Here is a 287,157-nt window from a genome sequence, read left to right as displayed (position 1 = left end):
AGTTCTGTGGTGCACACCAGCCCCATGCTGCCATCAAGGACCCTTCCCACGCATTCTGACTGCCTCCACAGGGAGCCGTGTCCACGAGGCAAATGTGAGGCAAGCAGAGCACCCCGAGGTGGCACCAGTGTCATGGATGCACGGTGAGCACCCAGCAGGAACTGGCCGATGCCAGGAGGGCTTGGGGTGGAGAGCCCCAGAAGATAGCAATTTCCAACCCTGACGTACGTATCCTGCAAATCTGCCCTTTAAAATTGATGGAGAAATAGATATTTCCATGACAAGGAGCATCTCAAGAAATTCATGACCACCAAACAAGCATTATGAAAAATTCTCAAGAAAGAGACAATGAAGCCAACAATGTCAGTAAGTCAAACAGAACGAATATACCTGTTGGGCCAAGCTGTTAAGCAAAAAGGAGAAAATAAGGAAATCAGCAATGGGAAAATAATGCAATGATAGGAACAAATCAGCAATAACTCTCAATGTGAATGGTCTCAATTCTCCAATCAAAAGATACAGATTGGCAGAATGGATCAAAAATAAAACCCACAGAGCCGGGGATTTAGCTCAGTGGTGCCGCTGCCTGCCTCACAAGTGCAAGGTTCCGAGTTTGATCCCCGGTACCAAAAAGAAATAAAATAAAATAAAATCCACAGTGTATAGCATACAAGAAACACATTTAATTTTAAAAGATATAGATGGAAAACAATATCCCATGCAGTGGCAACCCAGAGAAAAGCAGGAGTTCGTTCCCTAATTTCAGACAAGCTAAGACTGACCAGAAGAGACAAAGAAGGTCACTAGATATTGGGGAAGGGAACAATTCAACAGGAAGAGTTAAGAATTATAAACATACATGCATCAAGTACCAGCGCACCTAACTTCAGAAAACAAACACTAATGGACACGAAAAATCAGATAAACAACAACACAATAGGACAGTGGACCTCGGTTCACAAACTCAATGCTTTACCACAGTTCTGGTTTCAAAATGAACTGGACGAGAACCACATCAAATTCAGTGGTTATGTTCAGTGTTGATCTTATAAAGAAATTTGATTTCGTTCTTGTCCAGTTCAGTTAGCAATCAGAATAGTGGGAAGAATTAAGTTCATACTGAGGTACCACGGTAATGGAGGACCCTCCATACCCCATCGTCAGAAATTGACAGACCACCCAGACAAAAAAATCAACAAAGAAATATCAGAGTTGAACCAAACCTTCAAACAAATGAACTTAGTAGACATCTACAGAGTGCTTCATCCAACAACAACAGAATATATATTCTTCTCAGCAGCACATGGGACTTTCACTAAAATAAGCCACAGACCAGCCGTTAGCATGCTAAAGTAAGTGCAAAAAAAATCAAAATTATCCCATGCATATTATCAGATCATAGTGCAATGAAACTAGAAATCAATGGCAAAAGAAACTACATAAACTATGGAAAGTAAACAATACTTTCTTAAATAATCAATGGGTCACAGATGAAATTAAAGAAGAAATTAAACAGTTTCCACAATAAAATAATAATGCCAGTATGGCATACTAATACCTATGGGATGCAATGAAAGCAGGCCTAAGAGGGAAGTTAATAGCAGTGAATTCCCATATCAGAAAAACAGGATGAGCTCAAATAAATAACCCAATGATGCACTTCAAGGTCCTAGAAAAACAAGAACAATCCAAACCCAAAGCCAGTACAAGGAAGGAAATTATAAAGCTCAGGACACAGCAAAGGAAACCACTAACACAGGGAAGGGACAACCTACAGAACGGGAAAAAAAGTTGCCAGCTGTTCCTCAGACAAAGGACTAATATCTAGACTATAAGGAACTGAAGGAAATTAGACCTTCAAATTTAAAGACCCAATTAAAAACTGGACATCTGAAATGAAGAGATGAAGAAATACAAAAGGTCAATAAGCACATGAGAAAGTGTTCGACATCACTGGCTATTCAAGAAACGTAAATTAAACAACACAGATTCCATCTCACCCCAGAGAGAATGAGTACCATCAAGAAATCAACCAATAACACATGCTGCTGAGGCTGCAGGGAGAAAGGAACCCTTCTCCATTGTTGGTGGGAGTGTGGACTGATACAACTACTATGGAAATCAGTATGGAGATTCCTCAAAAAACTAAAAGTAGAAATTGTTTGACCCAGCCATTGCCCTTCTAGGTGTCTTCCCAAAAAAGTTAAAGACGTGACATCACAGTGACGTGTGCACATCCATACAGCAGCAGAACTCACAATAGCTAAATCTTGAAAATAGCCTGTATGCCCATCAACAGATAAGTGGATTTTTAAATGTGGTATTTATACACAATGGACCATTACTCTGCCATAAAAAGGATAAACTTGAGTCATTTGTAGGAAAATGGATGCACCTTGAGACCATAATGTTAAGTGAAATAACTCAGACACACAAACTTAAATATCACATGGTTTCTTATATATGAAACTCTCTCTCTCTCTACATATATATATATATATATATATATATATATATATAAAGTACAAAATAAAAGACAGATAATAGGATAAAAAAGAAAGGAAAAAAAGGTACTGTAATCCAGTGCGGACAATGTAGCTAAAAGTGTGCTTTGACTTACTACAATTGTCTTAACATGTTTGAAATGTTCTTTGACCTATTAGTCTGGTTTTCAATCTGTATATATGATAATTAACTTTATAAGGTCTTATGAGATAAGTGAATCTGATGCTGGAAAAACAAAAGGGGGGTGGATGGGGTAGGGAAAAAGAAGGGAATTGAAATGTGCTATGGATGTACCGATCCCCTGCAGTGAATGCAATCACCATGTACTGCAGACACGTACTAACAGTTACAAAGAAAAAAAGAAAACAACAAACCTCTATCTCAAGAATAAAAAAATCAAAGGCACTGGCCATGTGCCAGCCATGTGCCAGCCATCAGAAGGAAGCGAGGGAGCGGCCCCCAGCCCTGCTCCATGGTCCAGGGACTCCCAGCTGCCCGTGGGAGGCGTGGGTGACACCCTTTCCACAGTCCCCTTCCTGTCCCTGGGCATGACGCCCTGTTATTTGTAAGCCTCGTGCTCATCTTCCCACTTGTCCATAACCCCAGCACCACGTGGATGGACACTCGCTGCTCTGTCCAGGAAGGCACTCAGTAGGCACCAGCAGGGTCAGTGGAACGCGTCCCTGCCTCCCGCAGGGAGAGGACAAATCTCAGCCTCCTGCAGCGGCCACCACAGGTGCAGAGCCTGGGCCCTCCAGGAACTCTCTGGATTGTATTTTCCCCAGAGTCTCCTTTCTCCTGCCCATGAAAGGCGGAGGAGAAAGAGGATGGAGTGGAACACTGCTGATGGTGATGTGGTTAGGAACTCTGGTCCCCACGGACATGGACGGACACCTGCTCTGCAGCTGGCACTGGGGACATGGCAATCAGAGGGCCCGAGTGTGGTCAGGGTGACCTTCTGGGTTGGGGCCAGGAAAAGCAGACTGGGACGCCTGGTGGGGAGCTGGGGGACACATCCGGGGCCCCTGTGACTCGGCCTGGTTCTGGTGGCTGGCTGAGCCAGCCCGGCCACTTAGTGGGTCTGTGACCCCGGTGAGGCTCTAGCTCCCTGGGCCGAGTCTTTTCCTGCTCTGGTGGGCAGGACCCGGCATGGAACAGACAGTTGATAAGCCGCATTATTATCTGGGTGATCTTCCCTAAAATTCTTAGCAGGGCAAAGTGGGCTGGGGCAGCTGGGGAGGAGGGAATGGGCCTGAGCTGAGCCCCAGGAGGGGCACATGGCCAAGCCTTTCACTGTGCTGCTGGGGAGGCCCTGGAGGAAAAGGCTTCTCCAACAGGAACATCGGGGGGACGGTCACAAGCGCCATGCGCTCTGCCTGGACACCTGAGTGATTTCCCTCCAGCAGGAGTGCGGGAGGCAGGCCTGGAAGTGGGGGGCCCTCTGCAGCTCCCCAGTGTGGTCACTTGCCCCACAGGGAAGGTGCAGGAGGGGCAGCACCTGGCTTCACCACGCTCCCCACATCAGGAGGGGCCCTGTGGGTGGTGGGCAGCGGGACTTCCTCCTGCTGTTTCTCCAGGGAGCAGCCCCTGCCCGGTCAGGGTGGGGCCCGGACAGCACACCCCAGGCCGAGGGTTAGAGTGTCCGTCCACATGGACAGGCAGGAGCGGAGGCTCACAGAGGTGAGTCGCCATGCATGTCCCCTTTCCACACACTCATGGGGCTGCAGGCTTCCCGGCCAGCAGCGGGCTGGCTCATGTGAGCCTGAAACACTGCAGACTCCTGGCTGACGTAGAAGGGCGCTTGAAAACGACAGTGAATGTTTAAATTAAAAACAATTATTACAGGGAAAGACATGTTGCCACGAACCCTCCTCTCTCCAGATACACTCACCTCATCACTCTTCACTGTCTGCAGCAGCTCTGCAGTCCACTTTCATGAGTGTCTTTAGAAGGCGTGATTGAAAATACGGTGACTGCTGCTGCCTGGGGCCATCCAAAGGAAAGGCAGCTCGTAAAAACCTCAGGGTGCACACTCTCCCACCTTATTCAAGGGATGTGGCACCGTGTGACTTCTGGCTCCCTTCCCAGAGTAAAAGACGATGACAGGGAAAGGTTTTGAATCGATTCAAGGCAGCCACAACAGCACAACTGAAGACACTCAGGAAAGAAGAGCTTAGAACCAGCTCAGAGAGCGGTAAGGGTGATGGCACAAGGTGTTCAAAGTGCAGGGAGTATTTGAGGGGGATCAAGGAAGATGTGCCTTTTACTGTAGTAATCTGAAAGTAAACATTCCTCATAGTTGTCGAGTCACACCCTGTCCACTGAGACCGGCAATGAGCTAGACTGAGTTGCCATTCTTGGTGTCCCTGCCACAGAGGTCTGCCTGGCACTCGGGGTCCCACGAGGGGTCCCTGGCGCGACATCATGTGCTACCAGCTGCACCAGCAGTCGACACACGTGCTCTCAGGCAATCTGCCCTCCTGTCTGGAGGAACAATGAGAGGGACAAGATCCAGGGAGAGGGACAGGGTGGGGAAGCCACCCACACATTCGCCAAGCTACTTTCTTTCTTTTGGAAACACAGCCAGCGGAACGGGGGCCAGCCTTACGCTGGATGATGAGCTTTCGGTGCTCCTCGCGGGAGTCCTCCATGGTGTAGAGGGTCTGCTTGGTGATGCTGTTCAGGTCCACGTTCCGCCAGTCCTCCAGCATCTGGAATGTGATGTCAGCGCTGTGGATCACCGTCCGGGATGCCTACGACCCAAGCCAGTCAACTCATTAGTTAGTTCCTGGGTTGTTAGGCTAAAGGCCCTGCCCTTTCTTTCTGCCTTTTTTTTTTTTTTTTTTTTGTACTGGGGGATCGAACTCGGAACCTTGCGCTTGCGAGGCAGGCGGCGTAACCACTGAGCTAAATCCCCGGCCCTCTTTCTGCCTTTTTAACAGATCTGCTTCTGGGATTATGTAAACCACTATGAGAGTCAGGAAAACAGTTTCAGGACAGCAGCGGATGACGCCATAACTCAGAAGGTCCCGATGCTGCCTCTTGCTGCTGCTCTCTCCTCTGCGGGAGCCTGCAAGGTGGCCCAGGCCAGATCCGACCCTACTGTTCCCGGCCCGCCTGGCCTGGCCCCATGGGACAATGGGAGGAAGCACACGGGGCTGCCTGCTTTCTGACTAGAGCTTGGGTTGGGGCTGAGGACTTAGTTACCCACGTGTCTCTGGGGCTGGCCTGGGGATGTCCCTGCTACCACTGTACAGACAAGGGATTAACCACCAACTGTGCATTTTCACATAAATGTATCCTAAAGCATTTTAGGCCCTAGTTTTCTGTTTTTGCTTTTTTATATAATTAGGATTAAAACAAATACGAATCATTGAGATGGAGCAGAAAGGAAACTGTACCATAAGTCAGTAGTGTGTGTGTGTGTGTGTGTGTGTGCATGTGATGATCCTTTAAAGCTGCGACCTCCACCAGTAAATCCTCATTAGTGAGCCTAAATTTACAAGTTGGAAAAATAGTTGGAACAATATCACTAAGCTGAAACAAAACTGAAAAGAGCAAAGAAAAACATGTCTAGGATCATTTTTTCAAGCTATCTTTTAATAAGTAGAAAGAAGATTTAAAAGGTACAAGCGTGTTGTAAGCCTTGCAATGTTTGTGAGTGTCCAGACAAAGGTAAATTCTGACAACCCCTAGTTACACTCACATTGCCAAGCACAAGGAAAATCCTGCCTAAATAATCCCGGGACTCTCTACCATCAGAGAGGCCCAGAACACACGGGTACAGGAGCTGCACCGGCCACTCAGGATAAGGAAGACAACTGAATGTGACGCCTGCGTGTTCTGGATTCAGACACATCCTGGCGTTGCCGGGGACTAGAGTTGATTTGGGGCAGCCAAGCAGAGAGCCTCCGTTTCCTGAGGCGTCACAGTGCCTGCTGCTTGTTGATAGCTCCTTGTGATAATGTTTGAAAAGCACAGAGCCTAGGTACAGGAGCCGGGACCGTAGTGTGACGTGAAATTAACCAGACATACAAGCTTCAACATCACAGGGTTCCTCTTACAGGAGAAACCCAAAGTATGGATAAATAAAATAGCAAAGTAAAAGATAGATAACAGGAAGAAGGGAGACAGCTGGAGGGAGGGGGAGGGGAGGCGAGAAGAGGGGGTGTAGAATTAAGACGCATTGTGCGCACGCACCAACCCCCTCCCCATGGCAAGTGCAATCATCATGCAATACAAACATGGACCAATAAAGAGAAAACATTTACAAAGTGGCCACTGTGGTCCCCCGGCGGTAGCCGCTGGACCGTTCTCTTCCCACCCGCCCCAGCAGCACCTGCCTGTACCCCGGGCGTACGGGACACCCGAGGGGCCTTCTCAGGCCACGTTAGGTACCCAGGATATGCAGCTTTGTGCCTGCTTGTTCCCGTTTCTACTCTGTTTCCTTCATAACTTTAATTCACTTCTGGTTTACTTTCTCTTTTCCGCTGAGGGCAGACACCGCTGAGACAGTCTGGGCCCGCGGCGGGCTTTCGGGAGAGTTGGGCCACGTGACCCTTGCGGCTGCGCATTTAGGGTCGGTCTTGGCTTTCGTCTAGCCCGACTTGCCATGTGTGCGTGTGTCTTCTCCGGCACTACCTGACCCCTGTCCTCTGGCCAGTCGGTGAAGGTGTCTGAGGTCCGTCCGGTGACACGGAAAGGTGGGCGGCATTTGCCAATCAAATTCCATGTGTGCAGAGTGTGCAGTGGAGAGGGGATGTGCGCACGCGCACGCGAGCGCCCAGTGCAGCCCGCAGGTGTGGGCATGGGTGTGGACACACTGCCCACACGTGTACCAAAGAAGCAGAGTCCTAACTAAACTCCCTGAGGCCCGGAGGAGGCACCAAAGCCGCATCCCTGTTCCTGATGAGACCTACGGCTGGCGTAGCAGAGGACGGGTTCAGTTTCTTCCCGGAGTCCCAGAGCAACGTCACCCAGGTAACGGCTCCGGGGCGGCTGGCGGGACTCTGGACAGGCTGCCCTGCATCCCCGCACTGTTCCCTCATGGTCATTTCCTACTTCCCGGATTCAGGCCACTGCAGCCAGAAACCCCCGACCCTGACCTCGGGTGACCAGCAGCCACCCGGGCCCAGCCCGGCTCACTGGAGGGTCAAAAACCTAAACACAGAAGGGCAGGCGGGCGGGCCCAGGGCCAGCTCCAAGACAGGAGCGCTGGCGAGGAGGGGACGGTGCCCGCCCACCGAGAGCCTCAGCCCGGCCGGCTGACTGCTGCCCAGGTAGACACGGCTCTGGGCCAGCTGCCAGCTCCTCAAAGGAGTCTACACAAACGTTGGGTGTCTGGCTGTCCTCTCCCCATTGCAATTGTTAGTGACCAGGTGGGAAAAAACGTTTCTGACGCATGCACATCAAACAATCTCATATGCCGGAGGGCCAGATGTGGCCAGTGGCTCCCAGTTAGGCAGTGATGGCTGGGGCCCTTGGCCCTGGGGTGTCATGGGAGTGGGGTGCCTTCCTGGACTTAGATTCCCTTCATCAAGGGGAAATGAACAGCAAGGCAGTTCTGCATCGATTGGCAGGGGGCAGGGTCTTCCATTCTTAGTTTAGACATTTTCATGTTTAATTTCTTTCTTGTTTTGGTACCGAGGGTTGAACTCAGGACCTTGCATTTGCTAGGCGGGCACGGTGCCACTGAGCTACATCCCCGGCCCTTCATGTTTAATTTCTTACAGTAAGCACATATTACTTTTATGCTAAAAATTAATGCAGATCTGGAAAAGTGAAACGAAGTTACGCAAATATTTCATGTACAATATGGCTTAGACGCCTTTGAACGGCACTTTATAAACAAACCGTCCTGTTTGTCTGTTTGACTCTTGGACTCAGTGGCCAGGGCCAGGGCGACTCCGCTTCCTGGCTGGGCCGCTGTTCTTGGTGTCACTCAGGGGTTGGGGTGACTGCTGGCATCAAGCGGGCAGAGGCCAGGCACTGGGCAAACAATGCTGCAGAACAGGGAATTCTGCACCCTAAATGCCAACAGCCATGAACCAGCTCCGATTTAAGGGAAACAGGAAAGTGTGAATCTAAAAGGTTTAGAGACAACCAAAGTCAGAAATGATTTTGCATGTAGGTTGGAACTGTTGTACCTGGCTAGCATTTTTTTTTTTAATTTTTTTTTTCTGGCTAGCATTTTAATTCCTCATCTGTAGGAACTGTGAATCATGGAGAGCCGAGAGCAGGGCCCAAGGGATGACAGGACAGACGCCCCAGGCAGGTGTTCCTGTGGACACCCTCCTCCCGGCCCCGGGGACAGGACAGTGACAGACACATGACAGACACAGAGGGCAGCTACCTGGCAAAGGTGATTGAGCGATGTTTGCCGTCTCAGGATTTGGGAAAACCTCCTGGACACTGCAAGTGGAAAGGGGCGGAAGCATTAGTGTGCTTAAGATCCAAGGTTGGGTCCAAGAGTAACTTGCCTCCTTGGCCTACACGGCCACTCCCACTGTACATCCCCCCCCCCCCCCCCTGCCTGACTCTTTGTTCTCCCTTTTGGGCTTCAACAACGCTTTCCTCCTGGTGATCCTTGGGGTACAGATTTCAAAGTCACAAACTTGCCACACTCGCAGGTGTGAGAAATGGTGGCGTCGATCAACCGTGAGTAAAAACAATTATTTACGTGTCTTTCATTTCGCTAATTGCAAGCTCCATCAGTTCTCCTCATAAATAATTGCAGGAATCAAATGGCCGCTTTGAAGACGTCCCTGCTCAACAGTAGTATGTTTAATAGGAAATCTTGACTGAGCCTCGGGCACACGGCGGGACTGGGCCTTCCAGGATGGAGCCCGAGCGGTGCCTTGAATTCAGCTTTGACGATCTGCCTGGCCTGGTGCACCGTCACCAAAGTGATGATCTCTGCCTTCAGGAAGAGCTCTTGCTTCCCTCGCCAACGCAGCAGCGGGTGGGCTGAAGGGGGGGATCTTCTACCTAATTCTGCAGCAGACAGGGCCCGTGCCTGCTGTCCGTGCTGTGGTACAGCCTCCAGCTGCACTGCGGCTCCCTGGGAAGAGCTGCTTCCTCGGCCTGGCTCGCACAGGTGGAAGGGCCAGCACAGCGACTTTGAACCGGCTTGCTTTGTCAGCGTAATTAAAACAGGCACGGGGCATTCTTCTCATTAATTTCTAAACTGGTCAAGAAATAGAAACTTCCCCAGGCTTATCCTCATTTGTGCTCTGAGCTGGCTTGGTTTGAAAAATAGGGTGTAGGGTGGAGGAATGGGGCTGGGGGGTGGACAGATGAACTTCTAATTTTCCAGGCCAATCAATCGTTAATCCTGCTCCTTAATTACTTTTTCTTTAACTTTGTGATGTGGAATTTAGTGCTGGAGAAAAGAAAAGAACTGAGAGCCGTGAAATAAAGCGGGCTTTATCAATAGGTGATGGGCACCGCAGGCGTCCTCAGAGTGCGGCTGAAAGACCTTCTGCGCCCGCAGAGAGAGGGTAATTTGATCGCCTTCATTTTCCTCACTGGCACTTATTTCAGGCAAGAATAGCAAGCTGTATTCAAATGGGGCTTTGAGAAACATATTTTAAAACCTTATTTTGCTTAAAATCATTTCACCTGTGCTTAATTTAACGGCAACACATGAACTGCGCCCGAGTCCCCACACGCACAGATGTGGGGAGACGGGGAATAAGCTGGTTTCCTCTGGCACAGCCATGCCAGGAGACGGAGCTGGTCCCTGCAAAGACACGGTCCACAGCCCCAGGCCCTTTTATGAGAAATATTAATGTGGCTTTCTAATTAGGCAGAGGGTCGGCCCTGCTGTGGCAGGAGCCTATGGGTATCTCAGAGCTTTGAGGTCGCACAGGCCTGGGGTTCATGCGCGGCCTCTCCATCCCAGCCACATGGCTTTGTGGCTTTGGGGCTTTGGGGCGCTTTCTCAGCCTTCGAGAGCCTTGTCTTAGAACAGGGACTGTTTCCTACACTGCAGAGGTGGAGAGGAGCAGAAATTGGCAGCAGACAGAGCCTGGGGGTAAAGCCTCTCTCTGCTGCTTGCTATTTTCTTAGCCAGAGTTCCTTGCCTCCAGACAGCCCTGTGCCTCCCTCATAAACATCCTACAGGGTGCAGTAAGCTCAGCACACAGAGCACTTAGCATGCACACCGACGCTCTGCAGGGCAGCACGTGCTAGCTGCTGTTACCCCATTAACGACCCATGTGAAATGCGCTGCCAGACTGTTACTCTCCCTCCCCTCCTCTCCCAAACTCCTACTTACATTCAAATTTGATGTTTCGCAAATTTTCTGGGAGGTTGTGCAGGGCCACCTTCAGCCACTCATCCAGCTGCTTGGCAAACTTCCGGATCACCTGCGTCAGGCTGGAGAGAGAAGGTTCACCTGAGGCGCCTGTATCGTGTGCTCGCCCCGGAGGCTCCCAGGCTTTGCCTCCTTCACTCAGGTTTCAGCCACTACCCTCTGTGCTGTCCGTCCCTAGAGGTGCTGGGACAGGGCCCGCAGCCCGGCCTTGCTGAGAGCTCGCGGGCCTGGGAAGGGGCTGATGGGCACCAACACTGGTCCACGATGCTGGTGGTAGGAAAGCCGCTGCCAGGCGAGGTGGTGCCAGGGTGCTTTCTGCCAGCACACAGTGCCCCTTGGCATCTTAGAAGAGCCTTGTGCTCAGGTGCAGACAGAGGCTGGGGCCACGGAAGGGTGCTTGGCAGGCACCTCCCCTCCCATGCTGCTGCACGAAGCCCACACTGGCAAGGAGCTGCTGCTGGGCCTGGAGACTGGGTCTGAGCGTGGGAGGGGAGGTGCACTGGGGGTGCTAGGCTGCCGTGGGAGGTAAGGCCTCCTGCTCACAGTCCTGGGACCAGGGTCCCCCTCAGTGCTGCTGGACCAGGGGCCTCACCTCATCCCCACGTGGGTCACCCACCCCACCCACCTCTGCCCTCAGCCCACGAGTCCACCGTGCCCTGTGCAGCCTTCCAGTGCCTCTCCTGCCAGGCTACGACTGCACCTCACCCCCAGGGCAATGGCTGCCACGGGGCATCCCTGTCCCCTGCCCTTCTGGTGACGAACTCCGACCTCACCTCACCCCCAATGCCCACAAAGCCCAGAGAAAGTGGTCAGCAGGGTGATCAGCACCCTGCTCCTGGCACGGACCCTCCACCTCCTCCCATACAGCCTGCATCTCCCTCTGGATGGGAACAGCCTGCACATCCTTTTAACCCACCCAGCACTGACTCAGTTTAAAAGATGAAATATAATCTCTGACTTGCTCAGCTCTGCCTCAAGCTACTGCCCAGCAGAGCTGTCCACGCCCTCTGACTCCTTCCCTCCTTCCAGTCACTCCTCGCCACACTCCTGCGTGACACCGACTGTCACGCAGGCCTCAGCTGCTGACAAGGCCGCAAACCTTCGGGACTCGCTCTGACGGCATCTCGAGGGACACTGTGCAGTGCTCATCCGGCCTTGCAAAGCCCTGGCCCCCTCCGCCCATCTGTGACCCTAGGTCCCCTGGGTGTTCCTGATCAGAGCCCCTTACCCTGGGCCCAGCTGGTGCATCTCCTGGTTCTCTTCCCTGCCCTGCTCGGTGATTTCTGTACACCTCAGGCACAGGGGTCTGCATGGCCTTGGGCCACTGCACCTGCAATCCCTCGATCAGAGGGGCATCAGACCCAGCAGGTCCCCAACAGACTCCTCGATCCCCCCAGCCCTGGTTCTTCAAAATTTCAGAGTGCATCTCTACTTTGCATGAAGTTTCCATGGTTAATTATGAAAAGGTTCAGACATATCTCAAATGGGGCAATAAAACAAACCTCACGCCCCAGCTGTAACAATGAGGCACATTGGCCAGTGGGTCACATGCCGCCTTTTCTTTCAGGGTATTTAAAAGCAAACCCATGATGTCATTCACCCCGAAAGCTTAGTGTGTGTTTCTGACAAGGTTTAAATATGTGCGTGTATGTGCACACACACACACGCACACGTGTGCATGCACTGACCTAGCCATCAGTGCACCTACAGAATGAGCAGTGAGTCCCTAGCATCATTAGAGCCCAGGCTGTATTCAGATTTCTCCATTTCTCTCAGAGCCAGCTTGTTTGAATCAGAATCCAAACAAGGTCCACATATTCCATGCAAGATTGCATTGCCTTTTAAAATCTTCTGAAATCTTTTGTATTGTATTTTGTGCCATTGAGTTATTGGCGACCTGGTGTTGTTTGCTGCTAGGAGGTCCCACGCTCGGATGTGGTCGGTTTCTTCCTGTTGAGTCAGTTGGTCTGCTCATCCATCGCGTGTTCTCCCTGCTGGAGCTAAAGACTGGATTAACCCCATTACAGACTTTAAGGCTCGCAGGTTATGTCGGGAGCCACTGTGCTGCTGCTGTATCAGAGCGCCGGGATTATAGTCTCTTTGCTCCCCTTATCAACGCGTGCAGTAAACACCCCTTGTGTCTCTTGTCCCATAGCTGAGGACTGCAGACTTTACCTCCCGGGACCCTCACCGCAGCATCGACCTACACCCCTAATAGCCCACCGCGGTGCTGATTGGTTCATCCTCCATCCTGAGGCCTCGCCTGCTCACTCACGGTGAGGATGAAGCTGGGGCGACGGCTGTGTCACTTACCGCTGTGCCCTCAGCACTCAGCGCGGCAGGCAGGACAGAAGGGTCTGCTGAATGGAATGAACGAACCCACGAAGGGACGGCTCCCAATCCCAGACCTCAGGCAGAGTCCCCGGAGGTCCAGGCTGTCCCCCCACCCCGTCCATCTGCGGCTGCGGCTTCTCCCTCTGCAGCCCTACGGCACTGACCGCTCTTCGCACGCCGGCCCTGGCCCACTTCACCGGGGCCTTTGCATTTGCCCTTCCCGCTGCCGGGAGAGCCCTTGCCCTGGAGAGCAACAGCACTGTCTCCCTCTCCAGGCGGCCCCCTCTCAGCTGCCTCAGCATTCCCACCTCTGCCACAGGATTGAAAGAGGTCCCCTTGGCTCCCGTGACGAGGACGGGTGCTGGAGGAGCCGGGATGGCGCCGTGACAGTGGAACGGAGGTGTGCACTGTCAGAGAAGGACGGCGGTGCCGCCAGTGGGGTCCCCTGGCGACTGGATGTGCACTGAGGACAGTGAAGGGGTCTTCCAGAAAGCAAGGGGGGCCGAGCAGGGGCCTGCTCATAGGGGTCTCTGTGTGTGGCAGGGGGCAAAGCTGAAAACAGTCCCTGTTAGTCACACACCAGACCCACTTTCTAAGTGAGACGACTTCCCAGGATGTTTGGCTGCTCTGGACAGATGCCAAACATTTAGAGACCTCTGGCGATGGCCGGGTGGCAGGGGGCTTGTCTCTCTCCACTGGTACAGGGGGCCGGCCATCGCTGGCACACAGCCGGAGCAGTGGAGAGCCAGCGGCTAGGCCGTGGATGGGCCTTTCACTTCCTGCAATTGTTCGTTTTTATTAAGTTGAAGAAAAGCAAGGAAGGACTCAGGCCAGAGGAGAATCTATTCTAGGACCTGGAATGCGGGCCTGTTGTCCGTTAGCGGGGTCTGAACGTTCAGGCTCTTTCGCTGTGGTGTCACCACTCCCTAAGCGCCGGGTCTGAGGGCCCCTCCTAGGAGCTGGGCTGTGCCACCCCCTGCAGCACTTGCTGAGGCTGTCACCCCCTGGCCGTCCCTTTCTGCATGGGGTTCATGTCTCCCTCAGCCAGCCTCTCTCTCTGAGCTCGCCCCCAGGCTGGGGCTCTGGGGGCCCGCACTTCTAGAGACAGCTGTTCCTCCCTAGCGTGAGCTCTTGAGCGACATCTTAACTCTGCAGCCTCCAGCTGCAAGGCCACAGCAGCAGCAAGGCGGCAAGGGCAGTCACCTGTTAACAAGCACTGAGCACCTCAGGCGCACTTCCTGTTTAATCCTCACTCCTCCCTAGAAGTGAGCACTGTGTCAGCTCCCACAGAGAGGTGATAGCTGAGCCCCAGGGAAGTTCTTTTCTTCATCCAAGGAGATGTGGCCAGATAGCTCGGCCAGGGTTCGAGCCGGGGTGTGTCTGACTCTTGGCTGGGTCTCAGCTGGTGGAAACACCCGTGCCTCGCTGTGCCCGGGTAGATACCTCCTTCCCTGTCTCCACCCACAGCCTTCTGCTTCTTGATGCGGTTCCTTCAACATCTCAGGCCTGGTCCTCAGTGCCTCCTCTTTTGACATCTTGTCCTTCTTAGTTCTGCTAAAGTAATTACTGCTAACCGCCACTGTCCCAGGATCACTCGGAAGAGGGGAAGTGTCCATGTCTGAGAATGAGCTACGGTTTCTACGAGTCAACTCTGCCTCTGTGATGTCAGTGAAAGCGTCACCGATTCGCCTACATTTCAGTGTGCTTTTCAGTGCGGGACAGGAGGGAGATCTGAGCTGGGCTCCAGCCTGGCCAGGGCTGGGAGAGAGGGCACCGAATGGTCGCCACCCTCACTCCCATTCTGACCATGCCCAGGGCCAGCACACGATGGCACTCAGGCTGCTGAGGAATGAACGGATGTGGGAAACCACAGAGCACCAGCTGTCAGGTGGACCTAGGTCTTCGGAATTACTTTGTCCTCCTGATTAATGGAATGACACTGGATTTGTGAGTCTGGGATCACATTGCTAATCATTTAACCATGGAATTAAAGTAACGAATCTCGTGGGAGACTGTAGGCTCAGTAGGGGCAGCAAACATGTTTCTATTATTTAATGGTGTATTCCAGGGCTGCCCCGGTGCCTAATACAGTGCAGTAATCAATAAACGTTTGAGTAATAAATGAACAAATATTTGAGTCCTGGGTGTTTTTTGGTTGCAGGTCAAGGTTAATAAGTCATTTCAGCTCTTGAGCTTTGCCTTCCACATGTGTTTGGATTAAATCTTCCATCTTGCTAGTTGTTTCCTATTTCCAGGCAGGGGCTAAGTTCCATTTGTACATCACAAACTGCTTCATAACAAATTGCAAATGCGGTGTGTGTAAAACACCTACAAAGCAGTGTTATAAGTAAGTGAAACATTTCTCATACACACTAAAGCGAGCAAAGAACTTGCTCTCAAGAGGCCCAGGAATCAGTATAACCAGACTATCAAACGGGGAATTTACAGCAAAGACAATTAATATGGTCAACAATAATACTGCATATCCCTAATGGAAAAGCTACAGAGCATGAACAGATGAAGACTCTCAACACAGGAATTATTTTTAAAAGAATCAAATGAAAGGTTAGATATAAATATAAAATCAAAATATGGAGATAGACTTATAGAATACCGTCAACAGTCTCATCATGGGTCCACCCCAGGGAGGGTCAGCGAACCCGAAGACAGGCCAATAAAATTACCCAGTCAAGCTCAGAGAAAAATAAGCGGAAGAAGAAAGACAGAGCTTCTAAGAGTTGTGCGACAATATCAACTATTCTAACACACTTATGATTAAACTATCAGGAAGACTGAAAAGAGAAAATACAGAGATGATATCTGGGAATTTTTTAAAATAATGAAACCTTAAAGTGCAGATCCAAGAAACTCAGAAAACTCTGAACAAAACACTTAGATTCATCATTATCAAACTGCTGGAAACCAAAAATAAGACCTTGAGGGCATTCAGGGAAAAAAGCACATTCCACACAGAGGAAGAAAAGAGTACCAAGGACAAACACACAGGCCAAAGACAATGGAGTAAAAGCTTTAAGATGTTGAAAACAACCCCCACCCCAATCTTTCTGATTCAGAATACTGTGCCCAGTGAAAGTATCTTTCAAAAATGAAGGACAAATATTTTCAGACAAACAAAAAATGAAATAATTAATCACCACCAAACCTACAATACAGGAAATGTTAAAGAAAATTCTGTAGGCAGAGAGATATAATGTTACACAGACAATTATACTTACCCCCCAAATGAAAGGCAGAAACTATTAGATGGTTCTGCCAATGATGGTGGGTTTAAAAGATTTCCTTCCTACCTTCAATCACTGTAAAAGAGAATTAGCTAAAGCAAAAATGAGTTAGAATATTTTATAAGTTTATAGCATATATTGAGTCAAAATGACAATAATTAACATAAAAGAAGGGATAACAAATTGGGAATATGCTATTGTAAGAGTCATGTGTGAAGCAGTACAATATTATTTAAAGGTATATTTAATTAAAATGTATAAACCCAAAATAACCATTAATTAAAAATATATATAAATAACAAGGCAATCATGGTTTTTAATAACAGAAAGATACCTTGACAATCCCCAAATATATGGAAATTAAACATTTCACTTCTAAAATAACCCATAGATCAAAGAGAAAGTCACAGGGAAAAGTAGAAAATGTTTTGAATTTTAAAATGAAAACACAACATGTCAAAATTTGTGGGATGTAGCTAAACAATGATTAGAAGAAAATGTATGGCATAAATGATTTTATAGGAAAGTAGAAAGGTTTGTAATCAATAATCTAAACTTCCATTTAAAGACACTAACAGAAGAAGAGGAAAACAAACCTCAAATCAATAAAAAAAAAACCAATGAAATTGAAAATAAAAAAATGATAAGAAGCCAAAGAAATCAGAGAACCCAAAAACTGGCTGCTTTATTTTCAGAACTGGGGGTTGAACCCCAGGCCACTGAGCTATTATGTCTAGATCTTTTAAAAAGCTTTTATTTAGGCCCAGGGATTTAGCTCAGTGGTTTTGCTGCCTGCTGCACAAGCGCAAGGACCTGAGTTTGATCCCCGGTACCAAAAAAAAAAAGCTTTTATTTTAAGACAAGGTCTTACTAAATTGCTCAGGCTGGGCTTGAACTTGCAATCCTTCTGCCTCAGCCTCCCAGAGTGCTGGGATCACAGGTATAGAACACCATGCCTGGCAGTTTGGTTTTGTTTTTAAAAATCTATATATAACATTGATAAAACCTAGGTATACCGATAAAGAAAAAAAAATACACCAATTATCCACATGAGGAATGAGAAAGGGGATATTATTACAGATCTTACAGATATTAAATGGATGATAAAGAAATATGAACAAATTTAACCTCATGAATTCAAAAATTTAGACAAAAATTCTACACTAACTCTCCCAGAAAAAAAGAGGAGAGGTTAAATTTCCAAGCTCATTTTATGAGATCAGCATTTCCTTGATTCCCAAAGTGGAGAAAGTTATTACAAGGAAAGAAACCTGAAGATCAATTACTTTCACGGACCTACACATAAAATCCCTCACAGAATATTAGCAATTCACATCTAGCAATATATTTTCTAAAAATCATGATCAAGTGGGTTTATTTTGAGGATGAGGAGCTGCTTTATTTGAAAATAAAATGATGTAAAATTCACCATGTGAACAGACTCAAGTGGAAAAGATTTATGATGTTCTTCAAACAAAAATTTCTAATATAATCCAAAATCCTTTTGTGATAAAAATTCTCAGAAAACTAGAAATAAAAGGGAACTCTCTCAACCTGAATAAGGGCAGCTACAGGAAACCTACAGCTAACTTCTTCACCTACGCTGGGACATCATGCTAGCGATCCTCACCAGTGTAGTAACATAGGGGAGAATCACGAAACACAAAAGGTGTCTAATTCTAGATTACATATTTGTACTCATAGAAAATCCCAAAGAAGCCATAAAAACTATGAGAACTAATAGACAAGTTTAGTAAGATCATGCAACACAATATCAACACACGAAAATACATCATGTTTCTATGAACTAGCAAACACAACTGGAAATTGAACTGTTATAAAGGTATTATTTGAATGAGATGCTTAGATACAAATCTAGGAAATCTCTGAGCTACGTGCTAAACAAGATTAATGTGCTAAAAACTATAAAACATCGAAGAAAGAAAGAAAAGACTTAAGGAGAAGGAGAGATACACTGTCTTCATGGACTCAATATTAGTAAGATGCCAATTATTTAAAATTCATCTACAAATTCAACAAAATTGCAACCAAAATTCCACAGGATTTAGAAGACTCTACAGAAATAATACGTCAAAGCAAAGGAACAGTTTTGAAAAACAGTAGTTAAGAGGTCTTACACTACTTCAAGACTTACTATAAAGCTATAGTAATCAAAACAATGTGGTACTGGTGAAAAGGAGAGGCACACAAATGAATGGAACAGAATCGAGAGTCCAGAAACAGACCCTCACATGCATGGCCAATTAAATTTCCACAGAGCTACAAAGCAGTTCAATAGAAAAAGGCTGGTTTTGTAAAGAAATGTGCTGGAATATTTAGACCTTCATCTGTAAAAAGCAAACACGAAGCTCGACCCCCTAAACCTCACACCATATACAAAACGAAAGAAGAAAAAAAAGGAATCAAGCTGGGCATGGGGTGCGGGCCTGCAGCCTCAGCAGACCCGCAAGCTGAGATGAGAGAGGCTCCCGAGCTGGAGACCAGTGGTAACACGAGACACCTGCTTCAAGGAGAAAAGACAAAGTAGAAAGTCTAAAAACACTTGGGAAATGTAAAACATGCCCTAAGATTTCTAGATGAGCATACAGGAGAACATTTTGGTTACTTTTCTTGGCAAAGAGTTATGATAATACTAAAAACAAAGTCCATAAAAGAACAGATAAATAAGAATTCACCAAAATTTAAAAGTTCTATTCCTCAAATTATAGTTAATAAGATGAAAAAGCAAGCTAGACACTGGGAGGAGATATTTTCATAACACATGTCTGTTTAAGGACTATCAAGAACACATAACGTGGGCTGGGGATTTAGCTCAGTGGTTCTGGCACCTGCCTCAAAAGCTCAAGGTCCTGAGTTCGATCCCCAATACAAAAAAAACCACAAAAAAACATAATGAACTCTCACAACTCAAAAATGACAAAACTACCCAACAACCAAAAACAGGCAAAAAAATTGAATAGAGATTTCACCAAAAAGCATAGTTGATGGCAAATAAGAACTCGGAGGATGTAGCTCGGGGCACAGCACCTGCTTGACAACCATGAGATCCTGAATTCGAGCCCCAGTACCCCCCAAAAAGAACTTGGAAAGATGGTCAATATGATTAATCACTCAGAAAATGCAAATTAAAATCACAGTCTGATATCACTACACAACTCTTAGGATGGCTAAGACCAACAGGCAAAACCCTGACAATACCAAGTGCTTTGAGGGTGCAGAGCAATAGAAATTCTGGCTCTAGGAATGCAGCTTGGAAAATACTGCAAGTCCTTATTATGCTGACTACATATTCACTATACAATTCAGCAGTCACATTTTTCGTATTCAAGCAAGGGAAATGAAAACTTATGTAATCTGTATGCAAATGTTTATATGGATATAATCATAGTAGCCAAACACTGGAAACAGCTGAAATGGCCTTCAGCACGGACTGGATGAACGTCAGTATATCCATACTGTGGAATACTACTGAGCCCTTAAAAAGAACAAGACACTGACATACACAGCAAGATGGAATATGCTAAGTAAAAGAGATCAAACTCAAAAGGCTACTAGATAATTCCATTTGTACAAGATTTTGGAATAGACGAGACTATAGAGGTAGAAAGCAAATGATGACTGCCAGAAGCCTGCAGGGGACAGAGGGAGTGCCTAAATGGGGCATGAGGGAATTCTTTGAGGTGATGGGAATATTTTTATTTTGACTGTACAGACTAAATGTGGTGAATGCTAATGAATGTCAAGTATGCTCCAGAAGGCCTGAATTTTACATGCAAATTAAATAAACAGTGATTATAGGAAATATATAATAAAATAGGCTGGTGGACCTTAGTCACGTGTCTATGACTTACCTTTCTGGTCCCACAACAGATCTAAGAAAGCAAACACCAATACAAGAGAACCACCAATAACGTTCATCCAAATATCATATATGTCCAAGTCTGTACCTTGAAAGCTAAGAATATTTTCAAGTATCAATGAAACCCTCACAAAAAATTCACCAAACAGTAGATAACAAAGAAAATCTAAATGAAGTCTCAGGAAGAAACAGTTTGAGTGAGTCTCTAATCACACAGCGATACAAATTAAAACGAATCACAATCAGAAAACAATAGCTCCTGGCACTTGGAGGTTTCAATTTTTCTTTTAAAATTCTTGAGACAAAAAGAACTCCAAAACAAAACTGCAAAATACCTAGAAATGGCGGTATTCAATATTATATATGAAAACCCACAGGATACAGCTAAAATTGTGCTCAGAGAAAAACCTTTACCTGAAATAAATAGGAATGAAAGAAATGAAATCAAACATCTAGTTTTGACCAATTTTTTGGTCACTGATATAACCCCGGCACCTAGAAGTGGGCCAGACACATACAAGGCGCTCAATAAATATGTGTTAAATACGTATTTGTCAAATGAATAATAGAGTAAAATGAGTAAGTACAATAAAAGCAAATATGTATTAGAAAGCAGAAAACATAATTGCACCAATAAAAATACTCAGAGCTTGTTTCTTGAAAAATTAAACAAACAATAAAGAAATGGTAGAAAGCACAACCACAAAAACTAAAACATATTAAAGCAAAAATAATCATAGACCTGGGAGAAATGTAATAAGTACACAACCCATCTGGTTCAGCCAGAAGCAAATAAATTTAAAGATGTTGAAGAAAAGGACAATTTTCTAGGCAAATATAATTTACCAAAACTTTGAGATGACAGAAAACCCAAATCAACTAACTACTATAGGAGAGAAGGAAGAAAAACACCAAAGATCTGTTTCAAAACAGCGTCAGGCTCAGCTAGTTTCAAGAGAATATTAAATCTATGTAATATTCAAACACAAAATACTCTAGTGCTATCTAAAATGTTTCAGAGGGCCGGGGATTTAGCTCAGTGGTGCTGCCGCCAGCCTCCCAAGCACAAGGTCCCGAGTTCGATCCCTGGTACCGAAAAAACCCAAACAACAACAATAAAATGTTTCAGAGCTCAGGGAAAGGGGAGGCAGGCATCCCGACTCCTTTAGGACGTGACTGAGAGCAGTGTGGCTCCCTCACCCTACGACTTCTGACAAAGAAGCCCTAAATAAAACATTAGCAAACAAAATCCTGCTGTACATTAAGGAAAAATAAAATACTACAGCTAAATGGGGTTTATTCTAGGAATGCAAGAATGGTTTAATTTTAGGAAACAGATAATCATTTGTATAGATGATAAAAAGACTTCTTAAATATTCAACAATCATCTTTCATAAAAAGATTTCATGACGTAATACAAGAGGGCGATTTCTTAACATGATAAAACTTATCATTCTTAACCTCTGATAAGCATTGTGCTGAATGGAGAAATACTCATTGAAGTCAAAAAACCTTAAACGTGTTCTTGAGGCATGAGCCCACAGTTAGATAAAAGAAATAAAATAGAGCTATCAAAATTAGAGAGGCAAAAATAAAATTATCTTTTGTTTGTAGATAATATGATTCTGAATCTGGAAAACCCAAGGGAACTTTAAAAATGAATGCAATGGTAAGATAAATTACTTTTAATATGGTTAATCTGATAAAATATACAGTATCAGTATACATAAATACACACAACTACCAATAGCAACAAAAAGATTGTTGTTAATAGCAACAAAAATAAAATAAGAATAAATCCAATTAGAAATATATAATATTAATATGAAAAATATTTAAAATATTTCTGAGGACTACAAATAAGATCCTAATAAATGGAAAAGCAAACTGTGTCTAAGTTGGGAATTTTCAATTTTCAATATCATGAAGATATAATTTTCCCCAAACTGTTTAAAAATGTATAAATGTAGTATAATAGATATATATATATACACATACTCACACATTTCCTATATATGCATACACACAGAGGTATATTTAAGTCAACAAGCTGATGGTAAATCGTTCATATGGGAAAATAAAATAAGTGACAGCAATAGAAAAATCTGTCCAAAAAGTGATGATGAGGAGCTCGCTCTACTAGATTTATAAAATGTTTAAACTTAAACAAGGGACCTGGAATGTGAACAGTGGTGTGGCTAGCGTACGAAGTCAGAAGTAACCCCAAGTACATATAAAATTTAATATACAACAAAGGACTCATCTCAACTAAGTGACGACAAGATGGAGTCATTAATCTATGTCCGAGGACAACCAGAGAGTGGCTGGAAAAAAGGCAGGTTGACCTCGCATCTTGCACCAGGATGAGCCACAAAGTGGAGAGAAAACCAGAAGTAAAGCATTAAGCCAGGAAGTGAACGAGAGAAGCCATGGGGAAAGTATTTTATAATGGAGCAAGAAAGAATTTTAAAACTATGACACACATCCATATGCCATAAAACAAGAACCAATAACTTTAGCAGTGCGTTTTTTTTATATGGCGAAAACACAAAAGCAAGATAAGAATATTTTGGGATCTTGTCATGCATAAATGGTAAATATCCATAACAAATAAAGAGCTGCGAAAGTCATTGAAAAAAGTATCAATTACAAAATAGACAAACCGGCAAAAGATAAGAACAGAATTTCCAGGGAAGCAAATATAAATGGGCTGATATATATATATATTAAGAGGCACTCAACTTCATTTATTGTAAGAGAAATGCAAATTAAAACTTCACTAAAAACCCAGTGTAAGTCACAAACCCTGTGAGTCAGGAACTAAGCCCTCTCAGAATTTATCTTATACTCCATGCAGTGTGGTGACTAGCACCCCTCCAAACATATCTACCCAGAACTGGAGAAGGTGGCTTTATTTTGAAAAAGCAACTGCAGATGTGATTAAGTTAGGGTGAGATTGGTCTGCATTAACCACTGGGCCCTAAATCCAATGACAGGTGTCCTTATAAGAGGCAAAACCTACAGAAGGACACAAAGCAGATGGTTATGTGAATACAGGGTGGAGACTGAGCAGCTGAGCCACAGCCAGGGGCCACCAGGATTCCTGACACCCCAGCCACGAGTAGACAGGCAGGTCGGTTCTTCACGGCCTCTCTGAGGAGCCAGCCACCAGCCCTGACCTGGGACAGATCCGTAAAGGTGTGGACAGCACAGGGGAAGCCGTAAGGGAGACGGTGCCACCTCCAGCAAGGAGCAGCCAGGCTCTCACTGAGCCCAGGCCCGAAGGACACCAGTAGGGAGAGAGGCTGCCCAGAAGGGAAGGGGAAGGGAACAGAGTCCCCTGGAGGGACCTGGCCTGAGAGCCAAGCTCCACGGTCCTCCCTCCCTCCCCAGGAGGGGCCCAGGAAGGAGTGCGGGCGGTCAGCACCCTGGACAGAGGGCAGCAGGGTGCAGCCTTGCAGGGCACCTTCTCATTCTCTGGGCTGTCAGTCTCCCTTTCCGTGGGGAGGTGCGCTGCACGCCTATCGATCGCCGATCACCTGTGCACAGCAGTCAGCCTGAACCCTGAGAAACGGCGATGCTCGGGAGGGAGAGACGCGGCATCTGGGCCACAGGTGGGGTGAGGGCAACCTTTCCTTCTAGCCCACCTTCGGAGCTCTGAACCCCGTCAATGGTTCAAAATACAAACACTGATTATTGTACTAAAAATGCCAAGTTTCATCTCTGAGAGTCCAGGAGTGACTACAAGGGACAGTGCCTGACCACCGGCAACAGGGCCCGGGGGCTCACCTGTCGGGGAGTGCCTGCAGCACGGTGGGCATGAGCACCCCGGAGATGGCCTTGTAGAGAATGGAGTCGCACACACCGACGATGTTCACCACGGTGGAGGAGCCCAGCACGGGCAGCATGTGGGGCGGCATTCCTTGCCAAAAGTGCAGGAGGAAGCTCTGAACCTGTGGCGACCAGAGAGAGGAGAGGTTACGGGGCGCTCCCCACAGAGCCTGGCAGCCCGACGAGCAGCAGGTGTGCAGTGCTGCCCTCCCCCCAATCCTGGGCCAGCCCCTCCTGCAGAGTCACGGCTGTCTCCATGCTAGCAGCCCACTGGCTGCTGGAGCACCTCCTGGCTCAGTGGCCCAGGGTCTCCTCTGACATGAACCACACACCCCTCAAAGCCCACTGAGGTGGGTGAAGGGTCCAAGGAGGGAGGGTGGGCGCTGGCTCTCCAAGGTCTGAGTATGGATTCACGGCTGTGTGAGCTCTCGGGGCTCTAGGGCTCCAGGTGCTCTGGCAGGGAGGGCCAGGCTGGGGCTGCAGGGAAGAGGGTGCCCGGAGAGAAGCGAGCAGGTCCCACAGCCATGCTTCTGGCTCAGAAGTGTGTGCCCAAGACCGTGTGAACTGCGGGCATGTCTCATATCCTAAACCTTCCATTTTCCCGACAAGCCCTGGCCAGGCAGAGCCACGATCCAATGCTAGATGGTAGCGCGGGGTAGAGGGCCGACTGGATGCCAAGCGTGTGTTCGACTTTCTCTTTGCATCCTCAGACCACACTAGCGCCGAGCAGGAATTCCGAGGGCACTTCTGTTGTTAATGTGATGGAGAATGGTAGCGTGAAAGTCCAAAGCGGAGACACCCTGGTTCCCCCACAACCTGTCTGTTACTGCCAGCAGAGCGTGGGAAGAGGCAGGACAGGGTGGGAAGTGGGACGAGGGAAGGGGAGGGAACATGAGGAACCCTAGGAGGCGGTGAGCCTCTGCACACGACACGCCCCTGGGGTAACGTCCGGGGACGCCCGTGTGGAAGCCGCCGAGCGCACCACCCTGGCTGTTTCTCACAGGCCCGCCGGGTTCCTGGACTCTACTGCTCCTGTCCCGACTCGTGAGCCCCACGGGTCCCACGACTGGCCCCCCGACCAAGCCTGGTCCCCTGTGGAGCTGAGCCGGTCCCCGTGCAGTATTCGAGCTGGTCTCACGGTCACAGCCCGTCTCTGGGCCAGCCCCTCCGCAGAGGTTCTCCCGGGTGACACCATGAGGCTGTGGCTGCCCTCGAGTCCACCAGACAGCCTGCGTCTGCCTCGGTCCTTCCGCCCTTCAGCCCCATGGTCAGCTTGAGTTCCACCCGACGGCCGGGCTTCTGCCCACGCCTGAGGCCTGCACCTCTGCCTGGCACTGCCCACTCCCCAGATACCTGCCCCGGCTCCTCCCGGCCGCCTGCAGCACCCTTCAGGGCCCTCCAGGAGCAAGGCCTGGTTTTCTTCTGGCCAGGGACAGGCCTCCCTGGGCCACAGCCAGTGCGGACGTCCCAGCACAGGCGCTGGATGGCTGTGGGGTAGGATGGCAGAGACGCACCCTCATTTCCTGGGGGAGGACAGTCGGCAAAAGCACAGTCGGGGTGAATGAATGGCGTCAGACCGTCAGTTGTAAGACCTACGTTGCAGGCCTGTTCATCCCATGACAACTAAAGTATTTGCAGTCAGCTGGGAAATAAAAACAAAACCAATCCGGATGGGCAAAGGCTGATGCCCAGGGTTCAAGTCCTGGCCCCACTACCAACTTGGGGTGCAATATCTCCAAGCCTCAGTTTCCTCACCTGGAAACGAGGATACAATAGCACTTCCTGCATAGGTTTTGGTAAAGATTGCTAAAACGTTCCTGTTATTGGGCTTGGCCCAGCCCAGGTGTTTCATGAAGCTTGGGTGCTGCTGTCGTCACTGTCAGGGCTATTCATGCCACGAGGCACTGCCACTGCTGGGCCCAGGAGAGCTGTGTAAGTCTCCGAGCCTGTGGGACACTCTGGCCTCAGTTTCTCAGCGTCACTGGTTGGGGCCCCCACAGTGGCTCTGCTCACCCCTCCAGGTGCTGCTCTGTCATCCAGCGTCATCTGGTGTCTGACCACGCCCTGGCCCGGGGCTGCCGGTGGCTGGCTGCCACTCTTGGGCAAAGCACCTGTCCTCCAGAGGACCCTCCACCGTCCCCTGACCCCCACTGGTCCCTCCCTGTCTGCTCCCCCCGGGGCTCTGCCTGGATGACTCCCAGCTGGGCCGTGTTCTGAGTCCACCCGCCTCCCTCCGCTCTCCTATCTCTACAAGAGTCAGCTTGTAGCAAGAAATCTGGGAAAGATCAGCTGTTATGTATAATAAAACAAATCTGTGAAAAATTCAGCACTGCTAGACGACAGCTGTCTGTTTTCAGCCTGTTCAAGCCACACAGGAAGCCCTGATGGGTCCCCCGGCACCTGCCAGCTTCTGTAGAAAGTTTGCAAACTTCCTTCCTCTTGCTACATTTTAGGTCATTTAACGTCCAGTGGCTCTGGCTCCCCTGGGTGAGGCCGGAGCCCTGAGACTGGGAAGTTGGGTGGGAAATGGTCAGACACAGTGCCTCTACCCACAGGAGACCACTGACTCAGCCTCCTGATGGATGGGAGGAAAGGGGGAAAGGCCAAGTCCGGGTGTGTGGCTTGTACAGCTGGCTGGAGGACAGTGGAATCTGCAGCTCCGGAAAAACAGATTTGGGGCTCAACATGGGCTCTGGTTCGGTCATGTTAAGTCAAGCAAGCCCTTGAATCTGGTGCAGCTTTTATAAAATGAAGATAATGATTCCTTCCTATTATTAGCATGGCAAAAGGCAACTTATGTAAAATGCCTGGCATTGTGTAGGCATTTAATAAATGGAAATTATTATTAGACAGAAGGAAGAATTCTGGTAAGTTCTCCTTACTCCTTGCAAGCATAATCAGTGAAAGAATCAGAGGTAAATAATTATTTAAAATAAGTTTTCTGGGTCATCTGTCTTAGTTTCCTAAGCTTTTAGCTCTGTTTCCTTTGGTCCAATAAAGTACCAAGAGATTTCCTCAAGAATGCCTAACCACGTGTCCTATTTCTCTTCCATGTGCACATTTGGTTTATTGTTAATAAGTCAGCAATAGGATGTGAAAACACATCTGATGACTTCCAGTTGCATTCTTAATTGCTGCTGTATTGGGAAGATTTCACTGGAACAGCCACCAAACTCTTGGCACTCATTTTCTTCTAGCACAAAGCCAGACACTTTACATACACAATTTCATGTACACACCAAAGTGGGAATGATCATGGTCCCATTTTTACAACCAAAGAAACTGAGGCTCAGACAGGGTAAGGGCTTTGCACAAGGTCACGGACCAGTAAGTAGTGGATTTGGGACTCAAAAAGCACAGTACTAGGGCACTTTGAGGCTCATTTTGCACTGCTGTCTGGAGAAGTCCTTACAGGGGTCCCCTACGTGCCGGTGCATATTCTTCGGGCTTGCTTGACAATGTTATAAGTTGTGGGACTTTGGTATCTATCCACCCACCCATCCACCCACCCATCCATCCATCCACCCACTCACGCAGCCAGCAACTATTTACTGAGTGCCTAAGGCCACAGCTGCCAGGACAGACAAGGCCCTGACCTCTTGGGCTGACCCTGGAGTGGCAGAGACCAATGATGAACAAGTGAGCGAGACAATTTAAGACTGAGATGCTAGCAGAGTGGTCACCTCAACTGACACAAAGATCTGGAAGACTTCAAATCAACAATCAGGTGTGTCGGGGTGTACCAGCAACACCCACAATCTATTTACAAAGTCTTTCCTTAGCTGCAGAAGAGTCATGGTCGTCTGAGATAAAACATCCTCCTGCATTATTCTGGGATTGGTAGAGTGAACCATATCTTGGTTAGTCATCTTCGAAACCACCACCAAATGCCATGTCGGGGAGCAGGAGGAGCACACGAAAGGTGTCAGTGACAAAGGATCTAGTCACAACTCTGGGTGGACTCAACTGTGTGACCTCGAGCAAATCTACCTCCAGCAAGCATCTGTGTGCCCTTACAGTTTATGAGGAGTGCTTACTGGGTACTAGCTGATCTCTCCTCCTGCTACTAACCCTACGAAGTAGGTGGATGCTATTTTTATCTCCATTTCTAGGATGAAGACTTGAGGCTTGGAAGGCAGGGCCCGATCTTGAAGCCAAGCCTGGGACTCCAAGTCTGGTGCCCTCCCTGGAGGGCTCTTTTCCCTCCAGCCTCTGGACCTCCTGCCATGCATTGTGCAGCCTGCTTGCCTTCTTCCTAGGCTGTCTTATTTAACTCTCCAACCAAGTGGGGTTCTTCTTCCGTCCCTCTGCGGGGCTCTTCTGAGTGCCATCTTAGGCAAGAGGATTTTACTGTCACTCTGGTTACCTAACAGGCACCTCAATCCTTTCTTATTTCCTCCTCTCCACTCTTTCTTTCATTGCAGTATTTAAAAATAAAAACAAAACAGACTTCTTACAGTGTTTGCATTTCCAAATGGCCCTAGAGGTGGGATCTGGTGGAAAAGTGGACCAGTCCTTGAGGATGGAGGTGACCATCTCTGAACTCAGCAGGTGGATGACCTCGGGCAGTTTTGCCTCAGTTTCTCTGAATCTACCGTTCTGGGGAGCTAAACCTGGAGGTCCTTGTGTGCCCGCAGGGTGGGACTCGTTCACTGGCAAATCCAGGGAGGGCCACGCCCACCCTGCAATGAACACATACGCTCTGTCAACGGGGGACGCAGAGGACCTGCTTGTTGGGGCCCCTGTGAGGATTCAGTGGGCCTGTGGGTGTCAAGGGTTTTGGGGGACGAGGCCTGGCACCAGGCAGGGTCTCGGGATGTAGGAGCTGCGTGCAGTGCACTATTTCACAGCGGTACTCACGCTCACTGTGCTGACCCACCTCGTCAAAGTTGGCTCTTATCACCGTGTCCAGGATCCTCTGACAGTGCGTCCGGTACATCATGATGAAGGTGGAGACCTGCCGGGGTGGTGAAGGATTGACAGTAAAGGCCACGTTAACAAACAGGGTGGCCGCCCTGGGCACTTCCACGCCACGTCATTTATTACCTGTCCCTGGAGGGACAGAAGTCACCGAACACCTACTCATCCTACACACCCAGGAGGGGCTGGTCTCCCTCAGGGGCTGTGGGCTGTGCTCTGGGCGCCACCCTGCAGTGCACAGAGCGGGGCCTTCTCTGCCTCCATCCTCCCCTTAGGTGTGCGGGCTCTGGGGGAACAAGAAGGGCCACGTCACCCACGCTTGCCTATCCCGAACTAGCACGGTGCCTGGCAAGCAGTGCTCAGCAGGGCTTCTTGAACTCAGTTCTCCTCATTGGCCACGATAATGAAAAGTTAAAACCCAGCATGTACTTATAAGAAGTGCTTCTGCCAAAATGACCAGAAGACACCTGAGAATTCTCTAGAATCTACTTAGCAGTTATTCAGGAATTTTAAAGCCATAGTGCAAGAGGTTGGTTGATCAAAAGTGAATTTGAGAAAAAACAGATATTTGGGTTGGGGATTTAGCTCAGTGGTTCCAGCACCTGCCTGGCAAGCGCAAGGTCCCAAGTTCAATCCCCGGTACCAAAGAAAACCCCAGATATTTATCTAGTTCCTAAAGCATCCATACAGTGTCTTCGTTTCCCAGTGTGGATGAGCATTTCATAAAAACTGGTGTGCATGCTCTCTCGGCCCACTCAGACTCTGCTCCTCCTCCCATGCATGCTGCCCTCGGGCTGTGGATTCCTGTGGGAGCTGCTGCACTTGCTCCAGGGGGAGAGGGATCCAGCTCTCTCACTCAACCTGTAAAAACCTTCTCTTTCTGTGGGTTCTGTTTCACCAAATCCCCTGCAGCCCATGGAAACATGAGCTTTGTCCTGAATGTAATCCAGAGTGGAGGGGCTCTCCCCTTGTGAAGTGGGGGCGTGAGAGTGTAGGGCAGGGGCCAGGTGGGTAGACAGACAGTGATGGATGACTAGGTAGCAAGTGGGAGAGAGATCTTGCTCAACTGAGCAGGGGACTGGCCAGGTGTGGTGGTTTATGCCTATAATCCCAGCACTCGGGAGGCTGAGGCAGGAGGATCTCCTTGAGTTCGAGGCCAACCTGGGATACATAGCAAGTTCAAGGCCAGCCTACACTGCATAGAGAGACTCTGTCTCAAGGGGGGAGAGAGAGGGAGACAGAGAGAGACCAAGAGATAGAGGGAGGGGAAGGAGGGCAGGGAAGGGGACAAACAAAGGAACTGAGATGTGCTCTGTGGATGTGATCATGTATTGCAAACGTGGACTAATAAAAACACACTTTAAAAGCAGAGGCAGATAAGAGATGACAGAGACAGAGGTAGGCAGGGAAGGTAGAGGTGACGGGTGACCTTTCTAACATCAGGGTAGCTTTGGATATAGAGCAATGTTGTAAATACAGGTGGTTCCCATAAGCCGCAATGTGGCCCAGACCTCACGGCTGTCTGCTGCCTTTGTCACGACGGAGAAATGAACTCTGCATTAGCTACACCTTCATATTTTGGGTACTACTTTGCAGTCCCAGCGTCTGGGTCAGGGAGAGGGAGAGGGAGAGGGAGACAGGGCGAGGGCCCCGCCCACCCCGGGGCATCACCTTCTCCTCGGGGAGACTGGCCGGCAGGGTCAGGTCCTTGATGTTGGGGAACTCGGGCAGCAGTGTGCCCAGCTTGGAGCGCGGCGAGTATGCCACCGTCTGCTTGCTCACTTCCTTCTTGCCCGTGTCGCTCACCCAGGCGGCTCCTTTCTTGGAGTACATCACGTCGTAGTACTGGGAGCTCTCCTTCACCGCGATGCCGTAGTAATGGTACCTGGGCGGCGGAGAGGGGCACACAGGGCCACAGTGAGGGGTGGGGCGGGCTGGGCACCTCTTACCCAGGCCTGGAAGGGTTAACCCTCCCCGAGCTCGACGGCTCTGAAATCCAGTTAAATGCCGCGCCACGTGCTAGCCGTCAATCAGCCAGGTAAAAATAACCGAATGCCTCCTACAGAACACGTTAAGTCAAATGCTGCAAGGCGGAGAGGGGAGGAAAACTTTCCACTTGTGCTTGGTCTCACTGTGTACTGAACGTGACCCCGGGGTGCAGTGCCTTTGGGGCTCAGGAACTGCTAACCGCACCTCCACCGAAATTCACCTGGCCAGTGCCTTTCCTAATCAGAGCTGCGTCTCAGGGAGCTGTAGTTCAGTGCTTCATTTAACACCATATGTCAAAGACCAAGACTTTTTATTAAATTAAAATAGGCTCGGTAATAGCAGTGCTTTCCATCCAGAGGGCTGGAAGCCACCTGGCGTTTGGAGTTTAGCTACAAGCTGCCGAGCACTTGGTATGTGTACGGTGGGCACTGAGCAAAGTGCTTCACACACACTGACTGTAAAATAATCCTATGTGGTACAGATGATTGTAGGCTTCCTGAAGATGAGGAGGAGGCAAGAATGCACAGGTAATTTCCTCCAGGTCAGAGAGCTCATCCGTCTGACAGTATAAACCTTGACATGTGTCAGAATCCCTGATGGGGCTTAATAAAAACAGACATTTTCAGCCCCTTCCCAGGGCCTAATGGTTCAGGACAGCCGAGAATGAGGTTGAGAAGCACCTTGGGAATTCTGAAACACATCAGTTTGAGATCTGTCATGTAAAGGGCTTGACACAGGTTGGCATATTTAAGTCCACACAATTCCCACCAGGCTGGAGCTAATTTGTACCCCAATTTACAGACAAGGAAACGAAGGCTCGGAGAATGTAAGTACTAACACCATGGTCACCCAGTGAGGACATAGCACGAGAAGTATTCTTTAACTACAAGGCTGGTGATTCTCAAACTTTACTAACAAGAATCTCCTGCAAAACTTATTTCAGACTCCTGCCTCCCTCAAAGATTCTGGTTTCATAGGTCTACAGTAGATTTTCTCAGTCCCACAGCAACACTAAGGTAATTCATAGACCTTGGTTGCAGAAACACCACGCAACATATGAACTACAGTGAACCCTCGAGTTACGACTGGCCTGACATAGAACAACTTGGGTCATGACCAGAATTTTAGTTTAAACTTATGAACAAAGTATTGAGTTACCACCCAAATGCCAGCCACTCGTGCTTCCAGATGGTCTCAGACACAGATTTAACCCTTAAAGAGTTCTGGAAGAAACATGACAGCATCCTCTCCTGTGTGGGGCTAACTGAGAAATCTTGGGCCATTAAGGACACTGAGACCTCTCTGCATACAGGAGAGAGACTTTGAAGGCTGTGTAGAGGAGCCTGAGCCTCTACTGACCAACTTGAGTCACAACTGGCCCTCAGGACCGAGTTGAGGTCCTAAGTCAAGGGTCCACTGTAGTCATCTCTCCCCTGGGCTGTGTGCTGGTCATCAGAGGATGAGGCCAACAGCAAAGTATCTTGAACAGTCTCGCCTCCCCCAAGCCCCCTCGACCCCTGATACCATTCGGAGACATTTCTGCCCGCTGGGCAGCTGGCCTCTGTCTGGGTTGCTGGACCGATGAGGTCGGGCCCTCTGTAGAGAGGCCAGCTCATGTTGAACCAGTGCAGTTATCAGAAGGTTCTCTAGTCGGGCTGGTGCCTGGGACTGCCTTCCACCTCTCAACTGTCACCTAACTGCCTTTCCACAGGAGGTGGGGGAGGGGCAGCTGCCAGGTTCCGGAAGCCCCTTCTGGGGGAGGAGGGACAGTTAGGGAGACCCCTCTGGCTTCAGAGTCCCTTCCCCTTCCTGGGACTCAGACAGTCACAATGCGTCACTTCTTGGTTATTCAGTATGCATGTTGCTAACACTGGCAGCCGCAGGAAAGCAATCACGCTGGCCCCTTTTCCATATCCCAGTCTGGGCTCTGTACTGCACCCCAGCGCCCTTCGCTAGCCACCCCGCCTTCCTCTGTCCCGGTAACTGTGAGGAAGGGGCTCTGCTCTCATCCGGGGTGGATGGAGATCCAGCTGCTCACTGCTTCCCTCTGGCAGAAGGTGTGAGCAGGACACAAGACAACTGAGGACACAGAGCTGCTAAGGAGATGTTGCTCATTTTGCCAACCTGTTGGATCAAGAAAGAGAAAAGCAAAACCAGATTCTCAACATGGACAGAGGGGAACTTTCTCCAAGTTTTGTAGGATAAGAAGCCTTTCTGTTGTATTTTTGCCACCTTTTCTCTTGACTTAGCTGTCTTGACTGTCTACTCTTCTCACAAATGGGCAGCAATGTATTAGAGCCAGGGATTCGGCCATTTGTTCCACTGCCTCCCATCCGCCCTGGCATCCGTGAGTCAGCTGTGTGTGTCACCAGCAGGCAAGGAAGGAAGAATCCGGCTTTTGTGCTCTGTGACCTCACCAAGGTCGAAGCCTCATCTTTTTACCGAATTTTTCATTGTAAATGAAGTGGAAGGCAGGTGTGGTGATGCACACCTATAATCCCAGCACTCTGGGAAGCTGACCCAGAAGGGTCGCCAGCCTGGACAGCCCTGTCCAGACCTCGTCTCACATACAAAATTTAAAAAGGGCTGGGGATGTAGCTCAGGGCCAAGGCCTTGGGTTCAAGCCCCACTACAAAAAAAAAGGGGGGTGGGGGGTTTGATTTTCAGAATAGTCACCTTGGAGAACTATTAGGAACTTATTCCAAGCTGTCCTTTGTTCCCAAATTTTCTGGAAATCCCTTTGGAAATGAGCCCAAGAGCTTCTGAGCCACACAAAAGAGTCTCATTATTTTCAGAACTGTGCCAAAAAGGGATTCTCCTAGTTTGAGCATCCATTTCCTTCTCCTAACTTTCCTGGAGTCAAACCTACCCTTGGAGCCTAAAAATGTGCTGTCCAGGGGCGACAGGGGTGGGTGCAGCTCCGGGGATGGCAGGGCAGTATGGACGGGCCTCGAGACCCCTCCGAGCCAGAGGTCCCGCAGAGCCAGGCATGGCTTCTGCAAGAAGAAAGGGCTGTGGGGCTCCCAGCTCTCCATGTGTCCACTTGCTCAACACGGCCAAAAGGGTCGGAGATGCTGCCTGCCGGCCCTGTGCACACTGGCGTCAGAAAGGTGTGGAGGAGTCTCCAGAGAAACGTGGTGTAGGGACCCCGCCCCTCTTCAGAACCACCTATTAATAGCCAGCGACCTGAGGAACATCCTTCAAGGTGAGTCCTAAAATGCAGGTTTTGTGCAGCCCAGCGGCGTCTTGTCTCCAACACAGTCCTGGGACGGGCAGTGCATGAGCCCCTCCTTCTTCCAGGGGGGCCCTCAGGGACCTCCTTGGGAAAGCTGCCGCCCCGCTGTCATTCTGTGACAACCCTCTTTGCTGGAAATCGGATTCTTTTTCTTGCCTGTCCTACCCAGCACCCAGCACTCTGTACCTGACACGGGCAGGTGGAAGCCATTCTGCCTGTCGGTGGGTGAAACTTGTGAGCCTCTCTGGCTTGCTGCAGAGTTTGCTGGGGAAAACAGTCCGAGTTCCGGGGACCACCCAAGAGGCCGGGTGCTCCGCGAGTGTCTGAATACTTCACACAGAACACCTCAAGGCAGGGCAGCACAAAGCCAGGCTCCACCCGGCCTCTGCCCAGGGACCCCGGGAGGGTGCAGCTGTCCTAAGCGCCTGCTCCCTGTGGGCCAACCTCCTGCCCAGGGGCGTGTACAGTGCTTACTTTGACTGTCCTCGGGTCCCGAGTCTCCTGGTGGTCAGCTGTGGAAACTGCTGCCTTATGATCTGCAAGTCAACACAAGAATCTGTTACCCATTGGGAAAAGTTGGGGCCCAGCGACGGAGGTTGGCAAACAGCAAGCCGAAGGAGAGGGAAACAGGGTTCTTGCAGCGGTGACCCATTAGGAATCTGTGGGTGTCCTGAGAAGATCACTCTTGCCGGGAGGCCTGTGGGGAGCTCTGTCATGGTGCTGGGGCCCCGATTCATGCGGCCACTTGGGGCTCCACTCCTTGCTGCTCATGGCGCAGGAGGGAACCCGTGGTCTGGGATGAGCCACTCACTGTTCCCAACCGTCCACGGCTCCCGGCCACCCAGAACCCAGGCCCCCTCCGCCCCGATGGGCCCCGCACCCTCCCGTCCCGAGCTGCTGCCAGAAAGGCAGTGCCATCCGGATTTCCCCAAGACCAGCCCCTTCTCGTAAGCCACTCAGCCTTGCAGGACTGGCCCAGGAGCTGGCGTCGGGAGGCGTGATGGCTGACAGGGAGCCTAGGCCGAGGCAGATGGAGGCAAACTGGAGCAGCATAAGCACAGGGCTGGGGGTCTTCAAGCTGGCTAAAAACAGGCTGGGATTTGAGTTCTGGTCTCCTCCCACCCAAGCACAGGAGATGATAGAATAGGGTTATAAGAGGACAGGGGCACGCTGGTAGCTCTGGGAAATTTCTCCTATGCCAGTGGGCACAGTAATAAGACTCCATGTTGGATCCCTGTAGGAACAGTTTGAAGATGATAATACTCCATGCTGTCAAAGCTGCAGGGAACCAGGAGCACTCAGCCATGCCAAACACAGCGGTTATTAGCACAGCACTTGGCCAGAGCATTTACACAGTATGTATCAGGTGCCATGAGCTACTCATACCTTTTGATCAATATTGATTCCAAGGAAATAATGTAAAATAAGGCAAAGCTAAGCCTGGGGCTATGAGAGAGAGAGAGAGAGAGGGAGAGAGTAAAAAATGAGAAATAACACAAATAGATTTCCAGGGATAGAGTAGAGGACCGGGTAAGCGGTAAGCATGCAGGTTAGTGGAGCCCATGCAGCCAGTAAAGTGATGACCACAAACACTGTGTCATGATATGAAAGTGCCAGGGATGCAGTCTTCAGTGAACCATCAGATCTTACAGGGTGTTTATGCCATGGTCATGATGTGTGTTTGTGTGAATACAGAAGCTTGGAGGGAACAAGTGAAAATGGGTATTTGTTAGGGATTGTGTCTGGAACACAAAGGGTTTCGTATCATATCTGTGTATGAGATCAACTTCTTATGCAACTAGAAAAGGACTTTCTTACTATAAATTCTCCTAATTGACAAAGGAAGTTCAGGATAATCTTGAAAAAAGCAACAAAAACTCACCACCACTGTGTTAGAGTGCAATTTTCCTTTTTCTTTTTAAAAAGTAAATCATTTCCTGCAAGTACTCTGTAGATAATAAGAGGACACAGCAATGTTGTATTGGGTTGCTAAGCTGTATTATTACCAGATTTAAGAGACTGGGCTGGTTCTGAACTCCTGCTAAGTGTCTGTCCAAGTGGTGACCCACACGGCGTTCACAAAGCTGACAAGTAAGGTCCTGATGCTGCCCCAGACCACGCGGCCAGGACACACAGGCTCCAGTCCACAGACAGGTCACCCGGCCACAGGGACCTGGGGACAGGCCTCTGGAGTCATTTCTTCTACCTCCATGGGCTGACAAAGCATGCTTGAGTGTGTTTGTAATTCTTTGCACTGTCACACTGGGCTGATTCCCTCCATGTTGGCGGGGCTGACTTATCCCTTCTGAATAATGTGTGTGCCAGTGCATGTGACGTTAGCATCTGGGTGACCAGCATCACTGCTGTGTCACCTGAGACAGATGGGGGAGTCCTCCCCACCCGCTCTCCCTAACCCTTCAGGTCCCACGTCCTGCCGAGTCTGCCTTCCAGGCATCTCCTGAGCCCTGCAGCCTCTCTGTGTCCCCGTGGGACCTCCTCAGCCACGAACTGTCTTGTCTGGGCCAGACACACCCAGCCCACTGGCTGGCCGAGGACCTGCCGAGGACAAGCTGAGCCCCGTCCCTGAACTGCCTGGCAGAGATTCCAGGCTCCTTCTCACTCCAGGCGCCTTGCCGTCCCTGCCACCTACTCCTGTCCACCCCCACCCCACCGGCTGTTCCCCAGGCTCCTCGCCTTGCTGGCCCTCTGTGTGGACTGCCAAGCCCATGATGTCCCTCCTGGCCCTGGAGAGTCCCCTCTGTCTCCAGCTCCTCCCACTTCCCATGCCCCTGCCCCTGCCTCTGTTTCCCTAGTGAGCTGGGTAGTGCACAGAGGTAAAGCTCGCAGCTTTGGCATGGGGGCTTGTAGGGTTCCTGTCCCGATGCAGGTGCCTGACCTTGGGTGGCCACCACTAGGTTCCATTGCACAGATGAGTAAACTGAGGCTGAGACAGACTAAGCCGGGCGCACCACAGTGGAGCGCCCAGGCAGGCCTGACACCATCACAAGTGTGTAACCGAGTGTCCCCAAGCCCCCACTCCTGCCTTCTGCAGTAACCTTTGTTTCTTTGAAGTCGTAGTTCTTTCTGCATTCCCACATTCGTGTGTTTGAGGGATGAATTGATTTCTGGTTTCCAGCTACTCTTTAGGGAAGATTTCTTTCTGTCCTCTCTCTTTGGCCCTCCCGGAAACACCTTGGTGCCTCTGCCATGATCCCAACAGGCAGGGGGTGAGAGAGATTGGCCGAGCCCTTACATCTCTTGGGTGGAGTCTGCTTACCTGGCAATTAAATACTCTGCTAATGAAAATCCTAACAGATGTCACTCTTGGGGTGGGGTAGAGTTCTGCAATGCACGGGGCCCTGTGCTTGAGCCCAACACTGCAAAAGCAAGAGCAAAAACCATGTGGATAGTCGAGGGCCCCTGGTGGACTTGCTAATGGATGGCTCCAGGTCCCCTGAACCCTCAGAGGCCACTGGCACCCCTGCAAGGCTCACCGGACTCAGCAGAAGCCCTCTGCCAGAAACAAAGATTCTAAATTGCCTTCTGTGAACCCCGGTTCCAGCCACGTCAGACTACTAGGGGCGTCACCAGGCTCAGGACCTTTCCCAGGTCTGCACCTCCGACCCCTCAACCTGACCCTTTGCCTCGCGCCCTCCCTGACAGTGTGTCCCTCGTCCCTCCTGTACACCTCCCCCCGAGATCTTTCCCACTGTCTGACCGGGTACAGCTCTGCCTTCTCCAAACAGTGACACCTGCCACTCCCAGGCTGCCACCAGTTCTGCCCTATGTCTCGGATACATCCTGATTCTACTCCCAGCCTCCTTCTCCAACAGCCCAGTGGTGTCCCCATTGTCCCTGCTTCCAATCACCCCCACCCGACCACCTCTCCGACGCCCTGGACCAAGTCCAGATGCGCAGGTGCCCCACCTCGGTTCCAGCGGGCCTCACCCAGTCCTATGCTCCAGCCACACCATGCCTCACCCTCAAGCCTGGCCTTGCTGTCCTGTGTCCTCTCAGTGCCCCTGCCTCCCTGCTGTCCACTCTTCCTTTGCATCTCAGCTTGTACTTCATTTCCTCCCAGGAATCTTCCCCTGGACACTTGTTTGGGGACCATAGTTATGAGGTCCTTAGAATTTTTTCTAAGTAATTAATTTGTTTTAAATTGACAAATTAAAATTGTATATATTTAAGGCATTAATATAATGTTTTAAAATATGCTGTCTTAGTCATTTTCTTGTTGCAGGGACAAAAACTCAATACCCACAACTTAAAGGAGGACAGGTGTATTTTGGCTCACATTTTCAGTCCCTACATGGCCAACTCCAGGGCAGGAAGGCGAGGTGGAAGGGCCTGGCGGAGGAGAGCTGCTCGCAGCATGGGGACCAGGAAGCAGAGGGAAGGGAGGAACAGGAGGGAGAGGAACCCTTCCAGGCCCTGCCCCAGGGGCCCTCCAAGCAGGCCCTGTCTCCTAACAGCGAGCCAGCTCTCAAAATCTAATCGCCTTCTACAAGCTGTGCCTGTGACCACATGTGGCACCAGGGGACACCTGGACTCGGACCGTGCCACACACAGACACCATGGAATGGCACATGGCTCTAGTTCACATACATTACTCACCACTTTTTTGTGAGAAGAATGAACAAATCTCTCCTCTTATTGCCTACTGAAGTTATCTTAAGTGTTCTATTGACATAAATAGTGCACTAAGCACTCTCTGCAGAAGATTTTTATTTTTTATTGTTATTTTATTCATTTATGTCTTATCCAGTGTAGTTTTACAGCATAGTGTTTTGGGGGGTTTTTTTGGTACTTGGGATCGAACTCAGGACCTCGCGCTTGGGAGGCAGGCAACAGAACCACTGAGCTAAATCCCCAGCCCTCATTTATGTCTTTTGCCTAATAATTTCTCATATGTAGAACTGCTCCATCAAAAGGAAGAAGCATGTTACTGGTCTTAAAAAACAAAACAAAACAAAAACGCTGTCAAGTCTCTTTCCACAAAGTGTAGAAAGGCATTAACACTTTGTAAAAATGTGCTAAATTGAAGCTGGGCGTGGTGGCGCATGCCTGTAATCCCAGCAGTCTGGAGGCTGAGGCAGGAGGATCGCTGTGAATTCAAGGCCAGTTGTGCTCCGTAGTGAAGTGTGGAGAGGAAACCCATCCAGGAGTGAGGCACTGCTGGAGGCCACAGCTTGGCCTGAGGGGAGGAGAGGAGCCACCTGCTGCCTGCCCAGGGGGTGCTGGTGCCAGGAGTTCCATGTGGACCCCTACGGGGCCTGCCCTGGTCCTGCAGTGCCCATCCCTTCCAGGCCCATTCTCTCCACACATCCGATCCAGGTCTATGGACTGATATTTTCCCAAGCAATGCATATTAGCTCCTGGGTGGGAAAGTTCTCTAACCTAACCGTATTTGATGGCCCAAGCTCCTCCTCCTTTGAAAAGACAGCTAGGCGACTTTGGAGAAGGAAACCAGAGGGGAGGAGTCTGCGACGGCCCGCAGCACATTTTGTCCCAGCCGAGGTCAAGACTTTTCCCACTCCCAGCAAAGAAAGGGCCGGGTGCAGATGGCTCCTCCTCCTCCCAGCAGCCGCAACAAAGCCCTGTGGGAAGGGGGTTTGGCTTTTTTTTTTAAGTGTTTCTTATGGGCTGCAAATTACAAATTATTCTCCTGTCCTTTCACTAAATAATCCACTGGCCCTGAGCCTGAAAGACGGGCACCATTTGGCCAATGTCTCCGAGTGCAGGGTCGACGCAGCCCCTCGAAGCCTGTGCAGCTTTTAATTTCTGGAGCAGGACTCAGCAAACAGCAAAGCACTTTTGTGGAGCTGTGAAAGCTGAGCTTCGCTGTTTGATAAATGAGCAGACGGGCGGGCAGCCCCTTTCTTGTTTTGTGTGGATTCAATGAAGCCTGCCTAAAGAACACCACATGCTGCTCTCGCTACTGATCTAACATTCCGCAACATCCCAGCCTTCCAAATTCCCTTCAACTACTCGGGATCCCACCCTCCTTCCTTTCAGCACAGGGGCTGGGGGCTCCAGCCAGGGGTGGGAAGTGGCCCGGCTCCTTTCAGGGGTGGCGAGGGGCTCACCGGCACCCCCGCGAGGCTCTGTGGGTGCAGATTTAAAGGCACAGGAGGTGGAGGCAAGCGCTGCTGGCGACGAACCCTAAGAACTCCCTCTTGAAGGGGAGGAGTGGGAAGCGGTGGGTTACACTCAGCTTTGGATTTCATGCTAAACCCCGAGGGAGAGAGGCTGGGGCCCACCTTAGGGGGAACTGGGGTCTGAGGCTGCGGCCAGAGGAGAAGCAGGCATGGGGTCCCTCGGTCCCTCCACTCGCCTCTCGCTGGCACACCGGGCCCAGCGAGGTGGCCTCCAGGAGCGCGTGAACCTCGATGTCCACTCTTGGCCTTGCTCCAAGACACCTCGGGGCCACACAGGAAGGACACTGGGGCCACTGCTCCACAGCATCCCGTGACTCTGGCCCCATATCGCGTTGCCGCGATCAACTTAGTAGTCACTGGGCTTTTGGCTGTCTTCACAAATGCAATCCACCCCCAGGGGCTGAAGATTTGCACCGCCAAGAACCGACCTAAAAGAAACTCGGGCAATGCAAATGAGTGCAAATGCTCCTGCCTGGCAGAGACACACTCACATGTACACACAGCAAGGGAGGCCGACTGCGGTCTAAAATTCGAGTTCGGGGTTCTATTCAGGGGGCCTCTGGGTCAGGAGAAGGGGTTTGCCAATAGCAAGAGTGAGAAATTTAATATAATGACCAGTTCTTGTTTTACAATCACGTACTGTGAAATCTTGTGGGTTTTTACAACATGTCAACAATTTTATTTTAACAAAAGAAAGAAATGATTAGAGAAAGAAATTGGCTACAGGGATCTGATTGTCACACATTTAAGTCTGCAGGTGCACCACTCACTCTGTTTTCTGTCAACAAACCAACACTTTCCTTAGAGGAGAAAACAGAAGGAAGGCTAGGGCGAGACTGAGGACTTGAGACATCCCATCTCAAGCCTGGAAGGAGCGTCTGGGAGCGGCTCGACCACACGGATAGAACTGACCGGGGAGCATCTGGGAGCAGCACTGGGCACTGGAGGAGCAGAACAAGAGAGCAAGAGAAGTTTCATAAATTCATATCGAGTGCAGCGAGCCAGAAGTAGAATTTCAATCACATGGGTGGACGGATGAAGGATTCTGTGAAAACGCCCAGGGCCAGGAAGGCAACAGTGAACTCGTCCACCCTGGCGGGGATCCCGGTGCCCCTCAAGAAGCCCAAGAAGCCACGTGTGAGCCTGGCAGCCTCCTCGGGTGGCCGCACGAGGCGCCGCAAGTTCGTGAGAAGACAGTCATTGCCCTCGGACGCAGCCAGAATGAGGCGAGTTACATAAGATTTGGGAAAGTCAAGACTGGAATAATTCTGCAGCCGATAATAAGAGAGGGTGCAGGTGAGGATGGCAGAGAGTGATGTGGGACATTTTTAGAACAATTGTTCTCAAAATTGTTCAGAAGGCAGAGCACCCAGAAGGGCTGGGATGCTGACACGTGAGCAGTGATATGTTCAAACCCCTGTGGGTCAAAGCCATGCAGTGCTGCTGTCGTGAAGGGAGATGATATTTACTGCTGACAGGCGACACGTTTGTGTTGACCGGCGCCACGCTGTGTGGCGCTTCTCCCTCTCGGTCCACAGTCCTCCTGGCGATTGCTATCATTACTCTGTCTACAGAGAGGGAAACTGAGGCCTGGACCCTCAAGAGATTGCCTAGGTCCATGCCGCTGCTAGCTGGGGAGCTGACAGGCCCTCGACTTCAACCTTCCCATGGGAAATCCCGTGGACATACTCTGCCGGGACCCCTACAGCAGCTTCTCCGGCATAAGAGACCTACATGCATGGATTTAAGATAGGGAGAAACTCTATCCTTGGAATTAATTTTTTTTCCTTTGAAAACTGTAAAGAGGCCAGAAGAGAAGGACCCCAAAGCCCCTGAACGCCCAGCTTCTGCAGTGTTGCCTCGTGGCTGTGCGGGTGGCCCTGGTGGGTCCAGGTGGGAGGCGAGGTCGGTGGGTGGGCGGAGGGGCTCTGGAGGAACCAGGCCATCGAGCCACGCAAGGGGACTTCTCATCTCATCTCGCAGGCGCTGGAGCATCTCCCCACGGCCCAGGGTGGCACCCAGGAGGACTCTAGGGGACAGGCCCGGCAGCCCAGCCGCCCACGACCGCAAGTCCTCCAGAACAAGGTGGGCTGCAGTACCGTAGCCTACCCAAGGGCAGCACGCCCGTCCCCGCCCGCCCTTCTCGGGTCTCCTTTTCTCTTCTGGGGTCTCCACCCCCCGCCCGCCCTCAGCCCCGGCACTGCCCGGGAGGCCAAAGGCCGCTCAGGTCTGCGAGCTGCACTGCGACCGTGCGGAGCCTGCCGGCAGCCCGTGAGGCACGGAGCACTCCCACCTGCAGCCCCGCGTGGTCACGTGGCCTCCTTCGTCCCCTCCAGGGCTCCCAGTCTGCCAGCAGAGGTGGCCCCACGGACCATGGTTGCACTTACTCTTTTTTTGACTTAAAGGTGTCGCAAGAGTGATAAACGGCCAGTAGAAGCTGCACTTTGAATCCTGACCTCTCCCGGCCCGGAGAAGTGCTGCTCTGCGCACCTGGTGACTGGAGGGCTTGTGAAGGTGAGCACGGTACACGCTGGGTCGGGGGGCGAACGTGGTTTTGACTTACAACACTGTCCACTTCCATGGAGCCCGTTTCACGTACGCCCATCCTAAGCCACGGCCGTCCGCCCTGGCTCTGAGTCTGGGTTCCCGCCCATCGCAGCGACTTGAAGGGTGCGTGGACCGCAAAGGCCTTACGTGGGTCAGCACTGCCAGGCGCCAGCCGCTCCTCTTCCTAACCAGCAAGTTTTATCCCAAGAGGCAGGGATGCAGCTTCGTGCTTCCCCGCTAGCCCAGGGCAGACGAGGAGAGGTGGGAGGAACCACTGCACCGGTCCGGGCGCCAGGCCGGGCTTGTGACCTTACTTCCTCCTGCTCCTCCTCCTGCATCTTGCAGGGAATGCGGCCTTCGGAGCGTGGCAGCCACTTGGACCCTGGGTGACGCAGAAATCCACAGCCACCTGCCTCGGAGGACAGGGGAGAAAGGAAGAGCAGGTCTGATGCTCACGGAGCCTCACCCAAAGAGCCGGCATATCTCCGCCTGGACTTGGTTTAAGAAACAGGCCGACTGCTACACCACTGGATGCAGCCGTCTGATCCCTAAGTGGGAATAAAAACAGCACCTCTGCCTCTCATCCTGTGAGCTACCTCCGTGCCATGAAGCTCGAAGTCAGCCACGCTGTCCTGAAAGGCAGAGGAGCCGCTTTGAGAGACTCCAAGCACCCCGCTCCCCTACCACGGCCTGTCCTCCTGTCCTCGTTAACAACAGACCGGCTGGGGTTTCATCAGAGCCCCACTGACCCAGGGGCGTGGAGGGAAACACGGCTCCCGCCCACTGACTGACTGCACGACCCCTGCAGGAGGAGGGAAACGCTCAGCTCCAGCCGGACCGCCCGGTCGGGGGCGGGAGGCCGAGAAAGGCACGCAGCTCACCGTGCGGAGGCTCAGACGCGCTCAGACTGAGACCTGACGTACAGCAGGGCCGCCCCACCCAACCTCACTACCACAATTCCCAAGGTTTGTTCACAGCAGCCCGTTCACCTGCCACAGCACGTCCAGCCAGTTAGGAGAAAACGCAGACTAGAAGGCAAAGGACACAATTTGAATCCAGGCGCAGTGGCTCACACCTGTAATCCGAGAACTCTAGGAGGCTAAAACAGGACAAACACAAGTTCAATCCTAGCCTGGGCAACTTAGTGAGTCTTAGTGAGACCCTGTCTCAAAATAAAAACTAAAGAGGTGTGGGTGTGGCTCAGAGTGAAGGCCCTGGGTTCAGTCTGCAGAACTGCACAAGGGTGGAGGGGAGGGAGAAGGGAAAGGAGAAGGAGAAGAACCAGTTTACGCCCCCAAAGTTGATAGCCCGGTTGCTATGAACCAATTTCTTCAAAGGCACAATTTGCCAAACTCATTCAAAAGAAAAAGAATCAGAATACGGAATCAACAAGTAATATAGCCTTCCCTCACAGACAGACAAAAAGAAGCAAACCTCCAGGCCCAGATGAGCTCATGGGAGAATTCTACAGAACATTTAATAAGGAAATTATGCCAATTCTCCACAATCCCTTTCTGAGGACAGAAGCAGAAAGAATATTTCCTAACTCCTCTGTGAGCTCAGCAGTACCCTAATACTCAGACCAAAAAAGAATATTAAAAGAAAACTACAGACTAATATCTCTTATTACCATAGATGCAAAAATCTTCAACAGAGTATTAGTAAACTGAATCCAACAATATCTAGAAGAAATTACATACCACAGCTAAGGTGGATTTATCACAGGTATGCATGGCTAGTTTGACATTTGAAAATCAATTAATGTAATTCATTGCATCAACAAGCTAAAAAAGAAAAAAATATGATTAGATTAATGTAGGAAAAAAACATCTGACACAATCCAACACCCCTCATGATTTGAAAAAAACTCTCTGTAAACTAGAAATAGGGAGGGGGAATTTGCACAACTTGATAAAGCATATTTACAAGAAATCTATAGCTAATATCATACTTAATGGTGAGACATTCTAGGCTTTCCCACTGAGATCAGGAACCAAGCCAGGACATCCTTAGCTCTCCCTTCAACATCGCACTGGAAGCACTAGTTAAGGCAATACCTCAGTAAAATGAATTAAAATGTTTATATATTAGGTAGGAAGGAAGAAATAAAACTATCCTTGTTTATAGATGACATAATTATCTCTGTAGAAAATCTAAAATTTGACCCAAAAAACACCTTCTGGAAGTAAGAAGAAACTACGGCAAGGCTGCAAGATACAAGGTTAATGTACAGAAATTATTTGCTTTCCTAAATGTCAGCAACAAACAAGTGGAATTTGAAATTGAAAACTAACACCCTTGAAATGCAGTATTATCTATAAGTCTAACAAAATATGTACACAACGTATGTGAAGAAAACTGCAAAACTCATGAAAGAAATCAAACCAAAGCTAAATAAATGGATATTCCATGTTCATGGGTAGGAAGACGCGAGTGTCCAAGATGTCACTTCTTCCTTACTCCGTCTGGAATTCTACACGATCCCAATCAAAAGTCCACAACTTATTTTGTGGACATCAACAAACTTCTCCTAAAGCTTATATGGAAAGGCAAAAGACTCGGAATGGCCGGTACAGAGCTGAGGAAGAACAAAGCTGCGGGGCTGACCCTGTGACTCTGGGGCTCACTACGAGGCTGCCCTAACGGAGGCCATGGGGTAGCAAGGGATGGGAACATCAGTGGCACGACAGGAGGCCGACCCACCGAGAAGCCAGCCGATCTTCCACAAAGAAGCAAAGGCACCCGGGGAGGAAAGAAGGTCCTCCCCCAAACAGAGCTGGGATGCCTGGACATCACAGCCAGAGAGGAGTGAGTGCGGGCGGACCTCCCTTGCCCACAGACACTCCAACTGCACTGCAGGCTCAGACGCTGGATGACAGGCTACAGAGCTCCTGGAAGGTAACACGGGACAAGACCCAGATGGCCGTGGGGGTCATGGGGACTTTTATGACTCTTTAGATAACAATGCCAAAGGTACAGTCCATGGAGGGAATAACTGATAACCTGGACTTCATTGAAATGAAAAAATAGAAGGCTTAGTTTGTGGCTAAAGGCAGTGAAGGAAGAGCTCTGGTCTTAGAGTGGAAAAGCAGAAGAAAGGTGTGGCAGGCGGAATAAAAGCCCCCACCTCAGCTTCCCACAGATCTTGGAGGGTCGTGATTTGGGGCTGGGGTTCTAGCCCTCAGGCCCCCACCCTAAGGAGGCAGCAGCCCCTCGCGATCCCTCCCACAGGGCTCTTGACAGGAGGCGCATTTGCCACTTGCTGCTCCTCCGTGCTGATGCCCCGTCCTCATCTTTGCCCTGTGTCCCTTCCCCCACGTGGGGCTGGGCTCCGGTGGACGTGAGATGAGTCGACACTGGACGGAGGATCCGGGAGGGGAAGTCCTGGCTCCCCACAGTGGGGAAGGGGGAAGGGCCATCACCCCACTGAGATGATGGGCACACTGAGCCCCAGGGTACAGAGCAGCCGCCATCCGTCCCATCCCCATCCGGTAGGAGGCCCCCACGTGACCCACACCTGAGATACCCTCCTCTGGGTAAATGAGGTGACTCAAGGCACAGCTCCCGGGTTCACATCCTGAATCCAGTACTGACTGTGTGGCCTTGGGCAAAGCATTTAACTCCTCTGGGGCTCAGTTTACCCATCCATGAGATAGGAATGATTACAACACCTACCTCATAAATGTTTTGCTTTATTTTGTATTGGAGGAGTGGATGAGGTTCATACAGACAAAGTACTTGGTGCCAGGTACACAGAAAGCCCTGTGTAAATGTTTGCTGTTTAATTTTATGAGAACTCTGAATGCTACATTCTCAGTTGGACAGAGTGAAGCACTTCCACCCCTGTCAGAAAGTTGCCTACTGAGGCGAGGGCTGCAGCTCAGTGATAGAGTCCTTGCCTAGCACATGTGGGGCTCTGGGTTCAATCCCCAGTACCATCAAAAAGAAAATGTTCTTCTGCCTGTTAATAAATAAGCTTTGGCCGTTGAGCTAATTATGGTGTCCTATTTAGGACAATTCTGATCCCTGTTACCTTGGATTTGTTTCAATGTAGAGTTCCCTAAAATTTACCTCACTGTATTTATGTGGGAGAACTACAGTTGTGTTTTGGAAGTGTTTTTCTCATCTGTGCCAGGAGCCCAGAGGGAGGAGCAGCTGGAGGGAAAGGTCAGAGGGGACAGAGCAGAGCTGGCCTTCCCCAACTCCACTCAGGGTCCGGCTACATGTGGCCGGCCTGAGCCTGTGGCGAGGCGAGTGGCCTGACCCTGCAGTTTGAAATCAGAGGCCTGGCCTGGACTTGTAACATCCAAGAGAGTCTAAATCATGGAGAAGAAACCCTGCCTTGGAACCAGCCATCTATGGATTGGAACTTCTACAAACCGTGAGCCAGAATAAGCCTTTCCTCCTTTAACCTGAGGGTGTCGGCTATTCTGCTCAGCAATGAAAAAGTAACTGTGACACTGCCCCACCTGCACTGTCTCCAACCCTCACCTCACAGGAAAGGCCAGGGAAAGAGCCTGCTCCCCTCCTTCTTTTCCAGAGCAATTCCTGAGCCCGCAGGAAGCTCTTACTTATGCGTGAGCCTCACGTTTAAAACTGGACTAAGCTGGACTTTTTAGTCTGGGAGGATGGGTTGTAATTACCCAACCAAGATGGAGGGCTGGCCGGACAGGGACTCTGTTATGGGATTTCCCCCAGACGTCGGATGTCACTGGAGCACGGAGCTGGAAGGAGAGACAGAGCTTTGAAGGCAGCTCTTCAAAGTGAGTAGAAACACAACCAGGTGCCATTTGTACCCCAGCCAGCTCCTACTGTAAAACGGACAATGCCAACGTCATATGGTTATCACAAGGGTGAGACAGTGTCACACATGGAGCAATGAGTCACCTGGTCCTTGGCAAGGTGTGTTAATATAAACCATTCAACCTGTAACAAATATGGGGGGCTTATGAGGTACCAGGCGTTGTTCTGGGTGTTGGGAGCACCAAGGGACCAAGACAATGCTATGGAGATTCCATCCCAGAGCAGGGGACAAACCAAAGCAACTTGCCATGGAGTATCATGGCAAGCCTGGAGCAGCAGGAGGGGAAGAAGCTGTCTGGAAGGTGTGCGTGTGTGCGCACGTGCGCATGCTTGTGTGTACAAAAACGTGGGGCTTAGGTTAAGGAGTGATGAATACTATAGAGACAAAGTGTTACGGTTTATATCTAGGTGTCCCCCTCCTGTACTCATAGGTGGAGCTCTGGGGAGGTGCCTGGATCATGGAGTGTGACTCATGACTGGATGAGCCCATGGATGAGTTCATAGCTAAATGTGATATGGGGGGTGGAGCCTGGTCAGAGGAGGGGGTCACTGGGGCGTGGCCTGTAGGGTCTGTCTCCCTCCTCCCCCTTCATCTCTCTCTGCTTCCTGTCTCCAGGCCACTAGCTGTTTCTCCTCTGCCAGGCCACCCTGCCTCAGAGCCGAGCAGCTCTAGACCAAAACCTCTACAAGCTATGAGCCAGAATAAGCCTTTCCTCCTTACAGTTGTGAGTGGCCGGTATAGGGTCTCAGTGATAAGAAAGTGACTAAGACATAAAGTGTGGTAAGGAATTGAGGATGTGGGGACCAATTTTGCATCACGGTGGCTTCTGTCACTGGTACAGCCCTTCACAATTTCACACAATACTCATAAGCACCGTTTCATCTTATCCCTAATTTGGTTTGAAATTATTCTGATCTAAAGCTAAGGAAATGGGATTGAAGCTCAGAAAAGTGACTCCAAGACCGGTGACCTTGTGTTACCCCAGCCGACAACAAAAACAGGCAAAAGACCAGTTCAGTGAGCAGCCTCCAGATTCTCTTCACTTCCTAAATTAATTCCAGGACAACCAGAAAGCCAATACAGCTGTACTGGAGGTTGGTGCTTCTGGGGCCTGGCCACACACTTGGAAAAAGGATTCACATCTCAGAGCTTTTCCCAGCAAAGCAACTGCTGCCACCAGCTTTAGGAAGAGCAGCACCCGGCGTAGTTTATCTCCGCAATATTGAACCTCGCCTGCCCTGAGGCAAAAGGCTATGGCTGAATCCTCTGTGTGGATGGCTCTGAAGGAGAACTGCCCACGACTGTGCCCAGGGTTCCCCGGAACAACCAGTTCCTTTCTGTGGAGGAGATGGCAGCTGCCACAAGGGTGTCTGGGATTTCTGAGTTGAGTTACAAGGACAGGGTGGGGCCCCTCAGCAGGCTCCTCCTGTCTTCCGCTGCTGGAAGGACAGTCCCAAAGCCATGGTCTTCCAGGCAGACAGCAAGGCAGCTGCACTGCAGAGAGCAGCTGAACCGATGCTTTCGTGCCATCAAAGCAAGGCCTTGCTTTTCAGCCCAGGTCGGGAGGCTTTTCTAAATGACTATTTTGGAAACAGCTGGCACCGTGATTCTTCTTAGGGAAGAAACGTATTGTTGGGAAAACAATTTTGCAAAGCCGCTTGAGGCGAGTGAGACATTTAGGTGGGCAAAGGCATCGGCAGAGACCAAGGAGACCTGAGGAGAGAGGAAATTGGATAGACGTCGTCTCGGGAGGGAAGGAGGAGAAGAGCGAGGGAGAGGAAGGAAGTGGGGAGGAGGAGCTGGGGGCGGAGCAGGGAAGAGCTGGGCTCGCGTAGGAACCAGGTGCGCCCCAGAAACACCACGGTGGGGCCCCTGGAGGGCCTCTGATGGGGATGCCTCGGACCCGCCCTGTTCAGCATGGAAACTTCTCCTTTGAACTTTGGTCCACCGGGTCCCAGAGGCTTCCCTCAGGCTCCCTCCTGCAAAGCAGGGGACGCTGGGTCCCATCCCTGCTGGCCACGGCACAGGACAAGGCTGCTATGACCAGGCACTGCCCAGTGCAGTGCCATCCAGCTGCATGTGGGTATGGAGCATTTCCGGTATGGCCCGCTCAGCCACACTGAACAGGTGTCTATGTTATCTGAGTTAAACAGCCGCATGTAGCAAGTGAGTAGCGTCCTGAACAGCAGACAGCAGCAGCGTATGAAGAGCAGGGGTCTCCGGGTCAGGGGCCCTGAGCAGGCAAGCACCCGGGATGGGCTGACATCTTGGGGTACCCATCAGACTTAGACAGGCAGGTCCGGGGTGCTGAGGGGAGGCCTGGGCTTGCAAGCAGTTTGGTCTAGAACCCGAGGTCACGAAGGCTAACGAGAGAGAGAGCTACAGAAAGATTTGAGCAGAAAGGAGTAGAGTCTTTACCCAGGCAAGTGAGAGCATCTAAAAAAATGGTGAGAGTTTTCTTTCTCTTTAGAATCTAAGGTAAGAAGTGGCTGTTTGTGTCTGCACAGACATGTCCTGGAGAACTCTCAGCATTTGCAGTTTGCTGGCACAGGAGAGGTGCTTAGTCAGTGTCCGGGTTCCTGGATGACCGAGTAAGCAGTACCTTCCACCCTGCACCTCACTTGAGTCTCAACATCCCTGGAGTGGGCGGAGGCAGCGAGAGGCCTAGCGATGTGTCCAGGAGAGCAGACCCTGGGTCTGGCCCTGTCCTTGCTCACCCATCCTGCCTCCATCTGTACCTCAGGGGCTTCGTCCCGACTCCCCGCTGGGACCAGCTGCTGGAGTGAAAACTCCGGGAGCACTGACGCCTGACACGGTATGGCTCCCCCAGCTGTGAGGTGAACCCCTCCACAGCAGGGCCCGTGCAGGGGCCCTCTTGGGGACTCCGCCACATGGCATCTGCCACACTGGCCCGCTCAGCTGATGCAGGGGACTCAAGAATGAACGGCACAACACACTGGTCTCTGGAGGAAGAGTGTGAAGCTCTCACAGAAGCGTCCCCTCCCCACGCATGGGATGGAGCCCACACACAGCCATTCAGGCTCTGGACTCTCCAGGGCACCTGGCGGAGACACTGCTCTTTGTTCTTTGTTCTGTTGTGTAGTTTGGCTTTTCCTGCCGATGGTTCACTTGTTGGGGACCCGAAAGGGGAATTCCCAAAGTTTACACCTCAGCTTCTTTTTGCCATTTCAGTTCTCGGTAAGGCTGCACTCAGAGAAGTGGAAAGGTACATGGGTGCGAGCCAGGCCTGCGACTCTGACAAAGGGCCCTGGAGCACATGTGGAAGAAACATGGCTTCTTAACAAATGGCGCTGGGGGACTGAATCCGACCCATTTCTCTCACCATGCATGAAACTCAAATCCAAATGGGTCAAAGATCCAGTGTTGAAACAGAAATGCTTAGGGCCAGGGATTTAGCTCAGTGGTGCCGCCACCTGCCTCGCAAGCGCAAGGTCCTGAGTTCGATTCCCGGTACCAAAAAAAAGAGAAAGAAACAGAAACAGTCTGCTGGAAGATAAAATAGGTACAACTCTTGAGGTAAATGCACAGGCAAGGACTTTCTGAACAGGAGCCCAATTTCGTAAGAAATAACATCAGGAATCAACAAATGGGATCAAATCAAGTTGAAAAGCTTTTGCAAAGCAAAGGAAACAACCAATAGAGTGAAGAGACAACCTATAGAATGGGAAAAAAAATTTTTTTACTAGCTATTCTGTGGACAGAGGATTAACATCTAGAATATACAAAGAACTAAAAAAAAAAATCAGATGCCCCCCAAAGCAAAAGATGTAATAAAAAAATAGGCAACTGAAATGAATAGACACTTCTCAGATGAAGAAGTGCAAATGGTCAATAAATACAGGAAAAAATGTTCAACATCACTGGCCATTAGAGAAATGAAAATTAAAACAACAGTGAGATTTCATCATACCCCAGAAAGACTGGCCGTCATCAAGAAATCAAATTATAACAAATGCTGGCGAGCCTGCACGGAAAAAGGAACCTTTCTACCTTGTCAGTGGAAATGTAAACCGGTACAACCACTATGGAAATCATTGTGGGGATTCCTCAAAAAACTGAAACTAGAGATTCCATTTGACCCAGCCATTCCCCTTCTGGGTATCTTCCTGAAAGAGTTAAAGACATCAGATCACAGCGATCCATGCATGTTTAAAGCAGCACAACTGACAACAGTTAAGTTGTGGACATGGCCTATGGGCCCATCAACAGATAACTGGGCAGAGAAAATGTGGTATTTACACACAATGGAGCTCTACTCTGCCATAAAGAGGGATAAATTTGAGTCATTGGTAGAAAAATGAATGCAACTTGAGACCATAATGTTAAGTAAAATAAATCTCTAGTCCTCTAATAGGAGAAACACAAAGAATAAATAAAAGAAAATAAAAAATGAAAGAGCAAAATAGAAGACAGATGAGAGAAAACAGGGAGACCAATCTTTGGCAAATTGGAAGGGGACTGAGAGGTAGGTGGGAGGGAGGGAAGGAGAAATAAAAGGATGAAGAGCTGCTCTGTGCATGCACCGACTCTCCACGGCGAATGTGATCATGCGCAGAAACACGGGCTAATGGGAAAGAACAGGGCTGCAGAACAGGCCTGCCTACTCCCTGTTAGCAAATGCAGTAAAATTTATACCTAGGGAAAAAAGCTAATAAAAAGAAGTTCAGAGTTATCGACTCACTTTAAATTGGGCATTTTGGGGTATAAAATCTAGACTTTCAGCCTTTGGGTAAACAAGTAACCAGTCTGAAAGAATGCTCGGCAGCTTTCCTTGGCCTGTTCAATAGGAATGGCCAGTGCTAACAATGTTTTGGGTACACATAGCCCTAAATGTTGACTAGGTTTCATCAGAAGGTAGACGGAGAACAGCCGGGCCCGCGGCGACATTACCAGCAGTAACCCGAACAGAGGCCCCGGACCTGCAGGCCCCTTCCCAGCATTCACACTGCAACTGTCCCGTGCTCGGTGATGTCATTTAGTACACTTGCGAGTTCAAAATTCCCATCTCCGAGAAAAGAAAGTGCTTGGTACATCCGCTTCTTACTTTAAAACATCTTTGAATGGTTGGAAATTTTTACAGCAAAAAGTATTACCAAATACTTTGGCATCGCTCTGTTTTGGCATTGCTTTGTGACAACTGCTTGAAAATTTCTGCTGCAAAATATCCCCCGCAAACAAGGTATTTAAAACGCTTACCAAACACCCCCAACCCTGTGTGTGCGCTGATGGAAGCTGAGAGGTCGGCAGCCGGGGCCTCCTGGCCAGGCGGACTCACCTTCCCAAAGCTGGCGGCATTGACAGGCTGGGTGTCGTTCTTCTCACAGAAGTCCAGGTAGTGCATGTACAGGGCACTGCGAGGGATGCAGACGCCTTCTGCAATCTCATAGTTTTCTTCCAGCCTAGGAAGAAATCGCCCAATGAGCAAAACATGTGTCACCTCCCCCAAGCAAGAAACATCCATTCATTCCATCCTTCTCAGACCTGGGCGGACCTGGGAAATAACCCTTTTCTTACAGATTCGGAGTCCGGGCCCAGGAAGACAAAGCCAGCTGCCCGAGGTCACTGCAGAGTGAGCAGGTCAGTGGGAACACAATCCCATCCCCCTTTGTGTGAGCCCAGGCCATTTTCCCAGCCCAAGCTCGCACTTCCTCTCTGTGCTGTCACGGGCCTGGCTGCACTCTGGTTGAGTCAGATCCCACCAAGCTCCGAAAGCTGTACAAGGTCTTGCAGGCCCCCACCAGCCAGGCTTTGAGCACATGCCTGCGTGGGGTGCTGTTGCTCATAGGCAGAAGTCGGAGGGTGGAGCCCTCAGCACCTTGGAGCTTTCTGGTGACAGAAACAGCGGAGAGGGACTGTCTGGGATAACAGATGCCCAAGGAGAGCTGCCACTAGGCCACCAGCCAGAGGGGGTTCCATGACCCCAACAGGGGTTGACCTCTTGGTTATTTTCCATCACCTTATCTTCTGCTACACAGGGATTAATGACTCCGCACCCCTCACTGTCGAAGAGTACAGGGTACAGGTTCTTTAGGAGAGAGCATCTACTTTCCACGGGGTTCAAATCCCAGCCTCCCCACTGTCTGGCATGGCGACCTTGGGTGGGGTATGTAAACTCAGGATGCAGTTTCCCTTAGGAGCTGTTGTGTGGCGGCCTCCCAAGGCACCTGTGACTATCAGACCAGGTGATATGTGACACATTAGCGCAGCGCCTGGCACACGTGTGGTAAGCACTGTGCAGGGTTAGGCTTGGTCATTACCCATTTTTTCTCTCCATGAGTCACAGTTGGGCACCTCTCTGTCCAGACTCTGTGTTAGACATTGGGGACATAAATGAAAACTAGGCATGATTTTGGTTTTTTTAACACTAGAACTTAAGCATCTGAATGAATCTTGCCTCCATGGCTACAGACACACTGAACGGTTAAAATCTCTTCCAACAAATTGTCGTGTCCTGTGACAGTCTGAGGACACCCCTTTGGGCCCTGCCTTCAGATCTGGGGCACTGACTGCACTGTGACTTCACCAACAGAACACAAATCAGTCAGATAATCCGAAGCCATTTGGAACCCAGTTTGGGACTAAAGTGACAAATAACTTCTGCTAAACATTTTTGGGGAGGGCTCAAAGGGATTCTAAAGCAATGATGTAAATGTCCCCAAGTGGCTGCCCACTTGGAGAGCACTTGCCAAGGAAGCATCCAGCACTGTCATCACTCAAGGGGAATGAGGACACGGCCTCCTAAGGTGCCTGCTTGGAAGCCCAGTGCCCATGCAGCCCATTCTGCGTGGCTGGGGGAGTCAGTCTAGTCATTTCATAGCCGAGCCTCAAGTGTGAGCACAGCGCTGGGGTCCTCGGAGACCTGAAGCCTGGTGTCGCACGGTCCCAACATCCTGTCTCCCCCTCCTCCTCTGGGAAGGGACACCAAGTAACTCCTGTGGGTTTCAGAACCGTTCCAGAAGTGGTTTATGTGCTCTTTCCTGGGTGACCAAACACCTTGAGGCTGGGAGGTGTGAGAGTCACTTCTGAGCCCCTCAGACCACATCTTCCTGGGCACACAACAGGTGTCCAACAGAGAGATTATTTCAATCCACTCTTCATTCAACAAGCATTTATTGATCTCTTATCACCTACCAGGTGCTGGGGATATCATGGCGAGCAAGACGCTTTGCTAGCAGACAGGTGGGTGAAGAACGGGCACTTGTTCATTCAATAAATATTTGCTGAGTGTCAGGCAGCCTTCTTGACATCGAGGAAACAAAGGTAAACAGAACAGAGGCCTTACATTCTAGTGTGTGTGTCCCGACCATCAGAATTGGACCCCAAAATGTGATTCCCTGTAGGAGACTGGTTTTGCGTACAGAACAGATTTCCCAGGACTGTCCTACGTGCGAGGCCCACAGAGAAGGGAAATCATCCTGAAGTTGGCCTGGGCCCTCCCTGCCACCCGCAGACTGTTCTCTAGCAGGGAGTGCAGGGTCCTGGCGACCAGCCCAGCACATCTGAACATGCAACAGCAGTCACCAACCAGGGCTTCACGGGAACGCTTTGTTTGGCCTGAACAGCATTTGCCCAGCTTCTAAACTCCAGGGTGTTTCAGGTCAGGACTGGATTTTTGGCTTCGTGAGAAAACGCTGCAGTCAGACAGCACCGGACCCATTTTCCCACTCGACAACGACTGGCCAGATGTAGATGTGTCCTGGACTTGGCTGAGTCCTCGCCCCTCCGCATTCTTCCTATTTTCTTTCCCTTGCTTGGCGCCCGTGGGCACTGGCATTGGCATAAGACATGACCTGTGTCCAAGCGTGCTTTGCAGTCAGCTGAAGGTGGGAAAGTAGATTCGTGTGTGGATGGGAATGGGTAGTGGACTGGAATTTTGTAGCAGCAAACAAGAGGTGGTATCTGCTGAGCTCCTACTCCATGCCAGGCACTGGGCAGGTACAGTCTCGCTTGATCCTCAGGAAACTGAGGCTCGGAGAGTGTGACTCACCTGCTAATGCAGCCAGCAAGTAGAAAAGTTCAACTCAAATGATGCCTGGGGGTCTCCTGCCATGGCAGATGGTGGGGTGCCAGGCAACAGATTGACTGAAGAGTGCCTGGGATGAGGGACCCTGGTTTGGATGGGAAGGGGAGCCTGTGAAGGGATCTCAAAGGAAAGGACCATGATGGCTGGAGAATCTTTAAATGCCGGGAAAAGGAGTGCAGCATGGTGTTCCATTCTTAGAGGGAGAAGTTACTAAAAAAATGCTCTTTTCCAAAGAAGGCACTGGAGTGGTACTCAAAAAGGATTGAAAAAAAATGGCTCAGAGGCAGGAAGACTAGACTGTTTCTGGGATCTTATAGGAATAATAACAGCAATATCATCAATAGCAAATATAACTAACATTACTTTGATGGTTAAGTTTATTGCCAACTTGATTGTCTTGGATGCTGCCTAGGGGATTAGTAAAGCACACTTCTCATATGCGGGTGGGGGGTGGAGGTGTAACCTCGGAGTCTATGTCTGATTCCTGGCCCCTCCTCTCTGGTGCTGTCCCCTGCTCTGCTTCTGGGCCACCATGAACTGAGCAGCTTTGTTCCACCACACCCTTCCACCATGATGCTCCTGCCTACAGCCAGCTGACCATGGACTGAATCCCCAGAAACCATGAGCCAAATAAACTTCTCCTTCTTTAAGTTGTGGATGTTGGGTGTTTGCATCCAGCAATGGGAAAACTGACTAATACAACGAATTAAAGCTTAATATGTTCTATTAGGCAGCAATACATTGAGCATAAATAATATAAAAAGAACAAAAGATCCTTCCAAGTTTCATAGTTTTATCTTAGACTCTTAAGAGTTCCATTAAGCAACTTCCTTTTAAAAGATTTCATTTCCACACTCAGACCACTGCTGTGGAACGTCTTCCAGTCTAATGCATAGATGTGAACAATTTGGGCAGTTAACTTTCCGCACAACAACCCGTGCGGAGGAGGAAGGTACCGCTTTTTGCTTATCTGTGCTAAAGGGAACCTAAGCTTGTTTTGGTCAGAAGAATCCTCAAATACGTGTAGCAAATGTACATTTCAAACCATTCAGAATTCATCTTATATGAGATTTTTTTCAAGTGATAGCAAGCCAATTCATCTTTTTCTTGTTTTTAAGCCTGGACCTGGAACAGCCAGTTTATTCTTTGGAAAGGTCACTTGTACCTGTATGGTGGGTGGCTGAGGCGGTCTAGGAAAGTCTGATTAATTACTTTTTGTTGAATGAATGAATGAATGAATGAGCAAATGAAACTGGTTAGGAGCCACTCTGATAGTTCAGGCGTGAGCTGAAGTCCCGGCAGAGGAGACGGGGTAACATGCAGCATGTGGGACTTGTGCTGCCAGGTGGGGGGAGGGGGTGGCCAAGGCAAGACCTCAGGTTCCTAACAGCCCAGTGGGCACATAGGCTCCATTCCCCAAAGTCAGAGATGTTCCAAGGGACGCAAGTCATGGCGGGAGTTAATGCTTCCAAAACTGGGGCTGAAGCGGTGGCCACAGGCAGGTTCCTGGCCCCTCCACTACTGTACGACTTGAGCCTGGTGCCTGAGTTCCCATTTTCAGCTTTCTCACTAAATCTGGCCAAGCGATCAAGATCAAAACACAAGATTCTGCTTATAATGGACCACGTTAAAGAACCCATAGCAACAACAAGCTATTTGAATCGGATGAGTGGAAGTCACCATCGTGCGAGCTGAGCTAATTAAGCAGTTACCTGTCAAAGGCCAGCACCATCTAAATAACCACATTTCTCCCCACGTTTTGTTCCTCTTCCCCACGCTGCTGAGCCTCGAAGCAGCCAGGTGGCTTATGACTGTGAAGCATTTTAATAAGCACGCTGCGCCGAGGAGCAGAATTGCTGCGGAAGCCCCTCGATGCCCGGCCAGTCTCTACAGGATCCGCACCGTGACGCCTTCCCCATGGCCCTCCAAACCCAGAGGCTCCAGGCTGAAGTTGCTAATTGGAACGTCCGCTTCCCTGACGAAGGCAGGTGGAGAGAAAGCAGTTAATTATTTCTCTTCATATCTGATGATGAAATTTTCCCTTTCTTCCTCTCTTTAGAGGACATCATTAGTCTGGCATGGTGAACAATGCTCCATTATACCTGGATTTTTTTTTAATGATTCATAGACACAAAAAAATCCCTGACGTGTTCTATTTTCTTCTCTTGTATTTAACAACTTGATCGGATTTGAATTGGGCCCATCCTATTATGGAGGGATAATGAGGCAGTCTGCGAACTGGCACGAGCCCTTCGCATGGGCCTGGGTTTTCACCAAGACCCCCTCCTCCTCCTCCGAGGGCTTCGGCCCTTGGTCCTCCTGTGTGCACGGAGGAAGCTGTGTTCCAGCACCTTCCAAGGGGCTTGAGAGTCATCACACCCAGCGTGATGCTGTCGTGTCTAGTCTGTGGCCTCGCGTGTGTGCACACGGCTGTCAGATCAAAGAGTCCACTTCTCAAGTTCTTCTGTTGTTTGTTCATTTGTTTGTTTTTGAGACAGAGATTTGCTATGTAGCCCAGGCTGGCCTCAAACTCATGGCAATCCTCCCGCCTCAGCCTCCTGAGTGCTGGGATTACAGGTGTGCATCCCCACACCCAGCTTCCATTTCTCAAATTCTTGCAGAAAACTTTTTCTTCTCTTTTACCAAAAGACGACGAGATCTTTCCAAAAATGTAGAGTATAATAACTTATTACTGAGGCTATCTCAGAAACCTGAAACCATATTTTGTGGGGAAAAAACACAAACAGGAATTTGCTAAGGCCTCAGGACAACACAGCAGTCTACAGCCCTCACTGGCTGCCTGGTGCCTCTTTGTGAGTTTGTTTCTCTTCCCGGAGCACCCAAGGCTCATGCTGCCCATTTCCAGCTTCTCCCACCCCACTCCCCACCTGTCCTCTCTCTCCAGCCACCTGGGCTGCTGCCTCCCAGGCGACCTTGCCTTGTCCCACCCACGAGTCCAGGGTGACCCCTCTGGCTGTCCGACCCCTGCAGAAAGCTGTGTTTAATGTCTGCCCAGCCCCTCCACTAGTCACTTCTGAATGGTTTCTTCCTTGCCAAATCCTTGTTCATTCACTGGGGTGCTGCAGTGCTGCACACAGCAGGCACTGAGTTGAGACTCCCAGGGGGTACTTTATGGAGGAGCCACATGCTTTGCTCACTGCCCGGGATGGCCACGGCTCCCCACCTCTTCTTGTGGCTCTGACAGCTGCCTTCACCAGGAGCCAGGCCTGGTGAGTTGGGCAGCTCAGGGCTGGAATGCTGGAATCCCGGATCCATGCTTACGAGCAGGATAGGCTGGGACAGGCTCAGATTCTGACTCACTTCCTTCTTCCATAAAATGAAGGAAGCAGAGCCCATGGCCCCAGAAAACCAGACAGGAACCCACGCAGGTCCTCGGCCCCCAGCTGGGGTGCAGAGATACAGACCAGGGCCAGGCTCCGTTGTTGGCGACTGCTCAGGTGACATGGACAGTTGGACTGAAGACCTTTGAGGACAGCGACTGAACCAATCCCCTCCCATTAGCATGGCTCCTAGGACTCTGCCCACACAGCCAGTGCCACTGCAGGTCCTGGAGGGGGAGACGCCGGAGAGGGAGGCGAGGTGACTTGCCCAGAGCCTTGGGCCGCAGGATCCATAGGTCTTGGGGTACACTGGCTCCGCAGAGAGCCTGTTTACTGAGCACCTACTGTAGGCCCGGCCCTGCCTTTCAGAAGCTGGCAACTGCCTGGAGACAGCGCCTTCCCCCAGCAAATGCGGAGAAATCGTGAGGCCCGTGAGGCTCAGCTTGTATGGGCACTGATCAGGCTGAGGCTGATTTAAGCAAAGGCCAGAGCAAACCAAACCAAACCAATCCATTTAGCTGCGCCTGTGATTTGCCACTGGTCAGACAAGCCGGTCAGAAACAGGGCCGTCCCCTATGTCCCCGGGGCCCTTCCTGCCTGGCCTCTTCGTTCTACCCTTGGGTCCAACAAGACTGTGGCCCTACGTGGTGTTCTGTCACCTGCCTTGGCTTCCTGCTCTTTAAACAGAGTCACAGTCACACACCACACAACGAAGGTCCATCACTGACGGCCCCAGAAGACTGACAGACTCTTGCCGCTCAGGGACATCACGGTCTCCGTGTCCCAGGGCCGCACGTCACTCGCCACAGTGCTGGTGTCCCCACACGCGGGGTGGGAGCGCAGTGAGTGTGCCTGGTGATCACACATGCATTTCGTGCACTGCGGATTCTGTCTGTATTTGAGAGTGGGCATCTGGTTCTAAAGTCAGTTTACTATCAACTGTCTGCTCATGCGTGGGGGAGGCAGAGGGGATGGAAACGGAGGGGAGGGGACGTCAAAAACTCGAGACGTGTGCTGCACATGCACCAGCTCCCAGGATGAATGCATGCCGGGAGGGAAGACAGGCATGCTCCACTGAAATTCACTCTACAACAAGCGCTTCGTCCTTGAGCCCAGTGCAGCCTTCACACACCCTGCTCTCGGCCCCTCTCGCTGGTGACCGTCCCCCGAAGGGCACTGTCCTATGCACTGGCACGGACTGGCCCCTCCGGCTGAATGCAGAGCTGTGAATGTTCATTCTCTCTCTTCAGAACCAGGGCACCTAACTCATGTCATGAAAGCAAGTGACATTATGTCATCACTGAGCAGAGAGAGGACACAGTCAGAAATGGGCACAGATGCCAGGTGCTGTTATACCCACCCACCGAGCGAGGCGGGGTCTGCACCGCCAGCCCAGGGCCCATTTCCCTTTATGCCCTCCGCGGACTTCAGAGGAGAAACACTGCGTTTATTTTTGTTTCAGATTCATTTGAAAGACTGACAGCCTGTCAGCAGCCCCAGGCCTCCTGTTTAATGTTTCAAAAGAAAAACGAAATTGCCCCTCTGCCCCACCAGGAGAGCGGAACTTTGGGCTCCTCTGACTGTGGGGAAAGCCTCCTCAGGTAAACTGGTGGGCAGAGCAGGACGGCCCCACCCTGAGGCCCAAGGAGGACAGGGCGCCCAGCCTCTGTCCACAGAGACCAGGGGTGAATAGGCGTTATTGTGCTTGGACTCCAGTGCTACTCACCCTTCCCGAGCTGGGATTTACTAACCCCAGCCGGAAGATGGGGTGCTGGAAGGGTGCTGGAAGGGCTTCGGCAGCAGGTGCCGCCCAGTATTTGCCTGTTTTCTGCCCAACCACATGGCCTGGCCAGCGTGGCTGATTAGCTGCCAGGCCTGGGCTCCAGGGCGGTGGGCAGGAGCCGCGGGCAGGGGTGGGCGAGGGGAGATGCATCTGAAATCCCAGGCACCCAACCCTGGGGTTCAGCCAGGGCAGGGCAAGGACACAGGAGCCTCCGGGAGGAGGTCTTGTTGTGGAGCAAAGGTCTTAGTTATTCACTGACTTTTAAGTGGGGTTGTGCTGGGGGTGTCATCAGGTATTGGAGGGAAGAGAGCGAATTGTGGATGTCTAGTTGACAGGTGGGAGGTACCTTAGCGCAAGGCTTCGGCCTGCTTTTTATAAAGATGAGCGTCTGAAATAAAACATGTTCAGAAACCCCTACAGGGTTACCTCATGAAAATGAACAGGCAAGGTTTGTAAACACACACACGCACACACAGGCACATGCACAGCCGCTCCCTGGTAGCAGGGAGAGGCAATGAACAACGAGGAGAACCAGACTTGAGCATCATCTCAGGGTTCTAATTTTATACCAAGAAAATGTGTTATGGGTGTAAATAAAAAACTTGACTGAATTCATTTATTTCTTGGCTTTTCCTAAAAAACCAACAAAAGCAAAAAAAAAAGAAGAAAATTAGACAAAGGAAAGAAGAGATCAAAAAAGTTGGTGAACAGCACGGAACTTCCATAGTTACAGCAGATCGCTGAGAAGTCAGTTTGGATTTACCTCTGAGCTCCCAGGGAGCAAGAGCAAAAAGGGGGAAACTTTGCTGAAATTGTGTCACCTGCCCTTGGGGACCGTAACTCAGGGTGGGGCGTCCAGTTCTTCCTGAGAGCCCAGGGCCGATGCTTCCACCGCAGCTTGTCACGACGGTCCCTAGCTGGGTTTACACGAAGGTCCTCCCCTGCCCTGCTGTGAGCAGACCCCCTGCTGCCTCGCCCTCCTCTGTGTCCTTGGCCCCTGCATGCCTGTGCCAAGCCACGGCCACCGTCTCGTGGCTCCCTGAGCTGGCGTGGCCTGCCCCTCCTGCAAAGGACCCGGGCAGCTCTGTCCCCTGCTGGGAGGTGGCCGTGGAGCCAGGGTCCTCGGGGTCACCCGCGAACAGTGGCAGCAGAAGCCTCTGGGTGCCCACGGGGCCTGCCTGCTGCTCCGGTGACCCCACCCTGAGGTGTGGACCCCAGATGCCCTGCATGCACCGCCCGGGAGCCCAGCTTGCTCCTGGGCCTCTGCGGAAACTGTTCCTGTCAGGCTGCTCTGCCCGCAGCACCCCAGGGTCCCATGACCTGCGAGGACGTCCTGTCTCACCCGCCCCAAAACAGCCCTGAGCTGTCCTGTGGGCCACTGCCGTGTCCCCACCTGGCTCTCACTTCTAGCTCACGCAGTCCTATCCAGCAGTCATTTATAAATAAACCACCTCCGCCAGCCCATCCTGGGCCCACCTTATCCACCGCTGTGTTCGCAGAGCCCACGGCGGGGCCCAGCACATAGCAGGTGCTCAGGAAGCATTTCTGGGATTAGTTCAGGATCAAAACATTATCTTATCTTTTTTGGAGGGGGTAGGGGTGCCCTGGTGACTGAAGCCAGGGCCTTCACACTCAGCTACATCCCCAGCCTTTTCTTCATTCATTCATTCGAGACAGGGTCTTGCTAAGTTGATACGGTGACCAGGCTGGCCTTGAACTTGGAGTCTTCCTGCCTCAGCCTCCTGAGCTGCAGGAATGACAGGTGTGTAATGCCCCACACAGCAGAAAGACTGTCTTAAACACAATGGGAATTGGAGGACAGTTTGATGTTCTCTGAACACAGAATGCCTTTTGATAATGGTGAGACTGAAACGTACACATTTCCACATGTGATTTGCCCCTGGAACATAAATGTGTCCTTAGGGAAAATAGTCTCTATCCTACCTGATGCCATGGGGGTGAAGTTTCTTCTGGGATTTTCCATGTGGACCTCTAGGTACAAGAACAGATGAGCGGTCCGGAACGTGGCGCAGAGCTGGCGAGCAAATGCCAGGAGGCAGGTGAGCCCTGCCGGGTTGTCCTTAGGGGACTCAGAAGAGGGTCCAGCCTGTGCCAGGGTCTTCACAGGCCCTGGGCAGCTCGTCCCATCCTCAGGACCCCGTCCCAGGTCAGACCCCCACGGCCGCCCCACTCGTGGGCCCCGAGGCAGAGACGCTAAGATGTGGAGCCAGGAGCTCCGGCCTGGCCGCGTAGTGCAGAGACTGCACTGTCTCAGGCTCACAGTGGCCAGGCAGAGGTCAGAGAATTGCAGAACACAGGCCTGAGCAGGTGACCTCTCCTAGTCCCTTTCAGATGTTTACTGTGAAATCCACAATGGGTTCCGCTCTGCAAAGCGAGCATCCATTGGTTTCTTGCATTTCTGGCAGCACCTGCTCCTCCCAGAGTTCTTTGTGTGATGTTGCCTTGCAGGTATTGCGAGGCGTGGTGCAGCCATGACATTTATGATAGTATCTGTCATAATCTGCAGCGGGAGGTTGAGTTGTATTTTAAATAAAGCTAAAGTCTAAAATGCTGAGAAAAAGAACATAGGGGACAAATGACAGAAAAGGCAAAAGGCTGGGAGCAGGGCCCTTGGAAATAACGTTGGGTACTCTTTGTTAGTTTTTTGAGACAGGGTCTTGCTATGCAGCCCAGGCTGGCCTCGAACTCGGCGATTCTCCTGCCTCAGCCTCCCAAGTTCTGGGGTTCCCGGTGTGCACCACCAGGCCCGGCCAATCTTGGCCATCCTTGTGGGCAAAAGGCTGCCCGTGGAGACCCTGGTTGGAGAGGCTGGGTTATATCTCGGATCCCTTCTCCAAGTCTTTCTCCGCTCACCTCTCACAAGGAGACCAGGGGACGAATCTGATTTGCTCCTGGAAGTCCTCTGCTTCCTTTTCTGATCTTCTGAGCTTTCTCTTCCCTTCTTCCCAAGTATGGGAGTTGGATTTAGAAAGTCCCAGGCTGGTCCCTGTGTCCCCGGGGAAGTGATTTCACTGCCTCGGCTTTATTTGGCCCCTCTGTGATGGGCACAACAACACAACTGTTGCACAACTATGAGCATGGAACAGGCACAAAGTGTGCAGGGGCCTGCATGGGGCTGTGCGGCACGGATCTGACCTCCTCCTCCCTGGCTGCCCATCCTTCCTGGGCAGGGGACCCAGGTACGGAGCTCTCCGGTGCCCAAGCCCAGAGTGCCTCTTCCAAGTGCAGCTTCAGGAGAGAGCTTATCCGTGAACACTGAATAAAGTGTGACTGGCGAGAAACAGTTCAAATATTAAAGAGAAAGTCGTTCTGCCAGTTGAGTTTTGTTAATACTAGGAGTATTGAAATAATTGTAGTCTAGTTGAAGTTAATTATTCATTCATCCTGGGCTCATGGGTACGAGTAAACAGCCCTCTGACTCTGTTATTTGCTGTCACATTGTTAATGGTAATAACAGAATCGATTAGGAATCAATAAATGACATCCATGTAGAATCTGGTTCTTGCCAGCACTGGAATGCAGCAATGGAAATAAAATCAGATAAACATGAAAAGACAAATTTCCAGCCTCGATCCAGGCTGAGCATGTTACATACACCTGCCAACTCAGTCGATGTGGGTGGATGGCTGCCTGTCATGTGGTCACGACAACGCCCGAACACCCAAGTGCCACCTGTCCTGGGGGGGACATCGGGCGCCTGGACCAAGGGCCGGAATGGACACTTACCATTGCAGTGTGGCGGGCGTGGAGTGGGGCTTGGATGCTCTATTATTTTCTTTTTCCTCATCTGTTAAAGTAAAGAAAACAGAGCTAATTTAAATAGCAAACAGAAGGAAAGAGGAAAAGACTCTCAGCTCCCCCAAGTTTCGAAAGATAGCATCTCCCTCGAATACCGAGGCTTCAAAACCATGATATTTTGGATTTTCCCACATGTAAGACTCATCACGCGTTAATACAAAAAAGCAAAGGAAAACCGACTTTTACAGCAACTCTTGCACTGATTTGTTTTATTTGAAGAGCATCATCCTTCATCACTGAGCGACACGAACATACTCGACCTCCCTTGCTCTCTCCAGGACCTCGGGACATTTGACCCCTGGACTGTGGCCCCGAACACACTGCCCTCACCCACCACCTTGGGCCAAATGTTTGTGCCCCCCAGGGGAAGGCATTTGGAGGCGGAGCCTCGGAGAGGGGGCTGAGCCCGGAAGCTGAGCCCCTGTGAATGGGATGAATGTCCTAATCCAGAAACTCCCCATGAGCTGAGCCCTGGCACCCCCAGGCACCAGAAATGGGTCCTCACTGGACATCAGCTCTGCTGGTGCCTTGGCCTTGGGTTTCCCAGCCTCCAGGACAGAGTGAAATAAATTTGTTTCCCATAACACATCAGCTCATGGAATTTTGTTATAGCAGCCCGAACAGACTAAGGAGGTCACCACCTTCTCTCTGTGACACCAGTGGAACAGGGCTAGGGCAGGATGGATGGCCCTGGTCAGAAGAATCAGGTTAGCACGTCAAGGGCAGTGTCAACCCAATTTTTCCTATTAAAGATCAGAGAGTAACCATTTTAAGGTCTGTGGCCAAGTGGCAAAATCAAGATTATGTGGAATTTATTTGACAGGAGAGGGAACAAATTTCCACAAAATTTTTATGGGCAAAATTCAAAACACAATGACAATAATCACTGGGTATAATTTTCATAGTACAGGTTTGTTCATGCGGAGAATTGCATTGCTTGAGGGCTGTATACCATCGCTCTTACCTGAGATTCACTTAGTGGTCTTCATGAGCAAAGAGACTACAGAAGCTGGTCTGTAAAATCCACTCTCTTAGCCTTCAGAAAACAGACCTCAGGCCAGACTGGGCCAGGGGGCTACTTTGTTCAGCCCCTCAATGCGACAATCTGAACAATGAAGTAATCACTGCCTATCTGTGAGGAATTATCATTTTTATCATAGACAACATGAGAAATGCACCAGTCTCTTAGCCAGTTCCCAATGAAGAGGGAAGATAGAAACAGTCAGTATAAAATTTCTTGACCCTCAAAAGTTGATCCAAGAGAACTGGATACAAATAGTCTCAAAAGAAAAGGAATAATGCCAAAACCTACAAATATGATCCACAAAAAATTTAATTTAGACATATAAAAAAATCAGTGAAGTCAGTCTCTGTCCTAATATCTATGTGGAAAACACTGGTACTCATGAAAATAGTTTAAGTCAAACAAAAATGGAAACAGAAGAAAATGAAAACCACACATATGGTAGAGAAAAATTTTCCTGAAATTTTTAAGTTTGCTCAATAAAGTTGAGTCCAGCAAATATTTTCTCGATGAAAATTCATCAATGTCGGTATAATTCTGATGAAAATGTCTGCTCATAAACATGGACACTGGAACTATTATTGCTCATTTAACAATCATAGGGACTCACTGTCTTCCTTATTAATACAACTCCAATCTGGCTGGGCCCTGAGTTCAGAGGCGATCACGTAAACCAATCATGGTAAGGGATTGCATGTCACATAGCTACTGATTGGACCAAGCGGGCCATGTGACTTCATGCTGGCCTCTCACACCTAGGAAAAGCCCTCTGGGTGGTTCTGGGAAAATATTTACTTTTCCTAACTAAGTGGAATGGGAGACAGATGCTGGCATACTTGTGAATATGGCTGTAAGAGACTCATATCTAGAATACATAAAGAACTCAAAAAATTAGACCCCAAAATGAACGACTCAATCAGAAAATGGGCAAATGAAATGAATAGACACATCACAGAGGAAGAAATTCAAATAACCTATAAATACATGAAGAGGTGTTCAACATTACTGGCTGTTAAAGAAATACAAATTAAAACAACACTGAGATTCTATCTTGCCCCAGAAAGAATGGCCGTCATTGGGAAATCAAATAATAACTACTTCTGGAAAGGCGTGGGAGGGAAAAGGGTCCCTTCTACATGGTTGGTGGGAACGTAAACTACTAAAATCATTATGGAAATCAGTGGGGTTCCTCACAAAATTAAAACTAGCAACTCCATTCACCCCAGCTATTCCCTTTCTAGGTATCTTCCTGAAAGAGTTAAAGACATCACATCACAGTGATCCGCGCATACCCGTGTTTATGGCAGCAGAACTCGGCAATAGCTAAATCTTGGAAGTGGCCTCTATGTCCCTCAACAGATGAATGGATAAAGACAATGTGGTATTTACACACAGTGGACTACTACTGTGCCATAAAGAAGGATATACTCGAGTCACTTGTAGGAAAATGGATGCACGTCGAGACCATAATGTTCAGTGAAATAAATCAGACATCCAAGCTTAAATCTCACATAGTTTCTTTTATATGAGAAACCTAATTTGTAAGTAAAGAGCAAAACAAAAGATAGATAACAGGAAACAGGGAGATAGATCAATCTCAAAGGGGAAGGAGACCGGGAGCCAAGGGCTGGGAGAGGGAGGGGGAGGAGAGGAAGGACGTGAGATGCGTTCCGTACACGCACTAACTTCGCACAAGGTCAGCGCTGCGTACTGCAAGCCTGGACTAATGAAAAGCAAAAATTAAAAAAGAACGAAAGGCTGGGGAAGTAGCTCAGCAGCACCGCGTCTGCCTGGGAAGCGCAAGGTCCTGAGTTCGGTTTGCAGTACGGTGGGGCGGCGGGGGGGGGGGGGACGGGGGAGAGCAGGAAACAGCGACAAGCGACAAAGCCGCAGCGGGGAGGAGCAGTGGGGACCGGGTCCCCCCCTCCCCAGGAGGCGGAGCGGAGAGAGGGCTGTGTCTACTCGGCCGGCCGCCTCTGTGTTCCAGGGCTGCCAGTCTCCCGCGCTAACCAAGCCTCTCCACCGGCCTTCGCTTCCCCGCCACACGACCCACCCTGGCGCAGGAGAGGTGCAGACTCGTGCCTGAGTGTGCTGCTCGGTCCCATCCACCTGGAGCCTTCCAAAGGCCCACGTTCATTCAGGTGCACAGCGAGTGCACCCCACGCTGAGGACTCCCACGCTCCCCAAGGGGCGCCCAACCCTGTCAGTGCTCACAGTCTGCTCCTGGCTCTCTGCTGAGTGGCTTGGAGGGCTCCTGGCCTCTGGGTGCACCAGCTCTCCCAGCAGGCAGGACGGGGACCTAGCAATCCCGGTGGCAGCTGCGGGCTCCTGACACCATGCCTCCCACTGAGCGCTTACATAGTTCAGTCTGCCAATTAAATCTCCCAAGAGAAATAAAACACGACACCATAATAAAGAGCACGAACTCAAGAGAACGTAGGTAAATAAACACATAAACCACTCAGCCTCTGTTGTTCACAGAGAAATAAAAAAGGAATCACATGGACATGGCAATGCACTGCTTACATTTCTGAGAGTACAGTGAGTCTGGAATAATGGGAATTCCCAGTGCTAGTGTGCTCATGGTGACACCAGCGCTCAAGGGTGTAACGGATTTGGTAAACAATTTGGCAGTCACACTGAGAACATCAAGAATGTGCAGGGGGTTGGGCCCACAGCCCAACTGCTAGACACTATACTAATTACACTAAGCAAATATCAAAAAGAAAAAAGGTTACGATGAAAATAGGATCAATTGCAGGTTTTCAAAAGGAAAGGTGCACAAACTGTCAAATTCACCTTTACCTAGTTGGTATGTAATCGACATTTTTGTTGCCCCTAAAATGTTCTGGGTTTGCATGGCATTTTTCCCTACTCCTCTAAATTTCAACATTTTTTTCAACCTGGGTAAGATGTCACCAGGCCTCGATTCTGGCATCAGTCTTAAGGTTCACTGGCCGTGAGCAAAGCCAACATATTAATCGGTTCTACAATACTTTTTTGCAGACCGCATTTGTGCCAGCAGGGATAGGACTAGGGCAATGAGACTCTTGCCCTTGTGGGTGAAGAGGGGCCCCCAGCCCAGAGTGTGTGAGAAAGCAGGGCGCGTGAGGAAGGCTTCCTGGAAGAAGTAACGTCAGCTGCATCCTAGAGTGAGCCAGAGATGGAAGCCAGGGGGCAGCACGGTGGGATAGAAATCAGGGACAGGAGGGAGAGGACGAGAAAGAGACAAAGACATGGTGCATCAGTCACTCCTCCCTAGGACGACACCTGACACTGGCAACTCAAAGGAGAGAGATTTATTTGCTCAGTTTCAGCCGGTGCAGTCCATGGTCAGCTGGTTTCAAGGCAGAACCAGCATGGTGGAAGGGCCTGGTGGCTGGGCAGAAAGGGAAGGGTACTTAGCAGGCCAGGAGCCCAACGGCACTGGCTGGGCACAGGCCGCCTGGCCGTTCTCAATAGAGAGCACACATGCACACACAGCCGCAGCGGGCAACACGTGAGGGTGGTCTGTGGCTGCCCTGATGACTTCTGAAGGCCAGGGCAGGCCCTGAGGCCAGAGGCCACTGAAGCAGAGCGGGCCGGGCACCATGCATCTTCCACTCAGTGTTATTTATCTCCACCCGGCAGGAATTTCCCCCCATGAAACGTCACAGCAGCTGCACTTCTTTCTTTCTTTCTTTCTTTCTTTCTTTCTTTCTTTCTTTCTTTCTTTCTTTGCTTCCTTCCTTCCTTCCTTTCTTTCTTTTTTTGGGTACCGGGGATCGAACTCAGGACCTTGTGCTTGTGAGGCAGGCAGTGGAACCACTGAGCTAAATCCCCGGCCCAGCAGCTGCATTTCTGATACCAAGGAATTGGCCTGGAGCTGGGCAGACCTGGATGTGAAATCCAGCTTTGTCCCCAGCTCTGTCGGGGACTTAGAGTCGTAACTCCTGCAAGCCAGGGGCTCTTACCTAGGAACTTATATCACAAAGGGGCTTGGGGATTAAATATAACAATATCAAGTAAAGCTGGGAATGGTGGTGCACACCTGCGGTCCTAGCACTCAGGATGCTGAGGCAGGAGGATCACTGTGAGTTCAAGGCCAGCCTGAACTATGTAGAAAGACCTTGTCTCAAACGAACAAATAAATAAACATGTTAAAAACTAGACACTGTTTTTGTTTGTGTGTTTTTGTTTGTGTGTTTTTGTTTTTGTTTTGATGGAACTCAGGGCCTCGCATGCCAGGCAAGTGCTCTACCACTGGGCCCAGCCCCAACCTTTTTTATTTTTTAGTTTGAAACATTAAGTCTCACTAAGTTACTATGTAGCCTAGGCTGGCCTCAAACTTAGGATTCTCCTGCTTCAGCCTCCCAAGTAGCTGGGATTAACACCGCACTCAATTTAACCCTAGATGCAGTTTTTTAAAGGACACCGGAATGATGAACGCATTGTTGGATGGAGCCCTGAGCCAGGCACTGTTTTTCTCCCCCAGGACAGCTAGCAAGAAGTTGCACAAACTTGTTGCTCTTCTATGATGCAGGAGCCTGAACCCGGCCTCTGGCCTGAGCGACACCCCAGCCTTTTCCGTTTGTGTGAATGAGGAGACTGGGCTTTGGGCAGCCGAGGCTTTCCCCTGCCTAAGCTGTGGCGGTGACGGGTACAGATGGCCTTCCGGGGCCTTGGTGACACAGAAGCTGCTGCTGATGTCCGGGCAGAGACAGAGCTGCCTGCCCGGGGTCGCCATAGGCGGCCCGGCGCCTCAGGCTCCCTTGCCGGCTGGCCCAGGGGCTCTGAGCCGGGTCTGAAGGCCCAGCCTCCCTCCCGCTGCCCCATGGCTTCAGCCGGAAGACGCAGCCCTGTGTCCTGAGCTCGGGGTGGGGGCAGCAAATAAAGCTCCAGTCCCCGGCCCAGCTGGGGGCGTTGAGGACACCTTGCGTAGCAGTGCGCGCTGGAGCCTGGCTAGCGGGGAAGGGGACCGGAGAGCGCGCTCTGGTGCTCCGGGACTGGTGCTGCAGGGAGGCCCGTGCAGGGCGAGCTCGGGTCCGCAGGGCCCCGGGGGTTCGCAGCACATGAGCGGCTTCACCCCATGCCCAGCTGCTGGCCCTGCCGAGGCCAAGCTCTGCCCACTCCCGGGACTTTTTGCCACCCCATCACCAACCCGCTCGGCTGTTCCTGCTCCCAACTCGCCTCGGGGCTTGGCCCAGACCGCCTCCCTCTGCTCTTTTTTTAATATAAATTCTTTTATTGGTACATTTTAGGTATACAACACGTTTACATTTATCACTGGGTGCTTGTACCTGTACACGATGTATCTTGGTTCTTATTCTTTCCCCATTACCTGTGCGCCCTTCACCCCTCCACCCTTCCCTATTTACAAAGACTTTGTTTCCATTTTTTCTTTCTCATCATTTTTCGTTTCCCTTCTTCCCTTTCCCCTTCCCCTCCCACCACCCCTATCCCTTTGGACCTTTTCCTATTTCAAATTATCAATTATTCGTTTTAATCATTTTTGTCCTTATTCACACTCTCAGTTTCTCACACTAGAGAAACCATTCGGTATTTACACGTGTGTGTGTCCTGTCCATTTCACCTAAGAGGATGCCTCGATGTGCGGCCAAGCCTCAGCCTCCAATCCTGGCTACCCGGGAACATGTGTGACCCTGACAACCCGGCGTTTTCCATCTGTTGGGCACCGATCAAATGGTGGCAAACACACAGAGCTGCAGTTCGGACTGCCCAACCCACCCTGGGGCCTGGCACAGGCGCCTGCTGCGGCCGGGTCCCCGAGGCTGTCCGACATCCCTGCTCCCAGGGCCCACCCCCCACCCCCACCCCAGGACAAGTCATCTGCTTTGTGTCCCCGGCACCTGGCTGCTCCCAAAGGAAGCCCCCCTGGCAGGCCTGACCCCTGTCCCGGGGTGGCATTTCTCATGGAGCTGGGGCCGGGGCGTCCCACATCAAGGTGGCAGCCCATTCCACACTGGGTTCTGTTCCTGGCCCTTTCCAGCTGTCTGCTCGCACTGGGCTTTGTGTGGCAGTGGCAAGGCTGCCCTCTGGGGTCCTCAGCAGGGCACTAACTCCATGTGTGAGGCGCCACCCTCATGCCCTGCTGCTCCTCCAAACACCACCACTCTGCAGCTGAGTGTTCAGCCTGCAGGTCCCGGCCTTCGCAGACTTACGCTCTGATGCGTCTCCTGACCTTGAGTGGAGAGGCTCAGGAAGTATTTGTAGAATGAAAGCATGATTAAAATCAGACAACACTGAGCTCTGAGCTTCCCCGTGAGATCCCAGCCGCACGCACAGCCGCAACGCAATGGGGCATTTGCTGAGGAACCCAAGGTGCCATGCACCACAGGGACCTCTTTGTGCAACTCTGACTTCACAGCTTCCCGGGAGAAGGAGCGGCTTAACACACAGGAGCCATCACATCTAGGACCCAAAGGACACATGTACGGCAGCAGTTTTAGGGCTAAGGATTAGCATTTCCCGTCGAGGAGGAAGAAACGGAGGCGAAGCAATTTGTGGTCACAGAGTTAGCGGTGGAGTGAAGACAAGGACCCAGTCCACCTGGTAGCAAAAGCCTCGCCCTTAACACCCGAGTCTCTTCCTCCAAACCTGGAGCCCCGGGCTGAAGATTTCAGCCTCTGCTAATTCACAAGGCCCAAGGGCCTATTCTACAGTATTTCCTGCCTTGAGCTAGTCTGCCAGGGTTTAGTATGGAGAACCTTTCTAACTTAATTACCTCATCAACCCTAGGGAAGTTCGGGTTTTCAGGAGTCTTGAGTTTCACCCGGAGTGCTAATTCTATTTCCTCTATTAGCTGGCTGGGCTGCACCTGGCCGTGCCTCACCTGCTGGGAACCAGAGGCTGCCAAGCACCCCCCAGCCCCTGCCCCTGCCCTCCTGAGAGGAGCGGCTGCTGAGGACCCAGGCCTGGAACCCAGGCCTTTGGCTGAGGGCACGGCTGCTGGCAGGGAGCTCTCTCCCCGTGGGAACGGGGCTGCGACGCTGGCTCAGACTGGGCCACACCTGCTGCTCCTCTGCTCAGATTCCTTCAGAACCTTGACCCAGGCAGAGCCTAGCTATGGGACGAGACCCTGAACTCAGGAAAGACACACATTTCACTGCATAAAAATCCCCAAACAGCCAGCATGGGGGCACACATCTGGGAAGCCCAGGCAGGAGGATTGCTGAGAGTTTAAGGCCAGCATGGGCTACGTAGTAAGACCCTCAGGGATCTTCCTGCCTCCGTTTCCCAAGTGCTGGAATTGCAGGTGTGGGCCGCCACGCCCAGCTTTCAAAATTTTTTGTGCAAAAAAAAAAGAATACACAACATCAGCACAAAGACAATGATCTGCCCAGGAAAATGTAATCGTGCCACGCACAGGGACCTCATCCACTCTCGGAAGGTCCTCTGGTAGAACTGGGAGGAAGAGGACAGAAAGCAGAAAGCAGGAGGCAAAAGGCAAAGCCCAGAGAGTCGCCGGGCAAAATACAAAGGCCCAGAAGGCGAGGGGGTGTTGGTCTTACTCAAGGAAAAGTGAAACCGCACGGAGCTTCTGTTCCGCACTGAGCAGGTTGCCCGATTCCGAGCCCGACCACACAGCCTGCTGAGGAGCTGTGGGAAGGGGGACCCTCCCACCTCCCTCAGAAGGTCGGGTGACAGGACCTGGAAGTCCCGGGAGCCCTTTATGCAGCCCTTCACGTCTGGGAGCTGATCCTACAGCCACACCTGGACACATCCAAATGATGTCATTTGTCTCCTCAGGTCTGTGAAAGCACAAATTTACAGAGCCCAGGGGTTCACGTGAGGCCCTAAATTATGCTACAACCTCTCGGTAGAATACTATGCACCAGTGAAAAAGGATTTAAACAAACAAACAGGAGAATGAAGATGCTTTCTGCATTCTCACTGACACGGAACACTCCGGGGTTCGTAATTCAGTGAGAACAGCAAGTCTCATACAGTGCACACAGAATCCTACTTTTTTGTGTAAGAAAGTGGCAAAAAAGAAAATACATTTATGTTTACTTTTGCATGAGGAAATACTGGAAGAATGTAAAATAAACTAATAAATATGCTGGCCAGCAGGAAGCTAGAGGGTGGGGTGAGGAAGACAGGAGAAATCTTCTTCATGAGATCTTTTTAGAGATTTTGAGTTTGGGACCCTATGAATGCATTATGTATTAAATGCAAATTAAACCACTCCTGTCCACAAGTTTCGTGGCTTTAGATAGACCAACCCCCTCCCGCAATGCATATAAAACTAGAGCCCTTCCTTGGTTCTGGGCCCAGCCTGTGGACACAAGTCCACTGAGCCGGTGTGCACCTAAATAAATCCTCCTGTGTCGCCCACTGGTCTCTCTGAGGGCTTAAATTCTGCAGTAGCCTGAGATACGCCAGGCCCTGGATTTGATCCCCAGCCCTGCGGGAGTAAGTAAGCAGATACATTAATTGAATTAAAGCAGTCTAGGAGCTCTCCCCTGTAGCTAACTGCCCTGGACCACATTTCCCCTTCTCTGGACCCCTTTATGAAGTCACAAGCCCCCCGCTGGCTAATAAACGAAGTGTGCTGGGGCAGTTGAATGAGAGACATCTGCAGGTCCCCTTCTGTGACCTGCTATGGGTGCTACTGAATATGACAGTGATGGATCTTGTCCCCTGGGGACCCACTGTGACCCGGGGACTAGGCCATCCTGCCACTGAACCCAAATCTTTGCCTTTCCTCTGCTCTCAATATCCTGGGTCACTGCCAGGGAGGAACAGCCATGTCACGTCAGGGAGGGGTTGGAGGGCACAGGAAGGGGAGTTCAAGTCAAAGGATGGAGTGAGCTCATTGGATTTAGACACAGGGAACTGGTGGCCTGGAGGTGACAGCATGTGACCTTCTCGGTCAGATCGGACATGCTGTGGTCCCCAAGAATGGAGACAAGAACCCCAAAGACCCCGCTGAGTTCCTGCTCTTTGGACCCCTCTTACAACCCCACCCCTCCAGGTTCTCCATTCTTCTGACACAGCCCCACCTACAACTTCAACATGGGCCAGGACAAGGCCCCAGAGTGCCTCCTGGACTGGTCCTCTTGCACTGAACTTCCAGGTTAACCTTAAAAACGTGACCTCATCTGTCACTCCTCCACCCAGCTCTTTGGTGGCAGTGGAGCCATCGAATTCTTAACCGCTCGCTTGGCATTCAAGCACCTCCACAGTGTGGCCCAAACTCACACCCCCAGCCCGTTCCCATGATCCTTCACTTCTCTGCTCAATGCAAACCTGAGCTCTCAGGACGGGACCCAAGGCTCTGCATCTCCACTCCTTCAGCATCACTGCAGGGAGCCCACAGCTCATGCAAATCCACCTCCTCCGTGAAGCCTGCCCAGCCACCTTCCAGCCTGAGACCTCCCCAGTGGGTCTCTGGAGCCCAAGGGGGCCGCTGGCGGCCAGGGATCAAGCACCACTCGAATGAAACTATCACACTCAGCTTTGTGCCATCCAAAGTCATGTGTGTGGCCAGACTTCCGGATTAAGGGTTCCTGGGCAGCAGGGACCCACAGAACTCATGCAGTAGAAAGCGAGCCAGAGATAAAGCCTGATGGCTCTATGTTCCAGTACTGACTATCACTCACTCACCGTGGCACCAAATAAACCAAATAAGCTCTGGATTTCAGTTTACTCATCTGTGACATGGGGATTGAAAAACATCTCCCTTCCGGAGGATTCAGAGGTTAGGACAATGTCTAGCATGCTACCTGGTGCCAAATGGATTTAACTTCGGCTTTCTGCTCTGAGTTCCCTCGCAGCCCAGGGGGTGGCACTCAGGGAACCTGGCCCAGGTCCTGGGGGACATCTGTCCCACCTGCAGTGAGGCCCTGTCCCTGCGGGGTTGCTGTCTGGAGTCACCAGAGTCCTACCTGCGTAAACCTCTGCTGACATCGTCCAGATGGAACACGAGGAAGGGAGGATTTCCCAGACCCAAGCAGCCGCAAACAAGCCACACACCCTGGGTTGGCATCTTTACCCGCCAGGCCTTTAGGACCAGCTTCTGGTGGAGGGTTTTCCTCTGACTGCATCCCACCAAAATGAACCCCGATTCCCCAGGCCCGCCAGGTCTCTAGCCTCCCCATGATGCCAGTCCTGTGTGGCTTGCTGAAGGGGACGGGACAGGAAGAGCTGGACAGAAATCAGAAGGCCTGGGCCACACTCCCAATTCTGCCACTGCGTGGGAGAAGTGGCTTCCTCCTCCACGCCCCCAGGCCTTCCCGGCGAGGTAGGAAAGCAGGGCCGGTGATCTGCAAACTCTCAGGCCAATTCTAGGGAAACGAAGGGAGTCTTCTGCCTCACCAAGTACCACACTGTCACCCTGGCCCAGACCCGTGGCGCTGGGGCCTCAGCCGGCTGGCGCCTGTCCTCCTGGTGCAGAAGGCGGGTTTCTCTCAAGGCAGCCTGGGAAGTCTCACTCACCTGCTGGTCCTCGTCCTGAGGTCACAGCAGATCTCTGAGCCACCACCGACGGCCAAGCCTCCTTTTTCCTGTCTAGCAGCTGAGCCCCCAGACTCACTGAAGGAAGCAACGAGGTGCCACAGGCAAGCCTGCTGCTTTCAAGCCAAGAGTGGCAAACTTTTGCACAGAGGGCCTGAGCGGCTATTTTAGGCATCCAGGGTCACACATAATCTGCATCTTTTCTTCTTTTTCACCCCTGACATTGTTTTTTAATGTAGACGTGGGATCCATGAAAACAGGCCACAGGCCGGATTTGGCCTGTGGATGGTCTGACACTCACAACCCTATTCTTTTGAGAATTATTTTCTCTCTCATTTTCTTTCCAGCTACATGTGATAGGAGTTCTGGACAAAAAATAAATAAACAAACAAAAAGAGAAGTAAAATAAGTCTGCTGGGGGCTTCTGTCTTAAGATGAAAGGAAGACTCACAAGAAGAAAGCTAACTGGTTCCTCCCCCTTACTCTGTTTTCCTGTCTTGGATATAGAGCTGACGCTGGACCTGTGCAGTCATCCTGTAATTCTGAGGCACTAACACGAGGACAAAACACTAATAATTAGGGGAGCAGCAGAAAGGCATACAGAGCCTGGTCCTTGATGGTGTTGAGCTATTGAATAAACCCAGGGCCTTCCTACCTCTCATCTTTGATTAGATAAGATAATAAATGTGTACATCATCTAAACCACTGTCAGATTTCTACCCATAATAATCCCAAGCATTCTTAATATAGTAAATCTGGAAGCTTTCCCCCTCTTAATTGAGTTTTCAAACTGGGACCATTTTCTGTGCCCAAACTGGAGTTCCAATTGTGATCCCACGGGGTGTCTGTTCAGGCAGGTGAATGAGGACTGAGCAGGGGTGGAAGCAGGCATGACCCAGCCTCCGAGAGGGGCGCTGCGTTCCTATCCCTCCCCTCGGACGGGGATAAGAGCTCTGAGTCTGATGCACCAGGATCCACTAGGTTCCGAGAGGCAGAAGATGCACGGCCCAGAAGGCCAAAGTTCAAAGGTGGACACACGGACCCTGCTCACCCCACCTCTGCCCTGCAGCAGCGACCTCAAGCCCTGCACAGCCCTCTGAACCTCAGTTTCTGCCAGTGCTTGTGACAATAAACACTACCAAGCCCCCTTCAGGACTCCTGTGACATTAACGAGATCGTGGAACTAGGCTTTTCAATGACAGCCACGCACATGTGAGCCGTAAACTTACACATAAAACTTTAGCAACGTATCCTCAGAAAAAGATGGAAAGGAAGCACCAAAAAACCTCAAGAGTGGAGCTACCTCAGGATGGGACTAGAGGTAATGCTTTGCTTTCCTCAGTTTGCTTCTGAAATATTTGGACACATAACTTACAGTTGGGTGACATATTTCTAAATGTAATTTCTGTGTTTTGAATATAAACACAACATGTGAATGGGAACTTCTTTATCTTCTTATATGGGCAGGAGTCAGGTGCCCACTTTTTAGATCTAGCACTGGCGCTGACTTCCTGTGTGATATTAGAATGTCATTTCCCTTCTCTAGGGCTAAGTATCCTGATCTCCACGCTTCTGGCCCAGATCTCCCCATAACAAGGTAGCTCACGCTGGATTTACTCACTCAATAAAAACAACAAGAGCTAGGTAAAATATGTAGAAGCTGGGGTACAAAATCAACACACAAAAATCAGTAGCATTCCTGTATACCCACAATGAACCCACTGAAAAAATCAGGAAAATGATCCCATTCACAACAGCTTGAAAAATTAAGTACTCAGGAGTCAACCTAACCAAGGAGGAGAAAGAATTCTATAACGAAAATTATAGAACTCTGAAGAAAGAGGATGTTAGAGAACGGAAAGACCCCACTTGTGCATCAGCAGAACAAGGTCATGAAAAGGGCTATGTTACCAGCAGTGATCTACAGAATTCCTGAAATCCCTATTAACATATTCACACCATTCTTCACAGAAGTGGAAAAGATGGCCTGCAGTTCAGACAGGATTATCAAGAACCTGGAAGAGCCAAAGTACTCCTGAGCCAAAGAGCAAGACTGGAAGCTTCACAACACTGGATGTCGAGTTTACTACAAGGTAATAGTAATAGCAAGGTAATAGTATGGTCCTGGCACCAAACAGACGCGTAGGTCAGTGGGAAGGGCAGAGACTCGGGGTCAACCCCATGCACCTGCGCCCACCTGGTATTTTGAAAAGAGGTCAAAAACCTGTGGAGAAAGGACAGGCTCTTTACAAATGCTGCCAGGAAAACATGATATCCACCTGCAGAGGACTGAAACTAGATCCCTATCTCTCACTCTGAACGAAAATCAAATCAAAATGGATCAGAGAACTAGATATAAACTCGGAAACTTTGAGACTTCTGGAAGACAGGAAACACTTGAACCCACAGGCACAGGCAAGGACTTCTGAACAGAATTCCAACAGCAAAGGAAATAATGTTAAAAATCAAATTAAAAAGCTTCTGCACAGCAAGGAAAACAATCAGCAGAGCAAAGAGAATCTGCAGATTGGGAGAATTTTTTTGCTAGCTACTCTTTAGATAGAGGACTAATATCTAGAATATATAAAAATCTCAAAATATTAACCCCCCAAAAACAAATGACTCAATTCAAAAATTGGTGAAAATACTGAATAGACACTTCTCAAAAAAGCACAAATGGGTAATAATTATATGAAAAAAATTTCAACATCTTTCGCCATTGGAGAAAAGCAAATCAGAACAATTTTGAGATTCCATTTCACCCCAGCCAGAATGACTGTCATTGAGAACACAAAACATCGGATGACGGTGAGGAGAAGGAAGCTACACCATCGGAGGGAAGGTAAACTAGTACGACCACTGTGGAAATCAGAATGGAGGCTCCTCACCAGACTAAGGCTAGAATTCCATTTGACCCAGCTACACCTCTGGCATATTACTGAAAGAATTAAAGACACCGCCCCACAGGAAATCATGCATGGTGCTGTGGTTCATATCTAGGTGTCGCCCGAAGCCTCATGAGCTCAGCCTTGGGGAGGTGATCGGATCACGGGGGCATACAGCTGACTAGCTGTTAGGAGGTGTGATCTGATGGGAAAAGGAGGTCACTGGGTGTGACCGGAAGGGTTCACCTCCTTCCTCTCTCAGCTTCCCATCCACCATGCTCTGAGCAGCTCCCCTACTCCAGGCCCTTCCACCATGCCGTTTGTGTCTGGGAGCAGCTGACCACAGGCTAAAACATGAGCCAAGGTAAATCTTCCCCTCCTTTAAGCTGCAGGTGTTGGGTGTTTTGTCCCAGCAACAAGGAGTGACTAAGATACATGCCCTTTGATAGCAGTGCTTTCCTTTGATTCACAGGAACTAAGCTCTGGAAACAGCCTAGTTGCCCGCCAACAGATTCCTACAGAAAATGTGGTATATACGCACAATGGAATTTTATTCAAAAATAAAGAAAAATGAAATCATGTCATTTGCAGGAAAATGAATGGAACTGGACACCATCATGCTAAGTGAAATAAGCAAAACTCAGAAAGTGAAATATCACACATTTACTCATATATGAGAAATAAATATATTAATCTGAAATGAAATAAATTAATGGATAAAATAAAGAAGAGCTGACAGAAAACGCTGATAGACTCTTGGAGAGGAGGAAGTGGATGGGGGAAGGGAGCAGAAGGAGGGGACTGAAAGTGCTCAGGATATTTTGGGTGCAGTACCAATTCCCTCAACAAAATCACTACCCTGTATTATAAATGTGCACTCCAGAAAATGAGCACAGCTATCCGAAGGCATGGATGAGCAATCGGTGCAGGAGGCCTGGAGATGGACACTACCCACCTTGGCAGAAAGGGTGCACAGCAGGTGAGCTCCACCTTCACCCACACTTGCCCAAGGGTCTTTTTTAAACCACTGTGCTGGACACAGGAGCAAGGGAACAGAACAGTCTACTGAGCGAAGGGTGCTAAGGTCAGTTTGTGGATGACAGAGGAGCTAAGCTTTGAGGAGCAAAATTCCAGAGAGAAGGAAACTACACAGAAAGAGTCAGACACCTGAGGAGGAGAGAGAAAAATCTGCATTCAAATCCCACCCAGTCTCTAGCTCACTCCTAAGCTGTACACGGACAAGGTGAGGAACCAGGAAAGCAAGGGGAAAACACCAGTGAAAAGCTCCTGATCCAAAGGGAGCTTGGTACATACCCAAGGCTTTCGGCCCTGGGTCCAGAAAGTGAAGGCCACATCCTGGTGCATGGACAAAACTGAGACAGGCGAGATCTGCCCAAGGCTTGGCAGGACCAACAGGATCCTCCGGTTCTCATTCACTGCTGGAGTGAACTTAAGGCTCGTCAGAGCCAGCACCTCCATCCTGAGGCTGCTCAGCTGTGCACCCTGGTATTCAGCAGCCAGAAGGCACTGCTGAAAAACAGGGCCAAAGGATGGAAACCCAAGAGGAAAAAAGCAAATAATAGACATAGGTCCTGAGATGATTCCAATAGTGGAATTATCAGAGAAGGACTTTAGAGTGACCATGGCTAATATACTCAGAAGTGATAGAGGACATGATGGTCAAAACTGAGGGAATGGTGAACAAAACAGAAGAGAACATCAACTGAGATTTGGAAACAATGATAAAGAATCATGGTGAAAATACTGAAAACCAAAGATGAAGTAAAACATCCTAAGAGGGGCCAGGAACACAGAGACACGTTGGATTCAAGGAGTGAAAATCAACCTGATGACTAACTTTTCAACAGATATTTTTGGAGCTCAAAAGGCAATGAAACGATAAACCTAAAGTGTTGACAAGAAAAGAGAAACAAAACAATTTTCACCAACCTCGAATTTTATATCCAGCAAAAATATCCTTCAAAACTATAGATGAGATAGAGACACCTTCCTTGATCTTCACTATACTGCACTGCACTATGAGAAATGGAAAAGAATCTCTAGGAGTTAAAGCAAAAATGCTTTCAGATGGAAACATGGGATGGTGACGAGATACAAAGAACCCTGGAAAGGGTAAATGTGTGAATAAATATTGAATATTTAATACAATAATAATAACAACAACTCGCCACATGTATAACATGTTTACAGGTAAAATACAGCAGAGCAAGAGCCAGAGGGTGGGAGGGAGGTCCCTGAGATGAACCTGACAGAGAGCTGCTATCCTGTGCTCCATGCAGGGCAGGAGTACCATGAAGTCGGCTACGAAGGAGTATGCTGTACTCTCTAGGGTTCCCACTGCCAAAGAGCATGCAATTGGAAAGCTAACAGATGAAAACTTCCCATTAAAGAAAAAGAAAGTCCATTAATCTTTCCCCAAACCTAAAAAGAAATCATGCTGGTGGTGCACGCCGGTAACTCCAGCTCTCTGGGAGGCTGAGGCAGTAGGATCACAAGTTTGAGACCAGCCTGGGCAATTTAGCATCTTAGCAAGATCCTGTCACAAAATTTTAAAAAATAAAATAAAAAGAGCTGAGGCTGTAGCTCAGTGCAAAGGCCCTGGGTTCAATCCTGGGTTCAGTACACAAAACAAAACAACAACAAAAACCCCATAGTGAATCCATTAACTTAATCCCATCAAGACCAGTAATAGCATTAAATTTAAATGGTCTAAATGTTCCCATTCAAGGTGAAGATTATCAGACTGGAGTTTTTAGAGTTATATTTAAAAACCTTAATACTGGGGCTGGGTTTCTAGCTCAGGAGTAGAATATGGACTTAGCATCTGTGAGATCCTGAGTCCATTCCTCAGCACCAAACAAACCAAAACAATGAAAAACTTAATACTGAATACAGTAAGATTGAAAATATACCATAAACCAAGTAAAAGAAAACTGGTATAGTTGTGTTAATATCAAACAAAATGCACTTTAAGGCAAAAGGTATTACTACAGATAAGATAAAAACGTAACAACAACAATAACAATAATAGAATCAGGGTATTTCAACAAGAGGATACAGCAATCTTATATTTCTAAAGAACAAATACTTTAAGATACGTTTTTTAAAACTTAACAAAACTGAAAGGAAATATAGATATAAACATAATTAGAGGTGGGAATTTTAAGGTGTTTGTCTCCATAACTAAGAGGACAAACAACAGCAACAAGGAGACTCTAAGGACCTGGGATGTTTGACTAACGTGATTAACCAGACTGACATGACTGGTACCGAGAGAACACCCTGTTCAGGGACAGCAGACTGCACATCCTTTTCAAGTGCACATGGGCATTTACCAAAATAGACCTTATATTGGGTCAGAAAATCCCAACAACATCAAATACTGAAATCATGCAGCAGATGTTCTCTAACCATAGTGGAGCTAAAATTGAAATCAACAACAGAAAGACCGGAGGAAGACCCTGAATATTTGGAAAGTATCAGCAGGTTTCTAAACAAACTGGCTAAAAGACAAGATCACAAAAAAAATTTCAAAATATGCTTACCTGAGTACAAATAAAATTGTGACATCAGAACTATGGGATACGGTTGTGCTTAGAGAAACATTTATAACTTCAATTTCATATCCTCTAAAATGCTAAAAAATGATCTAAGCATCTACTCCCAAAGCTAGAAAAAGACAATAAAGAGATCAGAAGGAACTGCTAAACACAAGCACAGAAATAAATGCAATAGAAATGTGATACAAGTTGAGAAAAACAAAGTCAAAAGTCAGATCTTGGAAGCCGAATAAAACTGAGGAGGAAAGAGTGAACGTAAATCGCCAATGCTAGAAATGAAAGGAGGCCACGGCTATATACATCCCAAACATCATAAGGACCAAAAGGAAAGTGTCAATACCGTGCCAATAAAGTTAATGAAATTGATTAGCAGTAACAAAACAGGAAATATAAAGATACGAATAATTCTATAGCCATTTTAAAAATTAAACACATCATTAAACACCTGCCCTCAGAGGAACAAGCCCAGGTTACTTCCGTGTTGAAGACTTCCAAATATTTAAGAAAGAAGCCGATCTTATACAAACTCCTCAAAACAGCAGAAAACCAGGAAACGTCCCACCTCTTTTTATGACCTGTTTAGTCTTGATACTGAAACCTGACGAGGACATCATAAGGAATACAGACCAGAGGCCGAAGGGCTGCACGGGCGATCCCTGTGGTTAGGTGCTCTGGGGTGAAGGGCGGATTTAACACTCAGAACTCGGCTGGTGGGATTGGCCCAAGAAAGGAGAGGATGATGGGAGTTTTCCAAATGGGACAGGACTGAGACGTCGGGAGGGGAGGGAACGGGACTTCAAAAGAATTACGATGCGCTAGGCAATGTGGCAGCTTCCCCCTGCGGAACAGCATCATTGCATGCTGCAAACATGGGCTAAAAGAATTAAAATTTTAAAAGGAATGAGAAATAAAGGAGAGAAACACAGGATCATAGTAACAGACGCACAAAAGGTGTTGATAAAATTCGATGCCCATTCAAGAAAATTTTCTTATCTACAAAAATGCTTGTCCACAGCAAACATCACTGAACACTCTGTCTATGGAGCTGGGAACTCGGGGAGGATGCTGCTGTTAATGCTGCCCCGAGCGCTCAGGCAGCGCAAGGCACAGGAAAGAAAAACGCAGAGATTACACTGGGAAATGCAAACTCTCCTTATTCTTAGGTGAGCTGATTTGAGACAGAATAGCATTCCAAAAGGCAAATTCATGATAAGTAAATTTAGCAAAGTGGCAGGATACTGAGTTACTACCCAAGAAATCACATTTTCATGTGGCAGCTACTAATAACTAGAAAAAAATTTAAAATAATAGTACTTACATTAGCAGTGAAAAACATCATTTACCTAGAAATAAATCTAGAGAAAGATGTGCAGAACTTCTAGACTGAAATCCAAAAATTACTGCTAGGAAAAATTAAAGATAATCTAAACACATAGAATGCTAAATATATGAATTACAAATTTAATGTTAGCACACCAGTTTGTCCCACATTTTTTATAGATTTAGTGGAATACCAATATAAAATCCTAGAAATTATTTTTAAGAAAGAATCTTTTAAATTTTATTTTTATTTTTATTAGTGCATGCTTGCAGTAGACGATGCCGGCGTTTAGTGTGTGAAGTTGGTGCGTGCACATAACACATCTTAACTCTTTTCTTGTCTCCTTCCCCTCCCATCCTGCCATGCTCCCTCCAACTGTTGGTCCCTTCCCATTTGGCTCCACAATCTATATGGAAATATTAAGAATGTGAATTACTCAAAACAATCCTGATGAAGAAAAGAAGGGCCACAAGTCTCACACCACTAGACGTCACAACTTGCTATAGAAATACAGGAATAAAGATTATAGTATTAGCTCAAAATAGACAATCAGACCAACAGTTCAGAATAAAGTCCAGATATATGTTCAAATATATATGACCTGTCAGTATGTGAAAAAGATGCTACTGAAATTCCGTGGGTATTGATGACATTTCAGCAAATGATGCTCTATCCATTGGTAATGGACAAGAAAAATTAAAAAACTCTGACCTCTCCTTCACACCATATACAAAAATTCCAGATAGAGTGGTGAAATAAAACTGAAAGGTAAGGGCCAGGGATTTAGCTCAATGGTTTTGCCGCCTGCTGTGCAAGCGCAAGGACCAGAGTTCGATCCCCGGTACCAAAAAAAAAAAATCTTCATGACCTTGAGGTAGGTAATAATTTCTTAAAGTACATGAAAATCACTAACTATAAGAGAAGACTATTGATAAATTGGCCTTCATAAGAATTAATAACTGCTGCTCATCAAGAGTTATCATTAAGAGAATGAAAAGGCAAGCCATGCACTATGAGAAATCTTTGCAATACTTTTACTCAGCAAATATCTCCTATTTATTTATTTATTTATTTAATTTTTTGGTGCTGAGGATCGAACTCGGGTCCTTGCGCTTGCGAGGCAGATGGTGGAACCACTGAGCTAAATCCCTGGCCCAGTATCTCCTATTTATAAAGAACAACTTCTACAAATTACCAAGAAGACAAACAACACAATTAAAAACATATACACATAGGCAAAAGACATGAATAGGTACTTTACAATGTCCAACACACATGGTGAAATTCTGCACTCGTTAGTTATCAGGGAAATACAAACTAGCATGCACCATAGTGCTATACACTGTGTGCCCACGGAATGGCTAACAGTGGAAAGAATGGTTGCACCAAATATGGGCAAGGAGTAATGCAGCTGAAACTTTTATAAAGTGTGGAGGGAGTCTAAATCGGTAAGGCTACTTTAGAAAACCGTCAGAGTCTACTAAAGCTAAGTACACATATATTCCATGATCTAGCAGTTTGATTCCTGGGAAAATACCAGCAGAAATGCATACTCATGACCACCAAAAGAAGTACAGGGATGTTCAGAGCATCAGTCCTTCTCAAACACTTCAGCAAATGGAAGAGACGGGCACACTTCCAAACTCATCCTACAAAGCCAGCCTTCCATGGCACCAAATCCAGACAAAGACCACAAGGAAAGACAACCACAGACCAGAGTCTCTTGTGACTACTGATGCAGATGTCCTCACCAAGCCCTGCTAGAGGAATCGGCAGCGCGTGAAAGGGGTTGTACATTGTGTGCAGCAGAACAAATTCCTTGACAACAAAGATGGTCCAACGTATGAAAATCAATCAGTGCCACATTAACAAAATGAAGGATCATGATCACATGATCAATGACCACATGATCACGTCAACTGGCACAGGAAAAACACAAAGACATTCAAATCCTTTTTGTGGTTTTAAAAAAAACACTCAACAAACTAGAGATAGAAGGGCACTACTTCAAGCTCAACATAATAATTTTTTTTTTTTGGTCCTAGGGATCAAACTCAGGACCTTGTGCCCGAGCTCAGCACAATAAGACTGCATGGAAAACCCACCTCTAACATCATACTCAATGGTAGAAGACTGAACTCTTTTCCATCTAAGATTCAGAACCACACAAGCTTGCCTGCTTTATTGCTTCTTCCTAACATAGTACATAGTACTAGCTAGAGCAATTAGGAAAGAAAAAGAAATGAAAGGATTCTAAGTTGGTAAGAAAAAAGTAAATCATCTCTGTTCACAGATGACATGGATTCTCTAGGTAGAAAATTCCAAAGGTTCCACACATGCCCACCCGTGCACACACACAGACTCACACAGAGACATACACACATACCATGTTAGAACTAAGAGATGAATTCAGGAAAGTTGCAGGATATGAAATCAACACTCAGAAATCACCTGCACTTCTGTGAACTAACAATGAACAATCTGTACAGGAAATTAAGAAAACCATTGCATCATAAAGAATAAAATACTTTGGAATGAATTTAACCCAGACATGTATGCAGAAAAATTATAAAACATTGGAGACAATTAAAGACACCAACAAATGCAAACACATCCTCTGTTCATGGAATGACCAACTTAATATTAAGATGTCAAAACAATGTGATCTACAGATTCAGCAAAACCCAATCAAAATCTCAAAGGTGCCAGGAACTGTGACCTATAAGCCTGCAATCCCAGCAACTTGGGAGGCTGAGACAGGAAGATCACAAATTTGAGGCCATCCTGAGCAACTTAGTGAGACCCTATCTCAAAAAAAATTTAGTAGAATAAAATAAAATAAAATAGACTGGTGGTGTAGCCTCATGAAAGAGCACTTGTTTAGTTAGCATCAGTGAGGCCCTGGGTTCCATTCCCACTACTGCAAAAAGCAAACAAAATCCCAGAGGCATTTTTGAGAAATAGAAAAGCTCATTTTAAAATTCATATGGAATCTCAAGGGAACTTGAGTAGCCAAAACAATCTTGAACAAAAATACCAACACTGGCGATATGACATTTTCTGATTTCAAAACTTACCTCAAAGCTACAGGTGGTTTGGGCATAAAGACAGACATATTGGCTGAAGGAATAGAATAGAAAACACAGAGGAAACCCCCATGTGTATGGTCAAGTGATTTTTTTTATAGTGCTGAGATTGAACCCAGGGCCTGGTGTATGCTGGGCAGGTGCTCCAGCCCTGAGTTACATCTCCAGACATTTTTGACTTTTTGTTTTGAGGCAGGGTTGTGCCAAGTTGCCCAGGATGGCCTGAAACTCATAATCGTCCTGCCTCAGCTTCCTAAGTAGTTGGAATTATATGTGTGTGCCACCACGTGCAGTGGTCAAATGATTTTTGACAAGGCACCAGGACCATTCAGCAGAGAAAGGACAATCTTTTCAATAAATGGAGCTGGGAAAACTGGATATCTACATGTAGAAAAGGAAAGGTGGACCCTTCCCTAACCCTGTAAACAAATATTAACTCCAAGTGGATCACAGACCTAAATGTGAGACATAACATATAAAATCCTTAGAAGAGAACATAGGGCAAAAGTTATACGAAAACGGACTTGACAATTATTTCTTGGATATAGCACCAAAGGAACCAGCAAAAAAACAAAAAAAACAGGGTGCTTTCTGAACATAAAGTACATAGATCTCATGTGAATAGTTTTGTGTGCAACTACTACCTCCAAATAAAAATCTTTCATGCATTAAAGAATACAGTCAACAGAGTAAAAAGGCAATCTATACAATGAGTGAAAATATTTGTAAATCACGTATCTGAGAGGGGGCTAATATTCAGAATGCTTTTTGGTGGTGCTGAGGATAGAAGCCAGGATCCTGCACATGCTAGGCAAGTACTCCACCACTGAGCCACATCCCTGGCCCTAATATGCAGAATGTATAAAGAAATCCTACAACCTAGCAACACAAAAACAACCTGGTAAAAATGGGGCAAAGGACATTTCTCCAAAGAAGATACAGAAATGGTGATGACACATGACCACCGTCATGCCAGCACATGACAAGATGCTGAATATATGAATCATTTGGGAGATACAAATCAAAGCCACAATGAACACGCAAGCTTAAGTATTGTGTGGTTTCTCTTCCATGAGAAACCCAAAGAATAAGTAAAGAGCAAGGTAAAAGACAGATGATAGGAAACAAGGGGACGGATCTTTTGCAAATGACAAGGGGACCAAGAGACAGAGGGATTAAGGAAGAGGAAGGGGGCATAAAAAATGAAGATGTGTTGTGTGTGTGCACCAAATACCCACGATGGATGAGGTTCTGGACTACAAATATGTACTAATAAAAATAAAAGTTTTAAAAAGCCACAATGAGCTGCCATTCCACACTTATGAGGGTGCTTTTTACAGAATCACAAGTGGCGGCCAGGGTGTGGAGAAATTGGAACTCCTGTGCATTTCCGGAGGGGATAAAACTGTGCGGCCCCATGGCAACTAGGTCTGTGATTTCTCAACAACAAAACATGAAATCCCCCTAGGTTCTAGCGACTGCAGTTCTGGGTGTATGCCCAAATCTGTGTCCGCCAGACCGTGCTTCACAGTGACCAAAACCTGGAAGGAACTCAGATGTCCATCAATAGAAGAGTAGATGGAGAAAGTGTGGTCTATCCAAGTCACAAACACAGTCGACCTTAAAAAGGAAGGGGCCGGGGATGTAGCTCAGTGATTCCGCCGCCTGCCTCGCAATCGCAAGGTCCCGAGTTCGATCCCCGGTACCAAAAAAAAAAAAAAAAAAAAAAAGGAAGGGATCTTGTATCTTTTTCTGGATAGGGTTTATACAAGGTGGACACGGTACGTTGAAAAAATTCCTCAAACTATTCATAGAAGAGTCCTGTAGCTTATGTTGAATTTCTCTCAACAGTTTAAAAGTCAGCAGAGCGGTTATGACAGAGGCCATGCCCACATCCAGCACGTTGAACAGATGTCCTGGGGTGGTGGGTGGGAGGCTCCTGGCCAGGCTTTGAGAAAACTGAGCTAAGATTGGGTATATCCCTGACCAGGGCACAAAGATGCTTCTGGCCCTGCGGGAAGTGACACCTCCAATAGGCCAGTCCTCCCGCCCTCCGTTTTTGGTGCATCCTGTGGTCAACTCCAGCTCCCTGGTCTACATCGGGGAGAAAAGTTTCACTTTCCAATAGCAGGACTTTGGTGACGGGAAACAACAACACAGCGACTTTCAACCCACGCGGGAGTGGACAGTGAGTGGCTGTTCCCCTCCCTCATCTGCCCGGTGGGAGCATTGCTAGAATGGGGTCTCTGGGGACACTACGGAAATCCATGCAGAAGGTGAGTCTGCGAACAGCAAGTCGCTGCCATGGCCCTGACTTCCATGTCCGCCTGGCCGGCTTCCACCCCTTCACAGCATGCCCCGGGGAGGGCGCCGCACTTCCGAAATGGCCAGAGGGTCTCTTGTTCCGGGCAGTCGCCCCAGCCCAGCGGTCTAGAGCAAGGCGCTGTCCCCCAGCGGGATGAGGACCGTGTTAGTGTGTCGAGGAGGAGAATTTCAAGCACTTACTTTCATCATTAGAAACATTGCCCAGAGATGCGTGGCTGGAATAACGTTTGTTTTCACTTTCATTGAGACATCTTTCAATCCAGCTCTCTAAAAAACACAAAAAACAACAGAAAAGAAGTCACGGGATTGCTGCGTCTGGAAGGAGACAGGAACATCACAAAAGCAGTTCATCTACAGCTCAGCAAGGCCCCAGGACGCCCCAGAGTGGAAGCGGCGGTTACATGCACCCACAAGCCGCATCGCGGAGATTAGGGTGGAGGCCATGGGGCCGTCAGGACCTCCACTTGGGTATCCCCTGGTCCGGTTCTATGACTTCTGGAGAATTCTGAGACCCCTCCTACCAAATGGGGATTATCTTCCTTTGCAAAGAAGGTATATTCCTGAGAAGTCGTTCAGAAAACACAACTTGGTCAACTGAATCATTGGCGCTGGCTTGCAAACTCGTTTACTAGCAGAATCTTTTCTTCAAATAAAAATGAAAGAAAAGCAAACAAAACCCTGGAGAGGCTGGTTGAATGGAGGAAGGCAGGCAGTCGCCTTCCCCATCCAGTGACCCCAGCATGACCGGAGGCCACAGCGGGAGAAATCAACAGCTCTAGAGGAGCTCTGTAGCACCTTTAAAACCCAAAGGCTATAGTTTTTCTGTCCAGTTTCAAAGGCTGCTGACACACTTTTACAATGAAGCCATAATGCTCATTTCATTTTTAGACCACTCACCATTCATTCATTCATTCAACAGCCACGCATTCTGGCACAGGTGGTACATTAGAGAACAGTTTGAGCACAGTGCAAATGTCGTGTCTCCTTGTGCTCCATTTGTCCATGAGAAACACTAGGTAAATGCAGAGAACTACACGGATTGGAACTGCACCCCACAGGAATGTGCGAAATGCACACCCACCTCCTTTGGTGTCCTAAGTGGCGCCCGCTCACATAACTGCTTTCTGCCTCTCGGTGGTAGTGAGGGAGCTACAACTTTGCTGACACCCGCTTTCAAACTCAGCCTTCTGCCATGCCCAGGGTGAGGCACCATTGCTGCCGTATTTGGGCAGCTTGTCGGCATTTAACGTGTGCAAAACTCTGGGGCTCCTACCTTTTTGTGTCCTGGACAACGTATTTGAGCATTGTACCCTCAATTTGTTTTGCCAGTGAACTCCTGTTTTCTATTGTGCAATTTTGCAGACAGTACTGCTCAGGAAAGCTGATGCACCAAGATGGCGAGATTAGGAAGATGATCACCGTGCACTTTTGAGCGAGACTGTCTCCCACTGGCTTCTGGGTAATACGGGAGCTGGCATGGATTATTTTAACATATGTTCCCTCTTTGAGTCCTTGCAACTCTTGGAAGCAAGGATTTTAATCTCTATTTTTCCTAGAAAGCAACTGAGGCACAGAGGGATCAAGTAAAGTGACCCCTCGTAATTCAAAGAGCCAAGGAAAGGATCACTGGTTAGCACGCAGGTCACAAACTGCAGGCAGAAAAAAGCCAGGCGGTGGATTTGCTACCCAGTGAGGAAAAGCACACGCAACAGCACCAGCAATGAGAAGTGTTGGGTGTTTCGTGTTGTTTAATATTTTCTGTTCCAACAAATATTCTTTTAAAAGCTGCTTCCAAAATTGTAAATAAGTTGGGGGAAGATAGCCAAAGAGCGGAACAAGAGCCAGCTTGTTAGGAGGATATGGAAATCTGGTATTTCCGAGAAAATACTGAGGGGCAGAGAAGCTGAAAACATTAAAATGCACCCCCCTGCAGATATGGAGTGCACAGTGTGGACACACCAGCCGGGAATGCTGGGAAGCTGGGCTGCAGGCCCCTCTGCCTCCCAGAGGGCCCCTGACTGCATCTGCATAGTCCCCTCCGAGTTCCTGAAGGGGTCAGTTCTTGCAGTGAGAGCCCCGAGGAGCGGTGGCCACAAGGGACTCCTGGCCCCGGCTGGAGGACAGCCAGCTCTGAACACAGCCAGCTCCGGCTGTGTGGTACCTGCCCGCCAAGGTTCGAGTCAGTAGGGGCCTCCCTGGGCTCCTGCTTCTCCAGTGCACCCCAGCCAGCACTGGAGGGAGCACGGCGAGGGTACAAGGCCAGGGAAGTATAGCACCATGAGGAAGGCTGGGAGGACCACTCGCCGAGCACCCTCTCTGCCACCCGCTGCTCCCACACAGGTCTCCCTGCCCCAGGCCTTTGGTGTAGCCCCATGGCTCCCCACAATGCTGGGGAAGGGTCTCGGCGGCACACGGAGGACATGGCAAGACCCCCGTCGTGTCTCTTCTTCTGGTCAAAGTGCTCTACTCGCTTCAGCTCATTCTTGGAAGACCTGCCTCCTGCTTCTTCGCCATCTAATCCAGTTGTTTCTGGTGCCTTCTGATTTGTCTGCGTCCAGACAGGCATCTGGCCTCCAGGACAGACTCCGAGGGTCTGGACGGATGCGTGAAATGTGCTGAGTCTGGTGAAGCCGCCACCTGAAGCTCTTGTGCTATCAAGGGTCGGTGTTCCAGGCTGTGTGTGTGTGATGCAGACGTGTCCCACAGCCCCTGGAGCCACAGGTGCATCAAGACATTTGCCTTCTTCCCTAGTGGGGTCCTCAGCAGGGCATCTGCTGCTCGAGTCCCAGGTGCCAGGTTGCTCCATACTACACTCCAGGAGGCCTCTATGCAGGTCAACTGAGGGACAGTTCGTGCACTTTAGAACGATCTTCAGCAATTACTCAACCAGAATGACGCATGTTGACTTCTGGATAAAGTCCTGTGTTCTGCTGCCTTATTTATTTGATCATATGATTTAGTAATAGGAAAGGCCACCATCTATCACACACTTAGGATGGTCAGGCATTGTACAACCTGTTACATGCAGTAACATTTAGATCCTATTATAACCCTATGAGGCAGAGGCTGCTAATAGGCACCTTTTTTTGAGACAAGGTCTTGCTACGTGGTTCAGGCTGGCCTTGAACTCAGTGATCCTCCCAATTGTTGGGATTACGGGCATGCACCACAATGCCCAGCTCTTAATAGGCACATTTATAGATAAGAAAACCAAGGCTCAAAAGATTAGGTCCAGCTGGGGACTTAGCTCAGTGGTTCTGGCACCTGCCTCGAAAGTACAAGGTCCCAAGTTCGATCCCCGGTACCAAAAAAACACACACACAAAAGATTAGGTCCAAAGTCACCCAGCTAGTAGGACACAGGATCAGCACTCACCCTGGAGTCATAACCGCAGTGCTCACTGAAGTGTGAACTGAGCTCCCTCTGTGTCCTGCGCAGTCCCTAGAACACAGGATGCAGCGCAGCCGGCCTTGTGTTAGCATTTCTCTACCCCTCTCCCATGTTGTAATTTTGCTGAATTCCTTTCCATACTTCTTCATCAGTCTCGCATCTCCCGAAGGCGGCTCATTTGATTCTTTCTTTGGACTCCCTACCACTGTGTGGGATGAAGCAGTGGTGGTGAACCGATGGCACACGTGCTGCAATGGGCTGTTTGTATCACTGAAAGCTCTGAAAGGTTCGCCATCGCTGGTAGAAAGGGTTCCTGTGGCCTGAGCGATGTCACCTTAGTGACAAGCATGATGTAAGCGAGGAACACGAAGTGTGTAAGTAGACCCACCTGACAGCTGTAGCGTTTCTTAACTGTTTTCTTCCTTATCAAGTAGAAAGTGTGCCACACATCAATGGTGATTTTCCAAATGCAACAAATATCTCTTTTGTACCTTCTAGAAACAAGAAGCTGCACTGAAGAGAAGCCGTGGGTGACGGAGGCACGAGAAAGCCTGGCCCCTCCCTCTGATCACCGTCCAGAAAGCGGACAGGCTGCTTCCTGAGCTCAGGCAGACATGGCTTGTCACCCTGCCCTCCTTCCTGCACACAGGGCCCACGCTGTGGCCAGCCTCTGGACGCGCCTGGTACAGATGTGCTGTTGAACATGCTACACTTCTCCAGAACAACATGAAGCCCCTACTGTGTGCAGTGCTGGGAAAGGCATCTTCCCACGAAAGCTTCCCAAACGAAACCTCAGAACAACACTGCATGGTGGTTTTTTGTTTTGTTTTTTTGGTACTGGGGATCAAACTCAGGACCTTGCGCTTTCAAGGCAGGCTCAGTGGCACTGAGCTAGATCCCTGGCCCTGCATGGTGTGTTTATTATTGCTTCTTAGAGGTCTGGGAGCTCGGGCTCTGATGCCAGGGCTCCAAAGCAAGGCGGCCTCGAGGTTGGCACTGTGTTCCTGGCGGAGAAGGGGCACTCAGCTCCCGCATAGATTACTTCTCCTTCCCAGCTGCCTCATTTGAGATCCTCCAAAACCATCTGACCTTTCGGTAAGAACCAAGCTCTCTCTAGATGCCGGAAGGATTTACAGATGGCTGTGAGCCTGGGCTCCAAGAACGGCACACGGGGAGGAGGAGGCAGGTGATGCATATGGATTTTCACCAGGACTTAACCCATGTCCTTCGGGACAGAGCTTCTTTACTTGCCTCTTCGCTTTGGGTGGAGGACTCGGAAGCCTCCATCTGAAGTGATTTTCAGTTTCACATACTGTAGTGCATTTGAGCAGGGCCATGTACATTATCGGGTTTTCTAGGAAGCTTTGTTCCCTGTGTGGCAACAAAGAGCACCCAGGAAGTGGCCACACCCAGGACTCAGCAGGTCCAAGATGGTCCAAGGCTCAGAGCGGTGCCTCACGAACATGCATTCATTTGGCAAACAGAGCCGATAGAGATCATCATCTAAAGCCAGGCGGTCTTCGAAGTTTGCGGAGCATGGTCCCAGGGATCTGTTAGACTATCCATTCGTTTTGCAAATAATGACCAAGTGCCTTCAGTGTCAACTTCCAGCAGAAGGGATGCACAAAAGCTGCTCAACAGGAAGCCAATATGGTACTGCAGGATATCTCTGGTGGACCAGGGTCTCAAGACCTAAAACTATCATGCTTGTTGATTTTTCTATCGTACATCTTCCTCACCCTTAACGTGAAGGTGGACAACCTTATCTGTCTCACTGAGTACCTGGTCCCTGAGAGCCTAGAACAGCGATGGGCACATAGCTGGTGGTGACGACTGCGATGAAGCAAAGCAAAGTCGGATAAAGGGCAGAGACAGACAGACCCTCCACCAGGGAGGCCTCTGAGCGGAAACAGAATTTGAGCAGAGCTTTAGTCTGGTGAGAGAACAAGGTCTCTCAAGGTTCAGAGAGGCTGGCTCGGGCCCTTCGGGGAACGCTGCTTGACTTGTGTAAGGAGGACTGGGTGTGTGGTGACCTGGGGTGGCCCCAGGGGACAAAGTGAGAGCAAGAGGAAATAAGAGACAGGGCAGGCTTGGGACAACTGGATTCCAAACCCGAGCCCAGCCACTTACTAGCTGTACGACATGGAGAAGGCTCCTGAACCTTCCTAAATCCCCACCTGCAGCCTCCAGAGATGAGCTGAGATGGCACAGGTATAGCTCTTAGCATGCTGGGCTGTGGGCCATAAAGAGGAAGGCCCCAGCTCCACAGACCCGAAGTTACTGCCAAGGGATGGGGACAGAGGGGCATGGTGGTGTCACATGTACTGTGTCTTCCTGTTGCCAGTCACCCTGTTTCCCATACTGTCTCCACTCCTCAGAGCAACAGGAAAAGATTCTTAAGTCTGCTCCGCCAGGAGGAAAGGGAGACTCCGAGAAGCTGGGGAAGGCCCTGGATGTGCAGCCGAGCCAGGTCTGTCACCACAGCTGGCCTGCTGTCCTCTCCCTGGAGCGCTTGGCCTCCGCACCCAGAGGAAGCAGAACAGCAGGGCTTCTGATGATGCTGAGGGGCACACGAGGAGGCCTTCTAAGGGTGAGGTGGCACTGCAGGTGGTCCCCAAAGGAGTCACCACCGCCAAACCAAGGGGAAGCAGGGCACACGCACAAGAGGGTCACAGTCACGGAAAAGGCCCGGGGCTCTGGAAAGGAGATGTGATCATCAGCCCAGGGCCGGAGGTGTGGAGGGGTGACAGGCAGGGTGTCCACGAGGAGCAGCTGGCAGCCAGGAGGCTACCTTGGTCCCCAGCAGGGAGGGAAGTAAAGGTGCAGAGGAGCTCTGCTTCCAGGCTGGACGGGCGGGTGCAGGGAGGTCTGCTGGGGCGTCACCAGGCTCTCACGGAAGGCGCTGTCCGTGCTCCGCGCCCACTGCCCTTCAGGGAGCTGTGCTCGACCTATTTCAGCAATTGGCAGCTTTAGAAGCATGACTCAAAGGAGCTGACAAGTGGTACTGAGAGGCTCGGAGGCTGGCCCGGTCCCTTCCCGGCCCTGCTCATTACCAGTAGAACCGCTCCAGTCCCCTCTGGTCCCGGGAAGGGCTGGCCTCCTGCTCATCCTCCGGCCCTTTCTCTGTCCCTGGGCTCCGCTGGTGGCAACACAGGAGGTGTGATGGCAGCTGTGGCTTCTCCAGGGTGACCTGGGGTGGGGTGGGGTCAGGAGGATGCCGTGGCAATGCCACAGGCCCTGCCCCAAGGGCCACTGGGTTCCAGGAAGGGGCCCTGTCCGGCCCCGCTGTGATTCCTCCCTGTGCTCTCCAAACAGCGACTGCTTGCCCGGCTCTCGTGACAAACACGGCCAAGTCGGGCAGGTAGTCAGCTGTGTGGGGACAGGGACCTGTGCGGAGGAAGAGATGACTTCGGGAAGCAGCAGTGGCGGAAGGTGACAGAGAGATGGGTGCTGCTCTAGGCCATGGGGACACAGAGGTCTCCCCCCGAGGCCAGAGGCGGGGTGGGGGACAGGGAACAGGGGGACAGCAGGGCGAGGACTGGGGGCTTGAAAATGCGCAGGGACGTGCTGGCCATCGTAAGAGCTTCCTGTTTGTTTCCAGTGCCCGGAGGACCGTACAGGGCTCTGAGCAGGTGAGCCAGCCGCGCCGGCTCGGAAAGGGAACCCACGGAGGACTCGCATCCACTCACTCACTGCTCCTGTCTGCTCCTTATGGTGGGCCGGACAGACACAGCCTGACAGACAGATGGATGGACACAGTCTGTGCTGAGTTCAGCTCAAGACTCCGCCATGCACAACCGCACTGAGAAACAGGTGGCGATGCAGGCCCAGTTCCCCTCTGGTGCTGCTGGACACGTGTGCACCCAGAACTTCCTGTCTGGCTCTGGGGCGGCTCCATGCTCACGAGTGTTCGGCTGAGGCGTCTGGGTTTTGTCCAGAAGGAGGTTTGCTGTAAGCCCTCCCATCCCGAGCTGCCCGATGCACTCTTAAAGCCGAGCCTCAGAGGGACGGAAGCCATGGACTAGCGTGAGAGCATCACTCGGTATCCAGGCCTGCACTTTGATCTGGAAAAGCAGCCTTATTCGTCATTTTCCAGGACCCCAGGGCACGCCGGGGCTTTCCCTGGCAAACTGGAATGTCACAGTCCCCCGGGGCAGGAGGCCACTGCCCATCTAGCCAGGTCTTAGAGGCCTGGGCTGGGGCAGGCATGGGGAGAAAGATGGAGGGGAGGGAAAAGGTGGGCACCCCCTCCTGGGACTGGGCTCCCTTGCCCTGGCAGTGTCCTCCAGTCTCATCCGCATCCTTGGGGGTCTCGGTCACAGCCTGACCCAGGCGACTCTCAAGGGACAGCGGGGACACTCTCTTGGAAGGTGGCCCCAAGGCCCTCACTGACCCCATCGTCAGAGCTGAAGCTCACTCAAGACCACACAGCTGCCGAGTCAGGCGGCCCCGCGGGCTGGGCCCTGACCGCTCACCCATGGGACAGCGCTGTGGTCTGGCAGCCTGGAAGGCCACTGGGGACTGAGCTGCCTCCAGCAGAACAGCAGACACAGAGCGGGTGCTCAGCTCTGCACCTGATCTCACTGCAGTAAAACTCAAAACACAGAACCCAAGGTCAGCAGAGATGAAGGGCTTGTTCCTTGCACTGCACAAGAACTAACGGGCAAACACCCAAGGGTGCACTCAGGACGTCTGCCGGGAGATCAGGAACTCAGTCTCCAGGCAGCAGAGGAATCAGAGCTAAGGAGCTCAGTGCCACCTCCCGTGGAGGGGAAATTCACCGCAAAAGCCGACTCCGAGAACATTTGCTTCCCTTGACCTCCCTCCCCCATGTCGACACAGTTCATCTCCATCACTGCAATATTATTAAAATACATAGAACAGAATCACTGGGCCTGAGGCTCCGCTCTCTGCCCAGCATCTGCTCATGTGGACATCGCTGCCTTGTCCTTGGGGACTTTTGATTGTTGTTGACTCTTTCGGCTTCCTCGCTCCCCCCTGTTAGGGGATGGGGCTTGGGAGCCTGGCATTCCTGACTGCAGGACCCAGACACCTCACCCCAGCCTGCACTTTGGGGACAAATCACCCAAACTTCCTTCTCTGAGGCTACATGCACCAGAGAAATCACATTTCTAAATGGCAGGCAGAGAAACAGGTTTTCCCGCAGAGCCGCCCCTCTCCCTGGGAGCTTCTGTTCCTCCTTGCTCCCCAATCTCACAGCCACATACACACAGAAGTGAGCAGTGGCCTCTCACGCAGCTCCTGTCCCTCCTAACAGCCCATCGTGCTGACTTCCGCCATGTGGCTAGTCTTCGCAGCTGTCGCTGTGTGACAGCCGTCTGCTGTCCCTTACGCACAATTCTGGGTTTCAACAATACTTTAACGAGCAACTTGGAGCCCAGAACGTTTCTGTCTCCCGCGTCATTTCCCAGGAGAAGGAAGAGCAGCCAGCTGGGCTCAGGGATCGACTCCACACGGATGCTCTCTTCCCCTCCCATCGCTTCCTGGCTGCATGTGTCAAGGCAGAGCTGAGACCACAGCAGCCCTCAGCATACGACTCGGATCAGTAACCTGCCGGCCTCCTTGCTGCGGGGTGAGCCGTAAGCAAGTGGACAGGAGCACCTTGCATCGCGCCAGACACTGCAAGCCCGAGACACGTAGGGCCTCTGTGACTTCAAGTACTTGTTGATGGCAGAGGAACTTTTAAAATACTTTTCTTTTTGGTGACAGTGCCATAGTGAAGAGCAGGAATGGGGAAGCCAAACTGTTAGGTTCAAGGCTCACTCTTGGGTAAGAGAGCTGACCTCCTGGAGCCTCGATTTCTCCATCTGCAAAGTCAGGGGGCCAGAATCAGTGACAGCAAGAAATGGGGTCTGTATGGGATGTAAGTGAACAGGCATAGGAAGTGCTCAGCCACCCCAATCTTCATGCCATGCTCAGGCCCAGGGCACCTCCTCTGGGCTCTTCCTGTTCCTTTTCCTGTTTGATTCTTGGATCTCTTGGTGCTGTGCAAAAAACCTGGGTTTGGAAGCCAGAAAGACACTAATTCTATTCCTTCCGTTACAATGGGCTAAGCAAGTTCTGCAACCCCAGGCAAATTACTTAACCCCGTGGACTTCCATTTCCTTCCTATAAAAATAAATCGACCCCATGAAGTTATTATGAGGATTAGGAGAATAATAGAAGCTCCTTAAGAGCTGACTGTAACATGCTCACCTGCTAGTCCCTGTACCTGGGGCAAAACCAGCAAATCAGTAAGGAGTGGAGGAAGGACAGGACTTGGAGGGGAAAGAAACGAATTAGGGGAACATCAGCAGCCTGCCTGGTGGGGAGCAGGAGGTCGAGGGACCATGATTTCACCCGACATTGATCTGCCCCGTACTGGTGTGACGGAGGCTTGAGCCGCCATGCTAGAACCGGGCTCAGAAGCAGCCCTGTGAGGCTGAGGCTGGCGGGCGCAGTGGCCAAGTGAGCATTTACTAGGCACTGACTGTGTCCGTTGCCCTCGTGGATGCCAGGCACCATGCTAAGCACAGAGGACAAGGACGTAGGTCAGCCTGGACTCCGCTGGCGGGGAGCCCTCAGCCAGCGCCGTGACTGCTTGTCATTGCTGCGGGGTGGCCTGATCTAAACAAGCCTCCTCAGGCCTGGTACCACGACAGGCCTCCGTGTGGACGCCCGCGGTACCATGAACCAACACGTGGCCGAATCCCTCCAAGCCTCAGTTTCCCCTGGTGTCAGATGGCAATGACTGATCGTGCCAGCTCTCGGTTCAGGGGCAGCATCTGGAAAGACTGAACACACCAGTGCACTCCATAAAGTTGTGTTTTCTTTTCCTATGGGGCCCATGGTAGGGAGGGGTCTTAGAAGCATCAGGAGGCCACGGGAGGAAGCAAGTGGCATCCGGGCACCTCACGTGCGCTGAACTTTCCCAGCGTTCCTGGCCCGTGCTGGTACCTTTACTCGATCACCTTTCTCCCTCCTCACGATTGTCTAGGGGCGGCTCCCGGAATAGCTCCACCTTCCTGACAAGCAGACTGAGGCCACGTCCATGCGTCCATGCACGGCAAAGCTGATTCACAGCCTGCAGATTTCAGAGCCTGCACCGGGCGATTCCAAGTGGAACTGTGTCTGTGAGTGGACAGCTGTGAAGCCCTCGATGATGTGTGTATGACGTTAGAATCACAAAGTGGTTGGCAGTGTCTGGGTGGGGTGGATCCAGGCCCTCGGGGGTGGCAGCTCAAACTTGAAGCTCTGAGTGACTGGAGAGCCAAGCCGCATGGTGCAGAGGGGTCCCCAGGAAGGGCGCCAGAGGACCCTCAGTCAGCCTCCTGCTGCCAAAGTCCTGGAGGCCGAGGGCTGGGATGTGGGGCTCCAAGATCCCCTTCTAGCCTGAGGTTTTAGCTGATGAGGAAGCAGCCTGGCTTTAGACTCAGAGTGACCAGTGTTCGAATCCTGGCTGGACACAGGAGGTGCGCCCTGGACAAGTTACCTAGGCTCTCTGAGCCTCAGTTTCTTCATCTGTGAAGCAGGGCTACAAGGCCATACGTGGGCTCTGCGTGGTAATGCAGTGAAGTAACACACATTAGTACTCAGCACCAGGCCTGGAAAAAAGCCTTACTAATCTACTACCCAATTGCAAACATCTTTATACAGAAAATTTTTTGAAAATAAATCACAAAGTAATCCTGCTGTCAACTACCAGATCTTTCACTTATTCCATCTCAGAAATGATCTCTGTATCCCCAGGTGCACAATCACATGGCTGTGGTGTTTTCATCTCATTTTTAGAAAGCAGGGTGTGGTACAGCTCGCCTTTGATCCTAGCACTCTGGGAGGCTGAGGCAGGAGGATTACAAATGCAAACCCAGCCTGGGCAACTTAAAAACTTATCAAGATCCTATCTCAAAATTTTAAAAAATTTAAAAAGGGCTGGGACGTAGCTCAGTATGAAGGCCCTGGGTTCAAGCCCCAGTACTGGCTGGGGGAAGTCTCTTTCAAAACCAAGAAAGTCTTTGAAGAGAGCACAGATCCGTAGGGAGGGTTTCTCAGTTCCTGAGTCCCCTGGACACTCTGCCGGCAGTGCTCCTGGTAGAGTCAGAGGCTCCAGGTGTCACAGGGCAAGGCTGAGCAGGCAGGACTCCCAGCCCAGTGCCCTTCGGCCTTGCCCTGCGAGGTGCCCAGCAGAGAACACCTCGCAGCCCAGGCACCGGCAGAGTCTGAGGAGCAGGGAAACCGCTCATGCTTCTGACCACAGCAGTTTCCACTCCTGACTGGGAGAAAAAGATGTTTCTTTCCCCAAACCTGGCATTTCTGAGGAGGTCCCCTACCTGCAGCACAGTAGTGCCAACACCCGGCCCAGTGAGGTAAACTAAAAGTTTGTGGCAACCAAAGGCCTCTCTCATGACGACACATGGACACTTTAGAAATCTGTCCAATGCCGAGAAGCTTTGAGCTTTTAGCTGAGGACTTCAACCCTTCCGGATTTTCTTCCTGGCAACTCTATGCACTTCTCAGCCAGACGTGTATTTTCTATAACATCAAAGAATGCTTTCTGGAGACACTATTTGAGAAAAGAGTGAAAGAAATGAAACTCCCAGGAGCAGAAATTTTAGCCCATCTCGTGGTCATCTGAGGACAACACGAAAGGACTTGATAGAGGGAAGAGCTCCACATGGTGCCCTATGTCTTCTCTCAGGCAAGACTACTCAGGAGGGAACAGCACAAAGAAAATGAGCGAAATGTGTACGGAAGCCGATCAATTCCATCTAAAGAGGCTCGAGTTCATGCTGTGGGTCCTAACAACTGCAGAAGAAACGTGGCTTCTTCATGGGCACTTCAGATCCAGGACCCAAATTATAAATTATAAACATGTTATATGTCTGAAGACCCCACATTTAGACCAATCATCCTGAAAAGCTAATGTGGAACTCAGTCACTCGTGGCCATTTGAATATACATATAAATTCTATAACTGTGGCATTCAAAGAAACCCTTCCTCTCCCAAGCTCCGAGTGGCTTGGGCTCATTTCACAGCAACATCAAGAGCCAAAGCTACCGCCCGCACTGCCAGAACTGTTTTCACAAAATGCATTTGTGCCTTAAACATTCGATGCTGGCTTGGTAGTGTGACTAGAATCACTCGTGGCGCTTTGGGTTATTCCAGGGATCTGTTCTGAGCCCAGTTCAAAGTCGAGGTCCCTTGTGTGGCCTGCGGATACATTTCCACCAATTTACTGGAGCCGAGGGGCCAGCAGGCATGGAGTGGAAATTCTCTGTCCCCTGCAATAAAACCCGCTGTACCCCATAACCTCACTGAGGCTGCACCTGAACAAGCCACCTCAGCACAGCCGGGTGACCGGACATCAGCTACCCTCACCAGGCTTCTCGGAGCTTGCGGATCCCTTCCAATCCAAACGGAACAACCACAGCCATGGAAGCCCAGGGGCAGCAGCTCGAAACCTCACACAAACAACTGCCAAGAGGCAAGTTATGCCTCGGGCTTTCTAGAAGATTAACCAGCTGTGGAGTGGAAGCTACACGCAGATATTGACGCGCTCCTGCTCTGAGGCTTGGAGACAACACGACCGAAACCACATAATCTACTGGTATAGGTCGGTCCAGTCCCAGTTGACCAAATCTGGGCCAAATTCAGCTGAAAGCATCATGCTGCATTTCATGCTTTCCTGCTTTCCTGCTTTTTGTGATCTCTCCAAAATTTCAAGAACTCAAGAACTGCAAGTACTCCCCAAATTTAAAGACTCAATCCAAAAATGAGGGTCTGAAATGAATAGGCACTTCTCAGATGAAGAAGTACAAATGACAAACAAACACATGAAAAAATATTCAACATCACTGGTCATTCGAGAGATGCAGATGAACACAACGCTGAGGTTTCATCTCACCCCAGAAAGAATGGCTGCTATCAAGAAATCAACCAATAACAAATGCTGGCGGGGCTGTGGGGAAAGAGGATCCCTGGTCCACTGCTGGCGGGAGTGCAGACTGGTGCAACCACTGTGGAAATCAGTATGGAGATTCCTCAGAGAACTACGACTAAAGGTTCCACTTGACCCAGCTGTTCCCCTTCTAGGAATCTTCTCAAAAGAATTAAAAGCATCACAGCACAGTGATATATGCATACTCATGTTTATAGCCGCACAGTTTACAACAGCTAAATGTTAGAAACAGCCCATATGCCCATCAACGGATGAATGGATAAAGACAACGTGGTTTTCACATATAATGGAGTACTACTCTGCCATAAAGAGGGATAAACAATGCATGCATCTCGAGACCATAATTTTAAGTGAGCTAAATCAGACTCACATGTTTAAATATCGTATTGTTTCTCTTGTGTGAGAAACCCAAAGGGTAAGTGAGGAGCAGAATGGAGGACAGATGCTGGGAAGTAGGAAGAACCTGTCCAAATGGGAAGGGGAACAAGGAGGAGGGAGGGGCTCATGGTGCATGGCAAACGTGACTATTAAATAAAATGTAAGAGCTGAATGGTGCAGACAGACGGATGGACATTTTAGCCTCACATTTTAAAGAAGGAGATGGAACTAAGCTCTTTCTCTGCACTCCGCTAAGCTATGCCTCAGAGAAGGACGCACTTGGAACTGAATTTTCCGCCTCTTGAGACCAAGTGTCCAATGACCCGGGCTAAGGGGGGGCACAAGGCGTCCTCTCTGAGTGCGGGGCCTTCGGTCCAAGTTCAGGGCGGCAGGCACCGCCACACCACAGGTCCCTGCCTCCTCGCTAAGCGTCTTCCTTTCCAAAGGAAGGCCTCCCTGACCTCAGGAAGGAGGCTGGCTGCGGGCAGAGCTCGGCGGTGGAGCATTTGTCCAGCAAGCTCAAGGCCCTGGGTGCACTTCCCAGCCTTGGAAAGAAAGACAGACAGAAAGGGACCAAAGCAGAGGCCGTGACTACACATGAAGGAAAATATCTAGAAACAGTCTGAAGTGTTTTTCAGGATTTTCTCCCTACCTAGACATCTAAGCATAGGAAGGCTAGATAGTTATTTTTGCTGAGCAATTCCAGATATTTACCGAGCAATTTCTAGGTGCCAGGTACCAAATTAAAGACTAAATGTGAGCAATCTTCATATGAGTTACGTTTTCCTAACGATCGTGGGATCTGGGGGTCCTCTCACAAAGAAGGAACTGAAGCTTAGAGGGGCTGCACAACCCGCTGGGGGCCGCCCAGCTGGACAGCGAGCGGCTTGGAGTTGGCTGCTGAGCACAGAGCTGTAGTTCTTTCTGGAAGCCACACCTGTGTCCGGGGACGGCAACTGCACACAGTGCCTGTGTCACACCACCTGATGGCCACAGAACCGGTCACGTCACTGCTGGCTGTTGTCGCGGGCTGTCCTCCCTGAGACGCATCCACTGTGGACACCGCTGGAGCTGTGACATTCTCACGGACGAAGCACACGTTAACTAAGCTTTGAGTGAATCTCAAGGAAGACGAAAGAAGCTTTCATGCTTGTGGTAAAGAAACAAATGCTTCACATATGTCCCTATTTTTGTCAACAATAATTTAAAATTCTGTCCACATAGTTAAAGGGCTATCTTAACACTCACGTAGGGAGAAATAACAAGTCCTTTTTGCTTTTGCTGCAAGTATATTTGCTTTATTAGACATCCCTCCCACTACCACCATGTCCCTCATGGAACAGAAGAGGTAGGATGGCCCAGGGACTCAAGCAGTGGCTTCAGCCAGACAGGCTGGGCTGTGGGCTTCGGCTCAGACCCTGGCTCCCTGCGCAAACCCTCTTAGGCGCCTTTCATCTTAGATCCCACTATATGAAGAGGGTGGATGAAGCAGGAACCCTGGCATATATTTCTAAAAATACAACTAATAGTGTACTTCATAGATACAGTGGACCCTTGACTTACGAACTCAATTTGTTCGCAAGGGCAGGTTGTAACTCAAGTTGGTAAGTAAAGGCTCAGGCTCCTCTACACAGCCTTCAAAGTCTCTCTCCTGCACACAGGCAGATCTCAGTGTCCTTAGGGAGACACTGGCCCAGGATTTCTCAGTGAACCCCACACAGAAAGGAGGCTGTCATGTTCCTTCCAGAGCTCTTTAAATCTGTGTCTGAGACCATCTGGAAGACATGAGTGGCTGGTGTTCAGGTCGTGAGTCAAGACTTTGTAAGTTTAAACTAAAATTCTGGTCATGACCCAAGTTGTTCGTATGTGAGGCCAGTCGTAACTGGAGGGTCCACTGTACCTAGCAACGTGAGAAGCATTTAATAAACATTAGTTTTTCAACTACAAGTGAGAAGCTGGGTTTCTTACTGGTGCTCAGCCTCGGGAAGGTTAGGCACACACAGTAAGGGTGACCTGGGCCCCACACGAGCAGGGCCCGGCCACTTTCCCTACCCACGGGGAATAGGTCACGGGGACTGAACCCATGCACCATGCCAAACCCTGTGTATTACGGTTCTTTCCATACGCACATACTTAGGGTAAAGTTTGGTTTATACATCAGGCATAGTAAGGGATTAACAGCAACTAATGGTAAAACAGAATACTGATAACAATATATTGCAGTAGAACTTATCAAAAACTTATGGATTCTTGGTTTCTGAAAGTTTCCACTTAATATTTTCAGACCACGGGTAATAGAAACCAAGGATGGCGGAGCTGAAGAGAAGTACCGTTATTTGCATCAGCCCAGTGCGCAGGGGGACAGGGAACGCATCAGCTGCTACCTCTGCCTGTTGCTTTCTCCATGTGAACTCTGCATAGCAACAGCGCCTCCCTCCTAGGGTTACTGAGAGCATCACGTAGATAACACACTTGCATGAGCACACTCGGTGGAGTGGAGGCGTGTGGTACACACGGAGTCTGCTGTTATCGCTTTCACATTTCCTACTCATGCCCTACGGCCCTATCGATGGCTGCATCTGTCCCATAAAAACCTGGGGCTCAGCAACGTGATGCTTCCAGACACGAGGCTCTCGTCCGAGAAAGAGCCGCCTCCCCCTCAGTGCCTGTCCACTGCTCTCCAGATGGGCTTTCTCTTCCTGGGGCCCATCCCTGGCTGAAATTCTGTTCTTGTATTGACTTGTCAATCTTACGCTCTGGAGGGGCAGGGACAGCATTTGTATTAAGCTCAGCAACTAGCATCATTCATCTAGCATGAATGAACGAACGAATGAATGAATGAAGTCAAGGTTTTCCTATGGCCGAAGTCTAGACGTAACCGTGGCACTGCACAGCGTCCATCGTTGCTGCCTCATCTAACCCTCTCCAAGCGCAGGAGCACCACGGGACTCCCTCGGAGGGGCTTCCTCTGGGCCCAGAGACGACGCTGGCTTTCGACTCTTGGATTTGAGTCCTCCGAGCCCTGACTGGCAGGGGCTGGACTGGCAGGGCTGGGTGGAGAAGAGCAGTCCCCGGCCGGCCTCGATCTAGCTCTTGCCAGGGCACCTTCCACCCGCTCACCCGGAAAGGTGCCGAGCTGTCGCTGGGCTGTGCTGTGCTGTGCACGTGCCCGCTGTGGACAGACACGCGGTAGGTGCTCAGCGGAAGGGACAGCTCTCCCTCTCGGCTCAGGGCCCTGTTTTTACATCCCTGTGGCTCACCACACACGGTGCCCGTGCCTTCTCTAATCAAACAGCCCTGGCGTCCTCCGCAGCAGGGACTGTGGCCGTGTTCATCCCCAGGACCTGCCATCCAGCCATCCAGCAGGTCCTCCCTGAGGCTGAAGAAAATTCAGTTTCACTTTGCTTTTCACTTTTCCTCTCTTTCCCTTCCTTTTCCCTCCCTCTTTCCCTGTCCTTTTACCCAACACCGCCAATTAATCTCTGAGTTCAACCCCCAAACCCTAATGCAATTGCAAGGAGAGTAGAGGGGTAGACGCAGCATCACAGGCTTCTCCCACCTCTTCCAGCCTGCCGAGGTGGGGCCCCCAGGGCAGCAGACGCTACCCCAAAGCCCCACAGAACACGAGGCGCGAGGGGCGGTCTTGATGGCGGCAGGGGTGGGGCTCCAGCCATGCAGCATTCTGGCCTATGAGGGGCTCGTTTTATACCTGCTCAGCCTTTTGGACAGAGACCCCAAGGCAAGCCTGCCCCAACCTGACTCAGAACCACAGTCTTAACATGCTGGAAGTGGGGGCGAAGAAGCCCCATGCTTGGCAATCGCTCCTCCCTCGAGGATGGCTGAGAAAGCAGCCTGAAAACCACTTTTCAGACAAACGCCGGGCAGGTTTCACACTGCACACGTCAGAGGGTGCGTTGGATTCTGAGGGGCGCGGTGATCCCCGGTCCGGCCACCCCTCTTCAGGCCAGGCAGCCGAGTCTTGGACGGGGAGGCTGCTGTCTCTTGTGCTGGCGGCGTCCTGGTGGGCCGGCCAGCGTGTTCTCCACGCCAACACATGTGAGGGCTGCAATGGTGGCCTCAGAAGCACTTCTGTGTCCCCAAGTTGACACAGACCACAGCCCCATAAAACATAGTGTCTCGTAGCAAATCCTTACAAGGAACGCACCTCAGCTGGCGTGAGAGGAAACTAGAGACCCTTTGAAAATGGTTATCCACAGCTCTCACTCTTAAAACCCCGTGACTCCAAAATGTTTCAGTTCCTGTTCCTTTCGGGGAGAGATTCACCTGCCGTGCATGCTTCCTGGACTCTGCAGCCAGGCCACGCCAAGAGGGGTCCCGTGGCTTCCCGAGCACCACCCTCCCAGCCCTCAAGGCTGCATTCGCCTAAGTCACAAGTGGCCCAGAAGAATCGCAGTCCTCCCAGGCCCAACTCCGCTTGCTTTTCTCCTGTACAAAGGGCAGGGACCACACAGGGTCGCCCAGGACAGCAGGCCCACACCTCCTCCTCTGCGCCCCGCCCAGCTCATCCCCCTTTCGCAGCTGGTGTGAGCAGGCCAGGAGAGAACTCCTCGGGGCGACCCCCGGGTCGCGGGGAAGAAAAGCCAGCCGCGTTCAGGCTGGCGAGCGGGTGGCTCCGGGGAGGCGGCCCTGCAGCTGGCGCCTGGGCCTGCGGACTGGGACCGGGCGGGAGGAGGCTGCAGAGAGCGGGGCGCCGCAGCCCAGCAGGTGCCACAGCCGAGCGGGGCCTTCCGTCCCGCGCACAGGGTGCACGGAGCGGCCCAGACCCCTCTCCCTCCTCGCTCGAGCCCTTTGTTGTCGCCCTGCCACTGGCTCGGCTCCTGCCCTCCGGGCCCCCGCCCCCTGAAGTCACCCGACTGCACTCATAATATTTTGTTTTGCGCCCGGTCTGTTTTCCGCCACCAACTTCCAGCGGTCTCCATGGCGACGCGCGCGCGGGGGGTGGGGGTGGCGCAGATCCCAGCCCTGGAGCTGGGGTCCCTCTCCCTTTCCGGGGTCCTAGGCCGGCGGCCCGCGGCCCGCGCGGGGACCGGACCGACAGGCTGGGGCGGACGCCCCGGGGTGCAGCCCCGGAATCCCGGGCCCTGGCGGCGATGCCGACGCCTCCGCCAGCCCCGCGGCGCGGAGCAGGTGGCCGAGGTGACCCCGCAGCCCGCACCAACCCCAGGGCCGGGTTAGCGGTGCTGGCGCGACGCAGGGGCCGGGGCGGCTCCCTCGGTTGCCTGTCCCCGTGGGCTCCTCGCCAAGGCCCCCGAACGTCCCCACGCGGGCCCCGCGGAGCCGGGCCTGGCCTGGTGGCCCAGCGCCCGCTCGCCCCGCCGTCGGGCTCCGAGGGTTCAGCTCCGCTCCGAGAACACTGGCCGCGCTGGGCTCGCGGGGGCGCACAGTGCGAGGAGCCCGCAGCCCGAGGCGCTAACTCGCCGTCCCGTTTAGGAAGAAGCCACGCGCCTGGGGCGCAGCCGACAGCCCGGGCCGCGGCCACTTCACGCCAGATCCAGGGGTCAACACCTCCACGCGCCCACGGCCTTCGTTCCCGAGTGTCGGGGTAACCCGAGTAAAGGAGCCTGGGCGTTGGAGGGGGCGCGCGTGGGGAGGACGGGCCACGCGGGACCGCCGGGACCTCGCGCCCGCTGCCCTGCGCCCTGGCTCGGCGCGGTGGCTGCCGACGCCCGGGGCCCAGGCGCGCGCGCCGGCTCCGGCCTCCCCGATGGGGCCTCTGTCTTGGCCTGCACTTGTGGGGTATTTTGGGAAAACCCGAGGAGTATATTACCGGCTCGGTGCGCGGAACAAAGGGCAGGGTTTCCGCAGGTCACGCTGAAGTGGCCCCAAGGCCGCCCCGAGAGCCCGGCCCTGCAAACCGCTCCCGAGGCCGGCTCTTCGCGGGGATTTTCCTTCCGAGAGCGAGGGACGCGGGCGCGGCTCGCTGGCCTCTGATCCCGACGCTTGTCTCTGTTCGAGCCCTTGCGGGATGAAATGATCGCGGTAACGCGCGTGTTTCTGGTCGCGCAGGATCTCACACGAAAGGGCGAGAATCGAACCGCTTGCTCCAAGGAGCGCTGGTCTCACCAAGACAGGCAGAAGAGACCTTTCCATAACAAGGGGGCCTCGGAGGAAAGCTAATTGGATTAAATTCTCTGGAAAGGAGGTGAGGGCCATTCCAGAGACCCGCCAGGAGTGCTTTGACCGTGGGCTTTGCAAGGAAGAGTGAAATGTCACTGATGCGCCTCCAGCGATTTCTCAACGCTGCCACTTCCCAGAAGTTTGGATTCTGAGTTCTGGGTGGCAGAGTCGAGATGGCTCCTGGTATGGAAGGAGGAAGCGCAGAGGGGACAGGACTGCCTGCAGAGCCCGTGTGCAGCGTTGGCACTCGAGGTGGGGGTGGCCGTTACCTCCTGACCTCTGGACACACCCAGGCTGGGAAGCAGAGAATAGCCACTGTCCTGATGGGGACGGAAGCCATGGAGAGGCTCAGCTAAAAACCACAGCCATAGGTCGGGGTGCAAAGAGCCCCAAGACCTCACATGGGCACCCTGCAAATACTTGGCCACCAGTTCTGCAGAATGAGTTTAATTTTGTTAGAGATGTTTGCTTTCAATGTTGGGGTGCTCAGGAGATGCAAAATTTCACAGGCACTTGAGATTTTAAAAATGGACACCTTCTTCACCATCACGGAGGGAACAGAGTCCTCGGGGACTCGGGCTTTGCCCACTCCCTGGGCACCCACACAGGGGAGAGCCTTGCCTGGGGTCAGAGGCCGACAACTACCCTGGGTCCTGGGGCAGGAGGGCTGCGTGTCCAGGTGGCCGGGGCTGCAGCAGGTCTTTCTGCAGGGGCCGAAGAAAGCCGGGTTGAGAGGTGCCCGGATGACCACAGCCCCGGTGGTAGGCCCTCGTCCTATCATCTAGGGCCCGAGGTCAGGAGAGTTTCCCGGGGCCGTTTATTTGCTCGGAACGGGACGGAGCGGCGGGGACCCGAGACGCAAGCACTTGTTGCTCCTTCGGCGGAGCCCGCGGGAGCTGTTCCGGGCGGGCGCTCTCCGAAGCTGCCGCCTGCGCACCCCGGCTGCGCCCGCCGCCCCATCCCTGACTCTCCTGGACCACATCACCCCATCAACCTCAAAGTTACAGCCGCCGCGGGGGTAGTGACTGAGTGGGAGGGAGTGAACTCCGAGTAACTCAGACTGCAAACTGCGCTCTGCACAGCGCTTGGACGGAGGATTGAAGGCGCGAAGGAGCCGCCACGCGGGGCAGCTGCGCTGTAAGACTCCTGTCCCCCTGCTCTGCAGGACCCCGAGACCTGAACCCTGACGCCCCGCGGCGGTGCCCAAGCCGAATAGCGGTTTGCGGACCTGGGCCAGGCCTCCCTTCAGCCCTCTCCAGCAGGCTGCAGCCTCGCGGGGAGCGAGTGGCAGGGGCCTTCCGGGTAGGCAGGAAGGGACAGCGCCTGGACATTCCTGGGGTCCCCTGTCTCTAGATCCAGGGCTGGTCCCCCAGGACCACCAGCTTTGCCGCGCGCCCACCTCCCCGCCCCCCGCCGTTCCGCTGGGCTTCCCAGCCCCGCCGTCGTTGGAGCGCGCAGCTATCCCTGCAGCGAGCAGGGAGGGGCGGCCCAGGAGGGGCCCGAGCTCCGCAGCAGCGCATCTGCACCGAACTTTGTCCCAGGTGGCGAAAGCGCGCTCCCCAGCGCGCACATCACACGCACACGCGGACACGCACACGCGCACACACACGCACGCTTCGCCCGGGTTTGGGACGGCTGCACGCTTTCTGCTCCGTTCCGGGGTCCCACTGTCAAGTTCCAGGGTCTGAAGTTTTGCAAGTCTCCGTGCAGTTCCGGCCCTCCCTGCCCCCAGGCCGCCGCCCGCAGCAGCACTGACCTGTGGAATCCATGTCGGGTTCCTCCAGTAACCCACAATGCATGCTCTTCCCATGGGCAGCACAGGCGCCCCCCGAAAAGCCCGATGTTTGGGGATCCCCTGTGCCAGAGACGCCGGGGAGGCCGGGAGGAAGGGAGGGAGGAGAGCGCGGGGCAGAGTGAGAGCGCAAGAGGATCAAAGGCGAGGGAAAGAAAGAGGGGAGAAGGAGCGAGGAGAGGCGAGGGAAGGCGGAGAGCAAGGGCAGGGGAAGCAGCCGCAGCAGCCGGCGAGGGGACACTCGGTAATCCAGCCGGGCCGCGCCAGACCCGTCAAAATGTTTGCGGATGTTTCATGGGAAAAAGCATCATTTTATAGCAGCCCCATGGGAGCGGTGTCATTGATAGGCCAGCCGGCCTGATGAATGGCCGCTCCTCAGATGGGGCCGTGGCCAGGCGCACTGTGAAGCCCATTGTGGGCCTGTTTTGAATAAGAAAAGCCGCCTCCGAAAAGGGGGGCTCGGGGCGACGCAATCCGGCCCTCCGACTTCCCCCTTCTATTATAGCATGAGCAACGTTTTTCTTATTTAAAGTTCCAGAGGCCTTCTCCAGCCCGGCCCGGCGCTCATTACGGCGAAATCAAAATTGGCTTAGATGCGGCCCCTCCCCCTCCCCGCCGGCCCGGCCGCGCAGGCTGGGGGCGCGGGGACTCGGGCGGGGTCTCGCGCGCCCACGCGTGGGCCCTACGCCTCCTCCCGCGCCCCTGCCCTCCTGGGTCCTCCTGGGTGCCATGGGGTGGGGCCCTACAGGTACAGGGAGGGACGCGGGAGCTTCCGTCCACGCAAATCCGCGGACACGCGTGGGAACGTGGAGGGCCTGGGGGATCCGGAGCCGCAGACCCCGTCCGCAGCCTCGGTGGACAGAGGACGCTTGGCGGGGAGGGCGCGGGGCTGGCCAGCTGCTCCGGGACTTTCGGTCCTGATTCGGGCCAGGGCCTTCACCCTGTCCCCGCCGCAGGGCCCCGCTCACCGGCCCTCCCTCGTCCTGCCTCGCGTCCCGATTCTCCCCCTCCGTCGCCCCAGTCTTTGTCCCTCGCCGGGCTCCAGGCCTTGCCTCCCCGCCCGCCCGCAGCCCTGTCCGTCTGTCTGTCCCCTCCCCGCCGGGCGCCGCTTTCCCAGGGACCCCGCCCTGGCGCGGAGCAGGCGGGGGCTGGGCTGGCAGTGGAAGTGGGGGGCGGCGGCTGCACCCCGGCCCCCGAGAGTGGCCGCGCGGTGATTAGAATATGAATGGCCCGCGCCACCATGGACAGAGGCAGCGCGGTGCTCCAGCCGGGCGGGGCGACCCGGGACCCTGCTCCACAGCAGCGGGGACCGTGGGGACCGAGAGGGACGCGGGGACGGGGCCAGCGCGTGCAGAGTGGGGTCACGGCGCTGGAGGAGACGCGCGACGAGCTCCTCGGGCGACGGAGCCGGACGTGGCTCCCCAGCGCCAGAATCGAATCCCGCGCTGTGAATCCCTCCACCTTCCCGGCCTCGGCTCCCCTCGTGGGAAGTGGGCAGAGGCGTCTCCCTGGGTCGGCGGGATGATTCCCCCGGGTCGTGGGTGCAAAGGAGGGGGATTTGCTGCTCCCTGTGCTTGGAGCTCACCGCCAGCCCTCACAGGTCCCCGGCCCTGTTGCTTCTGCAGGCACTCGGTTCACCCCCGCGTGCCCAGGCCCGGGCAGCCTGGCCTTGTCCTTGTGGGCAGGGTCAGGTCAGTGGTTCAGGGAGGGCGCTGGATGCCTCTGAGGCAGAGACCTGTGTCAGGGCCACCTCCCCACTCCCTTGGGTGCGGGCGGAGTTGGTGCTGGTGGCAGCAGGGAGCAGGTCCCCAGGCTGGAGAGCTGCCACCACCCAGGGTGCTTGGCAGTGTGGGGGGCTTCGGGGGTGCTGTAGGGCTGGGGCAGTCTGAGCCAGGTGAGACGCAGCTACAGCTGTTACTGTTTCAATTGCTGCTGCAGGATGGGCGCATGGAAGTTTAGATGCAGCCTGGGCACTAGATGAGTGGTGGCTGGCACCGCCCTGGTTGTGAGCCTCAAGGTGCTTGGTCCCTGCCCTTAGGTTCCTTAATGCAGTGCCTGGGAGACTGAAAAACTGAAAATAGTAAGTATTGACTCCTTGGCAAATGTTTACTGAGCACCCACTATGTGCCCATACTATTCTTGGACTAGCAGTGAACAAAATAGAATCTGAGTCTGAGGTGTAGGTATAGAAGAAGGGCTGGCTCTGTGGGAGTGTTTGGGAAAAGTAACAGCTGTGCACACAAGCTTTGTGAGTTTTTCTGAGTCTCTCATGCTTCAAGAACACGCTTGCTTGGATTTAACACTAACCCTAAGAGGGAGGGTGCCCCTCATGGTGCATGTGTGGCTCAGCATGGCTCTGCCCTCGGCAGGCTCTGTGGGCAGTTGTGAAGGACGCGGATCCTGTCCTGTGGAAGGGGACAGTCCAGGGTGAACACAGCCCAGGGGGCAGCAGGACAAAGTGCAGGTGCTCCGGGCTAGGAGCTGGTGTCACGCAGGCCTCGCAGGAAAGTGAGAGCCACACCAGCGGACAGAAGCAGGAGAGCCATGCCAGGAAATCCGGGGTCACTCTGGCCACACTGTGGAGTGGTGGGAGCAGCTTCGGGGGCCGTCCCTGGAAGAGATGGACCACAATGGCCTGAAGTGGGTGCCTGGAGCATGGGCAGTGCTCCGGAGCCTGGGGCTGATGGCTGTGGCCAGGGAGGGGTGGGCAGGTGTCCAGCTCTGTTGCTGCATTCCATAAAGATGGCAGGGCAGCAGGAGGAGGGTGGCCGAACGCCCACAGAACTCCCCAGGAATACAGCAGGCTGGGGCTGGGAGGTCTACCAGGTGGGATCAAAATACCTGAGTGTTGCACCGAGCACCATCCAATGGAAAGACAGGCTCATAGAAACATGACACTGTACTGTCCTCACCCACCTCACTGGCCCCCCACCATCTGGCACCATGTGACTTCCGGCTCTTCCCCAGAGCCAAAATGACTGTGAAAGGGAGATGTTTTGAATCCATTCCAGACATGGAGCAGCCAGGACAGTGCAAGTTAAGTTAAGACCCTCAGGAAAGAGGGCTTCAGAACTGCTGCAGAAAGCTGCAGGAATGACGGGATGAGTGTGTTTGCAGTGAGGAGGAAGATATTGAGTATTCTGAGGGGGAGTTAATAGCCATGTGTCCATTACCATACTACATTTTACAATGCAAACATTTACCATATTTTCTGGCCTCCAACTGGAGTCCTTCAGGGTCTCAGGTGGCCTGGCTGGTGCTGTAGCTAGGATCTCTAACCTGCCCTGAGCAAGCCCCAGTAGTTGCCAGCCCTGGATATAGAGACGCGTGGAGGGACGGGAACCTTCTGCCTGTGGCAAAGGAACCTGGCCTCCCCGGGGCATCTGCACCCCCGATCAAGGACCACATGTTTGCTGGGGTAAGGGGCTAAGGGCTGACAGCGATCGATCATCTTACCTCGCAAAGGGATCGTCCTTTCCTTTAAGATGCTCATATTTTTTCTCATGTTTATTAGGAACCAGGCACATTCCTAAGTGCTTAAATTTATTATATCATTTAATCATCACCACAATCCAGTGAGATAGGTACTATGCTCATCCTTGTCTTTATACATGAGAAGTTGAGTAACTTCCTAAGGTCTCACAGCAAGTAATAGCACAGTTATGAAATCCAGGCAATCTGCCTCTGGGAACAATCAACCAACAGAACGGAAGCCAGTACAAGGGTCTCTGGAGACGGCCACCCCTTGGCAGATGGTGACCACCCCTTTGGAGCTGAGCTCACCACGCAAGCTACCTAGATCAAGCCCATGGAAGAGCTCTCCTTGGCTGCTGTGTGTACGTTCCTGCTGGACCAGACCTTCCTCAGAGACGCCTGGGGTCACAGGTGTTTCCTGCCTCCACTCATCTCAGAGCCCGAAGCCAGGCCTAGCAGGCTCCTGACGCACGTACTTCATTTCTACACTGCACTGTGGAGCTGACCTGGACTTCCTTGATCCTTCCAGGGGCCTCGAACTCATGGTCCACCGCCAGCCAGCTCTGCTACACTCACAACCTCTTCTCTCCAGTGTCTCTCACCTCCGGTCCTTAATGGAAGCCTGGCTGTTCCCTGAGGACACAGCCTCCCTCCACCCTCTCACAAAGAACTGTCCCCTCTCCTTTTCCTCGGGGTCCTGAGGTAAGATCGTGTCCTGGTTCCTCACTGCCATTTGAAAGCAATTTCCAAGCAAGCTCCACTGAGATCCACACCATCTGCCTCCCCACGGCCGTGCCTCCCACCAGGCCCCACCGACCTAGCCCGGTCCTACTGGCTCCTGTCACTCTCCACAGCCTTGCCTGTCGCCATGGGGATGATGTCCAACATCTCAGCGCTCTCAGTTTCAATGACACTGGTCTTGCCCGGTCTCAGCCACACGCTCCCGTGGTCACTCCACCTTTGAGTCAGCAATGGAAAGCATCCCACCTCCAAACGCACCTGTCCCACAGCGCACGGCAGCAACTCTTCATCCTGATCCCTCTGTTGGCCCTTTCACACCCACACTTACCCACAGTGCCAGTCAGAATGGCTAATTTGCAGACAACGCAGTGTCGTGACAACCAATCCAAATGTGGGTGTGCAGGGTGGCACGGTCGCTCGGTCACTCGGCAGTGACATCTCAAGTGCCTTCCCTCTGTTCGCTCTCTCCTCCTCAGAGTCCAGGCTATGCACTGTCTCCAGGCTTGTACCACACAGTTGTGAGGTGGCTGCTGCAGCTCTAAAGATCACACTCGAGTTCCAGACAGGCCGAAGAAGGAAGAGAAGTCAGGAAGGGGAGGCCCCTGTGTCAGCAAGGCTCAGCGTTTTACCACTCCAGAACAGGGCTTCTTGGTTATCCCACCTGGGAGTCAGCTGGAGGAGTGTGACTTAGCTGACCACACGGCTGCTCCCAGCATAAGCGAGTCTCGCTGGCAAGAAAGTGGAGAAGTGGACGTTGGTGAAGCACGTGGCATTGGCCGGGCCAGATTGGAACCCTCCCGGCTGCCTGAGCCCGGGCCTCCGCTCCTGACCCGGGCTCCTCCTCCCGGAAGGAGCCTGCCCTGGACCTCCCAGCGCTTCCCTAGGTACCAGCCCAGAGAATGTTCTGGAAGGAGGCGGAGGCATAGAATCTCCCACCTGTGACCCATTCTTCCTGGCACCTCCGGGGTCTCCGTGCCTGCTGCTTCTCTGCACACATCGCCAAGGTGCCCAGCGAGCCCATGCTTGGCACAGTGCTGGCTCCTCCTGCTGTCCTCTGAGCCCTGCTGTCCCAGCCCCGTCTCCTCCCAGGCTCCTTCTCCTGAGCCTGGTGTCTCTGGCTCCACCGACAGGTTTCAGGGAAGACCACCTGCCCCTTGTGCTCCTGGCTGTGGCTGTGGCCTCGTGACTCGCCTGGGCGCTGTGAGAGGACATGGAACAAGCAGAGGCTTCCAGCGGCCAACGCATTTCTGCCCTCACCTTGGGGACAAGATGCCCCCGGCTGCAGGGCCCGAGCGTAGCACGAAGCCCAGGCAAATGCAAGTGACCTGTGGCCAAGGGACAGAAATGCCTCTCATGAGCCACGGTGTCCGCAGGGGTTTGCTCCGCGTCCTGGCGGCAGCAATGAGCTCTGAGTGGGGCAGGGAGAAGGAGGGGCAGGTTAGCATCGGGGGGCAGCTGGGGTCGATGGCAGCAGGACTTGAGTGGACTGGAGGTGGGAGATGGTGTCTGAGCCGCATAACAGAACAAGTGTGGTACTGTGGCTAAGATGAGCAGTGGGGAAGCAGAGAGGGGTGGGGCAAAGCCATGGGGGTCTGTGGGTGTGGCCTGGAGGTGCCCCGTGCGCACTCTGAGCTCCAGGTGTGCAGCTGAGTGGAATGGTCAGGGCCAGAGATATAAGTGTAAGGGGCTGATGTCCATCAAACATGGTTTCTGCCCCGTCCATGGGGAACTTGGTAAAAAGACACCTTAGGGACCCTGATTCGGGTCTCTGCTAGACCCAGTAACATGTGAAATCCCTTTGAAGGAATTTTATTATAAAATTTTTCAATAAGTATAAAATAAAAGGGAATTGGGCAATGAATCTTCTATGTATTCATCAGCTTTCCACTGTGGGGACAAAATACCTGAACTCTGCACCTTAAGGCAGGAGGGGTCTATTGTGGCTCACGGTTTTGTGGGTTTCAGTTCACGGTCAGCTGACTCCTAGGCAGGGACATCTTGGTGGAAGAGCAGGGAGGGGCCTGAGAGGAAGCCAAAGGCCTGCTCTGGTCCCCAAGGTCATGCCTCATGATTCACCCAGGCTGGCAGAAGCAGGCTTTACCAACCTTAGGCGAATCTCATGCCGGTCAAGTTGACAGGCACTGTGAACCACCATGGGTGGTTATCACTGCGCCCCTCCATCTGCAAATTCAATCTGTTATCTTCATCCCCCTCCCGCTTCCAGTGAGTTTATTTTGACACACATACCAGACAGCATGTACTTTCCACCCATCAGTACTCTCAGCCTGTGTCTCTAAAATATAAGAATTAAAACAACACAGCCACAGGCACGGTGGTGCATGATGGTAGTCCCAGCACTCAGGAGGCTGAGGCAGGGGGATCACTGAGAGTTCGAGGCCAGCCTGGGCTACACAGTGAGTTCAAGGCCAGGCTGGCCTAGATGGCGAGACCCTGTCTCAAAACAAATGAACCAACCAACCAACCCCACAGCCATAACTTCATTATCACATCTAAAACATCAACAATAATTACATAACCATCAAACAGCCACTGTCCAAATTTGGTTCACTGTCTAACAATTGTCTTAAAGTCAGTCTGTTTGAATTAAGATCCAAACCAGAACCACACAGGACATTTGGTTGCTCTATGGCTTAAGCCTCTTTACATCTGGAGATCTCTCCTCCCTGTTTTATTCCTTCTTATTTGTTGACAAAACCATGCTATCTGTCTCAGTGTGCAACCAATGTCCTGCCGTGTGTAACCTGTGTCACGGCAGCACCATTCAAGTTTCTCCCTGTGCCCTGTGCTTTCTGTGACCATCACCTAGGTCTGGGGGCCGGATCGCGTTTAGGTTCAAGGTTGTGACAAGAACAGTACCGGGGGTGGTGTGCGCCGTCTGCACATTGCCCTGGGACCCCGTGATGTTTGTGTTAAGGAGACCAGGCCCCGGCCTCCCTTGGTGACACACTTTTCTACCTTCTGTTCCATCCTTCTTTCCTGTAGCCGCTAATCTGTCAAAGCCCTTTTGCAGAGTCCAAGCAAGCCATGTCCTTGGTAATTACCTTGGTGTGGAACGGGCACAACCGTCACTTCTGAGAGGCCCTTCCTGGCCTTGTCACAGGAAATGATATTTCCTCCTGGCCATTATACCAGCATCTGCTTATTGGACCCAGGGAGCACTGAACTACATTCCCAGCTGTTTCTAAATTTTTATTTTGATGCAGGGGCCTGCTGAGTTGCCCAGGCTGGCTCTGAATTTAGAATACTCCTGCCCCAGCCTCCTGAGTAGCTGGGGTCACAGCTGTGCACTACTGTGTCCAGTGACTCTTAGCTGTTATGCCTGTCTCTTGCTCTTGGCTGAGTCCCCGAGTGATAGACAGGACAGAGTCTTTGCAGTTGTGTGCATGTGTCTGTGGTAGTTTTAGTATAACAATGCCACATTGTTACTGACGATATGATTGCTGTAAACACTTTGAGCTCGACTTGTCATTAAGGTATGGTGTACTCAAACTCTGCAATACAATAACTGATTCCAAATCCCCTGAGAAAAAATCTTGTGTGCAGATAAATTGCCACCTTTATTCATTTATGACGTCTTCTTGGAGACTCAATCTTGGTTAGTATGTAGGACCCCTCGTTATCCCTGACCACTCGCCTGGCTCCACAGTCTGCATTCTCTGAAGGCAACGGTTATCCCAACTTTCTCTCCAGTAGTGTTAGCCCAGTGTTTCTCTCTTTACTTTTAAGCTACTGGAGTCTTTATATGTAAAGTGGGTTTCTGGAGACAACATCAGTGAGTCTGATATTTAAAATCTACTGTCATAATCTGACTTTTAATTTACATTATTTTTTGGTTCTTTGAGACAGGGTTTCACTATGTAGCCCAAGCTGGCCTCAAGGATCACTTGAGGTGATCCTCCTGCCTCTGCCTCCTGAGGAGTAGGATTATAGGGGTAAACCACCATGCCTGGCTTAATCTCTGGCTTTTTAATTGGTTTAAGTAGGCATTTATAAAATGATTATTGCTGCATTTGTATAAATGTTACTCATGTCTGTAATTGTTTTCTATCCATTGCCAAAGACCTCTTTTCCTGCCATGCCTGGTTTTAATTGTGGATTTTATATCCTTTCTTGGTGTATTATACTTCTTTTAAAAAATGTTAGTGGTTGCTCTAGAGCTTTCAACATACATGTCTAGCTCAGTTAGGCCCACCTCTAAATGGCACTGCTCCACTTCCCATGTGCCTTGGGTGTCTGAGGGCAGGGTGGCCCCAACTCCTCTCTCCTGCCCCTATGACACTGATGTCATTTACTCAGTGTATCATAGATAATAATACCCATTCCATTGCTGCTATTATTGCTTTAAACAATAGAAAAAATCTTTTAGATCAATTAAGAGTAAGAGAAATAGCTGGGCACAGTGGCACACGCTTGTAACCCCAGCACTCTAGGAGGCTGAGGGAGGAGGTGTCACAAGTTGGGGCCCAGCCTGGACAACCTAGCAAGATCCTGGCTCAAAATTTAAAAAGCAAAATGAAAAAAGGGCTGGGGATGTAGCTCAGTGCGAAGGCCCTGGATTCAATCTCCAATATAACACCCCCAAAAGAAAGGAATGAGAGAAACAAAAGATTTTATTTCATCTTTATTTAGTCCTTTCAATGCTATTGTTTTCTTTTTGCAGATGTGAGTGGCCAATGTCATTCCCCTTTTCTTTAACATTTATTGCAAGGAAGGCCTGGCAGCCCTGAATTCCCCCAGATTTTTTTTTTCCTTGGTATTGGGGATCGAACTCGGGACCTTGCACTTACGAGGCAGGTGGCGGAACCACTGAGCTAAATCCCTGGCTCTCCCTCAGCCTTTGATTGTCAAAGAATGTCTGTATTTCTGCTGTACTTTTGGAGGATAGTTGTGCTGGGTACAAAACTCCCGGTTGGTAGGATTTTTCTTAATGTATCACTTCTTCCTCTTTTTGTTTGTGTGGTTTTGGATAAGTCCACTGTAATTCTTGTCCTCGTTCCTTGATAACTAAGGTGTTTTCTTTCCCATTAGCTCTTTTTCATGATTTTCTCATTCGTCTCTGCATTTGGGGTATGATAAGCTTACATGAGGGTTTTATTTTGGCATTTATTCTGTTCTCTGAGATTCCTGGATCTGTGATGTCTGTCACTAATTTTGGAAAGTTCTGGACACTGTTACTGTGAACATTTTTTTCTTCTTATAATATTCCAATTATTTAGGGGACATATTTTGAAACTGTCTCATAGTTCCTGGACAGATATTTTTTTCCTGTTTGTCTTGGTTACTTTTCTCATTGAGACAAAATACTCAACACCCAAAGTAGCAAGAGACAATCGACACACTAACCCTCCTTCGGCCCCTTCTATTTTATCCAGGCTGCCCACTCTTAGGGTAAACAGCACTCGTACCCAGGGTGGGCACCCCTAATCATACGCAGAACTGTGCCAAACTGATCCGTGGACTGATTTAGTCATCACACAGCCTTAGTCCCAGCATCACACACTCTACATCCAGTCACCTCTGAAAAGCCCCACCTGTCACTGGATGAGGCTTGGGGGACATCAGACACAGCCAGAACATTGTGCTGTTTTGCTTTCCCATTTCTGTTTCCCATTCTTGAGGTGCATTGACGTTTCCCTCGGCTGTGTTGAGTCTATCAATGATCCCATCAAAAGTATTCTTCATTTCTGTTACTGTGTTTGTTCTTGCATGGCGTGTACTTTTCCCACTGCAGCTCGTAACATACCAACCCTGAACATTTTAAATTCCCCATCTGATAATTTCAATATCTGCATCACCCGAGTCTGTTTCTGATGTTTGCCTCTTCTCCCCAAACTGTTTTCTCCTCATCTTTTAGCACACCTTACTGTTTTTTGTTGAAAGTTGGAAAAATAGCATTGGGCAAATAGTGAACTCAGCCTTTAGGGTGAGGATGTATCTTCATGGGATAAAAGTGAAGACTTTGTAGCCAGTTGTGGTGGTGCCCAGCACTGAAAGCCCAGCACTCTGGGAGGCTGAGGCAGGAGGATGGAAAGATCAAGCCCGGACAACTTAATGACTCAGTGAGACCTTGTCTCGAAATAAAAAATATAAATAAATAAATAAAGGTGGGGCTGTAGCTCAGTGAGAAAGCCGTGGTTCAATCTTCAGTACTGAAAACCACCACCACCAACAAAACAAGTTAGACGCTGTTTAATGCTGCTGTAGCTAAAGGCGTCAGAGAGTTCAAAGTCTCGGCCTTGGTGTCCAGCTTCCTTCCTGAGTTCACACTTCCCAGGGCACCCCTCCCACCAGGGTGTCTTGCTCCTTTAGCTGCGATCCACATTACCATTGTCAGGGGTCTTGTTGGCGTGGTGGGAAGGTGCTGGAAGGGAAAGTCCTTTTGCTCCCTTTTCCCCAGTACGAGGGACGAGGGACGGAGCCCAGGGCCCTCACTGAGCCGCATACCCAGCACCCCACCCCCACTTCCTTTCCTTTTGATTTTGAGGCAGCATCTCGCTAAGTGGCTAAATTGTCCAGGCGGGACTCATTCACACTTGCGATCCTCCTGCCTCAGCCTCTCATGTAATGAGGGGCCTTCAATCCTATCCCAGTCAAATCTTCCAATAGACCCATGTCTCTGGACTGTGATTTTCACATATGTTCTCCATAGCTTGGTTTTCTTTTTCTCTCCCGTTGGGTGAGATCTGGAGGCTAGACGGTGCTGAAGTGGCAGTGTCACCATGCTGGCCACAGGGACAGGGCTGTGGTGAGGTCTCTTCCCCTGGAGGGCAGGTTTTGTCACCAAAAATGCTCTGGACAGATTTCACAATTACACGTCTTTTCCTCCCTGCCAGAGCCACCCAAGTAACCCTTCTCAGATCCAGGCCCGAGCCTGGGAGGCTGGGGGCAAAGCCCACAAATCCAGGCCCCTAAGACTGCGGTCCTGGGAGCTGCTTCCCTCAGCCCTGGCCATTCATGGAAACGACCAGGTCTCCAGGCGTCCTCGCACAGACCCTCCTGCCTCTGCATACTTCAGGGTGCACTTTGCCCTGCAGCCTCAGTTAGCTAATGTGTCTGAAAAAGTCACTGCTGCTCCACTTGTCAGAGGGATGGGAAGTTGGAGGTTGCCTCGTTTGTTTTGCTTAGCTTCTCCTTTCTATTTAATTTTCTTTAAAGTGGGTAGCTTATTTAATGTTTCCAAAGTTAAAACCTAGATTAAGTCAGTGTATCATATTCTCTGTGTCTCTCCTGCAGAGAGAGAGACATTCTCCCCCCTATAGTGCCCATTTCTTTTGTGTGTGTATGTGTGTGTGTGTGTGTGTGTGTGTGTGTGTGTGTAGTTTGCTTGGCCTTAATATTTCTGACACTTAGGGCTGGGGATTTAGCTCAGTGGGTCCATCCCTGCCTTGCAAGTGCAAGATCCTGAGTTCAAACCTGGGTACAGAAAAAAAATTTTCAGACACTTGAGGGACATTCTTCTCATAAGTGCAAATTATCTTAGGCCTTTCCTGCAATTTTTGTAGTACCCATTTCTTTAAATACCACAACAAAAGCTTTGGTTTATTCTCCCATTCTGGCTGTGGCCTTTAAATACTGCTCTGTGGGACTCGATGCAGGGTTTGGGCCCACTTTGAGAGACATTGTCCTAAGGATGCAGCTCATGAGGGAGTCGGTGGATGAGGTTTGATCAGAAATAGGGTGACTGTTCAAATTAAACATAATTTTATTACAGTAAAAGACACATGGACATGAGTCCCCTCAAAATCCTCCCCCTTGCTTCAAACACTCATCTTACCATTTTTGCCATTTTCTGCAGCAGCTCTGGAGTCCTCTTTCCTTAGGGCGTTAAGTTGTGATTTTATGGCTGCCTCACTGTCCCGAATTGATTCAAAAGCTTTCCCTTTTGTGGTCATGGTGACTTTGGGGAAGAGCCAGAAGTCACATGGTGCCACACCTGGTGACTAAGGTGGACGAGGACACAGCATCATGTTTGTACAAGCTGACTTCCTGTTGGATGGCACTCGGCGGTGGCAGTCACCATACCTATGATCACGTCTCACAGAGACGCTCGGGAAAGAGGACTGCAGAGCTCTGCAAGTGCAAGAACAGTGGGATGAGTGCTCAGACTGAAGGCGAGGGCGGTGAGGGATCCATGGCAACGTGTCCTTTACTGTAAGAAACTTCTAAAATGTAAGCATTCACTGTACATTTCAATCACACATCTGCAGAAAGACAGCGCCCGAGGGAAGGAGGGAGGAAAGGCGGCTGAGAGAGAAATTTGCCACTGGAGAGAACGAGGAGATGAGTAACCACCTTCTTGGTTCTCCCAAGTCCTAGACCCTAAGTGAGCAGGCCCAAGGCCTGGGGTGTCACCTGGCTAACCAGGGACTCCGGACAGTCATCCTGGCCCGAGGGCCGCCTGTCTTTCCTCACCCAAGCTGCTGTGGATCCAGGGCATCAAAGCCTCCCCAACACCATTCTCAGAGGCCGGAAGGAGGAGAGAGCACAGCCTCCCCTCCCCGCTTCTTAAGAGCAGGACAACTTTCTCCAGTGCTTCCCGATGGTTCCCTCCTGAACAGCCACTCATCGCCTGTCTGGCCCTTACCTGGTGGCAGGCAGAGGGCAAATCAGTATCACGCTGCGCTAAGATGAACCCACACCCTCCTAGAGCTGGGGGGAGCCTGCCCGTCCTCCTCGGAAATGCAGAGCCCCGTCCAGGGACCAAAGGTGCTCGGCTGCTCGGGAAAAAGCAGGCACGGGGGGCAGTGTCAAGCACAGAGTCAAGCTGGGCCCGGGACAGTCACAGACGGGACATCTCATCCACAAATGCGTCCCCATCTGTGCCCTTGCAGGACACATGACCCCCACCTCGCTTCTGCTGGATTCCCACCAAGTCACTTCTGGGGACAGCGCAGAGCTGGGTCTCCCTCCCACTGTTCGAGACAGTATCTGCGGAAACCGAAAATGGGTTTTGTGCTTTGCAAGATGACCGGTGTCCTCAGCTTGGCAGACCCCTGTTTCCCCTGTGCATGGAAAGAGCGGGCTTCTGGGAGCACCAGTCTCTATTCGGGCAGCCCGGGCCTTCGCACGGGGTAGACAGGCAGCACGAAGAGTGTGTCCTGGGGGTTAATGAATTCCACCTTTAACATTCACACAGGACTGAAAGAAGTAACGGACACATCTCTTGTCATTCCAAGAGGAATTTCAGTGTGATTTTAGCTAACTGGGAAGCATAAATTCTCTGTTTCTCTGAAAATAAGATCCAGCCACAAAATAATCAGCCTTGAAAACTAGAGATCAAAAATGACATAATATCTAGAATATACAGAGTCTGCAAAAAATGTATACATCAGAAAAGAAAAACCTGGGTAAATATTTAATACTAAATGTATTAATACATCACGAGATTAATACAAGTTACCTTTGGCCACTACAATACAAGAGGTGCTCAAAGTGGTGGCCATGAACTTCCAGACACGTATTAGTCTGGCAAACTGCTGAAGTGTGGGTACATCTATTTTGGTGGACTCTGTATAAAGAACTCAAAAACTAGACTCCCTCCCACAGTAAAAGACCCAAACAAAAATGGGCAACTGAAATGAACAGACACTTCTCAGAAGTATAAATGGCCAATAAATACGTGAAGAAGTGCTTAACACCACTGCCCAGTAGAGAAATGCAAATTAAAACAACACTGAGACTTCATCTTACTGCAGAAAGAATGGCCATCATCAAGAAATCGAATAATAACAAATGCTGGAGAGGCCTCAGGGTAAAAAGAACCCTTCAACATTGCTGGTGGGAACTTAAACTAGTACAACCACTACGGGAATCAGTATGCAGATTCCTCAAAAAACTAAAACTAGAGATTCCACCCAGCTATTCCAAGTATCTTCCTGAAAGAGTAAAAGACATCAGATTACAGCAATCCATGCACACCTGTGTTTACAGCAGCACAGCTCCTAAGAGCTAAATCTTAGAAGAGGCCTATATGTCCATCAACAGATAAAGAAAATGTGATATTTACACACAGTGGAGTACTACTGTGCCATTAAGAAGGATAAATTTGAGCCATTTGTAGAAAAATGGATGCACCTTGAGACCACAATGTGACATGAAATAAATCAGACGCACCAGCTTAAATAGCACATGGTTTCTCTTATATGAGAAACAGAAAGCATAAATAAAGAACAAAATGAGAGACAGATAATAGGAAACAGGGAGAAAGATCATTTGCAAAAGGGAAGGGGACAAATAGATGGAGAGAGGAGGGGAGTGCACATAGAAGGAATTAAGATGTATCATGCCCATGTACCACTATCCATGAGGAGTGTGACCACTGTGGGCTGCACACATGGACTAATAATCATAAAACTTGGAGAAAAGAGATAATGTTAGAACAGAGTGCCCTTGGGCACACACTGCAAGTACAGGTGCCTTTATTTCTATGCAATAGATTGCCGTAATAGATGGGCAGATCATTTAATATTTTAATGACCCCGATGAACTGCTTTCCCCTGAATTTTAACAATGCACATTTTCACCACCAATATGTGAAAGTGTCAGTGTCCATCTGCCCTTCCATGCACTAAATGTCATTACTGCAAAAAAAAAAAAAAAAAAGCTAGCCAAATGCAGAGTGGAACGGACGAAGAATTGCTGTTTTCCCTGACGTTTTCCTGAGGTCTTGCAAGGTTGGCTGCCTTTGTTCCTGTCTATTTGGCTCCACGCTCTTTGTGCTCTGTGAAGTGCCTGGTTTGGGGGTCTCTGCACCTGCTGCCGGTGACCCCATCCCCTGCACTCATCTTTGTGTAACCCTCTCTCCTGCATGCAGGTCAGACCTAGGGTGCCTTCTAACGAACAGAACATGGCAGAGGGAACGGGCTATGCCTTCCATGTGTTTTACTCTATGGTTTATTCTCTAGGAGTTTTGTCCTAAGAAGTCTTCTTGTCTCCATGATTACAAACATAATTTTTTTTTTGAGACAGGGTCTCTCTAAGTAGCCCAGGCTGGCCTCGAACTTGCAGTGATCTTCCTGCCTCAGCTTCCTGAGTGCTGGAATTACAGGTGTGAGCCACCATGCCTGGCTATAGTTTATATTTTTCTTTCAACCAGTTTTATCATTCCATCTGAGCACTTAGTACATCTGTATTTCACCTTCACCTTCACCTATAGTTTTCGGAAATTAACCAGTTTTTCCACCAACACTATCCTCGTGGGGTGCAGTCAGTTTTCCTGTTGCTGGGACACAAAACCCAACACCCCCACTTCAAGGAGAGGTGTTTGGCCCACAGTTTCAGAGGGTTCAGTCCATGGTCAACTGTTCCAAGGCAGAAACAGCATGGCAGAAGGGTGGTGGAGGAGAGCTGCTCACCCCATGGCAACCAGAAAGCAGAGAGAAGGGAGGAGCCAGGGAGGGAGATGAAACATCCACAGACACACCCATAGTGAAGAGCAGGACCACCTCCTTGACTAGGCTCTACTTCCTGAAAGCACATTCAGCTATGAACTCACCAGTGGATTAATATGCTGGTGAGTACAATGTCCCCAGGATCCAATCCAAGGGTAAAATTACAACCAAGTTTGTGTTTTAGAAAGTTATAAGCACCCACTAGAAGAATAAAACTGAAGGTGTAATTTCAAGCAAAAGACATTTCAAACTATTTCATTTTAGTTATTAATTGTTAGGCATGCATTTTGGTTGGTGGGGAGGGAAGCTGCACCTCACACGTGCTAGGAGATGCATCCACGAGCCCTCCCCAGCCTGGCCGCTCAGCTCCACCAGGCTCTGCGCCCCCTTTGCCTTGTACCAGGACCTTACCCCTGCTGTTGCATCAGAGGTTTTCATGTGTTTAGGTCAGTTCCAGCCACTTCTTTCAGTTTCCATGGCATTCATTTATTGTTTTCTTGAGGCAGGGTCTAGTGATGTAGCCCAGGCCAGCCTTGAATTCACAGCAATCTTCCTGTCCAAGCCTCCTGAGTGCTGGGATTACAGGCATGCGCCACCATGTCCAGCTTCTGTGGCATTTACGAGGTGGGATTTGGAAGAAGAAATCAGCAAGAACAGGCTAATTTACCATCTTGTCAGTAACCAGAGTTCCCAAATTGTCTGAGTTAAAATTGTGTATATGTGCCTTTTGGTAAAACAAGTTAATTTAAAACTGAGTAAAAAGAAACAAGCAAATGGAAGACATTAAGAGGATGCCCAAAAGTCAGCATCCGTGTGGTGGCTGAGAACGAGCCTGCCCGGATGAGGAGGCTCTGCCTGGCAGAGACCCACACACCAGGGCTTGTTCAGGACAGACCTGCGTCTTCTACGCAAATGGATAACATAGAAATACAGCAGGACTTTTCTCCTGCATGAGCTCCATTTGTTTTTTTGTTCTTTTTTTTTTGGTACCAGGGATCGAACTCAGGACCTTGTGCTTGTGAGCCAGGTGGCAGAACCACTGAGCTAAATCCCCGCCCCATGAGCTTCATTTGTAATCTACCTCGAACCCAGGATGGCTGCTGTGGCCCTGTTCATGTTTATATTCCAGCCACGAGGAAGGACAGAGGAGGAAGAAGAGGCAGCGCACATAACTCTGCTTTGAGGAAAGCGGTCTTGTTTCCATTGCATTGCAACAAATCCCCTGGACGCCACGGGTCAGGCTGACTGAGGGATCACGAATCTGTGCAGACCTCTTGGCTCTGCTCAGCGTGGTGCTGGCCAGCAGCCCGGGACAGCCCTCAGGGCCCTCGTGACTCGCCCCTCAGCAGGCAGCTGGCATGGGCTCAGTCCTCCTCACACGCGTGGCGCCAATCCTCCAAAGTTCTCCACTGCATTCTGTGGCTCACAACAGTCACAGAGCCGCCACCCAGGGCGAGGCGGGTAGGCCCGACCTCTTGGTGTCACCTGTACCCACCAGGAGCAGAGAACTGTCGGGCCATCTCTGGAGTCCAGCAACCAGAATTTCCCGAAAGCTGTTGCAGGCACCGGATCAGAACAGCATTCAGTCTCTGGGCGAGCGAGCCATCGAGACGGGAATGGCCTGACGGGGTGTCAGGAGCCAGGACACAAAACCAAGGAGTGGCGTGGCCAGGAGAGCCCGGAAAGGACGGCTGTGGGGTGGGCAGAGAAACGGCGCACCGTGAGTCAGCTGAGCGGAGCTGAGGCCAGGCGATGCGCTCAGAACTTACACTTTTCCATCAGCTGACCCTTGGCCCGTCAAAGGGTCACGACTTCCCTACTGACAGCCGCTGGGTCCAGTGCCAGGGAAACAAGGCACTGTTCCTGTAGCTCCCGCATCCCTTCTCTCTCCACTCCGTCCCAGCCAGCCCAGGGCCCTAGCCAGTCCCCCGGTTCTGGCGACACTGCTTGGTTGCTGGTCACACAGCTGCAGCCAGGCCTCCTCCAGGAGCGTGGTCCTCCATGGGGGCCCTTGGCGTCTCCGGGGTCGCTGGGCTGCATCGCAGCTTTTAGGCCCTGTGACCCCACAGGAGAAAGTCCCCGCTGTGGAGCCAGTTCCAAGGCCACTTTGCATTACTGTCCTGTTCACCACTTTGTGGAGATGTTTAGTTTTTTCTTTTTTTTTTTCTTTTTTTTTTTTTTAGCCTGGTTATGTTTAATTTTCTGTTCATGTATTTTGTTCATTTATTGCTATCTGTTTAGGGGAGAAAAACCAGGTACTTCAATGCACCGACTTATAGAGCTATATTTTTTAATGTTCCAAAAACTTACAAAGTATTAAGTTTCTAAGATTTTGGTTCAATTCCCACTGGGACAATGGGTGGGACTTTTTTGGTGGAAGATACATGGCTAAATCTTAAAAACTTAATTTTTTTCTGTATCTTTGGTCTGTTCAGATTTCTCTTTTCTAAGGTGAATGTTAGGCATTTGTATTTTCCTGGGAAATACTCTTATTCCATTTTAAAACTGAACAAACAAGATTCATATGATTGTTTTAGTTTACTTCATTTTCATTATTCTTCTATCTTTTTTTATTAGTGTGCGTCTATGATTCCTACTTGTTACATCTCTTGGGGACCTGGCACGTACACAGAGCACATCTTCCATTAATATTATTGGTACATTTTAGGTATAAAATACACTCACATTCATCATTGGGATCTTGTACCTTTACATGAGTATCTTGGTTCTTATTTTTTCCCCTTCCTCTGCCCTCCCTTCACCCCCTCCACCCTTCCCTATTTGCAAAGACCTTGTTTCCATTTTTTTTCCTTTTCTCATATTTTCTCTTTTCCCTTTTTTCCTTTCCCCTACCCCTCCCACTTCCCCTGTTCCTTTAGACCTTTACTTCCTATTACACAATATCAATTATACATTTCTAAAAGTACAATATCAAAATTTAGAGGACATTACCACAGATTTTACAGAATTTAAAAGGCTATAGAAAGCATATTACAAAAATCTTTTTTGAAATAAATTTGACAACTTCTAAGAAGTAACTTGGAAGACAGATTAATGAAACTAACTCTGGAGGAAATATGAAATTTGAATAGCACCTATTAAAGAAAGTATATTCCTAGCTTGAAAACCTACCTATATGACAACAGGCTCATATACATTTTAACTGATAAATTATATCAAACATTTAAATCAGAAAAAAGAAGAAACACTTCTCCCCTCATTTTAGGAACTCAACATTGTGCTAATCCTAAAACTGGATAAAGATAATAGAAGAAAAAAGTATGAACACAGATAGAAATTTGTTTAACAAAACAAATTCTTAGAAGTCAGATCTGGCAGGATGTAGAAAGTGGTTTTGTTACAGGGATGGCAGTGTTGGTTCAGCATTGGAAGATCCACCCCCAAAAGTCATCATTTTAACAGAGGAAAGGAAAAAGCCATATGATCCTGTCAGTAGTTGGAGAAAAAGTACTGGACTAAATTCCACAGCTGTTCATGGTAAAAGCTATCAGGAGACTAGAAGTAGAACAGAACCTTCTCAGCAGATAAGCCGGGACTCACGAGCACATCTTAATCACTCTCACTCCCCCTCCTCCCACCCACCAGGTACCCTCCCATTCCAGCCTCACCCTCTCTTGCTGTCTTTAGAAACCCTTTGGTTAGACCTCTTCAACTTTCTAACACATTAAGTTCTTTAGTTTTTTCTTCTATTCTTTTTTTTTTTTTTTTGGTACCGGGGATCGAACTTGGGTCCTTGCGCTTGCAAGGCAGGCAGCGGAACCACTGAGCTAAATCCTCGGCCCTTTTTCCTTCTATTCTTGTTATGTTTGTTCCCTTGTTCTTTCTCTAATTCCTCGAGTAAGATTATGAATTAATTTACTTTCATCCTGTATTATTTATAAATATTAAGGTCTCGGCTGTGCATTTTCCTCTACACTACTACAGTCGTATCTCATAAGCTCATGAAGTACTTACTGTCATTTTTCAAATACGCAGTGATTTTGTCTTGATTTCTTCTCTGATTAAGCAGCTGTGGTGGTTTTTGTGTTCCTGGTCTTCTAGTTCAATGCTGATTTTGAGTTTTCTTGCTTTGTCAGAGGGAATTACACGTGATGTGCAGTTGAGTACATGCAGCGCATTCAATTTGCCTCAGTTATTTTATTTGGGCCGAACATGGCCTTTCCTATTGTAAACTGTGTCTGTGTGGAGAGACGGAGCCTCCTCCTCTATTTCTACCTTTCCTTTCATTCCCTTAGGGTTTTCTTTATGGATTTGGATGGTATTATATTTGGTCTAGGAATAAATGTGAATGTAAAGTCTTAATTCCAGTTTATTTTCTATTATAAATTGCCTTTATTTACCCCATATGATGCTTTTTGCTTTCTTTTTAAATTTCATTCCTGAGAACTTCACCCCAAATCTCCATTTCATCTCCGTTTACGTGGTTGGGGGCTGCTCATTACTGCTCATGACTGCCGAGCTCTGCCTTGTGACACAGCCTGTATGTTTTATTCGTAAAAGTTAGTTGATCCATTTGAATCTGTTCATAGCGTTGGATACATTCCGTGTTAGTTTTTATAGCTGTATTTTATCTTATACTCCATTTTCTCTCCTTCTAAAAATCTTTTTATCATGTGACTTATATTTTCTGGATTTCATTCTATGCGTGCATTTTCTATGATTTGGAAGACAGTTTTAGTTACTTTAATGATTTAGTGCTTTTAAAATTATTTTAGTGGTTTCATTTTCTATAATTTTCTTCCTCCAACAGACATTACTGACTAGATTGCAATTCAGAGTTGGTAACTGTCCACCTCCTCCCACCTCCTACTTCAGTCTCTCCTATCACCAGCTTTTAAATTCATCGTACTATACATTTTTAGTTCTTTTTGTGTATCTCTTGATAACATTAAATATCTTGTATACATGTACATGTCTTATACAACTGTGTCCCTTTAAACATCCCTTTAGTTTGCAGAGCTGGGGAACCCAGGGCTTTGAACTTCGAAGCAAGTGCTCTCCCACTCAACTCCTCTGGCCCCAACTTAATCAACTTGTTTTGTTTTGTTTCTGTTTTTGGTGGTGGTGGTGCTGGTGTTTGAGCCCAGGGCCTTGCACTGAGCTATATCCCCAACCTTTTTATTTTTACATTATTTTGAAACAGGGCCTTGCTGATTTTCCGGGGGTGGCCCTGAACTTGTGATCCTCCTGCTTCAGTTTCTGGAGTAGCTGGGATGACAGATGTGTAACTTCATTATTTTCGATATCCTTTGAACTAAGGTTATAAAGGATAAGCTAGAAGGTACAGCAATTGCCCAGAAGATATTTGCATTACGTCTAAGTTTTCATGGTTTATATAAACTCACTCAGTTCCCCTTATTAACACATACCAGTATGGTGTACTTAGGAATTAATGAACCAGCACCAACATTATTATTTACTAAAGACTAATACTTTATCCCGATTTTCTTAGGTGTTTTGTTTTGTTTTGTTTTTGCTGGCCTGGGGATTGAACCCATAGTACTTGCACTGAGCTACATCCTCAGATCTTTTAATTTTAAAACTTTGAGACTAGGTCTCACTAAGTCACTAAGTTGCCCAGGCTGGACTCCAACTTTTGATCCCCCTGCCTCAGCCTCCCACAGTGCTGGGTGTGCAGGCACACAGCACCATTCCTGGCTCCTTACTGGTTTCCTAATGACCTTTCTCTGTTCCTGAACCCCACCCAAGATCCCGCACCCCAGTCAGCAGTCTGTCTCCTTTAGGGTCTTCTTGGCTCTCTCTTGCCCCTCCCTACAGGTCTCCCTACAGTGGGAAACCTGATTCCCACGATTCAGCCATCGATTTAACTGCTCAATTCTGATCATTGTGTAGTGGTGCCCAGATCCCCAGAAGGAATGATTTTATCAACTAGAGCTCATGCTTGCACTCCACTTCTACGCTTGTAGTCTCACAGACTTCATTTCTACAGTTAATTAGCTCTTTTTCAGGGCAACTTCATACATGTGTAGTGAATCAGACTGTCTCTCATGTTCTACATTCCATCATGATCCCCTAATCCCCTAAATCATTTGTGTAAATTTTACGTACATTAAGGATGTATGTATATGTGGGTGTTTGACAAATTCATATTCCAAATTCACCATGCCAGTGTCATGTGGAGCAATTTCTGCACCCTGAAAGTCTCTGTACTTCATCTTTTCAGTTTCCTCCACATCTAAAACCCTGCCAACCACAGATGATTTTACTATGATCGTTTTTAGTAAGAAATTTTGTCTTCTAGATTCTTTCAAGTAGCAATATATAATTAAGATGCACCCCTGTTTTCTAGGGTCTTGATAGCTCACTTCCTTCTATTGCTGAGTAATACTCCATTGTATGGACGTACCATAATTTAATTATTCATTTACTTATCAAAGGATATCTTGGTTGCTTTCATTTTTACAATTATGAATAAAGTTTCTATGACTATTCTCATGTAGAGTTTTTTCACTTTATTAGAGCATAGTAACACAGATAATAAGATTTGCTTTGGTATATTGGTAATGCATTTGCCTATTCTGATGATTTTTCATCCCCATCACTCCCACTTCCTTTCCTCCCTTTAATCATCCTTCCTTTCCTCATCTTTAATCATCTATCTTCTACTTTCCTGTCATCTTCTTTATGATTTCTCATATAAGAGAAAATATGCCATGTTTTAACTTTCTGAATCTGGCTTACTTAGCTTAACATAATCATCTCCAGTTGGATCCATTATCCTGCACCTGACATGATTTTGTCTTTTATGGCTGAAATATATACATGATGTTTTCTTTATTCATTAATATGTTGACAGGCATCTAGGCTGTTTTTATAGCTTACTATTGTGAAATGTGCTGCAATAAACACAGAAATGCAAGTATCACTATAGTATGACATCTTTCTTTCAGGAATGAATATGCCAAGGAATGGTAGAGTTGGATCAAATGGCATCTCTGACTCATACAGATTTTGTGTGTATGTGTTTTTCAAATCAGCTAGGTAAATACCTAACAGCATGACTGCTGGCTGCATGATAAAACTATGCTTAGTTTGGCAAGAAACTGCCAAACTGTTTTCTAAAGTGGTTATACCACTTCACATTCCCACTAACAGTGAACAAGGAGAGCGCCTGTTGCTTTGTGTCATCAGCAATTTGTACTGTCAGAGTTTTTATTTTTGTCATTCTATAGAAGCAAAGTGGTGTCTCATTGCTGTTTTAATTTGAAATTCCTATTGACAAATGATTTGGCATCTCTTCACATGTCTACTGAATATCTGCATATCTTCTTGGCTGAGCTCAGATCTTGTTTTTTTTTTTTTTCCTGTTTATCACGGAGTTTATGGTTCTTACTATATTTTGAACACAAATCATTCACCAGATATGTGTTTGGCAAATATTTGCTCCCAGTCTGTGGCTTATCTTTCTCAGAGCAGAGTTTTTAATTTTAAAAATCTAACTTGTTAATTTTTTTCTTTTATGATCGTGATTTTGGTGTATCTAAAATTTTTTTTCAAATTCCAGGAGAGCTAGATTTTGTTTTCTTCTAGAATTTTTTAGATTTGAATTTTATATTTAGGTCTATGATCCATTTTGAGCTAATTTTTGTGAAAAGTCTAAGATTCGATTTGGTTGTTTGGTACTTGGAGATCCAACTGTTTCAGTGCCATTTGCTGAACAGACTATTCTTTCTACATTGAAATGTCTTCCTGTCAAAGATAAGTTGACTATACTTGCGTAAGTGCATTTGTTTTCTCTAGTCTGTCCCTTTAATCAATGTGTTGATTCTTTCACCAGTATCACTTGATTACCAATACTGTCTTATCATAGTATATACATCTTGAAATTGGGTAGTGTGAATACTTTATTTCTCTTTTTAAGGATTGCTTTGCTTATTCTTGGCCTTTTACCTTTCCATATAAACTTTAGAATCATTTTGTCAATATCCACAAAATAACTCACTAGGATTTAGATTTAGATTGAGTTTTCTAATCCATGAACATTGTATAGCTCTCCATGTATTTAGCTCTCCTTTGGTTTCTTTGATCAGAGTACTGCTGTTTCCTTATAGAGTATAGATCCTACAACTATTTTGTTAAGGTTGGTATTATGGCCCACATGGTTCCTCAAAATACTAGAAATAGGAGCTGGTAATGTAGTTCAGTAGTAGAGTACTTGTCTATCATGTGCTAGGCCCTGGGTTCAATTCCTCACCCCCCCCCAAAAAAACCAACTCACACACACACCACCACCACTCCACTACCCCTAAAAACAGAACTACCACATGATCCAGCAACTCCATCTCTGAGTATATACACAAAGGAAATGAAATCAGTATACGTTGGAGAGACATCTGCACTTGTATATTTACTGTGATACTTTTCAGAGTAACCAATATATGGCATCAACCTAGGTATCCAATGATGGATGGCTAGATAAAGGCAATGTGGCATACACATACAGTGTGACATTAATCAGCTATAAAAAGAATGAAATGCTGTCATGTGCAGCAATGTGAATGGAACTGGAGGATATTATGTTAAGCAAGATAAACCAGGCACAGAGAGACAAATGCTGCATGCTCTCACTCATATGTGGAAGCTAACAGGTTGATCTCTCTTGTAGAAGTAGAGATTACAAAAGTTTCCAGAGCCAATTACTCTGGTCTGACCATTACACATTATATACATACATAATGAAATGCCATTCTGTACCCCTGAATATGTATAATTACTTTGTATCAATTAAAAATAAAAATAAAAACTGAGAGACAAGATGTGCGTGCCTCCTGATGGATCACAAATGCCTATGAATTAGTCTTGTCACAAAAATCAAATTTGAATCCAATTAAGGTTTTAGGCCTAATTTCAGACTTACAGAAAAGAGAGAACAGAAAAATTTGTCCAACTACAATAAAGGAATCCAATCAGCAATACAGCTTGTGAAACTGTATGACCAGTGTCTGCTTTCTTCAACCAAGACATTGCAAATAAAATAAGAAGATGGGGACCTGAGAGGTAGGAGAGACCAGGATGGTTCATAAGGACACAAAAGACTTATTAACCAGTGTAAACTGGATAGTAATCCAAACACCTAGGCAAAAATTTAATGTGACAATTGAGTAATTGGAACACAAACCAAATATGTGATTATAGTAAGAGACTATTGTTAACTAAATATCCCTGATCTGACATCTAAAATGCTCTGAAATCCAAAACATTTTGAGCCCTGACAAGACACTCAAAACATTTTGGATTTTGGAAAATTTCAGATTTCAGATTTTTGGATTAGGGATGCTCAACCAGTAAAGTCTATGGAAATATTTTGAAACCTGAAAAAACTTCAAAATCAGAAATACTTTTGGTCCCAAGCATTTTACCTAAGGAATACTCATCCCATATTAGGTATGATGATGGTGTTGTGGTTATAGTTTTGTAAAAGGCAGTCCTTTTAGTGGTACATACTGAAATATTTGCAGGTAAAATAATACTTGCAAATCCAAGATTTGCTTTTAAATAATCTTGGCAGGGAAAATCGGTGGAATTATAGACAAAGGCTTAGCAACCAGTTGATAGTTGTTGGAATTGGGCAAAGCGGGTATATGGTGTCCACTGCAGTATTCTCCCTGGTTTTATAAGTATTTTAAATTTGATTGGAAATTAAAGTTCAGAAAGTGATTATGTGTATGTATGCATTTGCCACTTTGATTTTCCTTTTGTAAAACGTTTTATATGTAATGCATGTTTAATGTGCCTAATTAAAATAATACAAAAGAAAAGAAATGAACTGTAGTAACACAAGTGCACCAAAGAGAAATGCAGGGAAGGTCTCTTCTGAAGCCCCTTCCTCTTCTCCTTTCCTCGCCCCACTCTGATCCCTTCTCGTCGCTCAGGTGCAAGTCTGTGCCCACGAAAGCCGCCATCTTAAAGGCAGGGTGTCCGCTCGCGACCAGGCTGACTTCCGCCACTAACAGCCCAGCTCCCCCAGAAGCTGCACTCGGGCCCCATCTGACCTCCCCACCTCAGACATCACCTAGCTCCCTCCTCTGGCTTCTTTAAATCCATCTGACTGCTCAATCTGCCCACTTAGTCAACTGAATATAACAGTTTTGGTCCAGCGAGCCCCTTGCCCACTTTCTTGCCTTCAGCCCCGTCTCTGCTCTCAAACAGTCTACACCGCCCCTCCGCCCTCTCCTCCCACCCTACTGCATCCGTTACCATGGGGACTCTGCCCGCCTGCTGGGGACGCAGCTCCACAAAGGTCCCCAAGGCTGCCGGCCCCAGAGTGGTCTCCCCTTTCCTCCCCTCCCCTCTGCACAGCATTCGCCCCTGCTGGCCACTGCCCTCAGTGACACCTCCGTGACACCTCCTCTTCTGACCTCACCCCTCGGACGGGGCCTTCTCCATCTCCTGCCTTCCCAGGGGAGGTGACCCTCCAAGTCCCATCCCTGGCAACGGCAGGGTTGGCATGGAGCTCATCAAGCACCTGCTCAGCCCCCACCCCCCAGCCCCAATGTCAGCATTTAAAGGCGGGGACCCCACCCATCTTACCCACAGCACTGCCACAGGAAAGACCCCATTCAGTACCGAATGAATGAATGAGTGAATGAGCACAGGGCCCACCCTTTCAACTCTTGCCTGAGCAGTGACACCTTAAGGGCTAGAGGCTATGCAGACTCGGGGTGCCCATCCCCAGGATCTGCAGGGGCTGCTTCCGGATACCTCCCCATGGATACTGACACCCACTGAAGCCCAAGTCCCTTAGAGTGATGCTGTAGTATTTATGCTTAACCCATGCTCATCATTGTTAGGTAATTTATAACACTGCACTTAATACAAGTGCTATGTAGATAGTTGTGATGCTGCATTGTTTGAAAAAATAATGAGAAAAAGTCTGTACATTTAGTACAGTTGTATTATTTTCCAATTATTCTCAGTCTTTGGCTGGTTTGTGTCTGGGGATCTGGAACCCACAGACACGAGGGCTGGATGGAGACATGTGCATGCATGTACACTCTACCCACTCACATCCTCCATCCCTCGGCCACATACCCACCTTTATTTTTTTACACATACTATTTTATACCTTTCTTATTTCTCCTAGGAGTGAAACTTGAAGAGCTTGCAGCACTGTGAGGAAGGGGCCAACCATCTGTCTTTCCCGTGTGTGAAGCGGGATGCACACGTGTTCACAATTGCTATGTGTGATGGTGGGGTTATGGGGCACTAAGTTCCTTCATTTGTGCTGCTCTGTAGTTGGTCCACAGTGACATGTACTGTTATAGCCCTTGAAGGATTCCTAGCTGTAGGAAAGAACTAGGAGTCCCCAGCACCCCAGTCTCAGAAGTTTGGTGTTTTCCTGAAGGAGATTTTCATAAATTGGAGCACTTCTCCATTTAAGTACTATACAATCTCTAAAATGCATGCTCTCCTCAGTGTGGTCTCTGGCTGTAGAATCTGGGCAGCTCCCCCAGTGGTGACGGATCAGTGACTTTCCAACCATCAAGTGACATTTCTCATTTCAGCAACTCCCGGAAGTCAGGCGAGCAAAAAGATCAAGGAAACCCCTTGGCAGTGGTTGGGAAAGAATCAAAGCAAACAGACAGGGCTGTTGGCCCGCCTGGCCTTGCTGCAGAACTAGGGCTGAGTCCATGTCACTGTCACTCACAGGCTGCTGCTGCTCTAAACCCTTTGCATTGCCACAGGAGACCTGGAAGAGGGCCTGGTGTCCTGGGGTACTGTGTCCGGGGCCTCGGTCACCTTCACGTCATCAGTCTGGAGAACATTCCAGAACTTTCTAGGACCCCTGGAGGTGGGTCCAGATCTGGCACAGGCTCTTTGCAGAGGGGTCTCATGGGAAGTCACTCATTTCACACGCTAAGATGGTAACACGCATGTCAGAGCTGCAGTGTGAATAACCCAGACGACAAACGCACGTCTGAGTGGCTGACACATTACCTTGTAGACTTTTCTAATCTTGTAGAAGGCATGTGAAAGGTTTGGAAGTCAAAGTTGATTTTCCATTTCTTGACAATATGGAGAATTTTGCACGAAGACACCACCCCCACCCCACCCCAGGTCAGAGGGAATCCATGGGGGAGGCGAGCAATGCCTTCCAGCTGGGCGGCCGGAGGGCTGATTTTAGCTTGTAGGTAGGTGCTCAGTAAATTGAACTTTCCTCCTCTAGCAGGATGGGTCAAGTGGGTCAAACTCTGACCTGTGTCATTGTGGGGAGGATGTCACTACTCCTACTCTTCACCCGAGCGGGTGCCGTGGGACTGTTGGTTCAGGGTCGCTGAAAGGATGACCGGAAGCCAGGGCTCCAACAGCAGGGGTGGAAGGCCTGGAGGGCCCAGGTGAGGCGGTCAGCAGATCGTATTTCTCTGGAGCTTCTCTGGTGGCTGTGCCCATCTCTTCCTGGGCTCAGCCGGGCAGGCTTCTGCCCTCAGCACCTTCTCTCCCGGTCCACCCAGGCTTAATGAGCTGAGCACCATGAGGAAGGGTGAGGCGGGCACCCTGTGAGTGAGCACTGTGACTTCACAGAAGGGCTGATTCCAATCACCCGTGCAGGACCCCCCTGGGGTAGAGAACGATTCTGGCACATGAGTTAAGTGTTACACAAAACAGACGTGCGCACTCAAAATCAAAGGCGCCTCTCGTTCCTGTGAGAAGGCTCAGGCAGCGGCAGGAGAACGGGGCGCGTGAAGGTCCCGGGGGCGTCCACAGCAGGAAAAGCTCAGCACAGATTGGACACAGGGGGAGGCAGCCCGGCCGCCCATAACTCAGAGGTAGAAGTGGCGGGCTGATCTTCGCGCCGCCTGTTTCCTGTGTGCTCCGCCTCTGATCTCCGGTGCTTGCCTAATTGCTGCTGACTGGCTCTGGGCTCGGGGGTCTGCGAAATGTGTAAGGCCTGCGCTTTTCCAGGGGAGACTTTTTCCTTTGCGAGTGAGCCAAAGATTCCTGCATACACAAATTCTTTCTTACGCAGGTCATCGGATTCTTGTGAGGAGAACACTAATGCTGAGCCCAAGACACACCACTGAATACATGTATTTGCAGATCAAGATCGGGAGGCTCGAGGCAGCAGGGTGCAGATGCGCAGAGCAGTGACCTGCACACACGTCTAGGCTTTCTTACCCCAAGAAGTGCGAACTCACAGCCCAGTATCAGGCAAGTACGTGAAGTGGTTTCCTCCCGAGTGTGGGAGCAAACACCAGTGACCCAGTCCCCACTGTCACCAAAGGCACACACTTGAGAGTTTCTGAACAAAAATGCAAGCGGATCACTCTAACGATCACACCCGAGCCACCTCAGCATGCACACTGCCCCATTTAGCTAAAATAAAAATAAAAATAGTAACAAAGCTGGTTCCGACAAGTTAAAGAGAGGAAACATTACTATAGGAGGTTGGCAAACAGATTTTTTTTTAAGAAGCCACTTCCAGTTAATCATGGTGGTTGATACTTATTCAGCACTATGTGGTCATACAATGAATTCACTTTGCCCTATAAGGAAGTGCTACTGCTATTTTTACAGATGAGGAAACTGAGGCGAAATAACTTGCCAGGGTCATCGGAGCTGGGAGGTGGTGGCACTAGCGTCTGCTTGCTGAGCTCCTGCCTCCCAGTCCACAGCTACGGCTGGCCCAAGACGGTGCGCCAGGTCTGAGGGAAACTCAAGCTCAGCACAGGGACTGGCAGGAGCAGTCAGCGCATCAGGGGACTCAGACGTGGGATGGAAGCACTCATATGCGAACTGACAGTATTTAAAACAAAAGGTCCTGTGACATCTGCTCCATCAGAATATGCCTGTCTCATCTCTACAGAAAATTCCTCCTAGCTGTTGGCAGCATCTGACTGAGGTAACGAGAACTTTCCCAGCAGGCGGAGCACACAGCCTCCCATTCCTGGCTTCTCGTCCGCACCCGTGTTCACATCTTCACATCCTGACAGACTGAAGACCTACGTGGGACCTGTGAGATGCAGAGTCCGGAGGAGGGAGATCTGCAACCTCCAGCAACAGCTGCAGATGCCGAGCTTTCAGAACTGCAGCTGGCCTGGCCTGGGAGAGGGCTCCCCCAGGGCCACTAGAGGGGAAGGCAGGGCTTCCTTTGGGGCAAACCATCCCCCATGTGGCAGGCAGGCAGGCAGGCAGGTGTGAAGCTCAGGTTGATTTGGTAAATGATGAAAACCTGCCTGTCTTTGAGGAAAATAAAAAAATAGGCTGGATCTAGAGGAGAAGCAGGTTGAGCGCAAATGTGAATGAAATGCAAGTAACACTACAGACGTAGAGTAAGATTAGTAATCACCAGACAAAGAAAAGTGCATGGTACCAGGAAAGCTCATCTAACACAAGGACCAACAGGCAGCTGACGTTTCTGAGGCCACTGTAACTGTGTACTCGAGAGGTACTGCGGTCACTTGGTTATCCCGAAGATTCTCGAGGACAAATCTGCACAAGCAGAATCTAGGGACTCCTCTGAACTGCTTCATATAACATAGATCACTTTCCTACATGCCATCTGGTCCCATGGTTCTGAACGGAGGGCAGTTGTGTCTCTGTCGCACACAGCATGCCCTAGCAAAGGAAGCCCCAGCCCACAACGTCAGCGGGAGCTCAGATGGAACTTGGTCCAGTGTGATGCCTACACACTCGGGAAGCAAAGCTAAGCCTCGTTGTTTAGCATGCAGCAGGCACTCTTCTGAGTGCTGCACTGGCCTCGTTCACTCAGCACCATGCTAGGGGCTGGCGAGTCTCCTCAGTGCGCCCCCTGAGGTGAAGTGACAGTGAGGGAGGGCTGCCCTTGGACACAGGAGGAGCTCGAGCCTGACAGCCACATAGAGCACGGGGGCCAGCGCTTCGCCCACGTCAGGGCTCCCTGACTTGTGGCAGGGTTGAGAAACCCCACACCAATGCCCCACAGCCCTGGGGGGCCGTGCTGCACCCAAACTACAGCTGACAGCTGCTACACGGAGGGAGGAGGTGCCGCACAGCGCCTTGAGGACCTGGGCAGCAGGCTGGGGCCTGAGCTGGGGCCACCAGGCAGGGCCTGCAGGTGGGGTGGAAAGGGGGCTGTAGGAGCAAGAGGAAGCTCAGGGCCCAGCATCAGACACCAAGTGGTTAGCTCCAGGGAGCGGCCACACTCGAGATTGCGGGAGAAGAGCCTCCGGGTGACTCTGGGTGACTTGCTCCTGGGCCAGAACCCTGCACAGGGTCTCCGGCCCGGACAGGGGTCCCAGGACTTGCTCCAGGGTGGGAGGCGGCCCAGTCCGATGTGCTGCTGCAGGGGCAGCTGTGTCTAGCAAAGAGGAAGCAAAGCAGTCGGCCAGTTCCCACAGGGGGCACTTTGGCACCCCTGAAGATCCAAAGGCTGGGAGATCGTGGATCCAAAGCTCTTCCCGAGGCTGATAACTCTGGAACCGCCTGCAGGGCTCCATCTCCACAGGTTTGGGGAGGGCCCAGAAATGCTCAAGGAATACTGAGGCTGTCGCTCCAGGGGCCACACTTTGAGAACCATCTCAGCTCAGTCAGGTGACCCCACATCTCAGAGACCGTGAGGGCATCGTGAGTTTTCCCAGGTTCTTCAGATACAGTGCTCAACAGGAGAGAGTGTTCGGAGGCAAACTCACCAAGCCGCCACTCAAGTTACACTAGAGGAGGAGGCAAACTTCACCCCAGCATCCAATACAAGGGATCTGGGGCCCGTCGTCTGTTTGAATCCACTCACACCCCTCCCTGCCTCCAGCACTGGGGATGGCTGGGAGTAGAGCCGACAAAATTTATGATGCATGGGACGACAGCTATTAGCTGGACTTGAGAAGTGCGCAAACCCCTCTGACTGTGTGAGAGCTGCTAGACTCATGAATTTCAGGTCATTCTGGAATTTTCTGCTGACGCCCTGATCCCAAATTTGATTTGCCCACATAAATCTCTTAGTTGCTCCTGGAGCCCGAGTCTGAACTCAAACCGGCAGCCTGGCATGGGCAGCAGACAGTACCCACTTAGCTAGGGTGGCACCCCACACATCCTCAGAGCTCCCTCTTCACAGTGTGACTTAACTGCCCCACGCTTGGCCCCGTGGGCTGGCATAAAAGTCCAGCTTTCAGTCAAGAAAGGAAACCTGCGACATTTACTCCAAGACACATATGGAGTAAATATGGATGGTAAAGAGGTGCTATTTTTACAGTCGCTTTTCTGACCATCCGTTTCACAGCGGAATTATTCACAGGTCTCTGAAACTCTTCTCTCTCCTGCAGGGGCTGGGAAGGGACGGCCCGGCGGCCGGCGCTGCGTGCTCGCTCAGGAGGCTCATTACTGCAAATAAAGCAGCTGAAAACTATCCCGTTCTGCAGCACCCAATCAAGGGCTCTTTTCTTCTTAAACCCTTTCCGCCCTCGCCCCACATGGAAGCACTTTGGGACCTGATGCCAGGGGCTCCGTGAAACACGCTGGGCTGCTGTGCTGACGACAGGCCTCGCTTTGAAGTCAGTGTAAACGGTTGTTCCAGGAGGCGCCCTCCGATTCCCCCTCCTGCCACAGCAAGCGGGTGGCTTCCACCGACTCCCTCTCCCACAGGACTCCGGGTTGCCTGCCCTGACTCTGGCCCGATCCAGCCTTCTCCCCCCGCAGGGCTGCTGCCAAGGGTTCAGAACGGTGATGGTTAGGATGCTTGGAATGGGTGACATTTGTCAGCACCTACTGTGCGCCAAGCCCTCTGGACGCATCGGCTCCCTCCACCTTACCAAGAGCTCTAGGCACTGCTACCACGGGTCTTCTATTCCAGAGATGGGGCAACATCTCTATGAAGTGAAGAGAACGCGGCATAGGTTTAGAGCCCTATTCTGCGCCACCTCATCACCCGGTTGGTATGTTAACACGTGCTGACACCTAGCATGCATTCAGACAAGTGGAAAACCCTACATGTGTGCAGCTCAATGAATGGTTGTACCGTGAACACACTCCGAGAATCAACATTCAGGTCAAAAAAATATTAGCAGCACCCTAGAGTCCTGTCCCCAGCCACCCCTCCTACACAGAAAACTGAGAGCAAGCCTCCTTGTATCACAGATCAGTTTTGAGCTTGAAAGGGACCGATGCAGTATGTATTCTTCTGAGCCTCCCTTCTTTTTTGTTTGGTATTACATTCGTGAGATTGCCTATGATGTGTATGTAGTGGCAATTCATTTCTCACTACCGTAAAGGGTTTCAGTTGACACAGCAGTTTATTCTGCTAATAGGCAGGGGTTATTTACAACTAGGAGTTTGTATTAATCACCTTTCCTGGACAAAATACCTGACAAACATTACTTAGAAAAAGTTATTTTGACTCATGGTTTGAGGCTTTAGTCAACAGTCAGCTGCTCTGAAACAGAAAATCCTGGCAACAGGCAAGGTGGGGGAAAGCTGCTCACCTCATGGCAGCCAGGAGGCAGAGAAAAAGGGAAGAGCCAGAGAGGAAGGGGCCAGGCCAAGTTACAGCCTCATAAGCCACGCCACCAGTGACCACAATACTTCCTCCAGGTGGGCCCCACCTCCCAGCAGCCCATTTAGCTCTGAGCTCCTGCGTGGGTTAATCCACTGGTGAGGGTAACGCTTCACAATCCAGTCTGGGCCCTACTGCTGAACAGTGCAGCCTGAGGATCAAGCCCCAGTCCTGGTGTCCTCAGGGCACACTTCAGATTTACACCATCAACAGGGCTGTGACATGTCGCTGAGGGATCGTCTTGACACACACTGGCTAATAACACAAACACATCTCTGCTGGGACAGATGGAACTGCAGGTGCGTTTAGCATAGGAGGTTTCAAGGAAGCTCCCCGACCTCCATCCCAAGCTCCTAGGGCAGAGAAGCTGAGCTGGTCCCAGAACCTGGAAGGAAGCTTCCCTGATGCCATCCCAAGCTCCTAGGGTAGAGAAGGTGAGCCTTGCGGGTGGCAGAAGCCCCCCCGCCGCCGCCCCCGTGGAAATAAGACACATAAACAAGCCTCAAAAACAGACTTCCAGATCACCTACAGCAACCCCAACCGGAAACGAGATGAAACAATCTGATACTCAACCACCTGGACTCTCTGAACTGGCAACAAAAGAGGATCTCGGAAAAATGAAATCAGAAATAATTACTCAGATAACAGCAAAGATTTTGCTCATGGTGCAAGACATGATTAATAAATCTAGAGAGGACACAGATAAAAAAATAGAGGATCTGAGGAACATGATGGAATCCCATCATAGGAAACAAATAGAAGGGCTGGGGATTTAGCTCAGTGGTTCCACCGCCTGCCTCGCAAGCACAAGGACCTGAGTTCGATCCCCAGTACCAAAGAAAAAAAAAGAAAATTGGGCCTGGGATTTAGCACAGTGGTTTCACTGCCTGCTGCACAAGCACAAGCACCAGAGTTCAATCCCTGGTACCAAAAAAAAAAAAAAAAAAGAAGAAAGAAACAAATGGAATCCATAAAACAGATACAAACAGATTTCCAAGAGATTGAAAACTCCATCAAGAGTCTGCGCAGCAGAATGAACCAATGTGAGGACAGAATTTCACACACAGAAGATAAGATTGCAATTAGTGAGGAGGAAAAGAAAAACTGCTTTAAAATTGTAAGGGAACATGAGAAATCAATCCAGCAGCTGCTAGATGATGCAAAGAAGAATAACATAAGACTGACTGGAGTCAACGAAGAAACAGGAGAGAGTGCAGATGACATAAAAAACTGTTCATAGAAGTGATGGCAGAAAACTTCCCAAGGAGGGGAAAAGAACTTGACATACAGATAAGTGAGGCACATAGGACTCCAGCTAGCCTTAATCAAAAAAAATCTAGCATTGGAGATTTCAACAGGAGTCCAGACCATGCTGCTAGGACTGCACAGGCCTTGAGGGGATGATGGACAGAACTGTGTCTTCTCAAAAGTCCTGTGCTGAAGCCCTAACTGGAGTGACCTGTCCAAGAATCAGGCCCTTAAGGAAGTCGTTAAGGCTGGTGCTGTCCTCAGAGTGTGACTGGTGGCCTTGCAAGCAGAGCCATCCAGGCATGCTCTCCCTAAGTGAGGGCTCCAGGGAGGTGGCTGACAGCAGCTAGGAAGAGCCCTCATGAGACGCCAACGCTGCTGACACTGTTGATGGGGACTAAGCCTCTGGTGTCGTCCAAGCCACTTCATCTGTGGGATTTGCTGCGAGAGCTGAGCTGACGAAGGAAGGAGGGCTATGCTGGCCTCGCTGGAGAAGACTTGGAGCCTGGTTTTGTCTCCTGGGCCCTTTCGTTCTGCCCGAGCTCAGGCAGGAGTCACAGTCTCTTAGTGGCTTTGGATTGGGCTGACTGATTGAACCCAGGGCCTTCATACTGAGCTATATCCCACCCATTATTTTTTAAATTTTTGAGACAGGGGTGAGGTGAGTTGTCCAGGTGAGCTCAAACTTGTGATCCTTCTGGCTCGGTCTTCCCCAGTGCTGCACCACTGTGCCTGGTTTGGCATGTGGGTTTCTAGGGGCCTTTCAGCCTCGTTCCTGTGTCGTCTCTAACTCAGCAAGGCCCGAGGGAAACATGCTTTGTAGGTGACCTGTAAAGAGCTACTGCATTATTACTGGAAATGGAAATTGAACTGGTAGTTTTTAAAAAGAAGAAACCATAAATAACTTTTAAAATTATAATAGGACTGGGCCAGGGATTTAGCTCAGTGGTTCCACCACCTGCCTCGCAAAGTGCAAGGACCCGAATTCTATCCCCGGTACCCAAAAAACAAAAAAACTATAATAGGACTAACTTGCCAATTCTGTTTTAATTGAAGTATTTTTTAGAGACAGCTATTCAAATGTAGTACCTGCCGGTTTTTGAAATTTGTGGTACTGTACCTGTCAGGTTTTGTCAACCTGACCCAAGTGTTTCCCCTGAGGAGGTCACGATCCACACCCCAGACTTTCTAGGTCTTGTGAACTTGGTATCTTGAAATTTTCTAGGTTAGGCAGAATTTCTTAGGTTAGGTGGACTCCTCTTAAAATGGTCAGAATGACCTTGCATGGTTTTTTAAAGAAGGTCTATTTATAAGAAATATGACCACCCAGTTACATTTGAATTTAAAAGAAGTTTCACTTTTGGTGACTGAAAAATACGAAGAAACCAGAACAAAGCCCTAAGTGAGGATGGGGGTCCGGGAGCCCTGCCATTCCCCATCAGTGGCATGGTGCTGGGGAGCCACTCGGCGGCCCAGTGCCTCAGATTCTTCCCAAACTCACCTGTGCAGCACGGGTTTCCCAGGCTCCCTCCCGCGCACAGACAGGGGCAGCTGTCTTGCTGGTCAGGGCCCAGCGCTGTGACTGGCTGGCACACCCTGCCGCCTCTGCCAGACTGTGCAGCTTGGGGCAGAGGCCACGTCCTGCTGTTCTGACCCTTGGTCCGGTGTCCAACACCGAATGACTAATGAGGCCCCCACCAGCACCAGTACCAGCACACTGCCAGCCCCCTTCCCAGGGACCCTGAGGCCTGCAACCTGATGTGCTACAATGTGCCACACGTGGCCAGGCACAGCACCTTCTGCTGGGTCGGCAGGCACAGCTGCCACAGAGTGCGAGTCACAGTTTAGAGAACTTCAACGGCCCTCGACACAGCAGGACTGTAATGAATCTTTCTGTGCCAATGCTGGGCGGGAGCAAGGAGGGCCGGGTGCCCAGGGTGGGGCACTCGACCTCTCTGCTGCCCCGGGGAGCACCCTTCCTGCTGCTGGCCCAGGACGCCTTCTGCTGGGGCTCCCGAGGCTGCCCTTGGAGCGCTCTGGACGCGCCACCCTGAGTCACTAACGGCTCTGAACATGCACTGCAGCGTGTTTAACTCGGTTGACCCCATTCCTCTGCCTCTTCTGACACTGAAGTCCGATTCTTGTTGGTGTCTAACACCTGCTAACAACCTTTTCAAGGCGACACACTGGATTGGGAATGAGACTCCAGAGCATGACTCAAACTTCTCCAGCTGTTATAAATAATCAGTACAAATATTTACCTGGTTTCAGGGCAGAACAGTTAAGAACAAATCAGAAACGTGTAAGGAAGGCTGCTAGATTAAAAACGCAAATATATCCTGACAGGAACGGGAGAGCAGAAATGAGGAAGTACCCAAAATGATGAAGTCCTGTTCAGGCATTTAATAAACATCATTTCATGGTCCGATCAGGGAGGTTCCGGACAGTAGGGCCGCGCCCACAAAAAGACAGCCTTGCTTAGCAAGGGTGGGAGAGAGGACTCCATCCCACCAAGATTAGCAGCACAAAGTCTGGGCGGGTCCAAGACAGCCCCTCGCCTGTCCCCTCCCTCCACATCCGGCTCAGCATGGTGGCGGCTGACAAGTCACGTGACCCACTCATCCTCCGAGAGTCAGAGAACGGTGGGGCAGGCGAGCTGAAGACTTCCTGGGGACCGCGTGCCCCGTGGGACGTGGATGGCTTTCTCCCTGAGGCTCAGGGCTCCTGCCTGGTCAGCTGTCTCAAACACAGGAAACTTCTCCATCAGCTCAGCTCCTTCTGGTTTTGAGAGAAATGCAGCAGAGGAGCTATCCCCAGGGGCAGAGATCAGCCTGGTCCCCTGCTCTTCGGCAGCCTCATTCATTGTACTTGGACAGTTTCAGCCGGGGGATGATGTTCATGGACTGCAGCTCCTGGAAGAGCAGCTTGCAGGCGTAGGGGATGCGCAGAGAGGACACATGGCATGAGGACTTGCAGTAGTGGCACCTGAAACTCAAGGTGGCAGTGTCAGAGTGAGGGTGGCAGCAGACAGAGGCCTGCACATAAGGCGCGGGCATCTGATCTACAGAAGCCTCCGCAGGACCCGTTATTTCTCCATTCCCAAGTGCTCAGTCCTATCACCAAATATGAACTCCCGTGCCCGGGAGACAGAAACAGCCAAGGAGGCGAAATGAAAAGCACAGCCATCGTTCCTGCCTGCAGTCTTCACAGCACCCGACTCGGATCAGCTACTGTCTGTCTAGACCTTTCTCTTTAAAATGCAAAACATCTGCCTGTAAACTGCTTTGAAAGAGCCCCAGAAATCTGAACCACCGGAAATTGAGGGTCAGATCTACACTGCCAAGTTCTCAACCAATGCAGTCAACGTCCCTTACTTGGTAAGCACCCACCACGCTAGTGTGTTACTCTATACAGGATGCTCACTATTATCCTCCCCTTTCTGTCACTCTGACGCAAAAGCAAGACTTGTGTGGAGGAAAGGGGCATCTGCCCTGGGGCTTGCAGGTACAGTTATTCCTGTCAATGTGCTGTCTCTCTGGTAAAACAAAACCAAGGAATGTGTGCGTGTGTGCGCGTGTCCCTGCACAATCCCAACAGCAGGCTCCTGACCGGTGCATTTGCTACTCCGCTCAGATTATCTTCGCTCTTCCTTCAGCAAGGGCCAGGGAACAGTGCTCAGGTCTTAACGACTGCAACCAAGAAGGTTCCAGGGAAGAAAGCAAATTATCCATTTTGGGGTTCAGACCAAAAACAGGACCTCACAAGACTGTTCATGGCCACACTATTTATGAGAGCATAAAGCAGGCGACTCCTCGAATGCTCCTGGCAACTGGCTGCGGGGACAGGACAAGTACACAAATGCACACTGCACAGCCACGAAACATGCCAGTGTAGACTCACACCTACGCGCGTGTGTCTGGGACACAACATGCAACGAGAAAGCAGTGCTCAACAGGCTGGTCCCAGAACACTTGAAAAGACTTTAATGCTTTAGTGCTATTATTAGAGCTCACGATTTTTTTTTAAAAAGATGAAAATTAAAGAAGTACAGGCAACCATAGATGTGCCAAGGAACTCACTAAAATGTTAACAGTGGTCATCCTGGGTAATGGAAATTAATATGACCGCTGCCTTATATTTTCTGTAAGTTCTGAATATCTTACAATGAGCAAGGATTACTTTTTACAACCAGCAAAATAAAGTTTTATCTTAGGGAAGAAAAGCAAGCACTGTGGCTGGGCCTGTGTGCATGCATCTGAGTGACCCTCGGAGACAGGACATCCTGGGGAGGGACAGAACAGGACAGACCCACGGACAGGAACGATGTAAGCGTGCAGACGACACAACTGACGTCTCCATGTGCCTGGTGGCCCTGGCTCACTTGGGAGACACCTCACGCTCTGACTGTTCTGGGGACAGGGGCTGCACTGGCGAGCTACCTGAGACTCTGTCAGCACCTGACACTGGGACCCCACTCTACGCTAACTCTTCAGAAGGCCACACGTGCGGATCCTGCTCTGGGAAGCACGTCCATCTTCTCTATCATTAACCACCTCCCGGTCCTCAGAGCTCAAAAGGCCCCAGTGCTACCTCTGCACGTCTACACAGATACACACATGTATCGTTCATATGTGTAGATTACCCCACAGCGGGTCTGAAAAACTCCCACAGGTAGAAACTGGACCTAAGCAGCAGTAGAATCGGCGGGTGTTTAGCACAGAAGCAGCCTAAGGAGGCGGCTGGCTTTACAGAAGCGGTGGCTGTCCAGTGCTATGTCCCTGTGAGCTAATTATCTTAATAGGGGTTCTCTTTTGTGACTTTTGCTGCCCTGTCTCTGAGGAGCAACCGTCCAGTGTAAACCTCTGCAGTGCGGGCTGGCTAATGCGCACATCGCTGGCAGAGCTGTCCCAAGGTTCTGCACTGCTCTAATTACTGGGCCTCCATTGTGCAGCTCATTAAAGGGTGACTTCCTGCAGCCCACTCGGTGCCCGCCGCCCCTCCTGCCCTCTCACGAAGTGCCCATTGGAGCAGGCGGGAGCATCACTACACCCTCAGCAGGCAGCCACCAGCCCACTGGAATGGACTCGGATGCTTTCTGCTGGCAATGGGGGATAAGCAGGCCACTTGCAAGCAAACCCAGCATACGCTAAGTTCTGACTAATTACAGTAACGACCCTCACACCCTACCGGATCTAGGCCCCTTCAAAAGATTTCACACACAAAGCACTCAACACAAGCTTCCCATCCAGCACTGGCTTGCACGATCCACATGTGAGACCAGAGAAGCAGGAAAGACACGGAAATGTGGGGAGCCAACCACCTCGTAAGGTCGCCTGTGGCCAGCAGTGCACCAGCGGAGAGGGGGTTCCAAGGGTCAGAAAAGAAAACCGAACTATTTCTGAAGTTGCACAGCCCCCATTTTTAATGGTATGGCTCTTCTGTACCACCCTTTCAAAGCGAGTTACTTAAAAACCCTTGTGCCAAATTTGAAGATTTAAGCATAGTGCAACTAGGTCCCTGGCATCTTCCTATTATGCTATTTCTTTTCTTTCTTTCTTTTCTAGTTACACAGCCCAGACTATGAAAAGCAAGCCCAATATGCATTTCAAAAGCCGAATAGACATCTCTGGACTGAAACAAACCCCCATCTCACTGCTATAGAAAGAGCGAGGCTTATTCTCACAAGAATGTCACCCATCTCTGCACCCTCATGAAAAGAACTGCAAGTGGCCACCTCTTCTGTAGCTCCTAAACCGAAACCAGGCCTCCGCAGCAGGGCTCATCGACTCCTCCACACCAGAATCACAGGGTAATTCACGGAAGCTCTGGGCCTTTAGCTAGCAAGGCGTACACTGTGTTCTGCTTCTCCACTTGCTTTATTCACTCAAGACGCTGGCAGCTTAGACGGCAAGAGGCCGGGGCTCTGTCTGCAGCGTGTGCGGGAGAAGGGGCCCTGGCGCTCAACCCCGCCTGAACGTGCACCTGGGCCCACAGCCCTGTAGGCAGAGGCTCCGGGAAGATGCCCATGCAGGTGGGGCTGTCCTGGCCTTGTTAGGTCTTCCCTCTCACAAAGAGGGAGTGGAAAGTGGGACCGGTGGGCTGTCCTGCCTGCAGGAGGATTTTAGGGCTTGAAGTCACAGCTGACCCTAAGAAGAGCCTTTGCTCTTTGGTGGCAGAGAACCATCCCTAACGGGAAAGGTGCTACAACTACACCAACACAAGCATAGCAGGGAGCACCCGTCCTCCAGGCCAACGCTACAAGCAATCCTAAGCTGCATAGGCCGTGTGGCTTACTTCCTGGCCACTCAGAAATGAGTCTTTAGGAAGTGCCCACAGGTCCCAGGATGGAGTGGCCATCAGAACGGATGCAATCGGAACAGACCAGAAGGCGAGCTCTCTCCCTGCGTCAGCCTCGCTCGCTACTGTGCGGTGGGACCCAGTCCTGATGGTGCTGCATGAATGATGGACAAAGACGGCCCTGTCCGTCCAGGCTGTGGCAGCTGCCATCCGTCACCCCCATCACTCACTCTAAGACTTGGGCGACACAGCTGATTCTGGGGCTGAAGGTACAAATAAGGGCGTGTGACAGTTTCTCTCAAGAGCTTCCTTAGCAGGCTGTGATTCTAACACGGAGGACGCATCTGCTGGGAGTGTCATGGGGAGCAGTGTTTACGAAATGCACCTGAGGTAATATTAAATAAACAAGGAGACAGAGCCTGGACTCCCCGGGAGCTCCACCTCAGCTGGCATGAAGGCAGCTCGGTACGCAGACCGAAGAGCACGTACACACAGAGCCCCGACTGCAAGGCAGGCAGCAGGGAGGCACGCCAGTGACCCAGGAAAGGCGGGAGGCTCCTGTGGTTCCGGCCCCGGGGATTCTGAGCTGGGACTGACGTGGCGCGGGCGGGCCCAGAGGCAGAGAGCCACTCACCAGCCGGAGTAACCCAGCAGCCCACACTGGCCGCAGACATCCACCTCGAAGGCGTCGCTGGAGATCATCAGCCTCTCCAGCAGCAGCATGCTGGCTCCGTAGCCAATCAGACAGTCCCGCTCCATCTCTCCAAGACGTAAGCCGCCATCCCGGGATCGTCCTTCAGTGGGCTGCCTTTGGAACAAGGTGTCACGTAAATGTGTTAACTCGTAAGCCAACAGAGCACTCACCGCACGCAGACGCAGAGCTTGGGCTCTGGATCTGACCTACATGGCTGGCAGCTCGGCCTCTCAGCTCATCTGGAAACATGTGGAATGCCTGTGCCGAAGCCTTCCATGGGGAAAGCTGGCAGTTGTCAGGAAATCAAAACAGCATAGTCTTAGAATATTTATTACGTCACAGAATGATGTACGGTCCACGAAACACCAGTGCCAGCAGCACCGTCACCAGCAGATGGCTGGGCAGATCTTGGTTGGAAGTCACACTGGGAAATCAAGGAAGCCGTGGATTACTTGCTGAAAGGACATCTATGCTGAACAACTCACAGGCAGGCCTGAATGAACAGGTGAGAGTGGAAACTTCACCCCTGAGCATGCATCTGTCACCTGGGGTGACGGGGTCACCAGGCGGAAGGGAGGAATCAAAACTTGGGAAGGATGACACCTGACGAATGCCCTGAAGACAGGCTTTCCATGGGAGACAGGAGAGTGCAACAAAGCATAATGGGGCAACAACTGCTCTGACACTGAGGCTACTCTGAAGTGGCTTTTGGATATTGTGACTGACATGGAAGATGAGGAGGGGACAGAATTTAGGGAAGGAGCACACCTAGCCTGTGCAGGGTCCCACTGCTGAGGGGACCTCTGCCTGAGATCCTCAAGGTCTTCTCTCCGGGACCTTAAGCACCTGTATGTCTACTATTCCAAGAGACTGTGCCTTCACGCGGGTGATGGTCAGGCATTGCATTGTCAGCACCTCTCCTGGGCATAAAAACCCCCAGCTGCCTGGTCCCTCCCTGATACCATCCCAGCCATGCTCAGGGCAGGCTGGGCAGGGCCCGGGCACTTGCTGAGCATCTCCCAGAGTGGAGTGGCACAAGGCCTGCTCTCTCCCTGCCAGGCCTAGTCACCTGCACCTACAACAGCAGCCCTAAAGCTGAGAGGGGCTCATCTGTCCAGGCCCTGGCAAGTGCTGAGAATGGAGACAAGGCCACGTTCCGTCCACCCGGCCCTGGGACACCCGGAGCTGGGAGCACCTGGCTGGGAGGGCGTGCCTGTTCCTGCCTGACCTCCGTGCAGCGATGCTGTGACGACCGGAAACAGTCCCTGCCCAGTGTTCCCAGGGGGACAATGCCCTGCTGCAAAGGGCAGCACTGAGGGCCGGTGAAACATTGGTCAGCCTCGGCACTACAGCACTACAGCACAGGGGGTCCAGGATGCCCAGGACGACAGCCTGTGGGTGCTCAGGCTCCTCTATACAATGGTGTGGAGTCCATCCGCCAGATGCACTCTTGTGCTGCTCGAAAAAGGGTCGGAAAAGCACACCCGTAAGTGTGTGGTTGTTTGGCAAACACTGAGTGTACTGACCAAGGCCTGTGTGGGATGGGCAGCACACACCCTGGCTAGATGATCCTGTGTGTGTGCACAATGTGTGTGTATGTGTGTGAGAGAGAGAGAGATATACAGCCCACACTGTTCCCAGGACCAGGATGAACGGAACACAAAACTAAATGTGGCACAGGAGTAACTAAGATGCCTGAGGCTGCTGTTACCAGCACACGAAGTTTACAGGAAATGTACCAGTAAGCAGGAGCACACTGCAGACTCATGATGAAGGACAGCACGGCAGACCCCGAGCCCATGACAGTGGCTTAGCATGACTGTCAAGTACCGTCTGCTGCACACCGCTGCTCTGGGCAGGTTCTCCCAGCACGGGCAGCATAAGGGGTGGGCATGCCAGTCTCACCACCGACAGGCGAGCCACACCATGACAATCTCAGGACAGCCCCACGGCCCCGAGGTGACAAGGATTTTCCAGATCGACGGCTGCCCCGTGACCGACTGAATCATCACATCGGAGACACGAGAGTAGCCGCCGCACTGTAGTGTTGAGGGAACGTGACAAAACACTGCACGTTCAGAGCAGGTTCAGTCTCTGCCCCACACTTCTGCTCTGAGGCTGGCCGATACGCGTGTTTGTGTGGGTCAAGAGGGCTGACTGCAGCTGCAGTTCCCTTTCCCACCGGAACACACACCACGCTGCACTCACACACCATGGCTCACTCCTGCAGGGGACTGGAAGAGGCACGAAGAGGCACGCAAGGGCAGGGCCTTGGGCTCCAACAACAGTGATCCAGCTGCCACATGACCGTGTGTTGGGGGCGCGCTGCGCCTTTCCGAGAAGGGCCACGGTCACCAACAGGGACACACAAGTGGCTGTGCTGGAGCCCGGCAGTGAGGCTGACAGCAGGTTTGCTCTTGGCCTGTGAAATGCATTTAACTGCCTGACATTTCTCTGCACGTTGGTTATAAGTGCATGACTTTTCTTAATGGCTAAGACCTGCCTTTTGACGTTTCGGCACACAGAATCCTCACCGAATCTGCCTAAGGTGTCGATCAGGCAAGGCGGAGCTGACTTGGACTCCTTTGTGGCCGCTCCTCTTACCTGGTGAGGACGGCGCGCGGCCCTCGGGCCCGGGCATGCATCTTGTCCAGCACCATGTGCTTCAGCTTCTGGTAGTACACGGGCCCAAAGTAGATGTACGCTTCCAAGGGCTCCCTGGAAGAGAGGTTGAAGCTGGGGTTAGGAGACCGAGCTGGCCTTCCGAGGACCCTCACAACACGTCCTGGCTCACAAAGGGTCCCTGGCTCGGTATGAGGGATTTTCAGTTGACACAGCCAGAGAAAAGACAGGCGGTTTCACAAGTGAAACAGGGTGGCAGTCCAGGGCAGCCCCACCTTCCTGTCACCACCCTCTCCCTCCTGGTGCACGCAGATCACCCCCTGGCTGGTCTTCCTGCTCCCACACTTGTCCCTCAAGAGTCAAGCCTCCATATACCACGCGGGAGTCCCTCTAATGTCTCTGCACAAGGATACTCCACGCCGAACTCCACAACACGCAACGCATGTTGCCAGAACCCTGTAACACGGCCAGAGCACCAAACACAATTGTTCCTGCCCACCTCATATTTACTGCTCATGGCCCTCACGGCCCCTCTCCTCCAGAAACACTGGCCTCATAACCCTCGGATGCAGCAGGCCCAGGGCCTCATCTGGGACATTCTCACCAGGGTGAACTTGGCCCTGTTAACAGCGCAGTTCCACAGAGAGCCTCCCTGCCGGCCTTTCCCAAAGCAGCCCCCTGCCCTCCTCAGCGCTGACTGCTACTGGAGTACTGTGTGCTATTTCTCTGGTGTTGCCCGTCTTTCCCACAAGGAGCAAACTGCACAACTGTCAGCCCCGTGTCTCCTCTGTCACCATGACTCTAGCACCTCTGACCCTGTCAGGGACACCACTGGTGCTCAGCAAACCTTTGTGACAGCGACTCTCTGGATACCTGCAGTGAGAGTTTGAAAAAAGAACACACAGAGACCAGAAAAATAAAAGAAAAACAAATCCCTTCCTTTAAATTCTCCCTAGTCCTTTTCTTTTGGTACCAGGGATTGAACTCGGGTCCTTGCGCAGCAGGCGGTGAAACCACTGGGCTAAATCCCCGGCCCCACAAACCCCTAGATGAGGACCCGTGGGCCACAGCAGGCTGAGGGGAGAACACAGGACGCCATGGCTCCAGACGCTGCAGCTGCGTACCCGGCCCTGCTCACTCACACCTGCACCACGCCCGGTGTCGCCAGCCAGCCCCAGGCTCGGGTGGGCCAGGCCGGGAGCCCAAGGGGTGGGAGACACCAGGGCGAGGGCATGGTTCTGCCACACAGACACCGTGCTGTCTCTCTTCTTGGTGTACAGAAAGGGCAAGCAGCCCGAGGCCCTGGCAAGTGCCAGCACAGGCCGCTTTCGCCCTCTGTAGCCAGCCGCTCCTGGTGGATTAATGGAACCCAGCTGGTTCCATCATCCACTGACAATGCCACTTGCAGTCTTCCTCCCAGCGGTGCTCACGATAAACCAGGGGTGAAGGCCGGGCGAAGGTGGGACCTGTGGTCTCTGAGCTAATGTGCCAGGCAGTGCCCCTCAGACGCCGCCATGGAGAAGGTGGCAAAGGCAGGGGCCTGGCTGAGGGCCGGGAGGCAGCACAGACCATGCAGGACTGACACTGCCCACGAGCATGTGGCTTCCGGAAAAATGAGCCAGGAAGCCCACCAACCAGAGCCTGAGGCTCGGCACCCTATGCGGCCGACCGCTGAGGCATTTCCAGGAGGAGACTGAGAGGATCTGCTCAGAAGTGACAACCACCTTCTGACAGGGAGCCCAGCTATCTCACCGAGCCACTGTCTGAAATGGACCATCCGTCCTTCCTGCAGTGAGGGTTGCGCTCCCAGCCCTGGGGTGCTGCACCTGAACAAGTCTGTCCTGTCCTGTGCCAGTCCGGGGGCCTCGGTCACAGCGGGAGCATCTGTCTCCATGGCACTTCTGTCCAGCTGTGTGGCCTCGGCCATGAGTCCAGCTGAGCTCCCCCGGGGCCCGGGCAGCTTCTAACCTCAGAGCAGAGAGCGGGCACCGCGTCCCGGAGCTCCATGCGGCACGCGCTAAGTGTGACCCTTCAAAGCCCTCGTGAGCCCAGTCCCCCAATCTGTTGACCACACGACTGCAGGCTCTGGCCCCACAGGCCGACGGCCCCTCTGCCTGGCCAGCGCGGCTCCTCCTCTTCCGCACCCTCTCTGCGGGCGGGGACCTCTCCCGGCTCTTGGCACTGGCAAGGTGGCAGACACCCTTTCTGCCCGCCCCCCCGGAGCTCAAGCCTCTGCGGTCCGCGGGCTGACGCCCTGCCTGCCTCACTGGTGCTCCGCATGGCCTCACCCGGAGTGTCTTCGAGTGCTGCCCCGGGGCGGCCCTGCGTGGGCACAGCGGCCAGAAGGGTGCGGAGCCACAGCGTCAGGGACAGCGAGGCTTTGGGTCTGACAGTGACGAGGGCCCTGCACAGCAGGCAGGCTGGGACCGGGCAGCGCTGGAGGCGGTTTTAGGTCAGGCCCCACCGAGAAGCTGCCTTCTGTCAGTGACTTTAACGTCTAGTAAGAAATCTAAATGGCCAGCACTACAGGCTGGGGCCTGTGTTTTCTCTGGGGTCATATACTCGATCGCAGTACTTATCAGGTGCTTTACTGAACAAGGGCAAATGCTAGACCTTAGGCTACAAGTACTGTCTAAGCACCAATTATCTCACATTCACCACACAAACCCTAAGGACACTCGACAGTTAAGGAGAATCCTTGTATCATGTACAACTGGTTTGTTCCTTAAAAGTAAGGCCAAAAGCATATTTTGATGGATTAAGTCTTTACGTTGCTCAGCCTGGCCTCAAACTCATGGTCCTCCTGCCTCAGCCTCCCGAGTGCTGGGTTTTTGAGTGTGCACCATCACACTGGCTTTCTACCTTTTTTTTTTGGTCCCGGGGATCGAATTCGGGACTTGTTTTTGCAAGGCAGGTTGCAGAACCACTGAGCTAGATCCCCGGCCCGGCTTTCTACTTTTTAAGCTGCAGCCGGACCCACACAAACAGTGCTCCTCCTCCGTTTATCAGTTCTCCAAATCTGGATTTTCTTGTATCGGAGTTCTTAAGACACTAAAGCTTTCTCCTTGAGGCCAGCACCTCAGGCTCAGCCCTCACAGGACACACACAGAGCCCACCCTAATGGCCCCTCTCCTCACAGAGGCTCTGCGAGACACACTCACCCGGTGATGCCGGAGGTGACGTAGTCCTTCCCCAGGTAGTTGTACCCATGGCGGACGAGGTCCTCACACACATCCTTCACCTTGCTCCCGCCGAACGCAGTGCCGTAGTGGAACCTGCCATCCAGCACGCCCGCCTTGCCGGCCAGCAGCTCAATGAGCTTGCCCACCTGCGCCATGCGAACAGACTGGGTGAGCACTGCCCGAGGCAGACTTCTCCCTACAGGACAGGTGCCCAACAGTGGTAACTCAAGAGCAACTGTGTCTGTGATCCCTGGAGTTACCGCCTATCCTTTCCTCAGTGTCCGAATGAGAGAGCTGAACTGCAGAGGCAGGGCAACTTGTCCAAGGCCACACAGTTAGGAGGAGTGCAGCGGGGACCAACAGGTGGCACCCGCCGGAAGAGAGGCCAAGCTTGTCACTCGGGAGACCCCAGAGTGCGGCTGAGCCTCTGGTTCTCTGCAGAGGAGAGGGCCCCAGAACTGCTCGGGGCTCAGCGCTGTCTGGCCTACAGGGGCAGAGGGCTCTTTCTGACCCAGCTGCAGGGTCCCGTGGCCTCAGTCCCTACCACTGAACTAAGTGCTTGCTTTCTTCCTTAAATGTAGCACCTCTGAAAAGCCTCAAGGTAACTGACCGTCATTCTCGATGGGAAGCCGTGCGGGTTCATTATGATGTCCGGACAGATGCCAGAATCACAAAATGGCATGTCTTCCTGGGGGACGATCAAGCCACAAACACCTGGAGGAGAGAAGAGTTCATGCCACGTAAAGCAAACTGACAGAAAGGAAGCATACAGTACCTAATTGGGATCTCCCTCCTGCTATCTCTATTTCCTCTGCTCTAAAACCCTCCCTGTGGTCTCTATCAAGAGGAACAAAAGCAATTTCCAACAATCCTACTCAACAGTTCAAAAATGACTCTCCTTGCAGAAAAACACGCGGCTGCAGGCTGTAGGGCCTTCGGGACACAGCAGTGCTGTCACTGCCTGCCTGGCCTCCCAGGCCCCCAGGAACAAGAGTGGCGACTGCCCCAGGCCTGGGCCTGCTGCACACCCCCTGCGGAAGGGCAGGCAGAGCCGACTGACGGGTGTGTGTCCAGGCGCTTCCCAAGAACTGAGACCAGAGGTGCTGCTGTGGGGCTGAGGCACTGCGCTGCCACTTCACCTGCTGGCTCAGGGGCTGGCCAGGCTGCCCTGGCTGAGCCTCAACTGCCCAAAGAATTTTAATCCTTGTAGCTTGCAGCACATTCGAAAAGTGATCTCCTATTGAACTTATAAAGACAAGTAAGAAAACTAAACGCCAAACCATTCTTGGAAAAAGAGACTAGAATTAGAAATGGAATTCTAAGCATGAAGACAGAACAAATGGGGAACTGCGCTCTGCACACTGCGGACGCCCTCCAGTGAGCTGTGGCCCGTCGCTCCTGTAACCCCGTGCTGGGCTATCCGGGGTGTCCTTGATAAATAGTTTCTAATCCTCTGGTTTCTTTTTCTTGGGAGGAGATGGAGGGGTAGAATTTAGATAGCTAACCACAATCTACATAATTATGACTGTGAAACTAATGTACAATGGCACTGACCTAAGGAAAAATGCTCTTATACTGTAGTAAAATAAAATTCCTTTATCATGTGAAATTATCAACTACCTGCACCCACTGAAAAACTGTTGGTAAATTTTTCACTTCTCAGTTTCAATTCTACATAATTTCTCAGAGTACTTGTGTGTGTGTGTGTGCTGTTGGGGATCAAGGCCCGGGCCTTGTGCATGCTACGTAAGAGCTCTACCACTCAGATGCACCCCAATCCCCTCCAACTATGGAAAACATTTCCGTGTGTAACTTCTTACAGAACAGCTTCGATCCAAAGGAAAAGAATGCCACCCGCCTATCTAACATTGGCCATTACTGTTCTGATTTCAGTGGCTGCCAACCAGATGGTGAGTAGGTTTGTGGAGCTGAATTCTAGAGTGTGTCTCACTGTCATGGCATTTCGGTGGACATGCGTTATGCTTTCCTACCCGAGGGACAGAAGCGATCATTCACTTCACTCTATTTCAAATTCAGCTACAGTGTGTTAGAATTTAAATCAAGCAGAGTGTGTGACCCTTCTTTCTTCCCTCCAAAAATCCATCTTGTCCACACTGAAATTATTGGACAAAACCTCAGAGCTACTGGGAAAGAGCCACTTTGAAAGAGAGCAAACTGTAAATCTACATGCACCGACAACATAGTTCAGCGGTGAACAAAATGTTAAAGATGGCAGCTCCTACAAGGCGCTGGACGGGGACGCCTGGGAGGACGTATCAGGCTGGCGAAGAGGTGCAGATCAGCTCTGCCTTTGAAAACAGAGCCCAAGAGAGACCGCGGCACCTGTGGCTGCTCACAGGGAGTGGTGGCGCCTGCGCAGGAGGAGGCTGGGTCCACCGTCCACCGTGCACTGCCCCCTCCGCCCAGGAAGGAAGGTGGGCGAGGGACGGGAGGGGACACAGCCACACGGGGGGAGGGGAAGCACAGGGGTGACTTGCATTTTGTGTCTTCTGTCTTATTCGACACATTTCATCGAGTAAATTCAACTTTATTGCGTCACTAAAATGAAAGAAATGCTCATCCCGCCGAAATCAGAATCCCTAATAACTTCCCTTGAACTCTGATTTAATATTTAGGGCAGGCTTCCTTTCTGGGGGAAGTTGTTTTTTTACTTGTTCTTTTCTGACACTTTGTTTTTTAAAAATACACTTAAGAAGCTTTCAGATTTTTTCATTCTGTTATAGGGACTGCTCTGGCTGTATCTCAACCCAGGGCACCTGTAAGCCAAAAATTAAATCTTTGCTAACTTAAAATTACTTTAGGCGCTGAAAACCCTTTTATATGCCAAGATGGTTCCCATAGCAGACAGCCCTGTGTTGTTTGTTTTGTGTGAAAGTGAATGATAAAAGACCCATGAAATCGACACAGAAAGCCAGAGCAGCAGAAAGAACCCAGGGCTCTCCATCATCGCGGCTTCTACCCTCCGCTGACTCGGGGAACAATGGGGGCTACACATCCAACTGCAGATCTAACACAGCTGTGCATCTCATTAGATGAAGAGCATTAGTGACACAAGTAAATAATTAACTTATTCTGGTCCGCTGGCTGTGCTTATGAGACCAGTCATAGCTGACAGATTTTAATACAAGTTAACACAAAGGCCCCATAATGAGCTTAGAAGTTAAAACAAAATATTTAGACAGAATTTGATGATCTCCAATCTCAAATGAGACAGATGATTTTTAAAAGTTTGAGTTTTACTGAATTCATTAGGGTTAAAAGAGAGCTCTTAATCTTAGAACCAGACTTTTCTTCGTTTGAAAGGTATTTCTCTGTTTCAGAGTATTTGAATCCTTAGTCAAAGTGCGAAGGTTTCTTATTTTCCAATGAAAAATTAAAACTGTTTTCCCCAGGGGTGGAGGCACAAAACTCACTCTAGCGCTAAGAACTCTTAAAAGTTATGGTCACTTTCCCTTGGTGCTGGCTTCACGATGTAATGATATGCAGGATACTCCAGTGTGTTAACCTCCTGAGTCCCTGAAGAGAGGATGGACGGGCTGCAAATAAACCGTATCTAATGGGAGCTGTTGGGAAACAATTACCAACTCATACCTTAAATGCTCACACAGCATTTCAAATTTTAAAATAAAATTTCATCCCCTGGTTCACGCGGGTGTCTCAAACCCATTGTTTATAGCACAGCCTCCTGGCAGGGAAATGCAAACACACCAGTTTAACGAGCCCAGAGACATTTCATGTGGTGGCTGGGGCCACACAGAACCGGACCACAGACTACACTGCAGGACTTTCAGCAAGGTAAGTGGACAACAGGAGCACCAAGTCTTGGGACAGACAGAACGTCATCCCAACACAGAGATCTTCATTTCAAGTTGTAAAGCAGAGGAACTTAGGGAGCCCAAGGAGGCTCCAAGTGGGTGCTACCTCGTCTCGCGCGACACGTTGGCTCCCGCACCAGCCTGCCGCTTCTGCCTCCATGGCTTCACAGAGGGACCCGAGATGAGGGAAGAACGGGTTCCCCAGCTGAAAGTCCACTGATCATCAGGGATCATCTGATTTTCTGGAAAGTATCTCTAATTATAAATAGTTACTGACTTACTCAAAAATCACTTCTGACTTCCCCAAAACACTTGTTTTAGTGTACTGATCTGTACACTAGATTTCCTTCATCTGAACAGGAAAAAGGAAAGAATGTAAGAAAGAGGAAGAACCACAGACAGGAGTAAATGGCAACTGCAGGAGGTGACTGTATGACATCTGTAATCCAAGAGCTGCTTCCCATGCAGCTTCAGTATGGTCTTCTACGTGCTGGTGGCCAGTGGGCCACGACGGAGCATGTGCCAGGTGACCAGCACCACGAGGCGTGGGGACAGGAAGAGGGGCGGGGCTGGGTGCAACTCCAGACAGGCAGAGGTGGCCTCTGCAGAGCAATGCGGGGAATCCCAGAAACCAGCACACTTAGGCAGCTCTGCTTGCCACATCTGGATGCTCCAAGTGATGCAAGGCATACCTGGCAGGAGGCACTAACTGGAGTCTGACTCGCCTGCTTTTGCCTTTGACAGATACTGTTAGACAAGGCCATTTATCCCACAGTTTAACACCTCACTGAATGAAGGGCGACACGATGCTGACTTTTCTCCATGATCACAGTGCGAGAAGAGGGTGGCTGCCTAGCAAAGGCGTGGACTCTACAGGATGCCCAGCCGTTACGAGGTTTTCAGGTGGGGCTGCCACCTGCAGTCATCACTCCTCCAGGCCCAGGCCACCAGGCCAGTACAGGTGGGTAAGCAAGGAGTCAGAGGACCTATACTTGGCGCTGAGCTCCAACAGGCATTTCATGACCAGGACAAGAGGTGTGGTCAGGGGAGCCTTAGTAGTTTGGTCTTCATAATGGGAATAGTTAGCACCTCCCTCATGAGATGAGCTAATGCCTGGGAGTACTTAGAGACAGACGAAGGATGATTACGTAGGAGAACCCTAAGTACTCTAGGCAGGAAGTGCACTAGCCAAACACAGGACAGGACGTGAGCAGAGAGCCTGGAGCAGGTGCACTAACCTTGGCCAAGGAGGCCCCAAAGCAGGGCTGGCTTGGCTCTCCTCCCGCCTCCCTCCTGCTCCGTGGGTTGTCCAGGACCCTGTCTCCTGATCACTGTAAGGACTCTCGGGAAAACGGCCTATTACTACGGAGGAGCCGGGCATCATGGGGCTGCAGCAGCAGTCCGAATGCTTTCAAGTTTGTCCCTATGAAGAAATGCTGTGCTGTGAATCAACTCATCTCTACAGGCCTTAATACATTCAGAAATGTAAATTCCCAACTCAAAACATGAAGGCTAACACAGGCGGCGACTCCTTTCTTCCCTTCCCCCTTTCCAGTTATCAAATTAACCTTCTTTTATTTTTCACACTACCGCCTTAAATAATCCCGAGGGGAGGAGTGGACAGAAAGTGTTGAATCATATCAGCTTTGTTCTGCTGCTGAATCACTTCCAGATCTATCACATCACTGCCGTATCCCAGTTGACACAATTTTAATTCGGCTCTTCCTTACATGTTAACAGATAAATAATGCATAAGAAAACTTGATTAGCTTTCTTATTAAAACATCACTCTAAATGAGAGGAGGCGCTAGAAGACAATGCAGTTTTTACACGGCTTTCCCATGAGCAGTTGAATGGTTTGATGTGATAAATTTGCATAGTCTGAAGCGTACAATGGGCTGATTAATTGAAACCCTCACAATGCTTCTGGAAGCAGCTATTGTAAAACAATAACCATAGGAACTTTACAAAATCCACATGGCTGAATGTGTCAAGAGCTTAATAAAATGTGGTGAGGCTACACTATTTGGAAACAGAATTGGAGATTTTTATTCTGGGCCATAAAACCCTAAATACCCTAATTTCAAAGCTTTAGTTGGATATTTACTAAAAGGTCAGAGGGTTACAGGCTAGCTACCAAAGACCAAACTTTGCTCTTAAAAAGCAAATTAAATAAAACCTTCTTATAATAAGGTGTCTGTGTAGGCAAAATGATCCTCATTTCTAATAGTGACGGAAGAGTTGCTGGATTTCTTTTTGGGCCCCAACTCTCAGGCTTCTCGGCCACCACACACCTTATCTTGGGCTCACACTATTAGCCCTATCAGGCCCCCTCGTCCCTCCCACTTAGCGGCTTCCATTCAAGCGGGATCAAGCGAAGCAGGGAGCCAGAGACACCAGACTGTTTGAAGCTCGGCTCTCGCAGAGAGGACTTTAGACAGTCTCAAGTGCTACATGAGTACAAGGTGTTGTTATGATTACTTTAAATCGAGATCTTTTCACTCTCTCAGTTTTGGAAAACAATATAGAAAAAACAAGTAACAAATGAAAGTCTGGCAAAACCAGTTTTAAACCAGGCCTTGTTTGACAAATAAGCTTTCTTCTCGGCTTTTCTGGCACATATAAATAAACATTTTCTTACTTCTCACAGGCTCCTTACAGCTACTGTATATGGGTTCTTTAATGTGCTGGAAAGTTGGGGTAGGTTTTCTTCTAGGAAATATTCGATCCAAATGGGAATGAATGAATTTAGCAGGTTGCTTAATAACTTTTATTAGTGCAAAATGGAGTCCAGTGACCTTACAATGTGACTTTTTGGACATCAGAGGGTCAAAGCTGAATCCTCAAACACTTTTATCTCACATGTGTGATTCTTACTGGCCAAAGACAAAGACACTGACCATTCAGTGCAAAGTGGCGGGACCAGATTTCTAGTTCAAAACAAAGGCCGACCTGGGTCCCCGGCGGCCTCTGGAAAAGAGGAGGGCACAGGCCCCTACTCAGACGTGCAGTTATCGAGGAGCCTGTGTGCCCAGAAACACTCCCTCCTCAGGCAGCCTTTCCTCTCCTGCGGACGGGAGGGACACCGCTTGGCCCTGCTGCCGTCCTGTGGCCTGCAGGCCTTTGTTGGAGGTGCTAATCCTTCTCACAGGAGAGACTGAGACTATGCTTTCAGGAGAGATGCATTGCTTTTCTTCTCTCTCCATATCAAAGGAATTCACTCTTCCTCCTTCTTGTGAATGGCAGCAAAGTAAGGAAGTTTAGAAATATAATGATTTGGTCTGCTTAATCACTGAAATGAAACTTAATGCGGGAATTCTTTAGACTGACATAACTTCTGCTAAAGAATTAAAAAACAAAAACCAAACCAAACAAAAAAGGGGAAAGAAAATCTTCTAACAAATGCACTAACCATCAGACAGAATAAGGCCCAAGATAAACACATTTGACCCTGATGAATGCCATCCTTGTAAAATCAACCACAAGTTAAAGAGGCTGATTTATACAAGTGATTTCTGTTTCAGTAGAAAATTTAGCTCCAAACATCATTCCAGCCAGCACTGGGGTGGGGTTGGGGGACGACACGTCTGTGCGTCTTTGCCCCACCTACAAAGCTGCTCACAGAGACACTGAGGAGGAAGCAGAACACTGCAGACCCAACTCCGCTCCGTCTCTCTCTGGAACATCACTGGGCATCAACCTCACGGGGCATGGCTTTGCTCCAAAGAGCCTAGAGGTCTAGGATCCCGGGTAAGGAGAAGACGACTTCAGGGTCCCCGCACCTCGCCCCAGTGGAACCGCAAACCACGTCAAACTAGACTTCTCTTCCTTTGTAAACACACACAACACACCCACAACTTTGCCTGTCGCGGCGCCCTCTGACCTCCCCTAACATTCTGCACACCACTAAGCAGCGAGCTGCTCTAGAGCCCTGATCAAAGCCTCAGCTCTCTGGGGGTGGCGGACTCGGGGCCACTTAGCCTTGAGACACAGGACGTGCCACAGACCTGGGGGCCCTGCTCCCGGAGTCTCCACCTCCTCAGACTCAGGAATGTGCTCGGAGCAGACTGTCCAGCTTCTCCCCGGGGTGGCCTTGACCCTTCCTCCTTTCTCACCACCTGGCTGCCTGCTCACTCCGCTTCCACTTTTTTTTTTTGGTACTGGGGATCGAACTTGGGTCCTTGCACTTGCGGGGCAGGTGGCAGAACCACTGAGCTAAATCCCTGCCCTCCCCTCCACTTTTGAGTACAGAGGTGCTGTGTTCTGTCACACCTGTCACACCTATCACAGAACAGTGGGTGTCCCTGACCATCACACTCCACCTGGCTCTTCACACACCATGGCTGTGGATTCCCGCCCAGTTCACCACTCATTCTGTGCTCTCTAGCCCATCTCCCGCAGAACTACTGCTATTCAGTGTCCTCATCCCATTGGCTGCATTAGCTACTAATTATCCTGCTACCTTTGAAGTGATCAGGCTTGAGCAGGATAGACACTTGTGCTCTGTGAGACTAAATTTTTCAAGTCTCCTCTAATTGTTGGAGAGGATATTTTAAGAGGTATTAGGCACAGAAATACAATCTATACATTATGCATCAACAAAAAGAATCCCTAACAAGAGCTCTGTTAAAGACCCTTAAGCAAGGAGAGTCAGGCGATCTGTACAGTGTAACATTCCAAGTGTGTGGGGAGTGTACAGAAAGATGCGCTAACTCAAAAGAACCTCCAAACTGTTCCATAGTGAGGACCACGTGTCAACCTGCAGATGACGCCATGAAAGGAAAAAGAGCGTTTCTAACCAATCCTACATTTCAAGAGTGAAGGTTGAGTTCAGCTGCCCACTGCTCTCACTCTGGATGGGAATGGACACGCTCAGCAAAAGCCTGGTTGGACAAATGCGCGGTGAGCGCTCACAGCACTGAAGTTGTGGCCGGCTCATCTGGTGACCACTACCAGCAGGGGAGCTCATGCTGCGGGCCTGGCTCTCCACTCCACTCGCCCACACCCAAGGTTCAGGCCGCAGCTCCTCTTGGGGCCCCCAGGGCTGGGCTGGGCTGGGTCGCCACGGGCTCGTCAGACACTGGCACAAGGAGATCCTGAGTGAGCCCGCCAGCTGTTCCCACACTTCTGTCAGGCACCCCCTTTCTAGCCAGGGGCATCAGAATGGCCAAGCTGAGGGCTCAGAAATTTACCTTTTATATTTGTTCATATTCTTCATAGATCGAGAATTTTAGCTAAGGCTACTAAAGCCTAAGCAAAGGACCAATGTGTCAGGAGAAGACTGTGCCTTCCGAGGCGAGGGAAATCTTCAGGAACGTAGCACCCCAGAGGCACAGTGGCGATGGTCTCTGGAGAGAGAGGAGCCCCTCAACGAGGTCTAATGCAACGGGCAACATGCTCAGAATCAAACGCCTGGACTCAAATCCTGGCCCTGCCGCCCTGAGCTGTACTGAGCTACTCTCCTCTCCAAGCCTCAATCTGCCCACCTTGGGTAGCAGCAACAGCAACAGTGGCTAGAACTGGATAGATCAAAGGATGCAAGAGAGGAAAATGCCTGTGAGTCATCAATGCACAACAAGAAACAGACTATAAATTTGGGGATAAACAGCAGGCAAATGATCCCCACTTAATCTCTGGCCCCAGCCTCTTCCTGGAGCCCAGACCCCAGCCAGGACTTGCCGTTACCTCTTCGCCTGCCCACAAGCACACAAGGCGAATAGGGGCCGGGGCTTTCGCTTCAGGCCGGGGAGAGTCCGCACTTATGAAAGTTAATAAGTATCGGCATAAGTAAATGTCGCAAAAGAAATGTCAGCTCCCTGAGTTTCTGTTCTCCATCGCCTACAGCCAGGAAATGCCCCTTCTCCCTCAACCCTTACCCGAGGGAGCAGGCAGGCAGAGGGCAGGTGAGGAGCAGCCCACTGCACCCTGCCCTGGCCGGGCTCTCCGAGCTCAGCTGGCAAACTTTGGCTCTGCCTCTGCCTCCACTCTCAGCTCCAACACCAGGCGGGAGTTAGGAGGACCCTAGGCTCCAGGGCTTTCCGAGGGGCAGACTGGCGCCAGCAGTCCTCTGGGTCCCCATCCAACTACCCTAGTGACGCTCACGAGGCTCTGTCCCCGGACACGGGGCTCCGGAGAGTGCCAGGCATTAGAGCCTCAACAAAAACAGCAGACCACATCCTCTGAAATCTACTAAGGAGAAAACTGACCAAGACACAGAAGTAAATCCGGAACAGTGGAGAAACCGAAAAAACTAAAATTAAACCCCAAAAATATGTACCCTTGCTATAAAAAGAAAGTAAATTTATATTTTAAATTGCACATTAGAAGTATGATAAGTTCAAAAAGTCCAGAAAATAAAGTTGATCGAATCTCCTAGGGAAAGAAAAGAGAAATGGAGAATGGGTGAGAAGAGGGTTCCCACCCCTACCCCCCGAAGTCTGCAGTAAGTCTGCTGATGCTGTGCAGGAGGGGCCACCCGGGAGCCTAGGCTAAGCAGGAGGCTCCACCCTTGGATTAAAAGCCATCTGGAAAAGGGAACCGAGCAAGACAAACTCCTGAGCACCATGAAAGGTCAGCGACCCCGGGAGGACCTCTCGGTTTCATATGGAGATGTGTCAGTCAGAGCCCCCCCGAGTGAGCAGAGCCCTAAAACTTGCCATCCCAGGTCTGCACATCAGAAGCCGCTCTGTCAGTGAACGTTAACCCCATCGTACTGACAGTCTGCGAGGCCGCTCCAGGGCCGGGACCGCCTGACATTTCACCTCCACGCTCGCTAACCTGAGGCTTTTCGCTTCAGCAGCACGATGTGCCCATCCACGTACACGGAATCACGCAGTGTGTGATCAGAACCTGAGTAGAAGCAGCCCACCAAGAGCAGAGCGCCCTGCCTGCCTCCCCAACCTGCGACTCATTCAGATATTCCAAGAGCAACTACACTCCAAGCATCTGTTGCGAGAAAGGTGTCACCAAACCTCACAGAGAAGGCAAGGACCTGTACTCTGCCCACGACACAGCCGACCAGCACTGACACGACAGCCAGTTCCAACTCTACCCACAACACCCCAGGGAACCCAGACCCAGATCTGGGGGAGATGAAGCCTGCAGACTGACCGAGTGGAGACGGCCTCTTCAGGCACACCTTCTAAGGAGAGACTAAGAGCTTCGCTCCAGTCAGAGAATGGGCAAAGGAAACAGACAGGGGACAAGGCTGCACCCACCCCAGAGAGACTAAGGAGCACGTCTCAGAACAAGAGGAAAGGTCTGCAGACAGAGTTTATTCTCACTGGAAAGCAGTAGAAAACATGAGAGCCGTAGGTATTTTACAAAAACACTCAGAGACATTAGCAGCACCTCAAGGAACTGTGAATTAGAGGTGGCAAATTTGCATTAACAGACGGAACAAATTCTCCCTTAAAAATATGGATAGGCTAAAATAATCTGGCTCTGTCAACTGAACTAAAAATGCTGTTGAAGAATAGTATCAGAGTATGAAATAGTTTCATTGGCAGAATGACAGCTAAGGGTGGATTTATTTGACCAAAATGTAAGACCTGATATACTCGCTTGGCAAATGAAACTACAATCGGCAAGAACATGATGAGCAGTTATCTCCACTGCATTAAAGACAAGAAAATAGTATGCTCACTTACAATTTAGGAGCTGTGGTAACAGTTAAGTGAGCATAAGGAGAAGAGCTGCACCTCAAATGCATGTCAGAAGGACACAGTCGACACCAGCCAGGCTGCGGCCCCTTCTAGAGCACTGACAAGGGGCCAGGCCCAGCGCCAGCTGCTCTGCAGTTGGTGGCCGAGGAGCCAGTTAAGAGCTCAGACTCCAGAGCCAGCTGCCCAGGCTCAAAAATCAATTCTGCCACAAACTGAGTGACCCTGAGCATGCTATTTCCCTCTGTGCCTGCTTCCTCGCTGTTAGAGGGGGATAACATCAGTACCCACCTCCTGTGGCCACGTGAGACTCAGAGACAGGCCACGAGAGAGCCACAGACACCGCCTGCCACAGTGCGCCAAGAGCCTCGGCCGAAGTCCTCATTCTTAGGGCTAAGAGGCAGGCAAAAGCCAAGCCAGGAGTCAGGCCCCAGGACCAAGTCCCCACTCTCGGATGCTATGGACAGTGGCTGAACGAGACCCCAGGAAGTCAAGCTAATCAAGGGGATCACAAGCCATCGAACCACATTCGCATGACAATGGGGCAGTAACCATCACTGAGAGGAGAGGCTCACGGAGAGGGACTGAGGGGTGACAAAGGGCTACTGTGGGTTGGAGCTGCGGATCTGAGACCAGCTCAGCAGCAAGCTGACTGCACACTTGGGCCCTGACCCATCTGCTAAGGAGAGACTTGCAATTCCGGTGTCTTCTAGATGACCTCTTGTGATACCTGACCCGCAGAATGTACTGCAGTTGGAAACATACACGAGGAAAAATGTCAGTAAGTTTTGCTATTTTCGAACAGTCACACACACTTCAACAGGAACACTAGAATGCATCCATAGTTACAATTTCGGGCAGGGGATGAAAGACAAGTACCTCAGATAAGCAATTTTACCATGTATCTAGAAATGTCATTAATATATAAAGAGGTTAAACTGAGAAATAAAGCAATGATAATTTTGATAACAATGTAATAATTTCCAAACACACTGATTTTTTAACAGGAGGAAGTTAGAGAAACATTTCATACATATGGTCTTTTAGCACGTTCAGTTTGCTAAGCAAGTGGACGAGTGACTGATTTACCTTTTTGCCCGTGACGACTGCTGAATTTGTCCCCGATCTCCGGGCGCCTTGTCTGTCGCAGCAGCATTTTGATGAGAAAAGCATCCTCAGCGTTGGAGGAGATCATCACCTTCTCGATGTACGAGTCCGTTGCTCCTTTGTAACTGATGGGAAGACAAAGTCACTAAAATTGCCAGTTTATCACATGTACGTCTATTTCATCCGGTCATAAATGCTTTGGGATTCCCTTTTTGAGCTCTGAAAAATGTGTGCATTCTAAATATTAAATTCAAATCTACACTTTCTATTTTACAGTCATGTATGTTTACGAGGAGGCAGGCATGGCATAGCGTCACCCTCCTGGCAATCCCATACTGGGGCTTCCTGGTCACAGGTGAGGCCCGGTGACAACCCAAGGACACACCTGGAGAAGTGGAGCTGCAGTCTCTCAGATCCAGCTCCAAGCTGCCAACCTCAGGACAATCTCCCATCACCTGCCTGTGTCCACTTGAGGCCCCTCTCGGGCTTCCTGAGCGAAGACACTGTGTGGCGTCCCCTCAGGGCTCGCAGGCCTCAAGGGCTCTGTGCAGTCTCGGAGTGGGCCCAGCCCTGTGCCACAGGACTCATGCTGGCCCTCCCAGGAAGGAGAGGGAAGGAGCAGCCGAGAGGTCTCGATGCCAGGGTACCACGGCCAGCTATGTGAGCCCCGTGGAGCATGCGAGAGCCCCGTGGAGCGTGCGAGGCCCAGGCCACCCTGTCAGGGAGCCACTCCAGTGGGGAAGTCGGCCTAGAGCCCAGAGGCAGAAAACAGCCCAGCAACAGCAGGAGGAGCCAGGCCTGTGCTGCCAGCAGCCCCCGAGGGGGCCCAGGAGGAGGAGCTGGTCTGGGGCTGGGTAGGGAGGGGCCCATGGCTCTGCAGTCCTGGAAACACCTCCAGGCACAGGGGCAGCAGATGCCCCCCTGGAGCTATCAGCAGCAAGCAGGGGTGGGGTGCACTTCTGCAAGCACATTCAGCCCAGGTGGGCAAGTTAGGGGCCAGGACAAGGCCACCTCGGTCAGACAGGAGGTCAGCAGAGGCTGCAGGTGGAGCCCCAGCCCACACGACAGTCAGGGGCAGCGCAGGCATTCTGGGTACTGTGCCGGGCGCTCGGGTGCCAGGTGAATTAGAGACGACGTCTGTGCACTAGACGGCGACAGAGGGTCCACTGAGGCTGCTGACACAGTCAACTTGGGGCCTCGCTTCCCGCTGAGTTGCAGCTGTGCAGGCCAGGGGCTGCTTTGGCTCTGCTCCCAGGTCACCAGGGCCCTACTGCACTCCCCAGACTTCCCAAATGATGCAAACACACCACACAGACAGCACCAGCACGGCAACCACTCAGGAGCCATCTCCGAGGGAGGAAGGGGTAGAGCTGGTTCAGAGGGCAGGGAACAAGTAGAAGGTGAAGGAGGAGAGATGGAGGTGAGGCATGCAGGAGCCACACGGAAGGGAACAGAGCGGCAGCCCGAGGAGGACCCGAAGCTCAGAAAAGCTCCCCCTCCCTCTCCTCTGGCGGTAAGAAGCATTACAGCACACTTCCCAGCCCACGGGCAGGCAATCAATGGGAAACAGGCTGAAGTGGGGAGGACAGACACCAAAGCAGCAGAACAGGTTCTCAGTGAGAGCCGGGGAGGAAGGCCCAGGAGGCAGACGGGAGCCGCCGGCGGCAGCAGCACAGGGCAATGCTGCAGACAGAGCCTGTGCTCCCAGCTTGGGCCAGGGCTGGGCCCAGCTGTGTGCAGCCACCACACACAGACAAGGGGCCGGCACTGCCCTGCAGAGTTAGCATGGTGCTCAAAAGGGCTGGGACCCAGACTGCAGACGTTCAAATCCTGTCCCTGCCACTCACAGAGGTGTGAGCTTGGGAAGTGACCCAACCTCTCTTCCTCATCTTCTTAATGAGCTACTGAGAGGACACAGCTGGGGGGGGGGCAGGGGGCTTAACCGAGCTAATCGAACCCAGAACTGGACCGAGGGAGCCGCCCTCAAGGCAGCGCGCAGATCTCTGTAGCCGCGCCTCCTCTCTGCAGCGGGGTCACTGCATTCTCCAGCCCATGAAGTTCCTGCGCACAGCAGGCCTCTACCTTGGGTGCTGAGCAGGCGCCTGTGCCTCTGCCCCTCCCAGCCCTGCCTTACCCAGCCCTGCAGCCTGCTCTCAAAGGTCTCCGCAGCACGGTGGTCACGCCCCGCTCACCCCCCAACGCCCCTTGTTCTTCCTCAGCTTTTTCTCCCAGGAGTTGAGAGACTAACACTGCAGCTCCCTCGCTGCACGGAGGAGAAACGGTCACGTGAGGTAACACCCACCTCCTCCAGGCTCCAGCTGGCGATGCCACACTGTGGCCAGGGTGTTTTATTTGTTAACACACAAATCGGATGGAGTCACTCTCCACAGAATGAATTCCCACCTCTCCACATCGCAGCAGGAGCGGCCAGCAGCAGGGACCCTCCAAACCCAGCACCTGGACGCCTGCGCCCCTTGTCTCCTGCCCCTTCCACCCGGAGCCCCTGGCCGACAGGCCACACCTCACACAGGCCACGGTCAGCGACTGCACGGCCGGGCCTGGGCTCTGCGCCAGGCTGTGCTCATGACAGTGACAGTGACAGCGCTTGCTCGCTCGCTCGCTCGAGGTCGCCGTTTCTCGCTCCTCAGCCTGGCAGGGCCTCCCTCCCGCCTCCCCTGCTCACGTGTCCTCCCAGGCACACCCCTACCTACGTTATGGGCACATCTTTGTACTGCGGCTGCTGGGCCACACTGCTTCCTTCCAGCGGAATCTGAGTCACAGTAGGCATGGACTTGTTCACAAGCACTTGTTTGTTTTCCACTTTCTCACCTAGGAGAGGGAAAGTGTTAGATGCATCGTTATCATCGGTGTAGAACGCAGACTGCTGGGACATGGACTGTGTCTTGGTCCAGACTTCAGACACAGAAGAAAGATATGGGCTCCACGCAGTGGGAGCTAGAATTCAACAGGCTCCTCCTATGTGACCTCACCGGCCATCTAGGAACAATGATGGATTAGATCATGGTGGGAATAAAACTAAGAAACCGACTCAGGAGACATTAATAAGCTAAGTGCCACCTCAGTCAAAAGCTATTTTAGATCTCTTTCAGGGCACCAGAAGAGGTATTGGTCATTTTTCACTCACAGCAATTCCAACCAGTAATAAGTCACCACCCACTTAACTCGGCCAATGAGGAAATCGAAGCGTCCCTTGGCTTTGCTGCTCTTCCCATGTCTTCCCAGGAAGTCTGAAGACCAGCACTGACAGTGCCAGGCCAGCACTGGTCTCCCAGGCTGTGCTGCCCGGTGCCGAGACAGCGAGCAAGCAACTCTCTGAGGAGCAGCAACCAGGCCAGGGGAGGCAGGCACCGTGTGCACTGGGTGCCCATGTACCCGCTGGAAGGAGCTGTGCGGATGGTGCTGGGTCCGCCCAGGAGCACCCAGCGGGCTCCCCTTGCCCTCCGGGCCCTGTCTTCACACTGCTGTCATGTGGCCCTGGCTCTGCTCTGGCCTGGCACCGGTTTGCACTCCTCTCCTGCCCTTGCTCCACTCATGTTCACCCCACTCCCCTGCACTCCTTCCAGCAGCACTGGCCTTCTCTAGAGCAAGTGGCTCAGCTGTCACACTCGGGACTTCTGACAAGCGGGGGGTGCCGGAGCTCCTGCTCAGAACACGGCCCTGCCCCTTGGCAGAGCCAACTCTTCCACCCACTTCCCGGGGAAGCCTTTACTGAGCTTCCCACCCTGACAAACCTTCTTGCCATAATGTGGCCTCCTGGCTGTCCATGGGCCCTTAGGACATGTTTCTGTGTGGCCCTGGTCAGTGCCGCCTCCCACACCAGCTGCAGGACCTGCGGGGGCAGGGGCTGCACCAAGAGATTCATCACAGATTCATGACTAACAGAGTCACACTTGTTAGGGAGAAGATTCTAAAGCTGCCTGCGAGGAAAACGCTTACAAATAAAGAAACACCAATGTAGATGCAGGGATACGACTCTATCCTTGTCATTTCTTTAAAGTGGCTTCTCTGGGGTTCAAAATTATAACTAGAAAATTATAATTAGAGTAGATTACTGCTGTGTAAAAGTATAATGCATGGAAAATCAGACTGGAAGGAAATTCGTCAAAAATGACCACACTAGGGCCGGGGATTTAGCTCAGTGGTTTCGCTGCCTGCTGCACAAGCACAAGGACCCAAGTTCAATCCCCGGTACCAAAAAAAAAACCAAAACCAAAACAAAACAAAAAAATGACCACACTGGTCCAGATAGTGGTATTATAGGTGTTTTTCCTGCATTGTTTTCCACATATGCAGAAATGTTGTTGTATAAATTCACATTTCAAAATGCATACATTGAAATTTTTTTTAAAGCTTTTACCTGGAGAACAAATACCATCTGCATCTAAAATTTCATGTCGCCAGATGGGCTTCCTGGTGGCGGCATCCAACATGGGCCCCATCACTTTGTCAAAAGTCTGGTTGGTATATCGCTTCAATGTGCACTTAGCATTTTTATACACAAGGCACCGGCCAAAGCCTACAATGAAACCAAGATGGGTTAGAACTACCAGAAATATCAGAAAACATGGATTTGTGCTGTTCACCAATACATCCCATCTCACCCTTCCAAACAAACTAAAACTACATTTGGATCATCTGAGATTGACACAAAAATAGCCCGATACCCCTAGCAATGGCGAGGCTCCTCCCTGCCTACTGCCCGCATCAGCACGGAGTCTCTACATTTTCCAGCGTGCCACCGCCTGGACGGATGGAGAAGGGGAGAGAGACCTAACAGTGGCACTGCAGTTCTTTCTGAGCACAGGGCCACAGAATATTAGAACTGGGGAGGGTGTCACACACCACCTGGTGACTCCCTATCTCTTCCAAGCACTACAAGTAAGTCCCGAGAGTAAGCAGCCACAGTCACCCAGGAAGTGGGCAGCAAGTGGGCAACTTCCAGTGGGTAACTTCTGTTCACTGCCCTGGAAAGCTCTTTCTCTGATGGCGGCCTTTATAAAAGTGGCCCCCAAAAAGCAAGCAAGCAGAGAGACAAGCACATGAACAGAAAAGATAATAATCTCTGTCTAGAGAAGAGAGAGAACAAAGAGAAAGCACAACCAGATGACTTCAGTGGGAGAGACAATATATTTGCCCTTAAAATTAGTTTACTTTCATTACTTCTTTAGGTTGGATTCATCTAGTGGATGAGGGGAAAATCCTAAGAACAGCAGCACATTCAAGATGAGGCCATAACCTGTATGTGTAGCTGCTGGGCGACTCTGAACTGCCACTGCGACATGCATGACTGTCCTGTTGTGTGGTACAAACCTCCAGATAGGACATTCAGTACCACCAGTGGGATGTTCATGCATGTTCTGCCAGTGCTTTGAGCCGGTGGGAATGTGTTAAAAACATAAGCAAGGTGGACAGAAGAAAATCTTTGGAGGGGACAAAGACTCAACCACTGAATCTCCCAAAAAGCAAAACAAAATGAATCAGTGGTAGAGTTACCCAAAGAGCTGTTGCTCCTTCATCACAGACCACCCCTTCCAGGACTCAGTGCCTGCACGCTGTTTTTATCCCTTGGCCATGCCGCTGTCTACACTGCACACCCTCTTGGGTCTCCACAGAATACACTGAGCATGTCAGAGTTCATTTAAACAGGAAACCGGTTCGGGTTAAACTCTGCTAGCACAAGACGGCCGCTTGGCTTTGAAACTCTTCTCCCAGGAATCTCCACTTGACACGGAGCCCTTTCAGGAAACAGGAGTTTAGAAGATCAATGAGGCACAAATGGATTTCTAAATAAATCCTGTGTCCTCCTATAATTTTTTCAACTTGAAGGTGACTGCGGGGAGAAAGTGACTGCTACCACTGGCTGGAGGAAGAACATATGCGCACGTCTTTGAGCCTGTCCCAGTCAGGCAAGTGTGGCTCCTCATGGGCAGGGCACGGCTGCCACAGACTTGCCAGGGAGTGGCAGGCAGGGGAACGCTGCAGGGCCTGGAAATGTCACACAGCAGCCACTAACTGCAACACACCCGGTGCAGGGTGAATCTGAACTGCACGAAATCGAGAAGTGCTTTCTGCTAAGTGTGAACACACGGTATTCACAGGTGGTAGCTTAAAGGCGAGGGGACAGTAAACACAGAGCGTCCAATTGTGTCGTGGAGTTTCTGACGGACATCACCAAGTCTTCAGATTTCCACATAAACACTACCAGCTAATCAGAAAGGAAAACATCTAGTTTTAAAGCATGGCTGTGGTCATTTGGAGGAAAAAAGAGGCATAAATTAAGTGCAGCCAACATTAGTGCCACTGACACATGGCTAGGAGTACTACTGCGGGTGCCTAGCAACTCTCAAGAGGGGAGGGAAGGCATAGCGGGCTCCAGAGGACAGGGACAGAGCAGGCACTGCTGACACTCGGGGAACGTGGGGACCTGCAGAAGTGAACTCTCCGGAAGCAGAGGCGGAAGGGCGAGCGCAAGAACTACACGCTAGGGTTTGTCTGTGTGCATTTTCAACTCTTATTATTTCATTAAAAAAGGACACTGGGTTATGGCACTAAGGGACACCGCAGGCAAACAGCCTTCCCATCTGACTGCTGCTGTTGCTTTCTCAAGCAGGTCTGGTGTTGTATAAGTTACTGGATGTATTTTAAAAAACATTTCAAACATTGTAATTCCTACTGGAAAATAAATAGGTTCTTATGCTTTTTTCTCTCTTGGGAAGAACAAAAGATCAGGTAGTAGCACACTCACTGTAACATTCAAAACAAACAAGCAAGCAAGCAAAAGCCAATGCCCAAAGGTTACTTCCTGTTTGTATTATAAAATTCAAATCACTTGTATTGTAATGTTCTGACACCAAGTGATTTTGACACGAGTCACCCACTGTTCCCTAATTCTGCCAAAAGCACTTCTGGTGTTAGTCCGAACCTTGGGAACCCACTCACCCCTGTCCAGGGAGGCCTTGTTTAGGACCAGAGCATCCTCAATGTCATAGCCACTGTAGCTCATCACAGCGACTGTCGCGTTCTGCCCTGCTGGCAACTTCTCGAAGTCTATCAGCTCGATGGTCTTTGTTTTAACCATGGGTTTTTGTGGATATGCTAGCAGATACATGAGAGTATCGATTCTGTTTCGCTGGTTGTATCCAATGGTACCTTCATTAACATTGGAGGAAACAAAACCCAACATTCTATCATCTGAAATAATTGTGTAGCAATTAATGTAATAAACACACGAACTCCACTAATTCAAGTAAGAAAAATCTTCAGGTCAAGCACTGATAAAGCAAGACCCTCATGGTGGCCAATAACTTCTTACAGTAAGTTATACTTGAGGTATATCATCTAAATAATTTCAACTTTTTGGACGGATCTTGCTTGAGAGTTTGGTTCTCACTGGGTGATTTCCTAAGTCCACGGCCTGTGCTTGGCTACTACACTGCAGGCCCATTCCTAGCTGCCCAGGAAAGGGGATGGGGACCCTCTAGTCATCACCGGCCAGGAGCTTAGGCATGGAAACAGACACACAGTTCATAAAAAAGAGTCAACAGTTGCGAAACTGTAAATGGAAAAAGGCAAGAGAGTGAGAAAAGAACGAAGAAAGAGGCAGTCAGGTAAAGGGAGAGCAGTTCGTTCATTTACTGAGCAGTCCCTGATATTAAACATTTACTCAGTGCCAGACAAAAGATACACAGGGACAGTCAAGGTCCCTTCCCATAAGGCAGTGATGGCGAAGCTTTTAGAGCTTTCAATGAAACAAACAGCTCGCTGTGGCCTGAGAGCCAAAGTTCACAGCCACTGCCCTTCGCAATCCAGGAAAGCGCCCAATCAGGATGGCTCTCCTTGCTTAAAAATCAGTCTTTCCAGCTGATTGGTCCTGGAAGGCTGCTGCTGGGTCACTGCCCACTGGCAATGAGGTCGTTAACCCTCTCCTGTCCCTCAGAACCACCCTGCGAGGCCCAGCTTGCTGAAACAAAGGCTTCTCAGTGCCTTGGGCTCGTGGACACAGCTTATCCTACACCGGGCCCTGAGAACTGGGCTGTGTGGGCTGGCCCTGCTGCTGAGACTCTGGGGCCCCAGCCCCTTCAACTCCTCCTGGGTGCTTCTTTCCCCCATGGGTGGCTGCAGGATTGACATGAGGGAAAGCAGAGAGCTGTGTCCCTCCTACACACGCCTCCAGTGACACCTACACCCACACACCTCGGCCCCCAGGCGCCTCATGGAGTTACACCTGGGTGAGGAGATAGATACCAATACTCCAGATTATTCTCTTTAACTTCTTCATATTCCTATCATGAAATCAATGGTGCTCTCAATTCAGGGCTGAAAATAAACTTCAATCAGCAAAAACAGTATGATATTCCTTGACCATGACTGCTGAAAGAACAGTAAGAGCTGCAAAGCGTATCAGAGAAATTCACCTAGCGCAGTGCAGACTGTAGATGCTCAGAGTAAATGGCACATGAATTACACTGAAGAATGATATGTGGTATGATCGATACATACAGCGAATGCTTTTTTAAATTTACTACAGTAAGGGACACATCACCACGAGTCCCCCTGGGAATCCCTCCCCTCGATTCAAACACTTATCTCTTGTTCTTGCCCCTTTCTGCAGCAGCTCTGGAATTCTCTTTCCTGTGTGTCTTAGTTGCACTGTTGTGGCTCAATGTCTGGAACTGATCAAAATTTTTCCCTTTCATGGTCATTTTGACTCTGGGGAAGAGCTGAAATCACATCATACCAGATTTGGTGAACAGTCATGGTTTTTAGATCCTGCCCTTCAGGCACTTAGCAGCAATAGCATTCACCATAATTTTGATTAGAACTTAAAAAGACACTCACTCAGGAAAGAGGACTTCCAGAGCTGCTTCAGAAAGTGGCAAGAACAATAAGATAAATGTGTTTGAAGCGAGGGACAGTATTCTGAGGCGGATTCATGGCAAAGTGTCTTTTATTGTGATAAATTTTTAAAATGTAAACATTTACTGTATATTTTGATCACCCCTCATATTAGAATGGGAAGAGTAGTTACTGTACTTCAACAATCTTAATATGCACATCTCTCCACATTTTAACACTTGCAAAGTTGACATTCATCTTAACAGTTGTCTGGCACCAACATGAGAAACTGGGACTCACTGTATAGTTTCATCACCCCTATGTTTGTGCTTACATCTCTAGAAAACTTATCAAGATTCATGTGAAAAACAAGAGTCCCACTGAACTTCATGAACTCGGTGTCAAGTTTACACTATAAAATGCCAATTAATTTATGTTACTTTAGTGCCAGCTAATAAACTAGGCAGGGTACCTGGCAACAGATAGATCACTGTTTTAGAAATGAGACTGCTGTTGGGATCACGGTGAAGTTCACAGACAATAAGTTTGTCCTTTTCCATGAAATCGTTTAAAATCTGTGTTGAGCATCCGGTTGCAACTGTGCACTTCACGCAGCTTGAGATGAGGCTTCAGGCCGCCAGAGAGTTTTCTGCAGCTGAGCAGCAGCATCATGGAGGGAAACACAGGGAACACAGACAGCCAGGCCACTGATGACAGCCAAGGAGGAGGCCCTGCGGAAACCGCACCACAGCCACCTCGGAGTGGGGCAGCAGCAAAACCTTTCAGCGTGGGTTTGGTACTTATGATCTCATCAGAAGTCTTCTTTAAAGCCTTTTTAAAGAGCTCTCTTGTGGAAGCACACATAACCAGCACTTTGGGTGTGTGGAATGAATCGTGACTAATGGGGCACTTTGGGGTGAAGGGGAGGTCACTGCAGTTCCTCACCGAGCTGACAGAGCAGCCACCTTTTTGAACGGACTGTCCCACTCGAGGGCGGCCACCGAATACACGAGCGGCACGGGACAGTGTGACCCACGAGAATCAGCATCTGGTGACACCCCAAGTCCACACGAGCCACAGAGCCACATGCCAAGTGACGGGGGAACCTGCGCTTCCAGATGTCCACCGGGCTGCTCGCTCTGCGCCCGGCCCAGCACTGAGGTCCTCTCAGCAGCACAGAGGCCCTGCGTGGAAACTGAGCCGAGGGAACCCTCCACGGGCTCACAAACCAGGAAGGGCTGTTTCTGCGGTTCATGTCAGTCTCGGTGTCCCCTCCCTGGCGTGATGGAAGATGACTTCCATGCTGAAGGGGTTGGGGTTGGCTGGGACGTGTGGTGAACCAGCTCTGGGCCACTGCCTTTCTACCCGAGCTAACAGACACAACAGCAAGGAACACCGCTTCTGAGCGAGCGAGCGAGTGAGCGAGGGAGCGTCTGCACAGGCTCTGTAGGAGGCGCGAAGTCCTCAGTGGGAGTGACTCAGCTATCGCTGTGGAGACCACAAGGCGTGCACACAATCTAAAGGCTGGGCCTGCTTCACAGACCTGGTCTGTGCCATGGCCTTTCCTTTGCGGTTTTCATACAGACCTGGCTCAATACTTCTGCAGCTATTTCAGGGTCTAGAGAGAAATGTGGCCATGCGAGGTGCCAAATTTAAATGTACTTCTACCTCCATGCTTTTCTTTCCAGTCAGGTGTTTTATAATAACAAACAGTGACAAAGGCTTTTTTTTTTATTACTTAAGATATTCAGCGCTTTTGTCTGCCTAGCGTCAGCAGTAACGTCAGAGGATTGTATCCAAGGAGCTAAACGTGCAGGACCCAGGGTCACAGCAGCTGAATACACCAACCTCAGAAAACACAGACAATGAATTGCAAATGACACTCAAAACAAAACGAGAAGAAAACCCTTCACACAGGAAGCTACAAAAGAACTCCACAGACACTGAATTGGCTTTCTGTACGGCCTGATCCTGCTTAACTGTGTGTGGTAACTAACCCAACGCGGCAGACGCGCAGACCACAAAATAAAGGTGGTGCTTCTTTGTGTGTGGGGAGGGTGTTATAAAAATAAAAATGTGATTCCGTTCCTTCAAGTCTATTCTTTTTTTCTTAAAGCCTTACTTCACTGAGGGAGATGGCTGCGGCTCTTCCGTTTCCATCTTCAAACACACGGAGAGTGGCTTTAGCGCTGGAGTGATTAGTCGTCCATCAATTCTGCTGAAGCTTCCATGCAAAAGGTGTATTGTTTCAGTGGGGATTCACATCACGAAACAGAATGGTTTGGTGGACCTGGCAGAGGTGATGGCCCTTTCATGATACACACCGGGCAGTATTGTAGGTTTCGGGAATTGCCGGCGCCACTGCCTCGGGGCTGAGTGCAGAGTGGAAAGGACAACGCTGCTCAGGATCCTCGGGGAAGGCTGCCCAGGCCAGGCCTGCCTCCCCAGGTAAATGGCTGCAGCGCTACACGCTTTCGATTTCTTCTAGCTCCTAAAGGGCTACGTACAAACTTGAAATACAGATGCTCACTCCCCGTAATGAGGAGCTGGGATTCCTTAGCTGGCACGCCACAGTTGGCAGCAGCTGGTGTTGTCCTGTCACCCAAAGGCCATATGCTCTTGTATCACTTAAAATTAGAGAGGACAAGTCAGACTGGCATCACAGATGTGTATGAAGATAAAACTTATCAGGACCTAGATGACCTCTAAAAACATTTAGAAAGGTTCATCGGCAGAACCTGTCTTTTCTTCGGGGCTGTGGGGTGCATGCTGGAATTTTCTGTGTCATCTTAAGACACAACTCCAGCTGCTCACCCTGCAGTGCTTCCCTAATGCCCCCGTACCCATGCTGTTACACCAGACGGACGTCCTCATGAGACGCTTGCTTCTATTCCCACACCTGCGACCCCTACGCACGCACGGTGTTCAAGACTCAGCCCAGCCCTGTCCCTGCGGCAGCCCACTGTCCAAGGGTCCTCTCCTCGCACTCCCTCAGATCCCAGCTGTCCGTCTCCTGCAGCACTCATCTCAGGAGACCGGGTCAGTTTCATGGGTTGGTCTCTGACCTCTTGAAGCCCAGAGCTCTGTCTCATCTGCTTTCAGCTCCAGCCCTGTGTCTGTTCTACAGTCTTGCTCAATATGCTATGGACAAGTGGATGAGTTCACAGATTAATAGGTAGACAGACGAAAGGGAAGAAAAACAGGAGGAAGAAAGATGATTTCAGATACTGGCGTAACAAACCTTGGGAGACACAACAGCAACTGTGAGGATACAATGGGTGCAGCGATCATCACCCAGACAATTCCGAGGTGCGGTCCAAGATGCACTGAGCACCTTTATCTCTCTTCTCCCCTCACCTTGAGTTTTTTTTAATCTTTCTTGGTTAACAATTTATATTTATTCTCTTAGAATTCTGGGAGTTACCACCTGCCAATCTGGTGAAGGGAACAAGCTGGAGAAGTTCTGTGCGTGGACAGGAGAGGAACTCGCAAGTCTGCGGAGCTCTGTGGCACCTCCTGGACCCGCAGGTGCACCGACGGCAGACCGCCCCAACCCGGAGTGCAGCCGCGAGACAGAAGCCGTCCACTGCTCAGCTTGCCCGGACTCTTACCCATGGCCTGTTTGCCCATGGCGCACTGGTAGGTGTTCCTCGGGGACTGGTTGTGGTGTGGGTACGGGATCAGGCCAGCGCAGACGCCGAGCAGCGTGAAGGGCTCGATCTCCAGGTGGGTGGTGTCTCTAGCAAGGGAAGAAGCAGGCAGCTCAGACCAGCAGGACCGGGTCAGTGCTTTCTTGGAGGGAATAAAACTATCATCACCTAGGTCCCCAAGAGATTTATATGACAATGAACTTTGATCCTAGGAAAACTGGTGAAACAAAAGCATGCTTAAATAGAGGTGATAAAACTACTTAGATTTTTTAACAGAAATTTTCTTAGGGATTGAAATATAAGAGAAGGGAAACAGGATGGAATTATTTATATAAAAACAAGGCATTTGGTGATACATGCTAATACTGTAATAACACAGAGCACACAGAGGGCCACGACAGTGAACACAAGGCAGCAGCAATAACGTCCACGCGCACCAGCTTGCTCTCCTGTCCAGCCCTGTTCTCAAGAAGGCTGTCACCGGGCTGGGGATTTAGCTCAGTGGGGCTAGGGATTTAGCTCAGTGGTTCCACCGCCTGCCTCGCAAGCACAAGGACCCAAGTTCGATCCCTGGTACCAAAAAAAAAAAAAAAAAGAAGGCTGTCACCACTCTGGAGAGGAAGATTCTACGGACCCACAGGGCCAAGAGTGTGGCTGCTGCAACTAAGGACTGATTTCTAATTTACCAAATTTTAATTACTTTAAACTTTAAAACTGTAAATTTAAATAACTCAACTTGTTATTTAAAACATTTTAGTTATGATATTTGGAACAACTTTCATTTGTGAATCTACTTTTTTAATTGGAAGGGTTGTGAAATCAGAGTATTTCCGATAAATCTGGCATCTCAAATGAGATGAGCTATATGTGCATGGCAGATTTTGAGGACTTGTGGTATGGCTGAAAGAGAAATATCTCAGTATTTTTATATTTTTATACTGAGTACATGCTAACAGAGTAGTATTTTAGATATACTGGCTAAATAAAAACATTATTCAAATGAATCTTACCCATTTCTTTTTAGGGTTTAAGGGGACCACTAGGACATCTGCAGTTGTACCAGGGAGGCTTGTATTACGATTTTATTGGACAGCTCTACTTTGGGATCAGACTCATAAAGATTTTTCCTCGGTTACTTTCATAATACATTTCTGCACAAAACTCGGCTTTGGCTAAATGGCAGAGCAATTTGGGTGCCTGAACAAGTCAGCATGGCCAGACTCTTGCAGGGCTGTGCTGAGAGGGACAGACATGGTGTTGAGGACCGTGGTCCTGACACTCTGGCTCTCCCGCATGTGTGAGCAGTGACGCTGGCACCGCCCGGCAGTCTCCAGCCCCGTGGACAGAAGCGATGTCCAGTCCCTGCCCACCCCGCAGCGTAGCTGCCATGTGTCTGGGGAAGCCCTGTGGGGCACTGAGTTAGCCATCTACTTCTTCTCGCAATGCGCACATGTGCCATTTCCCCCTGCTTCGGTGAGGGTGCTTTCCACTTAGCTCTTCGTTTGGGGACATCATTTCATTGGGACTGGTGGGGCTCCAATCTTATCACCACTTTAGCCCTTTGTCAGCAAGGAAGGAAAGGGTTCTGGGTTTGTTCGGGTTTTTCGCCAGGCGTGATGGCACACTGGCAATCCCAGCACTCAGGAGGCTGAGGCAGGAGGATTGCCACAATTTTGAGGCCAGCCTGGGGTACACAGTGAGTCCAAGGCCAGTCTGAACTGTGTAGTGATATCCTGTCTCAAAAATAAAAAAACAATAATAATAATAACAATGGAAAAATCAGAAACAACCTAAATCAGTGGTGGCAAATGTATGGCATGCATGCTGCAGCAGGCTGTCTGTTATCACTGAAAGCTCTAAAGGGTGTGCCATCCCTGCTCTAAATCTTTATCAGCTCTAAATAGTTATCATATATAGTTTTATATATATGTGTAGGGAGATAATATAATTAAAAAACATAATTTTTATGTATATAGGCAAATATAAATACATGTACTAATATGGAAAATGCCCATAACACAGTTAAATTTAACAATTAAGACACTGGAGACATGCTATCATTGTTTTATATGCATGCATTGTGTGGGATGGTGTATATACGTTTATATTTGCTTAGAAAACTACCTAGAAGCAAACATATCAAACTATTAGTGTTGGCTACTTGTTGGGGCAGACACAGAGGAGAGGAGTCAGAGTTCAAAAGCAGGTTTCAGTCTTGTGCAAAATGAAGCTGTGAGCAGTTCTAAAGTGACGGCACAAGTAGTTACCAGGTGGGAATATTAAAGTCCCGATTTAACAAAATATACAAATTCTAACCTCAGGTAAAGCGTGCTTAGTCACACGCCATCAGAGACAAGTTACCTAGATGTCCTCTACTGTATTCCAGATGGGATACAGATGCTTCTGAAAATATCACTGTTCTATGAGACATTATGGACATTTCACGTTTTCAACACGCATGAGCTTCGGCAGAGCGTTACAAAACATATTCTGCAGGAGTCCTGCACTGAAGATGAGAGTTCAGACTAAATCCTCTTCAGAAGACAGAAACACATCTTTTATGCAGCCTCATGTTTTGTTAAATTTTTACAGCAGTCAGATATTACAGAGAAGTGATTCCTTTTTTAAAAAAAATACTAAGTGTCATGCGAACAGGAAGGATAATGAAATCTACGGATGACCTGTTGGCAAGTCTGCGCTGCCTTCCACGGGGATAAGTGCTGGGTGTGCTTCTAGCAGCAAGGACCACAGGAGCACGGGACGGAAAACTAAGAGGACGTTGAGAGAGGAGGCCGCCTCTACTAGGGTTCGACAGATGCTACTTACTTGTTAATTGTATGTTCATAGAGTGCGATGTTGCAATCATTTTCTTCATTCACATCTAAATATTCGACCAGACTCTCATGTAAGAAATCTTCAAAATTCCTGGGAAAATATTGGTAAAAGAAACATTACCAATGAAAAGATGTTTTAATGCGGCATTTTATATAATCGCCGCAGGTCCTGGGTGTCACTGAGCCCCAAAGCACCTTGCTCTTCCAGAGAGTGTCGACACACCGGGACAGTGACGCAGAGTGGTCACACGCCCCTGAAATGGATACACCACGTGCCTGTGATCTTGTCAGCCAGACTCTGAATTCCAAGGTTTGATGCTAGGAAGCCTGTGTGACAAGAGAGCCGTGGAGCCCACGTAACACGCAGATGAAAGCTCTCCCCTGGGTAGAGTACTCCACAGCACTGACTTCAGCAAGACTCTGACCCTTGTGGGCGAGCTTGGAAAGCCCTCTGCCCTTGGCACACAGAGTCAGGTGGGGTGCCTTTGACAGGGTGTGGGGAGAAACTGAGAGGCTAAAAGTGAGAACACACTGTTCAAAGCACAGAAGGAACAATGCTGCTGCTGACTAGTGTGCCCGCACGTGGAGGGGACTGACAGCTTTTGCTTGTGGCCGTTTACCTGTATCCCTGAGCGAGCTCTTCCATATGCTTATTTGTGACAGCTGGTTTCTGTTTCTTGACAATTATGTAAGGCCTAAAATGGGAAAATACCAAATGAGTACTGGTTCCATGGAAGAATCACATCAGCAAGCCATGTTTACCACAGCACAGAGAGGAAAGACGCAGACACCAGCAAACCCACCCCTGGACTGCTTGCAGATAGCAGGTATCCTTTGTATGTGTGAGTATGGGAAACCTGCCTTCCCTTCCTCTCTTCAACCCCACAAGCCCATGTGCCCCAGGGGATGTGTACACATAAACATGACACAGCGCTTCCTTCAAATGTCATAGAAAGGGGCCTGGGGATTAGCTCAATGGCACCACACCCGCCTCACAAGTGCAAGGTCCTGAGTTCGGTCCCCAGAACCAAAAACAAAAAAAAAGTCTTAGAGAGCATTTGGTTAAATGACAAGGCAGTATAAAAAAGGTAAGCCTGGAAAGGAAATAGAACTTCATGTCCTGTTTTAAAGCCTGCACAGATGGTCACTGCAGAAACAGTGACCTCCCGATCCCACACGGGGACTGTGGGGGACAACGTCACCCCCATTTGTCTGTGGTTCCAGTTGTTTTGCTTTCGGTGATTTCAGCTACCTAAGGCTGACTGTGGCCCAGCAATGCTGGGCGGACAATTTCAGAAGTAAACAACTCGTGAGTTCTAACCCTCACCCTGATCTGAGGAGTATGGGACTCTCGTGCCACCTCACTCTGTCCTGCCTCAGACATGAGCAATCCTTCCCTCTGGAGCACCCACGCTGGACACATTACCCACACCCTTCACCTGCAGTGCCCCTCCCGTACACACTATCCGCATGCTACCATACCATCTCAGGCAGCGGTGTCAAAGTGATGGCACCCGTGCCACAGCCTGCTGTTTGTCATCGCTGAAAGATCTAAAAGGTCCACCATGGCCGCTCCACTGCACAGTGATGTACACATTATCTGCATGCCTCATCTAGAATGTCTACACATCCTTCCATCTAGTGTCCATGCCGTCCACGCTAGCTGCCCAGGGTTGTTCAGCTGCAGTCTCCGTTACTAGCTCAACACAACACGGCACGCACAGGGCTTGGCGCTACTCAGAGTCCTGGCCATGTCTGGCAGTGTCAAGGGCTGCTGCGATACCGTGGAGGCAGCAGGCAAGGGAGCACTGGGCCTGGCGCGGACGAGGCACCGGAGTGAGATCTGCAGAAGAGCCGGGTGGGTGGGTGGTCGGATTTAGGACAAACATCAGTGAGTGAGACTCACAGGCCACTTAAAGCCACCACCGACCAGAGAGAGAGGCTGGTGTTTGCAGAGAGCAAAGCTGCACGCCCGAGTGGAGATGAACCTGTTACTGTCAGTGGTGGCTGCCTGAGGGCTCTGCCAGCCCGGGAAACATGCACAGAGGACGGCATGCGGCGTGGAGACGGTGAGGAGAGGTGAGGTGCACCGTTTGCAGAGGCCAGGCTCACGAACGGAGCCAGTCACAGCCCCGCCTGAGCCCAGCACTGCGCGAGGACGAAGGGGCACCTTGGAACACGTGCAGTCACTGCACACTCACAAGCGGGCAGGGGTCACTGAAGAGACACTGGGTGACCAGCAGCGCTGCCAAATTCCAGCTCCTTGGTGGGGAGCCAGGGGCACTACTGCCACAGTGGTCCTCGGGTAAGACTCAGGTGAGGACAGATGGCCGTGGCACGCAATACAGTGCTCTACTCTTCCCGCCTGACCCTTGGTCTGCCACGATACAGGGATTTCTAAAAGGGAGGATTTTCTCTTACAGTACGCCTTCTTGTATCAGGCCCAGCGAGAGAAAAAACCCTAAGAGAGAATACCTAGGACACGCCAGTGCTCTTCCTGCCCACGAGGCGGTGCTGAAGATAGCCACAAACGCACGCCTACCCGTGCCTCGTGCCCTAACCCTCAGCACACCTGGCCGCCGCTCTCGGGCCAGCCCTAGGCAGTCCTCCTTACGCCCAACGGCCCAGGACACCAGGCCGAGAGACTTCACACACGCAGACTCACACACGTCTCTCTCTGTCCTGGCACAGGCCTGCCACTCTGTGCACCACTGGAGAACCGGCTCTATGTGAATTTCCTAGAAAGAGGCAGCCGCGGTGGCTCTTGACTGCAATCCCAGAGGCTTGCAAGGCTGAAGCAGGAGAACCCCAAGTTCAAAGCCACTTGGGCAACTTATAAAAACATCTGCCTCAAAATAAAAAATGAAAAGGGCTGAGAATACATAGCTCAATGGCAGAGTGCTTGCCTGGTGCAATAGGGCCCAGAGTTTACTTCCCAGTACCAAAGAAAAAAAGTTAAATTAAAAGAATTAAAAACGAAGGTACTGGAAGGACAGGAATCCGAGAAAAAGCTGATAAAGAGACCAGAGCAGTCCCAGGGCCAGCAGGCAGTGGGTAGCAGGCCGTCTCTCGTGGGCATCACTGTGACGTCAGCCAGTCCCAGCCACTTCCTCCGTGGATTATTCCACGGGCTCAGGTTCTCCCGCCTCGCCTGCTCTCAGACCTGAGCCTGGGCGGGTGGGAGACGCCTCAGGACTGACCATCCCACGAGAATTCCCTGGAGAGGGATGCCCTCAAAGGAGCACCCTTTACAGGATGCCAGGCAGACAGGCACCGGGCAGACAGGCGCCAGGAGCCCGCTGTCAGCGCCGCCTGCCGGCTGCCGTCAGTGCTGCCAGTGCACACAGCACCGGAGCCTGCTGGGGTGGCGGTGAGACCGTGAGGGAGGGACCGTGTTGCAGGCCTCCCTGTACCGGAGCTGCGGGTGGAGCCTGTCCACAAGTCCTTCCAGATAGCTGTGGAAGGAACAACAGTAACCTGCTTTTCCCTTGGGGCTGATGGGGTTTTATTTCTTTACCTTTCTATCTTTTTATTCTTGTGTTTTCTCAGCCCTTCTCCCCTCTGTCCAGGAAACGCAATCCTATGCATCCTTTAAAGCTCAGCTGGTAGCAATAGAGCGGGTAAGGCCCCGGTTGCTGGAGTCAGATGACTCCTTGGCCTGACTGGACCCAGTTTCCTCCCTTGTTAAGTGAGAAGGACAGTCCCACCTCACAGGACCGGGCGGAGTCAAAGCCCTGCTCCCACACCCCACAGGTGACACCAGCGGCCCGCATCCTGAGTAGCAGGGCTTGGTCATTAGAGATCACTTCTCCCACCCATCTGCGGCCTGCTCGAGTCTCCCTTCACCTTTGACCGAATTAAATTCATCTTAACAACGAAAGAGGTTACAGTAGTTTCAAACGTAGGTGTACTGCTTTCCAAAGCTGACACAGACCCCTGAGTCGCTTTTAGCAGCACGCACCTGCACAGCCGGCCCCCGTCCGAGGAGATATACACACATCGGTCTGTGAGATTTGTGGAGATGGAGACGAACTCATTGATGTACCCGGCTCTGCGCATCAGCCGGAATGTGTTCACCAGCTTCTTGTGGTCTCGAATGACCCCGAGGATGTTACCTACATGAAAAGAGACGAGGCAGACATGAAAACTGACCCTAATCTGACTTCTGTGTCCACCCAGCCCGAGCCCTAAGCAGCACTGAGTAGTCATCTGAGAGCACTGCTTCTCACAGAGCCCTGTAGTCAGCCTGGCTCTCGGGGACTCCACACCATCCGGGTGGGAAGCACGGCTCCCTGAGTCCTCAGGGTGCTGGGGAGAGAAATGGGTGCCCCGCCTGAGGGCTGCAGGAGGCTGCGGGAGAGAGTGCAAGGTAAGAGCTCACCCACGGCGGCGGCATCTCTTTCCGCTGAGGACGCCTGGCGGCTGCGGAAGGGGATGACATCGGCTTCGGCAGAGCCGCCCCAGCGCAGACAGCTGCGTCCTCTCAGAGGCCAGGCACCCAGCCAGGAGAGAAGCTGCTGCTCCTCTCAGTTCTGTCTCTCAGGGAAGGCCTGCCTGGGCCCAGAGCGGAAGTCTCTGTGCTCCGAATACGAACGAGCACTGTCACAGGCTCCCTGCCCTGCTCAGGACGAACACCTCTCTCTCACAGACCCACCGTTGAGAAAGACGAGAAACACGTTGGGGTAAGAGAGCTCTTCCCCACACAGGAAATTCACATCCTCCACGCCCAGGTTGCCGGCCAACTTCACAATAGGGCCGTCTTCCATGTCGGTTGTGATATGTGTCATCAGGGCCAGGTTTTTAACCAAACCGCAGGCCTGAAACGGAAGACAGCCAGTTCTAAGAATCCACGCCAGTAATGCAAAACAGTCTGTGTCTGGAAATACCACTCTGCCGTGGCGACAGCAAGTAGTATAACCTTGTCAGGCACACTTTGGCAGTTCACAAAAGAGACTAAGACACACATACACCCAACCCAGAGAAACTGGTCTTCAGGTAACAAGAAGTGAGGTACAATAGGTTTGGCACAGGAACACTCGGCATGATACTATTTATAGTTCTAAATAACGATGACATCATGAAGGTCCAACAAGAACAATGGATTCTACAGCTGCTATTCCCGTACATGGAACATCATACCCGCTACGATGATAATATGGGAAGACACTGGTAAGGGTGGCTAGACAGAAACACAGAACTCTGACGGCAAATGGGAGACATCTATAAAATAACTGGCCAGGACTCTAACAATTCTGTCGTGAAAGGCAAAGGAGGACCAAAGCATTGCTCCAGGCTGGCAGGGACTGGGCATGGAGACCAATGCGGCGTGTGCTCCTGGTCAGAGAGCGACACTGGCAGGACAGAGGCTGGGAGGGGACGGGCAGGAGACTGAACCACGTCGGGGTCAGCTTCACGGGCCGGCAGCTGTGCCACAGCGAGGCGAGGCGAGGCGAGGCGAGGCGAGGCGCCCACACCTGGGAATCTAGCTGAAGGTTATGGAAAGGCTTTGCACTATTTTTGCAGCTTCTTTGAAAGTCTGGAATTATTTCACGATGAAAAGGAAATAACAAATATTCCTAAACTTCTACATAACCAAAAACCAAACAAAAATATCAATAAGGACAGAATATAGCAAACAGAAAACACATTCAAGGTGTGTGACATATGAGATTATATCTTTAATTCTCAAAAACTATCTGCTATAGTAATATTAAAAAGTAGCCACTTTATTGATGGTAGCTAGGGATCTCTGGGATCCTTAGTGTGCCCATGGTGAAACTGAGTACACCATGCACATCTGAAAAGCCACCTAAGTTAGGGCAGTTTCTGAAATTCACAACTTTGCATGGGCACCTGTTCTTCACCTCCAAGTCAGAAGAGAATTCTATCCTTTGGAACCTACATCTTGTACTCATTGTGAGTTAACTTACTTATTCATTCAGCACACATTTATGAGGCTCCTGTTCTGAACCAGGCCCTGCCAGAAGCCTGGGTTACAACGGTGAACCGTCCTCCACTGGAAGTCAGTGATTTAGAAGAACAGGACCAAGGGAAACCAGCACCGGTAACATGGAAGAGAGGAGCCACGCCAGGTGCCAGAGAAGCAAAACTGTACCACCCTTGGTTTAGCATCTCGGTAACGGCTTTACAGTGCTTGGACCACAGGCACCTAACTGCTGGAGCAGACTGCATGATGTCTTCCGAGCCGCCTCAGGAAAGTAAGGCACTACTCAGAAAGGACGCTTTGCGAGGATGGGGTGGTGGGTCCTTCAACTGCCCTGCGTTCTTGGCCCCTCTTCATCACACTGGGTCTTACGATGAAGTAAAATGAGCAAGAGAAATGCGGTCCATGTATCTCTGTAGGTAAGAGGCCGAGTCAGATGCTTCTGAGAGTGCTGGCTCTGGGACGATGCCCATGTAGTTGACAAGCTGCACCAGTATTTCTTGCCGGCAAGTGACCAATAAATGAAAGAGGACAGCTTGGGGCATGAGACCAGGAGCAGAACCCCCGGTCCTGCACCCCAGTAAGTCTGACTCTGGCCCTGTACAGACCCCTTGGGACCTTACCTCTCCTTCAGGAGTGTCCGAAGGGCAGAGCATCCCCCACTGAGATGGCTGCAGGGAGCGAGGACCACTCACTTTTCTGGTTTTTTCAAACTGGGAGGAGATTCTCGTCATCATGCCCAGTGCAGACACATAGGACAAGCGAGACAGCACTTGGGTCACACCCTGGCGGTCCATTTTAAATCTCTTCAGAGACCAATTTCCCTGTGGAGAGATGACAGACATGAGGCCAGCCTGGCCCTCTCGTGTGTTCCCTGACACGAAACTGCTCACCCATGAAATTACAGCTATGACATATGGAAGTCCCAATGTCCCGACCGAAGCTAGGCCTTAACCAGGCCATTCACTGGCCTTCCCACAGGACAGGGTGAACGTGAACCAGCCAAGGAGTCATCAGATGAGCAACCGAGGAACACAGAACAGGCCGCTTCAACCAGAGCGCCACAGGCACAATGGGCTACTAAAGCTGCACAACTTCTGCACACTCAAGGTGAAACCAGTCTGAAGCTCACAGAGACAATCACATGGGAATGTGTTACTCAGATGTCTTCCAAAGTAGGGCTTAATTAGAGGAAAATACAACAACAGAAAAATGATGGATAACAATTCTTTTTTTTTCGGTACTGGGGATCAAACTCAGGACCTTGCGCTTGTGAGGGAGGTGGCAGAACCACTGAGCTAAATCCTCATCCTTGATAGCAATTCTTGATTGAGGCCTGCAGAATCTAAAAACTGTATACGAGTGATGATGAACCTTTTAGAGCTTTCAATGACAACAAACAGCCCACTGTGGCACATGTGCCATAGGTTTGCCATCACTGTTTATATTTATTCACATTAAGAAATACTGTATCTCCTCTGTGGCTATCATATCAATATTAAAATAGACATATAAATGAATCTTGAACATAAAACGTATCTTCTATGCACTAAATATCTCATGTTAAACATATTACTTCCACACATTAAATAATATTCCCAAAAGTATAAGTTCATGGTAACATGAGTTAACAGTAGAAAACAGTATGTATCAAAAAAGCAAAGCAGAAAATAAATGGCAAAAATAAAGGCTGGGGCCAAGGATTTAGCTCAGTAGTTTCGCTGTCTGCTGCACAAGTGAAAGGACTTGAGTTCAATCCCCAATACCAAAAAACAAACAAACAAACAAAAATAACAGCTGACTCCATTGTCTTCCTGGCTCCAAAGAGAAAAACGGCGTTTGCAGTTCTCCGTGCTCCTTCAGGAGCCCAAATGGAAGCGGTGAACACCTTCTGGAGAAAAATGTGGAGGACCCTGAACCCTCATTCCATGCAGACTCAGGAGCGGACCATGGGCCCCAGCCTGAAAACCCTGCCGTCCAGCAGCACTGCGGTTTTGGAAGGAGACTGGTTCTGGTCTGCACTGTACATGCGGCTCCAGGGAGGCTCCTCCCCAGTGCAGCTTCATCTCTGTCATGGCAGAGATCTATCACTCAAGAACCTCGAGTTCTTGATAACATGAAATGAGCTAAATTCTAGGAAGAAACCTTATCCATTACAAAATGAACAGAGCAAAAATGTACCCCTCAAATTAGACTCCTGTGTTGCTTATTCAGTTATCTTCTTTTATTTTGGAATTAGAATGAATCTAGTAAATGGATGCACACCAAGAGTAAGGTAAATAAAAGGTAAAAAAATATTTAGCACTGAGCCAAAATAAAATGGCAGCTGTTGGCAAACAGGAAGTAGGTGAGGAGTGGAGCCACAATGCCTGGGAGAGAGTGTGTGCTTGTATCCTGCAGGAGCAGCCCACAGGGAGTGGGAGAAACAGACCCAGAGTCTGAAAGTGCTCCTCAGAGAAAGCAGATTTGGGGAAAGCACTCTACAAAGGCAACAGGCTGACTCTTTCCTGGTCGCCTTCAGATTGGCCACACCTGCCACGAGGCCTGCAGCTGATTTCTCTAATAAGCAGTCCCGCGGTAGGGATAAAGCAGAGTCACTCAGGGTAAAAGAACTACTGCAAACAGCAGTAAGGTGTCCTGGAAATCATGCATCAGGAAGCAGGGAGAGCAGTTCTAACTTCCTCACACACTCAGGGCACAGCTTCTGCAAGCCCGGCCTCTGGGCAGACAGAGGCAGGCAGACCTCTACTTCACTTGCAGCCGTCCCGGTAAGGCTGCTCACAAAGCCCCTCGCAAATGTCCCATGTCCCGAGTGTGCACCATGATGTCACTGTGACCAGAATCAGTGTGCTGGGCCACATGGCTCTGCTGGGCACCATCCCACCCCTAAGCTAGCTGTGTGTCTGGTGTGCAAACGTGAGCCAGGCCTCATCAGATAGCCCTGTGGCTGCTGTCTGATAACTGCCTGTGAATGGCATTCAGCCAGTGAACAGCAGCTCAAGGAGGGACAGGCAGAGGGACAGGCCCCTGAGGAACAGAAAGCTACTGAGAAATGAAACAGGTCTGCACGGTCCAGATGACAGGGGCAATTAATAAACCTGCCTGAAATGTCAGTCTTATTACAGAAAGTAAAGGAGGAAAGTTATTCATTAAAAGAATGGCTACTAAAACTTAAACTGGGAGATTTTTCCTCATCTACCTAGTTTCTTCTTGCCAAACTTAACAGGAACGATAATTTGGGGAGTTACACAGAAGTCCCTCCTTGTCCACAAGAGCTGTGAGCCCAGGTCCCCATGGGGGCTGAGACTGCGGGAAAGCACACACGTCTCGCCTTCGATGAAGTTCAGTTTATACGCTAGGTACAGTGAAAGGTGAACAGCAATAAGAAAAGGGGAAAATTATACTACAATAAAAGTTATTTCAAAGTTACAAACTGTTGATTTCTGGAATTTTTCGTTTAATATTTTCAGACTGCAGCTGACCACAGGTAAGTGAAATTGGCTGTGGGTCCGGAGGGTTACCACAGTAATAAAACTGAGAACATGTCAACTTCGGGCTGTCTTTCAAAGCAGAACATTTGTTATTTGCATACACTCGAAAAACAATCCCTCCGCCCGCCCAGCCGCCCTCCCTCCTGCCCGCTGGCTGCATGCTCACAGTGGAGATGGCGTTCACCATGCCGTTGGTGATCTGGTCCTGGCGCATGTGCTTCACCACATCGAACTGCGCTGCTCTCTGTTTGGGAATCACCTGGTCTGCGATCTTCTTCATTTCAGAATTAAATTTTTTGAACAAATCTTCAAAAAGAAGAGATAGAAGCTAAAGGAAAAGAAAAACACAGTTATATGGAAATCTTTCAAAAAGCATTACAGGGCTATTTTAGTAAGCTTAGGTCTTGATTAAGGCCTTGCTACAAAAAAATAAGACAAAGCAACTGTTGGAAACAGAAAAAAATTTAACTTAAAATGAAAAACGTTTATCTTCACATTTAGTTTCCCCGATGTGTGTGTAACTGTGCCTGCACTACTGCAGGCTTCGGGAACAAGGCCCAGATGATGACATAATCCTCACATGCTGAGCACTTAATTTAGACCAGTCACTCCCGGACTTTTAGATTTCAGTGACCAGTGATCTCATTTTTTATTCTGCAAATAAAGACACTGAAACCAAAACAAGAAAAAAGAAAAGGAGGGGAGGCCACTGCCTGCAAGTCTGAGCCTTCCTGAATCGCTGGTACAACTCTCAGAACCAGCTGCCCTGGCTGCCCACCCCACCGCCGCTCAGCCCCGTCCTGGGCACGGCCCCAGCAGAGGTCTCAGAGCCAGCAGGTGCAGTGTTGCCCTGGGCGCCATTCCGGCGCAACAGCTGGCCACTCGTGGGCTGTGACAGGGCGGGGAGGGCAGGCCCAGTGCAGGCGTCTGCACCCTAACTCACTCCTCGGACAAGATGAGCCGCTGCAGGGGGGACCTGTGCCCTGCGGACACAGGTAAAACTGTAACGCACATGGACAGTACCTAGATGAACTGGGCACACTTATATCGGGGACACCAACAAGTGATGCAAGTGAACAGGAAATAACTAAACACAAAGCTATGGCTCAATCTGAAAAACAGCATGATGACTCAAAGAAATCAGAATATATATAAATTAATTAAAGAGAAAACTAAAGGAGAGATTATAGAAAGCCTTTTGGAGAGAGTAAAAGGATCCAAATGATCAAGAAATGATAGATAGGTACCAGTTCCCCCAAACCAATGAAACTATTATGTATGGCAAATACATACTATATAAAAAAAGAACGCCCCAGTACAACCAAGCTATATTGTTTAGGAAGGCATAATTAGGTGGTAAAGCTGTAAAGAAAAGCGAGGGCATGAACACCGGGGGAGAAGAAATGAGCTGCGATCCTAAAGCCTTCTCACAGGGCACCGTGGGGCTCTGCACTCTCCCCCAAGCTTGTCCCCAGACCCGGGAAGGGCAGGCAGGCAGAAGCCCTGAGAAAGACCGCTCTCTTGGAACTTCAGCAGCTAAACCCACCTACTTCCCTGTAGATCGCCCCGCCAAGGAAGCAAGCAGCCCTTCAGAGGCCCGGACCCCAGGAAGAAGGCCAGCGTAACCTGCACTCAGAGGGCTGGAGGCAGAGGGTCCAGCCTTGGGGGAGAGGAGTCTCCTATGATCTGGCAAAGCTCACACCCAGTAAGGAACAGCATCCACTGCAAGGGAGGCCAGCGAGGCCCCTAGGGAAGGTACTACGCCAAAGGGGAGGCATGGAGAGCAAAAGCCATCTTTCCCGGGGGAGGAGCAGGAAGGCTACACAGCAGGGGCCGGATCCCACAGGAAGGGGCTGGAGACTGAATGCTCTCCCTTGCAGAATTGGGAAAAAGGAGAATGCCCATTCTCCCCACTTCTATTCAGCAGCACAGTGGAGTAGCAGTCAGTTCAACAGGGCAAGAAAAAGGAATCAAAGATAGAGACACTGAAAAGGAAGGAATGAAACCGTGTTTACGTGCAGATAACATATTCATCACATAGAAAATCCCAAGGAATCTAATGTGACAGGGTGTGCAGCTATGGGGAGGCCTTGGGAAGTTTAAAACCTCACTTACACCTGCGAAAAACAACTTCCAAGAAATAACACTCCTGGTGAGAAGGTACAATTCTTATTCTAAAAATTCACTAAAGCTCAGATCCATGCTTAGTGTAGTACTCAGAAGCCAGTCACTTTCCTATTATGCACAGCAAGCTGAAAATAAAAAGCATTTGAAACACACAAAATGTTCCATAGTTCCTGTCCAGCAGAGGTTGGAAATTTTTCTCACTAGCAGATAGAGTCTTGTTAGTCTTTTCTCCTAATTGATTCTGTTACAGTGGTTTGGACAGAGGAGTGTGCTTAATACCAAGGCAGCATAGTGGCATGTTTTTCACGTTATATAGAAAATAATTGACTGTTGTAAGCTTTTGACTCTGCTCTTATACACTGGACCACATTCACCCACAGAATGAAATAAGTCCAGTTTCCTTCTTCGCGAATGGTATTTTGATAGATACTGGATTGTGTCTTTGTCATATTTGTGCCCCTTCTTTTAAGGACAATGCTGCATTATGTTCATTTGGATAAACTGTGATTTAACAACTGATTTAAATAAAACACTTGCTTTCAAAAAAAAAAAAAGAACTCTTCTGGAAATAATAAATGTGTTTAGAAAGTTTGCAAGATCCAAGGCCAGTAAACAAAAAGCAAATGTATTCAAAACATTGCCAGGAGAAATTTTAAAAAATCTCAGTGGGAGAAATATATAATTCATGGATTGGAAGATTAAGCATTTAGATGTCAATTCTCTCCAAAATGACCTATAGATTCAAATGCAATCAAAAGCTACTTGGGCATTTTTTTTTTTTTTGGTACCGGGGATTAAACTCCGGACCTTGCACTTGTGCTTGCGAGGCAGGCGCCAGAACCACTGAGCTAAATCCCTGGCGGGCATTTATTATTTATAAAAATGGAGAAGGCAATTCTAAACGTTAAAAGTTTAAAAAGTCCTATGTTTATAATGATAGAAAGAAGAAAATACTTCACTATTTGTCTCTGGAGGAAACTAGAGAACTACGTCATTCTGTAAGCTGCTTGCAGCAAGCATTGGTCCTGCCCGTCTCACATACAATGAGGTCTCAGGGTAACCAGAGATGATGATGAAAATTATTTATAAGAATTTCCAGCAAATAAATGCAACAGAAAGAAAATACTAGAATATGACTATCTTGCAGGTCCAACGAAATACTGGGTAACAGAAGTAACCACCACAGGCTGCTAATCAAAACCAGCCATCAGGAGAAAGACTGCTGAGGATGACACAGCAGTGAATCCAGGACCCAAACACCCAACCCCAGACCGAGCCCAGTGGTGCTGAAAGTGGACTTGGCCAGCCCCACCTTCCCGACAGGACACGGCACAGCCATCCGCGCAGTGCTCCAGCCGGGGAACAAACCGAAAGCGCTTTAACAGCTTCTGAACTGGACCTTCGCTACCGGTTTACACACTTGGGAGGGCGGGAAAAGCAAGTGTGTATCCACACACGCACACATACATCCTATGCGTTCTGCACACTGAAATGCAGTCGTCAGCTGAATGAGGTATGGGAGGGATGGACAGCTGACAAGCATTACTTCTGAGTCTGTCTACTGGAGCACTATTTTTGGAAAGGGTTTTTCCCTTTTTTCCATTTACTTATTATTTATTTACTTATTTTTCTGGAGATTGAACATAGGATGCTCGCACTGAGCTACATGTCTGGCTTTTATTCTTATTTTGAGGCAGGCTCTTGCTAAGTCACTAAGTTGAGTCTGTGTTCCTCCCGCCTCAGCCTCTGGAGTGCGGGGATAAGATGTGTGAACCACCACACGGGCAGAGAGGAAAAGACCCACTCTCAGAGGTGGGCTCCCCCGCAGCAGGGACGCCCGTCTACTCCTGCCCCGGGTCTCGGAACTCCTAGGCCGCTCCTGCCGTCAGAGCCCAGGGCTGACGCCGCGGGGCCTGTGCTCCCAGGCCCTTGGCTGTGGGCTGGGCTTCAGCATCAGCTCCTGGCTGCCAGGTCTCTGCATCTGGACTGAACCCCATCACCAGCCTCCGTGGTTCTCCGCCCTGCACACGCAGCCTGTGGGCTTCTCAGCTTCACAACTGCGGAAGCCCCTCCCTAATTCCCTCTCCTTCCGCCCCTCCCTACCAGCCCCATTTCTCTGAAGAGAAACAAGAACACCATCTCTGACGAAGACTAAGCAACCATCGGCAAAACCCAGGACGTGGGAAATTCCTCAGAACAAACGACCCAGTGCGCACACATGCACACACCACAACCAACTAATGAAAACAAAACTTAAAAAACATGTCAATAATCCCAGCACTGGGGAGGCTGAGGCAGGAGGATCACCTGAGTTTCAGGCCAGGCGGGGCTACATCGTGAGTTCAAGGCAGCCTGAACCACCTAGCAAGACCCTGTCTCAAAAAGACCCGAAAACGTGGGCCGGGGATTCCTGCGGCTGCCTCGCAAGCACGAGGTCCCGAGTTCGATCCCTGGTACTAAAAAAAAAGAAAATGAAAAAAAACCCGAAAAACGAAATTAAAAAAAGACATATCAAGCAAACGCAACATGTGAGACACACTGGATCCTTTCTGAAAAACCCCACGTAAACAATAATAACATTTATAAGGAAATCCACAATGGGTCCTTGATAGCAAGCAACTATTCTTCAACAACTTTGGTATGAAAACGGTGTTATGAGTTTTTTAAAGTTTGGTGTTTTAGAGATACAGTGGACCCTTGAGTTACTACAGGCCTGAGATATGAACAACTTGGGTTATGACTGGCATTTTGGTTTGAACTTATGACCAAAGTCTTGAGTTATGACCCGAATGCTGGCCACTTGTGCTTCCAGATGGTCTCAGATAAGATTTAACCCTTAGAGAGCTCTGGAAGGAACATGAGAGGATCCTTTCCTGCGTGGGGCTGAGAAATCCTGGGACAGTGTCTCTAAGGACACTGAAATCTGCCTGGAAGAAAGTGTGGCCTAAAATTTACCAGAGAGAGACTTTGAAGGCAATTGACCAATTTGAGTTATAAACAGACCTCAGGAACAAACGGAGGTCATAAGTCAAGGGTCCACTGTCCACTTTGAGGTCTTTATGGGACGTGACTTCATAGCTGATTAGATACTGAAATGACCTGATGACTGTGACTGTGACCTGTTTAACTCCATGTGGAGACCAGGGGAGAGGCGGGAAGCTAAGGAGTCCAAATAAGGCTGGAGTGACTTCTAGTGACGATGAACGAAGTTTTGTGACGTGAATTTGGGTACTAATTTTACTATTATATTTTTGTACGTGCTTGAAATTTTTCATGTTAATATATTTATTAAATATCTGTCCCCCAAAGCCCCTGAAGTATTTACAAATAAATCTAACAAAAGACTTCCATAACTTTCATGGAGAAAATAAAAAAATCTTACCAAAAGACATTAAAGAAAACCTAAATAAATGAAAAAAATTAAATATTCATGGATAAGATAGCTACTATCTTAAGACTTTTTCTCCAAATTTGATCTGCAATTCAATGCAACTCCAATCAAAACCCCTAGAAGATTTTGAATGAAAACTGACAGACTAATTCCAAGTTAATATGGAAAAGCAAAGGCTTTGAAAAAGCAAAGGTATCCTGAAGGGTGAGGGACTAATGATGCAGAGACAGACTGACGGATAGAACAGGGTCCACCCACAAACAGACCCACACAAGCACTATAACTTAGTGTGCAATAGAGATGCTTTTTGGATCAGCAAGGAAATAAAAGACCATATGATAAATGATGCTAGGAAAACTCACTTTCCATTTGGAAAACAAATTGAATGGGATTCCTTATCCATTCCAGATGGACTGAGGTAGAAATAGAAAAGGGACAAGTTTAAAAAGTAAAGTCCAGTAACTATTGAGGAAAGGGGTTAACAAAGCTAACCACAAGCTTGTAGACACTAAAAGATGTGATAAAGTTAAAAAAAAAGAGAGAGAGAGAGAGAGAATCGAGACTGGGAGATGATATCTACAACATACAGAACTGGTAAAAAATTAGGATCCAACGTGTAAGAAAAAAATCTCCTGGAAGCCAGTAAGGAAAATGCAGAGAACCTAAAAGGTTTATCAGAGGGGGACAGGACTGGCCAAGAAGCACATGAAAAGGCCCAACCTCAACAGTAATGCAGGAAACACAAGGTAAGACCAGAGGGTCACCTTTCCCCATCAGACAAACAAATGCCTGAAAGCCTGCCACTGAGTCATGGACAGGGATCATCAGGGGCCCACACAGCGCAGTGTGCAGCACAGCGCACCGGGGAAGCCAGTCTGACGCTCTCCAGTTAAGCTGAAGGTTAATGTGACTCCAGGGCAAGGCGACCATCCTCGTAGAAACACCTAGATAACAGAAGCCGGGAAATGGGATGTAATACCGAGATGGAAACTTGCAGCAGAGACCTGCGACAACTGAGATGAGCCTCCAAAGTACTGCTGAGTGAAGAAACACTCTCAGAAAAATTACATGGTATGAATCTATTTTTATAAAGCCCAGAAGAATGACAAACATAGTAATATTTTAAGATTTTAAAATTAAAAACTTAATACAGTAAATCAAGAAAATAATAAATATAAATATTTGGATAGTGGGAGGAAGAGAAGAGGAAGGGAGTAATAAATAGGTAAAGGCAATGGTAGGTCTTAAGCTGAGTGGTGGCTCTGAGGGTGTTCATAACTTACATACATGTAACTTTTCTTGCATTAAAAATCACATAAGAAAAAGTAAGTGGTATTAAACAACGGTGACCAATTCAAAGCAGTGTTGTCAGGGCAGCCTCGTCGACGGACAGTTTAATGGCTGCTTCTGAACTATGGAGTAGCTCCTCACAGGTGGAATCTGCAGATGAAAACTATAGTCTGGATGAAACACTGAAAAGCTCTGAATGTACCAGCCGCCAAACTCTGGAGTGGCCCTGGCCATGTTTCTGGCTCTCAAGGCCTTTCACATGAGGGCAGGCCACACTGCAAGGTGGGTCCAAGCCATCACGGGAGCTAACTCAGGGAGACCCAGTCTCACCGCATGAAGAAAGGGGAAAATATCCAAGGAACTGGAAAGCAGGGGAAAGAAGAGAACTGCGGAAGCCAGCCCCAGATTCCAGGTGTAAACTGCCTAAACCTCTGGCCGACCTGACCTACATACACATCGAGAGGTGTGGCCAAGAGGTGACGTCGGGGTGCTTCGATCCTGACTAAGCAGAGGTGGCGGTGTGTCTCAAGTCTAGCACCCAAGTCGCACAGCCTCTGTCCTGTTCACGGGACACTCTCGGAGTCCTGATGCTCGGCGCACCAAAGGCTGAGTCTTCCCTGAGCCTGGCCTATAGCCCTCGCTACCATCTCCAGCACAGCCCCAGCAGCAGCCTCCACTGTACACACCAGACCCAAGGCGCGGCCGGACTGGCTGGCCTGAATTCCTGACCCTTAAGAATGGGTGGTAGTTTTAAGCCACTGCTCTGGGAGTAGCACAGAACATAGCAAGAGACAGCCAGAGCCCTGGTTATCTAAAGTTCTCACAAAGAGGAAAAACTAAGTATGTGTCTTACTACAAACAAAGAGCAGGCATTTCAACAATACATGCAATAGATATTACAAATACTAAATCCCCTTGCATAATTAATTGCATTTTTTCCTTCTGTATTTTATTTTCTTTATGGAGCAAAAACCATTTAAGGTCAACTAACGAACATTAAAGTACACTTATTTACACTAATGATTTACTTAGAGAAAATTTCTGAGGTACAGTGACTTTTTTAAGCTAAAGATTTGCCAAATTCCACCCTGACTATAGTGCTGGAACTTATTAATGAAGAAGATGCTCAAAGCAAGCAAGTCTTCTCTAGGTAGGAAGCTGAAAATAGGGTCCCCGCAGGGATGGCCCTCCGGCTTCCCACTGTAAGTCAGACATGTCCTTCCTCTCTGCTGCCCAAACCAACTCTGCAGACAGAGGCCAGGAACTTGGCAATGAGTTTCCGGACTGTCACAAGTGTTCTCAAAGAAAACTCCTTCCTCCGAGAGCTTAATCCTTTCTTGCAGGCGAACCCAGTGCTCTCGCGAGTGGAGAGAAAGACTATGGGAATGAAGCAGGTGCAGGGGCGGGAGGGATGCGGAAGGCGCTCAGGCACTTCCTGTGGAAGCCGGCAGGAGGACTGAATGAGCGTCCCGGGCAGAATCAAATGCCCTCAACCTCAACCACAAAAGCTCAGTTCTCCTTTAATGAGTCCCTTGCACTTAGCCACTTTTGTTTCAAATTATGACAAAGTTTCTTTGGATCCCAGCTGAATTTTTTGTAGCCGCCTGATCCAAACACAAAGAAATGGCCCTGGTACTGAACAAGTAAGAAGGGCACAGTCAACAGAAAAGCTGCCTCATTCATACATTTCTCAACTTAAAGGAAATAATGTCCAGTTACCAGAGCAGTGAGAAAGTGCAAGGCCAAGTCACACACTCGAGCACATTATCTAGGTCAAGAGTAGAATGATGAAAGGAGACAGAGCGCTGGTGACAACACTGGCGGCTTCTCACTGCTAGCTGGGGCTCTGTCTGCCTGCCTGAGGCTGGAGCACTGTTGAGCAAATCATATTTAAGGGGAAAACACTGACAGCTCATCAATTGATTTTCAATGAAAATGCTAAAAAAATTAATAATGAAGTTAAGCTGCTGAAATAGTTTCACCAATTAGCTTAATGTCAGAGAATTCTAATTAGGCATCTTGAGATTGCTATTTAGTGTTTAAACCTTCAGAGTGCCAAATTCTCCTTTTCACACAAACTGGTTGCAAAATTAAAGACATTAGGCAGACTTAATTACATTATCAGAACAGCTGGGATTAGGCAATCTCTGAAGTCAAGACGGCATTCTTTTGTCCCAGGGTGGAAATCCCTGGCTTTCCAAGGTGCGGGATTTTGGTGCCATTCCATATCTCGCCCAAACAAAGCAAGCTGTATTAGAAACAAAAAATTTGCAGACAAAGAATAGAGCAATGCGCGGCAAATAATGAACACATTACAGAAAAAGAAAAGGTAGGTGAAAAGATTAAGCCTGAAACCGGTAGGTTTTGCTAACACCTCTGCTGGCGGCCGGCCTGCCAAGCCTCTGGTGGCAGGAGCCTTGAACCTGCACTGCAGCCAGCCAGGAGACAGCGCTGTTATCTGAGGCCCAGGCATACTCAGCTCCTGCCTCCCAGGGGGTGCGAAATTAGCAGCTATTGTTTTGACACATCTTTACCAACACAATGCCTTTTATGTCTCTACACTGTTTATCAAACTAGTTTTCTTGCATGGGGAACCCTCTTTCTAATTCTCATTTCTTAAACACCAGTTCAGTCTCTCCTTCACGCCTCCTACTACACTCCTCACGCCTTAAAATGGACTCATTTAACAGCATGATTTCCTCCTATCAAACAACAGCGGGACTTGGGGCTGGGGCCAGCGGGGAGCACGAAGCCACACACATGGCCAATCTGGACGTGGGAGAAGCAGGCCCGCTCGGCATCAGCCGTGGCTTCTGAGTCCCGGTTTGTCACTTTTGTTGCAGCCCTGTCTGCGGCTATCGTCCCAGGTGCCACTGCCTGCTAGCTGCTCGTCTGCATCAGCTTTCTACGCTGAAACTCAGGTCCCAGCCCTCGCCCCATTACCCACTGCCAGGGGATCCCCACTCTGTGTAAATTGAAGTCCAACCTTCCTCGGGCTCCGGGGCTCTGCCTTGCACCTCGGCGCCCTCACTCCCACCGGCCCAGCTGTCCCCGAACTCCCTCCTGCCCGGGGTGACATGCACTTGCCTGTCTCCTGGCGGAATTCGGTTTTTCGAGTTGTATGAGATTGGCTTCTCCTCATTTGCACTTAGCCTGAACATGTGACAGGGTCTGGCTCAGAATCCATTATTTTTCAAGGAGCTTTCCGCATCATTCTACAAAAGTAACACCTTCCCCCACCAACTCCTCAGTGCTCACAGTGTAGAAAAGCATGACCCATCCTCAGGAGAAGAGCCAACCCCGAGAAGGACCCCACGAGACAGCAGGATCAACACACAAGGATTTTAAAGCAGCCATTAAATTTCAAAGATGTAAATAAAAGTATGATTGTGATGGAAAAACCAAGAAGAAATCTCAACAGAGACAAAGAAACTATGAAAAAAATACCCACATGGAATTTTTAGAATTGACAAAATACATAGATCAAAAAGTTAACTGGCTGAGTATAGCATGGAATTAGAGATGATATTAAAAACAAAGTTGGGGCTGGGGATGTAGTTCAGGGGCACCACGCCTGCCTGGCAAGTGCAAGGTCCTGAGTTTGATCCCCGGTGCGGACAAAAAAAATTTTTTTTTTAATAAATACATAAATAAAAACAAAGTTGGTGAACTTGAAAATAGATCAATAAATATCCAATCTGAAGAGAAAACATTCTAAAAATTTAACAGAACCTCTGGGTTGAAAGCTTTAACAGTAAAACTAGAATCGGAAGAAAAGGAGATAAGAGAATAGCATGAAAAAGATATCTGAATAAAGCTGAAAATCTCTCAAATTTGGTGAAAGAAATAAATTTACAGATTTTAAAACTTAGTAAGCCCCAAGAAAATAGAAGAAAATCACACTAATGTAACTCTGTAAAACCAAAGGAAAAACAAAATATATTAATAGCAGCCAGGTGTCTATTCTAGCTGGTTCACCTAAAGGGAAGTTGTGACTGAAACAGGAAGTCTGAAAGACTTCTGCACCTCTCTCCAGTGAAGGGGACACTGTCAGCACAGCTCTGACCAACCAAGACTTCAGGGCCAGAGACATCCTCACCAGCCTCCTTCTGCCACATCTCTGAGTTACGGGACGGTCTGCTTGCTTATTGCCCCCACCAGACTAGAAGGAGTAGAGAACCAGGACCTCGGTGTGTGCTATTCCCTCGGTTAGCCCAGGACCCAGGGTACGCCCAGAAAATAACAGGTGCTTACTAAACAACTGTTAAGTCATATTTCACTTCTGACGTTACAGGGAATGAAGATAAATATCTCAACTAAAGTTATAATTTAGGTAACATACTATCAACATATTTAAAACATAAATGTAGATTTTTCATAATTACAGAAATTCTTGAGTCTAGAACACTGTAAACCACAGGAAAAAAGTTTAGCACAAAACATATGCTATACTCCAAGTGTCTCTTCCTCTTATCTAAAATGAAGATGAAACTAACTTTTATTAAGGAACATGAAAGAAGGTTTCTGACATAAACAACTAAGTCACCTGTCCTGCCAATTCCAACCTCTTGTTCCCATAGTAGTCTCTGTCGTCGACTTTGTTGTCGCCCTGGGCCAGAATGACTCTCCGAACCATCACCGCAGTGTAGATACACTTGGCTCGGAAATTGAATTCCTTGACCTGCAACACAGAAATCACAGAGAGTTCTGAGACAGTCTCTGCTAAGACGCAAGTGCCTGAAGAAAAGAACCAGTGCTGCAATGTTTGAACAAGAAGGCAGTGAGTTGCCACGATTCCACCTGTCTGGTGCTGCAGTTCCTGAGAGGCAGACGGGGCTGCGCGTGTCCGTGCTCAGCTCCCAGCTGCCGCCAGCCCCTTCCTCCCAAGCTCCCCTGCCAGGCCTTCTGCGAAACTACAAACATACAGCAGTAAAGATGCCAAGCCAGTGCCTGGCCTGGTCCTGGGGGGAACGGCAGTTTGGGGACAGTCTAGGTTGGGGAGAGGCCTCGTAGAGAGCACCGGGGGCTTAGGTCAGGAGAGGAAGCCACCTCGATGGCCACCCCAGCGGGGCCTTCGGAGGACTCGGGCTTCAGCCGCTGTCGATCCACAGCCCGTCACAGACCTGAGAATGCCGCCCCAACTCACTGAGACAGAACCTGAACCAAACCACTGCAGAGGCCCAACAGACACCCTTGAGTGAGCGCCAGATGGACAAGGAATCTGCAGCCTGTGTCCTGGACAATCTTCCCTGACACAAACCCTACAGTCCACAGGAATGAAGCTGGCCCAGTCAGTGAGTTGGATCAAATCTGGTAAAAACAGCTGCACCCATTTGGAGGAGAAGGAAAAGAGGAACTGTGAGGGTGGCCTAGACTTCTGTCAACGCAGGACGAAGTCACAGGCTGTCCGTGAAGGACACACACTGATACTGCGCCCGCATCACTTAGTAAAGCCCCAGTGAGCTCTTTCTTATTCAGCTCATCACTAGGACGAAATGTTCAGCAGATCTTGGTTTAGAACCACAGCAAGCATTTTCCTTCACACATTTTGTTGTTGCTAAAATTTCCACTAAATAACACAGGGTGTCAGGGTTCCATATGCTTTCCAAAAAGTTCATTTTCCTTCAGAGGAAGTTTTACTTCTTCTCTGGGTCAATTTATTCTCTATTACTGAGAATTTTGGAATGTGTTAAAAGAAATTAGGTTGGAATGTGGTAAAAGAAAAAGTATGCCTAAAAGCTACTTTGTCATCTGGTAACCACAAAACAATTACATCATCAAGACAGGCCCTCAGGGCCGGGGATTTAGCTCAGTGGTTTCACTGCCTGCTGCGCAAGCACAAGGACCAGAGTTCGATCCCCGGTACCAAAAAAAAAAAAAAAATCAAGTGGTTTTGGGCTGGGGATTTAGCTCAGTGGTTCTGCCGCCTGACTCAAAAGCACAAGGACCCAAGTTCGATTCCCAGTACCAAAAAAACCCCCCAAAAACAAGAAAGGTCTTTAAAAAGAAGTCTCCTGTCTACCTCCAAAGAGCCTCAGGCCGAAACACCAATCACCACAGCATCTGACAGCAGTGAGTGACCCACATTCTCAACTAGGATTCACCAAGCACTGTGGCTCATTTTATCTTTCTGATCTCAATGAGACAAGGAGCCCTGAAAAGCCACCTTTTCTGGCTGGATTAACTGCTATGAATGAGAAAAATGAAGCAAATTTTCATGAACCGAGGCAACTTTCAGCATGGCCCACATCACAGCTCCCTTTTGCATATGCAAACACTGGCCGTTTCTCCTGAGACACATGCCCGGTGTACTCCAGAAGGCACTGGAAGCCCAGCTGCTGACACCCCACGGTGTGACCAGGACAGCTGCAGAGCGAACTGAGGGAGGTCTGCACTGACACAGGTGAGCCGTTTGCACGCTTTCTGGGGTGGTTCCCAGAGCTGTGCAAACAGACAGTCCTGGGGGATGTGACGCTACCCACAGAGGAGGAAGCAAGCAGCACAACTGGGAGGTTTAACCCCACCCTGAGGAAAGAAGGGTCCAGGCCAGGGTGGTGCCTGGCCCAGCACAGCAGTGTTGCGCTCAACAGCCAGGGGGCGCTGATGCCACCGCTGCAAGGGTGCTGAGAGCGCCCCGAGGCCCTGTGCTGAGAGCTGCCCACCTCCCTCACGGCAGACACCTAAACCAGTGCCTTCCACTTGTTCGTCATTTTCTAGTCTGGCTTCATCTTGGTAATATTTATTTACTTAGCGTTCCTGACCAGCTTTAAACAACTCACTTCAAAGCAAGCTTCGTCCTATGCCATACCATAAAATCAGATAATACAAAAAGAGATGTGATGTGCAACTTGCATTCTTTCTAAAAAGCACATAACTATTTAAATCAAATGTCCCTGTATCTCCTAAAATCATCTTTATACCACATATGGATAAACATGGTTCTAAACCATACTGGAAAATGAAGGTATTTTTCCTGGTTTACCTATTCTGACTTTACTCTTCACTGGATTATGTACAACCAAACCCTGAAAATGATGATGATGGAACTCTGACTACGAAGTCACCCAAACATGGGAGAAAATTAAGTGTAAACTGAGAAGATGATAAGTATTAAGAACAATCTGACTAATTTTATAATCCAGGCCAGACTTGCAGTTCAAGAGAAAAGGAAAGAGGCCAGCCGCTCCAGCCGCATTCCCATGCTACACTAGCCTCCTGCTACACTTCCACAGGGAGGAAGGAAGTAGCGGCTCTGGGTCCCAAAGCAAGGCCAGTCAGGTGAGCCACTACAGAACCTTCAGGGCCACCATACCACCACCCCAGCATCGAGGAGCAGAGCTGCCACCAGCGCGGAAGAGGTGAACCTTCCAGGCCACTGTACCACCACCCCCAGCGCTGAAGAGGTGAGCCATGCAGGCGCCAGCAACAGACATCCCCCCACTCCTGTTGAAATAAGAAGACACTAAAACAAGTCTCAAAACCAGACTCCCAGATAACCTAAAGTAACCCTAAAGGGAAACGAGATGGAACAATCTGATACTCAACCACCCGGATTCCCTAAACTGGCAACAAAAGAGGATCTGGAAAAAATGAAATCAGAAATAATTTCTCAGATAACAGTAGAGATTATGTCCGTAGTGCAAGACATGATTAATAAGTCTAGAGAAGACACAGATAAAAAAATAGAGGAGCTGAGGAACATGATGGAATCCCAACACAGGAAACAAATGGAATCCATAAAACATGCAAACGATTTCCAGGAGATTAAAAACTCCACTGAAAGTTTACACAGCAGAATGAGCCAATGTGAGGACAGAATTTCAGATAGAGAAGATAAGATTGCAATTAGTGACCAGGAAAAGAAAAATTTCTTTAAAATACTAAGGGACCATGAGAAATCAATCCAGCAGCTGCTAGACGATGCAAAGAAGAGTAACATGAGACTGACAGGAGTCTGAAAAAAAGGAACGTGCAGACGACATAAAAAAACTGTTCACAGAAGTGATGGCAGAAAACTTCCCAAGCAGGGGAAAAGAATTTGACATACAGATAAGTGAGGCATATAGGACTCCAACTAGCCTTGATCAAAAAAAATCTACACATAGGCATATAATAGTTAAGACTCCAGAAACCCAATAGAAAAACAAACTTCTACAAGCAGTTAGAGAAAAGAAACAAATCACATACAAAGGAAAGCCTATCAGAATCACAGCAGACTTCTCAATGCAAACCCTCAAGGCAAGAGCTTAGAGTGATGCATTTCAAGCCCTAAAGGAAAACAACCTCCAACCCAAATTGATGTACCCTGCAAAATTATCTTTCAAGATTGATGGAAAAATAAGATACCTGCATGACAAAGAGTACCTCAGGAACTTCATGAATACCAAACCAGCACTCCAAAAACTTTTAGACAATATCCTAGGAAAAGACAATGAGGATCACAACCCCAGGAAGCCCAGCAGAATGAATCCATCAGGCATGACAAGAAATTAAACACAAAGGGGGAGAATCCAACAGAAAGAAAAAGTCATGACAATAAGTCAATATGTATCAGTTATAACCATCAATGTTAACGGTCTCAATTCACCAATCAAAAGAAATAGAGGGGCAGAATGGGTCAAGAAGCAAGAGCCAACAATATGCTGCATACAAGAAACACACTTAATTCACAAAGAAACTCATAGACTGAAAGTTAATGGGTGGAAAACATTACTCCATGCGACAGGAGCCCCAAAAAAACCAGGAGTAGCTACCCTCTTTGCAGATCAAGTAGATTTCAAACCAACACTGATTAAGAGAGACAAAGAAGGACACTACATCCTTGTAAAGGGAACAATCCAAGAGGAAGAGATGACAATCATTAATATATATGCACCAAACACTAGTGCACCCAACTATATAAAATAAACACTAATGGACATGAAAAATGATATAAGCACTAATACAATAGTAGTGGGGGATCTCAATAACCCACTCTCACAAACAGATAGATCAACTAGACAAAAAATAAACAACAAAATATTAGAACTCAATCAAACTCTTGAAAAATTGAACTTAACAGATGTTTACAGAGTGTTCCACCCCACAAAATCAGAATACTCATTCTTTTCAGCTGCACGTGGGTCATTCTCCAAAATAGATCACATACTCGCTCACAGAACACGTTTAAGTAAGTCCAAAGGAATTGAAGTTATCCCCTGTATATTGTCAGACCATACTTCGATGAAATTGGAGATCAATAGCAAAAGAAACTGCAAAAATTTCATAAACACATGGAAACTGCACAATACACTTCTAAATAACCAATGGGTCACAGAGGAAATTAAAGAAGTCAGGGGCCAGGGATTTAGCTTAGTGATTCTGGCACCTGCCTCACAAGCGCAAGGACCCAAGTTTGATCCCCGGAACCAAAAAAATAATAATAACAAAGAAGAAATCAGTTCCTACAATTAAATGACAATGACAATACAACATATCAGAATCTATGGGACACAATGAAAGCAGTCTTACAAGGGAAATTCATAGCAGTGAATATTCATATTAGGAAAACAGAGTGAGCCCAATTAAACAACCGACGCTGAACCTCAAGCTTCTGGAAAAAGAAGAGCAGGACAAACCCAAAGCTCATACAAGAGAGGAAATTATAAAGATCAGAGCAGAAATCAATGCAATGGAGACTAAGAGAACGATACAAAAAAATCAATGAAGCCAAGAGTTGGTTCTTCGAAAGAATAAACAAAACTGACAAACCCTTTGCCAACCTTATCAGAAAAAGGAAAGAAAAGGCCCAAATCCAGGCAATTAGGGATGAAAAGGATGAAATTACAATGGACCCAGAAGAAATCCAGAGGATCATCAATACCTACTTCCAGAACCTATACGCCAATAAGATGGAAAACATGGAAGAAATGGACAGATTCCTAGATACGTATGAATTATCAAAGTTGAACGAAGATGACCTAAAAATTGTAAACAACCCAATATCAATGAAATTGAAAACTTAATTAAAAACTTATCAACTAAGAGAAGCCTGGGTCCTGATGGCTTCACTGATGAATTGTACAAGACATTTAGAGAGGAAGTACCGCCATTACTGTTCAAACTCTTCAATGAAGTTGAAAGGGAAGCAATACTCCTGAATTCATTCCTAGAAGCAAGCATCATCTTGATCCCCAAAGCAGAGAAAGACCCAACAAAAAAAAGAGAATTATAGGCCAATCTCACTAATGAACATAGATGCAAAAATCCTTAATAAGATACTGGCAAATAGAATGCAGAAGATCAGCAAGAAGATCACACACCCTGCCTAAGTGGGATTCATCCCAGGGATGCAGGGATAGTTCAAAATATGCAAATCAATCAATGTAATACTCTATATCAATAGAGCCAAGGACAAAAACCATATGATCATCTCACCAGATGCACAAAAAGTATTTGAGAAAATCCAACACACATTTATAATAAAAACCATACAAAAACTTGGAATACACAGTCTCTACCTTAATCTGATAAAAGTCATCTATGAAAATCCATCAGCCAATATCATACTAAATGGTCAAAAACTGAAATCCTTCACACTAAAATCAGGAACAAGACAAGGATGTCCACTATCACCACTCATGTTCAATATAGTCTTGGAAACATTAGCCACAGCAATTAGACAAGAGAAAGAAATAAAAGGAATAAAGACAGGAAAAGAAGAAGTCAAATTTTCATTATTTGCAGATGACACGATACTTTATATAGAAGAGCTCAAGAACTCCACCAAAAGTCTTATACACTTAATAGCCAATTTCAGTAAAGTAGCTGGATACAAGGTCAACACACAAAACTCAATACCTTTCCTCTACACGAACAGACTCACTGACAGATAAATAGGGCAAACAATTCCTTTCACAATAGCATCCAAAAACTGAAATAACCTAGGAATCAACCTAACAAAGCAGGCACCGGAACAACTGAGCTAAATCCCTGGCCCTTAACATAACAAAAGAAATCAAAGACCTCTTCTCTGAAAACCATAGCACTCTGAAAAGAGAGATTGAAAACGATATCAGAAAATGGAAAGACATCCCTTGCTCCTGGGTAGGAAGAATCAACATAGTGAAAATGGCCATACTTCCAAAACTGCTATATAGATTCAATGGAATCCCAATTGAAATTCCAGTAGTATACTTCATGGACCTTGAGAAAACAATCCAAAAATTCATTTGGAACAAGAGGAGACCTAGAATAGTAAAAGCAATCCTAGGCAACAGAGACATGGCAGGGGGTATCACAACCCCCAACTTAAAACTATACTACAAAGCTACTGTGATAAAAACAGCATGGTACTGACAAAGAAACAGACCTGAGGACCAGTGGAACAGATTAGAAGATGCAGAAACAACGCCAGACACACTCAGCCACTTCATCTTCAACAAAGGAGCCAAACACCCTCAGTGGAGGAAAGATAGCCTCTTTAATAAATGGTGCTGGAAAAATTGGGTTTCAACTTGCTAAAGATTAAAATGAGACCTATATCTCTCACCATGCACTAAATTAAAATTGAAATGGATTAAAGATCTAAATATTAAAATAGAAATGCTAAACTGGCTGGAACAGAGGTTAGGTATCACTCTTGAAGCCACTGGTGTAGGAAAAGATTTCATGAACAAACCTCAGTTGCCCTTGAACTAGCACAATCAACAAGTAGGATCTCTTCTTATTAAAAAGCTTCTGCACAGCAAGAGAAACCACCAACAGTGTGAAGAGACAACCCACAATGTGGGAAAAAATTTTCACCTGTTGTTCCTCAGACAAAGATCTACTATCTAGAATCTATAAAGAACTTAAAAAAATCAGACCTCCCAAATTTAAAGACCCAATCCAAAAATGGGCATCTGAAATGAACAGACATTTCTCTGACGTAGAAAGAAGTAGAAATAGAAAATAAACATATGAAAAAATGTTCAACATCACTGGTCATTTGAGAGATACAAATGACAACAACACTGAGATTCCGCCTCACTCCAGAAAGAATGGCTGCTATCATGAAATCAACCAATAACAAATGCTGGCAGGGCTGTGGGCAAAGAGGAACCCTGCTCCACTGCTGGTGGGAGTGTAGACTGGTACAGCCACTGTCGAAATCAGTATGGAGATACCTCAAAGAACTAGGACTGGAAGTCCCATTTGACCCAGCTATTCCCCTGCTGAGAATCTTCCCCAAAGAATTAAAAGAATAGTATCACAGTGATATATGTGCACCATGTTTATAGTGGCACGGTTCGTAATAGCTAAAACTTGGAAGCAGCCCAAGTGCCCATCAACTGGAGACTGGATAAAGAAAATGTGGGTTTTTTTATAAAATGGAGTACTATTCAGCCATATAAAATGAGAAATTAGAGACATTTATAACTAAATGGAGCCACATTGAGGCAATACTCTTAAGTGAAATAAATAGGACACACATGTGCAAATACTGAATAGTTTCTCTGGTGTGAGAAACTGAAAATGTAGATAAGGACTAAAAGGTATAACAGATAATGTGAAATAGGAAGAAAAGGGGCAAAGGGGAAGGGGAAGTGGGAGGAGTAGGGGAAAGGAAAGAAGGGAATGGAATTAATATGAGAAAATGAAGAAACAAAGTTTTTGTAAATAGGGAGGGATGGAGGGGTTGAAGGGAGGGCAGGGGAAGGGGGAAAAATAAGAACCAAGAGAGATTATGTAAAGGTGCAAATTTCCAATGATGAATGTCATTATATTGTATACCTAAAATGTACCAATAAAATTTTTTAAAGGAAAGAAATGTAAATGAACTACATACTGAGACCTCCACAATCCAGACCCTTAATACAAAAACATTATGGGCTTTCTTTATTGTAAATCAGGTCTGCCTCTTAGAATTTTTTGGTAGTACTCAAGTAAGAAACACAAGATGTGGTACTCAGTGAGAAGTGGTTGGTAGAGTTAAAAGAAAATGTCAATTCAGGTTCCCTGTGAACGTGCAGAGGACAATGTCACCCACAGAAGCTAACAGCCCTGAGCACAGCAGCGCCCCGGGGACTTAGACACTGCGACAACCTGGAGTTCTCCACAGTGACACAGGAAGGCCAGCCACAGCTCCTCACAAAAAGCAGAGCCCTGCGGGAAGCTGAGAACAGAGCTAACAGGCTTCTTATGGCCCAACCATCACAAGAGCCCTGGGAGGACGAGGCATTGTGGTCATTACACTGCTGAGAGCACCGAAGCTTAGGAAAATGAAGATTTTGTCTAAAGAAAGCCACTTGGCAAGTAAGATCTGAACAATGACATCCATGGCTCAACAGTTCTTTTTGTTTCCACTACCCATTTCTGTGCTTTTGAGATTCAAACCATCTCTCTATTCATCCTAGAAAGCTTAAAATGCAGTTGAGAGACAGCTTTACTGTCAAGAATTTTCAGTTCTGACGAATAGATAAAGAAGATGTGGGTTTTTTATGCAATGGAATACAACTCTGCCATAAAGAAGGATGAGCTTCAGACATTTATTGCTAAATGGATGGATGCACCTTGAGACCATATTCTTAAATGAAATAAATTGGACACACGTTTTAATACCTCATTGTTTCTCTGGTGTGAGAAACCGAAAGTGGAAAAAAGGACTAAAATGTATAATAGATACCGGGAAGTGGGAAGAAAATGTTTAAATGGGAAGGGAAATAAGGGAGGGGGAGGGAGAAAGGAAAGGAGGGATAAGAAAATTGAAAATAGAAGGAAAAATGGAAACAAAGCTTTTGTGCATGGGATAGGAGGGGAGGGGCTTGGAGGGAGGAGGGATGGGAAAAGAGGCGCAGGAGGAACCATGTACAGGTGCGAGCTCCCCGTGATGAGTGTTACCATTATGTGTCCCTAAAATGTACCTATAAATGTTGCCTGTAATCAAAAAGAATTTTCAGTTCTTTGGATGATACCAAGGACACACAAACAACCCTGAGGCCAGCACCAGAGAGGGGTGCTACTTCCTCACAGGCGTTTTGACCACCAGGCAGCCCTCTGCACTCCACAGACCCCTGGCCTTCTGTTACCTTACAGCCGCCAGGTCCAACTGCAGCCCCTGAATTAGCAGGCGGCACGGCACAGGGTGACTGCAGTTCAGAAGGAGTCGCACCTAGTAAACAGGGAAGGGCTCTTGCTGACACCCTCCCTGCTGGCACGGCCGATCTCTCAGCGAGTTAATAAAAAGTAAAGCCCAGGCACTAGTTCCAAGGGCGGAAGACTGATTCTAGACCTCGCTATAACCACCAACCAGCGGAGGACACAGGACTCATCCGGCGGGTGTGGTCACAAGGGCCTTCGCTGCTGTGAGTGCAGGAGGCTGAGCACAGCAACTCCAAACCAAGGTCTGGGGGGTGAACTTACTCAGCAAGTATTTTAATATTTACTGCAGTGATGGTTGTACTTAGTGACAAAGAACCATACCTAGAACGGTAAGCTCAGGTACATTTTACAATACTAAATAAAGGTATACAGGAAAGGCACTCTAAGCACTTTTCAATTTATTTCAAACACATACAGGGCCAGGAATTTAGCTCAGTGGTGCTGCGCCTGCCTGGCAAGTGCAAGGTCCTGAGTTCCATCCCCGGTACCAAAAATAAACAAACAAATAATAAAAAATAAAAATATGCAACATGCCAGCTCTGTCCTTTGAAACCATGAAACCCAGTAGCAGTGCTAGTTAAGATCTAAAGTAACTGTGCGCTGGAGAGGCCCCAGAGAGGTGGTGGTGGTGGTGACGCAGCTTCTGAATACAAAGAACCTGCTGCTGGCAGAAGGCGTCTCCCAGTGCGCACACCGTCCTCCAGAACTGCCTCCTCAGTGACAGGCTCTAAACAGTACTAACGTGTTCACAACCCTCTAGCACAAGTCCATGGACCCACAGCCACCATCATTCACAGCTGCAAAAAGCATACTCACTGGTACGTGGGTCAGAATGGTGCAGGCCAGGAGCTCCCGTGCCTCTTCTATCTTGGTTTTCTTTGGTCCTCCTCCCCACATCCTTTGCCTTCTTACTTTGTTCCCTATGTATTTTAACGCCTACAAAACAGACAAGAGTGTTTGGGTGACATCGCTGGAAGTCATTTATACACACATTATAAGCAAAAAAGAGGAAGAGAAAGAACTAAGAGTAGAACTCTGTAAGGGCCCTGGCTGTAGAGAAAGCTGCATTAGGAGTCATCAAAAATCAACATCTATCACAAATCAATGACAGGAGAGCAGAACCACTGCCTAGTACACCAGCTCCCTTCTTACTTTAAAAATATTTTTCCTTCTGTAAAATTTATAGCTGATCATTGTGGGAAATTTAGAAAACACAGATAAGTGTGAGAGAGTGTGTGTGTGAGTCTGTGTGTAACAGCCATTAATCATTTACTCGGAGAACTAGAGCTAACATTGTGGGATGGCACTTTTTTCTCTTAAAAAAAAAGCACACCAAGTAAGACCTCCACCGCAAAAGCTACAAACCATTGCTGAGAGAAAACAAACCCAGATAAACTGAAGGTTACACTTGCTAATTAGACTTCTAACGGGATTTTTAAAAAGCAAAGATCAGTTGGTTCTGAAGTTATAGATTCTATAATTTACATAGCAATGCAGAGAAAGTTTTGAAGCTACAATAATCAGAACAGTGGCACTAGCGTAATGACAGACAATGGAAGAGGACAAGACCAGAAATTAACTTACTCTGTGGTGAACTGATTTTGCACAAAAGTGCCAAAGCGATTCAATGAGGACGGAAAGGTCTTTTCAACAAATGATGGTGACACAACTAAATATTCATAGTTAAAAAAAAATAGCCACGACCTCTACCTCGTACCAAATGGAAAAATTAAGATGGATTTTAGATCTACCACAAAAACTGAAAGTATGAGGCTTCTCTAAGAAATCACAGACTATGTTCCTGACCTTGGAGTGGGCAAAGATTTCTTTAAACAGGAAACAGAATCAACAGCTGTAAAGGACAACTCAGTAAGGAAAGTGAAGAAATGATCTGAACTCTTCACAAAGAAGAAAACACCAATGACCAGTGCAGACACAAAAGGGTTCAACATCTGGTTACCAGGGAAACCAAAACCAACACAATGTGACGCTCCCAGTGCAACCTTGACTATTTCCACAGTAAGACGACCATATGCCCCTTCTTATTCTATAACAGCCATGTACTTTTTAGAAAACTGGCTTTCAGCTCCTCAGAAGCAAGGAGTGGTATCCTTGGTTCTCAGCCCTGGAGCTCCGACCCCAGTCATCTGTGTGGGACATTCCTGGTTCTAGCTGCAGAACGGGGTTGGTCCTGACCTCGTTTCTCTTTCTCTGCTACTGTAACTCCTTGCACCTTTGCGTCACACCGTACTTTTGTTACCTACGAACACACACATTTTAGACTGTGAGTGGGAACTCTAATCATTCTCTTCGTCTCTTAGTGACTGGTAGAGCGCCTACAACTGAATGGAATGATCTCCCTGTGCTAAGATTTGGACATCTCTAGGATCCTCCCTGTTGGAAGGCCAGCAGAGCGCCAGACAAACCCTCCGCACACCTGCTGCCACGGCCTAGGGTAAACAATAACTAAATAACCAACTAAGGCAAGTCAGCAGGAGTGGCAATGGCAGTTGGGCTGTCCCTAAATTGAGCTGTCTTCATTAAATCTTTAACCTCCCAATTCCCTGGGGAAAAGCTGATGCTTCTTCACTTCTTTAAGGAAGCAATGCAGGAACAAGGAATCCCTTCTTTTTTCTGTTTGTTTGGGGTTTTTTTGGTACCGGAGATCAAACTCAGGTCCTTGCGCTGAGACAGGTGGCAGAACCATTGAGCTAAATCCCCGGCCCAAGGAATCCCTTCTAATGGAGCACAAGGCCACTGTCCTGGGGACCACCTACTGATGCTGCCAGTAAGTCGCAGCCCTATGTTTTCACGAGGAAGCCACACTGAGACCCCCAGTGCATCCTCTGCCCCTAAGAATAGCAGTAACTAATTTCTCATCTGTACACTAGACCCCCTGCAATGACATAGAACGTACTCAGTCAAAACAGAGAGAAGGCTTCATGAACAGAAGAAATGGTAGAGAACCTAAAAAGGAAGGCATAATAAAAACAAAATAAACCCAAGACCTCATGAGTGTTAAGTAATCCACTGAAATGCCAAATCTGCAGAGGCTCTATCACATAACACAGTGCACCTCCTGCATTCCCATTTAGATCAGCACAGAACATTTGTGTCTTTATAACCAGAATACATGTCCAGTGGGTCACCAACTCGGTCACTCCTGCCTCTGACCCTCTCACCAGCTAGCTGCAAACAACTAATCCACACCTCAATCCACGCATACAGTAGGAGCCCTTCCACTTATCTTTCATATATAACTAATTAATCATACATTCCCTCCCTCTTGGCCCTGACCTGATCTGTTCAGTTAGCTGAAATTTTCTTTTAGCAGCTATTTACCAGAAATAAATGTATGAGTTTCCAACCCACTGTTAACCCCTGCTCAAATGGTTTTACAATGCGTAGGGTTATTTAACCAACAGTGACAATGTTTGCAATAAAATGCATCATGGGTCTAGGTAAAGCCCCGGAGGGCATTAGAGCACACACAGCTTTCAAGACTGGAGATTCTCCCAAACTGAATCAAGCTCTGCTGCTCACGGGGTAGACGTATGGTTTCTTATGGTCTCAGAACACTATTGCTCCTGTTTGTAGCAAAGATTCATGCCTACCAAGTGTTTCTTGTCCAATGAAGGGCAGAAACAGAAGCCCCTAACCCAAATACCTTCTCCTGATGCTGCTTGCCCAATTATTTGAGTCAACTATTAATTAGCTGTAGAAAAAGAAGATGGCAGTGACAACAATAATCCCTACTGCTGATGTGTGCTTTGGAGCTATACATACTGACATATGACAATTACCTTCCCAAATTCTTGGCTTAGTCTATGAAAGCATCAGGACTGCTGTGCTTTCAGAACACACAGGAACGAGTACAAGTGGGCACATCACGACTGGTGCCCGGGCTGACAAGAAAACAGTAGCTTGGAATTCACATGTGGCCGTAAGAAACCCATGGAGCAGACAGCGTGCCTGTGGACAAGTAAGAACGGCCTGCTGTGGTTCCGCAGAAGGGAATCCTTCCCTCCCTCCCTCCCTCCCTCCTGGGACGGCTATGAGCAACGCTAACATATACTTAGCAAAGCACTTTCCACACATGGACTGAGACCCTCAGTGTGGCTTTCAGGACTCCCCCACTTGGGAAGGGAAGTACCATTATTTTTATTATGTTTAACACACCCAGGGTTCCCTATCTTCATCTCTGAAACCCTAAAATTCCCAGGCTCCACCAGGAGCACCTAAAAGGGTCAACAAAGACCCAGAGTGGCAATGGGGACTCCTCCTGACCTCTCTTGCTGCCTGAGTCTGGAATCTGGAATTCAGGAAATGGGATTGAGACCAGATACAACTGGATGCCTAAAGCAAGCCAAGCAGAGAATGAACACCATATTAAGGGCTGATATTAAGCGTGATATTAAGGGATTCTTAGTGGTAGAGTACCTGCTGAGCATGTGTGAGGCCCTGGCTTTGATCAACAACACACACACACACACACACACACACACACACGCATGGATGCACCCACACATGCATGCACGCAGGCACACATGCCAGTGAGGAGGATATTAAGGAGAAAATGCAAGGGAAAAAAAAGAATCCTTCTACATTAGAACTGCCAGAGTCTCAAAAAAATAAGCTGCGTGTGCCGGTGCACACCTGTAATCCCAGCACTCAAGGAGGCTGAGGCAGGAGGATCACAAGTGTGGGGCCAGCATTAATTAGACACTGTCTCAAAAAGAGAAACAGGGCTGGAGATGTAGCTTATTGGTAGAGCACCCCCGGGTTCAATCCCCAGCACTGGAAAAAAATAAAATAAAAAAGCCCAACTGGGTAACTAAGGAATAAAATAGCACTTGCTTCTGTGCCAGCACAAAAGCCCTGTGGCCCTCTCCCCTCCTGAGTCAGACACTGCAGGCCACTGGCCGCTCCGGGCAGACCCCTTCCTGCAGTCCCTCAAACAGTGAGGCCAGGAGGCTGCGTGCACCTCTCCCACTCACAGCCCGGTGGCCACCAAGGCTGGGTCCTCGTCAGGGACAGCGCAGTCCCCAGCTGCGACTCGGCGAGAGGCCAGACTGGACACACCTGCATCTGCGTGAAGATCTGTGCCTTCTGGCACTCCTCCAGGCTGGGCCCGAACGCGGCCATCACGCGCTCCTCCGTCCCGATCATCTGCACAATTTCCTGGTCACTCTCAACACCCATGGCCTAGGGAGGGAAGCAAAGACAGCACAGAGTGGTGGGCTTTGTGTTCGCGCGCTGACATTTGCTTATGCTAATCTGGCATTGTTTGTGGGTATCACTTCTAAGCGAGCTCACTCCCGCTCAGAAACGGGGCCATCTGGCACTGGCGGCGCAGCGCAGCACGGCTGCACAAGAACCTGAAACAGAAGCGTTGATTAGGAAGAGGGAAACAAACACTCGCAAGCATTTTCTGCGTGTGTACCACCTTCTCGAATTTTTAACTATTCTAAGTTTGATCATGCAAAAAGGAGACCCGGAGGTTCAGTGGACAGGATTGGTCACGATGACAAAGGCAAACAGAAAGGAAAAGCGATCAGAGAGCAGGTGCTGCCGAAAATGAGCAGAAGCCCAACTGGTTTGTGACAAGACTAATTTTCCTGCAAAGTGTCAAATCATTCATATTCACCCTAAAAGTTTCCCTAACAACTGTTTCACCTCATTACTCCAGAAGTACAAGACCAGGCTTGCACAGGGTTTGAGATGCTTAAAGCCTAAGAGCACGCTCCACAGGTTTGAGAGCCCCACTCGAGTGCTCCAAGGTGGCAGTGGCCAAGCGGCGGCAGCAACATGCGGCCTCACACACCTGCTGGAACCCTGCCACGCCAAGACACAGAGCGCAGTCCACTCCCCCTCTCGGCAGTCATAATCTGCTTCTCAGAAGTTAGGGAAAAGTTAATGTTTGCACTAAAATTCTTTGTAGAGAAGACTGAACCAGCAGATAAGGGTCCTGTCGAGTGCTGTGCTCCTCCACACTGAAGAGCAGGGAAGCGGAGCCCCGGGGGCCCCACACAGGACACCAACGGCACCACCTGCAACAGCGGGAGGGGCCTCTCCCTCAGGTCAGATCGGGGGCTTCGTCCTAACGTAACGCCAGCCGTGCTCAGCCCCAACAGCACAGAGCCCGAAGTCTCACACCTCTTCCACCTCAGAGCTGTCATCTGTCTGCCAAGACGGCGTGACCAGGCCCTTCCCGCTCAAAATTCTATAATTCCACATGTGGCCTTCCGGTGTCTGAATTCTATAAATCTGATTTGGATACTTTAGAATCAGATGCAAACTTACGAAAGTTTTGAAGATTTACGAGGACGCTAAATAGGCGACATGTCCCTGTATGGCATTTGAAAAATGTTCCTAACTTCTTGGACGCTCAATTCCCCTCCTGACCGCAGGCTTAACTTAGGGACTTGCTTCTGGAGACAGAAGTGGAGGCCAAATGTGGGGCTTTGAAGGCTCACTTACAAAGAACATCAGCTTCCTGCCTCTCTAGCTGCGCAGCAGGAAGACAATCAGGCAGTGGAGGGAAGGCCTGGCATGGAGGGGTCAGGGAAGCCAGCTCGGCCAGGCTGGCCCCCTGTCGGAGCTGGGCCCTGAGACAAGCGCCGGCCCAGCAGCCCTCAAGGGCCCGATGGACAGAAACTGCGGTAACTTATTTATTACACAGCATACCTGACGAATACAACAATTTCTGGAATTAAATTTACTATTTGAACTTTTAAAAAAAGTTTAATGTGTAATTTTATTTGTTCCACAATAATTTTTTACAAAGAAATCTTCAGGATACATATCCTCTTTTTGTTACTTTAATTTTTGCAGTCTTTTTATCTCTAACTTGATGTGAAGGATTTTATTTAAAAGGATACTAGAAATAAACTCTACTATTTGAAAATTACCAAATGTATTAAAATGCTAAGAATTTCATACATTAAAGGATAGCGGTTGTAAAGCCAGGTGTGATGGTGCATGTCTGTAATCCCAGCACTTGGGAGGCTGAGGCAGGAGGATCGCCATGAGTTCAAGACCAACCTGGACTAGACAGCAAGACCCTGTCTCAAAAAAAAATAAATAACCAAGAGAGATGATGCAAAAGTACACATTTCCAATGATGAATGTCATTATACTGTATACCTAAAATGTACCAATAAAATAAAATTTTTTAAAAAATAAATAGTTTTAAAAGGTTAGCAATTATAAAAAAAAAATCAGTTCTACTTTTTTAAACAAGTGAACAAAAACCAGGTCATTCTTCACTCAAGCACACTGAGACACATCTACTCTGAATGGTGCTGGCAAACAAGTACAGCCAGCTCCACTTTCTCCTCAGTCTGCAAGTAACCAGTTACAAATACGAGCACAGAATTTCTCCCTGTGAAAGCTTGTTACAGTTAATGTTTCCTGCTCATTACATGGGCTTCAGCAGGATCAAACTGTAAGAAAAGCAATACTAAGGTAACTAATTTGCAGTGGAATCCAATCATGTTTCTCTAAATCTTTGATAATAAAACGTGTAACCAATGCGCTTCACTTCTAAGGAAAAGCCAAACCCAAGCAGAGCTCTGTGTGGGTCAGATGCTGACCCATGCACGCAGGACGACATCAGCAAGGGTCCAAGACAGAGACAATTCGGAGGAAAACGGCAGACCTTTCCAGATTAGCTAACATCTGTATTATGCAACCTAAAGGCCACCTGCATTATTTTAGTTATTTGTATCTCCATAATCTCCAAGTGAAAAAGACTACAAACTTGATTGCTCACTTCAGTGTTCAAAGATAGCAGAAACCCCCCTCACTTGACATACGGATTGGCACTTGAAGGGTGTCCTGATGTTGAACCCAAGCAGTAATTTCATAACTGCATAAAAGTCCCCAATGGCCTAACATGGATCTAAACAGACTGCGTAGGCCCCCGACGTGTCTAAGCCATGTGACCGACATGCCGAGCGCACGGTGACACCACGCGTGCAGGGTGTGATTGGCACCACGGCTCTGCTGCACAACAGCCAGGCTCTTCCCACAGTGAGCCACTGAAACACAAGGTGATGACTCAGCCAAGCCTCATCAAAAGCGCTCCAGCTCCAAAGGCCGAACTGATTTTATGACTCTCTGGCCTGCAGTAGTCACAGCTACAAATAAATGATAGATTGCTATGGAAACCAACAAAATGCTCAACCATTTCGCTTTGCAGACCTAATTTAGATATCTGAAAACTAGCTTTATATGGAACTCTTTGTACTCCAGATATGTGAAATCATTTCTACTAATAAGTCAAAAGTAAACGCTACATAATAACCTTATGAACAAATAGCAGAGATAATGTGTTTTGGCACAAGGCCCCTCGCAGCTTGGCAATCAGCAGTAACGCTGAACAAAATCAAGGGGAGGTGCCCTTTACAAAGTGGCACAGTCTTCTCCTTGGATCTGAGACAGAGTGACTTTTCAAGACAGAAGAAAGAATGCTAATGAGAGAGGAGTGTGGCAGGCACCTGACGGTGAGGTGCTGGAACGTGTGGAGTGGAAGTGGCAGAGGTGGTTAGGGCCTGCGGTATCTAATGTTCAGACGTCGCCAACTCTTCTCAACAGGAAATAAGTCCACCTATTACTATTCCCAAGAGCAGCCCCAGCAGATAACGAGAGAACTGTGATGGCCCTCTGTGGGTCTGCTGGTTTCTCCTGAAAGATTATAAATGTCCATGCAAGTTGGTCTCCAAGAGACCACACTCCTCCCCTGAAACTGGACCCTCCTTTCCCATGAAAACTGCCATCAGTGTCCCTGCAGAAGGCCTGGAATGCAAAATGGCAAGTGGGGAAGATTCATGGGCAGAAGAACCTTTGTGGTGATTCCAGTTCATAAATAAGGCTGATCTGGGTCTTAGGAAGCTTCAGCCTTCATATTCAGACTCAGCGTGTCATCTGGAAACCCTGCAGCTTCTGTCACTTTTAGCCAATTGTTGGTTACAATCAACAGCCATCAAGTCCTAATGACTGTCAAGGTCTGCCTCAGGGCCACACAACACAGAAAGAGAACCCATGCACCTCTCCTGCCTGCCCAGTTTATCTTCCCTACCTGACAGTAAATGGACAAGGAAAACTAAGGAAAAGGAAAGCACCCTCTCTCTGGGGAGCTACTCTCAAAACCACAGGATCTCATTCGTGCTCCACAAGTCTCCTGCGGGTATTCTTGGCACGGTTGTCCAGGACTCGGACTGGGAAGGCTGCACAGGGTCGCACAGCTGATCCCGGAGGCTGGGACGTGGCAGCCTCCGCTCCTCCTAAGACCCCAGTGCTCTGTGCGCCTCCCAGCTGCGAGGTCTGCAGGGTGGGAGAGAAACAAGTTTTCACCCGTTTCTCAAACATCCCTCCAGTGGGAGACCAAGAAGGTCATTGTGTAGGACCAAAATATTTAGTCCACTTGCCTGAACTAAATTTTTTAACAAATATTTATTTAAATGTATACACACTACTGGTAGGACTGGAACAGATACCTTCTAGAAAAAATATTTGGCAATATGTACACCAAGTGTTTTAAAAAGATTCACTTCTGTTTGCAGGACGAAAGTCTCAAGAAATGTCAGCCATGTGCATGTGCGTGTGCGTCCAGGGACAGGCGAGCAGAAGCCTTGGAGGGAAACCATGGTAACTATGGTTCTGCCACAGGAGCTGGTGAAGTAAAGGATACCACACGGATGAAGTTTCTACATGATACGCACTAAAGCGATGATGCACACCCCTACTTAGAGACTGGAAAGCCAGTCACAAGTCTACCTTTAAATATAAAATACAATTGTGCATATTACAAAAATCACAAGAGGCCAGGTGTGGTGGTACACGCATGTGATCCCAGCGCTCGGGAGGCTAAGGCAGAAGGATCACTGCGAGTCTGAGGCCAGCCTGGGCTAGTGAGTTCAAGGCCAGGTCGTCTCAAAAAACCAAACAAACAAAATAAACCACAGGAAAAACGATCTGGAAAATATATAAAAATGTAGCTATCCTTTCCAGTAATTTTCTAAAATTTATAATATAAGGACTATTTTATATTCAAAAAAGAAAATTGTTAATTTGCAGCCCATTCTATAACGTGAGTCATGTATATGCATGTATATAGGTACAAGACTAATATTAAACAAATTTGATGGAAGAAACTGCCTTATTAAACTTTTGTCACCTAGCAAAAAGGTGGGCACTTAACATTTTTCTAATTTTTATGCACACATGCAACTTGTTATACATTTTCTACATGATGATAAAACATCATATGCATTATAATTAATTTAAAATTTCTGGTCTAAAGAAAGCAGCACTATCCATCTTCAAGTGTTTAAAACTTGCCTGCCCATCCTTTGTAATGTGTAGGAATACACTGCCCTCTGCTGGAGATGTAATGCTACTGTGTTCCACAACCTGCTCTTTATTCTTTAGCATATACACAAGACAAGGAGTCCTGTGGAATCCCTACCAAAAAAGCCAGCATTCCTTCTGTGCTTAAGAAATACAAACCTCAGCCGGGCGTGGTGGCGCACACCTGTAATCCCAGCACTCGGGAGGCTAAGGCAGGAGAATCGCCCTGACTTCAGGGCCAGCCCGGGCTACAGAGTGAGTTTGAGGCCAGCCTGAACTACACACTGAGATGCTGTCTCAAAAAAAAGAAAAGAAAATACAAACCTCAAAGAACAGGAAAACAGTATGTGTATTTAAGAAGTCTCTCTGGACCCTGGCTAGAGCAGGCCAGTGGTGACTATCACCACGGCCCCATCTCATTGCTAGAACTCAGATGCATATCAAGTTGCCCTAAGCAGAAGACTTCTGCCCCACAGCCAGCCCTCAGCTGCAGTCAGCGCAGAGTGCGGCCTCTTCAGCAGCTGAATCCTGACTGGGACATGTCCTTCGATGCCCAACATGACTCAGCTTCCTCCCCGATCCTGTCACCACCACTGGTGACAGCTTTCACAGTACACCCTTGGCCCCTGCGCACTCCTCCGGCGATTACACCAAAATGTTTCTCCTTTTGCCAGCTTAATGAAATTCCCTATCGAGGATCTCTTCCTGGTTTGTTCACTGTGACTCCAAAGATATTTCCACTGTCCTAAGGACTGCTGAATACAAAGTTAGTTCTAGAGTAAAACTGAATGGTGGCAAATGAATATTATCTAGCTGGAAATTGTTTGAATTGCCTGGCATCTCCTCAAATAATGAGTTCTCTCAATTAAACTGGTCACCAAGCTTCACCTTACAGCCCTGAGGATTCAATTGTCATTATCTGTGGTGGCCCACCGGCAATGTGGCTCGGTTACGCAGAACTGGCAAACACGGAGCCACTGCACTGGCACAGACCCAGGGCGGGGACCTGGCGAGCTGAAGGCACTGCACTTCCATCAGCACAGCGCCACTGTTTAAGTGTGCCTCTGCTGAAAAACACCTCATGGGATGCACGGCTGACAAATTCCCACTGAACTCGCAGTCAAAAGCCCTGTCACCTTCGCCCAAATAAGGGCGAACCTGCAGTTAGTTTCTCCTGGGGAGGCCACAGCCTTCCCGAGTGAGGGAAACTAGACAAGCCTTCCGCACTCACCTGTGAGTCGTCTTTCAGAGCAGACTGCAAAAACACGAAACAAACTGACACAGGAGTGGAAGGAGAAGGCGGAGCGGCTCCATGCTCACCCCAGCAGGGGAATGAACGTGCAAGCACGGCCGTTTCTGTGTCCGCTGCCCTGCCATGCACCATCTGTGAATAACCACAGAAGCGCCACGAGGACTGATCTGGGGGCACAATTCTACTCCAGCACGAATCCGAATCCAGGAACACTGAGAATGAGCTGTAGCACATGATGCCAATGACCTTTTTGTCCTGCTTCACGACTAAATACTCCATTTAACAGTGTGCTGGTGCCTCAGCGCAGGTGAACTGGCCGCTGAGAAGACCAACACACTGACAAGTTATTTCCACAGGAAGTCTCCCAGGTTCTAAGCCAACAAAAAACATCAGCTGTGGACTGAAGATTTGCCTTGATGTAGAAACGTGGCAGAAGCTAGAAGTCTGTCAAAAGAAACAAACACAGTCTACTCCCTTTGACCTACAAAATCCCACTGCTGCAGGCTTAGCCTGCAAATACCCTGTGTGACAAAACCAACAGCGAGGGCTGCGAATGTCCACTGGAGGAGCACTGTGAAGTAAATTACGGGACACCATCAACGACCGGCCTGTCCGAAAGAGTACAGTAGGTCCACGCGAACTTAATGTTCATTACAAAGAAGGAAAGGAGCTGGGCACAAAACAAGATGCACCGTATCTTTCAAAGAAGACCCAGACAGTCACTGCTCATACATGCAACACTGGCTCGAAGAGACCCAAGGCTCTCCTGAGAGCAGGGTCCGAGGCACAGCTCCATGCTCAGGTACAGGGTGAGCGAAGCTTACTCAGCACAGAGACCTATTGGCTCCTTTAGATTTCTACTTTTAAATCACAGATTATTATTTTAAAAATATAGGGGCCAGGGATTTAGCTCAGTGGTTCTGGCACCTGCAAGTTCAAGATCCTGAGTTCGATCCCTGGTACCACACACACACACACACACACACAAAAAAAAATATATATATAGATAGATAGATATACCTATATTAAATAGATATATCTATATCTATATTAGATAGAAATAGATATATACATGTACGAGCCTCAGTCTCATTATCTTCAGCATAAAATACATCATAGGATTGACAAGTAATCTATGCTATAAACCCTTCCGTTCCTGGAGTTCTTTATCATTTACATTTCTAACTATGTGTGCAAATACAGCAGGGAGCTCTGTGATTTTCAGAGCAGCGCTGCAGCCTCACCTTGAAGATGATGACGATGGGAATGTCCTCGGACAGGGTGTTGTGCCGCAGGTAGAATCGGCCTTGTTTCACGGCCATGTTGGTTCTGCTCTTTTTCTCGTGGGTGGAGCTGCGGGGAAGCCCACACTGGTTAAGATGTGTCCTTACTTGGGGACAGAGTGGCAATGCTCGCCACCGATGAGGCTCGGTGACCAGCAGTGATCAGGAGGCTTTCAGTAGGGCTTCTCAGACACATGAGACCTCCTTCCGCCGGCCACCACCACCGAGGACACAGGAAAACACTGGCAGCCAGTGACCGTGAGCCTTACAGAGCTCTCAATGGCACGAACACCCTGCCGTGGCACTCATACCACAGGCCCGCCACCATTGCTGTGAATGTTTCCTCGGCTCTGCGGTTACAGTGGAAGCTGGGTGGGTGAATGAGTGCCAGCCCCTCACTGCCACCCCATGCAGGCCACACATCTGTGGCCAACTTTGTGGGCTACTGTGAGAGAAAAACCTCAAACTGGGCCTAAGCCCTACTGAGAAAACGATGAGGAAATTGTGGGCCTTTGAATGAACACTGTAATAAAACATACCCACAGTCTTGGAGCGTAGGAAAGCCAAAAGAAACTATGCACTGTCCTCCTATTGGGATCTCTGTTCATTAGAAAACACCAGATGGATCTGAAGGCATTTCAGAGGCTCCACGTACCACAAGGGTAACGCACAGCAACTGTGTAACAGCACTAACTGAGAAGCGCTGTCTCCAAGTCACAGACAAGGAAAGCAGGCTAGAAGCCAAGTAGCTGCCTGCCGTGGTGGCCCAGCCAGCACGAAGAGCTTTGGGCTGCGCTCCAGGCTGTCTGGCCCCAGAGCCACAGCTGGCTAGGAAGCATGCCTGAGTTTAAATGCTGGCTGCCTCCTGACCGTCAGCAGCCCTGAGCCCCGCTGTAAAATGGACAGAACACCACTTAGAGGGGTGGAGGGAACCATTAAATAAAGTACACAATGCAACACTCCCTGGCTCCCAGTAAGTGCTCAGTAAACGGCCGTCACTGCTAGCTGCCCGCTCAAAGGACGTGCAGGACTCCAACAGCCAGGCTGTTCATCACGGGTTGTCAGAAGAGGAGCAGCACGCACTTACGTCTCGTCTGTGCACAGACATCTGATTCCCACAACCCACTGTCCTCCGCGTTCCGGGTCACACCTGTTCAGTCCGTGCTGCGATTCTTAAGTGCTAAGTGTAAAACAGTCTCCGCTCATGTCCACACAAGAAAACCTACGGACATGGTCAAAGACTGAAAAGGAACATGAAAAACAGAAGAATGCTTCTGTATTTTTTCTTTTTTTAAAGTTTCTTTAGTGCTATGAATACATGGAAATCCCAACTTCAGCAACTCACTGACTTGCCAGTGGTGTGTCACACTGTCATCACGGAACGCTCAGAGTCAGCGCTCGGTGCTTACAGACCTGCACGCGCCTGCTCCCGAGGGGAGCACGGGCTGCCTGTGTGGGGAAGGAGGCGCTACATCCCTCCCGAAGGACAGTGCGCTGCTTCCCATACCTGGTCACTGAAGCTCCGACAGCCCCTTTTCTGTCTGCTTCCACAATAATCCTGTTCTTAGACAGCTGCTCCTGGATAAGAATGACTTTCTCAACTCCTTTGACAATGAAGTAGCCACCTGCATAAAGGAAATGAGAAAACCTTCATCACCTGGTCTTGGCCAGTGTGCCCGAGGGTCAGTGGGTCCTCAGGACAGGGGACCTCAGGACCACAGAACTCAAACAGGCAGCCGCTGTCTTGAGGAAAACAAAATAATAGTAACAGCAGAACAAAAGCAAAGGGTTAGAGAAAAGTAAAGGAAGGGCTACAAAACCAAGACATCACACAAACCTGGGTCTAAAGGACATTCGTTCAGTTTGGCAAATTCTGCTGGCGTCTTCCCTGTAAGAACGCAGTTTGAGCTTCGGAGCATTATGGGCATTCTGTTTAAAAGAAAACACAATGTAGATCGTCACTGGGCAAAGTCGCGTAGCGCTCCCAATGTGCAGCACACACACCTGTGGGTCTGCATGTCGGCGCCAGGCTAGAGACAGCGAGCAAGGGCAGGAAGAAGAGCAGGGGAGGCAGGGCTTCCCGGCACGCAGTGCCTCCAGCACAGACACCGCAACCTGAAGGACTTGGCCTCCCTGACTGCGCGCATGGCTTTATTGGATGCCGGAAATGACAGCAACTCCTGTCTCACAGGAGCGAATGGGACTCACGCGTTACTTGGAAACAGCACAGTGCATCCGAGTGCAAGAACAGGGCAGGATCCAAACAAGGCAAAATGGAAAAAAAACTAAAAAGAGCTGAGCACTGTTTCAGTTTCAACCTTAATTTCAAAATCTTGGAAGAGACTGAATGATAATAGGTTTGACACAGTGGGATTCAGAATTGTAAACTGGAAAGATCTCAGAAGAAATGATGGAGAAGGATTTCAGAAAGACTAAGATGAAGACGCAGAGGGGTAGGAGGGTGTGGGAGCGTGGAGCAAGAAGGCCTAAAGGGGCCCTCGTCAGGCTTCCCGACTCAGGGATGCACGGCTGGAAGCCTTGGAGCCTCATGGAGACACCCACGCAAAAAGAATGAGAAGAAACCTACGCCCACACATTACAGTCAAGATGCAAGATGCTGAAAGCTGGAGATCAAAACCCAGACTGAAGAAAGGGCAGGTTACCAAGAAGGAAAAAGTGAGCAGACACTGGCAGGTAGTAAGTAAAGGTGGAATACACACTCCGCCTCAGCTTGGGCATTTTTTAGGTCATCACTCAGAATAAGGTCAACATGAAGATATTTTCAGAAAAAACCAGAAGTTACCACCGACAGACCCTCACTGATGGGATTTCTGAAGGAGTTTCATCCTTTTGGTTTCATTTCTCAGTTTGTATTTATTAGGCCGTGTTTGCCTGACAGTGAAGTGACTGCATTCCTCGTGGGGAATTGGTGCGTGGACACACACATCCCAATTCTTTTCACACCCCTTCCCTCCCTCCATCTCCAGGCCCTTCCCTTTTGCAAAATATCTATTTCCCTGCTTCTTACTGCGGATCTTTTATTGTGCTCTTATTTATAGTTTGGGTTTCCCATATCGTAGAAACCATGTGATATTTAATCCTGTACATCTGATTTCTTCCGCTTATTATGGTCTCAAAGTGACCCCACTTTCCTATAAATGCCTCAAGTTTATCTTTCTTTAGGGCACAGCAGTGCTCCATTGCACTTAGATACCATATTCTCCTTATCCATTCATGCTGATGGACATATGGGCTACCTCCAAAATTCAGTTATGAATCATGCAGCTATAAACATGGATGTGCACAGGTCACTGTAGTATGATGTCTTTAACTCTTTTGGGAAGATACCTGAAAGAGGAATAGCTGGGTCAAATGGAATTTCTAGCTTTAATTTTCTGAGGAGTGTTCATACTGTACTAGTTTACGTTCCCATCAACGATGTGGAAAAGTTCCTTTTTCCCCACAGACTCGCCAGCATTTGCTATTATTTGATTCCTGATTACAGCCATTCTGTCTGGAGTAAGACAGAATCTCAATTCACCTTTAAAGATGGAAAATAAACACTGAATAAAAGTCTGACATCAAAAAAAAGGGTATGGTGAGCAAAGAAAATAGAAAACAATGTACATAAGTGTGAATAAATATTATCGTTGTAAGACAGTAGCAATTTCTTGGGTTCAAAAAACAAGAACCAAAAGTTGGCACAACAAAAGCATGTAAGTCAGAAGGGAAGTGGAGGAAAGCGATGAGTTAAGGACTCGAATGCACTGGGCCCGCGTATGCCTGCCCGAATGCACACTGCCCGCGGGGCTGATTCCATTCCCTGTTCTCCTGAGCAGCCAGTCTGACCAGGCAGGCAGTACACACTGACTGAACAACGGGATGTTTGTGCAGCTCCTAGCACTTCTGAGGCAGGAAGAACACCTGACAGGGAGTTATGTGGACTAGGAGTGAATTCCAGTACTGTTATGAAACTTACAACACTGTGAGTGGTGTCTAGCTGTGCAGGAGATTCAATATATTGCCCCAATCAGGAAAAGCAGATTCCACAAATAATGCTGCTATTTCCAAACTTGTTCTGGGAAAATCAGTAACTTTTCCCTTAAATACTGCTACATGGGAGACAGTTAAACTTCCAGGCAAACTCAAAGTATTCTGAGATCCACCAAGACCAGCCCCAGACCATTCCATCACATCTCCCCTACCGTTTGGGGTTGGAGGAGCAAAGGCAAGTTTTCTTCAACTTCTTTTTGATGTTTTGAGACAAGAGTCTCATTACATACTTCCGGTTAGCCTTGAACTCACTATGTAGCACAAGCTGAACTCAAACTTGCAGCAATCCTCCTGCCTCAGGCTCCTGAGTGCTGGGAGGCATGATCCACCAGGCCCAACTTCCTCAAGTTTATAGACACAGTTCCACAATTAACAACAACCACAACTCTGTGGACAGCGCCAAAGTGTCTTACATGGGCTGACTCCTGTGATGTGCAAATAATCCAGGAAACGGTTGGCTGCCCACCACCTCAGATGAGGAAATGGGGCAAAGGGACTCCAGCAACTCACTCAGGGCATGGCACAGGGCCGGGCTCCGCAGCGCGGCCCCCAGTCTCACCTGCCGATGGGCAGGGCATTGCGGATGATCCTCTGGCTGCCTCGGGTGTACTCGATGTCCACCGTGATGGGGGCGGAGTACGTCATGTCCCTCAGGCGGCACTGGAATGGAATCACAGTCACAGGAAGGCCCTGTCGAGGAGCTGATGCCAGAGGAGGGCGCGCAGCTGTTCCCTGCAGGCCGTCCTCCCCAGCTATTCCTGCGCAGCCTCAGGGTGCTGGGAGGACTTCCGGTACTGATCCAGACTCTGGCCACTGCCACAGGACCCTGGCCCCACCAACCCAGGACCGGAACAATAAACCCAGAACCATCAGCTCCCAGGCCTTTCAGCACTCAGACTGCCCCTTGGAAGGTGACTCTGGGGAAGCAACCCATGTGGCTGGCGAGGCTGCTCAGCAGTTAGAGTACCAAACAGTAACTGAGGTGCACACTTGAGCACAAGCCTCAGCCACACTGGCTTCTGCTCCACACTCACTGAACTCCTACAAAGCTCCTCACCAAGTAACATGCTACAGCACAAATCATTCATCCCGATTCTAACCGTCTCTGAGCCATTCGTGGGAGGTAAGGAACGCGGTGCATGCTTCAGTCTGACAGGGTGACGACGCGCTAATGAGGTGCTTGCCAGGGCCCTGACTGGGCACGGGAACCCCACCCAAGCTTCCAGTGACTCCTTCAGCACATTAATGCTTAGCGGGTGGCATAGGGTCAACACCAACCCTGTAATTCCCAGTGCTCAATCTTTCCTCCTCCTTTGCGACAGTCCTTGAGATTTTAAAACATTACTCTGTCTAACACTGACCACTAAAAGTGGCTTAGGTATGTTACATTAGCTAGTTCAGGCCTCCTCTCTCAGGCATGGCGAGGGGTGGACCTGCTGGCTAAGTTCAGATCCCGGCTCTGTCACTTGCGTTTCAAATCTTCCTCCCTCTCAGTCTCCTCACACATAAAGTGGGGATGAGAGTGATCACTTCAATTCCCAGAGTATGAAAATACATTTTCGGAACAGTGCCTGCAGTACAGTACTACATAAGTGTTGCCTCCCTTCAGAAGGTTTCACAGACTCACCCCTTCCAGTGGAGATGAAATTCCTCAGATGTGACTGAAGAAAAGAATGAAACAGGACCCACTCTACAGCCTAAGTTGCCCTCCACCCCTGGCCCGGCCTCTGCGCTGCAGTCCTCTGTGCTGGCAGTCGCCCCCTGCTGCCCACAGTCAGGATTCCCCCAAGAACACTGCCCCACCCAACCAGTGATACCCAGATGTTCTCCCGGAAGTCAGACAGAGTAATTACACTGACTGACAGAGCCTCGGCTCCTTGGACCACTTCAAACGCTTCGTCTTCTCCTCTCCCTGGACTCGGTCATAAAGTTCAGAGGGGAATTTGGAGACTGCCAATTGATTGCCTGGTCCTTGAAAAACTGGAGAGATCTAGTGAGACAGAAGGTGAGGAGGGAGGGCCAAATTGGGGCACAAGCTCTGCGACAGCCCCCGCTCAGAGCCCAGGTATCTCCACCTCTCTCCCTACCTCCCCCCGCCCTTCAGTGCCTTCCACACATCCACCTCAGACCTGCTCCCTCTCAGCATTCAAGTTTGTAACCCGCAGGCCTGTTCCAGGAGCTGTTATTTTAATCTCCTCACAAGAGAATGAACTCCCTGGGGAAGGACATCATGTCTCACTCTTGTTCAATGTTAAGACACAAAATACACAATACATGCTGGTGTCTCAGACCTTACTAGTGCTGTAAACATGCACTGGTATGAGTGAAGCCATCTGTGTGGACTGCTTGCTTGATCACACCACCTCTCTTACTCAGACAATAACCACACTGCTGGGCCCCTTACCTCGCTTTGGGGAAGATCCCTGTACATCTCCTAGTTGCTATTTCAGTTTTACTTGAACTTCACACACCAGAAGAACTCACACAATGCTTGTTCTTTCCTGAATCGATTCCCATTATGAACACTAAGTAAGGAATCTGAAGAGAAAACCAGAATCTGCTAGATGCCAATCAGAAGGCCTGCCCTGCTCTGGCCCTCGGTCCGCAGCTCTGTTCAAACCCTGTGTTTCCACCTCCCTCTCCGCACCTCCCGCTGGGCTGCACCCCACCCCTCCTCCTCATCCTTGGTCCGGCCCGCACAGCCTGCACCTGTCTGACCCCAGAGAGCACACTGGGCGGGTGACCTGCAGCACAGGGTGAGGCCAGGGGGCAGGGGTCGGGAAACGGGACACAAACAAGTGCAGCTGTCAGCACGGAAAGAGGGCATAAACAGAGCAGAAGTATCCTGATGGCGTACACTGCCTAAGACACTGATGCAAAACACGTGGCCTCCGGCGTCTCAGACCATGGATTTCCTCACAGTGTGCACTGTCTGCACAGACTTCACCAGGTGAGCATCAGCATGTCCATTTCCAATGCTGGATTTGGAATCGCAATTTGTTACACAAGTGCTTGCCAATTTTTGACGTGTTTGTCTCAGAAGAGTTCTTTTTAATTAGCTGTTTTAAAGAGTATGTATTAAGGGCAGACTCTGAGTCAAAGCAAACAAGCCCAATTAAACAATGCTCCATAATTACCTCATGAGGGGACACTGGTCTAGTTACATTGAAGCTTTCTTCAACGTCGGGAAGCCCAACATAGATATTCAGGTATCTGAAAAGCAAATCATGCCATTCATTACCAGTCATACTTCTTCAAAGAACAGAGGAACAACAAGCTATTTCTCTCTCAAATATTAGGATTACGCTGACAAATGCTTACCTTGCTAAGGATGATGAATTAAAAATTACAGTTGGACACTTTCAGTTGACAGTATAATTTTACAACTGGGGGAAATATTATCATTAAGGTGTCTTTTTGAAAATATTGTAAATCTCTAGAAAAACACTAGAAAGACAGCTTCACAAAAATGATACCTAATGAAAAATGCAAAGTGCAAAATGGTTTGCTGTTGTTCAAGGAAGAAAGCAAAGGACCTAAGAGGGAAAATGAACGCGCTCTGGTGCAGAAGAACCACAGGAGCACAAAGGAGAAACTACTGACCCTGGGGACCCACGGGAATGAATGCCTGGGGACAGGCTGGAGAGAGCAGGGACAGAAGCAGTCTTTTCTGAAGGCACTTTTTTGTACAGTCTGACTGTTATAGTGACAGTTTCACATAAGCAAAACACATGTACAATTAAAATCAACCAGGATGTAGGGAACCCAAAATGGAGTACAAATCTTACTGCATTAAAAGGAAAAACAAAACTGCAAAGAAAGGGTGGGAAAGAAAAAACTGGTAATCCAAGTTACATCGGAAAACAGAATTTTGATTGGGTACTGCAAGGCTAAAGACAAAAAGGGTGGAAGTGGACACAGTGGCCCACACCTGCAATCCCAGCACTCTGAGAGGCTGAGGCAAGAGGATCGCAAGTTGAAGACCTGCCTCGGCAACTTAGTGACTTAGGGAGGCCCTGCCTGTCTCAAAATAAAGAATAAAAAAGAGCTGAGGTAGGCTGAGAATTTAGCTCCATGGTTCCACCGCCTGCCTCGAAAGGGCAAGGACCCAAGTTCAATCCCTGGTACCAAAAAAAAAAACAAGAGAAAGCTAAGGATGTAGCTGAGCATGGAGGCCTTCAGCACTCTGTCAGTATGGGGGAAGAAGGTCACATGTCTGTGAGACTGAACAACAGTTACTTCATTTTGTAATAGGGCCCCAACTTGTCTGCTTCTGTTACGGATCACCAGGTAGACATCGAGTTCCAAGGATGTGCTTGTTGTTGTGCCAGGAAGGTCTGTTGTGTGTGTAGTGTTCCGTCATGCTTGCCCAACTCCATATCTGAATATGTTATCTTAAGAACAATCTGTAAACGTTCCTTCTGCATTTCTCTTCTGAATTTCTGCTTGCCAACTTCCCCCTAGCATCTCCTATAAAAGGACCTCAGGCTCTGAGCCTCTTGCCTCTCTAAGCCTGGCGCTTGGAGAGTGCCGTCTGGCCAGACTAATAAAGGTCTGTTTTACAACTTGTCTGGTGTGTTCCCTCCCGGGTGATCTTCGCTGTAGTCAGCTCCTCGGAGCGTTTGGTGAGACACGGTCTTACTTTTCAATACTGTAGTCTAATCTGTAGTCTAATCAGTGAGCTCCGTTCTCACAGAGTTGTGAACCCACAGTCTAGGACTGAAAAAATTAAAGAGTTAATTGTAGATAATGAGATCCAGGTTTCTCACTCGGGGACAGAAGTTCCACAGGACAGAGAAGCTAAGAGGGCCTCTGCAGTGCTGGGCGGGACTCAGAGGCGCCAGCCTGCATGATTTTGCAGACCTGCACAAATGGACAGGACACAGAAATACAGGTGTGTGTGCACACGTGTCAGTATACACACACGCACTTCCTAACTCTGAGACCCTAGAGATCACAGATTGGTTAATAAACACTATTTTCCAAAAAAAAGGAACTAGGGCTGCCAGCCTGGGGCAGGGTGCATGCCGGATGACAACCCATCGCCCCGGAGGGTGAAGGGCCACTTGAAGAGCTTTAAGAGCAGGGCTGTGGAAAGGACAGCAGTGCCACCTGCGGGCCTCTCCGTGGCAGAGCCGAGGGAGTCCTGGACAGGGAGAGGCTAGCACTGGGTCATAAGCACAGGACAGAATAAACACCCATGCATCCAGACTGCTACCAGCGAGCATACAGAAGGTGAATGCGGGGAGGCAAAGCTGCTCCTGAGCAGGAGTGAGGGAGTGGACTTAGCATTATGCCAGTGACGGCTAGTGGTGAGAACCCGCAAGGTGTGCTAAAGTCAGTGGTGAAAGTCTGGCAAAGAATAAGACATTTGCATATCTCAAAGAATCTCCCATAGGATATTCATTGATTAAAGAAGGAAAAACAGTGAATTCTCCATGGAGAAACTTGGAAGATAGCACCTCAACCAAGCGAAGACAAAACCACCAGCAATAAAAAGAGCAGACATCCGATATGAATCCGTGAGGATACCTAACACTGCCTCTGCACGGTCTTGCCACAAACACATGACCCAATCTAAGCAGGAGCACATACACACATCAAAGTTAAAGGGGCGTCTGCAAACACTGAGCAGTGTGCGAGAGCACCAAGGCCGGGAAACACCACGTCCGGCTGAGGCCTAGGCCCAGGCCCAGACTGAAGAGACCAAGAACCCAAGAAGGTGCCAGGGAAGCCAGAGTCCCGGGCCAGGCCAAGCCTCCACTCAAAGAGGACGGGCGGGCAACGCCAGACGAGGTCCAGGGATCAGCCGGGGGCAGGATCCACACTACTCCAGCTAGATAACCACACTCTGGTCAGAGGATGCACCAGTGAGGCCGGGTGGAGAATGCATGGGAACTCTCTACTGTTTTGCAAGTTTTCTGTCTGAAATTATCTCAAAATAACAGTTTGCTTAAAATAGTTAAAACCTAATGGTTTCAGTAACTTCTCAATCATAACTCTGCTTGCTATAGTTTGCCAATTAAAAATTAAATTTGAGCGCTTTATCATTACCTTACTACACAGATAAAAGAGAAAGATTTGTAAGAATTTTGAGGGCAAGCACATTCACTGTGGGAAATGCTGGTCATGAGAAGAGTAGGTGAAGAGCAAGCGGCAGCTCCTTACTTCAGGTACCACATCGGGTCAGCGTCGCTGGTGACCTTCTCGTTGGCTTTCATGATCTTCTTTATCTGCTCAGAAAGTGAAACGTTAGCATCGCGGCCAGCCGGCTCGAGGCAGATTCAGCTCTGCCCGTGCCTAAGCGCTGACTGATGCTTACCTCCACGTTGATGAAATAGTTAAACGAGTCTATGTGCTGCTTCACAAGGCCTTTCACCTACACGGAGAACGGAGGCAGTTATCAACAAATGACACACTGCAACTTACACTCGTCAAAGGTGACCAAAGTAAAAAGGAGATCCACAAACCCCCCTAGCAGTGACCTTCACTGGTGCCCTCACTGCCTGCCACCACCCTCCTCAGGCCCTGTTTCTCCCCTGGGAAGCACTCTGACCTTTGGAACTCTCATACTAGGATCTGAACATCCTATGCACCCTCCCGTACGCCAATCAACCCAATCACAAATACACAGCAGCTTGGTGTGACGGCCCAGGCCTGTAATCCTAGCACTCAAGAGGCTGAGGCAGGAGGATCACAAGTTCAAGGCCAGCCTGGGCTGCAGAGCCAGACCCTGTCTCAAAAAATTAAAATACATAAATAAAACACAGCAATTAAGCACCACCTCTTCAACCCCCAAAGCCCCTTTTCTTTTTCGTACTCGACCCCCGCACTAGGCACCAGCAGACCAGACCAGAAGGGAGGTACTTCTGCTAGTGACAGGGAATCCACTAGATGCCTATACCACATTTTAAATTCACCCATCAGTTGAGGTTCACCTGCAGGGTTTCCGCTTTCTGGCTCTTATGAATCATGCTGGGCTGGTGGCGCAGCTCAGCACTGCCCCTCACCTGGACAGCCTTCTCCAGCATGGAGCAGCACGGTCATCCAACAGCACTGTGAACTAGGGGCCCACGCGCTGAGCTACGACGCCCACGGCTTTCTCTCTAAATGACCATCATTCCCCACCAGCCTCTATGAGCAGTGATTTATAGTTCCTTGTGCTGCCAAAACCTGGCACAATTCTATGAAGTTAAGTTCGCTGGTGATAAAAATTCAATCTTAAAAAAAGCTATCTGGTGACTTCAATCATATGAAAAATAATTATTAAATGTCAAGCACTCACTCACCTTTAAAAATGCTGGGAGCAGCCTCCATTTTTCCTGTGAATCAATAATAAGAAGATGAGAATTCTGTGCCAGTAACTGTGATACCCGTATGAGAAGTTATATTAATGCATCCAAAACGACTGTGACACAATGAACAAAACAAAGCGAAGTAAAAAAAGAACAATTTGAAACTAACCACTTTTATGGAAATCATATACAGGTGTGCATGCGGATAAATATATGTATATACAAAAATATATCAGTCTTCCTGATGACTCAAGAGTCCAGGCTCTTTTCACACTTCCTTTAAATTCTCATGACACTCCCCAAGTGGGTTTCTTAGTCACTTTCCTTGTGACTGAGACAAAAATACTCTGCACCCATGACATAAAGGAGGCTCATGTTACAGTCCACGCATGCCCTGTGGGCCCCAGGCAGAAGCAGCATGGTGGGAGGGTCTGCAGCCAGAGAGCTGCTCACTCATGGCAGTCAGGAAGTAGCGAGGGAGGAACGAAATCCAGCTAGGTCATACTCTAGGGACAGCCTCTTCCAACCTGGCCCTACCACTCAACAGCAGGTCAGTGAAAATGATCCAATCACCTTCCAAAAGCCCTGCTAGGAGAGCCTGGGGCTCTTGGGGGCACCATGGGGGTTGCCAGTTTGAGGGAACAGTAGGCCCGGTGGGGGATGGGTACCAGGACCTGAAGGGGAACCTCTGGACCTGCGCCCGAGGAGCCCCTCGCCCCGCGGCTGCAGAAGGAGGTGCACAATGCAGAGCTCCCACCTGCTACACTCCTAGAGTTTGGAGGCCGTTCGAGACCAGTGCCTATGGTGACAGCCGGCAGCCTCTTTTCCCAAACGGCATGTGATCTGCCAATGGGAACTCTGACAGATGTTCAAGCCGAGTCTGAAGTCAGACACAAGCGAGGGTGTAAGATCACGCGGGACCTGGCTTCTCCTGAACGACCTGTGAACACTCGAGGGCTCTGCGCACAGCGCCAGGAGATGGGGTCCTCTGAACTGGACCACGGGGCTGTGGGCTGAGGAGACGCAGGGTCAGGTGCAGGGAGAGCACGCACCTGGTCACTGGCTGGCTCGGACATGAAGTCCACAGTTAGGGCCTCTGAGAGAAGGTGGAGCCTAGCCCCACGGCTCCTGGCCTGGGAGACGCGAGGAGATGGGGCCCTGGGAGGCTCAGAGGGGCCTTCAGCAGTCCGGTTTGGGGCGGGTTTAGCCTGAGACTGCCATGAGACACTGAGGCAGCAGTTCCAGGGACACACAGTCTGGAACGTAAGTGTGGCCTGGACTAGAAACTAGGGAGGGGTTAGCAAATGGATGGTGACGAAAGCCATTTGAGAGACGTGGTCACCTAAGCAGTACTGACGGAGACAAGTTTCACGGAATGAGACCAACCAAGACCACCTGACATTTAGCAATGAGGAGGGAGACTGAGGAGTGGCCGGGGAGGAGAAAGCATCCTCAGGAAGGAGTCAGGCAAACCAATCTACAATGACAGAAGTAAAAATGCAGTGACTGAAAAGGGTCATGCCAGAACTTTGCGGTGACAGAAGCGTCCTACGGCACCCAGCAGGTGATGAGTATTTGGGTGGATGCAACGCACTTCCTGGGTTGGTTCGTTTGAGACTTGGGAAGCCTCACTTTTGATCCTTCATGAAACCCACAAGTCCTTAAGAACTAGTCTCCCCGCTGTGTGGCAATAGTAGCAGAGATGGAACCCAGGGCCTTGGGCATGCTTGGCAGGTTCTCTTCCGCTAAGCGAGGGTCGGTTTTGTTCCATCGAGGTACGGGGGTTGAACCCGGGCCTGGGCATGCCAGGGACACTCTGCCATGTGACATTCTCCCCCACATCTGCTGCCCCTTGTCAGGTGCTCCTGTCCGAGCCACCTCTGTCCCTCCACCCATGGGCTTCTCGCGATCACTGTGCCGCACGCAGATGCGCTCTCTGAGCTTCCCCGTGTGAGAGAGGACGCGCAGCATGTCTTCGGTGTCTGGTGCGCCCCTCAGAGGGTCTGACTCCTCTCCAGCAGCAGGGACCCACCTCCGTCATCCTTCTCCAAGGCCCTCTGGACTCCCTGGGCACTGCGGCGACCCCCCCCCCCCAGTCTCCCAGTGCTCACCCCCCCTGCTGGCCAGCAACTTCTCCGCAGCCCAAGGCAGGCACAGGCATCCTCGGACTCCGCCCCGCCACGCCCCGGGTGCTGCTGTGTGGACCCCATGGGACATCTCCGTGCCTGCTCGCCCCGGGGACTCCCCCACCCCTCACGACCCTAAGTTCCCTTCGCTCCTAGAGGCAGAGAACAAGACCTGCACAACCCCATGGGTAGCGGGCGTGGGGCCCATGCTGATAACCCAGCACTCTGTGAGGCTGAGGCAAGAGGACTGACAGTTGGAGCCCAGCCTGGGCCACTGGCAACTTAGTGAGACCCGGTCTCAAAATAAACAACTAAAATGGGCTGGAGTGTGGCTCACTGTGAAGGTCCTGGGTTCAATCGCCAGTGCCGTCAAAGAGAAAAAAAGAAAAGGAACCCTGTAACTCATACACCAAAATAATGTCAATTGACATTTCTCCTGCCGTGCTATGCCACAAGAAAAAATACTCTGGGTATGATGCGTTCAAGTAAAACTGAGCTCTTTTCTAGGAAAAGTTACAGAGAAAACACTGAAGTTGGAAAGGTAATTTTAACTTTCAGTGTAAAATGGCTTTTTTCACTCAAGAGAAAACTCAGGATTGCTAAGAAATTTCTCCAGTACAGTACTGGTCAAACAACACTGAAACTAGAGTGCTTACTGCACAAAAATAAAAATAAAAATGCAAAGCAAACACTCAGCTAAGAACTGAAGACAAGCCGGTGTAGTAGCGCATGCCTGTAACACCAGCACTTGGGATGCTGAGGCAGGAGGATGCTGTGAGTTCAAGGGCAGCCTGGACTACACAGCAAGACCATGTCTCAAAAAACAAAAAAGAACTGAAGGCATAGCAGAGAATAGGATAGCAGAAGTAGAGCAAGTAACTACCGGCGTTAAAGGACAGGACAGCATAGTAATGCATGCTTGCAATCCCAGCTACTCAGGAGGCTGAGGCAGGAGGATTACAAGACCTATAAGGGCAACTTAGACTCTGCCCCAAAATTTCAAACAGGGTTGGGGATGTAACTCAGTGGTAGAGCATTTGCCTGGCTTGTACAAGATCCTGGGGCCAATCCCCAGTACCATAAAAACAATGAAGAAAAAAGAGAGGATACTATGGCAGTAGGTAGGAAGGAGATCTAAGTCTCCCGGGAGTCAGGAAAGGGCTGCCTGAGGAAGTCGTATCACAGATATATAGAATTTGTTCTACAAAGAGGAATAAGAAAAAAAGGTCGCACCTGGGATGTAGCTCAGCTGCATAGCACCTGCCTGGCAAGCATAAGGTCTTGAGTTCGATCCTCAGTACCAAATAAAAAAGAAAAAGAAAAAAAAGCCCTGGAAGAAACTGTGTGCACACAGTAGAAAAATCTCGGGGCGGGGGGGCGGTAGTAAGCAGTGGCCAGACCAAGGAAATGTCTTAGTAACAAGATGCGGACTTTGGTTACCCTACGAGCAGAGGGCAAGCATCTCTGCGTTTAAGCCGATGGCTTCGGGTACAGAGCAGAGGACGGGCTGGAGTGGGACGCGAGAGAGCCAGGAGGCTCGGCAGACTGTGAAGAGAGGCAGGGCATCTAGACTGTCGTGGGAAGGAACTTTCAGATCTAAGCGCGCTTGGAAGGCAGGACCCTTAATATGGAGGCAGAGGACCAGGAAAAGGAACTGTTGCTCCTGAATCACAACCATGGTTCTACTTTCTTCAAGGCTATGCAAGTTCAGACAAGAAATGTACACTTTCTAGACTTATTCCTTTGGTTATTTTGTGGCAGTCTAGATAGCGGTTAAGTACGAAGACTCTTGTGCAGACTGACAGAATCCAAATTCTAGATCAGTCACTCACCAGCCTTCTAGCACTGGGCTGATCACTCTGACCCTTGGGCCGAAAGAAAGTGAACAGGGTACTGATTTTAGAAGATTAAATCATAAAATGCATGTTATGGCTACACAGAGCCCAGCACACAGTAGGTGCTCAATAGCACTAGCCCTTGGTGTTAACCTTTGAAGTTAAAACCTGGCATTGCCTGATGATCAGTAGTGCACCACAGGCCCTCAGATTAACTTCTTGAGGCTGCAAACACTTATAAGCAAGGTTCTTATAATCCAGAGCCACTAATCAAGTCTCTTACGCTTCAAAGGCATCTCCATGCGCAAGGGGAAAGGCCCAAACCCCTTCAGATGCCTAACAAAACAGCTCACAACCGGGACCCTACATATCCCTCATCTTTCATTTCCTCCTCTCTTTCCTTCACTGTGCTCTGGGACTACCGAATGTTCTCAGCGCCTCTGGAGCATCTCATGGTCTCGCCCTGGGGTTTTAATACCCTGTCCCTTCCACCCAAAACCTCTCCCCTGAGCTTCTCCAGCCCCCTTTTCACATATCCCCATTCCATGCCAATGCTGATTTCCAGGCTCAAAGAGGATTTGTGTCTTTCCAGAAAAGATGTCAACAGCTGCATGTCGCTGGGCAGCTCACAGTAGGCTAGTTATCCCTAACTTCTGTGCGATGAAGCTATGGGGCATCTCCGCCAGAAAGCAGTGAAATCTGGGGGTAAATACTGAGACTGCGTCCAGTGTGCCTGCAGTACAAACGTGAACCCCAGGTAGGTGAGGAGTGCCTGCTAGCCTGGGACTGCGACCGCCTGGTTTTACCCCCACAGCGCCTGCAGGACTTCAGAAAGTGACGTAAGCTCTCTGGACCTCTAGTGCGACCCCGGGACCGGTCTCCGCCGGGCACACTTGGGCAGAAAGGGCTCCCCTGGGCTAGCATCTGCTGACAGCTCCTGTGGGATCCCTCCAAGTGCAAGCGGAGGCCGGACCCGAAGACTCGTACGCGAGCGGCTCCGAGCACGCGCAGAAGCTCCGAGCATGCGCAGAAAGGGCGGCCCGCCCCTCCTCACGATCGACACTCCGGTCAACGCCTCCTCAGATGTCTCCCGGCCCCTTCCTTCCGCTCCCGGCGCTCACCTCTACCGTGGAGATCGGCGCAACCAGCTGCTCCGGGGTCAGGGTCCCAAACTCTTCTGCTAGAACGTCCATGCCGCAAAGACCAAGGAAGGGGCAGGCATAAGCCCCACACCTTCCTTTGCTGTCCTGACCGAACAGCCGCGCGCCCGGAAAGCGTGTGCGGCGGCGTAAACTGTCCCCGCCGCGCGTGTGGATCCGAGGCGCGTTGGAAAGGTTCCGCCCGCTCCCCGGCTCACCCGCAGTGGACCGGAAGTAGCTGGGCTGGGCACATGCGCCCTCTAGTGTCGAGCGCCCGGGTGATCCCAGACCCGGGCGATCCCAGACCCGGGCTTCCTGCCAGTTCTCCAATCCGGGACCAGCCAAGCGCAGTGGTGGGAATTTTAGAAGTAACTTGAACAAAAATGTGCGCCAAGATCTTCCGTTCCCTACCCCCAAGGCAGGGAACCGCGCCCAAAACTATATTCGATGCCTGGAGCAAGACTTCCCAAAAGCCTAGGGATGGGGGTGTTTAAATAAGAGGTGGTGGTGCATGCCGTTAACCCCAGCATTGGGTGGCTGAGGCAGGAGGATGGCCGTGAGTTCGAGGCCAGACTGGAATACACAGAGAGACCCTGTCTCAGCAACGACAAAGGATATCTGGTGATGGAGTCATACACGCCGTCAGAATAACTATGCAGTGTGGGGAGGAATGAAGGCCTAATAACAGGACAGTACCCAACGGACTGACCTGAATGCTAGGAGTAAATCACTAGCACATGGAGAAGTTCAGTATGAAGAGGGACATTTAAATCCTAAAGAAATCCGATAAATGATGCCGGAACAACTAATTAGCCATTTGGGAGAAAAATATAACAAAGAATTTCTGTATCGCTGACTGGGGGAGCACAGGCCAGGAGTCCCTGTCACTCGGGCTGAGGCAGGAGGATCGCAAATTCCAGCCTAGCCTGAGAGCTCTGGTGAGATGCTGTCTCAAAACAAAAGTCCAGAAAGGCCTGAGATGTAGCACAGTGGTAGAGTCCTTGCCTAGCATGCTGCAGGCCCTAGGTTCAATCCCAGTACCCAGGGGAAAGAAATCCTACATGGATTAAACCCTTCAACATTAACAAAATCTTAAAAGGACAGAGGTGAAAATATTCATAACATTGAAGGACTTCAAGTGTGGCAACACAGAACTCATAAAGGATATGATAATAGGATTCTAAGCATGGTATTATGATTCCATGAAAAGTTAAAAATTTTCTGAATGTTAAAAATCACCATGAAAAACGGCGTGGTGATTCACACCTGTAGTCCCTCAAGAGGTTGAGGCAGGCTACATAGTAAATTCAAGGCCAGCCTGAATTACATAGTGAGACCCTGTCTCAAAGAGCTAAAAAAACAAAAAAGGGTGAGCCCTGGATTCAAAGGGTTCTGTGTACCAAATTCACTGTGAGGCCCTGGATTCAAAACTTGGTACCAAAACAAAACAAAAACCACAAGCGTGGGAAAAGAGCTTTAAACAACACAAATTGACGGCTGGGTGGTACAAGCATGTAATCCCAGCACTTTGGGAGGCTGAGGCAGGAGGATTGCTATTTCAAACTCAGCCCGGGCCATTTAGTGACTTAGCAAGATCCCATCTCAAAAAAAAAAAGCCCCATTCAGTGCTTCAGGATGCTGAGCTCAGCACAGGAGCTATCTTGACTGCACTCGAAGGTTCTTGTTTGTTTGTTGTTGTTTTGGGGATAGGGTCTCACTATGTAGCCCAGGCTGGCCTCGAATTCTCAGCGATCCTCCTGCCTCAGCTTCCTGGCTTGCATTTGCAGGTTCTAACCAGTTGTTTGTTCCTGAGTAAACTTGCATTGAATCATTTGAAAAATGCAATGTGTGATAATAAATTTAATATTTTTTTTTTTGGTACTTCAGATCAAACTTGGGCTTTGCGCTTGTGAGGCAGGTGGTGGAACCACTGAGCTAAAATATTATTTGATATATTCAGGCCAGGGATTTAGCTCAGTGGTTTCGCCGCCTGCTGCGCAAGCGCAAGGACCCGAGTTCGATCCCCGGAACCAAAAAAAAAAAAAAAATGTCTGATATATTCTTCCTAAATCCTGATTATAGATTTTTCCCTTTTATCTCCACCAGGGTGGTAGGAGGCGCTGGTCCTCCGAGGTAGCAGTGGGCTGACCCTGGATGCGGTTGGCCTTCAGACCTCAGCCAGGACAGTGTTTCCTGCCTGGACCTGAACCCAGGTCAGGTTCACAGCTTCTTTCTGATATTCTACGAGGCTGGATAGTTTTTTTCTTTTTCCAATACTGGGAATTGAACTCAGGACCTTGGCTTGCCGGGCAGGTGTGGCGCCGCTGAGCTACATCCCCAGCCCTGTGAGGCGGGATTTTTGAAACCAAAAACCCAGGCACAGTCTTGTGATTTCTCACCTCCTTTTCCAGGTGGTTTAAACAGAGAATGATCTCAAAGGGAAAACATGAAAACACGGTGACCAGGTGAGAAAGCGCTAGCTGGTGTCAGTGAGGTGGGCCAGAGCGGGAGGGGCAGAGGCAGCCAGGCGGGGCCCAGGGGGCTAGGGCGCTTCTGTCACTGAGCATCACTCACTCCTCGCCGGGCACTGAACAGCCCCTGTGAGCGAATTCTCTACCAAGTAATGAAGCCCAGGCAGGGGCGGGCTGGGGCGTGCAGTGCTGAGGGTCTGCAGGCAGAGCTGGAGTGGACCCAGACTGACCTGCTCAGGGCCGTGTCTTCACGGGGTGGCACTGCACAGGCGGGCTTCCAGGCGCATGGTGCCACACGCTGGCGAGGGAGTGTGGGCCTCGTGTGGCACTTGGCAAAGGGCGTGTGCCAGTCAGCGGAGTGGTGATATGGGCCTGCAGAGGCTGTCAGACAAACCCAACCACCCTGCTCGGCTTCAGCATGGAGATACTGGAAACAAGAAAAAGATCCCTCTCTTCTGAAAACCTTGATGCGTTCAGGCTAGAAGAAAATATGTGGTGCATGCTTGCAGGCCCAGCGCTCGGGAGATGAGGCCAGCCTGGGCTACACTGAGACCCTGTCTCAGAAACCACACACAAAAAAAGGAAAAAAATGTGCAATCCTGATTCCTATGTGTAGATAAGTTCATACAGGACTTGAGAAGACCAGCATCATGTTGGAGAAAAGATAAGGACAGGACTCTTATGGGCTTGCTGGAGCATGCCTATGATTCCAGCACTAGGGAAGCTGAGGCAGGAGGATCGCCATGAGGTCAGCCTTGGCTACATAGTGAGTTCCAGACTGGCCTGAACTACATAGCGAGACCCTGTCTCTAAAAAACAAAAACAAAACAAAACAGGACTCTGTCCAAAAAGGAAGGGGCAGAGGGAAGAACTTGAAGTCTCATTTCACAGCCCACATGGTGAGGGTGAACACAGGAGACCTTTGTTTTTTGTTTTTGTTTATTGAGGGGGAGGGGGATCTCACTTTATAGCCCAGGCTGGCCTCAAACTCAGTGATCCTCCTGCCTTAGCCTCCTAGTGCTGGGATAGCAGGCGTGCACCCCCACGCCCAGCTCTGGGAGATCTTCCTAAGTACTGTAGTAGGAGAACATCCTGCGTTGGAGCAAGACTGGGTGGTCCAAAGCCCTTCAGCTGTGGCCCATCCCACAGCTGCCGCCTGCTTTTCTCTGAGAATCCGGCTTTGTGTGACGTTGCCAGCAGAGCCTCCAGCGGCGGCCACAGGGCAGAAGGAAGGGCACCGGGGACTCTGGACAGGAAACCTCGCCCCACTGAGGACGCGTCCCACTGACCAGGTCCAGTCTCAGTCACACGCTCTCGGACACTTCTGGTTCAAGAGAGAACATTCCTGGAGCTGAGAGCAGATGCCAGGCCAGCACCCGGGAGCCCACAGCCGAGAGACGCACTTGGCAGGTGACTCAAAGGGCCGTCCGGCAGGCGCTGGGAGCACACATCCCAGGGCCTGGCCCTCGCTGGGCTTCACACAGAACAGCTGTGATCTCAGGAAGTCCCTCGCCTCGCTGGTTTCCTTCTGCTTCTGCACACCTGGAACAGAGACCGAGGCTGCCTCCCACCTGGATGCACTTACACGGTTTATGCACAGTATCTACAAAGTCGTCCCTGCCATTGGTAACTGCTCGGTGGTCTACTGTTCAGTTACTACATTCCAAAAGACAAAAACATTACACTTCAGCTTCTTTTTATTTTTTGTTTTATTTTTGGGAGGCAGGGTCCAGGCTGGCCTTGACATCTTGGCAGTCCTCCTGCCTCAGCCTCCGGAGCCTGGGCTCACAGGCGTGCAGCATATGCCCGGCTATTTCCAGCTGTCGCAGCACCCTGCAGGTGCATCTGCAGAGTGGGGTTCCCAGCGCCCCTTCCTCAGGAAGCCTGTGTTCCTTTTCTTCGAAATCTGAGAGAGGCTGACTCAGGAGCTCACAGATGCAAGCCGAAGCTTCCCTCCAGAGAAGGCGAGAGGCCAGCGGCTGATACAGGTTTCTTCTGTGAAAGTTGAGGTGAAGTCACAACTGATGACACCCTGAAACGCGTCACCGACCTTTGAAGCTGACCTCAAGGACAACCACGGTGGCGCCTCCCGGCCTTGGAGCAGCTCTGCCAGTGACAGCTGCTGCGCATCACCAACCAGCTCTGCGGGACTCACAGTCCTTACGTGGTACACACTTCAGCGTCACAGCTCAGAGGATGGCAACCGTGAATCCTGAAGGAAATTTAGGAGACATCGGCTCCAGTCCTTACAGCGGGGCTGGCTACCCCTGCTCTAGGGTCTGAGGATGGCTGGACTGGCCACTCCCCGATGCCCCCATGGGAAACAAACAAACACCAGGTTGGGCAGAAACTGGGCTTGGGGAGATTAGAAGTCTGGCCGGGGTTCACAAAGCTATGAAACAGCAGGAATGTGAGCCCAGCATGGTGGTGAATGCCTGTAATCCCAGCACTTGGGAGGCCGAGACAGGAGGATCTCCAAGTTCAAGGCCAGCTTGGGGTACATAGCAAGACCCTGTCCCAAAAACCCCACGTGAATAAAAAATAAATAAGTGGTAGGGACTCTTGCAACTGTCAGTTCCACGTCACTTTCACTGAGCAACGAGTGGAAGGTTTTGGAACTTCAGACCCCTGAGAGAGAGCAGGCTGCAGCTGAACTGTGAGACTGATGCAAGGAAGAGGTAAAACCCCGCATTGAGGCAGCTGGGCAGCAGCGGATCCCGTTAGCATCCTCGTCTGGCTCCAGATCCCTCCAGACCTGGCGCTGCAGGGTCTCCGCCCGCAGGGCAGTGCGGGCAGAGGCTGAGTTGTGTCCCCAGGAGGAGGCTCATGGCTTTTGGGGCAGCGCGAGGCATCCAGGCCGGGCTGCGGCTGCTCACCAGCCCTGCCATGCCCACCTCAGAGACTGGCCCTTCGATGGAACCGGGCCACGGGGCCGAGCAGAAGTTCGAGATTCTTCTCTTCCCCATCTGCAGAGGGATCAGGGATGGGCGGACAGCAGCCCCACAAGGTGGACCCATGAAGCCTGGCCTGGCAGTGCAGCCTGTCATCCCGCACAGGGAGACTGAGGCAGGAGGATCGCTTGGGTAACTTAGCAATTTGGCAAGACCTTGTCTCAGAAATACAATATCAGAAAAGGGCTGGGGAAGGAGCTCAGTTCGAAGGCCCTGCGTTCCATCCCCAGTGCCACAGTGATGCTCATAATAAAGTGTGTGGGACTGGGTGACTCCTTCCTTCCGTGTCATCCTCAAAAGCTCCGCTGTTTGGCGAGTCCCTTATGCATTTGTCACACTCGGCTTTTCACCTTGGTGCATTTATTTTTCTCTCGCCCCTCAGCCTCCCCAGGTTGGGGCTGCAGTGGGACCCCAGGCAGGCACCTGTCCATGCGGAGAGAGCTGGGTGCTGCATGGGATGCCCCAGCTCCAGGTGTCTGGGCCGGCAGTCTCAGGCAGGGCCGGCAGCCAAGGACGGGCGGGAGCCATCTGGGCAGCCACAGGCGAGCACAGAGCCTGCTGCCTGGACCCCGTGTCCGCCATCCCAGCCTGGCCCTCGGAGTCTGACTCCTCGCGGCCTCACTTCCGAGTCCACTTTTACTGCCCGGCCAGGAGTTCCCGCTGCGGTGCGTGTTTGCACCCACACTGCACCCTGCCTCCTTCCACACCAGCTGAAGAGCCCGGGGCCAGGGCAGCCTCTTCCCAAGCCGGAATCTGTTCCTGCCCGTCCCAGGACAGCGAGGCTACGGCTCGGGAACGCGCCTTCCTCCGCCCCCCACCCCGGACTCAGCAGACCCTGTGTCTCGTGACCCCCACCGCTGGCCGCCCCCCAGCTCCCTGGCTGTTCCGCTGCTCCCTCCATGCCACACCCCAAGAGTCATCTTCCACGTGAGGTCATGAAATCGCTGGATGATTTTTCCCTAGTACCAGTCATACTTATAACCGTTCTTACCCTTTACTGTAGCCGCTCACAAGTTTGGCCTTTTTACCAGACTAAACTCGGGGACCCTGTCCATTACCCATCTGTGCGTCACACCGGGAGACCTCTCGGCACAGCAGGCGCTTCCTGGACGACTGTCAGCTGAGGGACGTGTGCACATGGTTGGATGGCTAAGGCCCCAGCGGTCACCCTAAGACTCACTCTAGAACAACCACAAGGAACATTTCGACTTTCCACCCCCAAGTGACCCAAAGGTTCACAGACGGAGATACTGGCTGTCCTGAAATATTTTTTAATGTTTTAAAATTTAGTGCACACAATACATGTTTCAACCAGAAGATGAAAGCGTGTACATGGTGTTTAATAAAGTCACATTACAAAACAAGACCACGTTAGGGAAACACCCAAAGTAGAAGTGAAAGTAAAAACTAAACATGCGAAGGATATGACTTAAAAATCCCCATAAATGAAGTTTCCTAAATCCAGACTTGAGACAGATTTATTTTCCGCGTACAAAAATCAGAATGCTCTTCATTTTAAAGTTTTTTTAAATGTACATTGTTTTCCTGCAGGCAACTGCAGTATAATCAAGTATATCCACAAGTATCCGCGGATTCCACTCTGATAATCCAAGTCTGCACCAGGGGCCAAGCCCATGGTTCACCTCTGAAAGCGACAGTAGAGGCCGAGACTCACGGGCCTCACCGGTGTGCCCCGGAGCACATGGAGCCAGGTCCGCGGCGGGACAGCGGGAGGGTCGTTAGCACCGGATGTGTGAGGCCTAAGCCCCAGCACGAGGGACCGCAGGAGGGGACGAGCCAGGAAGACCCCACGTGCCCTCCAGCGAATCCCCACAGCTGCTTCCCTGGACAGGACGGCTGGTTTAGATACTGATCGGGGGGGGGGGGAGGGGGGATTGAAATTCATAATTTCCTGAAAATTTGGCAGGCCTCCCAAAATGCAAAGAGACAGAGAAACAGACTGCCTGAAATCATGACTTAGCACTACTGCGGGGCTGGAGAGAAGGAACGCTTGCGCATCCCAACCATGCTTCTCCACCAGATTACTGATGCTCAGCGGTGGGAAACAAACCCCAAGTACACTGGCTTTGGCTAACGCACGTTCCAGACAGGCCACCAAACTGCAGTGCAGCGTGTCCCTCAGCACGCCAAGAGGAGTTCAGACTCCAGGGTCTAAGCTCCCAACCACAGAGCCTCGCCGCACAGGGCTGGACTCCACGCTCAGGATGCCAAATGAAGAGCACTTAAAGAGCTGCACGGTCATAGTGGGTCAGGATTCGTTCAGCACAAAAGGCATTTGCTAGTTAGGTTATATGGATATGATACCCAAAGTTTGACTGTTGGCTTTTTTTGTTTTGTTTTGTTTTGAGACAGGGTCTTGCTATAAAGCTCAAGCTGGCCTTGAACTCCAGGAGATCCTCCTGCCTCAGCCTCCCTAGTGCTGGGAATACAGGTGTGCGCCACCACACCCAGCTATGCTTTGTTTTCTTTTCAGATGAGAACCTCATGGGGAACAAGGTCTTACTTCATGTGAACTTCCCTTCTTACAAAGACACCAATTCAAACCATCCCTGCCTTCCATAAAAATATTAAAATCTCATATAACCCTTATCAGTGGCCTGAGACACGCAAGGATGTTCACTAAGATTTGTGCAAATTCTGGAGGACACGTTATTTGTAAGAAGAAACCAACCTTTACAATAAAATTTTAGAAGGGAGGGATTTGTTTCTAGTTTTCACTAGACAAACAAGGGAGGTTTTATCTAAATTTTGTAAATAGCATTAAAATGTCCTTAATAAATTGAACTTCTAAATAAATACTGATACTTGGTATTATGATGTGATTGGTACACTGATGGAATTTGAGGACTTACTATGTAAGTTCCTGTTACACACTAACGAAATATAACTCTACATTTCAGATGCAATGATATTTCCTTCACATCCATTCCCTCTCCTTTTCTTTTCTTTTTTGCTTTTTTTCGTTTTTTTGAGACAGGCCCATGCTGTGCAGTTCAGGCTGGCCTTGAACTTCCTATGTAGCCCAGTGTAGCCAGGGTGGCCTGGAACTTCCAGGGATCCTCCTGCCTCAGCCTCCAAAGTGCTGGGATCACGGGTGTGCGCCACCACGCCTGACTTTCCACTTCCAACCTTTGGGAAGTTAGGCCCAAGTCCAAAATCATTTGATGTGACAGTAATAAATGAGAAAGCAACTCCTTGCAGGTTGAATGTATAAGTCAAATACAAATGTTGGAGAAAACCCAACTATTGAATTGGTACTATAATTATAAATTCCTTTCTGTTTGTTAAAAATGTCTGTTTTAAACTTGAAGATGATGTGCAGGCCGAGCCTGAGCCATCTGGGCTGTCCCGTGACCCGCGTTGGGACAGTACTGAGAATGAGCCCGTCTATGCTGCTGTGAAGTGCAGGTCGCCACGTGCCAGGCGCTGCCTCCTCTCCAGCTCAGCCCCTCTTCAGTTCGCTGGCAGCGCAGCGTCTGCCCCCTGGCTGGCCTCCTCCCCAAAGAGCAGCTTCCGGAGGATATTTGCATAAAACGGTCCATACACTTGCATGTTGAGGTTAACGATGTTCGCGAACTGAGTCCCCAGCGCTTCCAGCTCCTGCTGAATCACAGCCAGTCCCCCTGGGATTGGGGGCATGGACTTAGAGGGGCTAGGAAGGCAAAGGAGGCTTTTCATGTAGAGCTGGATTCGTTTATCTGAAGGAAAAAGTATGAAAACACATAATGCTTAAAGACAAGAACAGCCATGAGTGTGGGGTGATTGCGCTGAGGTCCCGCCTCCGAATCTGGTCTGGTTGGGGCTCGCTCTGCCTCACACAGGAGGATGTCCTGGACAGGTGAGAGGGTCCCAGAGGCCAGCTCCATGCCAGGCCTCGAAGGCGCGGCTCACAACCTCCTGCTGCCTGCCACCCATGACGCTAACGGAGGGAGGCTGGGGGCTCCCAGGGAACCCGGATCCACCCATGGCCAGCCAACTCCCGGGCAACCCCCAGAGTCTGGCTGAGGTCAGAGGAGCAGGGCCCCGACCCAAGCCACCGCCGGCCACAGATGCAGGAGGAAGTCCAGCAGGAACAAAAGGGCTTCCCAACCACACCCCAGCTTGCACAGGGCTTGCACAGGGCTTCTTTTTGGGCTACAGTGTTGGGGCCACCTGTTCCACAGCAGCAGCTGGCTGAGAAACCAACGGAGTGCCCTTGTGAGCTCAGGGATCTGGTCCGAGTCCACCCTAACGTCCACAGATGCAGCTGGTCCACTGAGGCCCGGCCTGGACAGTGGCCAGTCTGTCCAGCAGTGTTTGTCAGGGGGTGTGTGCGTGTGTGCACACGTGTGTGCATCTGTGTGGACATGTGCAGTAGTGTTTGTTTCAAAACAAAAGCCATTTAAAATCAGAGAACTTCACACAGAAATCCAAATTTTTGGTTCTGGATGAGAACCTAGAGATCTGGCCAATCCAGACGGCGGGGGCCCAAGCCATGTGGCACGCGTGACTGCACATCTAGGTTTTCTCAGATGGTCACAGTTCCCGCCTGCTGTTCCATCATAATTTTTTTTTTGTACCAGGGATCGAACTCAGGACATGGTGCTTGCGAGGCAGGCGGTGGCAGTCACCCTGCCAGCCTCTTGCCCGGGTGCGCGTCACCTGGCTGCTGCGGGACAGGACAGCAGGGCCGGGTGAACCCAGCTGCCCACCTCTGGGCCCCACGTCTCTCTCTGGCTTTGGAAATAGAAGCCTCACGGGCAAAGGGTTGGTGTGAAGAATGCACACACTGACCATGGACAATGAGACGTCAAACACTGCCCCAAAGCCACAAGTCCCCGTCCCAGGCAGAGTCCTCTGCTCTTTCTGACGCACCCTTCCACCTCGCCTCTTCTCAGTCAGCCTTCCTCGAGGTGAGGTGGAGTCTGCAGCACCCCCTCTGTGCTTCCCTGGCCCCGGGACAGACCATCCCGCCCTGGCCTGCCCGAGAGAGCCAGCTCTCTGAGGCAAGGCTCCATCTCCTGTCTTTATATCCTGGCCTGGCACGCAGTGGGCACATCATAGATGCAACTGAATTTCAGGAATGAAAAGGGGTCATGAAGAGAAACAGCATCAGAAAACCAGGGGCCAGGGAGGACGGGGCGGGAGAAGACAGGCACACCTGACTTAGGCTCATCTGGGAAGTTTCAACAAGAAGAAGCTTGGCATGTGTCACCAGGACAATCGAAAATTAGTTCTTAAAGACAGGGATGGTTAGCCAGGCATGGAGGCACATGCCTATGATCCCAGCACTCTGGGAGGCTGAGTGGGGAGGACTGAAAATTTAGGCCCAGCTTGGGCAATTTAGCAACTTAGTGAGACCTTGTCTCAAAAAAAAAAAATGAAAAAAAGCTGAGAATATAGCTCAGTGTGAAGGTCCTGGGTCCAACCCCAGCACTGCAAAGATAGATGATCGAACACACGAAGGCAGGCAGACAGGGCCCCGTGCCTCCCTGACTTGCCAAGTCTTCCTCGCATCCCTGGCTCTTTGAAAGCACTTCGCTGATCTTAGGTCCTCTGCATGCAGAAGAGCACAGCATCTGCCTACCAGGTTTCCCTCGGTGGCTCCTCCCCGACTCTCACAGGCAGGGTCTGTCTCTGTCACAGTCTCGGTCCAAATGCAGTCCCCAAAGACGCCCTTTCAGAACTGTTACCACACCCGCAGCGGTTCTCTGTCCCGGGGCCAAGACTACAGGAGCTGTGGGCCATGTGTCTGCCGCGGCACGTCCAGAGAGAGACACTCAAAAGAGCTGGGGTCCCTTGGGTTGCCAGGGCAGCAACACTTCGAGAGGAGAGAAGTGCCCTGTTTGCCCACGGTTCCCCGGGGTTGCTGAAAGCCGGCCTGGGAGAGGCAGGCGGCTTCGAGCGTCATCTTCCACCCCACTTCCCCCTCCCTGCTGACACTGCCTACGCCTCCCTCGTTGCAAGCGGTGCCCAGGGACAAAAGGGACAAGGCAGCTGGCTGGCTCCAGCTCAGACAGGACCCCAGATCCCAGAGCCAGCAGGCTCGGTGGGACTGGCAACTCCACCCCAGTCGGGTGACCCTGGCGAGCGTCCGCGTGTTCACCCAGGCGGGGGACACAGGGATGGCCCTGTGGGCTCAGCACCAAACGTGCCCTGTCCCCCAAGGCCAGCCCAGAGTGGGGACCAGGCAGGAGGGAGCCCAGACATGTCTTGGTCCCCAGCTCCTCCTCCTCCGCCCCCGGGGCACAGACCCCAGCTGGCCCTGACTCTTGGGCACAGGCAAGGGCCAGCACAGGGACCGTGTCTGTCACTGGTGTCAGCCGCCTGTCCCCCGTGAGCAGCCGTGTCCCCTGCCACCCACAATGCTGTGCAAAGTGCGGCTGCTGGGGGGGGCTGGGGCTCCTCGAGCAGCCAGGGTCACCGGGTGATGCCGAAGAAGACCTCACCCCGGTCCAGGAAGGGCCCTGTGGCCACTGTCCAGCCCCCGCCGGGTCCCCGTGAGCTCAGTGACACAGCCCTGTTTCTGCCTCACTCATGCACAGAAAGATGTGGCCTGAGCAGAGGGCACTGCCACAGGAGAAGAGGCCGTCAAGGGAAGGTGGCACCTCGAGGAGGAGGCAGGGAGACCAGGGGCTCCAGCCGCAGCTCCCCAGCCTGGCCTTCAGTGTCAGCAAGCTTAGAAGATCCAACGCTGCACCTCCGTAAGACAAGTCTTCCCAGCTCACAGACAGCATGGCAATGACAGCCATCTTCCTGGCCGTCAAGGACAGAGAGAGCCTGGGGACTCCAGCCTCCGCCTCCCCAACGCTGGCCATGAAGGGACCTGGGTCCCTGCTCTCGCTCCCACAGACCCTGACCCGCTATGGGGGTGCCGGGCCAGCTGGGGTGAGGTGCACCGGCCCAGGATCCCCACCTGACTGCCAGGCTGTCGTGGCGAGTTGGAGACAGCAGGCCCAGGACCACCCAGCCCACTCCCATGTCCTGGGGGGGAGGCTGAAGTCCCAGACCTTCTGCAACATTAAATTAACATTTACCCTACTGCTCACGTGTAGCCTCCCAAAGTCGCTATAGGCTGACTGCACTTTATCCACGATGCTCAGGGTCAGAAGAGTCTCCAACTGCAGTTTTGCTTTGTTGGAACGTTTACTTTACCAGCTGAGCATCCCTAATCAGAAAAACTAAATTGCCAAATGCTCCAACACCCAAAACTGTTATTCACGTACTTAAGACTCAATATGATCGACACTTAACATCGGTTATAAAACCAGCAAGTCAAAGCAAATTGGAATTGAAAGAGAAGCCAGTGAACAATGAGCACTCACCGATCAAGGCCCGGATAGGGTTGTTCTCCTCTTTGAGGCTTGAAAATTGACCTACAAGATTCGCTTGAACCTCAGCACCCAAAGCTGGGAAACCTCTCTCCGCCAGAGCCTTGTTCATGTCAGCCCAAGTCTGGACCCCGAGGGAACTCAGTGCCCCCTGCAGGTTAAAAGTCCTATAGAACAGCAAGCGAAATCCCATCAGAAAGCATACTGTTCTGTGATTGGTTTTTGTTTTTCTTATGGGTGATATTGACCAAGTTTCTCTTCTACCAACAATAATTACTTCTATTAGAATAAACTTAGAAAAGAGTAACTCCTCCCCAGCACCATCCGTCACATGGAACAGAATTAAACTCCATAAAACCATGCAGCTCTGCGGGCCTGGGCCTGGGCCTGGGCAGAATGCCGTCCTTGAAAATAAGTCCACAGCCCCATCAACATGCAGGTCATCAGAAATGAACAGAAAATACCAATCAATTCCCCAAAATAAATCTGCTCATCTGACTGGATCTATTCATCCATTTTTATTTTAACGGGCTTGGGAAATGAAGTAGAAGCATTTTTCTCTGCCGGACAGTCAATCGATAGCACCAATTACACGCAACAGACGAGGATACTGAGAGCTCAAACTGCCTAACACGCTGCACTGACCAGTGAGTCTTGCTCATCGTTACTTTCAAGTAACTGACGGATGATACCAAAGATACAGGATCCAGAAACATCGTGAAAGTAACCAAGGGGTGGGTTATTTAATAGGCAAGGAAAAGAGGCGACTAAGGCATTGCTGGGTCCATGGTATTAAGGGATGATAGTGACAAAGTGTTCCTCACTATCCAGACAGGATCTTTAAGACATCTCTAAGAGAAATGGGAATTAAGGAAGAGAAGCAGTACAATGGAGTGAATTGGAACACACACAGGCTGTCAGGCAGACCGGGGTTCAAATCCCAGCTCTACCACTGAACGGGCTGTATTCCTAAGTTGGCACATCACAAATCATCCAGTGGGCAGTTAGAGTGCCTCGAGAAGGAGAGGGAAACGCAGTCCCTATCCTGCCTTCACCGACAGAGTAACAAGTCCTCGGTGTTCCGCCTCGGCTGGGACTTGTTATTTACCCACGCCAGGCCTGTTTCTGGGTTTCTACAATCCAAGGGGAGACTGTGGCAAACTTCATCTCCTGGATTCTTATCCACTTCAAAGCACTGCTCAAGCTTCTCCAGCTTTTAATCAGTGAGCGCCCAGGCTACAGGAAAAATTAAATTTTAGCAAAAGCCAAGGCTTCCAATTCACAGCAAAGGCAAAACATGCTTGTTTTCAAGATGCACTGTCAGAACCCCTCTCAATGACAACTGGGGCTACTGGCGATTTGGAATCATCTTTTCCATACTGTGAACCACCCTGTCTGTAATGAGGTTAACTGAGAATCAACTGTGTTCGTTTCCTAAGAAAGGAAAAAAATTAAAGATCCAGGTAAACACCAGATAAAACTGGGAAGAAGGAGATTTAATTGAACAGATGCAGCTGATGCCCACAGAGCACACACGCTGGGGAGACAGCGGATCTGTGTTGCACATGGGTTTCCTTACGTCCTCGCCACCCCAAGGAGGTGTAATTATTATTAGTCCCCTTTTACAGGGCAGAAAGCGAAGCTCAGAGTGACTCAGGAACTTGTTTTAAAAATAAATACAACAGAGCCGGGGTGGTGACATACACCTGTACTCCCAGAGCTTTCAAGGCTGAGGCAGGAGGATCGCCACGTGTAGAGGACAGCCTGAACTAGACAGAGAGACCCTGTCTCAAAAACTTTAAAAACAAGGAATTTGTTCAAGCATACATAGCAGGAACAGCAGAACTGAGATTTAGCCCTGGTCTGTCTGACCTGAGGCTCTGTCGCCGGCGTGGCCAGTGTCCATGTGCTCCATACGGACGCCAGAGCAGCACTGGCCACTCAGTCAAGAACCAGGCCTGGGAAGCAGCGGCCCCTCCCTCGGTGTGAGGAGCTGCTGAGACAAGCACTGCAGGGGCGAGGGGCTGGGGCCGAGGGCACAGGCGGCACCACCCCTGCAGAGAGCAGGGGCTCAGCGTGCTTCCGCCAGCTGTGCAGCCCAAGGGGAATTCACTCTTCCTCTGCACTTCAGCTCAAAAGGAGGCCTTGGGGTTTTGTTTGTTTTGGTTTTTTGTTCTTGTTTGAGACAGGGTCTCGCTATGTAGTTCAGGCTGGCCTTGAACTCACTATGGAGCCCAGGCTGCCCTCGAACTTGCAGTGATCCTCCTGCCTCAGCCTCCTGAGTGCTGGGATCATAGCCACGCAGCACAACAGCCAGCTCCTGTTCTAAAATTTTTTCAAAAGACCTCAGCTCGCTGAGTACTGGATGGGAGGGCAGGTGCGTCTCCTTCCCCAACAGGCATAAAGAGGACTCGGCTCTGAAACAGCTCCAGGGCGAACCAGCAAGAGGTGCTGACCCACGTAAGACCCAGACAGACATCCGGCCACGGACCAGGCCAGGCATTTTCTGACCTGGACAGGACTTCAGCAAATGACCTGAACTCAAAAGCTAAGCAGGGGTCTAGTGAGCAATGGAAGTGCGATCCCGGAGGTGAGTTTAGCAAGATCAGAGCTCTCCCTAGAGGTGCGCCCCACCTTTGAAGGACAGAACTGCCCCACTCTGAGGACTTCCTGGCCAGTCTGACTGGTGAAGCCAGCAAAGACCTCACTGCAGAAGAACGAGGCTGTCAGTAACTGAGCCTGAGAACCCCTGTGATATTGCGAGTCTTCAAACACTGGGATGGTTGCATTTCCAGGTTTTGTCTGTTTTTTCCACAGTTTTGTCAAATAATTTTTCTTTTTTAGAGAAAGTCTGGCTTTGAACTCACTCTGTGGCCCAGCCTGGCTGCAAACTCTCAGTGATCCTCCTGCCTCAGCCTCCTGAATGCTAGGCTCACAGGCCCGCACCTCAGGCCTGGCTGTCAAAGTCCCTGCATGTACACCTACCAAGGGTGGAACTACACTCAACCTGGCACTTGTCCGTGGAAAACGCATCCCCCTCTCCAAGCCTTCAGAGGTATTACAGGGTATTCTAGAAAAAGGAGGTGCAGGATAAGCTTCTCTGGATACCCCACTGTCCAAAGTGACTACTCTGCTTGTGTGCTGCACACGGGACCCTCAGCACATAAATGCTCACGTACTTTTCGTGCATGCCTTCCAGGAGGACAGCGGCGGTCCTCTTCAGCCTGCGCAGGAGCCCGGGCAGCCCTTCCGAGACAGCACCCACCGTGCTGTTAGTGATCAGGCACAGGCAGGCGATCATCTTCAACTGGTTCAGCTTCCCGGTCAGTTCCTGAAGCCGCATTCCATCCGTCACGAGCGTCTGGCATATTCATTTAAAATGTAAGAATAGAAAGGGAAGCACAACACCATGAAAATGTACAGTAAGCAGCCTCACATCCCAACCCCCTTCTATTGGGAGACACAGACAGAGCGGAAGCACCAAAACCCCGGAAGCCTGGGGAGCGGGCGGAGTGCTCGCCTCCGGCAAGTCTCTTCGCTGGTAATCCCACTGCAGCAGCTTCAGGTAGCTGTTGTTCAACACCAGTCGAGGGCTCAGATTTTCGGCCCGGGGAGTTAAAGCAGCCTCGGAAAGGGAAAGCAGTTCTTCCTTCACAGACTCTCTTATCCATTCTGTGGTCTGATCCAGTGCACCTAAGGGGAAGAGGCCACAGGTGGGTCCCGGGCTCTCGGAGCCCTGCACTGCATGCCCGCGGAGCCAGGCTGGTACAGAGCTGGCCTGCAGAGCGCCGACGACACAGAACCGACGGGGGCTTCCCATCGCCTGGAAGGCTCTTGTGTGACCCCTTCTTCCCCCATCCCGACCTGGGCCACCACCGACCACCTCCATGGTGTCACTGTAAGAGGCACAAACAAAACCCAGCACCGCACGGCCAGCGGGACCAGATGTTCACAGGCTGAGGCCCGCACTCTGGGCAGTTGGTCAGCGTTAGATGGGGTCTGGGCACTGGACACTGGACAGCTACCCTCCCTCCACGTGCACATGTGGGGACAAGCATTTAGGAAGTGACCACATCCATTTGCAAGCCAGGAAGTGAGCTCTGCCCCGGAGCCTGTCAGCAGGCCCCTTGACCTTGGCCTTCCCACCCTGCGCCGTGAAAGAAGAGTCTGCTGCACAGGCGGCCTCCTCTGTAGTGCTCTGACCACGACAGCGACCCTTTCATACTGCTCAGTTTACTCAGCATCTGTCCAGTTGTAGCAACAGCTCATCCCTCTTCATCGCTGAGTAGTACTCCATCACGAGGACATGCAACAGTATCTATCCATCGGCCTGCTGGGGGACGTTTGGCTGTTTCTGGTTTGGGGCTGTGCACACTGGGCAGCTATGAACACCCATGTGCTGGTTTCTGAAGAAGGCGAGCTTACATTCCTCAGGGATAAGAGTCAATGCCGAGACTCCTATGGCATGCTAAGTGTCTGTGAAATGAACTGCTGAGGTATTTTCCAGAGCTTCACCTTCATTTTTACTTTAACTGTTACATTTATATGATTTAATTTTTAGTAATGGTCACATTTTCCAGCTCCCAAAATTCCTGAAAAGGAAGTGAATGGTTCCCAGGCAGCACCAGCCTCTTTTTAAATGGCCTGAAGGTCTTCCCCAGACCCAGCGTCAGGGCAGGGCTTCCTTGGAGTGGCTGTTGGTGACACTGAGGCCCCTCGCCCCGAATTGCACAGCTGCTGCTCCCCAGTTGGCAGACGTTGTTCTAGGTCCGCTAGTTCTGTTTATGAAGATGTAAGACTTGCAGCCTTTTATTAACAGTCGACCAGCAGAGAGAGAGCAGGTGGAAGTCAGGGAGGCCGTCCTGGCTGGATCACAGCACGGCAGGGAGTGCCCAGACTGCAGCTCTGAGCACTTCCGGTGCACCTTGAACGCCAGTGAGCGATCCTGAGCAACAGCAACAGCAGGTTAGCGGCTCTCACTTCTGATTGACCTAAAGTCACCCGGGGAGCTTTACAAAAGGAAACTGAGGATGCCCAGCTCAGGTCCTGGAGGTCCTGGTTTGATAAGTCTGTGGTGGCCTTCAGCATCCTCACTTAGATGCCCAGGGACATGGAAGTCGTCAACATTGTATAAAGCTGCAGCCTTCTCTTGAGGACTGCTGAGCCCTGTCATCCCATGAGCAGGCCCACGGACAGCTCCACGAGAAGGGCCAGCCCACCAGGCGCTTGGCAACCCTCGCTGTCCGTGGGGACACGTATGTGCACGGTATGGGAGCCTGGCCGGGACTCGGGACTCACAGAGGCCCCAGCATGGCCAGCTAGAGGGGTGTGGCCCCACCTATGAGCCCTTGGTGCCCAGCAGCACCTTGCTTTTCTGTTCTGTTTGTTACTGACTTCCTTTGAGAAGCTGCTGCCTCCTTCCAGGCTTCCTTTCCTGAGTATCAGAGGCTCTGCTGGGTCCTTCACACCCAGCCTTTCCAGCCGAAGTTCCCAGAAGGCCCAGGTGCTGTGTCCGGACTCACCTGAGCCGTGTCCCCACGCCAGAGCCTGGCTCCCCTGGCTTCCTCTACCTGACCCCAACGCATCCCCTCGAACTCCTCCTGGGATGCTGGGACCCGCCCGCCTGACCTTTCCCAATTTCCTTTCCTTTGGGGGCAGCTAGAGTTGGGCTCTGTGGCCTGCAGAGTAACCCAGCTCCTGTAGCACAAAGCTGGGAAAGCCAGAGAAAGCAGTGGAAGCTACAGCTTGCTTCAGTTTGGGCTCGGATGTGGGAGACCGGATTCCAGTCCTAGCTCCACTCCTGTCCAGGGGACGCCTCTGACTGAGTGGGTCAGCGCTCAGCACCAGGTACTCTGCTTTCCAATGTCCTGTCAGCTGGGTGTGGTGGCACAGGCCTGTGATCCCAGCACTCGGGAGGCTGAGGCAGGGGGACTGCACAAGTTCAAGGCCAGCATTTGCTACCTAGTGAGTTTGAGGCCAGTCTGAACTACATAGCGAGACCTTGTCTCAAAAATATAAAATAAAACAAAGTACAACGTTCCCATTACCTTCTGTGTCAGGTAAAGGCAATCGCAATGGACTCTGATATATTTCTGAAAAAGACATTTCTGTTCCCAGACATTTTAAAAAGAATTACATGAAATAAAGTTCATAAGGACATCTTATCAGATATATTATCTAAATAAATAAAACTCTTTCTTTCTGGGTATCCTAAAAATGACTTACGGTTCCTCTTCCCCACTGAGGGTCGGTCCATTGCTCTTTTTAGGGGCCATCTGGTTCTGGATCGATTGTTGTAACCATGCGGGCGTGTAGCACAGACCTGCCGTCCCTGCTGTGCCGCTGCTCCCCTCAGCGGCCGTGAGCGAGTCGGTACCGCGCTGCCACTGCACGGGCGCCTGGCCTCTCCTCGCCTCCCCTGCCGCGGTCCCCCGGGGCAGCCCACTCCCTTCCTGCAGAGCCCAGGCCACCCACCTGCATCTTGGCCTTCCTCTGTCCTCTCACACAATCTGTCCCCTAAGCGGAGCCACAGAATCCTCCCGCAACAGACAGGGGTCAGTTCCTGCTCAGAACTCTCCAGTGACGCCCGGCACGCCTGGGGTGAAGAGAGCTCCACCGTTACTTCCGTGGAGGATTTCACAGTGTCCACTCCTTCCTGTGCCCAGCTGTCTCCCAGCGACACACCAGACCACACGACGGCTCAGGGAGGGCCTGTCTCCGCACCGGCAGCTCAACTCCCAGGCCTGGGGCTTCCCCCTGCGTCCCTGCCGCACCCAAGCCATGTCCAGGGCAGCTCTTGAACGAGTGAAGACTCGGGAGGTGCTCAGTGCAGCTCCCGGTATGGATGGAGCAGCTCAGAGCTCGCAGCTCGCCGTCCCTTCTGAAAGGCAAGGCTGTGCTCGACAGGAAGGCCGGAATTCTCCGTTGGCACCACGGAAAACATGAAAAATTACGGTATATTTTCACCCAATTTCAATATGAATGCACATTTCACTGTACTTACTTGGACTTTCCTCTAAAATTTCCTGGAACTTGGTTCTCTCGTATTCTACCAACTGGCGCTGCAGGTGTGGTCTAAGACTCCAAATTGTAAAATTAGCCATATCCATTTTCATAAGGTCCAGCACATGGTATATTTGTCTAAAATGTTCAGAACCAAAATAATTAGAGATGAATAAAAAGCCAAGCTGAAATTCATTATCTGGTATCTGTGTGCTACAGGTAGAAAAGACAAGCAATTCCCAAAGGGCCTTGAAGCTGTAACTGTCACTGGGCCAGGTCAGAAGGCTGCACTGTGTACTCAGGATACGAACACCCCAGCGTCTCCGCCAGAGCCGGTCCTAAGCCAACAGAAAACCACGGGGCGGCATCACCAACGAATCTTAAAGATGACAGAAGAAAAACTCAGGGAGGAATTTTTATTTGCAAACCCCCGACTACATTAAGAAGCCTGAACATAGCGTATATGGTTTCTATTCCTAAAGAAATAAGAAAACATAAATAAATGAAAGAAGAAAGGGTAAGGCGGGGAGGAAAATGCGTTCTCAAAGTCGGGCAGCCTGTTCACACACGCAGCTGTGCAGGCGTCGCCCGGCCGGGGGAGGTCACAGAGGGGCCCTGACCTCGAGGACGGCGCCATGGCGGGTCCCCGGGCAGCGAGGGCCCTGCTGCAGGCTCCAGACCGGGGACGGCGAGCCTTCCAGAGACCGGGTGCCCGAGCTGCAACGCTAAACCCACTTGTTCACCACGAAGTGCCGGCACTGCAGCCAAAGCCGCATCTCTGATGCCAGGCTGCAGGGTGACGTGGCTCGCACGTGGCAGAGAGGGCCCTGCCTGCCCCAGGTTTGCTGCCACTGAGGGAGACATCGTCCACTCTTCTTGCAGACTCAGCACCTCGTCACTCACTGTCCCCTCCTAGCCTGTGAAGTCCTCGTGCCAGGCCTCACATCATGGTCACCCTGGCGCCCACCGATGCCAGCCAACAGCTTCTCTTTCTGAAAAACTGCGCAGACAAAATGACTGGCTCACCCCTTTACCTAGTTTTTCTAGGGTCGAGAATTGCTTTGGGAGACCAGTTATTCTGTATTTCCCCATGCCTGCCCACATTTCCTTCTTGTTCATTTGCTTTTTGAGACAGGGTCTCACTCACTATGTAGTTCAGGCTGGCCTTGAACTCACTGTGTAGCCCAGGCTGGTCTCAAACTCATGGCGACCCTCCTGCCTCAGCCTCCCGAGTGCTGGGATCACAGGTGAGCACCACCACACCCAGCTCTACATTTCCTTCTTTTTTTTTTGGTACCTGGGATCGAACTCCGGACCTTGTGCTTGTGAGGTAAGCAGCCTGAGCTCAATCCCAGGCCCCATTTCCTTCTGAATGAATTCAGAGATGCTGCCAGCCGAGCCGAGCCCCGGCAGCTGTGCTAACCTCAGCGCCTCCACGATGTTGCCGGTGGCCTTGAGCTCCCGGATGTCGCTGTCCCGCACAGGCGCACACAGCTTGCCCATCATGCCGATGACATAGGCGGCCAGGCCTGTGATGTCCACAGAGCTGTGCTCAGCCTGCTGCCGTATGAGCTCGGGGTCCAGCACTTCACAGATCTGGGTGCGGAGCCGGTTCCCCCCGGGAGTCAGGAAGGAGAGGAGAATCTGCAGGAAGAGAAGCCAGCAGCGTCGTCACAGGACTCAGTGGTCATTTTCCAGGCTCCGCGCTTCCACTCCATGGAGAGCTTGGCTTTCCGCATCCCTGTGGCCGGGGCACTGCGGCCAGAGAGAGCCAGCCGAGGAAGCTGAGCCACGGGCTCAAGTCCCTGCACCCCGCCAAGCTCCGGGCTGGGCAGTTAGAGAACTCGGGTTCTCCACATTAAACAGGGGCAGCAGGAGGAAGCAGCCCATCAGGATGCGGTGCGGCTTGTGGCAGGGCCCGGGTGTCCTGTAAACGTTAGCTGAATCACAACTGTCTTCCTATTTGATTCTCAGAGCCTTTTCTCCACTACATTTTTTTTTTTGAGACACGGTCTTACTGTGCAGTTCAGACTGGCCTGGAACTCGCTACATAGCCCAAGCTGACCTGGAACTTGGGGCGATCCTCCTGCCTCCGCCCCAGCCTCCCACGTGCTGGCACGCCGGGCTCCTCGTATTTCGTGAGCGCACACTGGGTACACAGACTGGCAGGTCTCGTTTTGGCAGATGCGAGCATGCACGTGACACACGTTGTTCATTCTCCCACCCGCTCCCCTGCGGCCCCGAGAGTCACCTGCTTGGGGCGGCTGGTGTGCGTAAACTGAGACAGCGTGCCCGCCGCTAACCTGCGCACGGGACTCCGGTCTGGGCCCTCAGCACCGGCCCAGCTCGGTCCCCTCCCCTTCCCCAGCCCCGCCACTGCCCAGGCCGCGGGGAGAGCCCCACTAGCTGAGGAGGAGCCCGTGGCTGTGGTCGGGATGCCCGCGTCTCCCCAGATTCCTGGGTTGAAACTCAGAGCCCTTGGAGGACTCGTTCCCAGGCCGGGGCCGGCCCCTGTGGAGGAGCCCGGATGGGCAGCAGGCTCTCGGGCGCCGACTACTGCCGCCCACGCGGACGTCTCAGCAAAGCCCCCAGGGCCCCAGACAGACAGTGACTTGCCTCTCTGATCTCCTCGAACAGCCTGATGGCGTGCGCAAACTCAGGGGGCTCAGCGGTCAGCTCAGACTCCAGCACATCCCAGAAGGCCTGGTGCACGATGCTCCTCACGCGCCCAGCCACGCTACAGCAATGAGACGAGCTGCTTTAAAACAAGCATCTTCTCCCGGAGGCTACAACTCGGATGCTCACCACAGAAACCTTGCGCAATGCATGAAAACAGAGGAAAGCTGGGGGCGGGGGGTCATGCCTACAATCGGAGCCCTCTGGGAGGCTGAGGCAGGAGGGTCACAAGTTCCAGCCTGGACAACATAGCAACATACTGAGACCGAGTCTCAAAATAAAATATAAAAAGGACTGGGGCTGTAGCTCAGGGCAAGCTCTGCGTTCAATCCTAGTAACACAAAAACAAAACCAAGCCAACCTAGAGGACAAAAATCACCCCCGCTCCATTCCTACTCTTCTGACATACTTTCCTGCTCAATGCACCGTTTTACCATAGCGAGCAGTACACACCGTGCTCAGTAGCAGACTTTTCTCTTTTAGCATTCTGCCCTAAGAGTCTCCCCTGGACTTTAAAATGCTTCCTTTTCATGGCTTTTAATAACGCCATGCAGTTCTGCCCTGAGGAGACTCAGGGGCGGCTCCTCTCCCTCGAAGGTCTGGGTCTGGCTGTGGCTTTCAGGGAGGTGCGCATCCCTCAACTGCTGAAGTTTCATGGTGGGAACAGACAAGAGTAACCCCAGGGACCCCAGCCAGCCTCGATGGCCCATTTACAGCCAGACCGCACTGCCACAGGCAGGCCAAACCCAGAGCAGGTGCACGGCAGACACGGACAACCCGAGGAGCCTGCACCAGGCCAGCAGCGGCACTTTCCCCAGGCAGGCACAGCCCCTCCTGCAGGCCCTGCCCTGGTGCCTGGCACAGCGGCCAGCACTCGGCATCTGGGGCAGCACAGCAGATGGGTTATGGTGATCATTACGCACATCTCCTACCTATTCTGTTTTGTAATTTAAGTTTTTACTGCTGTTAGTCCACATTTGCTTATGCTGGCAATCACATTCACCTTGGGGAGTTGGTGCAGGGACAGAGCACATCTTACCCTGCTTTGCTTCCCCTTCCCCTCCATTTCTTTCCTCCTTTCCATCTGCCAAACTCGTTTTTCTTCTTAAAGTACAACAGTGCTATGAGAGATGCAAATGAGCTTTCTGAGGAGTGTGAGTTAAAATTGTTTCCATACCTGCAAATGTCACATTCTACTTAAACTTCAAAATGTGACCCCGTATGCGGGTCTCCCGCCTGACGGGAGGGGTCCACAGACACCTTTCCAACAGCCAGCCTGCCCGTGGCCACTCGGGAACCAGGACAGGCACGCGGAGAGGCTTCTGGAGGGGGCAGAGGGGCCTCCCCATCAGCCATTTCTAAGCATCCCTAGGGTACCACAAGGTGACCGGTCACATTTTATCCCCTAGATGATACTTGCTAAAATGCGGGAGTCAGCCATATATTAAAAAGGAAAAACTTGGCCATACTGGGGTAGAAAATCAACAGATGATAATTTGCTACTTAAAAAAATTTTTTTTGCCATATTGGAGATCAAACCTGTAATCTTTATAGAGCTGCATCTCTATTCTTTAAAATTTCTTTAAAATTTTGAGACGAGGTCTTGCTAGGTCACCAAGTTGCCCAGGCTGGACTTGAACTTGTGATCCTCCTGCCTTAGCCTCTCCGAGTGCTGGGATCACAGGCAAACGCCACCACCTGCAGCTCTCCCTTTAAACGATGGAATGTGCCCGAACTCTGCGCTCTATCCCCTTTGCTCACACTCTCCGGTCATGGCTGAAATGAGAAGAAGCTCTCTATTCCCCACATGTCAGCCGCACTTTCACGCATCTGATGTGCGCTGTCAGCCACTGTCTCCTCCTGAGGGACCTGGGGCTCAGCCGAGGTCTCAGCCCAGCGGGGATTCGAATCTGGGTTGGTCTGACCCCAAAGTGCCTCACTCTGGCCTTTCCTTGCAACTCTGGACTCTAAAGTAAAGATAACCCACATGGTCTTTTCCTGTACTTCAAAAACTGCTAATGTTAGCGCCCAGGAGGAGGCTCCCCCACTGCCATTCCACCGCTCCTAGGGCAGAGGAGGTGAGCTGCACAGGCACCAGCAGCACCCCCTACCCGCTGTGCAAATGAGAAGCCACATTAAACAAGTCTCAAAACCAGACTTCCAGATCACCTACATTAACCCAAAAGGGAAACAAGATGGAACACTCTGATACTCAACCACCTGGACTCCCTGAACTGGCAACAAAAGAGGATCTGAAAAAATGAAATCAGAAATAATTTCTCAGATAACAGCAGAGATTGTGCCCAGAGTGCAAGACATGATTAATAAATCTAGAGAGGACACAGATAAAAAATAGAGGAGCTGAGGAACATCATGGAATCCCAACATAAGAAACAAAGGGAATCCATAAAACAGATGCAAACAGATTTCCAGGAGATTAAAAACTCCATTGAAAGTCTTCCCAGCAGAATGAACCAATGTGAGGACAGAATTTCAGATATAGAAGATAAGATTGCAATTAGTGACCAGGAAAAGAAAAATTGCTTTAAAAATGTAAGGGACCACGAGAAATCAATCCAGCAGCTGCTAGATGATGCAAAAAAGAATAACATAAGACTGACTGGAGGCAACGAAGAAACAGGAGAGAGTGCAGATGACATAAAAAAAACTGTTTATAGACGTGATGGCAGAAAACTTCCCAAGGAGGGGAAAAGAACTTGACATACAGATAAGTGAGGCATATAGGACTCCAACTAGCCTTGATCAAAAAAAATCTACAAGGGGCTGGGGATTTAGCTCAGTGGTTCCTCTGCCTGCCTAGCAAGCACAAGGTCCCGAGTTCGATCCCCGGTACCAAAAAAAAAAAAAATCTACACATAGGCATATAATAGTTAGGATTCCAGAAACCCAACAGAAGAACAAAATTCTAGAAGTAGTTAGAGAAAAGAAACAAATCACATACAAAGGAAAGCCCATCAGAATCACAGCAGACTTCTCAATGCAAACCCTCAAGGCAAGAAGAGCTTGGACTGATGCATTTCAAGCCCTAAAGGAAAACAGCCTCCAACCCAGATTGATGTACCCTGCAAAACTATCTTTCAAAATTGATGGAGAAATAAGATACTTTCATAATAAAGAGAACTTTAGGAAGGTTATGAATACCAAACCAACACTCCAAAAAATTTCAGACAATATCCTAGGAAAAGACAATGAGGATCACAACCCCAGGAAGCCCAGCAGAATGAATCCATTGGGCATGACAAATTAAACACAAAGGGGGAGAATCCAACAAAAAGAAAAAGGTCATGACAAGGCTTTTAAAACTTTTAACTTCATCTCCCTAATGAGCGTATAATTCAATCTTGTTATTGTACTGATTAGTATTTTTCTGATTCTAGTGTTGCACACCTTTCCTTGTGCTGTACTGGCTATTTATCATCTTCTTGTGTCTACTTTTTAATTGGGTTGTCTATTAATAGAGCTGTAAGAGTTTTTTATATATTCTGGTCATAGGTTATATGCATAGTAAATATGGTCTGTTTAAGGACTACTTTTCATTTTAATGATGTCATTTAAAGTTCTAAATTTTGATGGAATCTCATTTATCAATTTTTTTCTTTTATACATCATGTTTTTTGTATCCTAGGAAGTTCTTGCCTACCCTAAATTCATAAACATTTTCCCTTATAATTTCTTCTTATAGTTTCATAGTTTTAGTCTTTCATATTTAGGTTCGTAGATCCTTTCAAGTTACTTTTATGTATGGAAATAAAGGGTTGAGGTTAATTTTTTATATACAGATACCAGGTGTTCTAGTGCCATTTGCTGAAAACTCTTATCTTTTCCTCAGCTCTTGAATTGAGTTTATGTTCTATAAAATGTTAATGTTAAATAATCTTTCAAAACTCAGTGGACCATATATGTGTGGTTCTATTTCTAGGTTCTCTGTTTTATTCCAATGGTCTATATGTCTTTCCTTATACCAACACTGCCTTGATTACTGTAGTTTTAGGTACTAAACATCTTCCAACACTGTTTTTTGTTTGTTTGTTACTTTTCTAGGTCCTTTGTATGCCTACATAACTTTTAAATTTCAATATCCAATTCTTTATTTATAGCAAGTATACATAGACCTGAATTTTTATATATACCTTGTGTTTTCTAATCCTGCTAAATTCAAATACAAGTTCTAGAGGCTCCTAGAGATTTCTTAGTATTTTCTCTGTAGATGATCATTTCATCTACATATAAAGATTTTGCTTCTACCTTGCCAATCCTATCCTAATTGTGTCACTTGATTGCCAGACTATTTTAGTTTGGGCCTAGGTTTCAAAGTTTAATGGACAGATGAAGAGTAGGCATATCTGCCCTTGTTCCCCACCTTAGGGACAATGCATTGTATCTTCTCCATTCATATAAGGCGTTTTTGCTGGAAGTATGGATTAGATGTCCTTAATCTGTTGAGAAGGTTCTGTTCTACTTCAGGTCTCCTGATAGCTTTTACCATGAACAGCTGTAGAATTTAGTCCAATACTTTTTCTCCAACTAGTGGCAGGATCATATAGCTTTTTCCTTTCCTCTGTTAAAATGATGACTTTGGGGGGTGGATCTTCCAATGCTGAACCAACACTGCCATCCCTGTAACAAAACCACTTTCTACATCCTGCCAGATCTGACTTCTAATAGTTTGTTTTGTTAAACAAATTTCTATCTATGTTCATACTTTCTTCTTCTATTATCTTTATCCAGTTTTAGGATTAGCACAATGTTGAGTTCCTAAAATGAGGAGAGAAGTGTTCCTTTTTTTTTCTGCTTTAAATGTTTGATATAATTTATCAGTTAAAACTTATATGAGCCTGTTGTCATATAGGTAGGTTTTCAAGCTAGGAATATACTTTCTTTAATAGGTGCTATTCAAATTTCATATTTCCTCCAGAGTTAGTTTCATTAATCTGTCTTCCAAGGTACTTCTTAGAAGTTGTCAAATTTATTTCAAAACAGATTTTTGTAATATGCTTTCTATATCCTTTTAAATTCTGTAAAATCTGTGGTAATGTCTCCTAGATCTTGATATTGTAATTTTAGAAATGTATAATTGATATTGTGTAATAGGAAGTAAAGGTCTAAAGGAGTAGGGGAAGGGGGAGGGGGAGGGGAAAGGAAAGAAGAGAAAGGAAAAATTATGAGAAGAGGAAAAAAATGGAAACAAAGTCTTTGCAAATAGGGAAGGGCGGAGGGGTGAAGGGAGGGCAGGGAATGGGGAAAAAATAAGAACCAAGATACATTATGTAAAGGTACAAGATCACAACGGTGAATGTAACTGTATTTTACATCTAAAATGGACCAATAAACTTAATGGGGGGGAAAAAAAAGAAGCAGTCTTTCTACTGCTACAAAAAAAAAAAGTGCTAATGTTAACTTTAAAATTTCATTTTTATTAGTTAATCAGTGCCAACTGAACCTCCAATGTGTGCTAGTTCCTGGTTTAGGCACCAGGGATACTGCAGTAAAAAGAAGGTTTCTGCCCTTGAAACACTGTGCTAGCAGGAGCAGAGACAGAAACACATTGAAAATGAGTCAGAGGTGGGAGAGGGGCTGAGCGTGCTCCAGGCAGGCGCCGACCCCACCAGCGGGGCCACAGCCCGCTCAGAGCCCGGGTCAGAGAGGCCCCAGGGCCGAGTTCGCACACAGCTCCACAGGGGCCCGCTGGGACACTTCCTCTAAGTCTTGGGTCTTGGGCCCAAGCCTGGGACGGGGATGCGGGCGGCCCCAGGAAGATCCAGGGAGCGTGAGAAGGGACAGGAGTGCAAGGGACAACATTCCCAAGGCAGCCCCAAGCTCAGAGCAGCCCAGAGAGGGCTGGGGGGACCTGCAGGCCACGCTGGGGGGCAGGGCCAAGATTGGTTTGGATTCCATGTGGCCCAGAAAACCCCAGAAAGGCTGTACACCAGGAAGGGTTGGATCTGACCCATCCTTTGGAAAGGTCATTTCGGCTACCATGTGGATGGGGGCTGAGAAGGGAGACAGAGGCAGCCAGGACCCCAGGGTCCAGGGCAGAGATGAGGGTGGCCTGAGTGAGGGAACAGCAGCGGAGCTGGTATAGGGGAGCACCAGTGCAGTCAGCAAAACTATCAGATACAACTGCTTCAGGCAGCAAGCTCGAAACATACACAATTGCTGTGACAACATCCCCAGGAAGACATTTTGGGGAGGAGAAGTTCTTTTACTTTTTTTTTTTTTAGATAGGGTCTCCCCCTATGCAGTCTAGGCTGGCCTCCAACTCAAGGCGATCCTCCTGCCTCAGCCTCCCAGAGTGCTGGGATTAAAGGCTTGTGCAACCACGCCTGGCTTCACCTGTGGATATTATATAAAAACCTGCAGGAATCAGTGTGAACCACTGAATACACAAGCGCCACACACACACACACAATCTCTGGTGCCATTTGCTCATCCCCAACGCCTGAAGGTCACCTGTTTTCTGGGAGGGCCTCTTCTTTCAACTGGAAGTTCTCATTGACGGCGATCTCGTGGGCCAGGGTCAGGTTGGACAGGTTCCTGGTTGCGGCCATGACGTCATCAAAGGTCACCCCCCGGGGCGGGCTGGCTGCTGGGAGAAACCAAAATCAGCCTGTGCTGCAGAGAAGGCGGCCCCACTGCTTCCTGACATGGCTCGCTCGGGCCCAGGACCGCAAGGTTAACGGGGATGCACATCAGCAGGTGCTCACTCACGGACACGGGCCCAGAAACGTAAGCACCCCTTCCTCAGCCTCGGCTACCACGCTTGATAACAAATTCCCAAATACTGACCAGACAACCTCATTCACAGGCCCAGGACTTAGCTTCACAAGTTTAATCACCTTATTGTTAAGTGTCTTGATCCTTGCGTGCATTTATTTGGGAAAATGACTAAGACTGTTTTTTATTCTGTAATTCAGAATTCTCATTAAGTACACTCAATATGAAATAACTGATTTTAAAAAAATGATTTCTAAATGTACAGTATAATGTAGGAAGGTGGTAAAGAATGAGTTATTTTTAGAGACAATACTAATTAGGCTAACAAATCATTTTAATAAACCCACAGTTGGAAATCTTAGCTTCTGTTAATTAAAAATCATGACCTCAAACAGCAGCAAGAGTGGGCAATACCTTGCTATCGGGATTCTTTTTTGTTGTTGCTGTTGTTGTTTTGACACAGTCTCACTACATAGCTGAGGCTGCCCTTGAACTCACTATGTAACCCAGGCTGGCCTTGAACTCACAGTGATCCTCCTGCCTCAGCCTCCCGGTTACAGGTGTACACCACCACATCCAGCTTGAATTCTTTTAAAAAGAAGGATGTGGAAGGGAGCAAGAAGGACCAAGGGAGAGGAGGAGGAGAAAGAAAGTTGATCCAGACAGAAAGCAAATGCCTGGATATTCGCCTCAGGATACCTGGGTTCCCTGCTGCCAGACGTGAGCCTCATAAACAGTGTGGAGAGCAAAAGAAGGCCTGGAACCGGGGCAGCCGCCCACTGTTCGCCAACTCTACCTCAAGATCCTCCCTGAACACCCCTCTGCGGTGCCAGGGCCCAGAGATGTGCAAAGGAATCACCCAGAGGCTCCAGATACCAAGATGTGCACAAAGCACCGTTCACAGAACGGAAGCCAAACGCAGGGCCGGTGGTGATCGGTGGTAAGTAAAGTCACGGGCAAGCTCCCTGACGGATGAGGCAGGGTAGTCATAACAACGTCTAGAAAATGTGCCCCATGAGCAAATGCGCTGTTATAACGCCATGTGAGAGGAGTCCACGTATGTATACACACACACACACACACGCACGCACGCACACACACACGCACACGCCTCTCTGACACGTAAAGATACAGCAGCGCTCAGGCAGCGCTCATCTTTGGCAATATTTTCTTTTCTCTACACTTAAGCATTTTCCACCATTTAGAAATGAGAACACAAAAATTTTAAATACATACAAAGGAACAAATCGCTTGAACTGGACTCTAGATCCCATTAGATATTAGCTGTATTTCCTGCTGGCCCTTCATCAGTTTAAAGGATTATACTTCCTAGACAAAATGCAAGTTAAAAACTCTTTCAAAAAGGTAAGCATGCTTGCTTGACACATCTCTAGTGCTCACACACCAAAAAGGGAAAAGCAGCTGGGATGATGGTACACCCCCAGAATCCCAGCACTGTAGAAGGCTGAGGCAGGAGGATTGCCGTGAGTTCAAAGCCAGCCTGAACTACATAGCAAAACTCTGTCTCAAAAGAACAAAACAAAACATAAATAAATAAATAAATAAATGGGAAAAAAAATTTTGGTACTGGGATTTGAACTCGGGTCCTTCTGCTTGTGAGGCAGGCAGAAGAACCACTGAGCTAAATCCTTGACCCGAAAAATATTTTTTAAATGGCTGAGAATGTAGCTCAATGCAAAGGTCCAGGCTTCAATTCTCAGTGCTACGAAAAAGAAAGAGACAGAGAGGGAGGAAGGGAGAGAGAGAGAGGGAGAGAGAAGTGTTCCTCCTTGCTGCATCCTCTTCCACTTTCTCACAGCCCTGGTGTAGTAACCCTCTTTAGGCCACTCCTGGGTGTTAGCAAGAACCCCTTCCGATTATTTCACTTCCTGCCCAACCCTTCCAGAATGGCAAGTTTCCTTCAACGTCTACCAGAAAGAAAAAAAGTCACAGAAAACCCATGTGATTTTGTCCCAATTTGCCAAGAAGGCCCGGCTTCCCGCCAGTGGGAGAACAGGGGGACGGGCAGGCAGTCTCCCTCACGGTCAGAGCGAGGCGGCCGGGACACCAGGCCGGGCCGGGCCCAGGCGGCGGCGTCAGCGTGCGCAGCTGCCTGCTCCTCAGAGCACACAGGAGACGGCCCAGCGCCTCTGGTGCCGCCCGGCTTTGGGGGGCCCGGCTGCTCCGCTCCAGCACCCGCCCCAGCCCAGGCCCCGCTCACAGGCCGGAGAGCTGGACTTGCTGGAGGAGTCGCTGGCGAAGCTCTGCCGGGAGCACTCGCAGTCGCTGAGCACGGCCAGGCTTTCCGAGCAGCGCGGCGAGTCCAGGTCACCGGGCTGGTCCTCGGCTTCGAGCTGCTTCCTGCTGTGCAGCGGCATGGTGCGGTGCGAGGGCGCGGACGGAGGGACCCTGCGCGGACAAGTGGACGCGTCGGCCCGCAGCCCTCCACAGCGCGCCCACACCCGCAAGGCGGGTGGTGTCGGGAAGGCCCCGGGTGGGGGGGGGTCCTGGCCCTCCCTCCAGCACCCTGCACGGGCCGGCAGGGGGCCATCGGGAGAGTCCCACGGCCACCCGGTGAGCGCACAGGGTCCCAGCGGGCATGAACTCAGGGCAGCCCGCAGCAGCGACAGATCCTTGGGAAAAGCAGGCTGGACGCAGGCTGCTCAAGCCTGGCAGGGTGACAGAGGGCCCTGGGGACAGACCGGCCTGCTCTCTGCCTGGGAGCGCACTGTCACCTTGCCTAGCCCTGCAGCTGGGCAGAAAGCCTGGCCAGGCGGCCCTAACCCCACTGAAAGGCTTGGTGCAGCACAGGAGCGGCAGTTGTCACAGGGCTCCCACTGCCTTGTTCTAGAGACAAAGTTCGAAATCTGCCTCTTTCTGTCCTCCAGAGCCTCCCACAGGCAAATCTCTGACTGAGAGGTCAGCCGCTCCATCCCTGTGGAGGCGCCTGACGCTTGGCTGTGCCTGCAGCTCAGAGAGGACTGGCCATGGCCTGACCCTTGGACACACGTGGCCCTGACTCCCAGGCGAGGGCCAGACTGGGACATGGGCACCGACTGGGCCACAGCTGTCAAGCTCCGCGCCCTGGACATCGGACAGCCTCCCGGGGAAGGAGTCGGGCTGCGACACAACCCAGAAAGATCACGAGTGCAGAGAGCCAGGCCAAGCCCAGGATGCCATGCAGGCCCACGAGGAGACTGTCCGTGCCGTGGGTGGAATGGGAAACCGAGGCCCCGGGAAACAGCATCGCAAGTCCTCATGGACATCGAGCACCGGAGTTCACTTCATCCCTCTAACCCTGAATGAGCCCACGCCATGGGGACAGGGCGCCCGCGAGGCCAAGCCTGTGAAGCTGCTGCTGCACCGCAGTCCTGGAGACGCCAGCAGCCTCCTCGGGGCTTTGCAGCGCGGCCGCTGTGCACAGGCTGGGGGCAGCGGTGAGGAGGGACAGGTAGCCGCCGACACTGCGCCCGGGTGGGGAAAGGGGACAGGAGCAGGACAGGGAAGCTCAGGGAAGGAGGGCGGGGTCTGGGCTCTGCGGAGAGGAGCAGCGCCTTCTGCCCTGCGCTTCAGCAGCACCTGCAGGCTCCTGGACTGCTCCGGAAACACCCTTGGCCAGGACCCCGGCTGGCAAGTGGAGCACGGCTAACCCGTGGCAGACCCTCAGGCCATCCTCAGCCCCAACACCGGCCACCGCACACAGGCGATAAGACGGCCGAGCCCCCTCTGGGTGACATGACCCTCTGCCCCTAGTACTGCTCCCCTAGACTGCTGAGGGAGGACAGGGCACCAGACACGGTACTGCCACCAACCCCAAACCTTCCCCTCAGCCTGCCAGATCTCTCTTTGCCAACACTGTCCTTCCTGTTGAGGCAATTCTTTTGTTTTGTTTCTGAGACAGGGTCTTGCTATGTAGTTCAAGTTGGCCTTGCACGCGAAGTGATCCTCCTGCCTCTGCCTCCCAATGCTGGGATTATAGGTTTCCACCACTACACCAGCCAGGCAGTTCTCGACAATGTTTCCTGCTCCCAGAGGCCTCCCTCTGCCCTCCTGCCGCTCTTGGCCCATCCGCATACCTCCAGCGCCTCCTCAAGACAATGGCTGCTTCCGGTCTCTACTAAAGCAGACGCAGCGTCCTGCCCGCTGGGCGGCCTGGGTGTGCAATAAGCACGCATTCGGTGTCAGCCTGACCAGAGTGCTGGACACCGCCACCCTCAGGACACCAGGACACGTGCAACCTGGCACCGCCACACACTCACAAACCTGGTCCCGCCAAAGTCCCAGCTCGGGGCCCAGAATCCACTCCCTATGCCGGAGTATTTAGATTTAAAACTAAGGACCTAAGTCCTTGTCGCTCATTTGAGGATGGGGGGGGGATTGGGTTTTTGTTGTTGTTTTGACAGGATCTTGCTACCCAGCCCAAGATGGCCTCAAACTCATGGCAATTCTCCCACTTCAGCTTTCCAAGCGCTGGGATCACAGGTGTGTACCACCGTGCCCGGCTCACTTGAGCATCTTAACTCTTTCCTTTGGCTGGAACCATGAGTGGCCCATGCATGAGTGTCCATCGGGTGGCTTGACCCAAAGCGACTGTCCACACCACCCGATGGGCATTCATGGACCACACCAGTGCATGCGACTTAGGAATTATGGCCATAGCGTAAATGTGGTAAAGTTTATTTCCACGTCACTATTTTCTTCTAGTCCTTCCCCTGCAATGTAGCAATTGTGCTGATGTACTCTGCATTTTTTCCACTACAGGTGCCTCAATGAGCAGGGTCTTTGGCTGTTTATCCAAGTAGAAGTGAATGGAAGCTTTCACCCTCAGGCCCTTGTGAACTGGGTTAACGGTCACAGTCACCCACCCCAGTTGCCTCCCCCAGCGCCGGGCCAGGTAGACAGGACCGCAGACCTGCTCCGAGCCGAGCTCTAGCGCATCACCAGGAGCCCAGGAGTCCTGCTTCCTGCCAACGGAGGCCAGGTCCGGCCGGGGGCGCGGCAGGAGGCACAAAGCTTCCTAGGGCCCAGGGTCCTGCTCGGATGGCAGGAGCCCCCACATTATAGCGGGCCTGCGTGTGCCGGAGCAGACGCAGGTCCTCGAAACCCTGTATTAGAAACGTCCGAGCCAGCAGTGCCTGACTCAGGGCTGGCGTGCAGCTTCGCTCAGCCGAGCGAGTGTGTGGGACAGCGCTGGACTCAGACAACAGGGCGTGGACATTTGCTTGAATTAACACGAACACCGGAGGGAAGATCAGTTTCCCCCCAGGATAATTAAAGCATCTTCCCCACAGATAAACGGGACTGGGACTTAACCCACGACGGAGCTCGCCCCCTTGTCTGAGATACAAAACCCAGAAGCGAGCGCCCGCCAGAGAGGAAACCCGCTCTCCCCAGCTTGGACTTGGGTTCCCACAAATGTCATCTGGGGGCAAACCTGACCCCACAGGCATCCAGGGAGTCAGACTGCTGCATTTTGGATTCTCTCTTAGACTGGTGATAATAAAGCCAGGCTGGTTTTTTAAAGAAACGTAAGGCTTCTCAAACACACAGGCAGATCTACCCAGCTCACAGAAAATCCACACAGCTGTCCTGGACCATCCCGCCTCAGCCTACCTGGAAGACTCACTCACTGTCAAAAGCAAAGTCAAAGCTAAAGACAGCAGGTGACTCCCAGCGAGGCCTTTGCACTGCAATGGGCCACCTTCAAAGGAAATGGAGCCTGTCATCTGTGCTTTTTCACTGTGTCGTTCCACCATTTTATAGCAACACACACAGTATTACATCATCCCTTCCGAAGCCAGTGCCCGAGAGCCGACACGTGCACTGGGGATATGCAGAGCGATTCCCAGGGACTCTAAGTTTGGTTTGGTGCACTCCATTATAGCAGCACACATGGACTGAGACGGAAACCCTCCCTGAGGTCAGGTTGTCGCTGTGATGAACACCCCATGCGGGAACGTGGCTTTGGCACTGGTAATGGGCAGAGGAGGGGGGACCGGGCTGGAAAAAGCCCAGGCTGCAGTGAACGGAGCATGAAGAGCAATTCTGAGGGTTCTGAGTCGTAGGGATTACTCAGGTGGCTGTGATGGAAGCGTTGGTGGAAATGTTATGCTGAGACAATTCTGATGGAATCTCGGACAAAAACGAGGACCAAGACGTTAGAAATGCAGTAAAGGCCGTCCTGTCCCACAGTATCGAAGAACTGGACTGAACTCTGTACATGGCCAGGCAAGAAAAGAAGGCAGTTTAAAAGCCATGGACTAAGACCAGGGATGCAGCTCAGCAGCACTGTGCCTGCCTGGCAAGTGCAAGGTGCTGAGTTCAATTCCCAGTACCAAATAAATAATAAATAAAAGCCATGAACTGGGATATCTGGGGGAAGACGTTTCTAAGCAAAATATTGAGGAGTGGTGTGACTACTTTTAACCACATACAGTAAGATGTGGGAGCAGAGAAATGATTTAAAGATGATTTATAATCAAAGGGAAGTCAAGTGGAAATATCTGAGCGATTTATACCTCAGAAGAGCAGACGGAGGGTCTGACCAAGGGCAGCTCACTAAAGAGGTGACCAGCTGAGAAGGGAGCCCGGAGCCACTCGGCAGGACAGTGGCAGAGGCCCCAAAGCCATGGCAGAGGCTGCCCCTCCATCACAGGCCCCTGAGGCAAGGTGTCCACAGCAAGTCAGTGCCTGCCACCTGGCGTCTGCTCCCCAATTCTGGCCAGCACCCCTCAAGGTCCCAGCTGGGGTTCAAGTGGATCCAGGGGTGGCTTGAGGTCCGGCTCTCTGTGAGATACAAGCTGGGAGCCCTGGCCACCTGCCTGTGACGCTAATTCTGCAGCCGCACAGAAGACGGAGCATGGCAACCCAGACCTTGAAGTACCTGGAGTCCACGTGGACTGGAGGGACGCAGAGGGGTCAGGATCTGCAGTGACCTCCCGGGGCGAAGCCCAGCAGAGCGGGAAGGTCGGGGCCAGAGACCCGAGGACTGGAAAGCGACCAACAGGGCCTCCAGGCACAGGGCCCGGCAGGGCCATAAGGATGAGGCCGCCCTGGGCCACAGGACCAGAACACAGCCTGTGGGGCCAGAGGGGGACAGGGGGTCACGGGAGATCCCTGGAAACTGTCAGACTTGATGGTGCTTTCCCGGTGGGGTTCGGGACTCACTTGGTATCAGCGAGCTCTCTGGGCTTACTTAGTTCTCCCCTGGGAATCTCAGTGTCTGGGCCGAGCCAGTCGACTTCTGCACTCTGGAAGTAGGGACCCTGTTTGGATTTCACAGCTGGAGGAGACTGATCCCAGGATAAATCCTGTCCAGTCTTGCCCAGACCTGATTTAGCTGGAACTGGGGACTCCGGAGTTGGTGATGGAATGAGTGAAGGCTCTGGAGCTCCGGGATGGAATGAATGTGTTTTGCAAGGGAGAAGGACACACATCTGGGGTTGGCCAAGCGCACTGCTACGGTTTGAAAGTGTTCCTCCAACAGCCTGGGTTAGGAACTGAATCAACTCACCAGCTAGGGGGGTGGAGCCAAAGGGGTGGGGCCTAGGTCACAAGGGGCCACTCCCAGGCCTGGGGAGGAGCAGGCACAGACCTGCTGTCCCTCTCCCATGCTCTCCTCCTGTCCTATTGGGACGCGGCAAGAAGCCCTTGCCAGAAAGTGGCCCCGTCTCAGATGTCTCAGGCTCCAGAGCCATGAGCTAAATAAACTGTTCCTCGTACACGGCCCAGAACGTGGTACTCTGTCAGGGCAACCCAAATGAACTAAGACAGTAACTGGTGCCATAGGGGCTTCTACACAGGACCCTGTGCTGGGCAAAATCAGTGCTATCTAGGGTGTCACCGTCCATGCCAGTGCTGTTACCATGCTTGAATCTACTGTCTGCTCTGACACTGGAGACGCTGCATTGACAAATGTACTGTAGTTAGGAATAAAAGGCCTGCATGTGTGCAGCTCTGTTTCGAATGAAAGAGAAGAAAAACAATAAGCAGATGGAGAAAAATATTAGTGGGGGAATCCAAGTCACAAGTAGACAATAGTGTCCTTAGTATTATTCCTCCTGCCTTTTTCTGTAAGTGCAAACATATATCCAAATAAAAGGTTAAATGAGAGGCAGTGCTGGGCTAAAACGTCAAGATTCTAACTCAGAACAGATTTGAGTTCTGTAGGTTGGGAAGGGGTACTGGGCGTTTGCACTGAGCTACATTCTCAGATGATTTTATTTATTTTTCTATCTCGAGACCGGACGTTGCTAAGTTACCCCACTGGCCTAAGTTGCAGTCCTCCCGCCTCAGCCTCCTGAGTGGCTGGGATTATCGGCAGGTCACAGCACATCTGGCTTTCCTGCAGTGTTTAGATTCTGATGGTCCCCAGCACTGTGTCAGCTAATACCACTTTACTACAAAGGCTCTTCTGTCAAACTTGGCCCAGTCTCCTTCTTCAAGGCCAGTCCCCAGAGAATAAAGCCAGACTTGGTCAGGAACCCATCAGGACAGCCAAAGCAAATCATTTCTTTAGGGTCCCCTCCCAGCTGGCCTCCTCCTTCCTAAGAAGTCTCTTGCTGGGGTTTCAATCCCTGGGTGATCTGGCCTCCAACTACCCATCCTGTTCCGCTGTCCCCCAACCCTTTGGGCTCTGGACACAGCAGCCCTCCGCGGCCCCACAGACCCGCCAAGTGTCCTGCTTGGGAGCCTTCCCCCATCGTGTGCCTGCCCCTGGAATAGCACTCTGGTTGGCTCCTTGTGGTTCAGATCTGAAATTTAATGTCACAACTTGAAGCTGACCTTCCCTGAGACTCGACATGCACACCAACCATCTGGAGCCCAGAGCCTGGCCTGGGACAGTGCTTCGTGAATGCACTGAGCCTCGCTCCTATGCAGCAAACAACTTGCCTTTTATCCTTCTTCTGCTGCAGCCCCTTTGCTCATATAACGGCTCTGCAGTCACTTAAGGTACCGGGCTGTTGCTGTCTGTATGTCTCTCTCCCCACTACATTTTAGGCTGCTCATGTGAGTAGCTCTGTCTCGTCTTCAATCCAGCGCCTACCACAATGTAATTCCAAGGCACCAATCATCCAAACCAGCAAGGACTCCAGTTCCAGGAGTTTAAAGGAAAGTTTGCATCAAGTCTCTCCGCCCTGCTAATTCCTTGGTTACCAGACCCTAACAATCAGAGGGAGCAGCCTTGGTGTGCTTACTAGGGCCCCATGAAGCAGCACCCATAACCATCTCAGGGTGAGTCCTGTAGATACCTTATGACCTCGAGTCCTCAGGACAACCTGGATAGCTAAGATAGTATCCCTGTTTCATAAGGACCTGAGGCTCAGAGAGACTGCATACTTCTCCGATGGCCCACAGCAATGCAGAGCAGGACCCTAACGCAGGCAGTGGAACCCTAAACTCATGCTCTCTGCCACTCAAGGATGGCTGGAGAGAATGTGTGTGCTGCTCATTCTTTCCACTCCTGCCCTGCCAAACTGACCCATCCATCACCATGGGGACACTTGCACAGTGATAGCCAGCTGACCTTCCTCTGGGGTGGCTGCTAAGTGCTGCAGCGTGAAGGGCATTGCTGAGAGTCCATGAGCTAAAATAATTCTCAATCATCCCCTAGAGCGAATGAAAATCCTCTCCGGCAGCCATTCTTTATGCACTGAAAATCCTTAGCTAAAACCCGAATATTATCCAGAGTGAATTGCCTACAGCTAAGCATGAGTCATGCACATTCTGGAGTAAATTATCCAGATTATCCAGTAGGCCAAAGATGAAGGAAGGCATCTAGTCAACAGTAGGTATTGGAAAGGAGCAATTTCAAGAAACATAGAGAGCAGTAGCAGCGAACCTATGGCACTCATGCCACAGCGGGCATGCGAAGTCCTCTCTGTGGCAGGATAGCCAAGTCACCCCAGCATCCGAGCACTTGATAATGATTATTTTATCTAAAAGAAAACCTCAGCATTCAGGTTTAATTGCAGTGTTGGCACTTTGTGATAAATAAGTAGGTTTTGGGTTGCAGTGTGGGCACTCAGGGTCTAAAAGGTTTGCCATCGCCGATCTAGAGGGTGCCATGAAGTCAGGTGCACGAAGAAACACTGACATGTGTGGTCAAGGGCAGGCCAGGAGTCTGAGGAGAGCCCGTCGGGTCTGCTGAGAAGATCGCAGATGGTGGGGAATTTCCATCTCTGCTCTGGAGCCAGACAGCAGCACCAAAAAGTGACTCCTCCACGGCGAAGCTAAACCTGCAGAGCAGGGAGGTTCTGCACTGCTCCGCCAGCAATACCAGTCTTCATCAAATGAGGGCCAACAAAGCTGGATAAAAGCCAAGCAGCCAGTCACTGTCCAAAGCGCAGGCGTGCATGCTACACATGGCATTACAGCACCGGGGAGAAGGCCATCTAGACTCTTTTCACACTTGAAGTCACTGTCTTCCTTTTCCTGCTGACCTGCGTTAGGACCCAGGCCCTCAGCCCCTCAAGAAGCGGCATGGAAGCTGCTTTCAGGCGTGACCTGGCATCTTCAGCCCTGGGCCGCTTCCAGCCAGGCTGCCAGGGTGATGTGGGTCAGGCCAGAGAAAGGGGGAAGAGCCAGGTCTCTGGAGGGAGAACAGGGTGCTGAGGGCCCCTGGGGACAAGGCTAGCTCGTCCAGTTTCTTCGTGGGCAAAGTAGCAGGACACACACTGGACAATATTCCCGAACTTCAGCGCTATGAATACCACGCCACGACAGCACTCAGGGCCCATCTCCATCTCTACTGTAAATCAGCAAACACTTCTCTATCTGGACCAGGCTGTGGGGTTTACACACACTTATTTCAAAAGGAAACTTTGTATCATTGTGCAATTACTCAATGCAACAATGTTTCCTTTGCTGACAGGACACATAGCTATGTGCATCCACGTGCCCTCAAATCAGGGTCACTACCCGAGGGGCAGCCTAGGGGAGCACAAAGCGATCATCCCGGAGAGTTCAAGGGTTCGACCCACCTGCTCAACCGAGACTTGCACCGGAGTTCGCCCCTCCGCGCACTCGGTGCCCCTCCCCGCTCTGGTCCCCTCCGCTCGCCTCCGCCCCGCCCCTCGCCTCCACGTTTCCTGTCAAAACAAACCCTTGGGGGAGGGGACAGCCCGGGCCGAGCCGAGTGCAGAGAACACGGCCTCGACCCCGAACACGCGCGACCTCCCCGACTCAGCCGTCAGCTCAGCCCTCACCTAGGGGCCCGAGGAAGCGGGGTCCCCTGCACCCTGAGGCCGCGTGCACCCCGACACCGCGCGGCACCCGGCGCGCCCTCCGTGCGGACGGGGCTCGAAGAGAACAAGGGGACGCTCCGACCCCGCGGCCCCAGGACGAGGTCCGGCTGGAACCTGAGTGGGCATCTCTGATGCCCCAGAGCGCGGCCCCGCGGGGCTCGCCGTCGTCTCCCCGGGGCCGCATACACACCGGTGGGCGCGGAAGAGATCGGCGACGAGCTGCGGCGTCCCTTGTCTCCGTGCCCCCTCGCCGAGCAGCCCACAGCGTGGAAACTCCCAGCCCACAGCTCCAGGCCCCGCGCCCCCTCGGGATTTAAAGGGCTTGAGGTCCCCAGGGAGGTGGCTGTCAGCAAATGGGCGCGGGGGGGGGGGACGGAGCGCGGGCCAGGGAGATCGGGGCATCGCAGGCTCCGGCAGTCGCTCCCTCACAGAGCCCACCCAGTACGGGGGCAGCTGCCGCGTGTTCGGGTCACACAAGCCAGGCCGCGGATGGCTCGGCCTGGACTGCGTTTGCGAAGCGAGAGGGTCGTTCCCCCCTCCGCGCGGAGAGTGGTATGGTCCAAGCCTGGGGGCGGGGCGGTGTGTGTTTACGGAACTGGGCTGCCGGGCTCCTAGTGCCGGGCGAGGATTGGCCAGGGGCGGGGCCGATCGGAGCTGGGGCGGGGCCTGGCTGCAATGGGGGAACCTGGCCGGCCTGGGGACCCGGCCTTTGGCGGGGGGGGGGGGGGGGGGGCAGCTGGGTGAGGCAAAGTGGCCTGGGAGCTGCGGGTCCGGACCCAGCAGCGTGGGTGATGCTGTGAGCTCCGGGCCACGCGTGAGACTTTCAGAACCTGTCCATCC

At 50.1% G+C, this 287,157-nt stretch overlaps 3 protein-coding genes and 1 long non-coding RNA gene across 14 annotated transcripts in view; 1 reads left to right on the top strand and 3 right to left on the bottom strand.

Annotated features, from left to right (window-relative positions):
* The window catches only part of Rfx4 (regulatory factor X4), a 146,634-nt gene extending 35,146 nt beyond the window's left edge, over nucleotides 1–111,488 (bottom strand). The window contains exons 1-11 of one of the 4 annotated variants that reach the window (XM_021258377.2): nucleotides 111,054–111,488; nucleotides 89,613–89,699; nucleotides 64,681–64,741; nucleotides 53,062–53,185; nucleotides 34,728–34,789; nucleotides 30,701–30,914; nucleotides 28,989–29,066; nucleotides 24,068–24,231; nucleotides 10,784–10,884; nucleotides 8,858–8,916; nucleotides 5,114–5,258 (exon numbers count right to left, since the gene is read on the bottom strand). In XM_021258377.2, the coding sequence (XP_021114036.1) occupies nucleotides 5,114–5,258; nucleotides 8,858–8,916; nucleotides 10,784–10,884; nucleotides 24,068–24,231; nucleotides 28,989–29,066; nucleotides 30,701–30,914; nucleotides 34,728–34,789; nucleotides 53,062–53,185; nucleotides 64,681–64,741; nucleotides 89,613–89,699; nucleotides 111,054–111,096 (1,138 nt within the window). In that variant the 5' untranslated portion in view covers nucleotides 111,097–111,488. Of the gene's footprint in view, nucleotides 1–5,113; nucleotides 5,259–8,857; nucleotides 8,917–10,783; nucleotides 10,885–24,067; nucleotides 24,232–28,988; nucleotides 29,067–30,700; nucleotides 30,915–32,542; nucleotides 32,771–34,727; nucleotides 34,790–53,061; nucleotides 53,186–64,680; nucleotides 64,742–89,612; nucleotides 89,700–111,053 lie in introns of those variants that run through there. The other 3 variants (XM_021258376.2, XM_004844808.3, XM_021258378.2) reach the window with 3 other exon arrangements.
* Nucleotides 111,489–139,326: 27,838 nt separating this feature from the next.
* On the top strand, nucleotides 139,327–144,003 carry LOC110349159 (uncharacterized). Of its 2 annotated transcripts, none has more exons than XR_002394949.2 (3): nucleotides 139,327–139,639; nucleotides 139,725–139,910; nucleotides 140,562–144,003. It is a non-coding gene; the product is annotated as an uncharacterized LOC110349159 (long non-coding RNA). The 2 variants fall into 2 exon arrangements; XR_015443597.1 differs by having other exon boundaries at nucleotides 139,328–139,639; nucleotides 139,725–139,906; nucleotides 140,562–144,002.
* A 3,846-nt stretch (nucleotides 144,004–147,849) lies between these two features.
* Nucleotides 147,850–246,104, bottom strand: Polr3b (RNA polymerase III subunit B). Of its 4 annotated transcripts, none has more exons than XM_004844810.3 (28): nucleotides 245,888–246,102; nucleotides 240,800–240,832; nucleotides 239,833–239,889; nucleotides 239,679–239,743; nucleotides 236,648–236,723; nucleotides 234,070–234,170; nucleotides 231,295–231,386; nucleotides 230,965–231,082; nucleotides 229,419–229,527; nucleotides 221,652–221,774; nucleotides 217,386–217,505; nucleotides 206,995–207,129; nucleotides 195,807–195,968; nucleotides 192,773–192,973; nucleotides 190,860–191,022; nucleotides 190,167–190,320; nucleotides 186,826–186,900; nucleotides 186,198–186,296; nucleotides 183,333–183,460; nucleotides 177,826–178,035; nucleotides 175,244–175,402; nucleotides 173,577–173,694; nucleotides 170,848–170,990; nucleotides 158,872–158,975; nucleotides 158,241–158,407; nucleotides 155,062–155,175; nucleotides 152,398–152,571; nucleotides 147,850–148,451 (listed from the first exon to the last, which is right to left on the bottom strand). In XM_004844810.3, exons 1-28 carry the CDS (start codon nucleotides 245,957–245,959, stop codon nucleotides 148,322–148,324), a joined length of 3,402 nt encoding a protein of 1,133 aa, XP_004844867.1. In that variant the 5' UTR covers nucleotides 245,960–246,102; the 3' UTR covers nucleotides 147,850–148,321. The 4 variants fall into 4 exon arrangements, with proteins under 4 accessions (XP_004844867.1, XP_012927749.1, XP_021114039.1 ...); XM_013072295.3 differs by having other exon boundaries at nucleotides 239,565–239,743; nucleotides 245,888–246,089; XM_021258380.2 differs by lacking the exon at nucleotides 177,826–178,035 and having other exon boundaries at nucleotides 245,888–246,104.
* A 6,478-nt stretch (nucleotides 246,105–252,582) lies between these two features.
* Tcp11l2 (t-complex 11 like 2) lies at nucleotides 252,583–286,818 on the bottom strand. Of its 4 annotated transcripts, none has more exons than XM_004844814.4 (10): nucleotides 286,508–286,818; nucleotides 277,293–277,480; nucleotides 274,808–274,943; nucleotides 268,277–268,397; nucleotides 267,084–267,304; nucleotides 265,662–265,798; nucleotides 262,179–262,351; nucleotides 261,838–262,019; nucleotides 258,653–258,825; nucleotides 252,583–255,046 (listed from the first exon to the last, which is right to left on the bottom strand). In XM_004844814.4, the coding sequence occupies exons 1-10, from the start codon at nucleotides 286,717–286,719 to the stop codon at nucleotides 254,802–254,804; spliced, it is 1,788 nt and encodes a 595-aa protein (XP_004844871.1). In that variant the 5' UTR covers nucleotides 286,720–286,818; the 3' UTR covers nucleotides 252,583–254,801. The 4 variants fall into 4 exon arrangements, with proteins under 4 accessions (XP_004844871.1, XP_004844870.1, XP_087048885.1 ...); XM_004844813.4 differs by having other exon boundaries at nucleotides 262,140–262,351; nucleotides 274,808–274,940; nucleotides 286,508–286,803; XM_087192759.1 differs by having other exon boundaries at nucleotides 274,808–274,940; nucleotides 286,508–286,803.
* Nucleotides 286,819–287,157: the final 339 nt, after the last annotated feature.

Source organism: Heterocephalus glaber, unplaced genomic scaffold, assembly GCF_053883595.1.
Source record: "Heterocephalus glaber isolate CG9 unplaced genomic scaffold, H.glaber_assembly_v1.0 deba00001572, whole genome shotgun sequence".
NCBI classification, from domain to species: domain Eukaryota; kingdom Metazoa; phylum Chordata; class Mammalia; order Rodentia; family Bathyergidae; genus Heterocephalus; species Heterocephalus glaber.
This window is presented reverse-complemented; position numbering and strand designations above follow the sequence as displayed.

What these genes read in the sequence shown, in the direction of transcription:
- Polr3b (XM_004844810.3), bottom strand. Translation starts at nt 245,959, where the DNA reads ATGGACGTTCTAGCAGAAGAGTTTGGGACCCTGACCCCGGAGCAGCTG. An exon ending in ACTATTTCATCAACGTGGAG is followed by an intron (nt 239,744 to 239,832) that starts GTAAGCATCAGT and finishes CTTTCTGAGCAG; the next exon opens with ATAAAGAAGATCATGAAAGC. An exon ending in GCTTCCCATCGAGAATGACG is followed by an intron (nt 158,408 to 158,871) that starts GTCAGTTACCTT and finishes CGCATGGCGCAG; the next exon opens with GTGGGCAAGCTCATTGAGCT.
- Tcp11l2 (XM_004844812.4), bottom strand. Translation starts at nt 286,719, where the DNA reads ATGCCCCGATCTCCCTGGCCCGCGCTCCGTCCCCCCCCCCCGCGCCCA. An exon ending in GATCTCTTCCGCGCCCACCG is followed by an intron (nt 277,481 to 286,507) that starts GTGTGTATGCGG and finishes TTGTCCGCGCAG; the next exon opens with GGTCCCTCCGTCCGCGCCCT. An exon ending in CCCAGGCTTCCGGGGTTTTG is followed by an intron (nt 262,020 to 262,139) that starts GTGCTTCCGCTC and finishes TGAATATGCCAG; the next exon opens with ACGCTCGTGACGGATGGAAT.